Consider the following 227,030-nt stretch of genomic DNA (forward strand, 5'->3'; position numbering starts at 1 on the left):
GAATGTCTGTTTCACCGGACTTATATATATTGAATACTTTTTTCAAGACCAGACTGTAATCTGCCTGCAGAGGGTGTGACCTTTATGTCTCCATTTGTCTACCGTCATTGATAACTTCGTTGTCATTTCAAACATTTTCGTAGTCTTTGGTGGATTTCAAACCCATCACTTCGGTTCCCTAAGTTATGTTGGGTGGAACAAAGTTATGTTGGGTGGAACATATCAATCAAACATTTTGATAAAAACTGCTTGTTTGTCTTTTTGAACTCGTGTCGGTCGAATTGTAATTTTCATCGAATTTCCATGTCTGTTTTTTACTGACAAGTCCTACATCAAATATATCAGTACATAGCTTTGGATCAATACTATCATGTTATGGTAGACAATTAATAGGGAGAATACATCATAAAAAATGTCCAACCCTTACACTTTACAGCAACTTTAAAATGTACATGCCCAAAGCAGGAACCGTTTAAATAGTGCATATTACACTTATTTTATGTTTTTTAGCCCAAAAAAGGTCCTAAAATTTTTTCGCCTCGCTCCGCTCTGCAAAATTTAAAAACTTCGTCCCCCCCTTTCCAAAATCCTGGATCCGCCCTGGACTTGTAGATCTCATATTGCTAAACATTTTCCCTACCAAAGGATTCTCTATACCTTCTAAAGAGGGTCACTAAAGTTTCAGCAAAAAAGGGGAAAAGCTACATTCAACAGCAGTAACTCCTATAAGAGATAAATCAATTATTTCGGTCATGGTAAACTTTTTTTATAGATCTTAGTCAGTTTTACAGGTTATGTTGGTTATAGTTTTAAAATAAGTACCAACGCTCAGCAGTTTAAACGACCTTGGAAATGGGATGACGATGGACACTAGGTGATAGCAATAGCCAACAAAGCCTCATGGCCATGTAAACAAAAATAACATTACAGGGGGCAATAACTCCAAAATGGGATATTCATTTGTTTAATTAGATAATTACTTTTACATCAACATTCAACAGTTTTGCTAAACTTGTTGTAGTTGTTTTAAAAAATACTAGGCCAAAATCTGAAATTTTCCTAAAACAACAATTTTATTCCTAGGAGTACGGTATAATTTATCTGAAAAATTCTATAGAATGACCTTGACCTGCTTATCATGTTTATTCACTGTCCGTTTACTGCTACAGCTTGAGATACAAAACAAAAACGGCATTACACCCCTTTGATCTTTTAAGTTAACAATTGCCCTGTTTGTTGATGGATCAATCCCCAAATACAATGTTTGAAACAAGATTACCAATTAAATAAAGTTAAGTAACATATGGCACAGTATTTTTTAAGCTTTTAAGTTTATGTAAATTTTGGATAGACGCCAAGTGATGCAGGGTTGAATCCAGCCAGTGTTAAAAGGGGGTTCAAACCACTGGAACATCCACACTGGAAGCTCACATGGGCTTTGAAGTCAGTTAAGCTTATTATAAGGTCATACATGCATTTACATAATTAAAATGAACATGCTTACAAGTTGTGAATATCTAAATCCTTCAGTTACTGAGATAAGACTATCAATGAAGAAATGAAACTGGCAATAAAACATGGAAAGAAGGTCAAATTAATGTGTGTCTGCTTATTTGTGTGTAGGTAAATTACATGAAACATATCAAACAACTCAAAAGATATCAAAGTAAATCTTAAGGGGGTGTCCCAACTACTGTAAACCAACTAATTTTCACGAGAGATTCAATTTCGCGAGGAGAAAAATAACGTGAATTTAAATAGTCATGAATATGTATAACTTGGATCTTTTCTTATCTAACTACATCAAGTAAGTTTATAGATAATCGCGAAATTAAATCGCCGCAAAGTGGATAAGAAAGGACTAAGCTCGAAATAAAGTATTCTCGAAAATAAGTTGGTTTACAGTATATGTCCCCATTCAAATGCATTGATCGGCCAAAAAAAGGGGGGTCCAACCCCCAGAACCTCCTGGATCTTCTGGCGAATGTTATTGCTAGCTTTGTATTATTGAGTGATGTTTTTTTTTTATTGTGAAAATATGCTACAGAGTTGTTAATACTTTTAAACTTGTTTTAAAAAAAAAAATTATATGAATAAAACATGATTTTTTTCAAAATTGAAAAAAATCAAAATCGCAGTTAAGGCTAAAAGTGACAAAATCGCAATAATAAATAGAGGCAATAATTAATAATTCGTAAATCATTTGCATATCTATAAATACTTGAATTGAATGGGTCAATTAGAATTTTTCTCTTGGTTTACACTTCGATAAACCATGTTTCCGAAACTACTTTCGTAATCTATTCATGCACGATACACATTCTTGCAGGGATACTGGGATTTTCAGCAAGTTTGAGATTATAAAACAATTGCATAACAGATGTTTCTATTCTAATGCATATATAAAAAAAAATAGAAATAAATCAAATGCACTAAAGCTTCGTAAATGCATAGAAAATAAAATTTAAATAAATTTCTGGGAAATTTCAAGAATGTTTTGTAGAATTTACATCATGGCAAAACACTATGTCATACCATTGAAAACTTTCAGAGGGAAGATTAGTTCATTACTTGTACACTTCAAATTCGGATAGTATCTAATAAAAAATGAAGTTTTTGAGGTAGGTGATATTTTTTTTAAGATTCTGTTGCATTTATCAGACATAGAAGTTTTTAATAAAGTCGAGATGTCGGCATACTCCTTAGTTACAACATGCCATTGTGCTTCTGATGGTACATACAGTATTGAAACTGGTAGTTTTTTTTGGACCTTAGTGGTCTTTTAGTCCTGTAATTGTTCAAGCATGACTGGTTCAGTTATTGCTTAAGCAGTCTTTTACATGATGAATTCTTATTTCTTCTTTGTTCATTTGGTCCAGTTGTAAATGAAATTTTACTGGACCATGCCACATGTCTGACAGACCATGTGAATAACTGCTCATGTGTAAAAAATAGGTCCTGTTGTTCCTATTTAAAACAAAATTTATTGTTCAAGACCAATGATAGTATGCAATGCATAAAGTTTCACATGGATGTGGACATCAAGAGTATTCAAACAGCTTCTATAAATTTCATGCCACAATAAATCAAAACCAGTTTGAAAAAAAATCCAAATTTTATTATCACTTTTGTTTGCTAAAAATCTGTAAAAATATTTGTATATAAAATAAAACAATGTAACAAAAATGTGACACCCTGTCCAGCTACTCATTGTACATGTATGTGTTATTCAGTCTAGCACTATGAGTTGTAACAAGGCATTCAACAAACATATACACAACAAACAATAAAACTTGCCTTGATACCTACCCTAGCTTATGGCAAAAACCACACACAAACAAACAAAAAAGGTTTGTTTTAATGAATTTGTTATATTTGAACCCAGCCTACTTTTCGATATATTTTTTCTTGCTTCAATATAATCAATTAAATTATAAAAGAATTATGTTATTAGATATCAGTTTTTATTTAATTAGCTTTAAAAATATGAGTTTGAATCAAATAATGTTCACAAGAAGAAGTTATATATATTTCTATGGTTTATTTAAAGAGACTGGTAGTTTGATTCCAAATTTTGAAAAATATGAAAACTTAAATTATTCTCAAATTTTATATCATAACTAGTAGGGTTCAAGTTCTAATTTAAATATCATTTCACATATAAAACTTTAAGAAGGTTTTTACATGTGTTTATGTTTCTCTAAGTTAAAATATGATAATATATAAGTTCCTGAAAAATGTGGGGATTGTAGCATTTGGTTTTAATGCTGTAAATCAAACAATAATATAAAAGGACGGATATTGGTAAAAAGTATAAAATCTCATGTTTCATATAAAATATAAACTGTTGACACATGGATATGTCTTGCCTGGCAGCATCAGAATCAGAAAAAAACCATCTGATGGCCAGCATCATTAATTGAAAGTCACTGGACAATGCCAAACTGATATGTACTGATTTATATTATACTAACTTGAGCAGAAAACTAAAAAATTGCTGATGTAGTCACTGTAAAGCAATCACTATGTCTCTCTTTCCACAATTTTTATCACAGGCAAGAAAAAAATAGCAAAATATGTTATTATTTTAAAATGAAACCTCAAATCAGATTAAAAGTTGTCATTATTGGTATCATAGTATTTGTTTTACTTTCATGAAATTTTCAGGATAAAAAAAGCCAAGAATTTAATCTTTTCTTTGTTCAAAACCAAAATTTACATGACTTTTTTTTTAAAACTTTTATGTGTTTAATCTTTCTGGTTTCCAGAGGTAAATCCCAAATCTTCCCAACCTTACATTCTTGCAATATTGTGCTGAAATCTTAGCAGTATCTGTCACAAAAATAGTAATGAAAAAAAATGTCTCCAAATATAAAAAGTGACAGTTGCAACATACAAATTACAATCATACATCATGTATTTTTGCAGTAACAAAAATAAATAAATACCACTAAAAATTATTGAGCCCTATTAAAACAACATTTTCTTTGGAACAAACTTTCATAATAAATAAATAATTAACTAGATATCACAGCTATCTAAAGTGCAGTAAGTTTTTAGATTTTGGTCGAACATCATAATCAAGTCCTCTTATTTCTAAAGCTTTTAATTTTGCTTTGAATAATCTGTCTTTGAGTTCATGTCTCTTGACTAGTTCCTGAGTATAAAGGCTGTCATAGGTTTCAGGTTCACTATATTTAGTTAGTAGCTCTGAAACTCTCTGATCTCGTTGACGTAGATTTTCCTTGCCATACATATCAAAGGAAACCTTTTTCTTTGGTGTATCAGGATCTTTCTTTCCTTTGGATAGACATGAGGAATGTGGATTGTCTATTGACAAATCTGCGACTAAAAAGCAAATTTTATATATTTTTACTTAAATGTAGTATTAAAAAATGAAATCTTTTGTGTTCAACTGGTATGTCATATATATTCAAAGAATATGAATTGATTATCTCTATTTTACATAGTACGCTACAAGTAAACATGCTTGTAATTTTTGTAAGCTCAGAGACTAGAATGGAATACTGTTCAAAGAATATCTGATGTTCTTCTAAAAAAAAACTTTTATTTAAAGTTTCTTATTAGGAATAACAACAATTGGCAAGTATGTCATTTATTTAACTTATGCTAAGAAAAATAATAGCATTCTTTTTCAGATGCAATATTTTAATGTCATCAAAAATATATATACTGTAAATTCAGAAATTATTGTGTGCATTTATTATTGCGATTTTGTCATTTTAGACTTAAATGCGATTTTAATTTTTACGATTTTACGAAAAATCCTGGTAAATTCATATGAAATATTTCAAAATGCGAGTTTAAATTATTGCGTTTACAACTCAGTCGCATTTTTCGCAATAATAAAAACCTCGCATTTATTTCTGAATTTACAGTAATTAACAATATAGTAAGCAATGCTTTATAAGAGTCTAATCAATATACTTTATAACATACCTGAATTTTATTTTATATTGTTGAAGTGACTAGCTGTAGAGATCTAGACAAAACATTTAAGTTATTGACCAAATATAATAGCTATTCTAACAGCAATAAGCTAGTGTAACCTGCCTAATCAGACACACTGAGATACCAGAAAAAATGTTGGATTACGCAGGGTGTCAGAATAACTAACTTTTTTCTGCAAGGATAGGCATATGTTGAGACAATGGAAATGTGTCAGTTAAAGCAAGATGTTGGAATACTCAGGTGTCGGATAGGCAGGTTACATTTTTGTTAGCCTAGCTTAGCTATTCTAACAGCAATAAGGTACTTATAGTCTAAACTTCATGGGTGTACTCAAAGAGGTTAGAATTACATTAAGAATTAAGAACTTTGAAAATGACCACAACGTGAAACCATTTCAGGGAAATTGGCCAAACTCTTATAAAGAACCATCTTTTTAGGTATAATTTTTCTGTTGTAAGATGTGACATTTTGCTTCCCTAAATTCATCCTCAATATCTAGGAAAAATCTGCCACGGAGTAATATGAGTTCAACTTTTTTTTTGATATGTTAGGTGCACTTGTTCCATGTTTTTTTTTAATGAATTCACTTGTGAGATACTTTTAACCTATTCTGTATGATTTCTGACCTATATGTCTAACTAACAAGAATGTGTCCGAAGTACACGGATGCCCAACTCGCAAAATCATTTTTTTATGGCCACACTGGACCGTGAAATTGGATAAAAAATATAATTAGGCATTAAAATTAGAAAGATAATATCATAGGGAACATGTGTACTAAGTTTCAAGTTGATTGGACTTCAACTTCATCAAAAACTACCTTGACCAAAAACTTTAACCTGAAACATGCACTTTCATTTTCTATGTTCAGTGGACCGTGAAATTTGGGTCAAAAGTTTAGTTTGGCTTTAAAATTAGAAAGATCATATCATAAGGAACATGTGTACTAAGTTTCAAGTTGATTGGACTTCAACTTCATCAAAAACTACCTTGACCAATACTTTAACCTGAAGCGGGACAGAGGGACGGACGAATGGACAGACCAGAAAACATAATGCCCCTCTACTATCGTAGGTGTGGCATAAAAATAACTTTTTATGACCCCTAATTGCAAGCAGATTCCTTGTAGTAGTACTCTTTACAATCAAACCACATTTCAAATATCGTTGACCTATTATTTAAAGGAACTGAACTCTAAATCAGACCACTGTGAAATTGAAGGCATTGTGACATCTATAGCATACTTAACCATCACATTCCAAATATGGTTATCATCCTGTATTGTCAGAATGTAGCAGAACTCATTCTGACTACTTGCATATGAAACCAGGACAATTTTAGGTGTCAATGACTAGCTACCAAATTGTGGCCATAAACTACTTCTTGACAAGTATTTGTTATTCTTTGTGAAAGTGAAGGTAAAATATTGAGGTTATTTGCATATCAGTAATGTTGTGATAGAGGACATCTTGTGTATACTGTGTGTATATTGATAGACATTGATAAGATTCAATCAATTTTCTTTCTTTATTCTAACTTCCCTTTATGTACAAAGCCATGTATATAATGGTATCATAGTAAACATTCCCACAGCATGCATAGAATATTGCATAATCTACTATAAATGAATCAACATTTTCAACATGTCCTCTCAATATTAATGAAAGCTACTAATGTTATATTAAATTATGCATCTATAAAGTTTAGTCTGCAACCTGAACCCTTCATTTGGCAAGCAGTGCAAAAATGTATACTGTTTACTAGGTTTATTTAGTCCTTAGAAGAACTTTGTATTAATGCCTTGATTTTTACTTAAGGCCTCGAGTCTTGAATCGCTTAGTTTTGAAAAGGAATGTATAAATATTATGCAATTAACTGTTTCCTCATACATTTATTGTGTATCTACAAAAATTCACCGAATTAAAGGACATTTTACTTTTCAACAATTTCCTAGTTAACAGTACACATTTTTATCAATATCCTCATTACTAGCAAACTCTATATATTACTACATGTACATAACAAACAGGGTTAATATTAATTACACAATGGCACAAAAACAAATGTAGAAAGAACACATATGGTGAGATCAAATCTAGTATCAAGTCTTCTTTAAAATCTGACAATTTTATCATATCTCAGCAAGAATATAAGCAATTCTGTGTGTTTCAAAATAAAGATCAAACTTCAGGTGTAAATCAAAACTTTAAATTTTAAAGAGTAATTCACAAATTTATTTTCCAGCACTCTTTGCTAGATAAATAATTAAATTAACATATGATTTAGTGATAGATTTTAATGCTATGGAATTTAAATAAGATAAAAAAAAAAAGATAAAAAAAAGAGTTATCTCCCATTAAATGATCTCTTTAAAATAAAAAATGTCAGATTCTAAAAAAGACATGAAAAACAAACATTGCACATACCAAACACTTGGCCTTAATATATATTAACTTCACCACAAGGATTGTAATTTTTGTTTTAATTAGGATTTGAAACCCATCAACTTCAATCATAAAATGTATAAAACAAAGGCTTTTTTTCATTTGGTATGTAGCAAACAGACAATACATAATGCCACAAATAATGATGATGTTATTTATAAGGCACATTATCAAAGTAATGAATTAGAAACAGTATTATTTAAAATACATGAAAGCACTATGGGTATAAAGCAATACAAAGACACAATGATGATGATTACAAAATGGCTGAACTCAGATGATGGGTAGAATGTTATACAAAACTAGCAGAAATAATGCATAGAATAAGTATAAAAGGAGTAGAAATATTGCGTAGTAAAATTATACAAAATGAGCAGAAATAAAAAGCATATAATTTTCTGACATGACATTACAAATGCAATGTATTCAGCCTATGGTAGCAACTCTTATTCATTGCAAAATTAAAAATATTAATATTAGACAGAAACAATGTGAATAATGAAATTTTCTCCTCAAATTTTTAAAATGTTTGATGATAAATGTAAGAGGAACAATAACAAAATTGGCAAAAATTTCTAAAAAAAATATATGCTGCATTCAATAGTTTTCATTCATTTCATCTTTTGGTTTAAAATTTAATGTTCTTCTTCTCTCAAAACAGACTGGACTAGTAAATACTAAATATAAGGAAATTTGATTACAAAAAGTTTCAGTTTTTCAAGATTGTACGAAAATTACTTTTGATATTAAAAGTACAAAAAAAACCCAATTGCACAAGAGGCAACAAGTTACAAGTTAGATAAAAATCATACAAAAGCAAAGTTATGCTAGCAGAAGATATACAATGCAGTAAATTAAGCAATAAGGTAGCAGATATACAGATACAATTACTTAGGACTGTTCATACAGGAAACACATGGATGTTGCTAAAAAATCATGTATTAAACTTTAACAATTAAAGAACAGAATTCCAATGTCCCCCACCCATGCATGTATTTTTATCTGAACTCAAAAACAAGTTTTTCTATTTTTTTATTTTTTTAATTTTTTTTAAAAAACTTTTCCTAAATATCCTGCAATATGTTGTACAGAGAACATAAATCTAAAGAAAAAATGCAATTTGCTTTCATTTTTGGGTCTTGAATTCCTTGCTCATCTCCCTTAAAATGAACAGTCCTCAGTAAGAAATCAACATACAAAGCAACAATTAAAGCCACAGCACAAAAACTAATAGTCCTCTCTATTAAAGTCTAGTTTATCCAGTGGTGATCTGAATGGTGAATTACGTCTTATGAGATATGGGGGTACTTTGAGGAGTGGGACAATAGGGGAAAGTGGAGCAGGAGGGGCAGTTTTCCTACCTGCATCCCCTGCAGAATTAATATCTATACAACTGCCCTTTCTTTTATATTCTTTCATCAGTTGGTCTAACCTATAAAAGAAATGATAGAAAACTGTAATAAAACATTTTGGTCTTAATTTAAACAATTTTTAATAGTTGTTTAAGCGAAAAATACACAAATTAAAAGAAATTGCTTTTAATATATAAACTATGTATTCATGCATGTTTTAATCAGTAAAGTTATAATATTAATGTCTTGTATCAAACTAAATAATAGGAACAAGACACTGCCTAGAGCTTATTGCTTGTATACTTAAAGCATAGTTCTGTTTTAAGCCTGAATATCATGAGTATCAACATTATCTTATGATAACACATAATACATGTACTATCAAAGATCAAGCCTGCTTTTAAAATGCCATATCTGTAGAAACATTATGAAAATCAAAGTTAACCTGCATTTCAGTGTTGATAGTAATGTTGTAGTCCTACTAGAAATCTACTCATTCATGTTTTTTTTGCTTTTAAAGGACAGAAGAGGGGACTGACAAAAAAAGAATCCAATGTATGCTACACTTGACATTTTTACAGGGAGTTTATAAACAGCAGTGTTCCCTTTGCACATTAGAAATGGCCATTGAATAACTAATTTTCATGTAGAATAATAATTTGACACTACAAATGTGGAATCTAATTTAGATATTTTTATAAGACTATCTGTATAGTTACTTTTTTAATTTTTCTTCTAATTCTATTTCTTTTCTTGAAACTTCTTTTTCTCTAGCTGAAAATAAAAAAATATAAGAAATGTATTCACAGAATGAATTTGAATGTATGATTAAATAAGTACATGTAACAGCCTAAACAAATAATAAAGTTTATGATCAGCTGATAAACAGTATATTTGTATTTTACCACTGGTATGCAACCAAAGTATTTGAAAGTTGTCATGTTAGAATAACATTAATAAGCTTTAATATAATTTTAACCATGACTTGTAGGTCTCACCATCCTTTTAAATATAGTTTGTGTATTAATTCATATCAAAATTCTTTAAACCTGAACTTTAACCAAAAGCTTAACCAATGTATAGAAAAGAAAAAAAAAAAGAGAAACATTATGCAGAGCAATAATTTATCACTCAATATTTATCTTGCTGCCAAGTGCAACGAAGTTTCACGAAGCATTGTGTATTGATAAAACAGAAAACCTTTTTTTTTCAGTTTTAAATCCTGTGACGTGTGAAATTAAAATTTGTCAAGACTGAACTAGGCATATGAATCATGGAACAGCCTTTTTCCCTCAAAACCAATAATTTGTCTTACTCTCAAGTTCTTTCTCTTTGGCTTCTACTCTTTTTTCTCTAACTCCAATATCGTCAGAACTTTTGGATGATTCTGATTCCCTACTTGAGGAGAGATGTCTTTCTAATAGCTGTTGCTGTCTTTGTATTCTTTGATCTCGTAATATACCTTCAATTCCTGGTCTTCTATGAACCTAATGATTGAAAAAAAAAAGTTTACTTTTGGTTAATAAATGGCTTACAAGGAAGGGGTAATAAGCTAACTGTCATGAATGTATATACTGAATATAAAATATTTCCAGAGGACAGTGACTCAAATTTTTAAATATTTTTGTAATAAAAATGTTTTATACACAATGAATTGTTTGTTTGCTATACATCCAGTGGCAAATATTCAAAATATGTTCAGGACAAGCAATACAAAATATATTTGTATTTTAATATAAATAGTTTATAAAACATAAAACCATTATTGGAAAGTTTTTGATTTTTGGTTTTAAACGCCACTTAGAGCATTAAGACTAGTTTATGGCAGTAATCTTGCTTTTATTGGTAAAAGAAGCAAAAGTTGCAGACCAATTACCATGACCAACGACAGTAAAACTGAGAATTCTAGTCAATTAAGATTAGTTTTCAAAAACCAAGATTTGAAGGTCTGCATACTAGAATATAATTGTAATTTAGGGTATAAATTTCACGTAACGAGAATGAAACCTTAATAAAATATTATGAATTCAATCCTTTTCATTTTTATTGGGGTTATATCAACTTTCATAGATTTCATTGGCATAGGCATAGGTGAACCACAAGTTAAACTGTAAATTTTTTTTCTTCTAAATTTATGTTGGCAGTATTTCTCGAAACCACAAAATAAAGTTTTTCTCAATCCACATTTTTTTTTATCTACAATATAATAGCTATTCTATACCTCAACTCTAAGTAGTTTGGCTATAACTTCATTGAGATCACTTGAATATCTGATGGGAATTCTATTAAATTCTCCCATACAAATCTTTTTGTTGAGTTCTGATTGGTTACTGGCAGTAAATGGAGGATGTAAGGAACACAGCTCATATAACATACAACCCATCGACCATATATCTGACTTCTCGTTATATGACATGTTATTCACAAGTTCCTGTCAAAATTAAAAATGTTTGTTTATGACATAATTCATACTCAAATATTTTTTTTATTTACAACTATTATATAAGGTAATATTACAGCAAATACTATCATAACTATGGAGCATACATGTTAGATGTTAGTCTTGTAAAGTCGTCTGCATTGTTATATTGTAAATTAAGTAATTTTGCAAAGTTTTAATCATTACGATTATTGTGACATAATAGGTTTTGCATAATCTAAATCTATATCTTAAATGAAATCATGATAGCATTATTAACATGCAACTTTTCTAGAAATCACAATCTTAACCTCACATAGTTGTACATCATTTTGTACATTGTAATTGATATTATCAGATTATTACATGGCATTTTTCATATCGCATGTATTTTCAGCCCTAGGTTTTAATATCAGCCCAAGAGCCACATGGCTCGAGGTCTGATATTGACCAAGGGCTGGTCTGAGACCACAATTGTCGTCCCTTGATTTTTTACGAATGTAGTCCCTAGTGTGGACGGTGTGTTACTTGCCAATTTGTTTAACATGTTTAATACCCCTTGCAAATGTATTTCTCCATGTTTAATGCCTCAAATAGTAAGTCCAGAAACTTAACTTTGAATTCTTTTCACTGAAAACATACACTTTGAGGTTTATTTTCCGGAATTTGCCATGTGATGATGTTACAGAAAGACATGTGATAATAATCAAAGCATGTGATAAATTTTTCATATCAGCTCGCTTACATGTAACACCATTTCGAAAAAAATATGGAATTCACGTTAATTTAATGCTATCATCATACTGCAAGAAATATATGTTATTTTCTCTAAGTTTATGATAAAACTCAATATATCTTTTTACATTAAAAAGGCAATTGGTATAATTTTCCTAAGTTCTTAATTTGTTGAAATTTGAGTTATACTTTTAATGGGCTTACATTGGCATAAATATATATCAACTCTCTAGAATAGAACATATTTTCAATTTATATTATAATGTGGAAAAAAGACCTTTAACTTGAAAGACATCTCTATTAAATATAAACATGACCACTTAGATGGTCTTTTTTCAAATGAGCCCTGAAACTGAGTTTAGAGTAGACTTTTTAATAAGGAACAGACTATTACTTGTTCACATAGTTTACTTACAGGTGACATATAATATGGAGTTCCAACATATGTTTTAGCAAAACTTGTCTCATGATGTAGCACTCTGGCAAGTCCAAAATCTCCTAACTTCACATTTTTATCAATGTCTAGAAATATATTGGCTGGTTTCAAATCACGATGTAGCACTGCTTTTCCATTCTTGCGTCGATGACATTCTTGCAAGGCTAGAGTCATTTGAATGAGCATCTTCCATACAAATTGTTCCTCCATATATATTCTGAAAAAAATAGATATTTACTGACTTGTAAAAATTTGGAACAAAAGATCTAAAATAGTCCATCTGTTTTATTTATGAATTTTGAAATATGATTCATGTTCATATATACTGTATAACATGCCTATTATGTCAGCAGATATTGACTTACACCATTTAACTGTTGTACTTTTATTTTACTCTAAGCAACATCTGCATGTTGAAAATTAGTTTCTCTAATTCTTTGTCAATTTATCCTTTTCTGCACGCATTGTATAAAAAAATAGTCGTGTGGTTCGTTTGATCTCAGTTTTTCATTGGTTAAAATCCAATTATGGAGTCGAATTTTCTGGCTTTCCTCTGAATTTCTTATTGTGACGTCATGAATAAAGGCAACCATGCCTGATGATGTCACGTAGAAAGAACACATATTCTTGCAGATCATTCGAAAAGGAGAAATAAATTTGCCTGCATATTGTTTAAAAAATCATTAGAGAAACAGATTCCACCACAAAATGATACAATATTTATCCTCTCGAAACAGTTAATTTTCAAATACATTCACTGCTACTCCATATACATATAAAAAATATTTTGTTTGCATTCAAGTTTTATATAACTGATTATTCTGAAACACATACCCATCTTTTCTACATCTGGATATTAGTGTTGCCAGGTCTCCACCATCACAGAACTCCATGATTATATAAATGGTGGTGTTACTACGATCAATGATTCTATCATAGTATCTAACGATATGCTTGTGTTTTAGTTCTCGTAAAAGGTTAACCTCTGACACCAACATTTGTTTTTCTGATTCTGTCATGGATCCATAATCCATCTCTTTCCAAGCATAAATCTATAAACATAGAATAAAGTTTACATCTTTTTAAAAATAGAAAAAAACAATAATGTACACTACAGTAAACGGATATTTTCTATGAAATTCTGTTGTTAAAGAATGTATACAATCATAAGTTTAGTCTGTTGTGAGTTTATAACGTCAGTAACTTGATTTTCACGCTAATAATGAGACTGCATTTTCTGAAGAATGTCCATTTAAGACAAAGTGGACACAATGTATAGTCTTGACTGTATTGCTGTATGTTTGTTAATTTCACATTGGCCTTTAGGTATAGGGGAGGGTTGATATCTCAGGCCACATTTAAAAGAATGTTTGTTTCCCCTCCCCCGGGTCTACCCTTTGTAAACAGACCAGGAAGGCAGGTTCTTTTTTTTTTAACTGGATGCGATTGTCATACATTTAGCATGGTCACATGAGTGGTTTGACTTGTCCAGTCCAGGCCACTTATCAGTTGTTTGTGCTCAATTTGAGTGTATTTATTTAGATTAATGGAGGGAGGGGAAACAAACATATTTTTAATTTTGGCCTCACAAATCATATTTAACTCCATCACATTATCTGCCCTTTTAGAGTGGTTTTTTTCTAATTTTGGTTCATTTGTTTGTTTAAAGTTTATTATGGCTTTCATTTCTTTAAACTAGAACACATATCTGCTTGGGGTCAGCTGAAGCCCTCCACCAATTGCAGGGTTTTATTCCTGCATTGAAGACCAATTGGTAGTCGTGGGTTTCTTTTTGCTTGGTTTGTTGCCTCTTTTCAATACTTTCCTTTAGACATGGATTATTTACTTACCTTGCCATCTTTCTTTCGTCTAATTTTCTTGCAAGTTCCATAGGATCCTGATCCAATTGTTGACAAAGGTTCAAAGTCATCCAGTGTACTGTAAGGCATCTTTTGACTAGAGAAAACAAATAGAAAACGCTAGTTGAAGGATGATAATCTTATTTTTCAAAGGAGAATTAGCTATGAATTAGACAAAAAAATTAAAGATGATTCTTCTCGTTCATGTTGTTTGAAGAAACATGAATATTAATATAACCAAAATTTTTAATTATATTTCGTTAAAAGCAGTTTGTTTGGCCAAAATTTGCCAACATGAGCATAGCAACATTTCTGATATATTTTTTACTTGCAAGTGAATAATTCAACCTCATGTGAATCTACATTTAAATTCAATCATATGAACTTCATTTCAACCCCTCAGCTTGAGATGGGTTACATGTCTACTAGCCATTGTCAGTTATAATAGGGAAAAAAGAATGTCAACACTGAAAGTGAAAAAAAGGGTTTGGTTTGGTTTGGCTGTCCGTCCGAGTTGATCCACAAAAACTTATTCTTATACAGGTAAATTTATTTCTTATAAAATGAAATCAAACAGACCTAGAAAAATTCAATTGCTTGTGGAGGCTATCTTATCTCTATTGGTTAATTAGATGGTGTCTAACACACAAAATTGTGATATAATATCATAGTCCATGTATTCTTAATAGTTTATTTTAAAAGTTTTTTTGTAATTTGGATAAACGTTTTATAATGTTATAAATCAAATATGAGAATTTGAGTCAAATCTTTGAACATAAAATTATTCTAACTCTGTTTACAAGGCTTGTTCGATTATCTTTTATATCTGTGTAAATTTCAATTATTTGGTACTGTAATATATTTTTTAATTAATTGCTTGTTTCTTTGTACATTTTACCTTTTCCAGAATAATTAGTGTAAGGGTTTAGTACCCAGGCATCTAGTTTTACCTTGGATTAACACCCTGTACATGATTGAATATTTATTATTAGGGTTGACTGGTTTCTAAGTTGTTGCTTGTATAGATTATTATAATCATCATAATGAGAAAAGAAAAATGCATACTTTTTTAAACATTTTGTCATCAAGTAATCAATACAAGTATGTATTTTACTGTTGTCAGAGACAAATATACTATATACACATGTATATATGTCTCTGCTGTTGTCTAATGGTTATATTAGATATACGCTTTGCAGTTTTATATTTAGGACTGTATAATGATCATGATGTAAAGTATTATTTTTTTTAATCCAAAATAATTTGCATCAAACTTGTTATTAAATGCAAATTATAGAAAACTTACCTTCAAAAGCAAATCCAATGCAATGTCCAAAATTACATGTTTATGAAATCTGTAATAACTTTGAGACTGATTACAACATTTTATATGTTGTAATAAATCATTTTGTATATAGGTAATCCTACTTTACACAAAGTGACTAATGTATTTCCTTTATATTTCCCAAGCTAACCTTGTCACCTGTTGGGAATCACCACTACAAATTTTTAAATTTTCATCCTTAATTTTGTGTGTTTCACAAGCTGACATTTAAATTGTGTGTTTTCCTGCAGGGCAAAGCAGTTCAGTTATACTCCTTTATTTCCTAGATTTAGATAAGGTGTCACATTGTTTAACTCCAGTATATTAGATTACATAATTTTATCAACAAGGTAATCATAGCCCTGTAGGGATTAATTTTGAGCAATTGTAATATAATTAACATCAAAGGTCAATCCACAAACAATTGTGAGACACAAATATTTACTTAAAGGTTTTATTACACATTAAATGACAAAACTGTGAATGGAGAAGAAAATATATTCTAGCAGGGCCAACAATAAATAATTGTACTGTTTACAAAATCCAAACCTTAATTTCCTGTCCATCTGTTAGGGTGGGTAAAAAAATTTTGTAGTTTGTATGTTAATATATATATAACAATGAAAAAGTGGTATTCACATTGACATTACTTGCTAGAAAATAAAATTTTGATTCCTTTGATTTCTTTTGAGATTTATAGCACTGATGTGTAAACAAGATAAGTGACATTGATAGTACACATGATATGATGCACAGTATTAATGTGCTGAGACACCATGGTCACCGTTAGCTATATGTAAAAAACAAGAGGCTTTTAAGAGCCTAAATTGCTCACCTTAATTTTTTTGGTTAAATCTCTCATCAACGATTATTTTGGCTTTTCAATTTATTTAAATGTTCTTTGAATCGTCCTATTTTCTTCAAAAGCAAAAAAAAATAAAATCATTTTCTCCTATGTTCTATTTTAGCCATAGGCGCTATGTTTCTTGACATACAAGGAAATAAAATATAAAATTTATACTAGATACTCTGAAACTCATTTAGCCTAAGTTTGGCTGAAATTGATACAGCAGTTTCAAAGGAAAAGATTTTTTTTAAAGTAAGTCAACATGATGAACAAATTGTGAAAAAAGTCTTTAAAGGGCAATAACTCCTTAAGGGGTCAATTGACAATTTTGGTCATATTGACTTATTTGTAGATCTTACTTTGCTGAACATTATTGCTGTTTATATTTTATCTCTATCTATAATAATATTCAAGATAATAACCAAAAACAGCAAAATTTCCTTAAAATTGCCAATTCAGGGGCAGCAACCCAAACAACAGGTTGTCTGATTCATCTGAAAATTTCAGGGCAGATAGATCTTGACCTGGTGAACAATATTTTCCCCTGTCAGATTTGCTCTAAATGCTTTGGTTTTTGAGTTATAAGCCAAAAACTGCATTTGACCCCTATGTTCTATTTTTAGCAATGGCGACCATGTTTGTTGATAGATCAAAACTTCGGATACAATTTATAAACTAGATACCCTAAGGAACATTCAGTTAAAGTTTGGAAGTATTTGGCCCAGTAGTTTCAGAGGAGAAGATTTTTGTAAAAGATTACTAAGATTTACGAAAAATGGTTAAAAATTGACTATAAAGGCCAATAACTCCTAAAGGGGTCAACTGACCATTCCTGTCATGCTGACTTATTTGTAAATCTTACTTTGCTGAACATTATTGCTGTTTACAGTTTATCTCTATCTATAATAATATTAAAGATAATAACCAAAAACAGCAAAATTTCCTTAAAATTACCAATTCAGGGGCAGCAACCCAACAACGGGTTGTCTGATTCATCTGAAAATTTCAGGGCAGATAGATGTTGACCTGATAAACAATTTTACCCCCTGTCAGATTTGCTCGAAATGCTTTGGTTTTTGAGTAATAAGCCAAAAACTGCATTTGACCCCTATGTTCTATTTTTAGCAATGGCGACCATGTTTGTTGATAGATCAAAACTTCGGATACAATTTATAAACTAGATACACTAAGGAACATTCAGTTAAAGTTTGGAAGTATTTGGCCCAGTAGTTTCAGAGGAGAAGATTTTTGTAAAAGATTACTAAGATTTACGAAAAATGGTTAAAAATTGACTATAAAGGCCAATAACTCCTAAAGGGTTCAACTGACCATTCCTGTCATGCTGACTTATTTGTAAATCTTACTTTGCTGAACATTATTGCTGTTTACAGTTTATCTCTATCTATAATAATATTCAAGATAATAACCAAAAACAGCAAAATTTCCTTAAAATTACCAATTCAGGGGCAGCAACCCAACAACGGGTTGTCTGATTCATCTGAAAATTTCAGGGCAGATAGATGTTGACCTGATAAACAATATTACCCCCTGTCAGATTTGCTCTAAATGCTTTGGTTTTTGAGTTATAAGCCAAAAACTGCATTTGACCCCTATGTTCTATTTTTAGCAATGGCGACCATGTTTGTTGAAAGATCAAAACTTCGGATACAATTTATAAACTAGATACCCTAAGGAACATTCAGTTGAAGTTTGGAAGTATTTGGCCCAGTAGTTTCAGAGGAGAAGATTTTTGAAATAGTTTATGACGATGACAGACGACAGATGCCAAGTGATGGCATAAGCTCACTTGGCCCTTTGGGCCAGGTGAGCTAAAAATGTATGCTTTTTTCGGAGGCAGATTGTTAGCCGTGACCCCATATTTTTATTTCATTTTCCCCCCAAGTATATGATAAAGTTCATTTATGAAAAAAATATAGAGAAATCCTATATTAGGAAGAAGAAAAAAATGATTTAGACCCGGGAGGTCCCTTAAGCATGTTAAGTCATATATATAACAAGATTAGGCCTTAAGCTGAAAAACTGTATATGTGTATTGTTTGTGGTGTAAAGACTACTTTTCAGTAAAGCACTAAAATGAATGCATGTAAAATTCAAATAGTATACAACAAGTTAAGAAGTCTTATATACATGATGTACAGTACACAGAAAGTCACATTAGTGAGATTGCACATGTCATAGTCTACACTGTTTACATAGAGTAGTTATAAATTAATCATTATATTTTGTACAATTGCTTGTACATGTAATGCCAAAGAATTAATAACTCAATAGTCTTTTCATCTCCTTTCATAAACAAATAATGGTTGAACATAAAATTGACAATGGAAATGGGGAATGTGTCAAAGAGACAACAACCCGACAAAAAAAAAAAAAAAAACAACAGCAGAAGGTCACCAACAGGTCTTCAATGTAGCGAGAAATTCCCGCACCCGGAGGCGTCCTTCAGCTGGCCTCTAAACAAATATATACTAGTTCAGTGATAATGAACGCCATACTAATTTCCAAATTGTACACAAGAAACTAAAATTTAAATAATACAAGACTAACAAAGGCCAGAGGCTCCTGACTTGGGACAGGCGCAAAAATTCAGCGGGGTTAAACATGTTTGTGAAATCTCAACCCTCCCCCTATACCTCTAACCAATGTAGAAAAGTAAAAGCATTACAATAAGCACATTAAAATTCAGTTCAAGAGAAGTCCGAGTCTGATGTCAGAAGATGTAACCAAAGAAAATAAACTAAATGACAATAATACATAAATAACAACAGACTACTAGCAGTTAACTGACATGCCAGCTCCAGACTAAACTGATTGAAAGATTATGATTTCATCATATGAACATCAGGCACAATCCTTCCCGTTAGGGGTTTAGTATCATACCATCATAACATATATGAGAAGAACATAACCCGTGTCATGCCAACAACTGTTTTTAGAATAAATGTGTTTAGTTCCGACGCAAAGACCTTATCAGTGACTCAATATTAACGCCAAAATATGCAATTTTTAATGACTTGACAACAGTATTGTAATTATATCCCTTCTTAATAAGTCTATTCAAAGGTTTTGTAAGTTTATGAGGTGAATACTGACACCTTTGTGCTTTATAAAGAATATTTCCATAAAAAATTGGATGTGAAATACCTGAATGTATAAGAAGTCTGCATGTTGAGCTATATTTACGAATGATGTCTTTATACCGATGATAAAATTTAGTAAATGTTTTGACTAGTTTGTGATATCGAAAACCCTGATGTAATAATTTTTCAGTAATACATAACTTTCTCTCGTTAAAATCTAAAACATTGTTACATACACGAGCAAATTGTACAAGTTGAGATATATAAACACCGTAAGATGGTGACAAGGGAACGTCACCATCTAAAAATGGATAATTAACGATAGGAAATGAAAAATCATCCCTTTTATCATAAATTTTAGTATTCAGCTTTCCGTTAGTGATATAGATATCAAGATCAAGGAAAGGGCAGTGGTCATTGTTAGTGTTAGCTTTATTTAACGTAAGTTCACCAGGATAAATTTCATTAATATACATACTGAAGTCGTCATTATTGAGAGCCAAAATATCATCCAAATATCTAAAAGTATTATTAAATTTGTTTATCAGATGTTCTTTTGATGGGTCTTTGCTTATTTTTGTCATAAATTGTAACTCATAACAATACAAAAAGAGGTCTGCAATAAGTGGTGCACAGTTAGTCCCCATTGGAATTCCGATAATCTGACGATATACGGAATCCCCAAAGCGAACAAAAATGTTATCTAGTAAAAATTCAAGGGCATATATATATAGTATCAAAGCATGTCCAATTAACATAGTTTTTTTGTTTATTGCTACTAAAAAATGACCTAAAAGAGTTTGAACATATATATTCACATTCTGATTTTTTGAATGCCCATTTAATTAGGTGTGTGAATTTTTTCTTAATGAGAATGTGAGGCAATGTGGTATACAGGGTAGAAAAATCAAAACTTTGAACAGATTCAAAATCACCAATATAAGCATGCAATTTATCAAGTACTTCCAACGAGTTCTTGATACTCCAAAAGTAATTTATTCCACTATTTTCGAAGGCCTTATTTGAACAATTTATTATAAGGTTTTTAATTGTACCAAGTGTGCTGGTAAGAAGAATAGACAATTTAGTAGTTGAACAATGGCTTGAAGACGAAATAAATCTATATTTGTAAGGGGTTTTGTGTAGCTTCGGAAGCCAATACATAGTTGGGACTTTCATTGTATTTGGCTCTGCTTGTAAAGCGGTGGCTAAAAGTGTTGAAGATTTTTCTCTGTTGATGTTATTAGTAACAAATGCTTTTCTTTTATCACTGTATTAGCCATCAACTTTAATATTGATTAATTACACGGTGGACAAATCGTGATAAGGTGTATTGTATGTCATGCTTCTTTTCAAGCTTTCATATTGGAAACCCATCATACATGTGTTATACAAGAAAAATACCTATTTGTTTGCAATTTTGGGACTAGAGAAGAAATATTTTGGAGAAGTCAGCTCATTGGGTATGGCTTCATTGTGGAATTGAATGAGGAGGATGCCCTATGATTTTGATTGATAAACTTACTGCTTTACTGAATGTCTGGAATAACGGTTATTGTCTTCACCTGACAAATCAACATCAAATTTGAAATCCTGAGTCATTTTTACTTTTTTTATGTTTGATTTATACTCATAATCTTCAGTACCATTCATGTTTTTTTTCAGTGTGAAAATTTTGTATCTAATTGTTCATGGCACATCGTAAAAGGCTCAAAAGTTTGACTGTCAAAAACGTAAACATCCGTAATTCTCTGTTGATCAAAATAGAATTGGTGATCTTGGAACATGTCCAGACACGAATTTTCAGAAGTTAACCATACGCAAGTAAATTAAGATTTAGAGAAATCACCATCATTAACCTTTTAGGAGAGGGCACTGTGTAAACTTTTGTGGACCATTTCTTAGCTTTATTCGCACAGATACATTGCTGTCAGCTTCCGTGTTTGAAGTTCCCGCAATATGTAAACGTTGTTGTGATTGGAGAAGAAGAATTTCTGTTCTTGAATTTCATTAGTTAGATATAAAATGTAGGGTTAAAGGTTAAACCATCATGTGACTCTCAAAATGGTAGACGAACATTTAGAAAAACAAACTACTAGATGCAAACACCCATAATCACTTGATAGACCAGGAACCATGAACCAAATCTTGAAATAATGTAGAAGCAATGGCAGATCCTCCTCAGTTTCATTTTCCTGTTGGAAAAGAAACAGAACATTCAATCAAACTTCTTTACAAGTTTTTTTGCAACAATCTTTTCCTTGGCCAGTGGGAATTAGCACGATCATGTATAGCAAGATTAAATGATGAGAAAGCTTGGTTGAAAGTAGACATCAGGAACATATTAACTGATATAATAAATTATCCATTTAGTCGTAGGTAATTATGGAGTCGTAATTATGTCAAAATTATGAAACATGGAAAACCCTAGACCGATTTGAGATTTCTTTTATCGTCAGAACTTATAACTTGATAATGAAAATAAACTCACTTGTTTCGTGGACTAATACATGATCGTGAAGGGACTGGAAACTTATGTAGTAACCAGCAATGCATTGATTTTTCAACACCCCTTAGCTTCTCATATGTTTGCAACTTTCAATTTTCAAATATTATGAAATTTATGCATGTTCCTTTTTATTGACATGTTTCTCAGGATGAAGGAGCAGTTTATGCCCTAATACAGAGCTGAAGCACACCTTTGGGTGTGGAATTTTCTCGCTGAATTGAAGACCCATTGGTTGCCTTTGGCTGTTATCTGCTCTTTGGTCGGGTTGTTGTCTCTTTGACACATGCCCCATTTCCATTCACAATTTTATTTTCAATTCAATGTTTCCTTCAAATTTGTTTTCAAATATTGATGTTCGCTAGAAGAAAAAAATTATTTGCCTATAAAAAACTAAAGTTTGGATAGAATTAATTTTTGTTTCTCAAAGAAGGAATATGAAGAGCAGCAGATTAATTTGGTGTGGCCTTACCTTAGTTTATAATTGATCTTGCATTAAAAGTGTTTGCCCTGCAGCTGATCATTGAAGTTCTTTCAACAACTGTCAAGATACAGAACAATAATGATTTTGCTGTTCTGTTGATATATTGGTACTTCCAAACATTTCGCGATATTCTTGGCTCATAATCATCCATCCATCCAATATTTAAAGATCTCTGAAACTGTTCTATCAATTGCCATATCATACAATTGAAATTTTGAAATGGTAAAAAGTGTGCTGTTTTTTGTAAAATGTCTTTTTTCTTTCTTTCCAGCATTGCAAATCATGATATTGGATCTAGTCATCAATTGTCCTGGTTGTGTCTTCAGGAATATAAACTGTTACTGGAAGACAAAGAAAAGGTATTGATACTAAAAAAATTAATAAAATTATATATACAAATATTGATCAAAGATCTAAGTACTTGATATTCAAAATAAAAAAAAGAATAAACCAACCTACAGTGGTCCTACACATTGTTTAGCCTCTGTGCTTCCCACAATCATTGAAATGGTTTCTTTTTAGCTCACCTGGCCCGAAGGGCCAAGTGAGCTTTTCTCATCACTTGGCGTCCGGCGTCCGGCGTCCGTCGTCGTCCGTCGTCGTCGTCCTGCCTTAACTTTTACAAAAATCTTCTCCTCTGAAACTACTAGGCCAAATTTAACCAAACTTGGCCACAATCATCATTGGGGTATCTAGTTTAAAAATTGTGTCCGGTGACCCCGCCAACTAACCAAGATGGCCGCCATGGCTATAAATAGAACATAGGGGTAAAATGCAGTTTTTGGCTTATAACTCAAAAACCAAAGCATTTAGGGCAAATCTGACAGGGGGTAATATTGTTTATCAGGTCAACATCTATCTGCCCTGAAATTTTCAGATGAATCAGACAACCCGTTGTTGGGTTGCTGCCCCTGAATTGGTAATTTTAAGGAAATTTTGTTGTTTTTGGTTATTATCTTGAATATTATTTTAGATAGAGATAAACTGTAAAAAGCAATAATGTTCAGCAAAGTAAGATCTACAAAAAAGTCAACATAACCAAAATGATCAGTTGACCACTTTAGGAGTTATTGCCCTTTATAGTCAATTTTTAACCATTTTTCGTAAATCTTAGTAATCTTTTAGAAAAATCTTCTCCCCTGAAACTGCTGGGCCAAATTATTTGAAACTTGGCCACAATCATCATTGGGGTATCTAGTTTAAAAATTGTGTCCGGTGACCTGGCCATCAAACCAAGATGGCGGCCACGGCTAAAAATAGAACATAGGGGTAAAATGCAGTTTTTGGCTTATAGCTCAAAAACCAAATAATTTAGAGAAAATCTGACATGAAGTAAAATTGTTAATCAGGTCAAGATCTATCTGCCCTGAAATTTTCAGATGAATTGGACAACCTGTTTTTGGGTTGCGGCCCCTGAATTGGTAATTTTAAGGAAATTTTGCTGTTTTTGGTTATTATATTGAATATTATTATAGATATAGGTAAACTGTAAAAAGCAATAATGTTCAGCAAAGTAAGATCTACAAATAAGTCAACATGAACGAAATGGTCAATTGACCCCTGTAGGAGTTATTGACCTTTGTAGTCAATTTTCAATCTGCTTCCTTTGTTTAATATTCACATAGACCAAGGTGAGCGACACAGGCTCTTTAGAGCCTCTAGTTTTCTGAGCCAAAAACCATAAAATCTTAAATGCCTTAATTTCTTTACTTCACAACTTTTCACTTATTGTACAAATGCAGTTTTATCCATTCTAATTCACTGCTTAACAAAATAAATGTGTCATAATTGTGTAAAAGATCTTTTTCTGTCAAAAATATTGAAATCTTAATTAAAATGAAAAGAGGGAGAAACAGTGTATAATTATACAATAATGAGACGAATGAAACTTATTTTGAAGGATTTATACAAATACACAAACTGTTATACTTTTAAAAGATGTGTTATATATGTGATAATTTGTGTAAACCAATGACATAAAAACAATAGACTTTTATTTACTACCTATATGGTAAAAGTATCCTAACTGCACAGAATTACTTTATCTTTTCTTAATAAGATTAAATATTCATGTCTGAAAAATTGTTTAAAAAAACCAAACTGACATTTCCATTCTAAACAATTGAATAATTTCAGGAGGAAAAAGACAATGTTCTGCTAGAAAAATCATGTGAATTTCGGATCCTTCTATTGGAAGCCTGTATAGATGCAGCAGAACAAATTATAAAAGTAAGATTAAAATAAAGCCTGCACATATTTTTTTGAAATGAATGAAAAGCCATTTCTATGGCAAAAATAGCACTTGATTAACATTAAGCTTGAGTTCTGCTAAAATCTAGATTAATCCTTCCTACTTTTAATATTCCTGCCCCAAACTTCATCACCAAGATACCCCCATTTTCCAGTGGCAGTCCAAATTTCCCTGACCATCATTCCAGATGGCTTCTATCGTATCAACCTACCTATTGTATTTATTGTGAACTTGTTCTCGTCCTGAATATGCATGAAATATTTGCCACTGGACGTTAAGCAACCAACAATCATTCAATCAATCCAAACTTCATCATTGGTTGCTAGCTTATATCTTAGAGTTATGTTCACTTAGTGATAATATGTTGCTTGCAGATCTCTGGTACTATATATTACGGTAAATATTCACCTTCCTAGCTTGATGCTTCCATATGCCATGAGCATGATGTCATACAGTATTAGATTCTTTATATTGATAGCATTTTTTTATCCCTCTTATTTAAACCAGTTTATTTAGAAAGCACATCTTTGCCATGCTAATATCTATCATTGTCTGTTTCATTTTACTTTGATTTTTTTACAGGATTTGTATCTTTACCAGAGAGCTGTGTCGAAAACATATTATGATGATGAATCAACAGACCAGCCAGTATCACTGACCACAGATTTATTAAAATTTCTCAGAGACAAACTCTTGGAAAACCCATTATTAGGTCATTCTGTCATATGTTCAATATATGCATGTTCAAAGCATTCACAGTACAAGAAAAACAATGAAAACCTTCAGGGTTTATACATTAAAGCAGTTAATATACTTTTGGATAAGATTTCTAATTCTCAGCAGAAAAATCAACAGGAAAATATTGAAAAAGTAGAAAAAGTGTACAAAATTATCTCTTTATATAACCCTGAAGGTAAGCAATACCAGAACTATCTCCCCATTAGAGAGCTTTTTGCTAGAATCTATGAACTGTCTGTAACAGATGACCCTCTGATAGACAGACATAAAGTTTTATCTGTGATCATTGGTCGAGAGAATACCTATTTAGTAGAGGAGTTTTGCAAGGTTGAATATGACCTTGAACTAAAATTCTTTTTATCAACTGCAAGTTACCATGGAGATGAACTTTCTGAAGAACAAAAATGTCTGTTAACTGTAGTAAACCAGAGAGAAAAGAAACAGCAGATGAGATTGCTATTCCTTATGTGCATAAAGAAACAGCAACACTTTTTAAAAATAGTTGTGGTAAGCATATTTGTTGCAATTAAAATTAGAAAAAAGATAAGTTAAAGATGAAAATTCATAAATGTAATATGATATCAATATTTTAACATCTTTAATGAAACAATGGCTGCATTTTAATCAACATAATAATTTATTTTGGTTGTATGTATCTTACATTAATTATATAAAACCTACTTGCTTGGTCAGATATTGTGCATAGTGTTTTCAGATAGATATTCTACACATTTATTAAAAGAAGATGTTTTTCGTCAAATCAGTTATTAAATTGTTTAATTTTAAAGATGAACTGTTTTTAACAAAGTTCATTTTCAGACATTTTTAAAATACTTATGCACAATAGTCATGATAGTATATCAAACTTTGTGTTGTGAACACCTGAAGTAGATACCTTGGTATGCTAGGTTGTCAAATAATGCAAATGAATGCAACACTTACATAATACAAATGTAATCAAAATTGAAAACAACGCTTCACATGGTCTGCAGACCATATGTAGTGCTGTTGTCAAATATCGATTATTATTAAAATTATATTCAGGGGAATAGGAACTATTCCAGAGCGTATAATTCACACACAAATTACCATGCACACGAAAGGTTTGTGTCGTAAATGTTAAATTGTTGTATTTTTGTCACTGAAGAATTATTATTGTTATTATGTGTATCTGTGAAAGACTCAAAATGACATTTCACCCTATTTCACCAATTTACCACCACAATTTTGGGTTTTAAGGCAAAAAAAGTTATTGGTGACCTACATTTTTGATTTACTTAGTTTTGAAGCTATATTTCAGCTTTTTACAGTATATTGTAGTTTTGGACTAAACGTCGCAGACATTTTTTTTTTTAATATTTAGATAATAACATGTCAAAACCTATTTTCCCTATCATTTCATTGAAAAATGGTCCCTTCTACATACCTGTTTAAAAGCAAAATTTTGAGCTTAAATGGTCCTGGACCGCCTATTTTTTTCTGACCAATTTGATTTACCTTCTGCAAAGACTACAATAACAAAAAATACGGCGCTTCTGACAGAAACTTTGAATAGGCCCCAGCCACTGTAGGTAAAAATTTAAAAAAAATTTTGTTCAATGTAACCTACATGTACACAGTTTCGATACTGAAGAATACAGTAGGCTTTAACAGATCTACTTCTTTTTGGTCAATTCAGTTGATTTGTTTTTGTTTGAATACATTTCAGGATACTTCTATAGCTTTGATAAAGACAGGACAGTTTAAGTTATTGAGAATGTTATTAGAACCAGTAGAATTTCAGCCCCTGAAGCCACTTTTACTGCTTCATGGTTGGTCTTATTGCCATTCTTGTCAAACTGCTAAACAGCTGCTTGATGCTTTGTGGAGTGAAGAGGTAATAATAATTTATAAGTCAAAAAATCAAAATTCTTTGAAGAATAGGAGCCAATTGTTTATCACTATTTAAGAAATGGACAGCACTACCAAAAATTACAGTCTTTTTATTACATGTATACTGGCCTGGATTTAAAAATTAGGTGTAGATTTCTTATGGATAACCGAAAAACATATTGTAATATAAAAAGAGAGTAGGGTTTCTTAAATGTAGTTTTTTTTCTAGTGGAGGGGCATGCAGCTGTATGGGTGGCAGGTGTTTCTGAGCAAATAGAGATCATATAAAAAAGAAGATGTGGTATGATTGCCAATGAGACAACTATCCACAAAAGACCAAAATGACACAGACAACTATAGGTCACCGTACGGCCTTCATGTTTGAAAATGATGGTTTTTACATTAGCATTTCAACATTGATGGATTGATTGAAAATATACATTTTATGTGTATCTGTGTAATAATTTATGAATGTTTGATACAATCCCTTTCACATTTTTAAGATTGATTTTGCTGTTCAGAAGTTATGTCCTTTGATTGCGTTTCAAAAACACTTATGTAAGAAAAATCTATTTTTTTGGTCATTTTGATAGTTTTTTTGTATGAATTTAATTTCTGGGTTTTTTTTTCAGTCCTCCTGCTTTCATCCAGCATTACAGACAGGATGTAGTAAACTTGCTTATCAAATTGATTTAATACAATGGTGTCTGGATAAAACAAAGTATGTTTGAAATGTTATTTATGTCATTGAAAGATTCCAACCCTGTCACATTTATAACATCTTCTCTGATTGGGCCCTTTTCTGAGCTATATGTATGTTAAAATTCACTAATTGAACAAAAAACATTCTGTAATTTTTCAGTGATTATTGATTACGGTAAGGCCCCAATTATCATTAGCCAATTTGTTAATCTATTAACACCATATTCTAATATAGATCCTGTGTTTTCAGTGCCAAATGAATTACTTTTACAACGTTAGCATCCTATTCAACATTTTGATTCACATAAATCCCAAACATTTAACAATTATTTATGTATTCCAGATATCAATATAAAGACAAACTTATGAAAGCATAAAAATAACAAGTATTATTTTAATTTAAATTTCAAATAAACATAATTTTTATTTATATTCAGACCACTTGTGGCAGAAGTTTCTTTAACAAATCAGCATCAGAGAGCAGCAGACATGTTTACAGGTTTAGAAAACCATTCAGTCTTGTATGTTCTTCATCAGTCTACAAGAATTGCCTCTCTTTACCAGCAGGAAGTATTAGACATTCTCCAGAAAAGTCCATTGGAAAATGATAATAGTAAGATTTGAAATTTAAATTTTTTTCAATTTATATAAAAGTATTTTAATTATTTTGATTTGAAATTGATTAAGTACAGAAATTAACTACATTGTTTAAGAAATATTCATGTTTTTTCTTGAGTTATGTTTAGATGAAACAACTGTCAAATAAAGTTCAAAATTAGATGGGCCCATTTAGAAAATTTTATAATTGAATATAAGTCTAGAGATAATTAATAAATTGAAAACAACTTTTGGTGAAATTTTTGTTTTTTCTTTAGAAATGTAGAATATTAATTGAATATAAAATGAAATGTTAATAAAATTTTAGTAAAATGCTGTTTGTTCATATAAAAAAAAAAAATCAACATTTTGATGCCCCACCTTCGATAATACATGTACAGGCCAAATTGTCAAGACTTTGCATGATTTCGCCTTTTTACTAAATTTCTATCATTTATGGACTACATAATTTATGAAAAGGATATATTTTAAATTAGAAAAGCATTATTATATCAAATTTCATTTAACATTTAGTTCTGAACATCTAAGATAGTTTGAGATATAATTATCGATTTAAAGGCCAATTTGATCACAAAACCTACCTTGTTCTTTGGTTTACAGTATAAATACTCATGTGTTGTTTTGATATTCAAAGGTGGAGAAACAAGATCAAGGGTAAAAGCTGTGACCTTTGCAGAGGACACAGAGGAAAAAACTACTGATAAAGAGACGGACCAGTCATTAGATATAAACATTGAGCGTTGGAGAGATATTTCTATATTTAGCGGCTACTGTGCTGTGAAGAATGTGATGGACGCAGTTTATTTCTGTATTGATTATTCAGATGGTAAAATGACCAATCCAATTCAGAGAAAAGACTATCGCAGCCACAGTATACTTTCTAATTCTGATTCCAGTAGTGTTCAGTCTAAAACATCAAGTGAAATTATTAAATTAAATTTTCAGAATATTTATACAAAAAATGTAACTGAAAAATTAAAATCAGCTCGTGAATACCTCTCAAAACTTCAACCACTTACCTACAGAGTAGAAATTATAGAAGATATTTATTCTCTTTTGTTTGTAAATCATGAATGTATTCAGGAATCAGCTTTTTATGAAGAATTTGATAGTGACGAAGACTTTAAGGAAGATGATTATAGGAGAAATAATACAGAAGAGAATTCTCGCATGAGTACTTTTTCTGAAGATAGTTTGACATCACCAGAGCCTGCTTCCCCAAGGAATGAAAAAAAAGTATTTGATCTCACAAATGATGAGTTTAAAAGTTCATTATCAGGATCTTATGATGAACCATTTATGGAAAAACATCCTAAAAAAGTTGAAAAGATTAAAAAATTGACTTCTAATTATAATGGGTTTACAGATTCAGATAACCTGCAGAAATTGGGCAAAAACAAAACTGAAGTTTCAAAAAGGAGTAAAGGCATACACAATGATAGATTAACACAACCACCTTTAGAAAACCGTGCATGTGAAAATGACAGTACATTTAGCACAGATAGTTCACTTGGTTTAATCAGTGTTGGATTTTTGAACAATGAGTATTTGGTTCGTGATATTCTGGACATGCTTAAGGATGCATTATTAGATTTGGAAGGAGCCTTGTTTCATGTTAGAGGCTCATACTCTGAAAAAAGTAGTTCTTCAAAAAAGTCTTCTAAAAAACAAACTTGCAATAAAATCATAGTTTCTATAGAGGAACCATTAACAAACATCGTACAGTGTAGCGTTACTAAGGAATCCTTACAAAAAAGGATCAGCTCATTAAGACATTACATTCATGAAGCTCATTGGAAATATCAGTTAGTTTGCCATGAAAAAATACCAAGGGAACCAGGTGAAGTTCTGTTAGAACCAATTGTGGTTTCTATGGGAATACACGAAGAAGAAATATGTACAGATTTGATTGGACAAAAAGAAAGAAAAAGAAGATTATCAGAGAGGAGTCAAAAATGTAAGATTATATCTCAATGAATATAAAATCAATAATAAACATAAATCTTTCATTATTGAAGAAAAAATATGTACAAGTTTGATTGGACAAAAAGAAAGAAAAAGAAGATAATATCAGAGAGGAGTCAAAAATGTAAGATAACACCTCATAAATTAACAATTAATTATAAACATAAATTTTAAATTAGTTGAAGATTTTTTTTTATGTAACTTTAGTTGTAAATATTGCCAAATGAAAATCTGATTGTTTGTTATTTAATTTTTCAGTATATAAAACACCTAGTCCTTTACCCCCATTTGAAAGTGAATCCCAAGGTGGGGACAGTGGTAATGATGGTGGACGTGTCATAAAGAGAGCAAGGTCAAGGAGTAGAGGTCGTAGTCTGTCCAAAAGTAAATTCCCTGCTGGAATTATCTCTCTTATGTTGTCATCTCCTGAGACCTTACTGATAATGTGTGTACAGAGATGTAACTATAACCAGGCATCACAAGTTACAAAGGTAATTTTGATCAAGATAACATGAGCTTTTTCTTTAAAATCTAGGTGCTTATATATAATATGAGTTAGTTTTGCATTTTTCAGTCTAGATCCTTATAATATTGAATGTGTTAATATATTGGCTAAGTTAAGCATATTCTCACAAATAATCCTTGAAAATTGCAATAATTTTTAAAAACGTCTTTCATTACTCTGTTTGAAGGAAATGTGAGATAGTTTAAAAATGCTGTTTCAGATTTGTGCCAGTCTGCCTAAGAATCAGGCAGTGGTGAAAACATGACCAAAAAAAACCCACCCAATTTGACATTGATTTCAGTTCATAATATATAGTTATGCACAAAAATAACATTCATTTCTGTTTTCTGTTCTGGTAATAGAAGATACAATTTGGTTGAAATGCACTAGAAATTAATGAATAAGGGGAGATAACTCTGTAATTTGCAATCATTCTAACCAATTTTCTAACCAAGTTATTTGATATTACCAGACACACACAAACGAAAGACTAATAATTTTTAACTCAGGATGATGGTTAGTATTAAATAGAATGATTAGCTTGGTTGGTTTTTCTGATCATGTTTTAATTTTTACCTAAATTGCCTGATTTTTCCAAAGTCTGGCACTTAAATAAACAGAAAAATCACACAAAGTGACAACCTCCACTCAAAACAATTCCTGATTTCTTTTCTGAAATAATAGTGATATTTGTGAAGTTTATATGATTTGATAAAAAAAGATGAAAGGAAACAATAAAAAAAAATTGGCTTGACTTTTGAAGATGAATATTTAAATGTTTTTAGTTTTAAAGGCATTACCTTGAACATTCTGTTAAGAAGAAATAATTTATAATCTTTAAATTTGAAACCTCTCAAAGCTATATACTGTTGTGATGCCTATTCATATTAATGTTACAATTGTACATCATATACTTAAAGTGGTTTGAAGTCATTCCAGTGTTGCTTTAATATGAATTTTATTATAGATTTGTTATATATCTTATAGTTGATGAAACTTGAAGATAGGCCAGAAGCTGTTGAAGTCAGTTTTGCTCAACGTTATGCCTCTGCTGTTAAAAAATTACACAGTCTCAACTTAGGGTTACAACGGACAACACCAGCCAATCCAGGAAAACTTAGTTTGAAAGCACTTGGTTCTGTTGCCGCTTCTGGTGTGGCTACTGTATCGGTATCAAGTGTTGCAGATGAACTGTTATCTCTCCAAAAATTACCCAAAATACCTCATCCAAAATGTCAGGTTGTTCAAACATCTAAGTTAGATAGATGTTTTAAACAAGAGAACTGTCCATCTATGATATTATTTGACCTTTTATGCACTGGATGTAGGTCATGGGAAATGTGCAATAACATGATTGATGCTATAAGGTCAAGGAGAACAAACAATGGCTCAGAAAAATCTGATAATAGAAAAACGAGATCTCATTCAGAAAGAGGAGATAAAGTATCACATCGATTAAAAGATTTATGGGAAATTACAGAACAGTTTGAAACTTTACTTCAACTTGGTTTGGATCTTGATGGACATCAAAAACAGTTCTGTATAAATAATGTGCTTCATACTTTCTATAAGCATAGCATACAAGCTCTACTGAAAACAGCTACTATTCCAATATATTCTGAGAATGCCAACATGTATGCTAAACTTCTTACAGATTTGAAATTTTCCATAGATAAAGTTGAACACGTGTTTCAAATATATGGGAAACTTCCTTTAGAAGGGCTGATACACAAATCTCCGAAGACTAGTCCGTACTCAAGTCCAAATTCAAGAGGCAGTAGTCCAAGAGCATCTCCGAGTCCTAATTCAAGAGGTAGTACAAGAGTATCTCCCTCAAAAAGTGGAGATGCATTTCCTTCTGACAAACCAGTTATCCACAATGCCATGAAGAACTTGATCGGAGTACTACAGAATGATTTGCCACCAGGTGGACTTTATCGTTTGTTTGTGAGGTAATAATTTAGTAACATAAATTTATTAAGCTTTTTAGTAGTGAAATAGAAAACTCATTACAGTAGAGTTCATTTATCTGTTTACCTAATGTTACCAAACTTTACCTTGATGTCCCTCTATATCTATTTTAAAGATTATTAGGGTACAGTACTACTTATTTGTTCATTAAACATGGCAATTGTTGCTAAAAATAGAACATTACAAAATTCAGCTTTTGACTGATATCTCTAAAACTAAGCAGTTAGGGGTAAAAATGATCTGTAAGTCACAGTTATTTTTAACTTTTACAAAAAAAAAAAGTAGAAGTTAATATGCCCAGAATAAGATCTGAAAGTAAGTCAACTTGGCAGAAATTGTCAAACAAACCATTATAGAATTACTGCCTTTAAATGTTTCTTCTTTTTTGTCTTCTTTTAGGAAACTTTAGTTGAAGATAAAGAGAATCTTTCCACAATGATCAACAAAATATGACTTTTAAGTAAATCAATATAGATGAACTTGTAGAAATTATTGCCCATGAAAGTTGATTCAAATCATTTTGCTATGAAGAAAAAAAAAAAAATTGAAATGGCATATTTTATACTAGGTGTGCAATTCAGGCACACCTGGTTTTATCCCTTGTCAAAAGTAAAATAAGATGGCAATCTCAATCTTTAACTTTGACAAATTTGAATATAAAGGGATTTTATTTTCATATTTTTATGATTGATAGGACTACAGCTAAAGAAAATGTGACTAACAGAGATTACCTACAGAATTTATATGACCATTTGAAAGGTTTAGCCATTGTTGTAGCAGAGAGTGAAGCAACATCTAAGGGTAAGTTTTGCTTGTACATGTATACAGTATTTTTTCTCAGTATTTTTTTCATTTCCACTATTGTGAATCTTACAGTTTCTTTGTCAAACAGCCAACATTTATAGTGCATATTATTATATAATTAAGTAATGAACAGTTGTAATATATAACAGGCGTTTTTGGTTTGTGTCCTTGGGTTGCTGCCTTATTTGATAATACCCCTCATCTCAGTATAAACATATTCTAGTAATTCTACAGTATTTATCAGCTCAGGAATTATATATAAGCAATACAAATTGAAAAAAAATCCCTTTTATTAGTGATAATAAGGGGCTTTATATATACTTTGTTGTTTGTACTATTTTCTTGAATGCTATTAATATTGTTACAATGTACTGTCATATCATTTCAGAAAATTTTGTGTTACCAAAGAATTATTTTAAGATGCTAGATGAAGGGCCAATCTCTACTTTAGGAAGACTGATGTTTTCTAAGAAGATACCACCATATAAGTAATATTATCTATTAAAACACTTCAATGTAAACATTGAGTTATAGGCAAGTAGTGCCTATTACTATGTGTCTATATTCAAGCATTATAAGCAAAGAAGTAGGGAAGATTGTATTCCTCATAATACATGTATAAATAACTAAAATGGAAATTTTAGGAAAAATAAAACTGTTATGGTGAAGAGTTATTGATAAAAACTGACAATTATTATATTAACTCATTGGCCCCTGAAGACACACATATGCGTCATTTTTACTTTCGTTTTGCTCCCTGGTGACGCATATGTGCGTCTGAATCCGCCATTTTGTATTTCCCGAAAGACGCATATGAGCGTCATTTTGGTTGGGTCCCGTTTTTGTTAAACCTCTTCTGATTGGTTCCTAGTAGGAGCATGGCTTTAGTGTCACATGATTCTCCAATGAATATTTATGAGATTTACCACGTGGCACTGTTTTCATTCATAAAATACACATTGGAATTTTACTACAAAGTCATCGATCTGTGAAACGTAAACAATGGCCTTTTAAAAATGACAAAAGGGGACATTGCAAACAATGTTTGTCTAACAAAGTGAGAAAAAATGTTAAAATTAAACGTAATGGATGTGATGTCTCTATTTGTCTGAGCTGATTCAGAGAATTTCACAAGAAATAATGGATAAATATATGGAAAATTATTACAGTGCAAAACTACTGTAGAGTGCAATAAACAAGGAAATAAAAATAAAAGTGAGAATGTATTAATTTTTGTTTTTCTTTATTTATAAAATATAACATATTATTGAAACAAAAAACAAAACACAACAATCATATCTGTTTGATAAATATTTTTAATTGTTTTTTTTAAAATACACCTATGTTTAAAATCTATGGCAGCCATTTTCCTTCAGGGAGAGGAATGCTACTGTTGAAAATCGAATCAGGAATATAGTGCAGTTATCTAAAAATAGATTTAGGGGGCAATGAGTTAAACTATTTCACTGTTCATGAGGATTATTTTTTCTGTATACATTCATTTCCAAAAGCAGTAAAATAGGTTTAATGTTTACATAACTAATCGTGATACCAACACTTTTTTGTACCAATATGGTTACAGATCAGATTTTTTGATTAGTTTTGTTTCTACATTCATCTGAGCATTTTCAAAACATATCAGAATTTATGTGTTTATTATTCTGTTTCAGATTAGAAAGAGTGGCAAAGAAACTGAGTTTAAACCTTAATCATATAATAGTACACAGCTGTTGTCCAAAGATCCCCAGTAAACAGCTGCCAGCACTAACATCAGGGTTCAGACTCAATAGTATGTACCATAAGAACATATGGCTTCATTTGATATATACGTTATACATTTGTAGATCATTTCTATTGGACAGCATTGCAGAAACAAATTTAAAAAATGTACAAATGCTGGCCAAAAAATCAGACCAAATGCAAATGTTTGCTAGAACTTCTGTGTTGACATAAATTATTATTCATAAGGTCATAATTATAAATTAGCTGTTTACCAAACTATTGTTTGGTACAACATGATTGAGGCAACTTAAAATGTATTGATTCAATACAACACATTTTTTTTGTTTCTTTAAAGGAAAGAAGATAAAAATGATGAGTAAATATCAATATAAAGGCATGTTCTCTATTCATGAATACTTATGTACCTTAATTTTTGTAAACTTCAACTTATTTTCGAAGTACGTCATAATTTTATGTACAAAAAGAAATAGTTAGATAGTATATATTGAAATGCATCAACGATGACTTTTTTTCTAGAAGTAACTGTAAAAGGTTCACACTTGGTGATGAACCAACAAGTTCCGTTCCAGCGAAGGAATACTGTCAGTAATCCAGAACCAGTGGTTAGAGAAATCATGACAAAACTGGTATTCCTAATGAAAGGTTGGTATAATAATCTTAGTGCAGACCAGCTTTACAATATTTCATCAATAGGAAAGATTTTATGTGCTGCATAGTTCATTCCAGGGTGAAGAATAGTTTTGAAAAAATCTTCAAATGAATCTCCTTCCTCTTAAGAGAATGATTAAAAGTTGTGATTATTCTTTATCTTTAAGAAAGAAATATTTCCAAGAAATTTTTGGTTCATCCATCCATTACTAATAACCTTTTTCACAACACTTTCATAATTTTGTTATATTCTGATATGATTTTTTTTAGAACCTATTGGTTAGTTTAAACATATTTATTTATAGTGGATTGGGAAACAAGTTTTGCAACTTATATGAATCCCTTTCCACTTTGCGGGTGCGAGTGCTGCCTTGTAGCGGCATTAGCCTACTCTTTTTCGAAATCTACAAGGGTGTCTTTAACGTGCAAGAGATATAGCTCTCTCTTAACACGGTTTAGCCATTTATTGTCCCCGTCAGACGGACTATCATCGTTTCCTCAAGACCATACTCGCAAATGGTGTCAAGGGAGAGCCGAAAATTGAGTTCCTGAAATTTTCATCCCAAACGGGAATCGAACCTATTGGTTAATCTAGCAAGGTAAACTTCAGTGAGACCCCAACCTAACAACATAATGCCACCAAATGAAAAAGCTTATCTAGAATATTTCTGAATTTTTTCTTCTTCTGAGAAATAATAATAGATCAGATTTATTTTTTTAATTGTAATCCTAATTTTGAAATAATTTATTTTCCAGACATTGCTAAGCAGAACAATGCAAAAGGAATATTTGAAATATCAAGCGCAAAAATGATGATTAAGACAGCAGAGTTTGCTGACATCATTTGTTCTACACAGAAGTTGAATGGAGCAGATCTCGATAAACTTCAAACAAAGGAAGAAAAAGTGTCATTCTTTGGAAACTTGCAAAATCTCATGTTTATTCATATGTGTTTATACTTGATAGACGATGCTGTAACAAAAATGGTAAATATTATTTGAAAAAGGAAATTTCTGTAAAAAAAACCCACAGTTATGAAATTAATCTTTAGAAAAAGCAAAATGATGAATCTTAGTATCTTGTTTATAAACTGAAACTTATTGTAATTTGCTTCTGATTTTCATGTTTCTGTTGTAAATATTCAGTAAGAACTAATAAAGCTGGACTGAGTAGTAAAAGCTCAATTAAGCTAAGCATACTGTCATAGATATGTTTTTTTAATTTCCAATGGCTCAAATCTAAGAACAATTAAAGTTATACAATAAATGTATGTACTTATTCTTGTAATTTAACAGGAAGAAAATAATGACACAAGGGGAGATAAATCAGCTGTGTGTTTTACTGATTTAAATCTGATAGATCAGCTGTTACATCTCAATATGTTCAGTTACAATCTGGGTGAGATGGGTGTTGTCAGGTTTGTTTAAAGTTAATTAGTTAATGCATATTTGCACGGTAAAAAAATGGATACAGAATAAAAAACCATACATGCAATAAATATATATTTTCATATTTTCATTTGCAATGGTAAATGATCTACAAGCAATAATAAGGGTAGGTTCATTAATGTGATTGAGGTACAATAATAAAAACAAAAATTAAATAGCAAGTTACATTATTCCCATTTTCCTATTGATATGCACATTGTTTGAATTTATTGTATACTTAATATTTTTTCTATTCAGTTTATTTGACGTGAAGTATTTGATAAACAGAAATGGACTGTTACCCCCATCTAAATGGAATGGTTTGTTGGAAAACAGGATATCAGGTGAATATATTCTATTCAAAATTATAAAAGAATTCTGACAGCTTTATTTAGAAAATGGGATGTTTAAATTGGTGTGAATAAGTCAACTTAAGGTGTAACCTTATGAAAAACTTACAAAAAAAGTAAAATGCACAATGAAGGATCCAGAATTTTGCAAGAATCAGTGACCTTTTTACTATAATTACATTAGATGTATGTTTCATTATAATACATTGTAATATGTTATTCTGATTGGCTAACTGTTCATCATGTGATGTTCTTTAAGCAATTGCATTACACATTAAAACTTACCATTCATGATAACACGAGGTCCCACAATAAAATACACAGGTGAATTAAATTAAAAAATGATAAAAATCGTGTTTTCATGAGCCCAGCTGAAAAATGTAATTATTAGTATTGAATGCTTCATTTTGTAACTTCATAGGATTGTAAAAGTGTTGACCGTGTGCACATTTTTAGAATGAAGCGCAGAATGTACTTCTGTCAAGGCTTTTACACCCCAATGAAGTAACAAAAAGAATCATTCAATTCTTAAATATAAATAATTATCAAGTGTATTATATTGATACAAAATGACCAAAATAAGGTTTTAACTTTTACCATAAGGTTGAGACTGCAAGATTATATATATAGATAAAGGATATTTATAGATTAATGCTTGTTGCTAAACAATCACTTAATATAAGTCTAAACATGTTACCTAAACTCAAAAAAGATAAACTTTTATAAATTCAAAGTAACAGCATGCACATGTGTGTTGCCATCAACTTTGTTTGTACTGATATCCATTGTTTCCATGAAAGCAATAAAATAAAAATCACATTCTGATAGCCAAATTAAAAGATAAAAATCAATTACCGGTAACTCTTTTTAGCTCACCTGGCCCAAAGTGCCAAGTGAGCCTTCCCATCACTTTGCGTCCGTCGTCCATCGTCGTCCTGCGTCCTTCGTCGTTAACTTTTACAAAAATCTTCTCCTCTGAAACTACTGGGCCAAACTAAACCAAACTTGGCTACAATCATCATTGGGGTATCTAGTTTTAAAAATGTGTGGCATGAACCGCCAAACCAACCAAGATGGCCGCGATGGCTAAAAATAGAACATAGGGGTAAAATGCAGATTTTGGCTTATAACTCTGAAACAAAAGCATTTAGGGCAAATCTGACAGAAGTAAAAATATTTATCAGGTCAAGATCTATCTGCTCTTAAATTTTCAGATGAATCCGACAACCCGTTGTTGGGTTGCTGCCCCTGAATTAGTAATTTTAGGGAAATTTTGCTGTTTTTGGTTATTATCTTGAATACTATCATAGATAGAGATAAACTGTAAACAGCAATAATGTTCAGCAAAGTAAGATTTACAAATAAGTCAACATGACCAAAATGGTCAGTTGACCCCTTCAGGAGTTATTGCCCTTTAAAGTCAATTTTTAACCATTTTTCGTAAATCAAATATATCTTTTTCAAAAATCTTCTCCTCTGAAACTACTGGGCCAAATTAAACCAAACTTGGCTACAATCATTATTGGGGTATCTAGTTTGAAAAATGTGTGGCATGAACCGCCATACCAACCAAGATGGCCGCCATGGCTAAAAATAGAACATAGGGGTAAAATGCAGTTTTTGGCTTATAACTCTGAAACAAAAGCATTTAGGGCAAATCTGACATGGAGTAAAAATGTTTATCAGGTCAAGATCTATCTGCTCTAAAATTTTCAGATGAATCCGACAACCCGTTGTTGGGTTGCTGCCCCTGAATTAGTAATTTTAGGTAATTTTGCTGTTTTTGGTTATTATCTTGAATAATATCATAGATAGAGATAAACTGTAAACAGCAATAATGTTCAGCAAAGTAAGATTTACAAATAAGTCAACATGACCAAAATGGTCAGTTGACCCCTTCAGGAGTTATTGCCCTTTAAAGTCAATTTTTAACCATTTTTCGTAAATCAAATATATCTTTTACAAAAATCTTCTCCTCTGAAACTAATGGGCCAAAATAAACCAAACTTGGCCACAATCATCATTGGGGTATCTAGTTATAAAAATGTGTGGTGTGACCTGCCATACCAACCAAGATGGCCGCCATGGCTTAAAATAGAACATAGGGGTAAAATGCAGTTTTTGGCTTATAACTCAAAAACCAAAGCATTTAGGGCAAACCTGAAATGGGGTAAAATTGTTTACCAGGCCAAGATCTATCTGCCCTGAAATTTTAAGATGAATTGGACAACCCGTTGTTGGGTTGCTGCCCCTGAATTGGTAATTTAAGGGAAATTTTGCTGTTTTTGGTATTATCTTGAATATATATTATTATAGATAGAGATAAACTATAAACAGCAATAATGTACAGCAAAGTAAGACCTAAAAATAAGTCAACATGACCAAAATGGTCAATTGACCCCCCTAAGGAGTAATTGTCCTTTATAGTCAATTTTTGAGAGCCGTGGTGTAGTGGTTAGTGCATCGAACTGCTAACACAAAGGTTCCTGGTTCGATTCCCGTTGGGATGAAAATTTCAGGAACTCAATGTTCGGCTCTTTAGAGCCTCTAGTTTAGTTGTTAGTACAGAAATTTTTATAAATACTGTTAAACACATTCTATAATTACTGGGGCACTTGGTAAATAACTTCTCTAAAGCAAGCACAAAATGTTTAATCAGCTGAACTGTGTGCTATCTTCTACTTAGTTTACTCATTGTTAAGCTTTATATTTGTTTTCCAGAACTAGACATTGAAGATCCATGGAACAGATATATCCCTTCTCCAGACCCTAGAATACTGTTTGTAACAACTAACTGTACAAATCTGTCACCTGCAGTTCAGGTCAGTACATATCACTTTATTTATGATTTATACTAAGTCAGCTACAAAAAAAGCTTTGTTCATTCCTGTTGTGCTCTTGTACGTCAGCTGCTTCTCTGGTCAGTACTTTTAAAAAAAAAATTATGATAGCTTAATATTAACTGCTTTTATGCTAAGATTAAATGTTCAAAAAGTTAGTGCTGTTGACTTTAAGCAAGCAACAATCAATCAATAAATCAAGAAGTAATGAATTAATTTTTGTTAGATTCAAATCAGATTGAAAACACTGGTTTTGAATTTCACAAGTCGAACACACTTTTCTGGATTTTCAGAAACGCTCAAATATTTGAAATCAAGGATGTATAAGAACTGAAAACAGTTGAAAAACTATTTGAACAATGAGGACAAAAGCCAAAACCCTATCAATGAACAATTGTTAGCTTATATTACAAACAAATTCTTGTTGAAATGCCTTGGTAAAGGTAAAATGCATATCTCACATATGGTAATTTATTTAAATGTTATGAATTTGTTTGCTGTAGATACTGATACCAGAATTACTGAAGTCTCAGTTACAGTTAGCTATGAGAGGATATCTTGATGATGGTGTCTCTGTTAACAAAGATAATAGAAAGGTTAGATATTACAGTTTACTTCTTTTCATCCTGTTCTTGCATGCATCTTATAAACTTTTATGGCAAGATTTTGTGTGTTGATGGCTAATGCAAACAAAATTTGATTACAAAGACCCTTCTACTTGCCATTATAAATATGTGATTTTTGAAAATGTGTTATTTTCGTTTATTTTTTGACAATTTTGTTCACATATATTCAATGTATATATTATTTTAGGTTACTATTCCTCAGCTCTTATTGTGGTATAAACATGATTTTAGCCACCAACAAGTTCAGGAGTTTAGTGCAGAAAATGAGGGAATTATTCACATAATAGCAGGTCACATGACAGGACAGCAGCAGACGTCACTTCAGGAATTATTAGAGATAGATAGAGTGCATTCATACTCAGGAGAAAATATTGGTAAACATTATATTTTGAAATTTTGAAATTTAATCGCCCTAAACTCCCACCAGCTATAATCTGGACACAACATGATGACAGAACAGGAATAACATTTAATTTTCAAGCAAATATAAAGTTTGCAAATGAATTGATAATTAAAAGTACTTGTTGTTCATATGCAATAAAAAAAAAAAGCAGCCTAGTTCCTTGAACACAAAAAAACTATAAATATATAAGATAGTGTAAAGCCCAAAACGTATGTGACAATGCAGAATAATAAAGTGGGAAAACTTATTTAGGTGTTCAAATTTTGCTTCTGATAATATCAACCAGTTTTAAGTTGTCCTGAATGACCTAAATAACCTGTGTGTGATCTTACAATTCTTTTTTAATGAGATTATGCTGTAATAAGGTTGAAATCCTGCACATACTGTTAATGAAGTAATAATTAGAAACATTGAAAATATAATTATAAGTGATTTAAAATTATTTTCAGATGAAACAGGTAGAAAAGAATTACCATTCAAAGTTGAAGAACAGTCAGTAAGAGGAGAATTTCTAGTCGCTTTTGACAATACACATCTCTTACAAAATCAGATATTTACAAAAGGACATAAAAGAATGACTTCACTACCAAAGAATATTGATTTGTCTTTAAGTAAATCAGTGACAAGTAGCACAAAAAGTTTTGGTAAATATGCTCCAAAAAATTCTCTTACTCCAGCAACATTAGAGTATGTCAAGTCAGAATGCCCTCTAGTGGCGACCTTGGTTAGTTTAGTCTGTGATGATGAACTTGATGACATTGATCCACAGTTTGCAGAAGATCATTTTTCTGGAGAAGAAAATTTAAGAGGAAGGGCACCTTCTGAAATTAGTCTTGTTGATATCAGAAGTTATCGTTATCAAAAACTAACAGACAGTTATCCCTCTCTGAAACAACATCTACTGAACTATATTGTTCCAATTGCTGGTTCACAGGATGAGGAGATAATTAAGAGCCGAGACCCAGTGTTAAAACTTATCACTAGTTCAATATCTGATAAACTGAAAGCTTGTATGCTATGCCTGCATTGCAGCCTACCATTCCAAGATGTTGTTAAATCTGTTTTGAACTCATTAATAACAGGTTCAAAATGGCTGAAAATTCTTGAAATTTTGCAAAGTTTTCCATCCACAGTAATACAAAATGATCCAAAGTATGCAGCTTTAACAGAGATATCATTAGAATGTATAATATTCCATCGCCTTTCTCAATCACCATCTCCAAGCAAATTGGTAGCAGATGAGATTTGCAGTGCTTTAAAACGATTCAATGATTGCACAAAAGCTTGTCATATACTTTTATCGATATATAAAAAGCTTCCATTAGATGTAGTTCAGGATTTGTTTCATTCATTTGATAATGTTGATATTGATAACCAGTTAAAAGAAACAGTTGCCACAAAACAAAAGGAAATAAATCTTTATATAAGGGTGAGTTTTCTGTTAGTTGCTGTTGTTGAATAGTAAAGGAATTAAGATATACCCTGTATAGTAAATAGTTTGTGTAAAAAAATCCAAATTTGAGTGTAAAAAACACACTGACAAAGAGTTTTTCTGTTAAGTTTTAAAATGAATTGATTGAGTGATTGCCTTATATTTTATTATACATATATTGTAAGTGCAAATTTGTGGAGAGTAAAACGTTATTGTTTAATTCACATGTTAAAATTTGTATATGTGTATATATCTGTAAAAGGATAATATTTCTGGATTAGCTGAATATATTTTAGATTTTTTTTCTCTGGTAACTTCAGCTGAATTTATGTTGTTATCCCCTGGCCCTGAACTTCGGGGTTCACCTCGGTTGTCTAGTGTTATAATGCAATCTTGAGTGCAGGAATATATGAGTAAGATCCTCAGACAAATCAAAAGGTAGTCTTCTCTTTTGATGTTGTCAATCTAAGAAAACTATTGTTACTTTGTAATCAGAATTAGCAGTTCTTATATTTGTTTTATGATCTCACTTGTTTTTACTAGTTTTCCTGAAAATAAAAAGATAGCTATCTAATTTGACTGTACTAGATATGTCAATTCTTTTTACAGATAACAGAGTGTGCCAAAACTTTACAAGTAAAGTTATCAATGTCCACAGACTTCCATCATCCTGGAGACAAGGGAGACTACTATAGTTTCTTGGAAAAGTTTAATGATTGGAGAAATATAATGACAATTATTGCCCCTGATGAAGTCTTTACAGTATTGCTGAAAGCCAAAGATTATGAAACAGCCAAAAAGTGGTGCTATATGAAAAATTTCAGAAAGGACCAATGTATGGTAAGCTTGAACTGATTTTTATTTTTATAGTTTTAATGGGGCTTTCCTTCTATGCAAGAATACATTTATGACAAATGCCATTTCTAACATTATGATGAACATTGCCATCCTATCTTTGAATTTCAGTTGGATTTTAAGATATTATTACATGTATTAATAATGGTTTAAAAGTTAATATTTATGGTTTTATTTCCAAATTCTTAGTCCTTATTTCCTTGTCAGGTCCTTCGTCAAATATTTTTATGAAACTTTATCTGCTTTTTGGTAACATCTTATCATTTATTTGTATTATATCTCGTGCATATGTATCATCAATAACAATGAAAGCAGTAAATTAATGCAATGTATGATTTTGGTATTTCTTGTTCCTTTTATTTTAATACAATTGCTTGTTGAATATATATTAAAATAACCATTTCATATCAATATACGTTCTATCACATGATATTTGCATTACTTTTGATACCACCTGAGTATTATCTATGAAATAATTCATTTTGTTAAGGAATCTTAATTGCTATTAATCAAATGGTTTTGTTTTTCAGACTGTTGTAGAAAGACAGTTGTTATATTTACTGAATGGAAAAATGGTGGATACTACAAAAGCCTTTCTCGTAAGAATACATATATTATTGCCAATTTTTTGTCAAGCCTCTATAATTGAAATGTAACAAGTTAAGACTTATTTTAGTATATTAAATGTATAACTTTGCAGTCAAGAACTTGAGATTTACTGCCAACAATGATAAATTTATAATACTGTTTGTTGGATCAAGTATTCCTTGGGTTTTGTTTATAGCTAGAGCCATAGATTATATCTTCACTTGCTATATATTAGTTGTTTAATGATCTTGTACAATCACTAGAATTGAAAATTAAACGTTCATAGGAAATTTCCTCTGCCAAAATTAGACAAAAATTCCTTATGTACAGTATTATGGAAGATTTTCTTGACAAGTTACTTTATATATTTTCAAGATTTTGGAGGATCTGAGGGAAGAAGATGGAACCAGTTGTTTTGAGATTTGTAATAAACTGCTGGAATCACTGAACCATCAGAGAGAAATCTTGTTTATTGTCAGTTATATGCTGAAATATCTTACTATACCTCAAGAAAAACTAGATGAATATAAACTGATCAAAATAGGATCAAAGGTAATTTAATTGTAGTCTTTTTTTTTCAATTCATAACTATAGCAGAACTAGAGGTTGAAATGACTTTTATTTACCATTTCTGAATTTATTTTCTTATTTCAAAATTTATATCCTGCAATCTAAATTTCGATTTTCACTCCTTTCTATTTTTAAAATCCAGCCGTCCCTTAATTTTTTTTATCACTAAATCGACATTGTTAAATAGGAATTTTAAATATGTCGTTAAACTTAACTTTGCCGTAAACAGTTATTTTAACATCACTGGTCATCAAAGAATTTCAAGATTCCAGATTATATATAATAAACAAACAAAGCACAAGTACAATTGTATTCCAGTTTTCATAAAGTTAGCTGATTTGAAGATAAATATTGCATTGACTATTGTAGATATTCAGCATCAAATTTTTGTTTGTATTCTTGACTGAATGAACTTGTATTTTTTTCAGGCTCTCCTATGTTTGCCCACTTCTATCCACAATGGGTACAATCATCTGGTGAAATCTCCACATCTCCTACTAGAACAGCTTCTGATGAATATGAAGGTACCAAACAATTTGTATATTACTTTGTTAATTACCAATATGTTAGCATTTTGTAATACAATATCATAAAATTGAGAATGGAAATGGGGAATGTGTCAAAGAACCAACAATCTGACGAAAGAGCAGAAAACAGCTGAAGGCCACCAATGGGTCTTCTACACAGCAAGAAAATTCCACACACTCATGTCTTTTAAGGCAACATTTATACCTCCTTAAATATAAAATTTCAAATGGTACCTTTTTATACGACCGCAAATTTTGAAAAAAATTTCGTCGTACATTGCTATCACGTTGGCTTCGTCGTCGTCGTCGTCCGAATACTTTTAGTTTTCGCACTCTAACTTTAGTAAAAGTGAATAGAAATCTATGAAATTTTAACACAAGGTTTATGACCACAAAAAGAAGGTTGGGATTGATTTTGGGAGTTTTGGTCCCAACATTTTAGGAATTAGGGGCCAAAAAGGTTTTCGCACTATAACTTTAGTTTAAGTTAATAGAAATCTATGAAATGTTGACACAAGGTTTATGACCACAAAAGAAAGGTTGGGATTGATTTTGGGAGTTTTGGTTCCAACAGTGTAGGAATTAAGGGCAAAAAAAGGGCCCACATAAGCATTATTCTTGGTTTTCGCACAATAACTTTAGTTTAAGTAAATAGAAATCAATGAAATTTAAACACAATGTTTATGACCACAAAAGGAAGGTTGGTATTGATTTTGGAAGTTTAGGTCCCAACAGTTTAAAAATTAGGGGCCAAAAAGGGACCCAAATAAGCATTTTTCTTGGTTTTCGCACCATAACTTTAGTATTTATAAATAGAAATCTATGAAATTTAAACATAAGGTTTATGACCATAAAAGGAAGGTTGGTAATGATTTTGGGAGTTTTGGTCCCAACAGTTTAGGAATAAAGGGCCCAAAGGGCCCAAAATTAAACTTTGTTTGATTTCATCAAAAATTGAATAATTGGGGTTAATGTAAACAATATTTTATTATGATAAATACAAGTATAAATTATAAACACATATTCACAATAAGGATCCAGAAACAAGCAGCAATTGCTTATATTAATCTGTCTCCTTTGAATAATTGGGGTTCTTTGATATACCGAATCTAACTGTGTATGCAGATTCTTAATTTTTGGTCCCGTTTTAAAATTGGTCTACATTAAAGTTCAAAGGGTCCAAAATTAAACTAAGTTTGATTTTAACAAAAATTGAATTCTTGGGCCTCTTTAATATGCTGAATCTAAACATGTACTTAGATTTTTGATTATGGGCCCAGTTTTCAAGTTGGTCCAAATCAGGATCCAAAATTATGATATTAAGTATTGTGCAATAGCAAGAAATTTTCAATTGCACAGTTATAAATTCAGCAATAGCAAGAAATCTTCAATTGCACAGTATTGTGCAATAGTCAGAAATCTTCAATTGCACAGTATTGTGCAATAGCAAATATTTTCAATTGCACAGTATTGCACAATAGCAAGGAATATCTAATTGCATAATATTATGCAATAGCAAGAAATTCCAATTGAATTTTCAATTGGAGTTATCTTTCTTTGTCCAGAATAGTAGTTGAATCAACTTAAATCATTGTTTTATACAATATACAATGTATATTCACTTTTACTACCAACTGATAGATTAAAACAATCTTTACCATTCAGTCATTGTCAGTGATAACAAGCACTTTTTTACATTTTTATATTTTATGATGTATTTAAATGAGTAGTTATTGTTGCAAACTTCATTAGAAATTTGAATTGAGATCAGTTTTGAAATAAGGGAAAGGGGGATGTGAAAAAAAAATTGGGGGGGGGGTCAATTTTTTTCATTTCAGATTTCATAAATAAAAAGAAAATTTCTTCAAACATTTTTTTGAGATGATTAATATTCAACAGCAAAGTGAATTGCTCAAAGGCAAAAAAAAAATTTTAAGTTCATTAGACCACATTCATTCTGTGTCAGAAACCTATGCTGTGTCAACTATTTAATTACAATCCAAATTTAGAGCTGAATCCAGCTTGAATGTTGTGTCCATACTTGCCCCAACCGTTCAGGGTTCAACCTCTGCGGTCGTATAAAGCTGCACCCTGCGGAGCATCTGGTCTCAATAGTGTGCATGCTCTGATGGATCCCGATATTATTTTAGCAGAGATTTTCTTCCTTCTTTTGGAATTATGTAGCAATGAAGTTTTCAATGATGTGACTTAATGTGTTGTTATCTGGCAGTCATATACTGAACGGCTTTAGAAACGCAACACTCATTTTGTTGATTTTTTTTACCAAATCTTGTTTGATTTTCTACTACTTTGCATGCTTATCATGCTTCTTTCTCCGTACAAAAAATCAAAATCTGACTTACCTGTGGTTATTGCACATACCAAATTTTTGAAGTCGCACGAATTTCTCAAAGCGAAATTTTGGACCCATGAAAGATTGTTTCAGTTGTTTTGCTTTGTGAAACAGTTCTTTCAATCCTTTGCCTCACTTAAACCTGTTTAAAAATGTTGCATCTCCATTCTGCCAAGACTGAGAAACAAAAGACTGAATTACCCCTTAAGAATACTGCAAACGTTAAAACATAAACATGCTGCAACCATACTGTATGACTTCAGAAACTCGTCTTACTGTCTTTCCGACAACGATACAAGTAGACAAGATGTGTTGCTGACCATCAATGAACAGATTAACGTTTAGAGACAATGTCAACAAAATTTGATTTCGCAACGTCATTTGCCAGACATGTTTACGGCTGCAACGTCAACTGCTAATCAAATTGCCGAGTGCCATTGAGTACAGATTCATGCCATAAATGTTTCCCATCAACTGAATTGCCAAAGAATCGACTGGAGGAAAACCTTAAAAGCCACTAAGTTCCAACCGCATAATTGCCAAAACCAATTAATGGGTTGAACAAATGCAAAACCAGAAGGCGTAAAACAGAACCCAAAACCTGTCAGACAGAATTTGTTGACCTTTCTGACAATTATTTTGGCGTTTGTAACATGCAGTCATAGCTTTTGATGGGGACACATTCATTAAAAAATAACACAAAAATAATCTAGTGTTGCGTTTCTAAAGTCGACCAGTATATATTAATGAAAACAAAGGATTTAATTAGTTTAAAACAACCTTCAGGAAGCACATATTTGTCAATGCATTTATTTTACATTTAAAAGCAAAATTGAAAGGAAGACTGGCATAGAAATTTGGCATTTCTAAACAAAATGTCAGTTAGTTAAGTTTCAATCTTGAAATAGTGATATTTTGTTATTAAATATAAAAAAGAAGATGTGGTATGATTGCCAATGAGACAACTGTCCCCAAGAGACCAAAATGACACAGTCATTAACAACTAAATAGTTCATATTATTTTCTTACAAAACATTCTTTGAAAACAGAAAAAACTATTGTTAAAACTAAGAATTTCAGCTATATAAACAAAGGAAAAAACTTGTATCTTTATATTTTGATGCATATTTGAAAATATGATAAAGAGTTGAAAAATTATGTTCAATAACTATTGAATTATCATTGTAGATTGAACTGGCTGGGAAGGTTTACAGTGCAATCCAAAGTGAACTAGACAACTTTGAATCTTCTGCAATTAATCTCAAGAAAGATGTATTTAACAATCTAGTTACAACTTATGCCAAGAAAGCTTTAGATTTCACAGTTGTCATGGTCCCTATTTTAGGTATATCTATATTTATTGCTGTGACCATAGAAACAACTCTGCACTTATTGGTGCTGAATACTGAAAATTTGCAAATGTAGACTAAAATTCTTTTATAATAGGAAGTATTTTATACCACACAATATAACAAGAATACAATTTCCATTTAGTAATTTAAGTAATTCCAGTAGATGATGAAAAAAAGAATAGTGTGATGTTTTAAAAAATCTAGTAAATGTCAAACCTTATTGATGAAAACTTTTCTTAGTTTTAATGTATTGTCAAGTTCATTAATTTGATTATCAAAATTGTTCAGTTCACAATTTGATTATAAAAGGACATCAATTGGATTGAAACAAACAAAAACAAAACAAAAGACAACTATATATGTCTTTGAATTTGTTGCTAAAGCATGCACACTAATGTCACTGGGTTAAATTTTACAGTATATGATAAATGATCTATAATTTGGCTTTAACAAGTATGTAGAGGTATAAGGTAGACTTAATATAATATGAAACTAATTAGAATTTTAAAATATTTATATTGATTTTCAAAGAGTTTTGTCTTGTAAATAGAAGTGAGTATAAAAATGATCTTCTTTATTAAACATGTATCTCTTTTTATGATCTGGGTATTTGTTAGACCTGGGACAACTGTCACAGAGAAGACAAAGATATTACTTGTCTACAGTACTAGTGCATATATTCATAATTAGATTCTCATTTTTCTTCATTTTTCCATTAAAATTTATTAAATGAAATAACCTCACTGTGCATCCTTTGCAGTCTGTTTGGTTCAAACTGTTCAATGTAATCTTTCCTCTATTCAAAATAGGCAAGGCATGCACAAAACAAAATCTTTATAGTGAAATCATACCTAAAGAAGTTTTCATAGAATTAAAGTATGTCATGCATTTCTTCACTTGATATCTGATAATTGGTATTATGAGTTTTATCAGAGAGAAGCTAAAAGTCTTAGCTAATGGATACTTCAGGCTCCCTTCTGAAAAGAAGTTAAATTGTTATTGATTTTCTTGTAAAGCAACAGGCAATACATATCTTTGTCTTACAAATTTATTTGCTTTAATTGTTAAAATAATTTCTGTAAATATATTAAAAATCTTGCAGCAAGTTAAAAAAATATCAAGCTTTCTTATTAGTCTGCCATACATAATGCCAAAATATGCTGTATTTACCTGCTTTGTCATATAAAAAACTTTTGGTTTTACTGATTCCGAAAGTAGCACAACTGAAAAAAATATTCTTATCTTAGCTATTATCAAAGGTCTTTCATGTAAAAGTTATCTGATAATAAATCTATTTGTGATGTTGCTAGTAAGGCCATTTTATGCAATGTTTGCATTTTCTTTTCTTTTTTTTCTAAATTTTATTATCAAATAAAAGTTGTTTTTTTTTATTTAGTACTTTGCAAATTATTAACAACAGCTACAAGTAAAACTTCCTATCCACAATATTAATAAAAAGAAAAACATTTTTTACTATATAATACATTACAGTATAAATTGTAGGGATTTTTTTTTTAAATGAATTCAAATTTCATGATTTGATATATGACTTAAATTCAGATTTTAGTGATTCAACAATTATTCAAATTTCATGTGAGAAAACTGGTAATATAATCATATTTATTTATCATGTGAGAAAACTGGTAATATAATCATATTTTTTATCATGTGAGAAAACTGGTAATATAATCATATTTATTTATCATGTGAGAAAACTGGTAATATAATCATATTTATTTATCATGTGAGAAAACTGGTAATATAATCATATTTTTTATCATGTGAGAAAACTGGTAATATAATCATATTTATTTATCATGTGAGAAAACTGGTAATATAATCATATTTATTTATCATGTGAGAAAACTGGTAATATAATTATATTTATTTATCATGTGAGAAAACTGGTAATATAATCATATTTATTTATCATGTGAGAAAACTGGTAATATAATTATATTTATTTATCATGTGAGAAAACTGGTAATATAATTATATTTATTTATCATGTGAGAAAACTGGTAATATAATCATATTTATTTAAGAAATTGTAAAAATATAAAGACAGATTACCAGTTATTTTGATTTGTAAACATACACAAAAAATATTCATTCACATCAATCTTCCTTCCTCTTTAATTCATATCATATGTATAGAGACAAAATAAACAGCTGTGGGTTTAATATTGTTTTAAATTTCTAACATTTTTGTATTTAGAGAAAGACAGAAGTCAGTCTGTGATGTCAACAGCCTCCTCAGACAGATTAGATGGACCATCAGATTTGCCTCCCACTCCAACAAAGACATCGGTTTTCTCAGAGTCTGTCAGAAGCCAGAGGAGGGGCATTGATATATCAGGTTAGCAATTGATATAAAATTGTAATTAGTTTAAAAGAAACCATGAGAGGGTTATCACTTTCAGCAGTCACTACTCAGTCATTACAGCTGAACAGACGTCCTGGGTCAGCTCTCCTTTACCAGCTATTTCAATGAGGGTTTACTGATCTATGGGTCAATGACTTACTACTTTCGATGACAAAAACCAAACCAAAGCTGTACAGAGTCATAATGCACCAGGCATTATCTGTGTAACCCGCTTCAGCATACACTCCAAAACCCATTATGGATGGGGGAGTGTTATGTCATCTGACGTCCGAGGGCTGTATCCGAGGTGTTGAATAATGGATCTCCATTTAACTGTCCCATGACAGTGGTCCTTTTTATGCTTCCTGTCATCGTTAATACTACGTCCGAGACTCATCGACCAGTACTCCATAATCTTGGTTAGTGGGCTGCCAAGCTGGCCAATCTGGCCCTGAAAGCAGCCATTGTGAAGACATACCATCAAAATAGTCAACAAAAGAAAAACCAAAACAACTCACAAAACCAAGATGGCGATCTACCAAAATGGCTTCCACCACCAGTTCCTGACAGATGGCACAAAATTATTTAAACATTTCCATCATCACTTTCAGAAAGATCTTCTTTCAATCTGTAGATTCATGCATATATCATGGTACAAATGTAAAAAAATCTTGTTTTAAATCCATCCAATATTTCTTTTCTAGATGGTGACTTGTTTGAATGTATATATGATAATCACTTTATATTTCAGCTTCACCAAGAGCTTCCATCAGTGGACCATCAGGAATGTCACATAACAAAATATCACCCACAAAGAAGTCAAAGTTCAATGCTAGTAAATTTGTCATGCCCTTAGAACCACCAAGTCCTGATAAATGGCAACCAGATAACTCGACAGATAAATGTATGGTCTGTAAAGAAGAGAGATTCAGCATGGTAAGGAGCTCCACTAATACTTCAAGCCCTCATTTTCATTAGAAACTCCTATTCATCATGGCCTGAACTTTTGATACAATTAAAATATGTCACTAGTCCTGGATTTTGATGGGCGCTCTTATCTGAATGATTAACTGATATTTTTTTACCGGTAGTCACTTTATGCATTCAAGCGTTCATTTGGCTAAGGGACTTTACATTGTAAGTAACTTTTAAGATATGTGCATTTTGTATCAAGTAAGATGTTTAGCACTATAATGAATTTCACAAGTGTGTCAGATAGTGGTTAACCATGGCAAATAGTTCAACAGATATCAAGTTTTTCATTTTTGCCTACAAACATTTGTAGACATGGACTGGTATTATCCATTTGTCCTTTTATTTACAGTTTAATAGAAGACATCATTGTAGAAGATGTGGCCGTGTGGTGTGTGGCACATGTTCTACCAAGAAATCTACAGTTAAGAATATTAGTGTGAGAACTTGTGATGACTGTTACAAACAAATATTTGGAGACAGGTATGATAGCTTGTTTTTTTACACAATAACTTTTAAATATTTTTTTCCGTTTATTCATTTATTTTTGTGGGTATCAATTTTAGTGGTTTGAGGAAAACTTGTGTTTTCTTGTAAATTTGCTTGTTCAACATTTGAATTTGTGATGCATCTGTACCCACGTAACCCATGAAAATTCGTATCCAATGAATAACAATAAACCCACAGTAATAATAATCCATTAACATAGAAATCAGGAGATGTTTGAAGAGGCTCCCCTCACCTGGGATAGTGGTTGGACATTACATTGTTAAGAACAAATTAAAACACCTCATTTTCATAAAACAGATATCTACAGAATTCCTTTTACCTAGTCATTTGTATTTGTATACTATTGGATATGAAGTATGTATGTAAGAAATGAACTCCACTATACAAAGACTTCAAAATTGCCACAAGTGTAGAAAAGTTAAGAATTGAATAAACAGAAACTGTCATAGAAATCTAAACATCAACAAAAACTTTAAAAGACTACAATTAGGTAAAGAAGTAAACAGACAAGATTCCAGACATGAACATGTGTTAAATAACATGAATTCATTTATTCTTTTCATATGAAATTCACATATAGAAATAGGTAAATGTGGTATGATTGATATTGAGACAACTGTCACAGGATCACTGGACAAAGAATATATTACTTCTTAAAACTCATACCATATAGCAAGCTATAAAAGTCTAGGAATGAAAAAAATGTTAAACAATTAAAAAGAGAAAACCAGAAACCTGATCTATATTAGTTCAATTAACAAAAAGTAAACATGGCATACAGCAACCAATGACAACCACATATGAAGAATGTGGCAGAGTTTAACATGTTTGATAGTGCTTAACCAGCCCCTAACCTGGAACAGTAATAAAATAGCACAACATAGAAATAAATAAACAGTTGGAACAGGTTTGACTCATCAGATAGATACTTAAAAAAAACCAAATTAAGATATCACAATAGGCACATAGTACTGATCTAAAAGTACTAAAAGTTAATACTGAAAGCTTTTTTAAAGCTCAATTTCTACTGATAAATAAACCATGTTCTTTTAGACTAAAATGTCAAATAATACACTTCAGACGTCCTAAGCAGTCTGAGAAAAGCATGACCATGTACAATGCCAAAATATAAGTATGGACAGGATGCAAGACCATTTATATAAGTATAAATATCTGAATAATAATGTTAGAATTAAACTACTTAAAAAACCAATGTTAGTACATGTATCAATAAAGCAAATGCTATAATTCCACTGCTGGTGGACTGCTAATCCCCCAGGGTATCATTAGCTCAGTGGTCAGTACTAAGGTGCTGTCATAATATACTTTAAATACTAATACAGTCATTTTAGTTTTGTGCATTTGTTATATTTAGAATTCAGGAAGTTGTAGAAGAAGAAATGTACAAACAGAGGGGAGATAACTCAGCACAATCTAGTTTATCTAGAACCATGAGTCCAGGACTACATGTTATAGAAGAGCCCCTTAGTATGGCTGACACTATACAACACACAGAGATGCTGTGGAAACTAGAGACTGATGAGGATGAAGCTAATGAATTTACAAGAGAAGATTTCTATTTTGAACAGGTCAGTGTATTCTTGTTGTGTGACATTAACTGTAAAACAAGATTTTTGGCAGCTGCCTTATTTCATAAATAACCTTTTCTAGCAATTTCATGGTGACTTATTTTAGGTGATATTCTTGATTTCTTTTTATGGACTTATGAAACGGAAGACCATTTGTTTCATATTCCTTATATATTCTAATTGCGAAAATTAGTTGGTTTACAGTTTCATAATATAGTGAAATCCTTAATTGATTGATAAGAATCCAGGTCTAAATCTGTGTGTTTATTTATTAAACCAATAAAGGAAAAGAAATTTGAAATTAATATTTACATAGTGATAGAATCTATACACAATTGATTTTCATTGATACATTTAACATTTTTAAAATCACTAGTTTGCTTTAATTTACATAAACTATACTTGACTTTCAAACTTTGTTTTAACATTACAGGCCCCTAGTACCTCATTATGTTTATCTATACTTGGCCTGCACAGAGATACTAAACTAAGTGGAAAGTTGATGTTAGAAATGTGTGATGATTTATCTAAACATCTTAAGCAGTTAGCTCCTGGTATACCCAACCCAGAAGTGGATTATAGCTTGCTCCTAAGGTAAATTGACCATAAACCTTTTACAAGCTTTAAGCTAGGTTTATAACCTACCCAGGTGTAGACAACAGCTTGCTTCTAAAGTATGTAAAATATATAATAAGACATTTGTTCATCATTGTGAACTATGAATTTATGAATTTTCTGTTAAAAAGTCAGATAAAGAGGAATTCAGTTTAGGATTAGGGACGATATGATTAGTTTTTTGTGCACATTATTAAATGATACATTGACCTGAGAAACTGTCTTTTCTTCTAAAAATAGTCTATAAGTTAATCTATGAATTGAATTTTTATTTTTTTGTTGCTCATTTACATGAGAGTGCTGGATTTTCATAGTCTTTGTTTCTTTCTATTGTTTGTAAACAGTGAAATTCCATCACTTTGATATTTCTTCCCATCCAATGGTAGTGTATTTATGTGTGTCTTATTAACCAATCATATATTTTAGTATGATGAAGACACTGCTGTTCCATGCTAAGATAACGTTCAGTAAAAGCACTAAAGGTGCTGATGGTATTGTACTGTGTGATGTCTACCAAAGTCGAATAGATTTACTGTCCATACTGGTAACAGATAACTTCACAGATCTACCATCATTACAGGAACTCACTAAAACTGAGATTGTTAGGTAAATGTTATTTGAAACCCACTGCAATGTTGCTTATTATTGCAGATCTCAAACTTCTCGGATTAAACCTGTACACAAAGTTTTATTTTCATTTTGTTCTTTCCTGATTCTGATTTTCTATAAAATCATTTGATAAAAGTTGATATTTAAACAATTTTATTTTTCAAGTGAATTAATGAAAATGAAACTCTCTTGAAAATTAACCACTTTATACTTAATATGATAGGGAAGGTTTTAATGAAATTTCTTGGTGATACAAATTCTTTTTTTTTCGGTTTTGCTGCTTATTTGCTTAGGAAGCTGCATTAAGGAGAAAGAGAAAGACTGGTCTGCTCTGAGTCACAATAATATGTAGGAGTCATCTTGCATATTAAAAATCCGTCTCAGCTCCACAGTTTAGTATAAAGCAAGGATTATATAAGTATCACATTAACATGTTCTTGTCCTGAATGTGCATATCAATTTGACACTGGACTTTAAGCAGCCATGCATTATGTTTCTTAAAGAAATTTATATAAATATCAAAATTATTTTCTTAGACTTTCCTCATACAGTTCTGTTATATTTTAGGAGGTTAAGAGATAATTTGATTAAAGATGAACGACTAGAGTTAGCAGTTGAAGTGTCCACTAAGTGTGGTTTAGATCCAGCAGGTGTATGGGCAGAATGGGGAATGAATTGTCTACAGTCAGGAGATTTACAGGCAGCCAGGGAAAAATTCAGTAGATGTCTAAAGGTAGATAAATACACAGTTAACTGGACTTTCTATAGATTTATATACTATACAATAACTGTACTCACTGGTGATCATGGTTGTCCACTAAGTGAGTGATTTATTTTACATAAGATTAAATCTGACTGGCATGATGAGCAAGACTACTGTATAGGTAAGTGCAACAGGCAATACATTATCCACAATCAAGGGCATTAAAATAAAGCTTAGATACAAAAAGATCATAGATAGCATTCTGTGGTTATTTTGCATTGTTTTTTATAAGGTCCCTGCAATAGCAGCAATTTCTGTAAACTTTAGTTTGCCTTATCCAAATGTTATGAAACTTCTAGATAATTCTAATTGCCATAAAACACAGATAAAGTTATTATTTAGGTGGCATCACTTTTTCAGTTCTTTAGTTATGTTCCTTTATAAAGTTGCATGCAAGAAGAAGCATCATCTGTACCATGGACACATTCTCAATTTATTTTTGCCCTGCAGTTTTAAAAATATTATTTTGTCGGTTCATCTGAAGTTATAATACAGCTGTATAAATGCAAATATGAGACAGACATGTCTTTTTGTGGATCTGTGAAATATAGTTTTAGCTATAGCTTTATTTACACTTGTGTATTTTACAGCCTCCAACTGACAGAAATGCTATACAGCTTCAGCCCTCAAAAATTATAACTGATATCATAGACTGTCTTGAAGCCATGCCATCTACAGGACAAGGGGAGGTAATAATTTATTTACTGATTATCATTGAAAATGCTATAACCATTATTAGTTTTTTATCACAACTCTATGGTTACTGTTCTTTGATTTAGTTTCGTTGTATGGGTATCAATTTTCGTGGATTGAGGCAAATTTGCATTTTGGAGAGTATTTGATTTCCTGGTGTTATCAATCTCTACATACAAAACCCATAGAAAATTTGATATTCCTTGAACATGTAAATTCATGGTTCGAAATTTTCACATGATATCCACAAAGGAACTGTTTGAAGATTTTCTTTCTTTTTTTCAGTCAGTCAGTGTAGCAGATATACAAAAAAAAGTTTGAAAAAAAATATAATATTTTATGAGAAGAAAAAAAGAATTTCATACTATATTGAAGGCTGGTTTAGGATTTCAGATGTGGTTTGCCAATTGTTGTGTTGATTTATTTGTATCATATATCTAGATGATTCCTGATCTTTAAACATTTGTTTTGTAGCTTCAGTTATTGATGTCAAGCCCTGGTTCATTGAAGAATCTCTTGAGTGCTTCCATGGTATGTAAATATGTAAAGTTTACTGTTCTGTAAAGACCATATTCATCATCAATATAATGTTTAAGTAAAGGAAATGATCTTTTTTTAGAAGGATATGGGATATCAATGTATAAATAAGGAGATGTAGTGTGTTTGCAAAAGAGTCAACTGTCCATCAAAGTTCAAATGAAGTGAATGGAAATATAAAGAAAGAGAAGTGGTATAATTGATAATGAGACAACTCTCTACAAGAGTCCAAATGAAACCAAAATTAGCAACTATAGGGCACCATACATCCCTTTAACAATGAACAAAGCCCATTCCACATAGTCAGTTATAAAAGGCCCAGAAATAATAATTGTTGAAAAATTCAAATGAAAAAACTAACGGCCTAGAAAAGTTAGAGGCAAGCAGTAATAGGCAGCTGTTTTTTGCTGTTTTTTTAGATAATATTTTCCATATGACATCTGGATCTGAAAAGAGAAAAGTATTCCTAATTTTAAAAACCTATTGTCTTTAGATTTCTTTTGCACATTATTTGATTCATGACTGTTCTTCAATTTTAAAATTCAGATAAAATCTGGATACACAAATATACCATAACACAATGAATGGAAATTATGCAAATACAGGAAACAGGGGAAACATCAAACTAGTGCCATTTATTTGAATTTAAAAAGATTATAAGTAAACATGATATTTTTGTTTATTTCAGAATTTTACAGAGGAAACAGCCACAGATTCAATTCCATTCAAGGAATGTCTGTATTACCTGAAAACATATGCATCCTTCAATATTATCATAGATTTCTACAGGAGAAATGGATACTGGATGAAAGCTGTGCAGTATATACTGGATCATGTATGTGTATTTTGATTTTTTTGACAAGATAAAATAATGCCAGTATATTTAGCAGTATCATGACTATAGAATTACCTCTTCATCTGTAAATTAGTCTTATTTACTCAGTCACTTATCATATGTGTGTTTGTGTACCAATACAAAGTATGGTACTCTATACATCTATCTTAATTTAGATGGTGACGTTCCCTTGTCACCATCTTGTGGTTTTTATGTAATTCAACTTGTTCGATTCCCTCATGTAGGTAAAAACCTGTTTGATTTTAATGAAAGAAATCTCTATTACTGAAAAATTATTACACCAGGGTTTTCGATATCACAAACAAAATATGTGGTTTAATTGACTTTTGAAAAACTGATTTTCCCTTAGGCTGTTGGTATCTATGTCTGACTGTTTAATTGCCCTTAAATGCCAATTGTTTACCTTTTTCTATATTTTTGGTAAAACATTACATCTTGGTCAGCATTGTTACTCAAAATATAATTGATGTTTCAATTTTAAAGAGTACTTTAAAGGAGTCAAAGAAACCTGCAGGTTCGGTATTCTTGATTTTTTTTATATTGTTTTCTCAAACTGCAATGGCCAATATCAGTGAAGATTTTTATGTGTATTCTTTGGACCATTTTGTAGGCAAAAGGTGATTTAAAGTATGTTATATGTTCTGAAAAGATGTGTAATTTGAGTGAAGCCATCTCAATGCTTACTATGTGATCTGTTGGTTGTTGAAATATTGATGATATCAAGATGACATATGCTGTTGGTTAGTGCCTCTTTAATAGTCATCATATCTGAATATCTATTACAGAAATGTTCCAGTGAAGTGTTTGTCGAAGCCTTACTGGTACCTGCCATTAGCTGTGGAGAATGGGCTAAGTTGGTAGACCAAATTGTTATGACAGATCCTTCTCTTGAAAGATGGAATCTTTACCTGAAATCTACCTGTAAATATTTACTGAAACAGAAGTTACACTACATTCTGTATGAATTCCAGTTAGTTATGAAGGTACGTTCAACCAATAAATTTGTTCCAAAGAGATGCATATCTTTTTTATAATTTGTTCATTTCATTATGTCAACTCTTAAAAGAATTTGATAGTCGTGTGATGATTCAAAGCTATACATATGAAATAGATACTTGTTGAAAAAAGGGAACATCTAAACTTTTTTTTTAGGTTTTTAGTTGTTAAGTTGCTGTCACATTGATGTACACTCTACATTCTTTATTCATTCAGACAAATGTGTTTTTTTTTTGTCCTAACCTAAATTACATGTTATTGAAATAGTAAATTTGAAGATTATTTATATTTCAGCATAATTTGAAATTTGCAATAAACATGTTGCTAAAACTGTCATAAAAAAAAATCAATATATTTTCAGGATTTTGTAAGAGCAGCCATGACTTGTATCACATGTTTCTATCAGAGGTCAGCTGAAAGTTACATTGACCTTGCAGAAAGGATATCATTCCTGTATAAAGCTCATAATCATCTTCAGTCATACATGGATCCATCACAGTGGGGAAGTGTCAGTCGACCTCTACCTCAAGGTCCTAAGTCAGGGTCAAGGGAAAGGTCAAATGAATCTAACACTGACTCTGGTGTACTCATCCAGACTGAGGAACAAGTTGGCAAGTGAGTTAACGAAAATGTTAAACAAACAGTAAACATGTTACTAGAAATTACCTTAATACAAGTTGGAGGTCATATCAAGGTTATTATATATTCTTTTCCAATCAAAAGTCAGCTTTATCAAGTCATTGAATTTAAGTAAATGCAAAATTCATTGTTTCTTCCTTTTTTTTTAGGTAAAAGATTATAATTTTTGAAATCAGTTTTCATATTAAAAAAAGATATATTCAGTTAAAAACCATGAAGAAATGGCTTATAGTGCTGAAATAAGTGTTAAACATGAAAAATCATCTAAAATTGGTTATAACAGTATTATATGTGTACTTTTCACAATTACCGGTATATATTTCAGGCATCTAAAAACGATCAGTATCCAGATAGAAGTGACAAAGCTTTTACATCATTGTCTGAAGAACACAGACTCTAATGCTGCAGCTGTCGCCACTAAGTATATAGCTAACTCAAAATCATCAACCTTACCTACAATGTTTGGCACTAATAAAACAAGGACAGACCTTGTCAACATGGTAAGAGCACTAGTTATTGAAGATATTCAACTGATTAGAAAAAGCCTGTGTGTTGTGTAAAAGTGGTCTTTTTATGACCCTTATCTAGGTTTCTAAATTTTAACTGTAAATAGTAAATGGGTAGAAATGTACAAGGTATGGTCTATAGTACTGGGAAAGTTTTTTTTCTCACCCATAAATTGTTTTACTCTAGTCATTTTGGGGCCCTTGACAGCTTGCTGTTTGGTGTGAGCCAAGGCTCTGTGTTGAAGGACATACTTTATAACCTATATATAATTGTTATTTTTTTATTCATTGTGACTTGGATGGACAGTTGTCTCATTGTCATTCATACCATATATTCTTATTTATATTTATAGATCCTGTTGAGTGGCAATGAAATACCTCCTGCTTTTGAACTTGGGCTCAGAATTATAAAGGTACAAACATGTGGTAATTTAAGAACCTCTAAGAAATATTGTATGTATAGTTTATCAACACATGAAATAACATTTAATATTGTGTAAGTTAGGTTTATTTGGTATATTAAAACATGTAAAACAACAATGCATATTCAAGTATTATACATATACACAGAAATCAACCATGATGAATATACAAAAATTATTTAAAAAACACATAAAGCCATGAATATATATATTTTATATATAAGCACATAAAACAACCATGCTTTATTTGAACTTTGGTGAATAATTGTCTCATTGACAATATAAAATATAAACACAGTAAAACCAACATGCATAAACATGATAATACATGAAAACATGAAACAACCATGCATAAATAAATATTATATATAAACACACAGAATAACATTATATTCAAGGTATCAACATCAATACATATTAGAACATTGTTTACATGTATTTCATTATTGTCTGAAATACAAAATTGATTTGTACTCCTTACAATACAGGAGAAAAGCTCCTTTTGTCTTGTTTTTTGTTTTTCTTTTAAAGCTCATACAAATAAATTTTATAAATTTCCAGACAATATAAAAAGTAAAATCTCTGAACATCTATTACATGTAATAAAAGAAAACACCTATCAGTACAAGGAAAAAGATCATAATCAATCAATTTTCCATATTGAACTGTGTTTTATTTAGGAATGTAATCTTGGAGGACAAGTTATTTATACACATACTGCTAGAGAGATGGCTAAACATCAGAGATATGATCACATCAGACAGTTACTGGATTGTCTGGTGAAAGTAGGCATGGGAGAAGATGACATGATTGATGAAATGATTGGAGCTTGTATACTTGTGGTGGCTGATAATCCAAATGAGGTACATATAGAAATTATTTTTTTAAAGAGGGTTGGGGTAAGTATGTTATATGTTCCTACATCTTACATGAGAGTTTCAAACTTGAAATAGTTGTCTCGCCTGCAACAAAAGTCATAGAAAGTGAGACATTGGGATTGACTTCAACTATTGTTAAGTTTTATTCTTAAGTAAACTGATAGAAACTACTTCCTAATGATCATTGTCATTGAATATAAAATTGCATTACTATCAGTACATATCAGTTTGGTGACTTTTTTGAGGCCCTACTCCTTAGGACTGACTTTGAATTAATTTGCGATCTTCAGTTATAAGTTTCTGCTCAAGTTTGATTGATAGGAAACTACTTTTCATAGACTTTAAAATTTCTATTAAGTCTTATGAAAGAGGGACGAAAGATACAAAAGGGACAGTCAAACTCATAAATCAAAAAATAAACTGACAACGCCATGGCTAAAAATGAAAAAGACAAACAGACAAATAATAGTACACATCACATGACACAACATAGGAAATAAAGAATAAGCAACACAAACACCACGAAAAACTAGGGGTGATCTCAGGTGCTCCTGAAGGGTAAGCAGATTCTGCTCCACATGTGGCACCCGTATATAACTGTCTGCAAATCTCAGTTTGTCGACCATTTCAGGCCATATTACCCACTGTATCATGGTCCAGCCATTGAATTGATAAGCAAGGTTGATGTTCATCAGATTGTTCGAATTTTATGCTTAAAGGCAGGACATTTCTTTTAGTCAACAGTTTATTTTAACTTAATGACATATCTTCCCCCACTGTTGTAATTCCTCCTGTTTCCAGATATCTAGCTGATATTTGGAATATATGAGTTTAATGAGAAGTATTACCTGTACTGGGTATTTGTTTATTTTTAGGTTACCCACTTCTGTTTAGTTTTCTGCATCATTTACAGTTATGCTTGCAGATATTGTATTAATTGTGTGACAAATACGATTAATTCATAGACTTACTACAAGTTTTCTCCATACTCCAAATGAAATTGTTATTGAAAACAATTATTGGGAAGTAAAAAGATATTGCATTTATATTACTTTATTGTAATTGTCACTTTTCACAGATTTACTAGAGTATTCTTGTTTTTCAGGCAAAAGAGGCAGAAAATTTAATTAAACTTCTGAGGAAAGATTCACACAAGGTAATATATGTGTTTTATAGCTTTAATTTTTTAAAACTGAGAATATTACTATTCTTTATTTATTTAAAATTCAGCTGCAGTAACAACAAAATTGAAGCATGTTATAAGCTTTTGTCTTGATAGCTCAAAATTTTATCCTTATTAAGATATGCTGTCAAAAGCCATAGTGAATGACTCCTCGAGTTATATAAATGAAATTGATTTTCATATTTAGAACATTTCATTTATTTCTTTTCAAAGCATACTCCTCTCTTTCTTCAAATATATCAAATGAAATCTATCAAATTGAAGAAACACTTTTTAAACCAGTTAGCTTTAACCCTTTCATCCTCAATGATGTCTTGAGGCATTGCCTGGTATATCCACAATGGTTCTCAAGGCATTTCCTCACATAGGCTCAATGATGAGTTAAGGCATTGATTTTGTGTATTATTTTAAAATTAAATTAGCACAGATATATAACAGGATGTATGACAAAGTAAATTGACACAGTTGTGGAACATATTAGGAAATTTGAATCTATGCTTCGTTGTGGGCAATCATACCATTTAAATAAAAAAAAATACAAGCACCAGGGGAAAATGGCTTCTTCTATAGAGAAGTGTGGGTTTATCAGTGCAAGCTATACTTTATTGTAGTTTTAACATTGTTAGGCATTATACTCATGATTATTTTTGCCGGAGTGATGGTGAGGGCTAAAATAATGGTCAAATATGTCAATTTTAGAAATGCAATAAATATAGTCATAATAAATTAATGAGTAAGAACATGAGCATCATTTAAGAGTTTGAAAGTGTTTTAAATTAAAAAAATATATTAAATGCATGTCAATTTGATAAAGTTTATTATTCTGCAGTAGTCAATATATGCATGTGCAAACAAATTTTATTGGATTTAAAGCATGTGTTTATTCACAAAGAGAAAGAAGCATATCATATTAGAATTCTATGTTTGTTGTTTCAACAAGGGTCTTTCCAGGTGAAAAATAAAATATTTGTTTTTTATGACCCTATTTGAATAAGGTGATTTGAACTAATTGTGATTGGTTAAGTAATTTATATAAGACTGCATTATTAATACACTGTAATCCTAATTCAAATTGATTTTTACTAAAAAAAAAAATCAATGTCTAAATAATATAGACAGGAAACCCTATCAATAATGTAATTAATGACAGTCAATCTATTTGGTAATCACGTACAGGGTCTCTCTGCATTTATGTTTTTCTGCTTGCAGTATTATTTAATTAAATATAAATTGTTTATCATCTTATTTTTACAGATCAATGCCTATATTCTGTGTGGTAAACTGAGGTCAGCTTATCTAATGGCAGTTAAAGCAGAGAGAGTAGAGGATGTCCAAAGGATAGCAGGAGCTGCTCAGAGGATGGGACAAACAGCGGTCAAAAATATATGTAATAAATGGCTAGAACAGAAGAAAAAAACATGATCTTTTAACATGCAGTTTATTTGTGTTGATGGTTGTTAATCCCAATGCTAGAGAATATAACAAATATGTGACTGAATTCAAAATAAAATTAATTGAGTCATACCTGCCAACTTTTCAATATGCCCATGGGTGTTTTACGTGCAAGATGGCTCTTATAGTTCTACAAAACATTCAAGAGGGTCTTCAAATACATTATAATGTTGTTTTTGGGCTTCTTCATCTTTTACTAGCCTATAGCCATTGTAAATTTAACTGTTCCGTTTAAAATTGTGGACAAATTTGCTCTTTTAAAATTTCCATTTAGGAACCTTCATGGGGGAAATCCCCCACAAATAGTGACAGTTGGCAGGTATGTTGAGTATAGTTATATGATATTGATTATGATATTTTACATTGATAGTCTTGTATTATGATTATGGCATGATTTTTAATTAATTTATGCAATGAATTTCGACAGAATCTATTTATCTGCTTTTGTCCATTTAATTACAGTTGACAAGTTTTATGTAGATTGTTACAGATGCTTTTTGAAAAATTGATTACAGTTTAAATTAAAACTTCTCATGTGAAACAACATAATACGGGTTGATCTACTTTAGATTTATCTAATTTCAATCTTAGTAGTTCTCTTTCCAATTATAGTTCTCAAAATGCTTCTTTATTTTTATTTTATGAAGAAAATTTGTTTTCAGATGATGATTGTTTTGAAGGTTATTTTGTTTTATGACCACAGAAACAAGAACTTTTCTATAGTTGTTGTTTCCAATTTTTGAAGAAAATAAATGTTCTTAAGTGCTGTAAACATAAAAAGCTCAGAACTTCAGTTCATCCGAGGTAATTTACTTAACTTTACTTGTCGTATCTAAAGGACAATGAAAATTTGTTTATGGATTCACAGATAATTTGATATTAAATGTAAGACTTATACTGGAAAAATTAAGTTTAAGGTTTTATTGTTTGATAAATAATTCTTACTAAACTGATCCTTATAAATCTATAATAAAAAGATACAGGTATTTGTTAGATAGTATAGAAATATAAAGATATATTTGTTGATTTAATGTACAGTATACAATAATACACCAAAAACTAATGCTACGTTTGTTGATTGTATTAAACCCAAAACAAGGCTTTCAGAATCAAGATGATTCAGTATAAAAGTTAGTGCTTATATCTGTTATATTTTACAAAGTTTATGTATGATTTGGAGAATGTTATTATATCAAATCAGGTTTCAGATGCTTTTCAGTTAGTTTTTATTTTGTGAATAAAAATAGCAAATTTGATTTACAGGTATATTCATTGTTATTCATGATTCTTTGTCCTTTTGCTGTACCTTGTCATGATTTATGCATATATACAAAAATTGTACATGAAATATTATTTCTACAATATATTAAAAATCTTATTATAAAATACATTGCTGGCTTTCCATCTTGTGTGTTTTTAGTATTTTTTTAACACAGTAAAAAAAGATATTAGCATTCGCCAATGCAGGTAAACCAGTCAGGTTATAGAAATTTTAAAACAAATTTAAGTATCCTTATGCAGAAATTATTACAATGCTCCAGTTATGGAATAAGAAGGGTTGATTCAGCATCACAATGCCCTCACTTTTTGTGCCATATTTTAAGTATTAAGTGAATATGTGAACTTTCATGAATTTATATTTTGCATATAATATGAAATTGAAAAAAATCACCTCAATTCTTGTATGATTGAATGAGAAAGAAGTTTTATGCAGAAATTGGAAAAGAGATTAATTGACCAAAATATTTCGATCAAGAGGATGAAAATATGAACAGAATGTTATTGTGTGCATAGTCATCATATTGCCCTGTCTTTTGGTTGTTGTTTTTTGTGCCTATGCCTATGAGTCCTTTCTGCCATCTGTTCGTCCATCAGTTGGGTCTGTCCTGCTTTGGGTTAAAGTTTCTTGTCAAGGTAGTTTTGATAAAGTTACACAAGTCCAACTTTAAACTTAATACACATCTTCCCTGTGATATTCTATCTGCAGCTTCATTGTTAGTTGTGCCGTTTTTATGTTATTTTTTTGTTGAGATGATTTAAACCATGTACACTATTTAAGTATATGTTTTTGAATATATTACACAGAAGACATTTAATAATTCAGACACAGTGAAATACAACCTTTGGACTTGAGTAAAAACATCTTTTTGCTAATTTCTGGTACAAGATGATAAACTTGCAAGTGATTCCAGTGTAAAACAAATGGTCGCTTTAAAGATTTTCTTTCTGGAATAACAATTATAAAATCACAATGGTTATGTAAAAATATAACATATGGTCAAGATATCTTTACTATTTTGCTATAAGGAAAATCATGTGAAGATATCTTCAATTTTTATTTTATTGTTTAATGGTGCTGAAGCATTAATGTAATGTATTAATACATGTATTGTTATTTTTGATTAATTAAATAAATACTTTCAAAATTAGTACTGTTGTATTTGTTTTAAAACAAAGTGATTTATAAAAAAAAATCTTACCTCTGAATAGGATTTGGTCATATTTAAAGATAATGTTGACCAGCTAGTCTCTTGTGGTTTAAATGATCAGTATCATCTAATTGGAAAAAAAATATGCACTTGCAGAAACCGAAACAGTGGAACATTATGTTAATTGCTGTTCTGAATTTCAAAGTGACAAGTCCTTAACACAGAGCACCTCACTTCACTAACAAGTTAATGTAGTTTCCTAGCATTAGTTTCATTCTAATTCTTTGCCAGAACTCAAATTTTGCATATAATCTTAGCATTTTATGAAAATAAGGAGATGTGGTATGATTACCAAAGTTCAAATAAAGCGAATGTAAGCAATTATTTTAGTACATAACCCTGTCCCATTGTGGTCATAGTACCATTTAATATTAAGTGGAAGTTATTCAGCACCATTTATTGATAAATTGTTGATTTGCCCTTATGCTTCATTGAATGATGTCAGAATATTTACAACCTGTTAAAGATACTTCCTAGGTGGTTTTTTAAATCATTTTTAAAAACCTTACAAGATTGATTATATTAATACATCACTTTCTACTATAATACATCACTATAACTATCTACCTTGTTTTGTCAAGGTGTGTTTGACTATTATCTTAATTGAATAGGAAAAGCTATTTTTCAAGAAGAAGGTCTGTAGATCTTCATGGTACTATTGATATCTCCACCAATAAAATTTGGCTGATACGATGAAACTGATCTTGCTTTAAGAGGCATACAATAATCAATCATTCATCACTTTTTAAGAAAACAATATACAATTATGGCCCGTTGAAGAGGTGAATATTCAAAATTGTCAACACGAGAAGGTTATTTCAATGAGGGCGCAGTCCGAAGTGAAATAACTTTCAAGGGTTGACAATTTTGGATATTCATCGATTCTAAGGGGCCACAATTGATTTATTATACCGAACTAACAGTGGAAAGTTTTTATAACAAAGTCAAAGACAAGTTGACGTCAGATGAAAATACATTTGTGTTCTAGAATTTCTAGATTGTACAACAAAAGTAGAATCTTTTTGTAAAATATTGATGGCCCTGAAAAGGACCGTTACTCTATAAGAGCTATCATCAGCTGCTGTCACTCTATTCATGTCTAATGCCTTATTTCCTCGTCTCTTTTTCTTCTTCGTCTCTGAGTCTCGGTGACTGCTTCAACTGTAACGTGAACGCTGCCATTTTGTTTATTTACGTCTGTGACATCATAATCATGGGAGATAACTCAAGTACAAATCAACAATCTCAAGGGGTTATTCACCGCTGGTGGTAATTTTTAGGGTTATTCGTCTTTCCTTGCAATTGAATGAAAAACAACTGAATCATTCCATGTCACGTGACAACGTTTCACCCAATAGAATTGTTTAAAATATATGTAAGGTATAATAAGAGGAAATATATGCATTTTTATAACATTTATATCTGAGGGTTTAAAAAAGAACATAATTTATGACTTAACTGCATAAATACTCATCAAATAACCACTTTATAGATAATTTGTAAAATACCTTGTGTATATTTAAAAATTATTTTATGAAACTATTCCGATAGTTGTGTCATCTACCTTGGATGTAGTATATTGCAAGATATAGGTATGCTAATCCATTGGCAGATTATCTATTTGTATTAAGCTTGTATAAGAGGGTAAAGAATATTGTATCCAAAATGCCTTATTGTCTTACATGGAGAAGGGAAAAAAAACAATGATAATCGGCTTTCTTACTAGAGCGAACATTGAAGCTCGGTAACCATTGGTGTGAATAGACATTTGTCAAGTCGGATAGAATTATAAAATGTGTCCCAATGACAATTCTGACCGAATAAAAGAAATTAGCCCCAGTGAAAATTATAATAGTATAATAGAAATAAGCCCAAGTGTCATTTCTGATAGTATAAATAGAAATTGTCCGGCCACAGAGACAATTCCGAGTGTATTATAGAAATTGGCTCCAGTATCAATCCGGGTGACACTGACGTTTAAACACAAATCATACTTGCTAGGATGCGTTTGCTGTCTGGCCAACAGAATATCTATTCAAGAAAACAAAACGAAAATTAGCAGAACTTGCTGATTGTGTTATACCTCTTCAATAATGTAAAGAAAAAAAACATCGATGCTTAATAGAAATACGCATATATTGAATTTAGAAAATACAAGAACAGTTCTGTATAATTTGTTTGAATATGTGCGAGTATTATAGCATCGGGAAATGCACATCTCAGTTTACTTTTTACTTTTACATTTTGAAGTTGTTGCATCAGATTCAAGAAATACATCTGAGATATTTCAGTTTCAGCACGATCATACTGAGTAATAAGTTTAAGAAGTTATAAGTGAATTGTAGTCAAATTTTGTACAATTTGTAATTTGTACAAGCACTTTTTGTACAAATAACAATTTGTACCAAGTCAAAATACAAATTATAATTTGAACAATTTTATTTGATTATATCATAATCTGTACAAAATGATAGCTTGTACACAACATATAATACTGTCCGCATGAGAGGGCTGATCTGACCATGACGATGAAAGTTTTTAACCTTGATTGGATATACAGCCCTTGCACAGTCAGTCTTTATTGTCTTTATTTTGGAATCGATATTAATCAATATCTATTTGATATTCTAATGTTGGGGAAAAAGTAAAAACACAGAAATACTGATCTCCGAGGAGGGTTAACTGCCAATTTCCGGGGACCAGTCAGTTAGTAGCAAATATGAACATGGTACTTACAAGGTTAATTTCTAAGATAAGGTGGACATGTGTATCGGAGTACATAGTACGGTTTTCTTTAATAATAAACTATGTTCTGATGTCTCTATCAGTGGATATAAATACGATAAAGATAAAAACTCACGATGACAATCTGTCTCGAAAAAAGTATAATGTATTCAGTAAAATGCATAACCAGATAAGTTCTTCCAACATTCTTAAATAGTCTGCTTTACTCAAATCACAAAGAAAAGATGATGATGTAAACAAGGTGTTAGCTTTCAATAATCAACCATGTGACTTTAATGAAATTTTATGCAAAGAGTTATATTCCATTCATTGTGTAATTATCTATTTAATTAATGAAGAGGATGGAAATGGCTTGTATCATCAAACGTCAAATTCCAATTCCGCTACCGTTAGCGGAGGTTAGCGCCCAATTAATAATATAAAAAAAAAACACATAGACATTCAATTCATCTCATCTCCGATAGTAAACTACACTTTCAAATTGCTAGTAAAAAAATATGGCGATTGATCAAATTTTAGAAATAATTGATGCAAGCTATACTTTGTTGTAGTTTTAACATTGGGTAGGCATTATATTTATATGATTTGTTTTGCCTGAGCGATAGTGAGGGCTAAAATATCAAGAAGATAATGCCTATCCATGTTAAAAGTACAATAATGTAAAGCTTGCATCAATTATTTCGATTCTGATTAGGACAATTAAGGTTATTTCTATGTCCGATTTGTATAAGAGTGCAGAGTTTGTGTAGTCTCTTCCATGAGCCCTCTGACTTTTTGTTTTTAAACAAGCAAATGACTGGCAATGTGATTTTTCAGGGGGGATTGAACAGCCAGCAAAAACGGTTATCGTATCTTGGTAAAATATGTCAATTTTGAAATGCAACACATTACATTCATGATAAATTAATTAGTAACAACATGTGCATCATTTAAGAGTTTGAAAGTGTTTTAAGTTCATGAAATATATTATATGCATGCCAATTTGATGAAATTCGTTATTCGGCTGTAGTCAATATACGCATGTGTAATAAATTTTATTGTATTTAGAGTATGGGTTTATTCATAAAGCGAAAGAAGCACGTGATATTGACTATCGCTCGGGCAAAAATAACCACGAATATAATGCCTACCCATGTTAAAACTACAATAAAGTATAACTTGCATCAATTGTTTCTTGAATCATGACGATGATTCCGCGCCATAATTAAACATACAGATATTGGTGGCAACTTTGATAGTTGAATAAAATTTGTACAAGACAGGGAATACAAAAAACAAAGAAATTTGCAATAACTGTATAAGATATATATATATAGTTATACCCGCTAATCGAGTCCCTGTACATCAAACGGATAATTTGTTTTATCGTTAGATCAAGGATTTGTATAGTAAGACCTTCTTACTATACAAATCCTTTGTTAGAACTTTTTTTTTTTTATCGCCATACCCCATGTCAACTACTTAATAATAAAATCCAATCAAGCACAGGTTTGAAACATCCGGTTCATTACTATTGATGTAATTTTGAATCGCTTTTTTAAATGTCTTTATTATTAATCATTATCAAATTGATGCTTACAGTCAACTCCAGTTATATTTGATTAAGTAGGTAAAAAGAAAAGGACGTAAAAATAAAAACCGTATGACTGACAACACCATGACTAAAGGAAAAAAAAACCCAAATTGACAACAGTCCACAAAACATTACACAATTAACTGCAGATTGGAATACACGAACACAAACAACGACCGTGATGTATTGGTGCTGCGGACGCAAATGTCAAAATGTTCGGAAAATAAAATATTTGCTGCAACCGAAATACACATTTTGTTTTGGCTAAAACAAATATAATTCTTGTCCATGATTATGAATTTATTATAGCTGTTTTTCATTGAACTCAATTTCTAACCATGTCACTTCTAACAGAATATATTTGGTTGCATGTCAGAATTCGAATGAATGTCCATCGAAAATTTATGTTGCATAGGGCATACAAGAGCGGATTAATTGTGCTGTTGACATAGCATAGCCAGTAAGCTGAAATATAAAGAACAAATATGAAAAAGCTTTCCATTTTTGTAAGACTTATTTTAAAATATAATAACTACATTTATCTTGTTTTTTTGCTTTTGGATTGTTTTTGTTAAAAATGTCATATGCTGAAAATTGTTACTTTTGAGAAAAAGTTAACTTTGGGTATTTAGAAGGACTCAGAAATAACTATTGCTATATTGAAAACGCTTACAAGCACATGAGATGCAACATTTGCATAGAGTATTCAAGAGCAGATTAACTATGTTGTGGATAAAGCATGTAACATTATTTTTTTGTTTTTTTAGAATTTCAAATAAACTTCTAGTACTTAAATGACTATAAATATAAAAAAACAATCATGCTTTCTTTGATACGATGCATATTGTGGGTTTCCTGGATTGTTACATTTTGAAACATAAGTTATAACATTTTAGTGTTAACACCTCTTTAGTTGTTCTGTATATTAGTAAGAGATATTTGCTTTTTATTCTGTTAAGTATCTGTTAAGTTAGAATATTGTTAAAATGAGGTATTGCAAATTATTTCTTAAAAACTTTATTTTCATTTATGACATACCAATATGATACACTGCATTCGGTACACAGTCCGAGCAAAAACAAGATTAATCACATTAACATGATATGGTGTCCATGTTATAATAAATGCTAAAAGAATGGCGGTCAATGTTTTTGCAGCTTTATCGCCTTCTCTGTCAGGATGGGGCTTCCCTCCATTCATATAAGATGAGTCGTTTATGTAGACGAAACGCACGTCTGGCGTATAAAATTATAATCCTGGTACTTTTGATAACTATTTACACCACTGGGTCGATGCCACTGCTGGTGGACGTTTCGTCCCCGAGGGTATCACCAGCCCAGTAGTCAGCACTTCGGTGTTGACATGAATATCAATTATATGGTCATTTTTATATATTTTCTGTTTACAAAACTTTGAATTTTTCGAAAAACTAACGTTTTTCTTACCCCAGGAGTAGATAACCTTAGCCGTATTTGGCACAACTTTTTTGGAATTTTGGATCCTCAATGCTCTTCAACTTTGTATTTAGTTGGTTTTTTAACTATTTTGGTCAGAGCGTCACTGATGAGTCTTATGTAGACGAAACGCGCGTCTGGCGTATAAAATTATAATCCTGGTACTTTTGATAACTATTATAGAAGTTTCTTTGCTATTGATTGATGCATGTCTATCGAGTTTGCTGCAACAGTTCTTTGTAGCTTTTTTATCTGTAACATCAGGGCGACATGCATATTTCGACTTAAAAGCAGCATGTGCTATTGCTGCACTGTAAACCCTTTGATAGAGAGCAATCATGATGTAAACCGGTAACCAAAACGCCAAGATGTGAGTAGTTATGGTAAAATAAGCATTGGAATATAGAAATTGAATGTAACATTCAGTTTCGGGCACTTTTCGCTTGCTTTCTATGTAAGTCATCGCAAAAATCAAGGGTATCCACAGTAAACTCGAAATGACCCAAACCGAAATAATCATTCTTAAAACATTTTTTGATGTCCTATAAGCTCTGTAAGTAAATGGTTTCTTGACGGAAAAATATCGGTCTACACATATGATAACTAAATGTAATGCCGATGAATTAGTCATGACATAGTCCATTCATAGCCAGAGATCACATAGCAGAGAACTGAACGGCCAATATCCAAGTACAACATATACAGTATATAAAGGCATTGATATTAACCCAATAGCTTAATCTGCAACAGATAGACTTACTAAAAAGTAGTTGTTTAGTATTCTCAATTTCTTGTTAATTCCGAAAGATATCATCACCAGAAGATTTCCACCTAGAGTTAAGACCGCAAGAATACCTGCAAAAAAAGCAATCAAAATAGACTGCAATTTCGTAAATTGTTCAGACTCCGTCATTGTTCTATTACCTAGTGAGATGTTTGTTTCCATACAAATACTGGTGGAAACAGCCAGCCCAGCGGTCTCTGTGGATAAGTACTTCAACGATGACATTTCCACCGTCGACAAACTGAACAGCATCCAAATATGTCCAGATTCCACGGAAGACTTCTAGTATTTATGAAATTCATCTCTCCCATGGGCCATAGTTTGCTAAATAAATAATGTATGGCAGTTTAATTCATCTCTCTAATCGAATAAACTTTTGAATTAATTTTATTCATTTATGGAACATTTTGTTTGGATTGATGTCTATGAAAAGTTTTCCACCGAATAGGAATTATTCTAAATAATTGATAATGCCATACGAAATGTATGAAAATCTGAAATTAAAAAAAGCGCACATCTTAAGATAACAGCATGTGTATCTGTAATATCAGAAACAGTTTTAGAATTGAATTCTCTAGAAGCATTTACTATGCATAAAATAATGGACATACATATAGCTTAATTGACGATCTGTTGAGTTTATCCTCGAGTGATGTTTTATTAAGATCCATTAATACAACCAACTATTTGCAGTCTATCAAATAAGGAACACTTTAGGGAAATCTGGCATCGGCCCATAAAATTAATTCATTTAATCAGAGACAAAACGTTTGATGTTAACTGATTTGACGTACAATCTGGATTTCACTGCTTAAACGGGGGTTGCATGACCATGAAACACTAGTAAGTGTCATGAATCAAATAATGCTTTTACTCAGTAGCATGGAAATTGCATCAGTTGAACGTTTCACATCTAGAAAGTCCGATACTCTGACATACAAGTTTCATGCGACCACTTACCTCGGTTCAAACATCGATCATGATCAGATTAATGTATGACACGAAATCGTCATTAGGAATCTTGCATGGAATTATAGGAAAAAGAAGAGAAAAAGAGGAAAAGATGTATTAAGTGAATATTCATGAAAATAGATTGTTTTGTCTGAAATTCCCACTATTTCATAAAAGCTGTTATTTGTAGTTTTTTTTCTAACATACTTATATTTTTGATTGAAAAAAAAAACTTTGCAAATGTTTCCCCTAGTTTCTAAGTATAATTATCTCATGCGGGAATTTCTCGCTACATTGAAGACCTGTTGGTGACCTTCTGCTGTTGGGTTTTTTTATTTGGTCGGGTTGTTGTCTCTTTGACACATTCCCCATTTCCATTCTCAATTTTATTGACTATCAACACGAGTACGAACGAGTGTAGATAAAACATATACAGTTCAATAACATCATAAAACATAAGAAAAAGACAGGCATCTTTTCGAGCTATGTTTTCAACAAAATTCAAGTTTCTATTCTACTGCAGCACACGAGAAGCCATTGGTCACCACAGTTCGAGACGAAGCAAGTTTTAAGTTAGATAGAAAATCAACCATCTACATGAAATTTCTTAACGGATAAACGCATAGAGATATATGGTTCATCGAATTATTCAGCAATTTTAAGGATCCTGATTTACAAAAGAAATGTTCTGGGTAGGTTTTTGCGATCAGAAAAGCTTGCAATGGTGTTTTTATTAAACTGTGCACATTGCCGTGTGTTTGTTAATTCTATATTGGCAAGAGGTATAGGGGAGGATAGCTATCTCACATTTATCACCAACAAAGGCGGATTTAGGGATCAGTGTTCGACTTATTTGCCAAGCTTGATGACGATTGGTGGAACATTAATGACAGAAAATCATTCCGTTTTTTCAATGAAGGTTTTTTTTTATATTTCCGATGAATAATCTTAAATCTGTAACTGCCATTTGTATACTGAATGGATACTTTTATGAGTATAAAAATGTCTCTTTCATTTCAGAACTCATGGTGGTAACCGAAATTAAATCCACGCGATAACCTGCAAATTAATGTATAGATATGTTGAAGTAGTTATTGAAATTTCATTTTCAATTACATAATTCATAGAATAAATTTGAATAGAGCAGCAGGGAATATTAAAGAAATATGATTTTATATAATTTGCGTAGAAAAATATATCTATTTACATCGAAAATATTATTAAGGTTGAAATCATTTGAATTAGAACATACGGTTATCAGATACTTAGAAACAATTATAATATGCAGTTATAACATTGGATATGGAATACGACTCCAAATAAACTGCTTATCGAGTTTGGCCAAAAACATATGATAGTTATCAAAGGTACTAGGATTATAATCTAATACGCCAGATGCGGGTTTCGTCTACATAAGACTCATCAATGACGCTCAAATAAAAATAATTATGACATCATCATTGGCGAGAATCAGCCTCTCTAAGGTATCAACGAAAGTTATTGGAGCTATTACATATATGTTACAGATACTACCGATACCCCCGTTACGCAAGCACTTGTTAAATTCATGCAATTTGTCTTTACCAAGCCAGGAGTATAACAGTTGTCCATTCGTTTGTTGTTTTTTTATCATTTTAGTTTGCCATTTGATTAGAGACTTTAAGTTTTGAATTTTCCTTGGAGTTCAGTAATTTTGTGATTTTACTTTTTAGACTGCAAATCACCTTGTACCATTATGTTCTATGTGACTGACCAAGGATGACTGTTACCAAGTTTGGTTTTTAATTGGACAGGTGATTATTGAGGAGATTTTTTATAGCTGTTATCACTATTGGATTCATGACACTTACTAGTGTTTCATTGTCATGCAACCCCCGTTTAAGCAGTGAAATCCAGATTGCACGTCAAATCAGTAAACATCAAGTTTTTATCTCTGACTAAATGAATTAATTTTATGGGCCGATGCCAGATTTCCCTAAAGTGCTCCTTATTTGATAGACTGCAAATAGTTGGTTATATTAATGGATCTTAATAAAACATCACTTGAGGATAAACCTACATCAGACAGACGAAAGGCGATAGTTAAACAAAGAACGATAGAAATAAGAATAGCTCTCTAGCTCACTAGCCCTTTCGGAAACAAATTATGCTTCAATAATTCGTATATATACATTGCATTCTTTAAAAAGTCTATATTAAAAATATGTAAGTATTTATATGTAAAATAAGTCAAAGTTTACGACTTTTCTTATTAAGCAGCTTAACAAAAACTGCGCAATTATAAAAGATCAAGTAATGAACAAACAAAATTGAAATAAGCGTGTTATATATTGTCAAACATGTCAGGAATAATAAACAACCCCCGAAAAAAAATCGAATTCAACGGGGAAAATTATATTTATTCTGAATTCTGATATGGTAATAGAATTTGAAATGTACATACGATTGTAATTAAAAAGGGAATATCAAGTGTACACAATAAAACACTACAACAGTAATCAACTGCACATGGTGAGTTTTTCAACAAAAAATACCCATTTAATATGAAACAATAAAACTATTTTAACAATTTATATTCAATCATTTTAGGGAATTATAGATGAGACTTTTATTACACAATAACTGTTGAGTTCACAGACCTCAAAGATGAGATGATTGATTGTATTCAGTAATTATTTTTAGTACTATATTTTAATGGATATGACATTTTAATATTGTGCTGTCTTGTTATTAAAGTCATTAAGATACGGATCTAGATTGTAAGGAAGATAAGTAAAGAGTAATTGCTAAAGCTCAGATAAACATTGACAATTTAACATTTCGCTTTAATGATATAAAAATTCACGCTTAAATCCGGAGTTTTCATTTGGAGGTAAATAGTTATCAAAAATACCAGGATTATAATTTTATACGCCAGACGCGCGTTTCGTCTACATAAGACTCATCAGTGACGCTCAGATCAAAATAGTTAAAAAAGCCAAACAAATACAAAGTTGAAGAGCATTGAGGACCCAAAATTCCAAAAAGTTGTGCCAAATACGGCTAAGGTAATCTACTCCTGGGGTAAGAAAATCCTTAGTTTTTCGAAAAATTCAAAGTTTTGTATACAGAAAATTTATAAAAATGACCACAAAATTGATATTCATGTCAACACCGAAGTGCTGACTACTGGGCTGGTGATACCCTCGGGGACGAAACGTCCACCAGCAGTGGCATCGACCCAGTGGTGTAAATAGTTATCAAAAATACCAGGATTATAATTTTATACGCCAGACGCGCGTTTCGTCTACATAAGACTCATCAGTGACGCTCAGATCAAAATAGTTAAAAAAGCCAAACAAATACAAAGTTGAAGAGCATTGAGGACCCAAAATTACAAAAAGTTGTGCCAAATACGGCTAAGGTAATCTACTCCTGGGGTAAGAAAATCCTTAGTTTTTCGAAAAATTCAAAGTTTTGTATACAGAAAATTTATAAAAATGACCACAAAATTGATATTCATGTCAACACCGAAGTGCTGACTACTGGGCTGGTGATACCCTCGGGGACGAAACGTCCACCAGCAGTGGCATCGACCCAGTGGTGTAAATAGTTATCAAAAATACCAGGATTATAATTTTATACGCCAGACGCGCGTTTCGTCTACATAAGACTCATCAGTGACGCTCAGATCAAAATAGTTAAAAAAGCCAAACAAATACAAAGTTGAAGAGCATTGAGGACCCAAAATTCCAAAAAGTTGTGCCAAATACGGCTAAGGTAATCTACTCCTGGGGTAAGAAAATCCTTAGTTTTTCGAAAAATTCAAAGTTTTGTATACAGAAAATTTATAAAAATGACCACAAAATTGATATTCATGTCAACACCGAAGTGCTGACTACTGGGCTGGTGATACCCTCGGGGACGAAACGTCCACCAGCAGTGGCATCGACCCAGTGGTGTAAATAGTTATCAAAAATACCAGGATTATAATTTTATACGCCAGACGCGCGTTTCGTCTACATAAGACTCATCAGTGACGCTCAGATCAAAATAGTTAAAAAAGCCAAACAAATACAAAGTTGAAGAGCATTGAGGACCCAAAATTCCAAAAAGTTGTGCCAAATACGGCTAAGGTAATCTACTCCTGGGGTAAGAAAATCCTTAGTTTTTCGAAAAATTCAAAGTTTTGTATACAGAAAATTTATAAAAATGACCACAAAATTGATATTCATGTCAACACCGAAGTGCTGACTACTGGGCTGGTGATACCCTCGGGGACGAAACGTCCACCAGCAGTGGCATCGACCCAGTGGTGTAAATAGTTATCAAAAATACCAGGATTATAATTTCCTATCAATTATTTTAAAATCCCCCCCTCACACACACACACACACACTCATCCCCCCACTCACACACACTGAGTGAAACGGTAGTATAAAAAACCAAAGCGATCGAAATCACGTGCATTTGTCGAAATGGCGAAGTTTTCAATGTTATTGAGATTGATACAGCATCGGAATGTATGTGCGAGCTTCAAATTGAGAGATTTTGGTGACAACCTAATATCAAGATTACTAGTACTTCATTGATATGTTTTCTAAACGTTGTTCATAATAAAGAGATGGACGAGATGTTTTTAATGTCTAGTTGCAAATATTACATGCGCTTAAAGACGAGAGACTATTGGTGCGATGTGCATATGAACCCTGTTTTATACTAGACCGATACATTGACCTTAATTTGCTAGTTCAAAAGGTAACTGTCCACATGCGACATGTCATCCGACTCATGGTCTGAAGGTATTATTGTACCAATATATAAATGTAAAGGAGACCCTGCAAATCCTGATAACTACAGGGGCATTACGGTTCTTAGCTGTTTTGGTAAATTATTCACATGTGTGCTGAATAATAGGCTTAATTGTTATTTAGATAATTTTAATGTTCTCTGCGAAGAGCAAGCAGGCTTTAGAAAGCATTATGGTACTACTGATCACATTTTTAATATGAACTGTCTGATTGATCTTTACTTGCGATGTAACAAACCTTTATTTTGTGCTTTTGTTGACTACCGGAAAGCCTTTGACTCGGTGGATAGATGTGCATTATGGCACAAGTTACTACAACAATGTATTGATGGTAAAATGTTTAAAGTTATTCACAGTATGTATAAAAATGCCAAATCTTGTGTACGATTAGGTTGTAACACCTCAAGTTTCTTATTTAGCAATGTTGGCGTACGCCAAGGAGAAAATTTGTCTCCTGTACTATTTTCAGTGTTTTTAAATGATCTAGTTGAATTTTTGTCACATTCTTATGAAGGTTTGTCAAATATTTACAATGCTGCTCATATTTTTCTTGATAATGATGAAATTGCTGTATACTTTAGATTGTATCTATTACTTTATGCTGATGACACTGTAGTTCTAGCAGAGTCTGAATCTGAATTGCAAGCTGCCTTGAATGCCATGTATTTGTATTGCAAATGTTGGAAATTAGAAGTAAATGTTGCTAAGACTAAGATAGTAATTTTTAGAAAACGTACTTTTGAACTGAATAATAACCTTGCTTTCACTTATGATGGTCAAAATATAGATATTGTTGATGATTTTACATATCTTGGAATAATTTTTGCTTCAAATGGTTCATTTTGTAAAAATAAAGAAAGATTAGTTTGTCAAGCTAGAAAGGCTATGTTTAGTATAATGAAAAAAAGTAGAAAACTAAATTTACCTATTGATATACAGCTTGAGATGTTTGATGTAATGGTTTTACCTATATTAATGTATGGTTGTGAGATTTGGGGTTCTACTAATAACAGTATACTAGAATCATTTTGTCTGCAATTTTATAAATATATACTAAGTCTGAAGAAATGTACACCAAATTGTATCATGTATGGTGAACTAGGAAGATTTCCTATTGATATTTTTATCAAAAGTAGAATGGTTGCATTCTGGAAAAGAATTATTTGTAATAAGCAAGATAAAATTGCTGCTACTTTGTACAAGTTATTATATAACATGCATATCAAGAATTTTTTCCATTCTAAATGGATTGTTTGTATTGAAAAAACCCTTAATAATTGTGGTCTCTCAGAGTACTGGCTGTCACAGAGTGTACCAAAAAATGTAGTCATATCAAATCTAGTCAAACAATGTCTCTGTGATCAGTTCAAACAAACATGGGTTACTACTGTTTATGATTCAGCTAAATGTTTAAATTATAGAATTTTCAAAACCATTCATAATTTTGAAAGATATATTGTTGATCTACCATATGATCTTCGAAAGGCATATTGTAATTTTAGTTGTATGAACCATAAATTGCCAATAGAACAAGGTCGTTTTTGGGGTGTTGAACGTGATGATCGCATTTGTGATTTATGCAATTTATGTGAAATTGGTGATGAATTTCATTATCTATTTAAATGTACTTTTTTTTTCAAATGAAAGAAAAAGGCTTTTGCCCTGTAATGTGTATAAAAAGCCAAATGCTATAAAATATTGTGAACTTTTTTGTTCTGATGACTACAATTTAATTGTCAAACTTGCCAAATTTTGTAAAATTGTTCTGTCTGTTATAAATTAGATTTGCCTTCCACTGCAAATTCCTTAAATCATGTACTTTATGTATACCATTGAATATGTAACATGTCATTCTATGATCTCATTATCTTGTATATATGTTATTGTTTGTTATTATTGTTTATATTCACATACCCCTGATGGGGTCTTGAGAAATAAAAAGTTTCAAGTTTCAAGTTTCCTATCAGGATTTATCGGACCACATATGAAATATTACGTTGTAATTGGTTAAACGCCGTCACGTTGTGACGCCCTATGAGACCGTATGGGGTTAGTAAGTTTCATATGGGGTTCATGACGCGTTAATGGCGAGGTCATCTATTAATGTGGTTGTGTTTCATTGTTTATTTTTCAACAAAACGACGCAGAAAAAGTCCAGCGTCCGATAAATTCGTTAAACGGTTAGCTACTGACCCCTACGGATCCATAGAGGGGAATAAAATTCATACGGGATTCGGCCTCCGGCCTCATCAGCCAAGTAGCCAGTACTTCGTTACTGGCATGAACATACGGGTTTCTTTTGAGTTATTAAAATTTGCTGTTACAAAATATTAGAAATTATTATAAATTTAGGAATGTATCTCCCTCCTTCCTTTCACGGATTTGGCTATACTTTTTGGACCTTTTGAATTATAGCTCTTCATTTTTTATATAAGCTTTGGATTGTAAATATTTTGGCCACGAGCATCACTGAAGAGACATGTATTGTCGAAATGCGCATCTGGGGCAAGAACATTAATACCGTTAATTTTATTAAGTTTAGATCCCCGGTAATAACATGGCGAGAGGGTATGTAATTAGAAGGTGGGTGGGACTACTCATATGTCAGAGGGTATTTATGTATTGTAGGATACAACAGGAACAGACTGATTTTGAAAATAAATCGGAATTTTAGATTGTCCTTCTTTTGATGTAGACCTTGATCTTTCATACCTTGTTTATAGATACCTTGTGTTACAAAGTAATATTTTGTCATACGTCCACTGTATTTTTATTGTTCCGAACATGCTTGAAAGAGGTATGTTTGTTTTTTAGTGAATTACTCACTTATTATGAGTAACAGGATAACTATTTTTGTTTTGTTCACACATCGTTGTGAATGTAATGGAATTTTATGCGTCTATCATACAAGTGAGAGGTTTGGCTAGCTATAAGCCCAGATTTAATCAACCATTTTCTACATAAGGAAATGACTGTACTAAGTCAGGAATATGACAGTTGTATCCATTCGTTTGATGTGTTTGAGCTTTTGATTTTACCATTTGATTATGGACTTCCCGTTTTGAATTCTTCTCGGAGATCGGTATACAAGTTATTTTACTTTTTATAAAGCGATTATTTGCAATATTCGCAGTGCCAGACAAGATTCACCAGACTGCGACCTCATTTTATGGATCAAGATCAAGATTTTAAGTTGCTGGATTATGTCCGTTTCTTCTATACTACTAGTATCTAAGCAGGATCTCAACTATATATGGAATGATTGTTAGGTGTATATGTCAGTCTAGGATCAGACCTTGACCTCATTTCCATCTTAATTGCTCAATGTTCAATTTTTCTGTTTTGGTGTTTTTCAAGTACTATAAGCAATATGTCTGCTATGTTTTGTGTATGGAACAAATGTAAGGTGTACTGGCATGTATAATCTGATCTTGGCCTCGTTTTATTGGTTCATTAGTTAAAGTTGAGTTTTTGTGTTCTTGTCTGTTTTAAGGGTAGTATTAGTAATTGGTCAAATATGTTTGGTGTATGCAATAAATGTAAGGGTAACATGAATGCAACAGTAGTATACCCGCTGTTCAAAAGTAAAAAAACGATTGAGAGAACACAAATCCGGATTACAAACTAAAACCGAGGGAAACAGAAAGAGGAAAACAAAGAAATAGTTATCAAAGGTACCAGGATTATAATAACAGAAATACCATAAACTCCAAAATACATAGAAACGAACTATTTGATAACAATTGCCATATTCCTCACTTCGCACAGGACATTTTAAGAAAAAAACTGTGGGTTCAACTAGGTTTTGGGGCTAGCCAAACCTGCTGCTTTTTTATGCAATGTTAAATTATATCGCTAAAATTGCAATACGTGTCTCGGTACTTATGCATCGAACATTCATGTATTTCGTTATGATGGAGTTTTTTGTAAGTACGGCTGAATATTGTGCTATGTCTTATCGTTTGTGGTTTTAATTTAGCATTTTCGGTAAATTTCGCATATGTCTCATTACCAGTTAAGTCGAGTTAATTTCCATTTTCAATGATTAAAGTATTGTGTTAGTCCAAATAATTATGACGTCGTCACAGCATTAATTTAAAATCGTCTTTCAAGACCATCATAATCATGATAATTATTTGGACTTGTATTGTGAAAATAATGTTGAATTTATGGATCTCGTTCCATATCATCACAAATATACGTCACTGTTTATGGTGTTTTGTGCTGTCGTGAATGGGAAATGTCCCTTGATATTCTAAGGTTAACATGTTATAATGTACTATAAAATAATTTATTTATGCATTTCTCTGTGAAGAGTGTTCTTGCGTCTGATTGTGTTGTATTCTTGTCACGAAGTGTTGTCATTCAAGATATAAATATTTATATATATATTAGGCGGATGGTTTGGCTAGACATAAAATCAGGCTCAACCCATCATATTTTCTTCAAATTTCCAGTACCAAGTCAGAAATATGGTAATTATTCTCAAAAAGGCCGTTTCTGTGTGTGTTGGCGTTTGTTTTTATTGCATTTCTGTTGTTCCGTTGTTTTCCTCTTATAGTTGATTTTAGTTTGTAACCTGGATCTGTTTTCTCTCAATAGATTTATGACTTTTGGACAGCGGTATACTCCTGTTGTCTTACTTAAATCCCACTAGCTAAAGAATATTTTCTACAAAGTCACAGATGTGAGCAAAATATATATGTATGTAACCTTGTGGCTCATTTACATTTAAGTACAGTTTTTTTTAATCAAAACAAAAATATTTGTAAAACTACACCATAACGTCAAATGAATCTAAAATATCAGTTTCATTCTTTATGGCGCACAGTCAAGGTCATAATTATTGATTTTTATCATTTGCTTACTGAAATTTGGCATGTCATGTTAAGCTGCATCTCCTTTTTCCATATGAGAAAATGCATGTAGCAAGTCAAGAATATGACAGTTGTTATCCATTTGTTTGAATTGTTTGTGCTTTTGATTTTGCTATCTAATGTAAGGACTTTCCGTTTGTAATTTTCATCAGAGTTCGAAACTTTAGTTATTTTACTTTTCAGTATATAATGTAATATTGAGGAAAGAATTGTATCAAGCATATGTTGAAATGAATTAGACTATTGTTTGATAAATTCGATATTTATGACCTCGTTTCCACACAAGAATTTTGGTTTGCGCTGAACATTTCAAAATATACTCCAATGAATTTTGCATATGATGAAACTAATTTTAACATTGCGTCGTTTGTTTTCTCCTATTTTTTAGTGTAAATTCACATTGCGATAAGACGTGTCACGGTACTCGTCTATCCAAAGTTTATGTTTTTGGTTTTGATGTTATATTTGTTATTCTCGTTTGCTCGGTCCGTTTTTGTGTGTGTTACATTTTAGTGTTAAGTCGTTGTGCTCCTCTTATATTTAATGTGTTTCCATCGGTTTTAGTTTGTTACCCCGATTTAGTTTTTTGTCCATGGATTTATGAGTTTTGAACAGCGGTATACTACTGTTGCCTTTATTTAGCATATTCTTAACTGAATTTAGCATATATATGATAAAATCAATTTAATCGTGAACTTGTCTCCATAATTAAACATAAATAATAAGGTGACAACTAACTAATAATTGAATAAAAATTATGCAAATAGATAGGAAATACAAAAAGCAAATAATATTACAATTATAAAAAAATAATATATATATCGTTTAAACGAGTCCCTGAACTTCAAACGGCCAATCTATTTTATTATTAGATCTAATTAATTATTTATCGCCCATACTTTGGAAAACATTTTCACCCACTTTATAATGTTACTTTATCACGCTCAGGACTGAAACATCTTGTTCTGAATTAATCATTTTTTTCTGTGGAAGATCATACCTAATTTTACTACTGATTTAATTTTGATATCTTTATCATTAAAAACTATCATATTGATGTGTCTGACCTAACTCCTGTTCTTTTTTTATTATTATTAAAAAAGTTAGAAGAATTGGAATACTAGTTACAAATCTTATGTCATAGGCTGACGACTCCATGACCAAAGAAAACAAAGACAAAAGGATAACATCAATCTACAAAACACTTCACATTTAACTGAATAGTTGTTTACAAAAACACCACGCGATATTGGCGAATTGGTGTTAAGCAGGGTCAATATATTCAGAAAACTTAAAGTTTATGGAGGCAACAATACACGATTTTTTAAAAGGATTTATCTGATGGTGGTGTATCCCTACTCTTCTATTCTAAAACACAACACACCAAACACAGAATACAATCATGCAAAAGATAAAGTGCAAATTTCCCCTGTGTTCACCGTTTGTTTCACTCGCAGAGTCGAAAATCTAAAAGTGGCTCAAACGTAGTGGAATTAGAACATTAACGAGTACAATTTAATTCATATATTTTATAATTAAAACTATTTTATATGATACAAAAATGTTTGTATTGGAGGGGGAGGGGGCAAACTTTTGCTTCATGACAGATCTTGAAACCAAAATGTTTCCAATCACAAAATTTTGTACTGTGATTCTGTGAATATAATTTTAGATATCATTAGGAAATAAGCTCATCATAGATAACAGGATTAAAATTTTATATTTACGCCAGACGCGCGTTTCGTCCACAAAAGACTCATCAGTGACACTCGAATCAAAACATGTTAATAGGCCAAATAAAGTACAAAGTTAAAGAGCATTAAGGACCAAACATTCCTAAAAGTGTTGCCAAGTACAGCTAAGGTAATCTATTCCTGAGGTAGAAAAGCCTTAGTACTTCAATTTTGTTATCAGTTAACTTATAATTATGAACATTTCAATGACAACTCAAGTCAACACAAAGTGATAACTACTCGGATGGTGACACCCGCGGGGAAAAAAAATCTCACTCAGCAGTGGCATCGGGTAGTAGTATTGGTAAATAAATTTAACTCATCATAGATACCAGGATTGAAATTTTATACTTACGCCAGAAGAACGTTTTGTCTTTAAAAGACTCATTAGTATCATGTTCTCCCTATTCCTTTTGGATAAACACATCAATTTGTTGAGCTCTTTTTATGTTTTTCAATCAAATGTGCTATTTCCAAACTCCAAGTTAGAAAAAGGCATGTTAATACCAAGTTTGACAGAACCTGTAAACTGTGATCAAGGTGGGATTTTTTTTTACAAAAGGCAATACTATAAAATTATGCATGGGAAAGCTGGTCCTACTTCTTCGTTAAATATTTAAATCTACATTTTGGGTACTTCAAAAGGCGCAAGTTGCATTTTAATTCTGCGATAAAGTATAGTTCCAGTCCATGGTTATGAAGATATCATTGTTGATTTTCATTGAACTCCATTTCTAACCATGCCACTTTTGATAGAATATATTTGGTTGCATGTCAGAATTCTAATAAATGTCCATCGGAAATTCGTGTTGCATAGGGCATACAAGAGCGGATTAATTGTGCTGTTGATATAGCATAGCCAGTAACCTGAAATAGAAAAAAAACAAATACAACTTTTGAGGGAATATAAAAAAGAAGATGTGGTATAATTGCCAATGAGACAACTATCCACAAAAGACCAAAATGACACAAACATTAACAACTATAGGTCACCGTACGGCCTTCAACAATCAGCAAAGCCCATACCCCATAGTAAGCTATAAAAGGCCCCGATAAGACAATGTAAAACAATTCAAACGAGAAAACTAACGGTCTTTTTGAAAGACATTTTAAAGTAAAGCTGCATTGCACTATTTCTAAAAAAACACCCATAAAACTTATCATTTCGTTAATGCAAATTGTATTATTTTATTGTAGGCACTTCAATTTATGTTTCAATCTATTCTGTTTGCAAAACCACCAATACGTTACCTTGGAAAATAGAGCTTAACATTTTTTTCGTATTTTCGGTGTCTGTTTTGTTTTGTTCACAAATCAAGTTCACTTATGACTTTGTTAGTTGCATTTTTGCCACAGCATAACACAATTGCGATTTTTTTTTATCTATGTTTATGTTTTTATTTTGTTTTTATTATTTAGTGGGCACTTTTAAGTTAAAAATGTCATATGATTAGAATTGTTACTTTCCTGATAAATGTAACTGATCACGAGGATGACCCAGAAACAACTATTGCGGAATTGAACACGTTTACATGAACTGTAACAGGAATATATACACCTAGTTTTCAACAAGAGAAGAACATAACGCAAACACATACTAAGAACACGGGACCTAAAGAGAATTTAGGACAAGGACAACACTTGTTTGATAATCGCCCCTCACACATAAAAATATTAAAGAATTAAGAATGAGCCCTTATCAACATATTTGCAAAATCAAAACAATTATCCAATACTTGAAATGAATGATCAGTTCTCTTCATTTTGGGAATATGACAGTGGTTGTCCATTCGTTTGACTTATTTTATCATTTGATTTTGCCATTTGCTTAGGTACTTCCCGTTTTGAATTTTCCTCGGAGTTCAGTATTTTTGTGATTTTACTTTTTTCATAATCTATGAAATTTATAATGCTGAAACTTCTATTTGTCCAAAATAAGCTTACTGCCCATTTTCTACATTTGAAAATGCCTGTACCAAGTCAATTATATGACAGTTGTTGTCCATTTGTTTGATGTATTTTATCATTCGATTTTGCCATTTGATTAGGGACTTTCCTTTTGAATTTTCCTCGTGGTTCAGTATTTTTGTGATTTCACTTTTTAATATTATTATCTTTCTTAAATTTTTAAACTAAAGTGTATATTTGAGCTTAACTTTGTTATTTTAGAACTTCAGGCAGATTTTCATAAATTAAAAAGAGTCTTTGATGCAATACACACAGTGGCATAAATCTTTCCTGGAGTCGATTTCACAAAACAACTTACTACTAAGATTTTATCTTAATTATGCCGAATTGCTCATTACTTACGATCAATCTTAGTCGTAAGTTTTTTTGTGAAACCGACTCCAGGTTATTTACACACTGAAACATATAATAGCTTATTTTTTTGTTTATTGCTAAAACTTCTTTTCGCTGATTTATCATTTTCCAACTTTAAGGATATATTCTTTCAGGATAAGATATTTATCTATCTTTACTAATGGTATCTGTCAAGTTGGAACATAGTTAAAATAGGTGTATGGTCAACCTTTTTCTTTAAAACTTATATTTACATTAATACATACCAAAAAGATACACTACATTCGGTACACAGTTCGAGCAAAAACAAGATATAATCACATTAACATGATATGGTGTCCATGTTATAATAAATGCTAATAGAATTGCTGTTAGTGTTTTTGCAGCTTTATCGCCTTCTCTGTCAGAATGAGGCTTACCTCCATTCCTATAAGATACGCCACTGATAGTAGACACTGTGCTATCAATTGATGCATGTCTATCGAGTTTGCCACGACAGATGTTTGTAGCTTTGTTAGCTGGAGCATCGGTTCGACGTGCATATTTCGACTTAAAGGCTGCATGTTCTAATGCAGCATTGTAAACCCGTTGATAGAAACCAATCATAATAAAAACCGGTAGCCAAAACGCCAAGATGTGAGTAGTTATGGTAACATAAGCATTTGAATATAGAAAAGGAATGTAGCAATCAGTTTCTGGCACGGTACGCTCGCCTTCAATGTAAGGCATCGCAAAAATCAATGGTATCCAGAGTAAACTCGAAATGACCCAAACCGAAATAATCATTCTTAAAACTTTTTTAGATGTCCTATTAGCTCTGTAAGTCAATGGTCTCTTGACTGAAAAATATCGGTCTACACATATGATAACTAAATGTAACGCTGATGAATTACTCATGACATAGTCCATTGATAGCCAGAGGTCACATGGAAGAGAATTGAACGGCCAATATCCCAGAATAATATATACAGTATATAAAGGCATTGATATTAACCCAATAGCAGAGTCTGCAACAGAAAGACTTGCTAAAAAGTAGTTGTTTAGTATTCTCAATTTCTTGTTAATTCCGAAAGATATCATCACCAAAAGATTTCCACCTAGGGTTAAGAACGCAAGAATACCTGCAAAAATAGCAATTAAAATAGACTGCAACTTAGTAAATTGTTCATACTCCGTCAATGTTTTATTACCTAATGAGCTATTTGTTTCTTTACAGAGACTGGTCGAAATATTCAGCCCAATCTCTGTAGATGTGTACTTCAACGTTGACATTTCACCAGCGACAAACTGAACAGGTTCCAAATATGTCCGGACTCCACATATGACTGCTAGTATTTATGAAATCCATCTCTCCCATGGGCCTGTTAAATGTAGTTTGATAAAAATCATTTAAGGCAGTTTAAATGCCATCTCGCTAATCGAAGAAAGTCTATAATTAATTGTATTCATTTAAGAACGATTTTGTTTTAGATTGACGTCTACGAAAATTCTTTCATCGAATAGTTATGATTCTAAATAATTAATATTGCCATACAAAATAAATGCAAAATCTGAAATTAGAAAAACCGCACATGTTAAGAACACTTGGGAAGAGTATTACTAATGTACTATGTCCCATGGAGAGCTAAAGAAATATTTAAACTGTTTTTTGTCAAACTTTGGCGAGATTGAACTATGATGTTATACGTTATTAATTTTATTTCACAATTAAAACAGCATGTTAATCTGGAATATCAGAAACAGTTTAAAAATTGCATTATCTATACGTATCTACTATGCATTAAATAGGGGAAATACATATAGCTTGACAATCTATTGAGTTTATCCTCGAGAGATGTTTCATAAGATCCATCAAATAAGGAGCACTTGAGGCAAATCTGGCATCGGCCCATGAAATTAATTCATCTTATCAAAGATAAAACACTTAATGTTTCCTGATTTGATGAACAGGCTTATCTCGGTTTTGATCATCGATCATGATTTGAGATTAATGTATGACATGAAATCGTCATTTACGATACTTGAACGGAATTTTATGAACTCCGAGGAAAATCCATAACGGAAAGTCCCTAATTAAATAAACAAAATCAAAAGCTCAAACACACCAAACGAATGGAACGGTGTGTTTTACGTCCGATTTCATTGAGTGTGCAGGGAAAGGTAAAATCCTTGGTTAGCTTACCAGTTTGCAAAACCGTGATATCATTATTAATTTAGATAAACTGTCCTCCTTTAGGAGTAGACTAATCCGACAGACAACCAAAATATCTGTCTGTAGGACTAAACTACTTCTAGGGTAGTATACCTTACCTTATAATGAATTCACGGTTCAGCTAACAAGCGAGCTAACCAAGGATTCAATCTTTCCCTACACACGCAATGCAAACGGCTGTAATTGAACTAACTTTTTTGAGTTTGTTTATTCTACATTAGCTGGGATCATGGGAGGATTGAGATCTCACAAAACATCACAAGCAGAGGCGGATTTAGGGATAAGTGTTTGGTCATTGGAAAAGCATACGACTTCATCATGGATTTGTTGATGATGATTGGTAGACCATTAATAAAAGAAAATCATCCGGGTTTTTTTCATTTACGTTTGATTTAAATTTCCGATGAAAAGCTTTTTAAAATCTGTAACTGCAATTTTTACATATATGGAATGGAATGTATTAAAAAAATATCTTGAAACATGTGAAATATAATTATAAGTATAAAAATGTCTCTTTCATTTCAGAACGCATGGTGATAATCGAAATTAAATCCACGCTGTAACCTGCGAATTAATCTATAGATATGTTGAAGTAGTTATTGAAATTTCATTTTCAATTTCATAAGTCATAGAATATATTTGAATAGAGCAGCAGGGAATATTGAAGAAATATGATTTTATTTAATTTTCGTGGAAATATATGTATTAATGATTGAAAATATTAATAATGGTTTGAATCACTGGACTTGTAAGCTGCCATAGAGCATACTATAATCATATACTTTGAAATAGTCATAATATACAGTTTTAAAATTTTATAAGGGACTCGATACCAAATAAACTGCTTATCGAGTTTGATTTAAGAGCACAGCCATTTTGCCTCAAACATATTAGATAGGCAGGACCACTAACATTGGTATCATCAGTTGCAGGAATAAACCTTCCTAAGGTATCATTTGATGGACTCATTCATTTAAGTCGTTTTCAAAATCTTTGAATTGCTGATGGTTTTTTTCCTGTTACAGTAAGATTAAGAAAAAAAGAAAAACATAATTATATCAAACACTGTCATTTAAGGGCAATAACTCCTTTAAGAGGTCATCCAGTAATCTTGATGCGAACTAAACTTATTGTGAGTTATTGCTTATACTAGTATTTTACATATAATATGAGACAGTAACTCACATTGTACCATTATGTTCTATGTGACCAGCCTATGATGATCGTTACCAATTTGGGATTTAATTGAACATTTGATATCTGTTGAGCTTTTTTTGGAAAAAGAATACTAGTAGAAACGTTTATGGCACGCCGTTATTATATTTATTCAATTTCGAGATATCTTATTTAGTTAAATAAGATATCTTAATTATTAATAGAAATATCTTAATTATTAATAGAGATATCTTATAAACTAATAGAGATATCTTATATATTAAAAGAGATATCTTATATACAAATAGAGATATCTTATTAAAATGTTTATAAAGATATCTTATTAAATATATAAGATATCTTATTTAAAATATAAGATATCTCTATTAATTTATAAGATATCTTATTAAATATATAAGATATCTTTTATATAGTTAATAATAGAGATATCTTATTTACTTAATAAGATATCTTAAAAAATAAAAGAGATATCTTATAAAATAATAGAGATATCTTATTTACTTAATAAGATATCTCTAAAAATAATAGAGATATCTTATAAACTAATAGAGATATCTTATTTACTTAATAAGATATCTCTAAAAATACTAGAGATATCTTATAAACTAATAGAGATATCTTATTTACTTTCAAATTAAATAAGATATCTTATAAAAATTAAAGATATCTTAATACTTAATAAGATATCTTGTTAATTAATAGAGATATCTTATAAACTTATAGAGATATCTTATAAACTTATTAAGCTATCTTATAAACTAATAGAGATATCTTATAAAAATTAAAGATATCTTAATACTTAATCAGATATCTTGTTAAATAAATAACATATCTTTAAATTTGAATAAATATAAAAACGGCGTGCCATAAACGTTAGATAGAGAAAATTAACATCGTGATAGTATTCGTAAATATGTACATTGCATTCGTAAACGGTGCTCAACATACATATACATAAGTCAAAGTATACGATTTTTTGTGCTATTACAACGTTTCAAGAAGTGAAAACAAACATAACAGGAAACCTTATTATGTTCAAGCATCTCAGGAATTGTAAACACCTCCTGGATAAATCAAATTATCAGGGAAAACATATTCCATCAGAACAATATCATATCATTTCATTGTGCTATCAAGTCTCAGTCTCATTTCTGTGCTGACATGAATTATCATTAATGTGGTCATATTTATAAAAAAAACTTTTGAATTTTGGAAATACTTAGGCTTTTCTACCTCAGGAATAGATTAACTTAGCTGTTTTGGCAAAACTTTTAGGAACTTGGTCCTCAATGTTCTTCAACCTCGTACTTTATTTGGCCTTTATAAATTTTTGGATTCGAGCGTCACTAATGAGTCTTTTGTAGACGAAACGCGGGTCTGGCGTAATTACAAAATTTAATCCTGGTATCTATGATGAGTTTATTTTCACAATACTAGTATTGTAAAATAATAGAACTAGAACTGTACGTGTAATAAAAATTGTAAAAAAAAAAGATAGATCAACTTAATAGAATAAAACACTACAAAAGTAATGGACTGCACTGTCTATAATTGCCAATTTAAAATGAAACAATAGAAATAGTTCAACAGAATTATATTCAATTATTTTAGAGAAATATAGGTATAAGACGTAGAACTGTCTTTACACAATTGTCCATTTTAATGAAAACCTTACCTCGTAGAGTAAAGATTGCTGGTTTTATTAAAAGTTCAACGTATTTACCATTTATTTAAACATTAAAAACAATATTGTTTATGCAAACCAAGAGAAAAATTACACTTTACCGGGGGCAGATACACGATGGAATAGACTTAGTATTGAAAGGCCAAGAATTCACCAGGGAGACGTTTAGTATAATCAGAAAAAATATATTTGTCTCTGGTATAATGATTTCATTAAAATATTTCCATTCACAATTTTATTTCTTTATGTTAAGTAATTTTTTCTATAACATTGGTGGCTTTATACCAGACCAGAGCAAACATGTAACAGTTGAGGTCACAGACATCAAAGATGATATTCAGTATTTACTTTCAATACTACATATGAATGGATATGACATTTAGATATTGTGTTGTCTGGGTATAAAAAGTCATTACAATTGTATCTTGTAAAGAAGGTACACATAAACTAATAATATATAGCTTATAGACATTGATATTTGTATATTTCGCTAAAATGGTATAAAATAAACGCTAATAGATTTTGATGGGCGCTAAAACATTCCATTTATTTCGCTTTTAAAGATGTTCCATCAATTTGTTGACATGTCCCATCCAGTGAAATAGTTTTGGAACACAGTGACCGAAATCCTAAGTACTTGTCGAAATCGAAGTTCCCAATATGAGATAAATACGTGACATCATCGGAATGTTGGAACGACCTTCAATTGAGAAATTTTGGATGCCAAACCAATACCAAAAATACTTCCATTATTTTTTTCTTATTTTGTGGATGGTTGACAGTTATCAAAGGTACCAGGATTATAATTTAATACGTTGAGATTTTTTTCAACATCTAGTGGTTAATTAAACATACCAGCCTCCGGGTGCATGGCCTTTAGCTGTTTTCTGTTATTTGTTCAGGTACGGTACTTCACATCTGTAATTATCTCAATATATACATATAGATATTAAAGCTAAGAATTTTCTTATCCCAGGCATAGATTACCTTAGCCGTATTTGGCACAACTTTTTGTAATTTTGGATCCTCAATGCTCGTCAACTTTGTACTTGTTTGGCTTTATAAATATTTTGATATGAGCGTCACTGATGAGTCTTATGTAGACAAAACGCGAGTCTGGCATACTAAATTATAATCCTGGTACCTTTGATACATATTTACATCACTGGGTCGATGCCACTGCTGGTGGACGTTTCTTCACCATCCCATTCAGTTGTCAACACTATGGTGTTGACATGAATATCAATAATGTGGTCATTTTCTATAAATTTTCTGTTTACAAAACTTTATTCTAAACTGACAATATCCAAGATATCTTATATAAAAATAATTTAAATGATATCTCATATACTTTATAAGATATCTTATACACTTTAGAAGATATATTATAAATAAAATAAAAAATGGAAATGGGAAATGTGTCAAAGAGACAACAATTCGACCATAGAAAATACAACAGCAGAAGGTCACCAACAGGTCTTCAATGTAGCGAGAAATTCCCGAACCCGGAGGCGTCCTTCAGCTGACCCCTAAACAAATATATACTAGTTCAGATAATGAACGCCATACTAATTTCCAAATTGTACACAAGAAACTTAAATTAAAATAATACAAGACTAACAAAGGCCAGAGGCTCCTGACTTGGGACAGGCGCAAAAATGCAGCAGGGTTAAACATGTGTATGAGATCTCAACCCTCCCCTATACCTCTAGCCAAAGTAGAAAAGTAAACGCATAACAATACGCACATTGAGATATCTTATATAACATTAAAGATATCTCATATAACATTAAAGATATCTTATATAAAAATGAGATATCTTATAAAAATGAAATTATATAAGATATCTTATATATTAAAGGATATCATATAAGATATCTTATGTATTATAGGAGATATCTTGAAATTCGAATAAATAGTAAAACGGCCTGCCAACTCAATGCTCTTCAATTTTGTACTTGTTTGACTTTATAAATATTTTGAAATGAGCCTCACTGATGAGTCTTATGTAGACGAAACGTGCGTCTGGCGTACTAAATAATAATCCTGGTACCTTTGATAACTATTAACACCACTGGGTCGATGCCACTGCTGGTTGACATTCCGTCTCTGAGGGTATCACCAATCCAGTAGACAACACTTTGGTGTTGACATGCATATCAATTAAGTGGTCATTTTCTATAAATTTTCTGTTTACAAAACTTTGTTCTTAACTGACAATTAAGGTTGTCACAGGACCTTACTTTACAACAGAAGTTCAGAACAAATGACTTCAATTTTCCTATCATGATTTGTTCCTTCTTATGTAGCAACTATTTAGCAGCTCTTGCATATGAATAACTTATATACCTCCAAATTGATATAATATTCCAAGGCTTGTGCTTCCAATCAGAATTGTTTAAAAGAGATTTAGGGTGTATGTCAACTAGACACATAGCAACAAAATATCAAGAGGTCAATAATCTATCTTCAACAAAAGACAGGTTTCTTTACAATATTTCATGCTATAAATCATCCAGATTCTACAATTGTTTTGAATATAGGTCTGCTCTATGGTCGGGTGGTTGTCACTTTGACACATTCACCATTTCCTTTCTCAATTGTATTTATGATTTACAAAGAAGCTGTTGAAACAAGAATTCTAAATGGTAAAGTTGAGTTTTACACACTACTGTGGTTTTATTAAAGGTTAAAGAATATATGTGTCAAGGATACGTTCCATTTCTTATAGCAACGTCTTCCTCTATTCTTGAATAATGACATCACTGAATTTGATTTAACATTATTTTTTCACTATTTTTCAGCAATGCAACAGTGCCACAACACACTTGAATCAACCCTCTTGTTTTGGTTAAAGTACTCTTCAGTGTGGTTCTACTCTTGTTGTTTCTATTGATCACAGTCGTCTTAATATAAGCCATATGGCTTTTGGTTACTACCTACTTGCATATGAATACCTGAACATTAAAAGAAATATACTTTTTCCATCAAATCTTCAGTAGCTGTTAGAGCAGACAATATTTAGTAGAAAATGTATCATTACTTCTCAAATATGATGGGGGATCTCACCCGGTATGTATGTCTTATGCCATGATGGTTGTCCTTGTTGAATACTGTTAGTAAAATGTTGTTATTTACACTTTGACAGATGGTTGTCCCATTGGCATTTATACCACAGTCCTTTATTGTCATATATCAATTATTGTCATTCCATATATCCTCATTCTTATATATAAATATAGTGGTATTTCACATTCTTCGGAACACTTGATAGTTGATAGAGATGCTGACATGACTCTAGCTGAGTCTAGTCATACCATATAAGTTGTTGCTGTTGTTTAAGTGCAAGCAAGAGGGTTTAAACTAACATTCTTTAGAACTTCTTACACTTGCCCATAGTCTATAATAAACACCTGTAGTGATTGGTGAACATCCACCTATATTTTATATCAATCTTGCCACCAAAAATGTGGAAAAGATATCACAGAGGCAATTGAGTAAAAGAAAAAAAGACAATATCATTGCTTACATTGCCTCTGTCAATAGGAATATATGGACATACATACAGAATGACAAGGGTAACACTTAATGCCCACTTCACTGTGGGGGGGGGGGGGGGCAAGAAGCTGTAAAACAAATCTGATTGTATGAACATTGGAGAGAAAAAAAGACTGACAGAGGTAATGCTTAACTGAGTAATATTTAATGAATATTATGACATTTAATGTTAATTTAACTAGAAATCCATAACTTGTAAAAACAATATAAAATGCTGCCTTTATTCAATAAAACACATTTATAAAGAAACAAAGAGGATTTGCATTATAGTAGTTTGTTTGTTAAATTCTAATTATAACCCTATCACAGTTAGCAGGTCAAACTTTTGAGGAATAATGTTTATTTTTATTCTGGAAGAACCATAATACAGCAAACATCACTCCTACAGGTTTGTTTACTTTATCATCCATGACAAAGTCCATAGCTTCTGAAACAGGTATATCTACTACATCTATCATTTCTCCCTCCTCTTCTAGTCCTCCTCCTTTAGACACCCTCATGGCATCTGTCACTTCAGCAAAGTACATAGTTTGTAAAGATCCACTTGTTCCACAACCACCTCTGAAATAAAATAATGAAAAGCAAAATAAAAAATATACCAAACTCCTAAGGAAAATTTCAAAACAGAAAGTCCCTTATTTAAAAAATGGCAAAATCAAAAGTTAAACAACTTCATGGTTTTAAATAAAAAGAAAGGTAACCAATCATTGAAGGGACCTACAAATGGGGTGCATAGACAGGTAAAATTTAATGGTACCCCTTCCCACAACCTAAATGGAAGGGTTGCAACTTCCAATTGTAAAGTTGACACTGACATTTTAACTGTCCTTTTTAATACCACTTGGTCTTTTTGATAATTCCATATGTTCTATTTATTCAGTATCTCAATCTTTTAGTTGCTAATGTACATATGTCCTGCCAACTGACACTTGTATCATGTGTTAACATTGAACTTGTTTTTAAAATATATGAATGAACACTAACCTACAAGAACATATTCTTTCAAGTCTATCAAGGGGTACTTTGTACCCACACTCCTCCAATACCTCTGCCTGAGCTATTTGTTCTAAACTGGTATCTTTATCAATGATACCCGCACAAAGTTCATAGGTTAATCCTAAATTAGGTGGATTTTCATCATGTTTAATAACTCGTTGTCCCTCCACTTCTGACACTTTGGAACTGCACAGGTATACAGCTGAAAAAGATACAAAAGAAGATATATAAAAAACCTTCATAGCAAATATCTAGCATTGCATGAAACAGAGTTTTAAAATTTTGAAAATTTTGCACTTCACAGGTATACAACTAATGATAATTCTTAATTATAAATATAATCAAATTTTTTTAATCTATAGATAGTGAAGACTAATGAAAGTTAACCCACTGTAAAAATATTTCTATGAAATTTTTTAAAACTTCCTCAGAAAAATGCTCGAGCCACTTGACTTTCATAGCTCGTAATTGACGTTTTTTCACAATATTTGAATAAAGTAGTTAAAGATTATTCGCTTCTCAAAGTGTAAGACATAATAAACATCATATGCTAGCACCATTTTACCGAAATACGGATTTTATTAAGTTCTGAACATTTCAACATTTCTTCGTTTATTTTTATCAAAACCGGTTTTAAACAAATCACAAGTATGTGTTTAGATCCGACTAAATACCTTTTTTCCAATATGGTCAGGTAAATTTGCTACATAACAACTTTACAGATTAAATCAATGCATATCTTTATTTAAAAAAAGGCTTAAACTTCTGTAAAAATCTTCATTTGAGTCATTTGAAAAGTCTCCTTCAATAATGCCAAAATTAACATTTCATTAAATTTCAAGATAGTCAGCTTTAAAATCCCCAAAATATTTTAAAACAAACACTTCTATATATTGTACAATGGGAGACAACTCAGTAGCATTACAACACCTCTAAAAGTATTTGAAATTTGAAATTTAGGCACCATTTCTACAGAAATTATTTTAATATTTTAAGACTAACACAAAATCAAATTATTTCAATGTATAAAACTTATAACTTGTTAAATTTGAATATGCCCCCTAAACTGTTTTTTTTTTTAAATCAATTTCTAGTTAATTTCATGATGCTTACAATTTAAAAAAAACCACTGACAGATACATTGTATATTGATATGTAAAAAGAAAAATCTGCATATTATGTTTAACCAATGGTACATATAAGTTAGAAAAATAATTGTCTGAAATATTAGATTGAAGAAAAAAATTGATTAAAAGAGGAGACATTCATGTTTCAAGTTTGCAAGAAATTCCTGTTCAAATTTTCTCAAAACAAACTTTACAGATTAAATCAATGCATATCTTTATTTCTCAAAAGGCCTCAAGTCTCCTTCAATAATGCCAATATGAACCTTTCATTAAATTTCCTTAATATACTCAGCTATAAAAGCCCTAATTTTTATAAAACAAACACTAAATGCTATTGTACAATGGGAGATAACTCAGTAATCTCTAAGTCAATGCATTAAAAATTATGAATAACCTCCATAAAAAAAATAGTTCAAAATTAAATAAATGATAAATTTCAATACATATTAAACACCTTTGTTTGGAGTTGTATAGGTTCTGGAAAATTTTGTCCACTTGAAAGTATGGTTAAGAAGAAAAATCATATCATTATCTACTTTTTGTGTCTGAGATTCTTTATAATCAAATTTTATTTAAATGTGATTTTAAAAATGTACTCTAGAAAAATCTTACCAGGTCTGAACTGTTTAACAAACACCAAGACATGTCTTGTTACATTGTAGATGAGAATCACAACACTGGAAAAGAAATCATTTAACTGCTTTATAACATGAACAACTATCCTGTTAACTTGTCACGGCCAACTAGCATACCAAACATATCAAACGTTCAACGTGAAAAATTTCATTTCTTCATTGTAATGATATTTATTAAAACATATTTGACTTAGAAATTGTTTAAATTCTGATAATGGTGAAAAAATGCAGCAATATTTTTGAAAAAATAAGCAAAATTTGTCAAAAATATCAAGATCACAGGTTGATTTAGACAAAATAAGATGTCATCCAAAGCCTGTCCCTTGATACAACAAGTCAACATAATGTTGAAATATAAACAATTACAGAATAAAGTATATTCAAATGTCTGATACTAATTGTACTGTATTTATTTTTCAATTTAATGTAAATTGTGCAGAGTATATGTTTACAGGTTTTCTTGAAATAAAACGAAAAGCTATTGTAATCATCCCTACCTATCATGAACTTTCATTGCATCCCAAATCTTTTTTATTCCATTCTAAACAAATATAAACAAAATATTGTTACTTATCTTATATATTTTAGATATGACAAGATATATACATGCATTTAAGATGTATTCTGAAAGAATTTAAGTATAATTTATCCATTTGTTATCTGTCATAGACCCACACTGCATTTATGTTTAAAGATGCAATTCTTAACATGTTCTCAAAAGCCTGTATTGCTTACCTTGGACCACAAATATATAATAATGACCCACAATACTTTACAAATAAAGTGGAGTTCATGTCATTTCAAAGTGCCTTAAATAATATTTAACTGAACCATGTAGAGAACACAATTTTTTCTAAGGAGTAAAAAACCAAGTAGGATGCTAGGCAACATTGATTTGAGTTTAGGAATAGTTTTTCTTTCTTTAATCTGATAACAAATGAACACAACTGACCAATAAAGTCAGCAATTAAATGAATAATTTTGATTTGTTTTTCACACTTCTAAACATATACAAGTAGCAAATGAAGGAGTACAGTAACTTACTCTTCATGGTCCCATATCAAATCTACTGTCTTTTTCTTTAAATTCTACCAAATATAATATAATATTATTTGAGAACCTTTCTTCATCATATTAATTTATGTAAACTTACTAAAATTTTGGTAGATTCAAATGCAATACAATTTTGATAAAAAGTTCTGTTGCAAACATTATAACTACTTGTATCTCGCTATTACAAGACTCTTGTTGTTCCAATGATTTTTTCCAGGAGATTTTAGAATTAAGGCTTTCTTCAGAAAAAACAAGCATGTTTGGACAAAAAGTGAGGACACTCAAGCTGGTTTGATACAAATAAATGTTATCTAATTATGGTTTAATCACTTTAATGGAATAAATCTGTATTTAGAATATATACAGCATGTTCAGAAAATTAATCATCAATTTTTAATCTATGTTATATAAGAAGCATGACTTGTACTAACTAATATGACTAAAATTGATTTTGTTTTTAATGAATTAGTATGTATTCCTTTACAGTTATGCATACTTATAGTTGGACTACTTCCTATCCATATTTATATTTTGGCTTTGTACAAGGTCTTGCTATTCTTTGGAAGTTTATTTCTTGTTTACACTTAATCCCTTTGAGTTGTATCAAATAATAAATATCCAAGTGTTAAAAAACATGATTTATAATTTTCATCGTAATGAGAAGTGATGAGCTTTGAAAAAAAACCTAATCTATATTTCTCCAATCAATTAGATATCTTGGTATAGACATCACAAGTAACCTATACTGGGGAAAACTCATGAAAGAAAACACAGAACACTGAGATTATTAATGTGTCACTCCCAAGTAAAATTACAAGCATACAAATACTTATAGGACCTGTCCTTGAATATTCAAGTGGTGTCTGGGATCCTTATCAAATGTATCTCCAGGAAAATTATAAAATGTTCCAAAAAGATCGGCCTGCTTTATTTCATTAATTTATCGAGATTGTGAACCCTGACATGCCTGATCAATGATGACATTGTGAAACAGCTAAATTAATCATCCTGAAAAGATAGAAGATCACAGAGTAGGCTCATACTTCTGCACAAAGTACTAAACAATAAGACTAATAAACATGTACTAACAGAGCAATTGGACAAATCACCAAATCCATGCAAAAACATCTTTTCCTAAGACTGCAGACAAGATCAGACTCACTTAAAATTAGCTTCATCCTGAATACCATTTAGGACAAAATTGAATCAGCAGGACAGACTAAGTAAGATAATTTCAGATTATTGTTCAGGAGGAAAGTATTTGGACTTATCTCTATATATATGGGGGGATAGGGTGGGTTGGTGGGGGCAGGACATTTTTTGGGACGTCAGAATCGGGTGTTTTTATGTATGTTTTTTTGATTTTTAGGATGTCGGGATTTAATTCTTTTTTAAATTCAGGACCTCTGGATTTTATGTTTTTAAGTCCGGGATTTTGAGATCAGGACCCCTCGGACCCACCCCCTCATATGTGTGACTGACTTGAACATTGTAATAATGTCCATTTATAACATGTCACCATGCTGTGTTGAAGATGAAATCCATTTTTAACCAACTGTGAAAATTTTAAATCAGATAGAGATGCTCTCTTTGACTTTGTTTGCCAAAGAATCCCAAATTTTTCTATACTTGATAATCAGCATAAATTTATTTATTTATTAAACTGTGAAGACAATCAGGTCCTTAATGCTGTTGGTTTATTATCAAAGGGAAAACGAGTTAGTAATTGTATTGTTACTGTGTATGTAAAAAATGTTTGTATCTATGTATCTATGCAAATCAATATTCTTTTTTCTTATTCATGTATGCTCTGTATGCCCCTTGTGGGCCCTTAATTGGAAATAAAATATGTTCTGTTCTGTTCTATCATATCAAGATCAGATCAAATATGCATAAATATAAATGAATGGGAATTTCAAAAATAAGTATTGCAGGTAAGTGTAAGATTGTAAGAGGAAATCAGTTTTAAACAGTTAAAATGTCTATAGATAAATTAATTATAATGTTTGCAATTTTCTTTTCACAATTTAATGAATTTTTGACTGATGTCATTATTACCTGCTGATATGTCAGTCTTAGTGGTTTGATATAAGTTGATTTTTCGCAATCAGCAATAGTGACATCTGATATTTTATCCATATTATTTCAAAGTTTTGCTTATATAATAAGTGCTGAGAACAGTGGTCTACTTTCAGTTTCCCAGTGCATATGTACTTTATCATGATCAGTTCAATGTTTGTCGAGTACCGAGTTTACGTGAAAATTCCAAGCGTCTCAATTACCTAGTTTCGTTGTAACGATATCCTGTCAAAATAATGGGAAAATGGCGTTGAAATTACCTTTACAAGCACCAGAATTTTGTCAAAATACACTGTTAAAGGTATGTATTGCTGTTTAAAAAGTCATAATTTATTCATTCAATATTCTTGTTAATCTATATATCGTTTCAAAGTATATGTTTTTCCGAGATTTGCGCAGTTGGCACACAAACAAGATACCTTGTATAATTTTGTTATTTCTTTTTTATCTGTCAATATATGTGTACTGTGCTAGAGAAGAATTAACAGTAAAAGCCTTGAACGCTTAAGCCTCAAATATTGGTCTTAAAAGGCTAGCAAAGTACTTTGCTGTAGGCACTTAAACAAACCATTTTTTCATGCTGTGCACATATATTCAGATTGTACACATGGGTTCAACATATGCTATGAAATGTATGCAACAGAGCTGAAATAATATATTTATCAATGATTATATTTGGATTTTTATTGCAAAGGACAAATTTGTTTTGTACTGTTTGGAACATTTTTGATTCTTCAATCCAAATAAACACATCACCGCACATGCCATCTGGCCATACAAATTGTCAATCATGCAAAACATGTTAATAAAATTTTGGTTGAGCATGCATCTAACAGTCAGTTTAAGTAACTCCAACGAGCTAATGTTTAACTATATTGAATATTGCATAATTTTTTTCCCCACACACAACAATGCACAATGCATTGGGGAGGATAGGAATAACGAACAACCATCTGTCTAATCTTGTTAGCGCTCACACGTGTACAATTCTTGCTAAATATATTTGTAATATATATCATAGGTTTATATCAGTAATGTTTTGGTCAAGTTCAAAAACCAGTGCCAATCAATAGGCAACTTTCAAATTCAATGCATTTCCGTCATAAACTCTGGTTTTAGTGAATATCATTCGTGCATTATGGGGCATCATTATGACTTCCGTTCCAATGTTGAGTGAGTGGTTAAAATACTCTAAAACAATATTGCAAAAATTATTCGGCAAATTAAGTTCTTATAATTGACAATCAGCACTGCTGTCATTAGGCATGTTAGGGAATTGTGATAAAGTACTTACAAAACAAACATTATTTTTAGTTTATCATGCACAATGACGATCTCAGATCTCTAAGATGCTTGATGAACGTTAATAGTGGACGGACGCAGGTGATCCCCTCTGTCTGGTAAATGAAGTCATAAAGGCATGCATAATTGACAAGTATTTTCTGGTGAAGGATGAACTCGAAAGTGGTCTATTGTTTTTAAAAATGAGTTAAACATTAGTTTTAATATTGAAAATTGCATGGCAGTTGCTCTTTTAAAGCCTGTATTTCTCTCAGATATTTAAAATAAATTATTTTAAGTTATTGCCCTTAGGCATGTTAGATATGCACAATGCAGGGGACAATGGAGCTCTGTTCTAACATACTATCTTTGATTTTTTTTTAATTTGATTTGACAGTCAAATCTTGTTGGATTAAGACATGTAAGATATATACATGTATTGCATTTTTGTCCCACAGGGAATGTAAAAATTTATCTTTGTTCATGTATACAACATGATTGTAAAATGCAAATGTTTGTCTGACTTTGACCTTATTTTCATTAATCATTTATTTCTAATTCACAGATACTGTAAGTTATACATGTACATACATGTATGTAGGTCAACTGCATGAGGTCTTAAAAATATAAGGTTTTAATATCTATCTGATAGAGGTGATCTGTTCATGACCTCATTTTCATGGTTTGTTAGTCTACCTTATATTTTCATTAATTAATATGTCATGTATGTTTCTCAGATATTTGTAATATCAGGTGAACTATGAATCTTAAATATCTTATTGTAATTTATATAAGACAGTCATACTATAATCATAGAATAAGCCATTGAATATCATTTAGAGTAAGACATATTAAATTTTATTTCAGGAATGGAACCGGCAGTGCAGATCAGGAAATCTACTTTCAGCTCTACAGAAACACTGGAAAACATTTGCTTTAGTTGTCTTTGCCAATAATTATGAGTCCAGCAAGGAAGATAGACTGGCAGAGAAATTTCTCTTGCGGCCTATGGAACATTTCTTGTGTAATGGTGACCCTGAAACAATCCTCAAGTCTTTAAAGGAAAAGGATCAACCATCTCAACTCTGTGGCAAAGTATTTAAAAATGGTGAACCAACCTACTCATGCAGGTATATATTAATGATATAGACAGAGTCTGCTTATAAGATATTAAATAATGAAGTTATACGGTTTAAAAAGACACCCTTGTACAATTGTAAATTTCGAAAAAGTTTCATCATAATATTAGTTCTGACATTGATTACTACATTTTCCTGTCAGATAAGCAATCATTAGCCAACATCATCTTGACTAATTGAAATGGTAATTCAGGGGGCCCTTTAGATAATCATACAATATTGCAGTGACGTCACAGTTTTATAAACTTAAAAGCATTAGCAAAAACAAATTCTTGATGTCGATAAATAGATATGATGTTAATGAAATAACTGAAATTATTTCTGCACATTCTGTTTCATAATCTAAATTTAAGACACCATTTCAGTCATTGGTCTTTCTGATTAGGGCTTAAGTGGCAAATATAAGTGTTTACAGATCCTTGCATTCATGTCGTGTATGGTATATTTACAGGGACTGTGCCAATGATAATACATGTGTATTGTGTATTGACTGTTTCCAAAAAAGTGCTCACAAGAAACATAGATATAAGGTAAGAAATTTGTATAGACTCCATGATGACTAAACATATAACAAACTGAAGAAAAATGGGAACTCAGCCGAATCAAATGTTAAAAGTTTACAAAACAAGAAAGTTTAAAAATTCAAATCCAGAAAATAGATATTTTTATGAATATTGGTGTAAAATAGTTGATACTTACATATTTTGTATACAAAATGTAAGATTCAGGAAATTTGGTTGACCTTGTATAAGACTATAATGTTTCTGTCTTTAAACTTTTGATTGTTCAATTTTGGTGCTTTTAATACATAGGATTTATAAGTTATATTACGACTCACTTGGGATTTTTTTGCAAATTTGAAAAACAACTGTAATAAATCACTAAATCAATTGAATGATAGTCAAATGCAGAGTCACAATGTGACATTATATTTAATCAATTATCAAGTGACATAGCATCAGAGCTAGGATTGCTACTGTTTTGTTTTTGTTTTTGTTTGTTTGTTAGTTTTTTTTTTACTTTGAATACATATTAAAACTAACTGAAACTTTATCTAAATGTAGTAATACTTATATGGTGTTGAAAGTGTTTAATCATGTATATTTTTGAGAAATATATTGTAAAACAGTTTCATGTTCAATTACAGATTCGTGTGGTAAGAACTAAGAATCTTTTTCTTCAAATTTTACTTCAAGCTCATTTATATAAAAAAATGTTTGATTGTCTCAAATTGCTTTGTGCAGCAATTTAATTTGTAAGCTGTTATAGGTTTTGAATAAAATTGCATATCATGGTTTTTTTTTTACGTCAAATACGCTGACCCAACCTTTGTGTCATTTTGGTCTTTTTGTGTATAGTTGTCTCATTGGCAATCATAACACATCTTCTTTTTTATATTAAAAACTAACTGCATGTATCAGCAACGTCATAATATGTACATGATGAATGAACTGACATTGACAAGTTTTGACCTGAACTTATCAAGTCTTCTCCCGGTTTGCTGGTAAAACAAAGAAAAAAACCTGTTTCTATTATGTGAATTATTTTCTTGTTGTCTGTATATTTATATGGTAACAAATCAACTGCTGGACACAATATGAAGACTTTTTGAACTTTTTCGCTGTTCACACTCGACAATAAGCTTCATATTGTGACTTCACTTGTACAATGTACATGTAGCTAATATTTTACAATATCAATATGCAAACAACCTGATAATTGTTACTCAGTTAAACAATGCCCAATCTCTTTGTGAGGTATGAACATGATTTACAATTCCATCATAAGAATACATTTTAAAGCTTTATTCTAATAAATGCTTCTTCACACTAACTTTATGATTACTTTCTTACAGTAGCTCAATTTTTTGTTATTGTAAATTCTTATAAATAGATAAAATACTTTTTAGTTTCTTTCATTTTCTTATCAAATGAATAGTATAATTTATAAATTTAATATCCAATAAATAGCTTATAAGACAGTTAAAATTTCTATATGATATGCACAAAAACAAGTCTGATTTTCATGGTTGTAACTTTATATCAACTACTTGGATCAAAGGTAGAATATTTAGTTTACCTATTTGAACAATCATTTGTACAACCTCAACTTAAAGTTTGCTATTATTTCATTGTAAGCACAAGGTGTTAAAATCACTGACTGGTGTTATGTTAATCACTTTAAAACAGGGCAGTTGCTGGTGATTTGGAATAAAATACTGTTTTGATGTCATATAATACCTGTAGTGATCCATGCTCTGTGTGCTTTTGTCACAAGATAAAATTATGAGGTAGGTTACAAATTGTCAACACATACAATACATACATGTAACTTTGAAAATATTTGATGTTTATTTTGACAGATGAGTACATCCGGAGGAGGAGGATACTGTGATTGTGGTGATGTAGAGGCATGGAAGAGTGATCCTTACTGTGAAATACATGATGCTAAAACAAAACCAATGTCGGATCAGGTTGGTTCTTCTTCTTACTCATGTTACTTTTATATTGCCACGGATGTATCATCCTTCAAATTTTCTCTCTCTTTGACAAAGTAAAAAACTTACTAAGGTGGGCTGTTTCAGCAAAGGTGTCAACAATGTATTATTTTGTGTGATTATGTAATTATAAAGGGAACCATTTAATATGATGTCAATGGTATTGGGTATTTCATGTATAAGCACTGTTATTTGTAATTTACAAAAGGTTATTTGACCCTACTCCTTCAGTCATGGTAATGTCTTTGAAATTTTTAGTATGAATCTTTACATGCATGTAAAAGTAAAATTCCTGACGTTATTGACTCCACCAAAATGGAAGTAAAAAGTTTATAAGACTGTATTGAAATTTATTTTAAATTAAACATTTCTATCTCATTTATTTTACATAGAATCCTATTGAAGTTTTACCAGAAGATTTGACTGACAGAGCTAGTGCATTATTCATGGCAACTTTACATTATGTAGTGCAAATGTTAACTTGGGAGCAGTGTGATTGTCTGCCATCAGAAATACAACCTGAGGGAGAGTTAGATGATTCATATATCACAATGCTCTTTAATGATGAACTTCATACATATGAACAGGTGAGTGGGTTCAGATAATGTAAAATTACACTCTGCAAATGTCAGATTAAGCATGAACTTATAGTTGTTTTTTTCCTTGCCAGATTCAGAATAATTTTTTTTCTAATGAGTTTATTCTGTGTAATGTCAGTATGAAGATGTGTAGGAAATCCTAGACATTTATGTTTTATACATCCATCTATTTGGAACCATTTTCTTTTTTGTCACCTCTTTCTCCAAAACAATTTATTTTTCTTCACTTTCAATTTCTTTGTGACTTTTTTTCTTACATTCGTATTAACACAACTGTGTAGGAATTTTATCACTAACAAAATAACAGTTGTACATTGAGTGGATTGTTTTTATTGCAGGTGATTAACACTTTACAGAGAGCAGTAGAATGTACTCAGGAAGAGGCTGTTGAGCATGCTACCATTGTTGACAGAGAAGTAAGCAAAATTTTCATCTTCAGAAAAAAAACATTGGTTCAGTTTTTATTATGGTTTGTGAAAATGTATTAATCTGGAATGTTTTACAAATACTTTATGTAGAAAAACAAGTTTTGCTGAGTCTTTTTTCCTTACTGAGTATTTTTTTTTATAAAAAATGTAAGGAAAACAGAAGCTGTTATTCATTCATATATTTTATTGTAACTTATTCAACATCAAATAGTCATTATTTAGGTAAAAGTCATTCTATAAGATGATTTCAGTTAATAAATCAAAGAGGAATGGGTATGGTTTGTATCAACATGAGACAACAGTTTCATGAAAAACTGGACAAAATCCATACAGCAAATAATTCTAAGCAACATCTGCTTCACTGTCACCAATAAGTTTTTTACAGAAGGATTACAGCTGTTATCCTAATGCTAGGAGGTTAAAGGTTTAGTTTGCTGCTTACTTTGTTATTTAGATTGACATTTGAAAACAATATACTATAGATGGATATAAACTTGTATACATTATATTTAAATTTAATTGGACATAATGAAATAATCAAATTTACCTATATACAGGTTTAACTCTGCTTTCTATATTGTTTGCAGGTGTCAATTTTTATTACAATGCTTGTGCAAACTGCAGTACAAACAAAGCAAGCAAGCAAATCAAACCTTTAGGAAAACAGCTGTAAAATAGCATCCAATATCCACTTGTTAAGTGCATTTAATTATGCATTGTTCAATATATTGTTTTCGTCTAGTTATGACCATGATATATCTATGCTTTACATCAGAATTTTGTCTGTCTCTTTTAATATCATTTCTTGTTAATAGATTATTATTTAATGTAAATGTTTCATTGCAGGGAAGAAGTAGTGTAAGAGATGGTACATTTTCCTTTTGTGAAAAGGCTCGTCATATCATTGAGGTAAGAAAATAAAAAATACTTTTCCTTCCATATAACATATAACTTTAAAACAAACAATATAACAGCTATGTCACCAAAGTTTAGATTAGTACTTAAATATTTGTAAGTTGTACTAAAAGTAAAAGTCTGGGTCCAAAAACATTTAAATAAGTATAATTGGGATGTTGTCTCTTTGACATATTTTCCATTTCCATTCTCTAATTTATAAAAAAAAAACACCATTAAAACAGGTGTTAATATAATTGATTATATATTGCAGCACTCAACATCTAGACATGGAAGTAAGCCATTGAAGGTACAGATTATGCATACAATAGTGGTAGCCCATCAGAAGTTTGCTCTCAAGCTAGTGACATGGCTTCAGGACATCATAGGAAAATCAGGTTGGTTCATAGGTTTCACAGGGTTAGGTTAAGATTTGTACTTGATAAAATGTTTATTGAAGAAACTTTTCTTTTGAAATTTTAACTGAAGGATCTTCTGTTTTGTATTAATCATAATAAAATACAACAGAAACCAACACAAGAATCTAATCCAAACTTATCCGGGAAAATTAATGCCATAGTTTCTTGAATTTTGTTTAATTTTCCTGAAATTATATTTATTTCTTTGGTCAAGAGATTTATTGAACAAATACTAATTTATAAAGCAGGTATATTTATAGTTTCAAAGTATGATCCTTCACAGTGCATAATAATTCTCAGATTTTTGACAAAAACACATATCAGTATAAACTTTTGTAAATCTTACCACTCTTTAGAAAAAAAAATACAGTACCATGAGGAACCAGACAAGATTATCATTACAAGCCATTTTAGTTTTTAAACGTATCAATTTTATTTCAGATGGATTGAGAAGACTGTTTTGTACACTAAGCACTCAGCCTTATGAGAATGGAGAATCCTTGATAGAAAAACTGATACTGTCAGATACTCAAATGTGGAAAAGTGAGATTTGTCATACATTTATACCTTGACTAAAGTATTTTCACTCTACCAATTCTTCAGATTTAGAGTTATTCAGTTCATTTATTACCATTCTATGCTATATCCAGGATATGTACACTTAATTGTACAATACTAAATAAAATAATACAGTTAAAAGTGTCTCGCTTGTGACAAAGTCTTAGGTTGTTGCCTTTGAAAGTTTTACATAATTGACATTTTATATTATTGCTATTTAAATATCAACATTTGCATCATGTTATCAAAACATAAAGGCAAGACATATCACTGTGCCAACAATTCATTTTGAAACGTGATAAATTATGCTTACAGATGCCAGGATGTTGGTTCACCAGATGATGATGTCAGGGTAAGTATAGGAGAGAAATGAAAGGGATGTAAAATACCTCTGAAAAAATTTATGAGTGTACCTGAGGTTAAGATAAGATCAAATAGAATTTAGGGTTTATATGTTAAATAATCTATTACTCAAGGATTTTGTTTTGATTTATCTCTCATGTTTTCTGAACACATATAGTAATATATAGATACCATAAACAAAATATACTTCAGTACTAACGTTTGACCTAATTTTTAGCATCATTTTATGGATCACTGGTCCATAAACTCCTGGTGATTTGATTTGTAAAAATATTTTTGATTTCAAACACTATGTCATGAACCACGATATACAGGTCAAGTTCAATTTTGTCATTTAACTTATTGATATTTAAAGAGTTATGCTTTGGGTTATGATGTCTGTGCTCACTAGGTCACCTAGTTCTACTTTATGTATTTTCAGAATCTGAATTTAGGTTTTTGCAATGAGCAATTTATTATAAAATGTAGAAAAGAATTATTTCTTAGCTCATCTTCATAAAATCATTTGTTTCTTTCCTAAAGGTTATTATAATTGCTACTATTGAAATAAGTATATTTATTTAAATTGCTAGCAAATCCTCCAATCAAATTTTCATAATAGGCAAGTTAGTAGATTTGTTTGTTTAAAATTATAAAAGTAATATTAATCATGAATGTATGTTTTATTACAGTGTACTAATGGACCAGGAATGCAAAAAACAGTTCTCTATTATCTTCACTAAGGTAATGTCATGGTGTCATTTGACCAGTAAAAAGAAATGTCAAAAAAACATATCAAATATAATTTTCATACAACATTACAATAAATCAAATTAAAGTAATCGTAATCAGATCAGTGAAATAAATATTATAAGTAAAGAAATAAGTATATAATTATTCATAACTATAAATAACTCTCAAGATGAATAACACATGTTAATAATTTTCAAAGCATGAGGGCAAAATTTATTTAGGAACAAAAATAACAATATTTTTGCCTACTTCTAGCATTATCCCAGCCTGATTAAGGACTATGCTACTGATGATCATGATTTTGAAGTCTCTGTGGCCTCGTTGTCAGTACAAATATTTACAGTTTGCAGCCTGGTATGTTTGTCAATTATGACAAACAAGAAAGGCATCTGGCTACTTTAAACAATTTTCTATTGGAATTTGATATGATTTTTACAGTGGGTTTAAAAAGCCTATTTTGGAAATTTTCCAGTACTTCAAAATATCAAATTTTGCAACAAATAAGAACCATAGACAAACTATTTTGGAAATTTTGAGGAAAAATATATCATACCACTTAATTTGTAAGATTTTATACTGTGCTGTAAATTTTAACAGGAAATTGTTTGAGAAGACCAGATGTTATATCTTGTTTTTATATCTGTTTTGTAGCATTATGAAGCAATAACCAGAGAGTTTGTATCGGACGACCATAATCGCCCGGTTTCCATTACATCTTTGTCTGTTCAAATTTTCACCGTCCCATCAGTGGTAGGTTATTGATTTTGTCAGTGTATTGAGTTACTGTGGATTAATTATTCGTGAGATACCAATTTTCGTTGATTGCTTGACTATAGAGAAACCATGAATTTAAAGGTCCAACTAGGTTTAAATTTTCTAAAGGTTTATGTTCTTACTGTTGTTGCAAAACCATGAAATCAAATATCCACCAAAAAATGTATTTCCCTCATTCGACGAAAATTGGTACCACAAAAATAAATTAATCCACAGTATGCATGAGTTGGACGTTTTGTTTTGATGTCTGATGTTATTCAAATTATTTAAAAAAAAAAAAAGAAGCATAGCCCAATTTGCAATCACCCATCTTTATAATTCACAAAGTTTGAACAGAAAAGAAAGAAACAATGTGTATTGGTATAGAACTAATAAAGTTGACTAGGATGCACATTAATTTTTGATTTATGTTTTTTGCTTGCCAATGTAGTATGCATGATCCAAATATGTGGTGAATTGCTGGTAAGCAACATCCATTTGAAATCAGATTTATCCATATAACAATTGTTTGTGCAACAATTTCCAGTTTAGAAGTATACAATTTAGCAACCCGCGGCATCCTTTTCTTTACATAAATAATCTATCTTGAACCTGTTTGTGTGCCCCATGATTTGATTTGACTAATAAAAAAATAGCCTAGAGGGTTAATGCTTCATCAGAAGGTATCTATTCAGTAAAGGGAAAATATATTAAGTCTGTGGGTTTGTCTGTATATGGAACCTATTCAAAATTTTCATTTCTGCTTTTTAATCTGCAGTCTCTTAACCATTGATGTCTTTTCCATATCAAAAGCAAAACTGTAGTAGGGTATAAATTATCAAAAATCATATTTACCATTAAAGATAGTATTGTGTCAAATTTTTTTATTATTGTGGCCCATATTTGTAAGCTCCTTATAACAAAATTTTTAAATATTAAAACCACAAGTCTTGGATTGTTTTCTTGGTGGCATGTTTAGATTCATATGCAGATGCTAATATACGCTTTGGACTAAATTTAATGTTTGACTTAAATACTGTTTGTTTAGAAATTATTGCATGTATATATTTTTACAATTTTAACACAACAAATCAAAATCTGCTAACTAATGATTGTGTCAGATTTCAAAATATGAGTTTTTATTATTACAATACTCACCAAATAACATTATTTGCAATAATAAATAGTATTACCTCATAATTATTTCTAAAGGAGTAGGTTCAGTAAGAACCCTTTTATTGGAAAGAAGAATGCTTCTGTTACATAAATATAGGCTGTTTGTGACAATACAATGCACATTAATCGTGTACTAGCATCATTAAATCATGCTAAATTACCGAAATCTTCATAATTTTAGCATTTTAGTAAAATTTTAGATGGTTTTCGTTTAAAATGAAAGTGGCGGCATTCGTGTTCATTCATAATATTTAAATGTAAGTTTTATTTTATGATAAAACATAACATATATAAAGGTTGAGGATGAACACGGATGTGGCCACTTTCTTCACATAAATTAATCAAATCAATTTCAATAGACACTTAAGTGTTTAAAAAGTGTCCAAAATCGTTCGTTAGATGAACCTGAAATTTGAGGCCAAAATCTGCCCTTATCGTACGTAATCCTTTACAGTATGTTTGATTTTACACTCTTTAAGTACATTGGTGATCATCATTTAAACTTATAAAATTGAGAATGGAAACGGGGAATATGTCAAAAGAGACAACAACCCGACCAAAGAGCAGATTATAGCCCAAGACCACCAATAGATCATCAATGCAGTGAGAAAAGCCTGCACCTAGGGCATGTTTGCAGAAATGTCTTGATATGAGGGAATCAGGAAGTCATCACACAGTTCATAGTAAAAGATATAATTGAAAAGAGATATTGAAAATCAACTAAGTATTTATTCAGTATTTAATGCAAATTAGCCTAGTAAATGATTTGCATGAGCAAAAGATTAAAGATGAATAAAATATGAGCTTGGGTAGGCATGAGAAAATATGAAAATAAGATGTAATATGATTGAAAAAGAGGCAACCCTCTACTAAAAATCAAATGATGAAGAAGTCAACAACTATAGGTCACCATTCCATAGAAATTTGACTGAAAACAATATCAATATCTAGTATGTAACTTTATTTTTTGTTTTCCTTCCAGGCTAAAATGCTGGTTACTGACCATGACTTGTTAGATGTAATTATAACAACATTTCTTGGATTCTGTGAGGAAAAGAAAAACAGTAAGTTGTTATTGAGCATATCTCTTAACTTTTAAAATGCTTAATAGACTAGTAAATCAAAGAAAACAGAAATCAGTTCACCATGGGTAAAGATTGGTCCTATATTTACTCTAAATAGTTAAAAAAAAAAAAAAAAAAGAAAAAAAAAAAAAAAAAAAAAGATTAAATGATGAAGGATTATGCAGGGTCAATATTGGCCCAATTTCACTCTATTAAAATATAAAAAAAAATATAATTTTAAAAGATTTTTAACTTGGACCAAGAAAGTTTTATATATTTTTAAATGTTTATAAGTATCCATAACAAATTGCTTTAAAATTGAAATTACCTCACTCAGAATTATTACCATTATTTTTATAGATGATGGGAAGCTTTCCTTTGAGAGAAATGAAAGAAGTACATCCTTTAAAAGAGCTTGCTATGTATTGTATGATGTCAAGTAAGTTATGTATTATATGTCAGGGCAAATATATAATGTGTTTCAGTCTGGGAGACTTGAATAACAATAAAACAAATTTTGAAATGTATTTACATCATATCAAGGATGTAATATGAAAATAGATTTTATTTTTTTGTCTGGTAAAAGACACATTTTTTATGATTTACAGATTTCGTTAAATTATATTGTTCAATTTACTGTCTGAACTAAACGTGTCAGGGGAAATTCTAGTTGGTGCTTGTCTCAAAAATGGTTAAAAAAAACCACTTTGCAATTCTAACTGATAAAGTACAGTGTAACTTGTCTTATCTGACACCTGAGTATTCCAACATCCTGCTTTAACCGACAAATTTTCATGGTCCCAAAATATGCCTATCCTTGCAGAAAAAAACTGAATATTCCGACACCCTGCTAAATCCAACAATATTTTGTCGGATAACACAGGTTGCACTGTATGTAGGAAATTGAAGATTTATTCATATTTGGAAAGCTAAGTAATTTAACATTAAAACTGAAGGAAATTAGGAAGCATTAATCTGAAATGTTATCGCTCTTCGTCATTTCCAGATATGCTTTGATATGTAGACCATCACCAGATGAATGGAGTGACAAGCTGAGACATAGTTTCCTCAAAGGTTTTAAATCATTTCTTAAGATGCTGAAAATGATGCAGGTAAATCATTTTGAGATACCAGAAAAAATGATTCAACAGTAGCATGTTTAATAGTTAAGTGTTTATAAAAGGAGATATGATATAGAATTGTTGAGTCATTAATCTAACACCAGAAAGAGATATGAATAAAATGCTTTATTGTTAACCAGTAATTAAAAATAAATGATATAAATATGATTAGTATTTTAACAGCACTAGTGCAAATTAAGCTAGCTCCTGCAATGTAAGAAGATACTCTGTTCAATATTCACAAATATTCATGCAACAACATTTTTTTCTTTACACGTTTGATAATAAGCTCATTTATTGCTATATTAGTAATGCTATAGTCGTTCTCATATATTCAGATATAATTGTGAGGTATTATTATTGCGAATAATTTGATTGGTTGAAATTCACTCATTTTATGAACTGATTTTGTGTAGGGTATGGATGGTGTAATGAGACAATTAGGTGTACATCTGGAGTATGAACCAGAGTGGGAAGGAGCTTTTAACTTGCAACTAAAGCAGGATGATGTTATTACAGAGTTTCTGGAATGGTGCGGCACAGATGTAAGTATAATTCACTTTTTTGTTTCAATTTTATAAATACTCATCGACAAAAGCTTCAAAGTTTGTATTTTCAACAGTACCACATTGCATCAGTTGAAGCCAACTGAATAACACAGTTATTTATTAACTGAAAAAGCAGATGAATGGTTGATAAGATATGTGTTTGAAGGAAAACACTAACATCTAGATATACCTAAATGTTCAAGGTAAATTATGTTTCTAAGATACTGTGCATACATGTTATATTTTGTTTTAATTTAAAATTTCTATATTTTTTTTTAGAGAAAAGTTCTGATTGAAGCCTTTAAACTCACATTAGAGTTTCTTTTGAAATGCAAAGACAAACCAGCTACAGTGAAACGAGAAGACAAAACAGGTAGTTATATCAAATGTTCAGAAAAAAAACCCATAAGCAGTCTTAAACTAAATCTGTTGGTTTTGTACTGATTAACACTTCAGATTAGATCTTATGGCATTGTGCATCTACCCTATTTTTTTTGCCAAAATTGTCTTCTACAAAAGATGGCTGGATTTTAATGAAAATGTCACATGTGGTGAATTTGACCATGGAAGTATTATATTGACAGGAACTTCTATGACCCAACTTCAAACGTTTCATCTGCAATGCCGCGCCCAATTTAAGGGCATGTTAATAAGCTTAAAACATGGCACGTTATTTACATACCAGTGTGTGGTGACCTACAATAATGTCATTCTCAATTGCTTTCGGGATTACAGAAATAAAGGAAGAAATCAAAAGTTGTGATAAATTCTTAGGAAACAGCAATCGGCAAACCCCGGCAGATTCCGTTTCCTAACTGTGCTGATTGAGTGATTGATGGATTAATGCGAATCATCATTAATTCTATAGAAGAACACATTGAAGATGGATATTTGTACCAAATTTATTAAATAAATGCCCCATTTTTATTGATTTACTTTTTTTCAGTAGAAATTGCACTATATGACATATATATCACACGTTGTGATTATATAATTACTACTGTTTACTCCATTGAGTGGGACACATTTTGAGTTGCACACATTTCCTGCATGTTTAAGACGATTGTAAATGATTGTTCTGATAAAAATCAAAGGATGAAAGAGATTTAAAATAAATGTAGAAATTATAAAGCTTCTCTCTAAATCCAGGGAAAGATTATTGGTTGGTACATACGAATGTTCAGCTTATAGATATAGGAAGATGTGGTGTGAGTGCCAATGAGACAACTCTCCATCCAAATAACAATTTAAAAATTAAACCATTAACCCGGATGTGTTGAAATTTTTTCAATTCTGACTGTGACTCAAGGATTTGTAAAGTGAAATTATAAAAATTCTTTGTGCGACTGTTCAATAATATTTACCCGTATCATTTGGACGGTTTCATATGGTCGAATAGTGATAACATATGTTATGGGACTGAAATATGTTATATAAATATATATATAACATAGTTAGATCTCTGTTTTCTTCTGCTGTATTTTGTTGATTGGTACTTGCTAGATTAATGGCCCATTAATTTTTGTATTGTAAACTGGAAATTTCTACTTTCCAGGATTATCCAGTAACTTAGCCATATATATTACTCTAAACTTCACAGTTTTAATATTTATAAAATATATTTATTGTTAACCGGCCGTAACCGGAACACACCTTAATCATGATTTAAAGTTCATCCACAAACTAATAGAATAATGTCACCAATTATTTCAAATCGTTGTAGAATAAGTAATTCTGGGACAATTTTCATTTTTTATGCATCAGTCGATTTGTTTAAATAAGTTGTTCACAAATAAATGTCTACCGACGGAATTGAAATAAGTAAAGGTGTTTTCCGACAGGTAATATTGTTAAGCTGTCTCAATTAAAACCATGTGTTTGATAAGAAGTATCTCTGGTCAATTTATTACCTCGGCATCGCAGATAGTCACAAAAGAAATTAACGACAGTGAACTTATTAGACAGTTTCCATATCTTTTCTACAGGGCTACCCAGGTTATAAATAAAGGCTAATTAATTGTTGTAGTTCCTGTCAATATAATACTCCCATGATTTGAAAAATGTTAGGAAATGACAGTTCCTTGATTTTATGATAATAACCAGACATATATAACATGGCCCATTTAGGTTCCAATGACTATCAATGTGTCTATAAATTGTGTTTATTCTGTTTTCATTTATTACAGTGTGTGGACATAAAGTTCGATGCTTGAAGTATGATGTTTCTACTCAGCCTGTATCTATACATCTGCCTTTATCAAGGATCCTAGCAGGTAAATTAAGTAAAATTGCACCTTAGCTAGCTTGTAGTTTTTATTTACATTGTATAATTTCTGAAGATTAATTTCTTGTAATCCTATAAGGATTATAACTTTTATAGTTTTAGTCTGGCATCAGTACGCTTTTACAAAAATCTTCTCCTCTGAAATTTCTGCATCAAAGCTAATCAAACTTGGCCACAATCATCATAGGTATCTAGTTTTAAGAGTGTGTCATGCATGAGCAAGTTGTCTTGCTTCCTTCTGAGTGAGAAAAAAAACCTGCCTTCTCAACAATATGCCATCATGGGAATGTGGAGGGAGGGTTCATCAAGAGAGAATGACACATGGCACCTCATGTGCAGCTGTGCTGTGCAAGGTCTGCATTGTATTTATTGAAACACTTTAAGGTTTACATGTGTCTTATTTTATTTTATTTTAGGTCTATTTTTACATTTTGGAAAGCTTGGCATTGCATGGAATAGCCATGAAGTTAACATTGAGGTAAGAGTTTTCTGATAAACTGGCTTGTAAAGTTGTATAGGATAACATACTGTGGATTCATATGTTTTCTTGGGTACTAATTTACATAGATTCATGGAAACTTTTATTCTCGTGGATATTTAATTTCATGGTTTTGCCAAGGCTGCATACATTCCTATAGTAAGTCATTAGACATCCGAAATTCGTGCTTCCCAGGTAAACATGGAAATCCATGATAATTCGTTAATGGTATCCAACGAAATATAATGAATCCACAGTAAAATGATATAATCACATAATCAAGTGTGGTAGTAAATAATGAGGCATAAAGTGTCAGCTACTGCTATAAGGATTGTTCAATTTTAAAGACATGTTGCATAGATATCAACCATTACGATTTTGCGATCAAAACTACACTATTATGGTCAATAGTCTAAAAGTCAGGATTCCCGGTCACCACCGTTCAATTGTATAAAACACAGATTTTTATCATTGCTTTTCCGGCCTGGCCCGGTATTTAGAAAACGCCAATGTAAGGCTTAAGGTTTCTCAGGAGTTATCGACCTGTTGTTTGGTAACTAACATACTTTTGAAGAGGCAAACGCTCATTTTATGAATTGGCTTTGCCCCTTTCTCTACTTCTCTTTGAAAAAACAAGAATGTCCAAGTCGGGGCAATTAAGAACAACTAATGAGTGGAAGTCATACCACAGATAACATGTTTTGATAACATGTTTTGTTAAACATGTTATTGCACATCACTTTGCAACTTCGTCAGTATTTTTTTGTTGGTAAATGCACATTTTTGAATGATTACTGAAAAGTTTTCAAAATTACTGAAAATTTGATAGATTGTTACTGATTGTGTTAGGGCCTTAAATGCCAACCGGCATGAAGAGGATAGGTGAGGTGAAGGTGAGGTGTCAAAAGAGGGTTGGCATCTATGCATTTTGTGTTATTACCATGAATGGTTTGATCATTTAGAATTGTGCTTCTATGTAATATATTTCTGGCAGAGTTGGATGAAGTCCAAAACCAGCTTAGGATATTGCAATATTGGGCTGGAAAAGTGAGTGCCTACTTCATGTCATAAGCTGATCCCTGCACCAAATGTAGAAATTGTGCACCTGCTATTATGGAATTGTTTGAGGATTCTTTTGTCATTTTGCTAGACTTGGGATTTGATATTTTTCACAAATATTGCAATCAGGCCATTTGAGACTTTGACCTTTATTACTACGTTGTTGAACAAATTTAAATAGATTTTTTTTTCATATGTATTACAGCATTTAGATATGGCAGAAATTATAGAGCCTCCTTTACGAGTACAAGTGATGGTAGCACAAACACAAGCTGGAATGTGGAGAAGGAATGGTTACTCCCTACTAAATCAGGTGAGGCATGGCTATTTCAATTTATTGGTTATAGATCTGCCAATTGATTTTCAACAGTTTCATAAATAATTGAAAATTAAATTCTATTTTTTTATTCCGCTGACAAAAAACACTTCAGTGCATAATGCATTATTTCTGAAAATAGCATTTGTGAATAGTTGTGTTTAACTTAAATTTTAATCACACCTTGCATAGACTTTGTAGATTTTAAGTTTGACATATTGCATAAGACACTTTTACATTGTAATTTTAGAATTGTATGTTAAATTTAAACTCACATCATTTATTCTGGGACATAATATAATTATAACATTGGTTTCTTCTTTTATTCAGAACAAAATCTTTGTGTATATTACATATCATCTTCTGTATTTGTATTGTAAAGTTTTTTTTTACAAATAGCCAATACCATAGGGAAAAGTAGTAAACACAAATTATTTTATAAAACAAAACCTATGTTGAAAGACTATTACAATGAAAGTGTTTTGTTTTGGTCATCATTCATTAGATTTTATTTTGGAAACATTTTGAATCAGCTGTTTCATAAATACAAAGTTTGTCATTGCCTAAATGAAAAAAATACATGTCAAAACATAAAAGACAGCTTTATAGTAAAATGACAGATGACCAAATAATTGGAGGTTTTCTGTATCAGAGTTTGTATGAAAATTGTTCAGTCATTTGGATACAGGAACTATAAAAGGTGTTACCTCTCAAAATGGATGAAATTGACATCTCTGATACTTTCTTTACCATTGGACAGGTCTATATGATCTATGAAGATAAAGTACCTTATATAACTTAATCTTACATTTTCACTCCTCTGACTCTACTTATGATCAAACAGCACTGCACACCTAGTACAATTATTTTCCAGTTTATGCAGTATTTAATCATTAATTGAATGTTTTCTGTTGGGAAAAAGCAGATTTTCTTTTACAATTTCATCAACTTGTATTTAATTGCTTACAGATTTTTTTCTACCACAATGTTAAATGTAGGAGAGAGATGTTTGACAAAGATATAAATATGTTACAGGTATATATTTTACATTATTTATGCTTACAAAATAGTCATAAGTTTAAATGATAAAAACTAAATAATGAAAAAGTTAAGCTCATTTACAGCACATTGACTCTAGTGTGTAGATAAGATAAATCCTTGTTTGGCTTGCTTGCTAGCTGAACCATGAAATCATTATAAGCTAAGTAGCTAGTTTAGCAGGGAACCAATCAAAAATATGAACACTATATGAATATTGTGAAACCAGTTTTCAATCTATAATTTCAAGTTTGTTCAGAAATATATTTTCACGATGAAAGTATGTTCGTCATATTTTGATTATTAATTGAAGGAAGTATTGCATGGGCCACACCTCTAAATCTGGTTCCCTGCATTAAATGTCAAAATGTTATTGAACAACAGGATAAGGTACAGGAGATCACCATAACAGTATAAAGTAATAATAAACTATAGCTGATTTACATTCTATTTATGAAATTGATCCCTTCTGTCGATATATGTCGAATTATATTCACCAGAAAAATTATAGTGTAGTGGGGCATCCATGTACTATGGACACATTCTTGTTAATATAGACTTAACAGAGGGGAATTGGGGAAAAAGATGTTATTAATTAATGTAAAAAAATACTTTCAGTTCAATGTACATTTAGATCTTAAAGTAATGACATTATTTTGTTTACAGATTGGAGCCAGTATTATGGACAACAATGAATTTCTTATACACCTTTTAAATAAATATAATCTTTTGTCCTGGGTTAGGTAAGTACATGTACAACAAACTGTGATTCAAATGATTTCAACATGTTATATTTCATAGTTTGAGGGATATTAAAATTACTTTTTTTTTCATTTTAACATTATTATTGAGAAATATAAGTACTGTAGTTTATAAGATGAATCTGACAATTGGGGATTTGATAGTGGCAAAAAAATGTATTAATGAATCCACAGTATAGGGGTAAACTGTTGTTTCAGTACAGTTTAGGTAATTTCTTTTAAAATTTAAAAATAGAATATAAAGATTGGTGTATACAATGTACAAAGATCAATAAAAGTAAAACTTCAAGGAGGTAATCATAAATCTCTACTTTCAGAAAAGATTATGACACACCCTCAGGACAGGAAGACATGGTTAGACAGACTGTTACTTTAGCTGAAGAATTCCTCACTTTACTCATAACAATAATAAGTAAGTAAGAAGTACACTGTTAAAGGACTTTTTATGCCCTTGTCGTAGCAGAGTAAGCATTTATTGTAACACTTGTCCATTTGTCTGTTCCTCCAATCATGTTTGTCCCCAAAATTGGTGTCTATTCTTTAATTTTAGTTTGCCTCAACCAAATGTTATAAAACTTATGCACAATGCTTATTAAAACAAAACAAGATCAACTTGGGCGGTGTCACTTTTATTGTGCATAAGTTATGCCCCTTGATTAACATAGAAATGGCTGATTTTTTCATTTCCATTCTCTAACTTTAGTTTGTCTTAGCCAAATAAAAATAAATATCAAAGTTGCTGAACTTTTGGTTTCCTTTATACTTTTGGTTGCCTCATGGATATTTACAAGTGTGGGCATCTGTAGGTCATATACACATTCTCCATTTATTTATTTACATGGATAGCAATGTTCATGTCCTAAAAGAAAATGATAAGTTCCATGTGTTGTAAATGAGATGTTAACAGACAGCTAGATTTAATGTTGTTGCAGGAATACATAAAATGATAATAATTGATTTTTCAAACCAATGAAATGCATAAAACAATGGGTACCTACTTGACATATTTGAAACTTTGAAAAAATATAAACATTTTTTTATCTGTTTAGGTGAACGTTATGTGCTTGGAATAGGAACGATGGATGAACAGGATATAACCAAAAGGGAGATAATTCATCAACTTTGTGTAGCACCTATGTCTTACAGTGAACTTACAAAAGGATTACCTGTAAATGTGAGTTGTTATCATTTGAAGATTAATATTCAGTAAAGAAAATATATTCTGATGTATGTTTATCTTAAGTAATGACACCTGAATTATGCTATCTGCAATTGATGTTTGAAGAATAGAATTGTTATAGGTTCTGTGATAGTATGTTACTCTTCTTAATAATAGACCCAAAAAGTTAACAGTTCGAAATTTGGACAGAAATTTTACATTATGATTTAATAAACACACTTGTAAAAAAAAATCACATGATTCTGGTTATTTTTAGTACTTGAAGTCCCTTGTTATTATAAAGATTTTTGTTTTATCAGAGTAACCATGAAACAGGAATTGAAGAGGTCATCAATGATGTTGCTGTTTTCAAGTAAGTATTAATGAAACATAAATATAATTTTTAAATTGCATGCAGGTGTTGGTTTCACCAAGTCATGAACAATTCAGTATTGATAAGTTAAATACATTAAACCATACAATTTAGATTGAATTCTAGAGATAAAATGAAACATGGGATCAAAATAGTTAAGACAGATCAAATAAAACAGTTGAAATAAAGCATTAAAATAATTGATTTACCTACTGACATATAATGATGTTTTATCAGACATTGATGTGTCAAAACATTTACTGTCTATGACTTAGTTTTAACAAATCAATAAACTGAATTTAATGTTTGATTTTAAGTCTAGAACACAACAATTTTTTAAGTGAGGACTTATTGGGCAGTAGGTTAGCCGTATTTGGCACATCTTTTTGGAATTTTGGATCCTCAATGCTCTTCAACTTTGTACTTGTTTGGCTTTATAAATATTTTGATATGAGCAACACTGATGAGTCTTATGTAGACGAAACGCGCATCTGGCGTACTAAATTATAATCCTGGTACCTTTGATAACTATTATCAGTTCAATCCAAACTACACTATGTTATCTGAAATATTTCAACTATATGCTCTTAATTATGAAATGATTTTTTGCTTTTTTTGTGACATACATAAAGTATTGATATAGCATCACACAAATAGAATGGTATAACTGCACCTTTGAACCTGTTATCAGGGTGAGAAGGTGGTATGATTCATGCCTGGCAAATAACATAGAATCAGCAAATGATATTTAATACATTGTAGTTTTTAAGTAAAACACTTCTTCAATATCATCAGTAAAACCATGAGTTAAAAAATAATATCACATGAACACCTTCTTGCACATTATTGTAAATTAGTATGTTGTAAACTTGTGATTGGTTTAACGCCGCCATGTGGTCAGGCCTGGGGTAATGGTAATTTGTAATTGTAATGCATTGTAATATTACTTTTTTTGGATGTAATGCAAAGTAATTTGTAATGCACATTTTCTGCATTACAATTACATGTAATGTAATGATTACTTTAGTTAAAAATTGATGTAATGCCTCCATTACAGTACATTACTGTTCATTACAAATTGGTTAAATAGATAAAATTGAAGAATATTGTATAATAAAAATAAAATATTAACAAAAACAAAAGAAAGTATGGAATGAAATTTTGTCACAGCTAATTACTGTATTAAATAAATTACATCAATCTTTAAAACACACATTAAGGTAAGAAATATAAAATGGTAAAAAATATCAAGTCTTTGGTCTTGGTTTCTGATATTTGTTTAATATGATATGGGAATATTTTGGTGTTAGGTGGTCTTTGAAAAATCTTATAAAAAAAATTATCAAACAAAACTATATAGATCACTGAAAAAAATATGAAGATGAAAATTTCATAATTCTATACACACCTTACATGTATTTCAATGAAATATTGAATATATCAAACAACATTTTTAAACCAAACTGTGGTTTGGGTCCTGTCTGTGTTGTTATTTCACCTAATTAATATCACAATGTTTTTATTGCAATCAAATCTTCTCAACTTATGTTTGTCCTCACAGAACCCTTAGGCATTTCACAAGATAATCCTTTAATGACATATTTATTATATCCCTTTGAAATCCTTAATGATGTCTTAATGATTAAGTGATCAATGTTAGAAACAAAATTATATGATAATTTATTTATTTTTTACCACCACCTAAGAAACTTAAAACTGACTTTTTCAGTTTCATGCCTCCTACTTCTCAATCAAAGGGTATAGACACAGGTAAGGTGCAGTACATGATGTTGACATTTACTTGTCTGAGCCATGTGAAGAAATTTCAATCAACGCACTGGAATAATGGAATTCAAATTCAGTGTGCCTTTCTCCTTTGGTTAATACAGCTATCAAGTATTTAGCCATTTCCCACACATAAACTCCTGTAGAAACTTTAAGGCTTTTAAGTATTGCCGGAAAGGTGTACAGAACTGATCGCTGTTCTCTTAATGGCATCACATTTAAACCACTTATGATGATAAAGTGCAATGGACATATCAATTGACCAGTATTTGAAGTCTATGTACCTAACACTGTATACATATGTACATATACCTCTGTTTTTGAAATGCTTTTTTGTTTTTATATTGAAAAAGTAATGTGTAATGTAATGCATTACACAGGCAAAGTAATTGTAATGTAATGCATTACATGTGAGAAAAAATGTAATTGTAATTGTAATTGTAATGGAAGAATCACAAAGTAATTGTAATGTAATGCATTACATTGCAATGTAATGGCCCCAGGCCTGCATGTGGTTACCCCTTATGGATCCATATGGGGTCAGTAGATTTCATATTGGGTTCATGAGGGTTCAATAATGACCCCCTACAGATCCATAGAGGATTCGGTCGTCAGCCTCACCCCTATAGATTTCAATAACCCTCTATGGATCCATAGGGGTCAGAAGCAACCATATGACTTACAATAGAAAGTAAATCAGAAAGACTATAACTATTTTAATACTTTTAATTCACATTATAGGAAACCCAGTACAACAATGGGAGGAAAAGGAATATTTGAGTTAAAGCCAGAGTTTTACAAAGAATACACCAGATTTTTCCTCCATTATAGTAGAACTGAACAGTCTAAGGTACGAAATCAAATTTGTTAAACTAGTTCAAATATTTTGATTGATTGTGTGTGTTGGTTTTTTTTAATTCGTGCATATTGAACAGAATGATTCAAATGTAAAATCCTTTTATTCTCTAAAATGTTCAATTCCATGTATAATTCTGCTTGGAATTATTGAAAAAATGTTAGAACCACAACTTCTTTTTTCAAATTTTTACATGTAACCAAAAACACAATTGTGCAACAATTTTAACATACAATTATTGTTGGTGTTTTTTTTTACATTTGATGGAAAACCTCTAACCTCATTATTTATATGTGCTGAATTTTGAAATCAGTTTTTAAAGATTATAGAATTTCTATTTTAATAGAAGGCTTGTAACACCATAATCACAGATTGACATAAAAGTGTTCTGTTGAGATAAAAAAAAAAACCAACAACATATTCTTGCACATTTTAAAGATATTAATTAAAAAAAATGTCAAAATGATACATAGTACAAATTATGTAAAATACATTCACATATAAATTGTCCTGATATACATAGAGCTTTAATATTTCTTACAGTCTGAAGAAGCTCAGATGAAAAGGAAGAAAGATGCAAAAGAAGATCATGGTAAGCTTTTATGCTGATAGATACTATAGTGAGATACCTGAGTAGATGAATTAGGAATGTCAATTCTTTTTCAAAATATTTTGAAACAAAACAAAATATTTTACTCGCAATCTTTTTGATATTCTTACAATTGAAGTTCACATGAATATGGGTTTGAAAAGGTTAAATTATTCACTTGCAAGTGAATAATTCACGAACAATGTTTCTTTGCTTATTTTGACAAAATTGAACCAAACTGGCTGCTAAAAGTGAATTTATATTTCAATGTTTCACTTTTATTAATGATATAACAATTTTTTCGTAGCTAGTGCCCCTATGATAAATAATGCTACTGTGGACCTTTAATAAAAAAAAAATATCATTGCTCCCTCTTTGTGCAATCAGGTTGATCACTGTAGTGTATACTTATTGTTATATGTAAATGGATGTATTTCAATATAATTTGTTTATTACAGCATTGCCACCCCCAGTGCCACCAAAGGTTACACCAATGTTTGAGCCACTTGTTGGGTTGTTGCAGTGTGACATTATGGTACATATTATGCATCTCATTCTACAAAGAACGGTGGCAGTCAGGTCAAGGTCATGGTCAGAAGCTCAGGTTGATAGGGTAAGTATTTTATGTGAAGGTCAATATAGGCTTTTATGCAAATCCTACTCATTAATGTCATATTCTCCCCAGAATTTTTATATAGAACCATGAAAATTAACATAGCACTGGTATTACAAATTTATACCACTGTTGCTCCAGTACATTCTATTATAAAATCATCCAATATAGCACCATGATAGAAAATATAGCCCCCTTGCTACCATGGAGTTTTAAGGCCCTGGGGAGAACACTATGTCATCTCAGAAAAACTTCAGAAAAATGTATTGAAATCTTATATCATGTTGGAGGGTGTAAATGTAAAAATATTGTTATGTCATTGAAAATTATCATTTAAATTTTTGTATATAAACAATTTAGATATAAATTTATTTATTTATTGCTAATTTTAATTTAATGCTAATCACAATGTCTACACTCCAGCTTTGCTCATAATTTGTTTCTACATTCATTCTTTCAGTAGGGGCCTTGGTGGCTAAGTGGCTTAAGTAGTTCTTCTACTGTAATCACTAGCCAGTCAACACTGAGGCATTGAGTTTGAACCACGCTCGTGTGGGTGCACTAGACTCCAATCTATATTGACTAGGATTGTCTGTTTACCTATCAGAGGTCTGTGGTTTACTCTGGGCACTCTGGCTTCTTTCACCAAATAAAAACTGGTAACCACGAAATAGCCCAAAGCGGTGTTTAAACAGCAAAAATCAAATCAAATCATTCTTTCAGTAACATATATATCATTTTAGTCATACCCATGTAAGGGCTGTTCAATGAAAACATACATGGGACACTTGGAAGGTGCATTTACATCTCAACTAATGGTTTGTATTTAATCAAAATGTAAGAGAAATACTTTCAATATTTACAGGTTTTGCATTTAATAGGACTTGCCCTGCATGAACAGAGGAGAGCAACAACGGAAGGAAACCATAACTTTGACTTCCTTGCCAGAGCATTGAAAGGTAAATTAGAAATGATACATTTTACCTGTTTTCTTCTTTTCACTACTATAAGAACAGTATTTTAATTTTTTAAATTGATTTTTATAAATTTTCCTTTAACATGGAAAGCAAACTTAGATAAAGATATGTCCGTACAAGCTATGCATTACTATTTCATTATTACTTGTAATCCCAAATTTGAACTGAATCTCCTCTATAAGACATGTCTATACACAGATTGAATTCTTTTTCAATGAACAAAATTTCACACAATTACTACATAGTTGTATGTTTTAGCTGCAATTGTAAGTTTTCACAAGAATATTCTTTTAATAGCTTTATATATATTTAAAAACTTCATCTATTTACTAAATGAATGTTATCAAAAGCTATTTTGCTTGCTATCAATAATTAAACTTTAACAAAATCAGCTAATTTTATTTGCAAAATATTTCTGAAAAAAAGTCATAAAGCTCAAACCTTTTTTTTTTAAAAGCACAAGTATCCTTTAAATTGAAGTGCAAAGGTCCATTTGAAAAAGCTCTAATGTCCTTTAAAAGTGCAAATGTCCCCATTGTAATCAATGCAGTGAATTGAGATTTTGGTACTTGATTTTCAAAGTGTTTTGTTTACTTCTTACATTATTATGTTTATTATTTGACAGATGATAGAAATATTTTAACCTTGTTAGAATCCCTTGTTGCTGATCATCGTAATATTTCCCATGATTCAACAGACAATTTGTTGACGTGGGTTGTTAAGGTAAGTTTGATATTGAGAATTTATTGAAACGAAAAAGTTTGGAATATAAGTTACTTCACTGAACCCCTTTGACCAAACAATTTTCTTCTAATAATCTTGAAATGTAAAATTGAACAATACTAGAATACTATTTAGTTATACTTTTGAGGAGAAAATCTTTGACAGTTTTTATACGACCGCAAAATTTGAAATTTTTTTCGTCGTATATTGCTATCACGTTGGCGTCATCGTCGTCGTCGTCCGAATACTTTTAGTTTTCGCACTCTAACTTTAGTAAAAGTGAATAGGAATCTATGAAATTTTAACACAAGGTTTATGACCACAAAAGGAAGGTTGGGATTGATTTTGGGAGTTTGGGTCCCAATAATTTAGGAATAAGGGGCCAAAAAGGGCCCAAATAAAAAATTTCTTGGTTTTCGCACTATAACTTAAGTTTAAGAAAATAGAAATCTATGAAATTTTGACACAAGGTTTATGACCACAAAAGGCAGGTTGGGATTGATTTTGGGAGTTTTTGTTCTAACTGTTTAGGAATAAGGGGCCAAAAAAGGGCCAAAATAAGCATTATTCTTGGTTTTTGCACAATGACTTTAGTATAAGTGAATAGAAATCAATGAAATTTAATCACCAGGTTTATGAACATAAAAGGAAGGTTGGGATTGATTTTGGGAGTTGAGATCCCAACAGTTTAGGAGTTAGGGGCCAAAAAGGGGCCCAAATAAGCATTTTTCTTGGTTTTTGCACCATAACTTAAGTATAAGTAAAAAGAAATCTATGAAATTTAAACGCAATGTTTATGACCTTAAAAGGAAGGTTGGGATTGATATTGGGAGTTTTGGTCCCAACAGTTTGGGAATAAAGGGGCCCAAAGGGTCCAAAACTAAACTTTGTTTGATTTCATCAAAAATTGAATCCTTGGGGTTCTTTGATATGCCGAATCTAACTGTGTATGTAGATTCTTAATTTTTGGTCCCATTTTCAAATTGGTCTTCATTAAGGTCCAAAGGGTCAAAAATTAAACTAAGTTTGAACAAAAATTAAATTCTTGGACTTATTTGATATACTGAATCTAAACATGTACTTAGATTTTTGATTATGGGCAAAGTTTTCAAGTTTGTCCAAATCAGGATTCAAAATTATTATATTTTAAAGTATTGTGCAATAGCAAGAAATTTTCAATTGCACAGTATTCAGCAATAGCTAGAAATCTTCAATTGTACAGTATTGTGCAATAGCAAGACATTTTCAATTGCACAGTATTGCGCAATAGCAAGAAATATCTTATTGCACAATATTGTGCAATAGCAATCAATTTTCAATTTGAGTTATCTTTCTTTGTTCAGAATAGATATTTGTGCAATAGCAAGATATTTTCAATATTCTTTGTAAATTTGAGTTATCTTTCTTTGTCCAGAATAGTAGTTGAATCAACTTAAATCATTGTTTTATACAATATACAATGTATTTTCACCATAACTACCAACTTATAAATTAAAACAATCTTTTAAATACCATTCAGTGATAACAAGCACTTTTTTTACATTTTAATATTTTGTGATGTATTTAAATGAGCAGTTATTGTTGCCTAACTCCATTAGAAATTTGAATTCAGATCAGTTTTGGAATAAGGGAAAGTTTTTCTCATTTCAGATTTCATAAATAAAAAGAAAATTTCTTCAAATATTTTTTTGATAGGATTAGTATTCAACAGCATAGTGAATTCCTCAAAGGCATTTTTTTAGTTCATTAGACCACATTCATTCTGTGTCAGAAACCTATGCTGTGTCAACTGTTCACAATTCAAATTTAGAGCTGAATCCAGCTTGAATGTTGTGTCCATACTTTCCCCAACCTTTTAGGGTTCAACCTCTGCAGTCGTATAAAGCTGCGCCCTGCGGATCATCTGGTTAAAATTCTTTCCCTTACAATAACTGTATACTAACACAGGGTCCATGCATAAAATGTTTGGAAATTAATTACAGTAATACTTTGGAATTTGAAGAAATTTTCATTTTCTCACAAAATTTGAAATTTACTTGAGTAAATTAGAAGCCTTGATTGAGAATTTTTTTCAGAAAAACAAAAAAGTATATGCTTATTAAGCTTTGACTGTTTAAAATCTTTATGTAATGTTTTATTTTACAGCAATTCATGGAGATACGACAGATGACTAATTCTAATGTGACGTCTGCTAGTGCATTAGATGAATTGTCAGCCAGTACTAGACAAGAAATAGAGTTAGCCAAAAGACAAAAGGCAGAGATAGCTGCTAAAAGGAGAGAAAAAATAATGGCAAAGATTTCAAAGATGCAGAAAAACTTTATCCAAGATAATGCAGATCTGTTTGAAAGCACAGATGCTGAATTGGTAAAAACTCCATCTGATATGGATGTCAGGTAATTGTACTCTTTTAGTTTAAACTTCTTTTTCTCTATGATTGATATCATTGCCAATGAGACGACTCCTCACAAGAGGCTGTATTTTTGATTTTAGAAATAAACAACTATAGGTCACTGTACGGCCTTCAACAATGAGTTAAACCAGTACTGCATAGTCACTTATAAAAGGCCACAAATGACAAATGCCTGCATAAAAGTTTCACCCAGTATAGTAGATGAGAGTTGAAGTAAGTAAGTAAGTACATTTGATTTAGAGTCTGTAATAAATAAATATGAGCTGAAGAAATTTATTTAAACCAACTATGAAGTGGGAAAGGAGGTTTGGGGAACAATATTTAATTTTATTCAACATTTGTTCTCTTTTATAAGTATTTTATTTGGGATTTTTTCAATATTACAAGTATTGACTTTTTTATGTTTTAGTATATCTGACAGTAGGTTTCCTGTAGCCCTTGGTAGAAACCAGACATCAGTAGGATATGTGGGTTGTCAACATGCCACATGTATCCTGTGTCAAGAAGAGCAAGATGTTCGACATAATTCCAGGGCTATGGTTTTAGCTGCTTACATCCAGAGGTAAGCTGAAATTTACAAAATACAAATTTGTGCAGGTTTTGAATATAACACAAAAAGCAGAAATTTTCAAAATATGAAATACTTCAGGTTTAGAGTAATATTCAATTTAAAGAAATTAATTGGACAATTTGCAAGTTTTTGTTGTTCAGAAAAAACAAAGGCATTATTATGTTTTTATTTCATTTTTCACTTTGTTCATTATGCATTTATAATGATGACTTATATTTTATGTTTCAGGTCTACAGTTTTATCACAAAATCGTAGTAAAGTAGTGTTAAATGGGGATAAATATGACCCAACATTTATGTCAGCAGACTTAAACACTGATGTACATACTAGCTCATGTGGCCATGTAATGCATGCAGACTGCTGGCAAAGGTAAGAATGACATTAGGTGATATCATTGCTCATCACACCAGACTAAAAAAAAGCTTCCTTGATCTAGGATTACTGAGCTTTATAAACAACATCAAATAGGAGTTACAGCAGATTCCATTTAGTGTGTAGCCAAACGTAATTATTTTTGGTTAGCTTGCTTGTTAGCTGAACCGGGAAGACATTGTTAGGTTAGGTAAACTACCCTTCTTTAAGAATAAACTAGTCCAACAGAAACCCATTTGATCTGTCCGTTGGACTATACTACTTTGATAGGAGGGTAGTATACCTGACCTAGTAATGACTTCACGGTTCAGCTTACAAGCTAGCTAACCAAAGATATTACCTTTCCCTACACACTCAATGGAATCCGCCATAATATATCTGTAGTTTTCAGTTCACTTGTTACCTTGTGAAAAATGATAAGAATATGTAATGCTGTAAAATATGTTTAGACCCTTTTGCTATTCATTCAAGTTTTCCTGCTGGATTTTCACATTTCCCTGTTCGGCTGCCAGGAACAGCTCCCTAAAATTCTGAAATGTGATTCCTTCATATAATAAGGGTAAAGTTTTAGGATAGATTACTTTGATTGTTAATAATTTCCTTTTAATTCAGGTTTTTTGATGCATTACTGGCTAAGGAGAGACGAGGTAGACCGTTTAGATTTAGACCCAGTCTCAGTTATAATGTAGATAACAGTGAGTTCCTGTGTCCGCTGTGTGAATGTATAAGCAATACTGTGATACCTATTGTTCCTGTTCTTTCTAGTCTTTGTAAAGAAAGGTAGGTCTAGTTAATTGTTTAACGCATGTGAAAAGCTGTAGTTTTATAAACTTCATAATATTGAAAAGTGTCATTAACAAACACTTTGAATAAATCGTTCTAAAGATCTTAAAATTTTTGCTTAATGTAAAGTATGATAGGGAATCTTTATTTATGTAGGAATCTAAAAATGCCACATGTTATCAGTCTTGTGACAGATATGTATTATATATACCGCGGTACAGATTTAATGAATTTTTGCAATTAAGTTTTCATTGAATTTAATATTTGACACGACAGATGAAAGACACTTACAAGCATGGTCAGATTTCATTTTTATGCCCCATTTATGGGCATTATGTTTTCTGGTTTGTGTGTCAGTTCAATTGTACATTTGTTCATCTGTCTGTCTGTCTGTCCTGCTATGGTTAAAGTTTTTAGTTGAGGTAGTTTTTGATGAATTTGAAGTTCAATCAGCTTGAAACTTGGTACACATGTTCCCTATGATATGTGGTTCCAATTTTAATGCCAAATTAGAGTTTTTACTCCATTTTCACAATCCACTGAATATAGAAAATGATAGTGGGGACGGGGCATCCATGTACTATGGACACATTCTTGTTCTCATACAAACATGTTGATGAATCTCTACTTCATTATTATTTTTTCTTCTTAAGTCTTGACATTCTAGTCAATGAATAAGCTATACAATATTTGTATTTGTTTCAGTGATCAGAAAAGTATTTATATAACTTTTAATGATTGGATTGATGGTCTTCAGAAAACTGTTCAGCATAGTATAGAAAAAGCTAAAGAAAATGAAGATCAAGGTAAATATAAAATTGAGAAAAAAATGGGGAATTTGTCAAAGAGACAAGGTCAACATAACTGAATATCCCGCACCCGGAGCCAATTAGACTAGATTAATTGGTCTACACAAAACTTTCATGAACAGTGAAAAAATGGGATTAAGTAAAATAAAAACAATAAACATCCACATTTTGGTTTGGTTTTTTTTTAGACTTTATTTATCATAGAAAACTACCCATCCAACAATCATAACAAACAAATGATTGGATTTAAGTCCTCACAAATTTTAAAATGGATAATTGTATATTGTTTGAGAAAATGAAAAGAGTAGTGGGCATATTGATTGATTCAAGAATAAGAATTAGAATATGATTAGTGTTAAATCCAAACAAATTGCAGAATGGGGTTAGAAAGCATGAGAGAAAAATAACCTTGGCAAGACAATTACATAAACCTGTACATATATTTAACTGCTTACTAGAAATAAGTAATAGTTTAATAATGCACTTTAGAGTTATCTAGGAAAATATCTCAATGAATAGTTTCAGGTCGTACTTCTATAAAGAAAAAAGAGAAAAAAAGAGAGAAACAAATAGTGATCATGAAAAATAAAATGTTTTCAATTATGTTCAAACAAAAATGATATAGTATGATAGAGAGTTTCTTTTCTTTTTAATTTAGAAGATTCCTTGTTGTTCAAACCATGTCCATTACCAGTGGTAACAAGGATGCTTGCTGAGAGTGTAGCAAGAAATTTCCAGTTGTTGTGGGACTACGTCTCTGAGGATGGCAGGTAAACATATAACTTTAAACTACTTTTAACTACATTGTTTATATATAGTAAACTGGAAGTTGTAATATGAAATTGTAACAAGTTTCAGGTTTCCTTTTTATTTGGAAGGTATGGAGAAATGTTTCAGGTTCCCTATTGGAAAACAACTTACAAAAGTGGACAATTCTGAGTGTGCATGGAATAAGCTGGCTGGAATTGTTTTCTGGATGTATATAGGGAAAACGATGAAATTATGTTAGCAAACAGGAATGTGATAAACTATCATGCATCAACAGTATGAGAAATTTTATTTGAAGTGGCACATAATCACTGTTTAACGAACACTTGTATGATTTTACACATGATAGCCAAGTTGAAAATTTTCTTCACATTTTTCTCAGGAATTACAATACAAGTGAAATTTGGTTTCAGGATTTATACAAGTCAGCTATACTGAGTAATGCGTTTTCGAATTCATCACTCAACAACTTCCTGTCTATCAAACACTTGCATATTTTTACACTATTAAAATTATCCACTTGCTGCGGGGGTATCATCAGTGAGCTGTAGATCGCAGTTTCACTTGTTTTCCCTATATTAAATTTTTCACTGAATGACACTTCTGTATATTTTTCAGTGAACAGTTCTCTGACAGCATGAAGGATATGATTAAGAAGTTTGCCTCAGATTCTTATTCTGTGAGTAGTTGTGCTTTTCTTGTATCATGATTTGATATAATTATGTGTCTTCATTATAAGCTCTTGTACATTTTCATGAAATTGATAATCTTTAAGATATTTTTGGCAAATCATAATTGATGTTAATTTCCTATCAGTTTTTGGACCTGAGTAATTGCATGTAAATGCATGTATCCACTTTTTAGGAGCATTTTTTTTAATTAAGATTGTATTAAAAATGTTTTAAAACATTCAATATTGGATTTTAAGTTTGAAAATCTGAAAGTCAGCAACTATTACTTTTATACAGTTATTTATTATTCATTAGTTGGAAGAATGTTGATAACAATTAAAATATTTTGAAATATATTACAGTTTGGATTAGGAGTAGAACCAGATGAAACCAACCCTAGAGTTCCAATCATGGCTTGGAATACTTGTGCCTTTACAATACAGTCCATTGGTAAGTACTCATGCTTTGTTTTTTGTGGCTAGATTTTTTAAATACTTGACTTTGAATATTTTAAAAACACATTTTTGGGCATAATGGTCAAGCAGGAAATAGAGATACCGATTACATGTAGTCAAGTACTCCTTCAGTTTGCTACCCAGAGCCTTCAAACTTTTTAGAACTTTTGCTTATTTAAAAAATTAGAAGATGTCATATTTCTTTACTAGCATTCAAATATACACTCTTGAAAGCATATCAAATATTTGTGTCATTAATTTATTATTGGCATATGAATAAAAAGAAAACTTTTAATACTGGCAGTTGAAATAAAGGATTGAAACTAGAATCAATCTTTATGTTTAATTCAATGAATTTGATTTCAGAACAAATGTTGAGACATGACCAGAAACCATTGTTTGGATCATTGTCCTCCCGACAGTCTGATTGTATGGGTTCGTTAGTACGTTTTGCTGCTGTATGTGGTCAGGTGATGAATTCAGACTTGGTCAAACAACATTGTCTCAAAGTACTGTCATGTAAGTTTTAGATTATTTTGTCCATAATTTTATTCAGGTTAATGTATTATGCACAAGTAAATGCAAGATTGAAAGGTCATTTAATAATCACAACAAAACAATACAAATTTTAAGTCTTCTTATAATAAAAAAATATATGGATAGAAGATAAGAATCAAACTATATATATTATTGTATAGTATTTTATTTGCTAAATGTAAGCACATGATAAATTAAAAGTAGGATAGAAAACAGATATATTTTTTTTAAAATTGGAAGAAAAAAATGTAGAAATTTTTCAGAGACGCATGCTCAGAAAATAAAAAAAAATTATTATTGTCAACTATTGTAAAAATGAACTTATAAAGTAAAAGCTAATTCACCAGCATATTGTACCAAAGTTTATGTTTCACAGCATTCAAAATACCTATGAAATTCATCATATGATAAAATATAAGCATAACTAGATTGTACTCTTGAACATCTAAAAGATGTAATTTTGGAGATTTGGAATACTTTGATTTTGAATTCAAGGGGCAAAAACACTGGCTTTATCCATTATTTTTTTATTTACAAAGGTATATTTGTTTGTTTCTTTCTTCTTTCAGTTTTAATAATGGATTCTACACAAGCCAATGAAAACATGTGCATACTCGATGTGGACTTATTTCATTATCTGACTTTATTGACAATGACTCTTCCTTCACTCCATGTTGAAGGTCAAAGGTCACCTTTGTCGATCATTCCCACTGGAGGAATTAACAATCATCATGCTTTAGAGCTTGTGTTTACAGCTCATTTAGTGCAGATAATGCTTGTCTGTGATATTCCTTCTCAAAGTAAGTGGATTTTACTTTTAAGATTATTATAAACATAAAATATTTCTTTCACTTTATTGACTAGTTTGATTATAGTGGAAAATACTACACTTACCAAATAAACTGTTTCTGCTTCTATCAAAGAAATTTGCAGGATAACCATAATGGAAGAAAATCTTCTGAAATCTTATTTATGTCTTGCCTTACTAATATTAACCTGAACATCAAGGTCACCCATCACTTTGATAGTCACGGATTAGTCATGTTAACAATTTTTAGATATTTAAATTTTTTTGATAAAGGCTAGATCAGACTGTAAATTATTAAGTTGTGCATTAACAGGACCCAAAGTATTATATTTCTTTTATTTTACAGGTGCAATGGAAGTTGAAACAGATTCTGATGATCAGAAAATGCTTGAAATATACACCAATGTTAGGCAGTTGGCTGGGTATGCATAATACTGTTATCAAAATCAAACATGTCTTACAAAGTTTTTAATGGAAAGGAAATTTTGACTTATTTATTACCTTTCCATAGATGAATAATTTTTGTATATTATTCAATAAGGAATGTACAGCTTGAACCATTTCACAAGGACAATTCCTTAATTTTGGATTATGATGTGTACCTGTTTTTCATATATTATTGTTTATTGGGAGAAAAGTGATAGATTGATGTACAAAACTTTGATGAAATTTTTATTTCTCTTTTTGACAGAATCCACAGCCAGACTAGTCCTCAGCCTTGGCAGGTAACACAGATGGTTAAAGAGGCTTGTCTGCCATTCCTGAGATGTGCTGCTATTCTCTATCATCACATTACCAGTATACCTGTGCCAAATATACTTCAGGGTATGTATCATCTATAAATATTATTTCTTCAAACTCTTATTATACTATGAGTACATGTTACTTACTACCCTCTTCATTATGATAAGTTCAATGTTGTACCTGATAATTAACATAGTGTCTATCATTTTCATATTTCCTATTCACATTGGGGAGTTAGTTTACTCACTGGACATTTTTCTTTCAGCAGCTGTGTCATTTCAAAAGTAACAGGGTATTTAGATATGGGTGAAATTGATCCTTTGCTGAAATTACATGTTACTCAATAACATTGAATTTTGAACAAAGTATCCAGCATCACTGGCACTAACAGGATTGTATGCCTGCTTACTTACAGGATTGAGGTGTGACATACAAAATTTGTATCCCTTGTTATGAATTCAGAAAAATACTTTCAAAACACAATTTTGTTTTATTCCAGATTTTGAAGTTTTTCCACAAAAAACAATAATAACTAGAATTGCCATTGCAAGCAATAGCGGATGTCACCCTTCCCCTATTGCCACTAAGCCGCAGCCATTTGAAATCAATTTAACAATGAATGCAGATCAAAGCCTTGTGATATATCTTTCTGTAAATTTTCAGTACATTTTGAGCATTGTCAAAAGTTTCACATTTCTTCCGTTTCCATGGCAACGGCAGCCATTTTGAAAATTTCCAAGTCAAAAGTCTCATCTGTACATGCCAGTTAACAATAATATTAAGTTTCATTAAGAATGGAGCATTTAAAAAATATTTGACATTTCTGCAGTTTCCATGGCAACAGTGTCCATTTTGGAAATTCCAACTTCAAAAGTCTCATGCAGACTTGACAGTCAACAAATATATCAAGTTTCATTAATTTTGGAGCATTTTGAAATTTTTGACATTTTGGCTGGTTTCTATGGTAACAGATACCATTCCAAATTTCTAATGGCAGATACCACATTGGTACATGGGAGGGAACATACCATCAAAGTTTCAATGGATTTGACCTACCATTTTAAGAAAGTAAATGCCACTTTAAGGTTTTTGAGGCGTTTTTACCATTTTTGACCTGTTTCCATGGTAACAGCAGACATTTTGGAAATTCCAATGCCAAATTCCACATCTACTAATGTTGCTCATCCTTACTGTGGAGTTTTATTAAATTTGGAGCATTTTGATATTTTGGAAATTTTTGGTGTAGTTTCCATGGCAACATGATAGTTCCAATGATTGCCAAAATCATCCAAAACCAGTATATGCCCGTCACCTACATTGTATCAAAATATAATGATTCTTAGTTAGAGTTACTCCAAATAATTCACCAAAGCAAAAAACTGGAATTTTTCACAATTGTTCCGTTTCCATGGTAACGGCAGCCATTTTTTTTGGTCTTAAGACCTACTGCAACCCGAAATTTTGTGTTCCTCATTATAGTTAACTATCATTTAGATTGGTTCCATTGGCGCTGAGAAAACTGACGGACAAAATAGGTGGAAGAATAATAATAATACAGCAAAAGAAACAGAGGAAAAGCAATATGTCACCCGACATTGTCGATCGGGTAACCCGAAATTTTGTGTTCCTCATTATAGTTAACTATCATTTAGATTGGTTCCATTGGCGCTGAGAAAACTGACGGACAAAATAGGTGGAAGAATAATAATAATACAGCAAAAGAAACAGAGGAAAAGCAATATGTCACCCGACATTGTCGATCGGGTGACATAATTAATTTTTTAAAAGCCCCAAAATGTGCTTCCAAAAAGCGATCATAATGGGATATTCTATGCCAGGTGAGCATCTGGAGCTCTTATGAGCATCTAATTTCTTTTGTATATTCAACATAGTATATTTTTTTTCTATTTTCAGAAGCAGGCTGTGATCAGTTTGAGCCCATTTGTAGATATTTAGCTATTTCTTCACCTCTCTCCAGCTTGTTTGAAACACAAGGGGACATAATTCAGACTCTAGTCATGAGGTAATTTTAAAACCATGCATTTTGTGAAGTAAGAATTTGTCATGGCTGTTGAAGCATTATGCATGAAAAAACCTGTTATGACAGTAGGTTATTATAATTTTACATTGTAATATTGCAAAAGAAAATTACAAGTATAGTTAAGTTTAAGTCTCTTGATATATGGCTCAATTCTTCTTGATATATGGCTCAATTCTTCTTGATATATGGCTCAATTCTTCTTGATATATGGCTCAATTCTTCATATGGTTATGTCATACTGTGAGATGTGTTCTCAGTTCCTGTGATATTCTACTTCCTGTTTGCCAAAACAAGTAATGTCATGCAAATATAGAAAATTAATGTCATAGCTTCCTAATTTTAGGCACCAATTGCAAAATTTGATTGTTAATATATTTACTGCAAAATAGAGTTGACAACATTGAGCAGGAATGTAATGTGTAAGCAATACCTCAAAATACATCTTGTTTTGATTATGTTTCAGATGGTGCAGTAACAGTACTTTAAGGGACAGGTTCTCGGCCAGTAGTGATAAAATTATTACATATCCTTTACCTATCAATAGACTTGTTCCCTTACCTGATGATTACAGCGAGCTTATAAATAGAGATTCTACATTTACGTGAGTATTTTTACATTTTAGTTCATAATTTATATGGTTATATATATTTGAATTGTACGTTAAAAGTTTAACTTTACTTATTCATCATGTATAATAAATGAAAATTTCAGAAAAAAAGTTCTTTGAAATTGATAAGCAACTTCCAAATATAATAACTGCAAAATGTAACAGAAGATATAGATCTTTAATACTTTAGTTCTAAAAATTTAATTGTGAACAAAAAACTTATATTTGTGATCATTATAGAAAAAGTATTTGTCTACAGAACATTCAATATGTTTATATTTTGTTTAACATGATCCTTTGATAGATGTCCCAAATCAAATGGTGATGACACAAGAGCCCCTACTATGTGTTTGGTATGTGGACAGATGTTGTGTTCTCAGAGTTATTGTTGTCAGACAGAACTTGATGGTGTTAAAGTCGGTGCTGCCACTGAGCACTCTTACAAATGTGGGGCTGGAGTAGGAATATTTCTCAGGTATGTAACTACCTTAAAAACAAATTGAGATTTTCTGTGATTGCAGAAAATGTTTATTTTCCTGTAATTGTCATAAAGGAAATCATAAGTTGTTGAGATCAAAACTGATCATATTGTAAATATTTTGGCCTCAGGTTTTGAAATGTGCATCTGGTACCGAAAATATTGGTACGTTAATGTTATTGCAACCTTCTTGGATTAACAGCCACACAATATAGGTTTAGTAGTAGGAAACTCAAGAAGGGGAATTTCATGATTTTTTTGTGTGCTATGGACACATTCTTGTTCTTCCTATTTCACATAGCCTATATTTTGATAATCAAAATCTGTCTTTTTATTTGTAGGGTAAGAGAATGTCAGGTTTTGTTACTGACTGGTAAGACAAAGGGCTGCTTTGTTCCACCACCATATCTTGACAGCTATGGAGAAACAGACCAAGGTCTCAGGTAGGACACAAAACATTATATCTATAGAATATTATAAGGGGAAAATAACTAATTTTAAAAGTATTTGAGAATATTTAATCAAATGTTCAAACACATCAAACGAATAGATAACATGTTTTATAGCTAGCTAAACCCCTCACTTGTATGACAGTTGCATAAAAGGGCATTAAATTGACAACTGTGTGTGATCAAACAGACATAATAGGTAAAAATGTCAAAAATAGGGGTACAACAGCCAACATTGAAATGGTTGGAATAGAAAATGTTGTCATAAATATTAATAAAAACCAGGTGAAGGGTTTTACACTGTTTGGGTAAAAAAGACATTTTTCCTGAGGAAAGGAAGATTTTCACAAATAATGATATTTCTGTAAGAAATGTAAGACATTTCATATTGAAAGGAAATAACAGATGCAGTAAAATGAAAAAAATATTCAAGTAATAAATATTTTATGAATGACTTGTTTCAAAATTTTCAAATCAGTTTTTAAGGTCCATGATAGTCTTTGTTAAATTTGTTCATGAGTTTTCTAGATAAGGGAATATTTAAATCTTTAAAAATTAGATACAATGGTTTCTTCTATTTAAGACTATTGGCCTTTGGGTTTGGCATTTCATTGGTATGCTCGTCATCACATTTAATCCATATACATGATAACGACTTTATCAGAGTATAAATGCTACCAGTCCATGTTACAACCAATAAGTCTGGCACTACAAAGTCAGCTTTTTAATATTTACCATTTTTTTTTCAACCAATTCATGTGTTACTTATTAAAATATTTAAAGATTTTTTATTTATTTTTACAGACGTGGTAATCCTTTACATCTGTGTCCAGACAGCTACAAGAACCTTCAGAAATTGTGGTTTAATCACAGTTTACCAGAGACTATATCTCACAGCCTGGAGACAAATACAAACCTATTAACTTTTGATTGGCAACACCTTTGATGATATATAAATTAGTTGGAATGTTACTTCTTATTACACCTTATTTTATTTTTATAACATATACAACTGGGATTTTCTTGAAACGGAACAAAACCGTATTAAATGACATAATACAGTTTATAAATCACATGCATATCATCCTTGTACATGTTGGATTGTATGCATGCTTCCTGGTGACCTTTGTGATATCTGGACTTATTAAGCATATGATTTTATTATTAAGATTAATAATTAAGTCTTTCAATTGTAAATAGACAGATAATACTTTATAAATAGATAGAAATAGAAGCCTTGAATTAACCCTATGGAGTTTTAGCTGATGTATATATAATTATCTTCAATGTATTTATTCCATATTTTGTTTGGGAGTAATTTGTTTTTTGTGCATAAAGGTGATAATAACCTTAATTAGAAGCAGGTGTCTCCTGTGATATGTACGAATCGCAAATTTCTGCTTTTATTAACCATTACTATTTTCAAATATGATTTGGCTCAATTCACTGGTGAAAATGTGTTTCATGCACATTAGTAAAGAATCTCATAATTTCACATGCTTGATGTATGAACTGTGAAAACTTATGACATGATTTCAAATAACTAAGAGTTTTTTTCCCATTATGTTTAATTACAACACATAGCTTTTGTAAAAAGGAGAAACAAATACAATTGTACATACAAAGGCTGTCAATGAAAACCCAATCTCAGTTTGTTGTGCACGGACTGACAATGGCAACTGTTTTGCTGACTGGATGAATCATTACTTTACACACTTGTTCTTGTTATTCTCAGGTATTTGCATTGCATTATGGTAAATAAAGTACCAGGTTTTTAATTTGCTTGAATTTGAGGGATTGTTGGTGATATCTTTTAAATTTGTTTTCATTTTCAAGTCATATTTATTCATTTTGAAAATATATGAAGTGTTATTTGTTCACATTTCTAAGGATTTCTTTGCATTTCCCTAGACTGAATTCACTTGTCCTCAATCATTAAAGATGTATCTAGTTTTTAAAATGTGTCAAACGGCCCCACCTGCTGACTTACATGGCTAAAAGTCCAACACATGGGTTAAAATGAATTTCTTGTCTGTTCTTTTGAACATCTATAGACTGAAAAAATCTGAAAAGGACAAATATTCAGAATGATAAGGTCTACCTAATTACTACATCAAAACTGTCAGATGACTTCTTGTAAGAGTTATTGCCCTTCAACAATGAAGTTTAACATAAAATTATTTTATTTTTAAATAATATTTTAAAATGCAGACTTAAATAGCAAAAAATATCCACTAGATAGTATCTACAAATAAGTCAAAATGACAGGAATCATTTGGTGATTCCTTATTGAAGTTATTGCCCTTTAATGAAGATTTTTCACATTTTTTCCCTATTATCTTGAAAATTATGTTAGAAAGATTGATACTTACAATAGCAAATATTATCAACAAGACAAGGTTTACAAATGAGCAATGGCTGAAATCTTCAGTCAACTCATTATTTGAGATTTTGCCTTTGAATTTTTGATTGTCATTATAAAATTAGAAACAAAAAATGCAATTTGGCCCAAGAAATATAAAGTATAGTATAATTGTAATCATTTAAATTGTTGGACTTATTTCATATATCATAATGTTAGTATATGGAGTTTAATTTTCAGTTCAGAAATAAAGATGGATGAAATAGTCTACAGTTCTTTCAATAAACCTAATACATGCTTTAAGCAAACCAATTATAAATTTTCCTATCTCTGCTTTTCATAGGTAAATGTTCTACTGATATGATATGCCAAAACTATAATTGTCAAGCAGATATTTAATTTTATAATATAAATCCATTACTTGTTTGAAAAGGAAAGTTTATGTTACTATAGCCAGTGCTGTCTTTTATTGTTTTTGTTATTCATTATTATTTATATTGTTGTTTGAAATGAATTCTGTACAAACTTGTGTGTTATAATCTGTCTTGTCATCAATAAAAGAATGTGTAATATTTAAATTTTGTTTTCGTCATGCCTAAAAGTCCCTAAATGGAATGTTACCATGTCTGTCAGGCTGATTTCATCTGACCTCTCTTTATGAAAATCACAAGCAAGAAATAAGGTACATAAAAAGCCAACAGAAAATAAATTGAGTATGGCACTTACAGTAATGAATTAATTCCCTGGCAACATTGTTAACTTTCCCAACCAAAATGAATAGGGAGTTGTCTGATTCACAAATCCTGTCTACTTGAGTTCTTTGACAATATCTGATTGTTTACTAGATGATACTCAAAATTGTTCACAGAATGTATTGCAATATTAAAGTTTAAAATCAATAGATTAAACATCAAAAATCAAAAATTTGTTCTATGTTGCTGACCTTAGGTTCATTTTCTGAATAAGCTCAAGTTAAGGTTTGTGATCTTACTGTTAAATGTGAATTCTTAAGTAAATCATTTCCGATTTTACAAATATAGACACATATAAAACATATCATATCAACATATGATAAGGTACAGTGGCGGATCCAGCCATTTTTAAAAGGGGGTTCCCAACCCAGGATAAAGGGGGGTTCCAGCTATATGTCCCCATTCAAATGCATTGATCAGCCAAAAAAAAGGGAGGTTCCAACCCCTGGGAACCCCCCCCCCCCTGGATCTGCCAATGAGGTAGCATTATATAATAGCAATACAACTTTTATACAATCGTTATTCACTTGGTATATATACTCATCCCATAATAATTTTCTCTAATGTCCACAGTCAAATGTGTAGAATAATTCTTATAATCTATCAGTAGTAGATGCACAGGAATAAAAATGTGTTTTGATCGATCCATATAATGTTATAAATTATCACAACAATGGATTGTCATAACAATGGAATATCATCTCATTTGATCATTTAACTCATGAGTCATAACAATTTATGTAGTTTATAAACAAAATAAATTACTTTCTTAACACATGTTTCATTTGTCAGAGTGAATATACATATACACAACAATGTAAAAAATGAGAGGTTCATAAGAGCCTGAATTGCTCACATGTAATAGATACATCTTGAAATGCTTGTTATATTTTCTGTTTTACTCGTCATAGTTTTCCAAATAATAACAATATGTGCTCCTTTAAAAAAAACACAAAGACCAAACCCTGAACAGTTAAGACAAGTATGGAGACTACATTCAAGATTGATACTGCTCTGAATTAGGATTGTGATGAAATGTTAGACACAGCATACGTATCTGACACAGAACTAATGTGGTTAAAGAACTGAAAAATGTAAAATTGGACTTTTACCTATTTATATGGTCCAATATCTAAAATCAAAATGCAGTTAGCTACAGCATATCAAAGTACACCAAAAATTTATTGCAAACCAAATTAAAATTTTCAACAGATCCATCTCCTAATGGTCAACCTATTTAAACTTTTGGCAATTCTATTACCCCATTGAATAAATACAATAGCTCATGTTCTTTTGTGTAGTTTATTTACCTTTAAATTTCTTCTAAGAGAAATCTATCACTCGTTGATTTATTTACCTCTGGCCGCCATAACCCCCAAATTGAATCCCAATCGTCCTTTTTTTGGGGGGGGGAGGTAAGGAACTTTGTGGTACAATTCCATAGAGATACATAGACTTAAACCGGTACTCAAGTTATTGTCTGGAAACCAGAAAAATCCTCATTGTTTTACCCTTGTCCCTAAACAGTTAACCCACAAAATCAATCCCAGCCTTAGTTTTAGATATGAAACCTTGTGTTTAACCCACCACATTGTATATTTGCCTGTAATTCAGTTGTTGTCATTTATTTCTGATTCTCATATTTGTTTTTTCTTTTATAAATTTTTCATGGGGTATTCTGTGTTGTGCTATGCACCATTCATTGTCACATTTTAGTGGAGGGTTAGCCCCTTCGAACATGTTTAACACCCCAATATTCCATATGTGCCTGTCCAAAGTAGTTCAGTGGTTGTTGATGGTTCATGTATGTCTGAGTGTCATATTTGTTTTTCTTAAAATGTTTTGTTATAAATTAGGCTTTTCTCCATTGATTCATTCCATATTTTTCATGTCAAAGCCTTGATGGCCGACCATACAGTGTGGGTTTTTTTTCTCATTGTTGAAAGCCGTATGGTTGCCTCGCATTCTTACATCCACTTCATTTGAAATGTGGTGGATAGTTGTCTCATTGAAAATCATATCATCTCCTTATTTTCATATTTAAGGGCAAAAACAAGAAGGGGACATCCATTCATTTTGTTCAAATGCATCTTTTAGTTGATCTTGTACGCTGATAATTTTTGCTGCTTATAGTTTCTACTCATCAATCATAAAAGGCAAAGACTCAAAAACTAGAGTCAATAATGGAAATTGAATGGCAAGAATTGAGGCTTACAAGGAGTCATCTAATGGGTTTAGTGATATTTGCATTTTGTAGATTTTGTATAATATACTGGAATCCTGAAACTGACCTTTAAGGTGGTACCCAACACTTTTACTAAAATTAATTTGGCTCGTTTAATTTTTATAAAATTTTGTCGAAGTATTTACTTTTACACTATAAGAAAAATATCAAAATATCAAAAATTTTGAACCAACCGTTTTGTCAGAAAAATTACACAGGTTATATAGCAATTTGACCAACACCAATTTTGATCATTGAGATGCTTAATATTCTTTTACAACACAATGTTATTAAAACGTTTAGCTGATTTTACAGAGTTATCTCCCTGTAGTGTTAGGTACCACCTTAAATATTAATTTAAATTTATTTGTTCTAAGTGTTAATTTATCAACACTCAAAATCTGAAGATGTAATCAAATGTTGATAAATGTCAGCAAAATGTGTTAATTATTTTCAACAATACAAAGCCAAGACACAATTCTCAGCTACTAAAATTCTGAAGGTTTACAAGTGTTTATTAAAAACTGTGACTTCAAACATAACCAGACATCATTTCATAATAAAACCCTTTTAATTCAAAAATAAAACAGAATACATGTCTTTTTCATTTTAAACCTAAATACATTAGAAAAATTTAAACTAGAACAACCAAGTCAAATCCAAACTTCAATGGAAATACTTTTTGTCACTGAGCATAAAATGTGATATATTTTTTTTTACACTAGTTTCATCTCCATATTTCCATGCACCATCCAGCAATTGAAATACTTCAAGTAGCTAAAGTTTGTTTCAGATCTGTATATAGATCTATAAAGGAACATGCATCTTTAAACTCTTTTGTAGCCAGTAACTTCAGAGTTCCAATGAGATAATAGGATTACTGCTTTCAGAGATGATTTTTTTTATCCATGCCTGTTGTTCTCAAACATGTTCCTTCATGTTTCACTCCATAATAGCTCAAATGATTCTTATTTCCTTGCTTCGCATTAATTCACAGCATCAGAATCAACATTATTGTTGAGCATTCTTCATTTTTAGACATTTATGTATGCACGCCACCTGTCTCTTTTTCTCCATGTCAGCTAAAATACAGATGAACCAAATTTCTGTTTAACTTTCTGCATGCAGAGCAGAGATCTGTCCCTCTAAACATGTTTATTTATTGATTATTTCCTAACTGTATCCAATAATTGTAGAGGAGCTAGAATTCTACTTTGATTAGTTTCTGAAATGTATCCTTCAATTATCATCTCATCCAGAATCATATGAACTTTGTCCATATTTAATATAATCTGTATGTAGACGTCAAGGATTTTAAACAATATTACCACTGGTTGCCATATTCAGCTAATTTATCATTAGCATAAATTTCTTTTCTCATACGGGAACACCCATAATCTTCTTATAGTAATACTAGCAATTTGTTCAAAAATAGATGAGTTAAGATGGAATTTTTGTTGTGGGCTTAAATGGTCAAAGGAGACTTTTTTTATCTCTTAAATTCAGACAAGTGCAACCTTTACATTTTTGTTTAAATTGTCTTTAGCAATTTAGTTGTTGCAAGGTGTCCAGTAATATGTGACCCCACTGAAGTAACGTATGGTCTAGTTTTTCAATCAAATGCCTAAAAAGATCTATTATTTATAACCATTTAGCAACTGGAATAGTCCATTTGCCAATTACCGATTTGATTCTGTTATTACACACTTTTTAAACGAATTACCTCCCTTTGTCAATCATAGACTGGTTCTATACTGGACAAAATTGGCTATTGCCAATACAAAGCATGATAAATTGAAAGTGATGTATTGGCAGTTAAACTAACTTTTCATGAAAAATAATTTTGAATGTCAAAAGTATTAAGCTAATCAACAAGCTAATGTAATTAAAAGATTTGAAAACCTTAAAGATTACTCACATTACACACAGGTAAAATTTGCTCTTTCTGCTAGCTCTCCATTGTAAATAAAAATTAATGTCCCTCATAAGGGAGACAACTAAATAAGGGATCTCTAAATACAGGGTCAATAACGTGAATTGGCAAATGGACTATTGACATATATGATGAAACACCTCAAACATGTGTATCAACATTACAGAACTTCCATAAGAATTCAGAATTTTATTTCACGTTTTAACAGATGCATGTTTCCTTCTTTTTATTTCATTGAAAAAAAGATCAAATTGGAAATGAAGGCAAGTGAATAAGCCTGTGGTGGGAACCTATAATCTAATTTTACTTTGCCATAATTATTTGGTTTCACATTTCCAACAGGTCTGATAAGCTTTAGGTCATGTAATCTAATGTCTGTGCAAGACTAGAACAATCTCACACAATATTGTGTAAAACCCCATATCTTTGATTGAGCTAAATTCAAGTCAAAAAGGATTAAATCCTCAAAGACATTTTAATATTTTTACTACAACAATTTTAATATTGTTTACCAATGGTTCATGGACCTACTTTTTTTTCTGGGACACATGAAATTAAAATTTTTAATTACTAAAGTAAATGACCTCCCATTCTTTACACTGATGCTTTATTCAGGACTTTTGATGTCTGTGCATGATTTAAAGCAAATTTTAATTCCTGAGTATAGATTAACTGTCTTATACAGTAACCTTCTATAATACATGCCTTTCAAAGGATACATCTGCTTCTGACTGAAATTATAAAATAAGCATCAAGTTACCAGTAGTTATATACATGTATCTAATAATTGAATAAACAATAAATAAGAAAAGTATAACATTGGCATTCCTTCCACATCTTCTTTTTTTATTTCTTTTTATTATTCACAAATATGTACATATTTTTTGTGATAATGTTTTTTCACCCACATCAAAATGTCAAAATATATTAAGTTAAAGATCTAATTAAGAACAGAATTTTAAAATATATGAGGATCTCATTAAGAATGGAATTTTAAAATATATGAGGAACTATCCACAATAATTTAACATTTGTACAAGTCCCTCTCCCAAAATGTTTGACATTTTTTTCTGATTGTCATACACATATAAACTTTTTGCATATATGTAAATATTTATCTAAATATTTAAGAAATCTGGAAAATAATAAAACTACTATTCATGTCAAATAAATAGTTTTAGTTTTCGTAATCACTTATGTTAGGGATGACATCAAAAGTTCAATGAAGGATAAAAAACTTAATTCATATAGTTTTTTCACTGACCCCCTACAGCAATTTGACTTCCCCTAACTATTTGAAATAAGTTTTTTTATCCTTCATTGATTTTTTGATGTCGTCCCTTATAACCTTGTTTGTCTCACATTTATTTCTAAGATGATAAGTAAGTATAATGGCAGGAACACATACATCTTTCCTTTCAGTAAACTGTTTTCTATTTTATATCTTCCACTCTCAGTGAAGTTATAAACACTTTCATAATAGGTTTGTTTCTATTTTTATTAAATTATTTTCAGAAATATTTTTTTTGTTTCTGTGTACAACTTACCACTTTATTTAAATACTTCATCAATGTTTCCACCAAATTGTGTAGCAATTCAAGGACTGCTAGTTCATTCTATAAAGCAAGGCATAATTTTAAAATTGAATAATGAAATGAAATATTAACCAAAATTATTCATTATAATGAAACTAGGAACTAACTTAACTATTTATAAGTAAAAATAAACAATCACTGTTTTACATTCAGAACAAAAGCTATCTTCAGTATTAAGTAACCTAAGAATTTCACGGCTTTTTCACCTTCTTGAAAAAATAGTAAAAAAAGTTTAAAAATTGGTCAGTAACAACCCGATAATGAAATTTATAATCTAATAGATGGGTGCAATAGTATCTCATTGTTATATAACATATTTCTATTCTAAAGATTGTTACTACAATTCTAACAATTATATTACCTCATCTTCTGTAATTCCTGCAGCAAAAACTAAGTTACCATAGTGACGGTATACTAAAGTGTAATCTTTATAATCTAGTATTCCTTCCTGGAAATGGATATTTTTATTTTTAAGTATATAATTATCTTGCTGTTTTAAATTTCATTTTATTATTATTTACAGAATAAATTTAATTTGAATATGGCTCCTGGATTTCTTATGTCTCATAAAGCCCTTTTGATGTCATATCCTTTATTGACTTTTTTAAGATACACAATTTTTCATTGTCCTTGAAAAGATACATTCTGTAAATGTAGTATGATGCCAGTAAATAATCAAGATTTTTTTTCTATTATTGAGTATTAATTAAAACATTTGTGACTGATTTAATCTCCATAAAAATCAGGAATATAAACATTTTTTTTTTAAAGAAAACATGTTTTTTTAAAACAAGAACTCACATTCAAAGTTCCAACTAGTATATATATGTAATAGCATTAATTTTAAATCTTTATAAATGCATTGAACTACAAAGGTCACTGTACCTGTTTTGAATGTGCTAAGCAAACATTAGAAACCTCTTTTTGAACTGTTAATCTTTGGGATTCTGGAGGATTGTCATAAAATCTAACTATTCTTGGTTTTCCAATTTTGTTGAAAAGGAAAATGAACTTGATCATAATTGCACCTAAAAAAAAAACCAGGAATTAAAATTTACCAATATTTAAAAAAGCCAAGGCTCTGTGTTGAAGGCTGTACATTGACCTATAATGGTTTACTTTTTTAAATTGTTATTTGGATGGAGAGTTGTCTCATTGGCACTAACACCACATCTTCCTATATCTATTTATGCTCAACATAGACAGACATACCACTATAACTGATTCTTAACGTCTTTAAGTGCAGGCATAAGCCCTAAAAGAAGAGTTTTAAAGACATCAATGGGACAAACAATAACCATATTTAAAGGCAGGCAGACAGACATCAACGTCTCAAAAAGAAAATTCATGTATAAAAGTATATAACAAGAAATTGCTTCACTGAGCGCAGCCTGATACGACCTGATACAACCCTGAACAGTTGGTGTAAATTTTCAATTATTCAAGCTTGATACTGTCTGAATTTGATTGTGATCAAATTTTTGACATAATATAGGTTTCTGACACACAAAAAATGTGGTCAAAGATCTTACAAATACTGTGCAATTGAAGGTTTCTTCTTTCTTCATCAATCTTTTCAAAAATTAAAATTTAAAAATTTTGAAAGAAAATATGAACCCTCAATAATTCAGTAAACACTTTTTTTGAATCCCTCCTTGGAGCAATTACCCCCCAACTACATTCAAGCTTTTGTAGTATGGAAAATTGTAACAATTTCCAAGAGGTCCATTCAATTAAACACAAGTTCTTGTCTGGAAACTAAAAAAATATTCTTTTTGGTCCTTTTTTGGCCCCTTATTCCTGCATGTTAGGGGCAACTACCCCGAAATTATATCCCAGACTTTCCTTTGTGATATGGAACCTTGTGTTACTATGTCAAAGGGAGATCCATACACTCACGCACAACTATTGTCCGGAAACTACAAAAATGCTTGTTTTTGGCCCCTTTTTTGGTCCTTAATTGAAAACCTGTATGCACCATAACTCCCAAAATAAATCTCAACCTTCTACCTGTAGTATCAAATATTGTGGTAATTTTTCAGAGCAATCAAAATACTTATACACAAGTTATTATCCTGAAACTAGAAAAATGCTTGTTTTGGGCCCCTTTTGGGTCCCTAATTCCTAAACAGTTGGGACCATCATCCCCAAAATCCATCCCAACCTTCCTTTTGTGATGTGAACCTTCTCAAAAAACATTTATAGAGATCCATTTGCTTTAAAACTAAAGTTATTGTTCCGAAACCAAATATGTCTTCCGATAACAACGCAGACGAGGCAGATGACGCTGACAAAACAAACGGTGACATCATACCATCTTTTGCGGTCGTATCAAAATAACAAACTTAAAAGGAAAATGAAGACTGGCAAGATCAAACATTATCAATGCCATTATGGGTTCCATAAAAAAAAATCTGGTTGTTTTTTGTCCATTCACAGGCTCCCATTTTAGGCTAAGATTATATACATATTTGTTTAGGGGCCAGCTGAAGGACACCTACAGGTGTGGGAGTTTCTCGCTGCATTGGAGACCCATTTGTGGCCTTCGGCTGTTGTCTGTTCTATGGTTGGGTTGTTGTCTCTTTTGTCTCACATTTGCCATTTCTAATCTCAATTTTATTCTAGGTTAACTTAATACCGTTTTCTAAAGCATACACGAATTTGTTGTCATTTTCTATAATGTCATAACCAATGAAATTTTAACCAATGATGTATTTATCATTTTGGAGTAGAAATAATTAAATAACCCTCTCCTTTAGATTATGAAAAGTTAAATTTCCTACCCATTAAAATAATAATTCAAGTTTTTAGATTATTCATTAATAAAGTTGAGAATGGGGACAGGGATTTTGTGTACCTGTATGTGTCAGAGAGACAACAACTCAACCGAAGAGCAGAAAACAACAGAAGGCCACCAATGGGTCTTTTAATTTTAGTTTCTTGTGTACAATTTGGAAATTAGTATGGCATTCATTATCACTGAACTAGGTTATATTTGTTTAGGGGCCAGCTGAAGGACGCCTGTGGTTGTGAGAATTTCTCGATACATTGATGACCTGTTGGTTACCTTCTGTTGTTGTTTTTTTCTAGGCCTAAAATAAAATATTGTTTGTTTCCCCAATCCCGACCGACCCTACAAAATTGGTGCTACTCATAAAATTTCATTGTCAAAACTTAGTCAAATATTATTTTATTCATTTTGGATTTTCAGGCTTGCCGGATCATCTGATAATGTTTAAGCTTTTTGGAAAAATTAAAATTATATCCCTATACCTACCTACCCACACCTGGCTTGGCAGGGTCAGGATTTGGGAAACAAACAATATTTTAATTTAGGCCCTATGGTCGGGTTGTTGTCTCTTTGACACATTCCCCATTTCCATTCTCAATTTTATTTATCACAGCAAGAGAATCCTGCACCTACAGGCAGGCTTCAGCTGGCCCCTTAACAAATATGTGTACTGTCATTCACAAAATAACTTATTTTTAATCAAGAGACTTTAAAATTAACACTGATTTTTCCATAATTATATGTGACTGACCATATTTATCGAATGAAAATCAAACTTTTGTACATTTCAAGTGTTTTATTGAATTTATCTTTATCAGGAAGAGTCATAACAGAAATTGTGAATATCAAGGATGTACCTATAACCATGTAAAAAAAAATCTCAATGGCACTCACACAACATCTTCCTATATCTATAGAAAGATGTACATGTATATGTACAAATGTACGACCAAACAGGACTATTATAAAGAAAATATAAAAGCATGCAGTCATCTAGGGTCAACTTTGAATGCAATATTTTCAATTATCTTCCAATTATGGTTGCAATTGATATTTGATTAAACATCCTAAAACCACTTTAATATTTCACAAATTTATGACTATATAAACAATTTTGACCTTGACCTTAGACATAGCAACATAAAATTTGATAAATTTAATATCTTCCTCTCATGATATGTGCCCATATATATATGCAAGTAAGGTTGCAATTCCAAATGTAGTATTTGCTTTAGATCAAGAAACCACTTTTCAGCAGAAATCTCTGTCTATTTGTAGGAACAATGACCTTGATCTTTGACCTGATGACCTTAAATCATTAGGAATCTTCTTATATATTAACAGTATATCCAAGCATGGATGAAGTCAGAAATTAAGAATTAGTTAAAAACTGAACCCATATAATGACTGAAATTATGACTACAGGAGCTATAATTCATATTTGACAAATTATCACAATGCCAATGGTTATTTAATATATACGTCACATTTACTGTCTATTGTTTAATGACATTTTTTCCAAACATTCCAGCGTGACTCATTTAAGGAATAGAGCTTGAAAATGGTTACTTTATCTGATTATCATCCACTATATTTAAAAGCTGAAGGATTTGTACATAGTAAGAATTAAAGAAATTAAATCCTGGTCTATATACCAACAGCGGTTCTTAGTATAATCATCAGCAAAATAGCTGAAAGCTTCATTGGACAAGCTTTTGCGCTCTGAGATTCTTTTTCCAAGTTTCATTATGTTCATTTTTTGTCTAGTTTTTGTAATTTATGGTAAGTAACAATACAATGTCTATATTTTCATGAATCATTGATAATTATTGATTTTATAATTTATACTTTGGCCTCTGCTGTTTAAGGGTTGATAAAATAACAATAAATCCTTGTTTTCAAAATTATTTCACAACATTAAAATGTGTTTTCATTAAAAAGTACTGTTATGATCTGTTATGAATGAGAATTTGGTCTGCAGAGGATTTTTCGGGTGGGGTAAAGAAATTTTTTAATCATCCAGATTTCCTTTGATAGGAAAGAAAAATCCAGATGCATTCCGAAGGAAAATTTTGCGTCACTGACATCTGAAGCGACACCTATCATAATAAAAATGAAGAAAATGGCGATCCTCTGAAATAATGATTAACGATAGTGAAGGACCACAAAACGGAGGGTCTCTGGGACCTGTTTCCGGAGCAATAGGCATGATGACTAAACAGCAAGATGAATCTATTCAACGGCCACAGTATTCAATGCCTGGAATATTGCATTTCTTGCAGACAGAATGGTCCCGTTTCGAGATGGAGCGATCGCAATGGGAAGTTGAACGTGCAGAACTCCAAGTGAGGACTAAGCAAAAAAGAAAATAACGCAATTTAATAAATATTTAATCTTTAAACTATCATATAATGAATAAGTAATGGTTGTTATTAAACAGATCTTCTACAAACATCCGTGTTAAAATATTATATCCCAGGACGCCATTTTGCTGAAATCAATATGGCGGCCAAATTTGACATCTGATTCACTTATTTACTGTGACAGTACCACAGAGGTCTTTAATAGAACGCATTGGACCACCAATAGAATTTCTCAATATAATGCTTCTCTGAGGGAAATGTAAACCAAAGCATATTTAATGGTTTTCTCTTAACATTGTCATACATGTATTTGTAAACAACACAAAGCTCTCACAACACTCTTTCAGTTGTTTATAAAGAGCTTGTTCTATGACTATTTCCCCATTGCAATAATTGTGTGTGTTCCCGATCTAGTGGTTAAGACTGATGGCTACAATGCTGAACGTCCCGTGTCAATGTGGGGTGTCGGAAATTTCAGTACATCACAAGGGTTGACTTTCACGGCAATGAGTGCGTTCGCCCTGAGTTCATTTGCCCAGAGAGTCTGTTCGCCCTACTTTTTAAAAAAACGGTGAGGGCTTTCAAGTTTAATAAACGTATTCAGATATTTATCTGGGATTATGATATATACTTAAAATTTATTAAAAAGTTGGTGATTTGTTTTGGAGCAATATAATTGTTCAATAACATAATGATTCTCACTGATTGTTGTAACAAAGACACTTGTCTTTTATGAAGTAATTAAGTGAAAAAGAACAAATTTTTGTTTTGATAAACTAGTCCACTTTAAATTAATCAAAACATGATATACAAACTGAAAATCATTCTAAGAATTAGGATCTACAAGTTTATTTGTAATTTTTTCTTAACTTTGTTTTTTTTTTTTAGCAATAATCTTACCAAAACATGATTAAGATTTACTCCACATTAAAAAAGAATGTCAGATTTTCCATTTATACTAAAACAAAACAAAAAACATTTATAGCAAAATAATTACCAAATCTTGATTACAATAATATTAAACACAAAACCAATTAAAATGGTGCTATAGTGTAGGGTTTGCATGAATCTGGGGTGTGAAAGTGAAAGAGGGCACATGTTAATGGGCGCAAATGTGTTTATTGGTAAACAGATGTTTATTTAGAGAAGGTATAGTTCAATTGAATATCTACTAGTGTTGTTCCGATGATCGGAATAAGTCGGAAATCAGTTGGTTGGGCCTTGCGATGTCGATAATCGATTGGGATTTTGTTCAATCGATTGTCGTTTAAGTTTCCAGACCTTTAGCTTGTGAACTTCCGGTCTGTTTTACGGTTTGCATTTTATATGCGCAGTCAAACAATATTAACCAGTCGATGACAGTATTAATGTCAAACATCCAATAATTAAAGAATAAACCAATTTCCTTCTTTATAAACTTGACAAAAGCATTTGCAGATTGATGGAAGGTTATTTAACATTAATAACTTTGTATGAAATACTTTCTTTCATTACCGGTACTTGCTGCTTGAGAGCGGTACAAATCATTCTGATTTTAGACAAAATAATTTCGTTGCTTCATTAGAACGTGTTGCAAATTGCCTTTTAGAAATGTTTATCCATGTGTTGCATCAAAAACGTCATATTCCTTTCCAAATTGTTTACCAAACATCGTTTATTGTTGTAAATTTTCCGAAATTTGTCCGCCAGTTATAAAAATATAAGAATCACAAATCGGATACGGTTCAACTATGTAATAATTCCGCATTCTTACAATTATAAGTTCAGACGTACGAATGACACAATTGACAGAAATTAATGATCACAAAAGTGAAAAAAAGCGTTCTTCACGAATTAACAGACAATGGCTTAATACCCTTTGTGTACTGTATATCTTATAATGCAAATGCATTATTTTATTTTTTTGTGTTAATTTTAAATTTCTAAAAAGTAAAAACTTTATATATCTTTTCCTAATTAGAAGCATTCAAATGTTCATACAGCTATGTTATTGAAATTGTTTTGTGAGTTACACCATTAAAATTTAGAAATGTTAGTGTCACTGTTGGTAATAAATGTTGTAATTATGAGATAAAATATGTTCAATATGAATCTTGATTCTTATCAAGACAATTCATTGTTTTAACTGCTGAATAGATAATTATCAAAGGTACCAGGATTATAATTTAGTACACAAGAATATGAAAAGGAAACAGAAGATCAAATATGAATATATAAACTCTGCAATGATATGGAATGTACACATAAGACATGTACAATGAGACTAAATACATGATTTCTTTAAAAAAAAAAGGGCAAGGTATTATGATCCGATTATAACCGATAGTCGGTTGGTTGCTGTCAACCGATTGTAATAGATAATCAGTTGGTAATTTCAACCGATTATCCAACACTAATATCTACTTCAGATAGTGAAATTCTATTTCAAGTGTTTTGTTATCAACACAGTCTAGGGCCACCAATTTATCAGATTACACCCAACAAAATTACTTCTCTTGAAAGACATACTTTTTTTTTTTAGGCTAGGATTGCATTTTTACAAGGAGAAAGAAAAGGGCAAGAAAATTTAAAACAAGATCTTGTCAGAAGAATAAAAATGTTGGAATATGCCCTGAAACAGGAAAGGTAAGTTGATAATCTACATTGTTGTTAAAAACAGAGAGATGTGATAATGGTCAAAATAAAAACAAATAGAATTGTGTCATGATATTGGCTCAGCCTCAGAATATCATTTTACAATATAGGTGTATTGAGATAACGATCTAATAATATGAGTTTTAAACAGAATCAAATACATCAATCTTAAGTGGGAGAACAGCCAAAATGTTAATTTTTGGTAGTCAAGATTTAATTGATCAAGAACACATGCAAATGACATGTAAACATAAATCAGTCCATCTCAAAGTTTAGGGACATTGGGCTCCGGTAAATTGTCATCCTGACTTTTAAAGATGTCTTTCAAATACACTGTTTTCTCTGCGAACATTCTTATATCCTCCTGGTAAACAGGTAATTAAGAAACACATGGTACCATCTTGTTTCTTGAAATTATAGCATAACACCCATAACACAATCTGTAAAAAAAACCCATTTCAGATAGAATCACATTCTTGCAATATAGCATCACATAACCATGGTGCTGAAAGGCCATGGGGAAAACACTGAAATATTCATCAATCCATAGTATAACAATATGATTCAAACATGGTGACAAGATGAATCATTGTGTCGAGAAACTATCTTTTTTGTTATGAAAAGTAAGACTTAGCATTCGTACATTAAACTGGCATAGTCAATTACATGTATATTAGGGCTCAAGACTTTAATCCCCTTCCGTAGCGGAGAGGACATTAATTTTACCCTTGTTCATCCGTATGTACATACAAACATACTTCTGTAAGTCTTAAAATTAGTTTCTGTTCTCTAATATAAAAAAGAAGATGTGTTTGAGATAATTGCCACACTATTTAAACCAGGATTCTACATTAAAGAATTAGTTCATTTTATAACCAGTTGCATTAATATAAAAAAGAAGATGTGGTATGATTGCCAATGAGACAACTATCCACGTACGACCAAAGTGACACACATTAATAACTATAGGTCACCATACGGCCTTCAACAATGAGCAAAGCCTATACCGCATAGTCCGCTACAAAAGGCCCTGACAAGACAAGTGTGTAACTTTAGTTTGCCTTTACCAAATGTTATGAAACGTATACACAATGCTGAATACCAAAAAAACACGGGTCAAGTTTGAAATTTGGTTGTGTAATTTAAACATTTCTAGAGTTGCCCCTTTACAAAAATTGCTGAATTCCATTCGCTTTCTAAGTTAGCCTCAACTGAATGTCATGAAACTTATATTCAATGCTTGGCCTCAACTGAATATCATGAAACTTATATACAATGCTTATTGCTACAAAATACAGATCAAGTTTGAATTTTGGGGTGTCACTTTAACTGTTCTAGAGTTATTAGATATAGAAAGATGTGGTGTGAGTGCCAATGAGACAACTCTCCATCCAAATAACAATTTAAAAAGTAAACCATTATAGGTTAAAGAACGGCCTTCAACACGGAGCCTTGGCTCACACCGAAAAACAAGCTATAAAGGGCCCCAAAATTACTAGTGTAAAACCATTCAAACGGGAAAACCAACGGTCTAATCTATATAAACAAAAGGAGAAACGAGAAACAGGTTTATATATTACATAAACAAACGACAACTACTGTACATCAGATTCCTGACTTAGGAGAGGTGCAAACATTTGCAGCGGGATTTAACGTTTTAATGGATCTTATGCCCCTTTACAAATGGAAAAAATTCTGAATTTCATTTCCTTTCTCTTAAGTGTGCAGCTGTCTCAACCAAATTTTATGACACTTATACACAATACTTTTTATCCCATAACCCAGATCAAGTTCAAATGTTGGTGGTGTCCTTTTTACCGTTCTTCAGTTATGTCCCATTATAACTGTATATGATATGTAAGCTGGTGCATCATCAGTGCCCATTCCCCATTTATTTTGTGAAATTTTTTTTCAACATTTTTTATGAATTAACATCAGGCAAATACACACTTCAAAAGGAAAAATGCATGTATAACTGGATACTTATATTGATAATTCTGTCTGCATTTGAAATGGTGATTGCTGAATCAATTCATAACAAGCTGGTGACTAAATAAGAAAAATACTCATCTTTAGAATCATTCAGTCAAGTTCTGAATATTTTTTTCCAAAAATGAAAATGTTAAAAGCATTGAATTTATTATTTTTTTGGGATTCTCTAGGATAATTAATTTTATAATTTCAGGTCAAAATACCACAAGTTAAAATATGGAACAGAAATCAATCAGGATGACTTGAAGCCTCCTGCATTAGAAAAGAAAGATGGTAAATATTATCATGATAATACATTAATTCAGTTTAGCAAGTTACATGAATATAATAAAAATAGTAAGAATAAAATATTGCATTTAGAAATATATTATTATCTTTATAAATAGCAAGATTTACAAAAGTATAATCAGTGGTCTAATGAGTGTCTAAACAATAAATAGCCTCTCTTCTTTTTAGAAATGTTTCTTTCTCTGAGAATTTATAATGGTTCTTGTAACTATCTGAAAAAATATACTTATACAACGAAGAGCAATCTTTTATGCAAGAAAGGATAAGTTTGGTACAGGAAATATATAAAAAAAAAGCTAAGATATTCAGTCCTTGAAATTTTTTCTCAAAAAGAGTCTTATATGACATGTATGAAGTCACATTGCAAATAATTTCAAATTTAATGCAGTTTCAGCATATTATAGTCTCAAGTATTGAAGCCTAATATAAACTCATGTAATTTCTTTCTTTGTTTGTTTTTGTGTATTAGACGAACCTGAGCAAAACGAGATAACAACATCAAACAGTAATGTATCATGGCGACAAGGAAGACATTTACTCAGGCAGTAAGTTCATGTGTTATTATTTTTAAAAAAGTCGGGAAGATTATTTTTCGTAATTATGTGAAAATAAGATAATTTGAAATATTGATTTTGAAAAAGGGTGATGACTTTACCATTTGAATAATTGGAAAATTTGCCTTGACACTATTATACACAAATTAAATAATACTTATTTACATTTTTAGTTCCAGAGCAATGCCCTTAATTATTTCAAAGAGAATTAAATGTAGTATTTTTGGCTAAAAGTATTGAGTTGATCAAAGTTCACATATGCATTATTTTTGTAGTAGTCTGAAACAAACAATGTTTTTCAGTGTAAGCCAAGGCTCTGTGCTGAAGGCCGTACATTAACCTATAATGTTTTTATTTTATACGACCGCAAATTTTGAAAAATTTTTCGTCGTATATTGCTATCACTTTGGCGTCGTCGTCTGCGTTGTCGTCGTCGTCGTCCGAATACTTTTAGTTTTCGCACTCTAACTTTAGTAAAAGTGAATAGAAATCTATGAAATTTTAACACAAGGTTTATGACCATAAAAGGAAGGCTGGTATTGATTTTGGGAGTTTTGGTCCCAACATTTTAGGAATTAGGGGCCAAAAAGGGCCCAAATAAGCATTTTCTTGGTTTTCGCACTATAACTTTAGTTTAAGTGAATAAAAATCTATGAAATTTTGACACAAGGTTTATGACCACAAAAGAAAGGTTGGGATTGATTTTGGGAGTTTTGGTTTCAACAGTTTAGGAATTAGGGGCCAAAAAAGGGCCCAAATAAGCATTATTCTTGGTTTTCGCACAATAACTTTAGTTAAAGAAAATAGAAATCAATGAAATTTAAACACAATGTTTATGACCACAAAAGGAAGGTTGGTATTGATTTTGGGAGTTTCGGTCCCAATAGTTTAGGAATTAGGGGCCAAAAAGGGATCCAAAATTAAACTTTGTTTGATTTCATCAAAATTGAATAATTGGGGTTCTTTAATATGCAGAATCTAACTGTGTATGTAGATTCTTAATTTTTGGTCCCGTTTTCAAATTGGTCTACATTAAGGTCCAAAGGGTCCAAAATTAAACTTAGTTTGATTTTAACAAAAATTGAAACCCTGGGGTTCTTTGATATGCTGAATCTAAAAATGTACTTAGATTTTTGATTATTGGCCCAGTTTTCAAGTTGGCCCAAATCGAGGTCCAAAATTAAACATTGTTTGATTTCATCAAAAATTGAATAATTGGGGTTCTTTGATATGCCAAATCTAACTGTGTATGTAGATTCTTAATTTTTGGTCCAGTTTTAAAATTGGTCTAAATTAAAGTGCAAAGGGTCCAAAATTAAACTAAGTTTGATTTTAACAAAAATTAAATTCTTGGGCCTTTTTGATATGCTGAATCTAAACATGTACTTAGATTTTTGATTATGGGCCCAGTTTTCAAGTTGGTCCAAATCAGGATCTAAAATTATTATATTAAGTATTGTGCAATAGCAAGTATTATCAATTGCACAGTATTGTGCAAAGGCAAGAAATATCTAATTTCACAATATTGTGAAATAGCAAATTTTTTTTTAATTAAGAGTTATCTTTCTTTGTCCAGTATAGTAAGCAAGAAATATCTGCAAGATTTTTTTTTAATTGGAGTTATCTTTCTTTGTCCAGAATCAACTTAAATCTTTGTTATATACAATATACAATGTATATTCACTTTTTACTACCAACTGATAAATTTAAATAATCTTTACCATTCAGTGATAACAAGCAGTTTTTTTACATCTTAATATTTTATGATGTATTTAAATGAGTGACAAGTAATTGTTGCAAACTCCATAAGAATATTTTAATTGAAATTAGTTTTGGAATAAGGGAAAGGGGGATGTGATTAAAAAATTGGGTTCAATTTTTCTCATTTGAAATTTCATAAATAAAAAGAAAATTTCTTCAAACATTTTTTTGAGAGGATTAATATTCAACAGCATAGTGAATTGCTCTAAGAGAAAACAAAAATTTTAAGTTCATTTGAATACATTCATTCTGTGTCAGAAACCTATGCTGTGTCAACTATTTAATCACAATCCAAATTTAGAGCTGAATCCAGCTTGAATGTTGTGTCCATACTTGCCCCAACCATTCAGGGTTCAACCTCTGCGGTCGTATAAAGCTACGCCCTGCGGAGCATCTGGTTTTATATTGTTATTTGGATGGAGAGTTGTCTCATTGGCACTCACACCACATCTTCCTATATCAAAATAAAGAGTGAATAAACACAATTACAAAATTCACTGTGGTCCCTAACTGGCTTACTTTGAAATCTTCATCGGATAGATATAAAACATTGAAAAAATCAAGCAATGTCTGTTCACTATAGATCCAAAAAAATGTTGGACTTGAAATATGGTCAAGCTATAAAAACTTTTAATCTCTTAATAGTTATAACCTTCATCAATGACCAGCTTTTTGCCATGAATTTGAAACTAAATTCACCAAATCATATTTTTTTTAAATGACAGAAAATGTTGATATTAAGGATTTATAATGTGCATTCTTGGTGTTTGCAGATATTTACAAGAAATAGGATACACAGATACAATCATTGATGTGAGATCAGCTCGAGTAAGATCATTACTGGGACTACAGGCTCATAATATAGAGAATGAAGCAGAAGGAGCACAGCCAGCACTGGTGAATGGAGAATTATCACCAGCCAAAAGAATTAATGACCAAGGAAAAGCAAGGTTAGTGTTTGAAGATATAGAAACAAAATGTGTGAAACACTTTATAAGCATTCAAACATCTATTGCTTGAAGTTATAACTTTCCTGTTGCATGTATTCACCAGTCCTACAAATGGCAAATGTTCACCTTATTTATGCATTTCACCTGTCCAGGTGTTTGACTCTTTGTATTCTTACAGTAAAAATGTTCAAAGAAGACAATATAACTTTAATTTCAACCACTTGGTTGATTGCAAATGTTTGTTTAAGACACATTCTGTGTAGCATGGTCATCTGAGTCTTGAATTCATTTATTATGGATGCTGCTATTATTTCCTGAAAAAGGTTTAACTTCTAAACTCCAGGTTTATCTGATTGTTATACAAAATATTTCGGGAATACTGGAACAGTAAGAATAATGCTTACCTTTCTAGGCTACATTTGGTTATAATTTGCTAATCATATATTTGTGCACCTTAACCTTTCGAAACAGAATGATTTGTTTGATTCATTTGCTCCAAAAAATGAAGTTTCATGCAGAGTCCCTCCTCTCATATAAATTTGGACATGGGTTTATTCTTCTTCAGAATAAATTGATTGATGTTTAACAGCATAATTGATCTATTTTTATGGCTGTCAATTTTCATTGGCAGAGGAAGCCAGAGTGTACAGAGAGAATCATGACCTTCGTTATAAAAACTGATTATCCTACTTGTAGTCAATCTGTGTGTTGACAGGCTAGTGATACAGTAGTTCGGCTTAAGGATAAGAGATTTGACTTTGATTATGTTTTCTAATTGATATCCTTCTTACACCATGTTAAAACAATGATTGCACCTGATTATCTGCTGCTTGCAATCTGTAAAGTGATATTGATATCACATGCTTGTTTAATTTTATGAAACTGAACTACATATCAAAATGTCAATAATGATCATATGAGCATTTTTAAACGTTACTTTCTTATATAACCATATTCTGCACTTTACTCATATCTTTGAATGTACTATAAGCATTGCAATTAAAGAACTTTGTAGAATTTCAATAAAATATATTGAAATTGTAAATAATGAACCATATCTCTTCTAAGTACTGTAAACATGATAAATAAACATGTACATTGTATACAACATATCTGCATAAATTCTCTTTCCTTTCTTCCATATCTGCATGTTGGAATGATTTCTTCTTGTGCTTTCTTAGGCCTGCTGGTAAGAAAGTGCCTGCTTCATTAGTGGATGATATTTTTATGGAAAGTGAAAAGTCTGTTCTTGCTACCCTTGATTTCCTTGATAATGAAGGCATTGATGATGACGACGACGATGATGACGATGATGATGATGACAAGTAAGTTTTGATTGAGATTTTTTGCATAATGAGGATTTTTCAAGATAACAGTTTCACTACAAATACTGTCATGGATGGGTCAATACATTTTTATTTTGAAACTTCTAGATTTAATGCAACTGGTTATAAAATGAAATAATTCTTTAAGGTAGAATCCTGGTTTAAATAGTGTAGCAATTATCTCAAACTCTCAAGTAGAGATATATTTTATTTTAACTATTTTACTTGAACTGTTAAATTTTCTTATAATTTAGACATTCGTCCAAAACTATGTGTTATCTACTAGTATTTTTCAAAATTTTGAACTTTAATATGTCAATGCATCATAAGCCTATCTGGCTGGCTGTAATGTAATATTGTATTGATATGTATCTACTGTATATATACAGGTTGCACTAAAATAAATAAATCATTCATTCATATATTTTAAAAGAGTTGTCAAATATTTAACAGACGATTAGCTATGCAATATTCTAGTAGGAATGTCTAGCCATTCAGAATTAAACATAGTCCTTTTGATTTATAATATAATATAGTAAATGAAGAACACTGTCAGACTGAAATGGGACAAATAATCAAATATTTTTTAAAATAATAAAGGTATAAATTTTAAAATTTAGATTGTAGTGCCAATTGCTTGTGATGAATATGAAATGGAAATTTCCAACATTTAGTTATATTTCAATGCATAAATCAAATTTGTGTATCTGTTCTATAAGTCAAGTTTTAATATTATATTATTGCACAGTGATGAAGAAGATATTATGGCAGCAGACGAGAAAAGAGAAGTAAGAAGAATTGTCAAAAGGCCTGGTCCTGGTGTAAGTTTTATTTATTGTACAGTCAACTGACAAGTGCAATTTAGCTAGAAATCTGATAAAAAAAATCTTTTGTGACCTGCTGGTAATAAAAAAATTAATAGAGAATAGTCTATATTCCCACCTTCAACTCACAGACTATTGTGCATCTGTCCTGTCTTGTAAGTATAGACTTCTCACATACATGTAAACAATTATTTTATGAAATTCAGCAATATAGCAATATAGTGGACAATAAAAGAAACAAACTATTTTTAATTTGCATTTTTATTTTTTTTTAATTGTAATGAAATTAACATCACAGATTTATATTAGAAATATCTGGGATGTGATTGAAAATCAGTGGTGATCAATTATGTCTACAAGAGTTATGTCCCTTTTAAAAGTAAATTATATTGATTATTGCATAGTAAGCACTCTTTTGCCAATGATTTTTGTTATTAAGGTGGTTCTTAATTTTACAGGGAGATAACTCTGTAAAGTCAGCTAAATGTTTTAGTTACATTGTGTTGTAAAGGGTGCAATCAACAGTTTTTTTCTATGACGTCATATTTTGAGGAACCATGCATAAGAGACCCTTAGTGGTGGACTGATTAATAAAGATACTTGTATGAAACTAGATATCACTGGAATCAGAATGTTCTCTAGTTTATAATGAAATAAAAATAAAGTGTACTTTTAATAGTATAAAAAAGTTTTATCCAGAGAAACTGGGAAAAACATTGCCTAATTTAAGCTTAAAAAACCTGAAATCAGGTCATGTGCACACACCTGAAGACATGATACGTGCATATTTTTCATAATCAAAATTGTATGAATTTCATAGATTTTTACCTGGTCTTTCAAAAAATTCATGCTTCAGGCTACGTTCGCCTGCTCTAAAAAGAGCTACAGTGGCTGCAAATAAGTTTTCACTTTTCACTGCCAAAAAAACAGACTGTTTACATTGTTGTCTCCCCTCAAAACATGTATATTTAATCTAATTTTTTAAATTATTTTAATCATTCAACCTGCTTTAATTGAAGTTAATTAACATATTTTTACAACCAAATACAAAAAACATGATCATTTTTGTCGAGCCTTCGACTTTAGTCGAAAAAGCGAGACTAAGCGATCCTACATTCCGTCGTCGTCGGCAGCGTCAACAAATATTCACTCTGTGGTTAAAGTTTTTGAAATTTTAATAACTTTCTTAAACTATACTGGATTTCTACCAAACTTTGACAGAAGCTTGTTTATGATCATAAGATAGTATCCAGAAGTAAATTTTGTAAAAATAAAATTCCATTTTTTCCGTATTTTACTATAAATGGACTTAGTTTTTTCTGCGGGGAAACATTACATTCACTCTGTGGTTAAAGTTTTTAGAATTTTAATAACTTTCTTAAACTATCCTGGGTTTTTACCAAACTTGGACAGAAGCTTGTTTATGATCATAAGATAGTATCCAGAAGTAAATTTTGTAAATATTAATCCATATTTTCCATATTTAACTTTTAAATGGACTTAGTTTTTCTGCAGGGAACCATTACATTCACTCTGTGGTTAAAGTTTTTAAAATTTAAATAACTTTCTTAAACTATCCTGGGTTTGTACCAAACTTGGACATAACCTTATTTATGAATCATAAGATTGTATCCAGAAGTATAGTTTGTAAAAAGATTACTCCGCTTTTCTGTAATTTACTTTTAAATGGACTTAGATTTTCTTACAATCATAAAATAGTAACAAGAGGAATATTTTTATTGATTTTTTTCCTCATTGTTGTTGAGCCTGCGATTTACAGCAAAAATAGGCGAGACACTGGGTTCTGCGGAACCCTTACAAATTTTTCATCAATTATGTTGATAAAAAGGACTTCCCTCCATGTCTATTTTTAGTCGGGGAAAAACCCCTAGTTTTCTATACGAAACTGTTTTATAGCACCCAAATGGAATATTAAGCTTCTCAAAGATCAAAATTCCTGGTTGTCAAATTGCTATATAACCAGTGTAATTTTTCTGACAAAACAGTTGGTTCAAAATTTTGTGATTTTTTATATTTTTAACCGGATTTTTGTGACAAAAATGTCGATTATTAAATTGGGGATGCTCGGCGGGCGGGCGGCAGGGCGGGCAGGGCAGGCAGTCGGGCGGACGGCAATCAAATGTTGTCCGTGCATTAACTTAAGAACCGTTCAACCAAAGCTTTTTAAATTTTAATATGTTGTTACTGACAACTAAATGAAGGTCAAGTTCAATAATGGTCATTTTGACTTTTACCGTTCAGGAGTTATGGTTCTTGAAAGATTGAAAAATGGTGTTTCCAGTTGTGTCCGTGCATTTACCCATGAACAGTTCTACCGAAGCTTCCCAAATTTTAATATGTTGTTACTGGTGACAAAATGGAGGTCAAGTTTAATAATGACGATTTTGACTTTTACCGTTCAGGAGTTATGGTTCTTTAAAGATTGAAAAATGGCATTTCCAGTCGTGTCCGTGCATTTACGCATGAACTGTTCTACCAAAGCTTCCCAAATTTTAATATGTTGTTACTGGTGACAAAATGGAGGTCAAGTTCAATTCAATAATGACGATTTTGACTTTTACCGTTCAGGAGTTATGGTTCTTGAAAGATTGAAAAATGGTGTTTCCAGTCGTGTCCATGCATTTTCTCATGAACCATTCAACCAAAGCTTTTCAAATTTTAATATGTTGTTACTGATGACAAAATAGAGGTCAAGTTCAATAATGACGATTTTGACTTTTACCGTTCAGGAGTAATGGTTCTTGAAAGATCGTAAAATGGTGTTTCCATTCACGTTATTGCATTTACTCACAAACCATTCAATCTAAGCTTTTCAAATTTTAATATGTTGATACTGATGACAAAATAGAGGTCAAATTTGATATTGACAATTTTCACTTTCACCAATCATCAGTAATGGTTCTTGTAATATTGCCAGGACACAAATAAATGCTAATAAATCCGGTTTGCTGTCGTTGTGACAGCCTCTTGTTGTTAAAGTGTCAAAGTAAATACTTTGACATAATCTTATGAAAATTAAAAGAGCCAAATTAATTTTGTTGGGTACCACCTTAATATGGAATTTATATCAAAGGTGTTTACCTGTTATACCTTGGACTTAGGCTTGGGAGTTTTCCCCCTAGAAATAATTTCTATTTGAAAATAACATAGTAAGCAATCTGTTGTCAACCTTTATTATAGCCTTTTGTTATGAATTATTGGTCTGCAAGCTATTTCACTGATAATTTAATCAGAAGCTCTTCACATAGTTTAACATATTTATGCCCTCGCTGTAGCAAAGAAGGATTAAAGTTTTACCCTTGTCTGTTTGTACGTCAATACATATATCCACCTGTCCCAAAATTGGTTTCTGTTCTCAAATTTAAGTTTGCATCAACCAAATGTTATGAAACTTATACACAATGCTTATTACCGCAAAACACAGGTCAAGTTTGAATTTTGGTGGTATGACTATGAAGATAGAAATTCATTTTGGCAAAAAAAAATTGAGATTCATTTTTGAATGATCTTTGACTTGACTTAGGTTGATGGGCTTATTGACAAATTCATTTTCTCAAATCTATATTGAGATAAGAATTTGATTGTTTCTATGACATAGGTTGATGGGATTATTGAGATAATAATTTGATTGTTTCTTTTACATAGATTGATGGGATTATTGAGATAATATATTGATTGTTTCTTTTACATAGATTGATGGGATTATTGAGATAATATATTGATTGTTTCTATGACATAGGTTGATGGTATGATTGAGATAAGAATTTGATTGTTTCTATGACATAGGTTGATGGGATTATTGAGATAATATATTGATTGTTTCTATGACATACATCTAGGTTGATGGTATGATTGAGATAAGAATTTGATTGTTTCTATGACATAGGTTGATGTTATGATTGAGATAAGAGTTTGATTGTTTCTATGACATAGGTTGCTGGTATGATTGAGATAAGAATTTGATTGTTTCTTTCACATAGGTTGATGGTATTATTGCTGGTGATGAAGAAACAGAAGAAGCTCTTAGAGAATTTGATTTCCTTGTTGCTGAAAATGAAGACGGCGCTGGAGAGACACGTAGTCATGGTGATGGACCAGAATGGGGTAGGTTTCTTTACTGAATTCTAATTTGTTCTTTCTTTTTGTGATAGAATAGTTTGTTGTATTCAGATACTGTGGAAACTGAGAAAAACATTGTCTTAAAAGTTCTAGTGGTTAAAACTTTTCATTTGATATCTTTATACATTATCAATTTTAAATTTAAAGCTGACTACTTCTTTAATATACCCAATTTTGTGTTTTTAAACTTTTCATGTCCTTTATAATTGAAAAAAAAACCTGTAACATAATATTAAAGTGTTTGAAGTAGGATGTACTTATTACATGAATGGGACTCTGGCTGGTATGTTGGAATGGCAAGAATGAAATGAATTTGCATTGACTTTGTGATGTTCAAAATGAAAGAAAACTTCAACAATTTGCAAATGTTGAAATAATTATGAAATGTGCTTGAAAATATCTTTGTCCCACATTGAAATTTGAATGCCAATATTTTATTCATATCATCATTGAGGTAAAATTTATTATAAAAAGACAAACTTGGTTGCATTCTATTGTTAGTTTTTCTCAGCTTCTGAATTTGTTGATTTCTAATTTCCTGTTTGATTTTGTGATTAATCTTATCATTTTCCTTCATTATTCAGTAAACATCAAAAAGTATAATTCATTTTAAATAAATGATTGGCTCTTTTGGAAGAAAAAAATTATTTAAAGTAACACAGAAAATTTAGGAAAATGATAGTCTTTGTTTGAAGTGAAAAAAGACAACGGCATAAGAGGAAATTAATGGTAAGAACATTAAACAGGACATTGTGTAGAGGGAGATGCAATTTAATTAATTATCACCAATTTAAGTGGTTTATGCACTTTCTGCATATCCAACACAGTAAAGTGATATTTAATATGTGTATTAAACAGAGAAGAAAGATGATGAATGGAAGGTTGATCCTCAAAAACTATCTAAATTTAAAGAACAGTGTGAAAAAGAAAGAAAAGGCAAAAAATCAAGTAAGTTCAACAGTCAATTGGTAAGCTCCTGTCTCATTCATGGATCAGATTTTATGGTAAAATGTTTTTCTGTTTTTAGAAAACGTGTGAAAATGTTTGAAGCTTTTGCTTGTTATAAAATTCTGTTTCCCGCTTTAGAACTGATAGCACACTGTATCACTACAAATGACTGTTGTTGCATGAATGATCCCAAAAATCCTTGCATGGTTATAGTATGTTGTACTATATATATACTACATTTAGCTGTCAAAATAAAATTGAGGCAATATTTTTTTTTTTTGTAATTTACTTTTTTAAGAAATATTTTTGATTTTCGAGAAGACAGTAGGCTGTTTATTTATTTGCATAATTTGAATATGTATATGTTTAGTAGGCATGGAGTTTTTGAATCTGTCTGAATATTTTGATTTTTTTAATGAAAAAAAAAAGATGATCCTGTATCGAAACATATTTGATATGAGGTTAATATAAATCTGACATTGTTGTGTAAAACATAATTCCATTTAGATTGTTATTCCAAGTTTTATTTAAAAGTTGATTTTCAATAAACTTCATACACATCAGCTCTTATGAGCCTTTGGAATAAACTGTCCATTGTGTCTTTGTTAACATTAGAATTCATAGAATTCATATTATCTTTTTGGCAACATCTATAATGTAATACATTTCCCTAGTTTATTATAAAATTCCTTCATGACAACATCATTAAAACATTGAGCGCTATGTAAAATTATTATTTGGTTTTGCATGCAAATGCTGCTTTGATAAGAAAAGTTATACTGATGGCATGTATATATTCATACAAAAATATCAGTTTGAATATCTGTTGGTGGACAAAGGTAGATAACTTAAAATTCACTAGTTTTAAAATCCTCACATCAAAGGTCTATTTTGGTGACTTTTCAAGCTGTATGCAGCTTTAAACTTATTTCTTTACATTTCAGTAGTTTTAAACTGTTAGATCTTCTTGTTACTATGCATATAGGTAATTTATTTAGGTGATCAATTGTCAAAAAATACTGGTAAATATCTCAAAATTTATATTGCAGTTTATCTACAAGTCTAAGTTTAAGAGTCTTCTATTATTTCTGATATAATTTTATGAATATAAATTTATAAGGATATTTCTTGTCCTTTTTACAGTAAAACCCTTCATTATACTCAGTGCATACAGATTATATTTGTAAATGTATCAAGCAAAGTTTTTTTTAAACAAGGTCCACATTTTTATTTCCAGGCAATATATTTTTATGACATTTATAAAAACTTAACAAAACTAGGTTTGATAATACCCATAGGATGAATACGATTTTAACTGAATTCATATCAAAGGTCACAGCCACAATAAGTTCCCAGATTTTGGTTTCAAAATGATATGTATTGAATCAATGCCAAACCTTCACCAAACTTAGCGTTGGAATGTCCCTTAAAAAGGATAAGACCCTTACTGATTTTGGCCTTGCCTGTCACAAAAGTCATGGAAGGTGAGACATAGGTGTTCCAGCTTAAGTTAGTTTGATAGGAACTACTTGTGATAGATTAATGTTAGTTGCATCACTATCAGTACATATCAGTGTGACGACTTTTTCAACTCCTGGGTCCAGCAACTTTGAATTAAATAGTAGTTTTCAATGTTAAGACTTCTGTTCTTTGTCAGTTTGATATGAACTTATTTGTGATACATCAATGATGTTTTCTTAAAGATGACATAACTATCAGTACACATAAGCTTGGTGACTATTTTGAGGCCCTGCATCTGTAGGTCATGGTCAAATGACTTTCAATTAATTATCAATTTCAATCTTCAGTTTTCTGCTCGAGTAAGTTTGATAAGAACTTTTTATTATAGAACCTGATATTTTCTATATAGTCACTACATCTCAGTACTTATGATAAGGCCGAAATTCAGGGAAAGGCTATATTTCATGACCATATCTTCTGAGCCATAAATCCTATGACCTATCTTAACCAAACATGCTTATATTGATAAGCAGATGAGCAAATTGTTTTGCAACATAAATGCACCTTGCTAACAACTATCCATAGTTTTTTTGCTACATTGTTATTCCTGATTTGCATGAGGCATTCAGGTCCAGGTTTATATAGATTCTGAGAATTTTTGCCCTCCTTTCAACGAAGAATTTTGCTAATGCCTGTTATTTTTATGTTGCTCATCCTTGGTTTGACATAAAAAAAAACACTTATTTTGCATAGAGTTATTCCAAATGTATGTTCTTCTTTGAACTTCATTTTTCTTTAGGCTTTCTTGTCATTCTAAAAATGTTTTGATGCATTAAAATTTTAATACTCAATCTGTTTTCAAACTATCTTACTCAACCTGTGCAATTGATTTCAATTGCTCTCTGACAGTAAAATCTGCTTATCTACATCTAAACATGTTCGCTTGCATTATAATTATAGATGTCTAGTTCTTTCATAAAATTGTTTTTTTCTGATATGCACTGAAATTTAATGTGTTCTCCAAGCAGCAAGCTAAATTAATAAGAGATTTGCTTGAAAATAAGGGTTTGATTGTTTATTGTAAATTTGAAAATTTTGCATGCCTTTATTTTAGCAGTTGTTTGACAATTAACACAAATGTGAGATTAGTTAACAATTATTTTGCTTTCATCAAAGTTTTAAAATGTGAATACTGATTATTTATTTTTGCAAAGAGTATTCTGTCCGTCACAATAATACCTTCAACAATAATAATAAAAACCTTGCAAACAAATGTCTGTATTTACCGTATTAACTTTAGATAAAATCTTAAGTGGTATTAAGCTGAGTTACATTTTAAGTGATCGTAATATTAAATGGGCTCTTTGCCAGATTACAATCTATAAATAAAAAAGACATATACATGTATTAAAAACAATATAACTTTTCTATGCACATTTACATGAAATTGACCTTAAGAAGTTCCTCTTGAAAAAAAATTGATTTGGTTGAATCAAATAAATCTTTTTAAAGATGAAAACCAAACAATTTTATTAAATGATAATCTGGGTAATGTTGGTGAATCTTTAAGTGACGATTTTAAACAGGAAAAGATGGATGTATACAGTCCTTATGATACAATGAACTAGACAGGAAGTTCAGTCGAAATTGTTTTCCTATAAATAAGATGTAGATTACATACCAAACGACAAACATGGAGGAATTTAGTTTCTTGGATATGGAGTTCGATACATATTCGTGTATAACATTCAAAAGAAATTCAGGTTATATAATCATTTGAATTTTCTTAATTTATTAAATTTTGATTTTAAATTTTAAGAGAAATTGTTTCTTAGTTTTTAAGATTTTAATGATAAAATTAGGGAGGACCATAATAGTTAAAATGGAGGCAGAGGAAGTTATTTCTTGTTGGCAGAAGCTGACCTAATTAAAGTATTTTGTTGATGTGATACGTCTGTTATTGCATAAGTGGTATTCAATGTTAAGAGAAAATGTTCTTGAAGATAACTAAAGTTTTCTTGATGTTTTTGCATATTAAAATTATAATACAAAGTTATAAAAACAAAAAGTTAAAACTTTCAGTTCTGATATTTGCTTTGTTAATTAATGATGGACTTGTTCATCAGCTACTTTTAAAACACTATTTACTAACTTTCACTAAAAAATCTTATTTTTAATAAAACGCATTAAAAATGAAATAGAATTTACCAATGATGTTCTGAAGTTGAATAATCTTATTTAACAGGACCAAAAAGATCAGCATTACAAGCCATGCTTGCTAATCTAGGCACTGAAGACGATGTGCATGCTGGGGCAGCATCGTCAGGACAATCTCCTCCTTCATCTTCGGGAAATAGCATGCCCGATATAGATGAAATGGGTATGCACATTAGTCATACTGATCATACAATATAATTCTAATTTTGTCAGTTGAGTAAGCAGTGTATTTAGACAAAATTAGAATTACAAATGTATATGATTGAACTGCCGGGACTTTCCTAAGTTTAAGCTTGCATTTGGGTGTAATTATAATTCAGGAAAGCTAGCTTTTGCAAAAATCTGGTGAAGGCAATTTGATATTTTACTTATAATTATAGTAAAGCCTTTAAAGCCATAAATTGAAGTGTTATGCATAAATTCAGAGTGGTGATATAAATTTCAGAATTGTTTGTTTTTTGTAGTTTTTAGCTTTGCACGATTCACATCTTTTTTATTTCACAAATCTGCTTTATTCCACCTAGGAAAGTCCCTGATTTATTTATAGATAGAGTATATTGTTTTAACATTTATTGTTTATCAATCCACATTAATATATTGTAAATGTTCAATGTTGTATGCAACAAACCCTTGCAGTTAACCTTTGGTGTTATTATCATTGTAGAACAAGTCTTAACCATTACATGTATAGTAAAATGAACTTATGAAGTAGGTGTCATCAATGCATGTCACAAAGTAGTTATTTCTTTCTTTCCACATATTTACTCTTTAGATAAATTTTAAGAATATTACCTACCAGGAGTCCAAGAATTAAAATCTAATAGTCTAGTCTAAACTGCAAATGGTAGGAAATCTTACCTTAAGATGCCTGATTTTTCCAAGACTAGAATTCTTGCTGATGTTCAAATCTTCCCTTTTTTTCTGTCAATGTTCATATAGATTTTTAAAAAATAGATGGAAAAAGGGAAAAGAACATATTCTATCCCAGCAAGTTAGGTAGGAAAGGTATATTAAATCAATAGCAACTGTGATAATTGACAGGAGACCAGATAAAGTTGAAATATCAAAAGAAAGATCATTTTTGTAACAAATACGGAATTGTTTTATTACTCTTGTGTATATCATAACTATTACAGCTGCTTAAAGAAAAACACAAGTTCACAAAAAAACTCAAGGTTGTTAGGTTATTTATAACTATTCAAAGTCTGGTTGTGATGCATCTTATTAAGCTTAATTGAAGATATGATTTTGACTTCCTTTTATGTTATTTAATTACAAATTGACCCATTTATGACTATAATGTTATGTTGAGACATTTGTCAGATAGCCACACCTCCAGATGAAATGTTGAGATTTCCTGTTGTAGGTGGTAAGAGTCATTGAAATATGAAGACAACATATAATTTATGTAGTTTTTGTTCTCATAATTACAATTAAAGAATGTAGATTTAATCATATTATGTTTTATTTGTAGGCGTTCAGGGTGGTGGATCCATGCCATTTTCATCGTCCAATAATCAGCGACAGATAATGAATGCTGAGGAAGATGCTCTGGAAGCATTAGAACTGGGGGAGTTAGCTGGAATAACTCCTCAGGACGAATTTGACCCTGTTAATAATAATTATGATGTAAGATTTGTATAAAGCATGTGTTTTTACTCTGAAATGAATATCTATACAACTAATTGGCAGAAGACAACTTAATCTAGTTTGAAATGAATCTTGATAGATTCAATTGTGATCAGAAGAGAAAGAATAGTCTAAATTTGAAAAAGATTTCAAGACTTTTTATAATGACTTCTCCACAATAGTACAACAAATATAGGTAGCATTCAGTTTTCCAGTCCAGTGTATACATCCCTTAATTTGTCTATCCATATTGCCTTATATATTGGTTAAAGCTTGTTTACTATAAATTTGTGGTCACAACAAATTGAAACTTAGTATTTATTTTCCTTTTGATGTGAATTTTTGAAAAATATTTGCCAATTTAAGGGTTTTGCCCAGATTTTGAGGTAAATTGAGCAAGGAAATATAATAGAATGAGGGGTGATGGTGTCGTATAAACTATATTTTTGTTGTGCTTTAATTGAAAATGATAAAGAACTGATGCCAATGATAAGTTGAACTATGGAAAACACAAATATTTATTGTTAGTGTAGCCTTTAATTTGGGATGATTCATTAAACAAAAATGGTAGCTATAATACTAATAATCTTCTAAACAATTGTGTATTGAAAAAAAAAGAAATGATGTAGAGAGAGGAAAAGAGCCATAATGTTCACAATTGTGTTATTTAAGTTTTCCTATACTTACATAGAAAATGTACATGGTGATGTTTAAACATAAAAACTTACACCAAATGAGAAGTTTATGTCCTTGACATTATGTTTTAAGTTTATATCCTTGAATCTTAAATGAAAAGATTTAAACATTCTGTTTATGATTATTTTGTGTTGTAGAATTTGTCACCAAAAGAACCTTTCAGGAAAACTTGGAATGCCAAGTACACATTACGAAGGTAAGATAAACTAAAAAATATTTGCAAATCTGATAACATAGAGGTAACCTGCAGTAACAGTATATCGAAATAAAACAATGGGCATACAAAACTGACCGTGCAAGGGCTGTATAGCCAGTCAAGGTCGTTAAAAACTTCCATTTGTTGTGTTGTTGAAGTGTAAACTCTTAGAAAAAGGGATACCTTAATATTTTTCTTTTTGTAAAAAAACAAGTCTGATTTAGATCTTTAATGGTCAGTCTAAAGAAATGTGAATTAAAAGATTGTTTGTTTGTCCTTTACCTACCTACCAACAAAATAGCTGCCTACTCACACATTTTCTTTGTCTTGATTTGGATAAAAAAAAATATAATCAGATAGGCATGAAGACTTAAGAAAAACAACATCTGACATTTCAATTTCTCTTTGCTAAAAAAAAAGGAGATGCCTAGCTACCTATCCACTTGCTCTACCTTTGGGTAAGGTTTGGGAAAACCAAAATGTTTTAAGTGTGGCCTCACATGATATTTTGACTTCATTTTCAGCCATTTTGATGGTGTTCGAGCCCTGGCCTTCCATCCTGTTGAACCTGTTTTATTAACAGCTTCTGAAGACCATACGTTAAAATTATGGAATTTACAGAAAACAGTCCCTGCAAAAAAGTAAGTTTTAATCTAGTTGTTTATTTAGAAACATCAATACAATAATTATAATCTCGTTTAGTCTATTACTTTATTAAGTTTCTAAAACAGATACTAGGTAAGCTATCAATGAATAAATAAAAAGACATGTATCTGTAAATGTATGCAAGATAATAATAATACCATTTAGAAAAACATGTATAAGGCAATGTTGGACAAAAAGGTAAAAAAAAAAAAAATCTATATTTGTAAAAAATGCAGGTGTAATAATAATCTAACATGCATTCTTTTATCATGAAGTTGAAAAGCCTTAGAAACAATTGGTATTCCTGCGGCTAAATTTGCATATTCCATAAAAGACTTATTAGTTTTTGCTGCATTAAAATCCAAGTTTGAAAAAGACACCCTATTATTCTTTTGAAAATGAATAAGAAATTAAAAAAAAAATCTATTGAAAAAGTAGTTTTTGAGAGTAACCAATGATTATGAAATTTAAAAAAAAGAGACTTCAGTTACTAAAATGACATTGTATAAAATGTATTATTGTTTTTCAGAACTGCATCATTAGATGTTGAACCTGTATATACGTTTAGGGCACATATAGGGCCAGTATTATGTTTAGCCATTAATGCTACAGGGGAACAGTGTTACAGTGGTGGAATAGATTCTACAATCAAATGTTGGAATATACCTAATTCAAACATAGATCCATACGATTCATTTGGTAAGTCACATCATATTACAGTAATGAAGTTAAGTGGTTTATAATTTCTTTCAATATTGAAGTGAATAGTATAAAGTAAAAGACGAGCCTATATGTCTCACTTATGTTTTGTAACTGCTCCTGAACCTCTTGACAGAATTAGTTTATTTTCTCAGAAGATGTACTTTTTCACCTCTTATTTGATCTCTTTCTCCCAAAATTTAACAGGGTTTGTAAACTTTGTATTGACTGTCATATCCTTTAATGCAGTACACATTTACTTTAAGGGCAAATTTGATAAGCCAAATTAAATTTTGAATCGGTGCTTTTTCAATTAAGCTTTGCTTGAAACTTTTTGTCTTTTACATGTTATTATTAGCCTTGAAATGAACATAAATTCAGTAATAAAAATAATAATAAAATGTCAAAATAATGAAAAATTTAATACAGCAATAAGACTGAATAATGTCTTTCTTGTTTCTTCTAGATCCAAGTGTTCTACAAGAAACTTTAGTTGGCCATACAGATGCAGTATGGGGTTTATCAATACACTCATCTAAAACACAACTTCTGTCAAATTCTTCTGATGGAACAGTGAAGTTATGGAGTCCAGGAGCCAAATCTCCATTACTGAATTCATTTACAGCAGATACTGGTAATTAGTTACAATATATATTCAATTTCATAATAATCTGGTTTGATATACAAAATTTGTATAGGTTTATCTTATTTACATCATCTTTATTGGGGTGATCATTTAAAAAACCAAAATGAAATTAAGTTTTACTTGTTATAAACTAGCTGAGGAATAGCTTGCCTGTGAAACCAACATCACCTTTGATCACTACCTGTTAATTGAAACCAATACTTATAACCAGCCAATCATATCATGTGACAGGTGACAAAATAAGGACTGAAAAATCTTTACCAGATTTTTGCTGGGTAAAAAGTAGCTTATAAAGAGTCCATGTATCCCTTAACAAACAAGCAAAACTTCTTTTAACACACTATGATGGATCAGATGTAACATATGAATTCTAAATGAATATGTGCTAAATAATTATTTAATGACATTATTGTATTGACTCGTTATTTTCTTTTATTAACAGATGATGGTGTACCAACATCTGTCGATTTTGTGCGTTGTGATCCAAGCCAAATGGTAGCTTCTTACACATCTTCAAATACTTACATTTATGATTTAGAAACTGCAAAACAAATACTCTGTTTAGAAACTAAAATCAATATAGGTAAGTATTGTTACAGTCCATTTCCAATAATCTGATTGTGATTGATTATTTCAGATTCCCCATCTACAAAATATATTAGTCAGAACTGTGATTGAATTTAGCTGATATGATTCAGTGATTTATATCCTATCATTTTAGTGTAATTATCATGAAAAAAAATACCTCCAGGCTAAATGTTCACGTTAAAATCTAGCTGTTATGAATTCCAATTATATATTATACGAAAAATAAAACAAATGTACCCACACAGTCATGAAGAAAAAATCTTGAAAATGACAATCAATTATAGGAATTTATCCATATTTATATCTTGTTGCAAATAAAAATCTACAAAGCATGGGGATACAACATTTACTTTGATTTTTGAAGTATCAAAATAGTATTGTACATTATAAGAATGCTTGTCTGATGATACTGAAAATGATGAAATATAACACTTTATATCTTTTTCAGATGCTAATAATAGTAATCAAATAAATAGAATAATAACACATCCAACACGTCCAGTCACTATTACAGCACATGAAGACAGACACATTAGATTTTTTGACAATAATACAGGTAATGTTTATTGAAGAAGAAAATCATTGAAGAAGTTGTCTTATTTAGGATATGTAATGAAAGTGTAGCTTGACTTTCAAATAGAAGAAGCAGTCATATATATTTAAAACTTTGAACTAGTTAATCAGGTTTATGTAATAAGGTCATGAAGATCCTTAAGATTTTTTTTCTCACCATGATGGAGTAAAAAGGGAGAGTTAGGTATGCTGTTTCCAGTGGCAGCCTTTTATAAGCATTGGCACTTCATATTTGCATGAAGCTTATTTGGCCCAGTAGCTTAGTCATGGTTCATTGACTTTGAATTTTTTTTCTCACTTACATGCTAAAATATTTTAATTCAAGATTTGCATTTTTCTATCAAAATAATTAAAAGACATATCTATGTGTTTGCAGTTGATTAAAATTGATAGCTAAGAATGAATTGCTCAACTGATCAGAATAAGTATTGATTGTTCTGATAAGTAATAATGTACATTGAAAATAAGTTTACATAATAATTATAATATAATAGTAATATGCAGTCCAGAATTTGCTTTTCTATCCGCTTTGCATGTCATAATATGTTTATAAATAGTTTTTACACATAATTCCCTTCACAAAACAAATTGATAGTTTACTTATGATTATTACAGGTAAATTAATCCATTCAATGGTGGCCCATTTAGATGCTGTGACGAGTTTAGCAATTGATCCAAATGGACTTTATTTATTGTCTGGAAGTAAGTATTTGTTTATATCGCTGTTACTGATCATATATTTGTGCATTTTTAGAGTATTGTGAATGCTGGTTTTGTCTTTCCTTATTAGTTTGTTTAACAAGTTTGTCTTAACCAATCCAGTAAAATTAATGGTCAAGGACTCACTTCTTTCGATTTTTATGATTCGTAGATCCCTATTTCTAGAAATTATATTTGTTTATGAAAGCAATTGATTTTTTTTTTCCAAGTTAACCTTTATTGAAAATATCAACATAGTTATCTTTCATGAAAAGTTTCGAAAGATATTATATTTATTAGTCATAAAGTTCATCTGTAGTATTTCAGTTTAACAAAAATGAAATGAGTTTTATATTATGTTTCTGTTTTTTTACAGGTCATGATTGCTCTATTAGGTTATGGAATTTGGACAGTAACACTTGTGTACAAGAAATAACTGCACATAGGAAAAAATTTGACGAATCAATATTTGATGTTGCTTTTCACCCGTCAAAGCCTTACATAGCTAGTGCTGGAGCAGATGCATTAGCTAAAGTGTTTGTATGACCCGGAAAATAAGGCTTAGGATATAGCTAATTACCATTCAATGCAAAAAGTAAAGGCCCTGGCCTAAACTGTCTGTGCCCAGGGAACATAATCATGCTGTGTTCATTTGTAAGCTTGGAACACAAGGAAACATGTATGTCCGGAGAGAGAGTAAATATTCATGAGAATTTGTAAAAAAAAAGATTTTGTATTTAAGAAGTTTTTGTGTAGTGTACAAAAGACAATTAACAAATTAGATTTTTAAAACAATTTGCAGAAACTGTATTTATTTATGTTTAATACAGTAAATCTATGAGTGATACACAGTTAGTGCTATTCAAGTTTTTCTTTCATTCGTTATATTTCAGTTTATATTGTAGGCAATATAAAATATGCTAGCAGACACAAATTTTTGGAGGGGGTTCATATTTATTTATCCGTCCATACAAAAGTATAAATCAACAAAAAGATATGAGAGGGGTTAAATAGGTATTTGGTCCAAATATGTAAAGCAATAATTAGCAGGAAATTTATACAAATTTGATATAACAATTTGACCTTATGATATATTCCAGTGAAGACTTTTATTCACAAGTATACTGTATTTACAATTGAAAATAAGATAGTTATTTGCAGTTTACAAAATACCTAAAAAGTGAATTTAGTGTTCGTTGTTATGTTATTTACTGAAATCAGTAAATTATGTTTTAATGACCCATTAACAATTAATACAAAAAGGAATTAATTGTATTCATATTATGGACCAAAGAAACCCCAGTAAATGTTCAATTCATCCTTTTTACATATAAACAAAATAATCTTGTTTTTTTTCCTTTTTGCTTTCTATCCTTCTATGAAGGGGAAAAGAGTAGAGCAAAAGTAAAGATAAGTAATTATGTTCCCAGTCCCATGGCCTATATATGTGATAAAACAATGTCACGAATTCATACTAACATGTTTTATGTATATGCCAAAAGTGACAGTTATTTATTTATTTCGAATTATTAAAAAAGTGTATTGCAACTCATCACTTATTTTCATTTCAGTTTAACAATTATGTTTTAATAAGCATATCAGAGATTAAGTTATAATTCATTGTTTATTTTATGCATTTATTATTTTCAATTCATTTGTATGTAGACTCGCTATAGATACTCATTTCACATCAACACTATTCTTTCTCACCTTTATATATAACACTTATATATATATTGCAAGTATATATTAGATTTTCAGTTGGATTAATGCTTGTGAACCATCTAACTTGAAATTATATTATCTACCTCTTATAAGTGAATTGTAATCAGCAAATTTATTCAATGTAACTCAGTTTAAAGAAAGCTCACTTGTTTTAAAAGCATAGTATTCTAAATTTTGTCATCTATCAGTATGCTAGATATACCTCTCCGCCAAATGTACTTTATTCATTGTTTCTCTATGAAGATTGAAATTCTGTGGAGATGCCCAGTCATGCATTCAAATTAATCATACAAGGGATATGTTTCAGTTTATTTTGCCCTATACATACATGCATAGGTAATGGAAAAGTAAACCTTCTTATATTTATATTGACAACTCAGATATTCTAGGAGAAAAATTGTCCAAAGAATGAAAACCAACACTTCATAGAAAAAGAAGGTAACAAACTGACATGTCAATTTTCCAACATAAGAAAGGTATTACTATATAAAACTAATTTGCTCGATGGACCATTGTGCAATAAAACATCTGCTAAATCCAAATTATATCGGAATCAAAATATACATGTAGGTATAAAATATCATAATTATAAACCAAGGGTATATATTTTGAGATATTAAAATTGCGGTTAATCTTTTCATTCTTTCTCTCCATAGTTCAAAGATCTTACATTAAATGTTAATCTACAATCTGTCAAATATAACCAATTTTTACTATCTATGTACTGTATGATTACTCTTGTGATACGTTATTTTTAACCTCAGATTTACTCCCATAGAAGTTTGTGTAGTATGTTAGCATATACTTTAGTTACTTACACTGATGCAGATGAAGCTTAATTACTATTTTATTTATTTTTGGAAGCAAACCAGTAGAAAGGATGATGCAGGGTTTGGAAAAGGTTGTTCTTAATACAAAAATAATAATGATATGTTTATGTGAAAGAAAATACAAAATATATAAATATTAACATTGAAATATTATTGACAAAAATCATAATTAATATCGGTGAACATATATTGTTTCATTTGTTCTAAATACAAAATTATAATATGTTAACTTAAAAGAAAATATATTGACATTGAAATAATATAGAAAAAAAATCATAATTAATTTCTGACCGTGAACACATATTGTTTCATTACTTAGATATATATATATTAATCCATGTATTACATTTATATAGTCTTTTCTTCTCGATTTTTTTACTGAGAGAAGAAAGGGTTCTATCTAAAGATAAAGGAAAAATTGGGTAAAATTTAGTAAGAATGTTAAAATAGTTTATTGTGTTTTCTTAATAATTCTAAAAGAACAATTTTTCAGCCAAATTGCAGATTGAAAAGAAACAATTATATATTAGAAAGAAAAATAATTTATAATTTGCAAGAAAGAAAAATGCTAGTCCAATAGATTACGCACATTTAAATGTTGCATATGCATGCCTAAGGAAAGTTATCAGTTTGTTTCTGTCTAAGTTCTGTATTTTCTAGAAACTTGTTTGCTATCCTAGAACTACTTTTCACTGGCGTTAAGTTAAATGATCAACAATCTTTGAACTGGAGTTTTTGTTATTACTAATTTGTCAAAAATATTCCTTAATATATTTAAATTGACTGAAACTTGAATTCCACTTTGACGAGTTATCATCAATTTAGTAGTCAAGTCTTGCCAGTTTAACAGTAAAATGTTTTAACAAATTTCATTTTAAAGGATAGTTGGTGTATAGTTTACTGTAGACAATTATACTTGTTCTTTATGAAATTCTCAACAAATGAAACATAGGTGTCACAGTTGGTAATGTTTGTGTTAAGGTAAGATTTAAACAAACCCCTTACAATTATATAAAATTTAGTGTTCTCTATTTTGTCAGCATTAGTGCATTCTTCTGGTTCCATTGACTTTTAAAATATAAATATTCTTTAATGGCCAGTTAATTTTTAAGGAACACAATGATATTTGAGATGCAGTTGCATTGAAATATTGCAAAGGAAAATAAGGCTACTATAAGAAGTACTTTAAAAGTCACATAAACCCCAAGTACCATTTATGTAAACTATTGTCAATTTTGCTATTAGCAGTCTAGGCATCTGTTTATAACTCTTTATTTCAACAGCTGATAATTGAATTTGAGTAAAAGTAGGTTCATCATTTAAGAAATTAAATGACCGGCATAATATTTTACAAAATCTAATATTATACATGTCAAACAGGTTTATTGATTAATCCAGAAGTTGATTTTGATCAGGAAATGTCAAAATAGATACAATCATGTTATAATATGTTTACTGGAAGTGTGCTTTATATGTGTACCAAAGATCCTTTAAATATGGCTGTTCTTAATTATCCTGTCTTCCTTTATCCTAGGTTTAGTGTTAAGATTTAGTATGTAGAAATGTCATATTAGACAAAGACACTATGTTAGTTTGACAGTTCTAGTCAACTAATGTATCACAATCTGGGTAATACTATTTATAGTGCTATTAGTAGATAAGTAGTGAAGCAATAGTAAATGACGGAAAACGTAATGCCATGTTACTTTTTTGAGCTAATAAACAACTGGTATGTCATACTTTACTTTGCTTTGATTTTTTAGTCATCATGTATATGATGTGCCAAATATGTATTTGTATGGTTTAGGATCTATGCATCTTAGAAAGAAGGTTATATACAGAGTTTGTACTTCATCATGAAAAGCTTTTTTTAAATTAAAAACTTGTGGACTATTGTAATTGACATTATATTCAGAAAGAGAAAATTAATAAATGTCTTAAGTTTTGATTTATATCTTTCGAAATGTTATTTTTTTTAATACAATTGTTGCAAGTCATTTGTTGACTGATTTTTTTTTAGAATTACTTGTGTGTTTTGCTATGTCATTGACCAATGCTGTATTCTGTATGAAATATTGTTTTCACAAGAAAGGTTTGTGTTGACATCAGACCAGACAATATGTTTATCTCTATAAATACCTAAATCAATTATTACATCAAAAGATTAGTCTGTGATTTATTATTCTGGAGATTTTTATTGATGGATCTAAGGGAGTCATGACTTTTTATTTTGTTGTGCTCAACAATTGCCTTTCAGAGATAAAATGTTGAAAACATAAAACTTGGATATTCTTTAGAATAGATGTGACTTTAAACAGTGATTTACCTTTTCTTTTTATTTAAGCAACAAGCTTGTAAATGATTAGATGCATTGACTTTACTCTATATAATAACAGATAGTCGTTCCACAACTACAACATTACAATCATAAACATTTTGGTTCAGAAGATAAACCGCAGCTAATATATGTATGTTTTTGATCATAAAATATTAAAGTATTAAATATATGTTAGTGTTTGTGTCAATGAATATATTCTACTATTCAAAATTGACGTCATGCTTGTGCTTGATTATGAAAGATTATAATTTTGTATATATTGTTACTACAGTGTAGACTTGGATATTTCATGGGTTGTTATATTTTTGCCTTTTTGATACATAAATATTCATGCAGGGGTTAAATTTGCACATCAAAACTAGAAGTATATCCTTTATTCAAAGCTATTGAAATCATTTGCACAGGGATTTTTTTCATTCTTGTTGCTTGATCATGAAATAAGCAAATATAACCCTTGCATGAAAATTACCTTTTCTGTAGTATTTCTGCAAGCAGTAATTATGGGACCATTTTATTGTCTGTTTTCAACACTTCTTCTAAAAAAAATATGTTGTCTTCTTTTACCCTCTTCTGCAATTTTTATAGTGGTTGATAGTTATGAAAGGTACCAGGCTTATTATTTGATATGTCAAACGCACTTTTTTGCCTACTTAAAACTCATCAGTGATGGTCAGATAAAAAAGTTAAAAAGCCAATCAAGTATAAACTGAAGAGCATTGAGGACCCAAAATTTCAAAAAGTTGTGCCAAACATGGCTAATCTATGCCTAGAATAAGAAAATTCTCATTATTTCGAATAATTCATACTTTTGTAAACAGTTAATTTATAAAATGACCATATATATATTCATGTCAACGCTGAATTGCTGACTACTGGGCTGGTGATACGTTAACAAATGGGTTTCTTGGGATTTATGTTTAGCTAATTAGTAATATTCTACAAATATCAACCATACCTGATACTCTTCTGACTGTAGATCTCATAATTGAACACAACAAAATAATCCAATGAGGGCAATCTATGTAGAATTATAACCAATGTTTTATCAGATCTATCAGCATCCTAAAGTTTATTTCAATTACAACTGCTTGAATACTGACAAGATTTATAAAATACCTATATGAAGAAGAAAAACTATGATAGAAAACGAGGTTATGAAGAAACTAAGGTGGCAACTCCCTGGGACGATTTTGACTAGTATGCTTAGTCTTTTTGGGTCATATAACTCTTTAACATGTCCACATTTTTCTTCATCCCTGGCTTTCAAATGTTTGATCTTCAGTTTTCATGAAGAGGTTAAACTAAAAAGCATTTCAAATATATTTAAATATATTGATTTGGTGTCATGCTGGTATTTGCAGGAACTATAAACAACTACACAAACAACTTAAACTGTAAGTTGTACTTAAAAAGATTCAAGTTGTATATATTTATGAATTTAAATAGAAATTAATGGTTATAAAGTCTCTAATTTGCTGGAATGTACATGTATGTAAAAACCATATGATGCCCATCATCTTACATATTTGATCAACAATAGTTTGCTAGTAATATTTGTCTAAAAAAACATTTGTAGCCTGTAGGACCTAAGTGAAGTCAAAATCATCATCATTTACAAAATATCTAACATGACAATTACGTTTCAATGTTGTCTTTAACTCAATCACCTCTTTACTCTTGTGGTATAAGCAAATGACAGCAAGGCATTGAGAAGTAAGAGCAAAAACTGAAAGTGTCTTAATTCCGAATAACGGGTATGGGTAGGGTGACATTTCTACTAGGGATTTACCTTAGGAGATAGCAGATCAACATGTCTCGTTTACATGATTACCATAAGTAACTTTTCCTCCACAGAACCTGTATCATTTAAATGATAGTCACATTTTCCATGTTAACAATGAATGAATGACCTAGGGATCAGTTGGATCAAGATGGGTTTGAACTGATAGAAGATTTGATGGAGACCCTTTTCTATAAATTTTATCTATACGTTCTGTACAAGGCTACCTTTAAGTATTGAGAAAAGGCATTATCAAATTTCATCCATTAGCATGCTATTCGCAACAGTTTTAATGTGTGTTACTTGTAATATAGGGAGATGTGGTTTGATTGTCAATGAGAAGACCCTCCATCCAAGTCACAATTTATAAAAGTAAACTATGATAGGTCTTCAACACGAAGCTTTGACTCACACCAACCAGCAAGATATAAAGGGCCCCAATAAAATAACTAGTGTAAAATCATTCAAATGGGAAAACCAACAGTCTAATCTATATAAAAAACGAAAAGCATGTATGAATCACATCAGCAAACGACAACTACTGAACATTAGATTCCTGACTTAGGACAGGTGCAAACAATTCCAGCAAGATACCAATCCTCACTTATCTGAAACAATAGCGTTACATCACAACATAGAAAGACATACTACAAATGTAGATTCTTGATCCCCGAAGATAAAGTGGATCCTAGTTTAGAAGAGGTTGATCAATGATTCTAATATATACTGTAAATAAACTCATCCTAAATACCAGGATTAAGATTTAATATTTACGCCAGGCGCGCGTTTCGTTTACAAAAGACCCATCAGTGACGCTCGAATCAAAAACTGTTATAAAAGGCCAAATAAAGTCTGAAGTTAAAGAGCATTGAGGACCAAAAATTCCTAAAACTTTTGCCAAATACAGCTAAGGTAATCTATTCCTGAGGTAGAAAAGCCTTAGTTTTTTCAAAAATTCAAAGTAACTAAAGTATCATTATGCGCGTCTGGCGTATATATAGACAATAACTGTTTAGTGTCTTTAAATGTCAGCTGTATTTGTACGAGGCTAGGAAACAAGGTGTATGTGAGCTTTTAGCGAGCTATTACACCTGTTTTGAGGCGAGTACAAATACAGCTGATATTTAAAGACACTAAACAGTTATTGTCTTTATCCTGCAATTAATTCTGTATATTGTTTGTGTTTTGAAAGACACTAAAACTAACATATTTAGCATTTATTTTCGATATAATTACATTAGATGTATGTTTCATTATAATACTTTATTCTGACTGGCTAACTGCACATCACATGTTATTCCTCAAGCAATTGCATCAGTCAATAAAACTTTTCATTCATGATAACAAGTGGTCCCACAATAAAGTGCACAGGTGAATTGAATAAAAAAGTTATAACATTCGTGTTTTCATGATCATAGCTTAAAAAAATGTAATTATAAGTATTGAATGCTTCTTTTTGTAACTAAATAGGGGTGTAAAAGCATTGACAGTGCAAACATTTTTAGAATGAAGCGCTTCCGGGCTTCATCCAAAATGTACTTAGGTCAACTCCAATGAATTTACAAAAAGAAGCATTCAATTCTTAATTGTAAGCCCTTGAGGCCCGCGCTGTTATATCAAAATCACACATTACGCTAAAGACGGGTTTGCAAAAAAAAGAAAATCGAATAGTCAACAATATTACATCGCTCAAGTTGAATTATTATTACCCTTCCCTTTCATGAATTTGACCTCCTGAATTAGACTTTTTACCGGATTTGTAATCACATAAACAACACGACGGGTGCTGCATGTGGAGCAGGATCTGCTTACCGTTCCGGAGCACCTGAGATCGCCCCTAGTTTTTGGTGGGGTTTGTGTTGTTTATTCTTTAGTTTTCTATGTTGTGTCATGTGTACGATTGTTTTTCTGTTTGTCTTTTTCATTTTTAGCCATGGCGTTGTCAGTTTGTTTTAGATTTACGAGTTTGACTGTCCCTTTGGGATCTTTCGTCCCTCTTTTTTTTAACATGATAACTAATTTCAACAGTAAAAACAAATGACAAAACATTGTCAAATTTGAAATAGAAGTGTACGAGTTGTCCTACGCTTCAGACTTGACATTCACTAAACATGCATGCTGAAATTGACATTCAAGTTTTGAAATCGACAATTTTCATCGTCATGAAACTGGAATACACATTCTGAGGTCACACAGGTTCAAACAATACTCAGTCCGTCAGTGGGCGGATCTTTAACGCGATATCTGTATAGTATTATATACAGATACACTATAGCGATATCTGTAGGGCTGTATCTGTATAGTAGGACACCCAATTGCAGGATAAATAAAATTAAGTCCTGGTATCTATGATGAGTTTATTAAAGTAGTATCGTTTATGTTATCAATTACCAACACCCCTTTTATGTAAGCATACATGAAATTTATCTTTCATTTTTGTCGAGCCTTCGACTTTAGTCGAAAAAGCGAGACTAAGCGATCCTACATTCCGTCGTCGTCGGCGGCGTCCACAAATATTCACTCCGTGGTTAAAGTTTTTGAAATTTTAATAACTTTCTTAAACCATACTGGATTTGTACCAAACTTGGACAGAAGCTTGTTTATGATCATAAGATAGTATCCAGAAGTAAATTTTGTGAAAATAAAATTCCATTTTTTCCGTATTTTACTTATAAATGGACTTAGTTTTTCTGCGGGAAAACATTACATTCACTCTGTGGTTCAAGTTTTTAAAATTTTAATAACTTTCTTAAACTATTCTTGGTTTGTACCAAACTTGGACAGAAGCTTGTTTATGATCATAAGATTGTATTCAGAAGTAAATTTTGTAAAACGATAAATCCATTTTTTCCGTATTCTACTTTAAATAGACTTAGATTTTCTGCCTGCAATATTAACTCTGTGGGTATACTATTTTTAATTTGTACCAAAGTTGGACAGAAGCTTGTTTATGATCAAAAGCTATTATCTAGAATGAAATTTTGTTTATATTTTGTACCTGTGTATCTGTATTTTACTTATAAATGGACTTAGTTTTTCTTCCAGTTAACATTACATCCAGTCTGCAGTTAAAGTTTTTAAAATATTTATTAGATTCATAAACTATTTTGGTTTTTTACCAAACTTCGACAGATTCTTCTTACAATCAAAAGATAGTATCAAGCAGAATATTTTTATTGATTTTTTCCCTCGATTTTGTTGAGCCTGGAATTTACAGCAAAAGTAGGCGAGACACTGGGTTCCGCGCAATTTCAGTCACTTTCAAACGTCTTATTCATAGCTGGAAATATTACACCACAATACTGCTATAAAATTAAATGTATGGCTTTAGCATTGCCATGAAGTCCCTATTAGAACCTCATTCCGACAAATACACCTGGCAGTGCATAAAGCTAAAATAACAAAAATACCGAACTCTTAATAAAATTCAAAGACCCTTATCAAATTTCAAAATCAAAAGCTCAAACATATCAAATGAATGGAAAACAACTGTTAAATTCCTGCCTTAGTATAGTCATTTCTTTTTGTGGTGGATTAACCATTATCGACAGGGGGTAAATTGTTTTTGCCAAAAAGTGGTAGAAGTTAATAAAGGAAAGTTCATAAAACCGCAAACAAAGTTTAAACTGCACAAATTAATTTTTTATGGAGAAGTGTTCCATATTAAGAAATATTGCTCGACTCGTACATACTCGATTTTCGAGGAGGAAATCAGATTACTTTTCCATGTATGGAACCAAATTCAATGTGAATATAAGTGGTTATGAGTGAAAATTTTAATGCAGTGTCGGACAAGGAGCTAGTTTATTTATCAAATAACCTTCAAGACGGCTTTGAATCCGTCAACTATTATACCTGATGTTACTGTTGGTGAGTGTCGGTTCCGATTTCTGATGGTCTTTTATATAATCTGTTTTTATCTCTTGTTTCCTTCTTTCTTTGGAGCTTTCTGTTTTAAATGTTAAATGATTGTACAATATTTGCGACGAGGCAAGGTGTTTTTCCCGTATTGTGACTTCATAGATTTACTGCAGATTAATCCTTAAAAACTCCTCATTGGAGTCCTCGCATAAACTTTGGGTTGTTTTTGTCTCAGGTTCTAGAGTAGATGAGCTTATTTTTTCTGCCAAGAGTTAATGATCAAATGCATAATTCCCAGAAGCCTCATGTAAGGTTCTTAGCTATAAAATACTTTACTAGAAAGCAGCTCCAACACTTCTGGTAGACCTATTTTTTTTAATAAACCTGGGTCTGGCACACATGGAGGTATACGTTCCTCCTCTTATATGTTCAATTCCAGATTGTAATTAAGGGAGGAATAACTTAGATCTCGGATCATCTGAAATTTCAACATTCTTTTACATACCTCTTGTCAACTGTCATCACGTATCTACTTGTCCACGTTTTGTTATGTTAACAGAAACAGGAAGAGGGGGGAGACAGTCATATGTTGATCCATTCTAAAAATTGAGCTAGAACCTCATTTAAAAATTTAAACAAACAGGTCCTCAGAGCAATTAGCCTGTCTGGAATGTTAACCTGCCTAGTTTGACCTGTCGAATGGCTATTTTTATATATATTTATACCCTCTATTAGGAATACATTCGTTTTGTCTGGAACATGAAGCAAAACGTGTTCCTCTTCAGGGCAATTCTGTTAGCTTATCCAAAGAACATCTTACTCAATTCTAATTCAGAAGAAAAGTCAGGCGATTCCAACTTCAGATATTTTTACTTCCAATGAGAACATATTCTCACCTCAATTAATCAGAGGAGGAATCTTTCCATCATTGTCATTAAATTCTTCTATTTTCTTGTCCTTTCCTCAGTATGAGAACATCAATTCTAACAATTTCTGTGTCCATTTAATTCTCTTGCAGATACAGTTACTCTGGGACGACTTCATACTCGTCCATTTCTGGTTAATTTGCATCAGCATTAGGTTTATACCTTCCCAAAATTGGAACTTGACTGTTCAAATGCCTTTTTGTCGAGCCTTCGACTTTAGTCGAAAAAGCGAGACTAAGCGATCCTACATTCCGTCGGCGTCGGCGTCGTCGGCGGCGTCAACAAATATTCACTCTGTGGTTAAAGTTTTTGAAATTTTAATAACTTTCTTGAACTATCCTGGATTTCTACCAAACTTTGACAGAGGCTTGTTTATGATCATAAGATAGTATCCAGAATTAAATTTTGTAAATATAACATTCCATTTTTTTCCGTATTTTACTATAAATGGACTTAGTTTTTTCTGCGGGGAAACAAAACATTCACTCTGTGGTTAAAGTTTTTAGAATTTTAATAACTTTCTCCAACTATCCTGGGTTTGTACCAAACTTGGACAGAAGCTTGTTTATGATCATAAGATAGTATCCAGAAGTAAATTTTGTAAAAATAAAATTCCATTTTTTTTCCGTATTTTACTATAAATGGACTTAGTTTTTTCTACAGGGAAACAAAACATTCACTCTGTGGTTAAAGTTTTTAGAATTTTAATAACTTTCTCAAACTATCCTGGGTTTGTACCAAACTTGGACAGAAGCTTGTTTAGGATCATAAGATAATATCCAGAAGTAAAGTTTGTAAAAATAAAATTCCATTTTTTCCGTATTTCACTTATAAATGGACTTAGTTTTTCTGCGGGGAAACATAACATTCACTCTGTGGTTAAAGTTTTTTTAATTTTAATAACTTTTTTAAACTATCCTGGGTTTGTACCAAACTTGGACAGAAGCTTGTTTAGGATCATAAGATAGAATCCAGAAGTAAATTGTGTAAATAAATAAATCTATTTTTTCCATATATTTTACTTTTAAATGGACTTAGTTTTTCTGCGGGGAACCATTACATTCACTCTGTGGTTAAAGTTTTTAAAATTTTAATAACTTTCTTTTTTCTATCCTGGGTTTGTACCAAACTTGAACAGAAGCTTATTTATGATCATAAGATTGTATCCAGAAGTAAAGTTTGTAAAAAGATTACTCCGTTTTTTCTGTAATTTACTTTTAAATTGACTAAGATTTTCTTACAATCATAAAATAGTAACAAGAGGAATATTTTTATTGATTTTTTTCCTCATTGTTGTTGAGCCTGCGATTTACAGCAAAAATAGGCGAGACACTGGGTTCCGCGGAACCCTTACAAATTTTTCTTTGACCCGACCGAGGTTCGAAGCAATGACTTTCTGTACTCGAGGCGAACCTACTACCACGAGACCACCTAGGCAGTAACCTTCTCTTTTGGGAGTGGCTATGAGCGAAATAATTCAATAAAAGGGGCGAAAGATACCAGAGGGATATTCAAACTCATAGATAGAAATTAAGTTGACAACGTCATGGATTAAAATTGAAAAATACAAACAGACAAAAAATTGCACACCATAGAAAACTTAAGACTCAGCAACACGAGCCCCACCAAAAATCGAGGGTGATCTCAGACGCTCAGGATGGGTAATTTTATCAGAACCTGCTCCACATGTGGCACCCTGCGCGTTGCTCATGTTATAACAAACCTGTTAAATAGTGTAATTCGACAGGTCACATTCTTAAAAAGGGAATGGATTACAGTTGCAACACCAGGAACATATCAAATACCATCAGTTAATGATCTCGAGGCCTACTTTTCTTCTCAAATTCCTATTCAAAGTCTTTAAGTCTGGGTATCTTATTTGAGGTGACTTGTTTCAAACCCACCTGACTTGCATCCTACAACTTGTGTGTTCCCAACTCCGCACTCAAACGCTTTGTTTCTGCATTTTTCCCTCAGGTTTCTCGCAATTGTTTTTGAGAACATAGTAAGAAAGCCGATAGTGCAAGAGTATTGCCATATATAATGAAAGATAAGCTTGACTAAACCTAGCAAGGTTGCACGTTCTTTTTCATCTATCTTTTACTTAACCTCCGAGATCAGATATTTTGACATAATTCATTTTGTTTATTCTAGCGTCACTGATGAGTTTTGTTTAGACGAAACACGCACCTGGCGTACAACACTTTAATCTTGGTATCTATGATGAGTTTATTCATAGGCAGAGTACTCCATCAGAATCCGGGAAAATATGTTTTTCGTTTGACAACTCTCTAGGAAATAGGCCTCTACTCTTTTACCCGTCGTGATAGGTTGATAACCCTGGCGAAAATAACACCCACCCTTGTTAACCACGGGTTAAATAAAGTTTTGCCAAAATAAAGAAAAAAAAAGAAATGTAAAAAGAAATAATAAAAATATAAAAAAATTATAAACAACTGAGGACAAACAAATAAAACTGGACCATGAATTGATCTTTAATCTGCTTCTAAGCCAATAAATTGTTAGCCTTGATGTCAACATGAAGCGGTGAACAAGTAAAGTAAGTATAAACACAAAACATGTTTAATACAAAAAAGATAACACAATCAAACAAGGATTTATTTTATATTTTATATAATTAAAAAGACACAATGATAACTACTTTCCACACAAAAAATAAAAAAAAGTTTCCATTGAAAAATATTTGGAACAGACTTTATTATATTGATGGTCAATCAATCCATTGTATTTATTGTTTATTTAACTGTTTGATAGTGAGTATAATCAAAAGTTGAAGAAACAGGACTTACAAATAGCCAGAGGTCATATTTATTGATTTAATATGTCCTTTACAAAATTACAAAATAAAGAATCTTCGTCAGCTAACCAATTTGCTTATGTCATGGATTTTGATCATTTTTTGCGAAAATACCAGATTCAATCTTTCTGATCTGTAATTTCAAATGTAATTGAGTTTTAATTGTCAATTACAGACAATTTTGACTTTGTTCCTCATTACTTTTAATTGAAAAATTGCTCAATTACACATTACATTCAATTACTTGAGAAATTGTAATTAATTACAGCCAATTACAATTACATATTTCAATTACTCCATGTCTGATGATGATGATGATAGATGGCTTTTTTTATGTTCCTGCTTCAAAAATGTTAACTAATCTTTCAAAACAAAATTATTATAATTTTTAATGTTTAGTAACACCAGGTTTCACAAACTTTCTGATTTTTTACCTGCTAGTGAAACAATTACAAGAACAATACACAAAAGCTCTTTTCCCTTCTCAAACATCTATTTAACCTACAAAACGTGATCTGTGATCAGTTAGATGTGTCAGTTTGATATGATTTATACCAGGTGAACTAAAAAAAAGCTAAGATAGAATTCATATCAATCTTAAATTATTAACCTTTGTCGTGTCGAAGAAATATAATTTCCTGGAAGAGAGAGATAAGAATTCTTTCAAGTCTGAAAAGATAATTACAAAATATTAATTTCATGTAATCTTCTTTCCATAATTCAAGGTGTTTACTTTATAAAATAAACATCACGTTTCACTATATTTTTTTCATTTGTACGAAATGGGCTGCTCAATCGCAGCTGTTAAACACAAAACTCAACCAATATGTGCAGGACGTCAACACAGAAGTCTTAATTCCAGACCATCTATAACTTTCACAGACGCAATTAGCAGGCTAGATCTAAATGAACGACAAATATTTCAACTTCAGCAGTCATGGAAAGCAATCTCTCGGAAAATGGAATATACAGGAATTAACATGTTTATTAGGTCAGCATTTAACACTTGCTTCAGAATTTAAAATACCGGTATCTGGTTTGAAAGAAGTCATAGTATTGACATAGAAATTTCCACCAATTGATTGAGTGGTTAAATTAATTCTAATAGCCAATACAGGGTTACTTTCCAATACTAGCGTAGGGTACATTTCATATGTTATTTTCAATTCTGTTCCTACTTTTAATTTAAAAAATTGGATACAGTGCATTTATTCATATTCCTGACATGTAAAACGCAACGTTAAGTAAGAACGAAATCAGTATCTTTTTTCTTTCGACTTTATAAACGTTCAAATACCATTGTTAATTTTTTTTTTTATATTTTAGAATATTTGAAACACATGCTGACCTCAAGAAATTTTTCTTTATGGTTGAAAATTGCACTACTATTTCTGAGATGAGAGAATCAAAGGGTCTTGCCAAACACGTGTTAATGGTAATGAATACTCTAGATGATACCATTTACAATCTAAACGACATGCAGTATGTTATAGACTTACTTTACGACATCGGGAAACAACATCGAACGTTTTCGGATTTTAGACGGGAATTCTTTTTGGTAAGTAGTAGATAATTATTTTCTTATGGTTATATTTTTTCGCAGCAGTATGATACCATGCACTTTTTAAATCACATCATCACTTAATTTTGAATACATGATAATTTTTCGTTACGAATTATCTTTCTACCTTCATAAAATCGGAATTTTAAAAAGGAAAAAAAACTTACTAAATTACTGCAACTCATGCTTGTTTAGTTGTAACACACACAGATTCTGTTATCGTTTGTAATAAGAAAACACTTGGTTTAAAATGCGTTTCGTGAGAACTACAAGCATGCATTTACTATATATTATATTTTCTTTATTACACTCACAAAATTTGAAGCTTATGTTGTCTTTAGGCCTTTAAGAATAGATGTAGATATAAAAAAAAAGTTTTGTTTCATTCAATTATATTACTACGGTTATTACAATAAATATTTGAGATACATTTGAACAATCATAATCTGAAAGCATCTGTGAAAGTTGGCCGTCAATTTACTTTCAGAGAAAAGCCCTTCCTAGAAAAGAAAAGTGGCTCGAGGTGAGAACATTTAGCCACGTGTACAATATGAGCATGTTTTCTGTATCTAATATATATTCAAAATATTATATGTATTGTCAACTTTAGCTCCGTCTCATAAGTAAAGTAACAAGAGAATCGAGAATGTAAAAGTAATTGAAATAGTAACATATCTTGCTATCAAAGTTAAAGTCAAAATTTTATTTTCATTTATAATATTTTTGGGAATCAATATGTCATAAATGCACTGATAATTGTTTCCAGTATTAGAATTTAAAAGAACGTGTTTTTAAAAGCTTATGATTGCAAAGATCGAGCCAATATTAGTACTAGTTACTTTTGGAAAGAAAATAGTTAAGATTTTGAATTTTTTGAAATACTAAGGCTTTTCTACCTTAGCTGTATTTGGCAACTCTTTTAGGAATTTTGGTCATCAAAGCTTTTCAGCTTCGTACTTGTTTTGGCCTTTTTAACTTTTTTGGGATTCGAGCGTCACTGAGGAGTCTTTTGTAGACGAAACGCGCGTCTGGCGTAAGTTTTTTCACTGTCATATTTTCCCGCCGGTCGATAATTAATAGTGCGTACATGTATGCAAAGCAATATATACATGCTATACTATAGCCTATTCCCTTTTCAGTTATCCTACTCAAAGTAAATGAATTGCACATATCCCCAAATCCTGTTAAATATATAATAAAAGGTGATACCAAAGATTGTCTAAACATAAGTATATTCGAGATACCCAATAACAAAACTGTAAAAAATATTGTCATTTAACATGCAAAGATGATTAGCACCTTGATATGAATATTCGTTTGTTTAAAGTTCATTAAACAAATTTTTTAGAAAGGAGATATAGATGTTATAACAAAAATGATGTCTCTATTTTTGAATACGTTTTTGTATAGATATCCCTGCAAGAAATGATCAATTTAAAAACCTACAAAGTTTTTAAAACATGTTGCTAATTCTACAACCGATTTTTCAAAACTGATAAAACAAAATTAGAGTAGACATCTATAAATGACGATTTATATGTGAAAAGGCTACCTGTTTCCTCTGTATTATTGATGTCGTTTCATATTATCGAGGTATTGTCGTTATTTACACTCGCACTATCAATATTTCTGTTATGTGCACTCATTTTATACTATTTATATAGACAATAATAGTGCATTGACTTGACATATCAACGATATTAGGATGAGGCTTAGAATCCGAATCCTTATATCGTTGATCTGTCAAGTCAATGCACTATTATTGTCTTTAAACTGCAATCTAAAAAAAAAATTCTATTGTTGTTTATTGTGTTAATGTTATTTATTTGATATAAATATTGGGAAAATCCCCATTTAAAAAAGGCCTCATATCACACAGGCGGAGAAATATACAACACGATGAAATGAACATCATTACCTGTTGAAAACCGCAATCAATGATGAACGAATTCGTTTGTTTACAGACTAAAATATAAAAAATGAACATAAAAAATAATGATTTATAAGTTGCAAACAAAAAATAATAATAAGTGAAATATGTTTTCTCAAAAAATGTAAAAGAAACAAGTTTGAGTCGTTAAACGCATCGCTGTTTACATTGGAAACAAGAACAGGTTGAAGAGGACGTATGAATAATTAAATATAATTTCGACAATTTCAATTTAAATATTCATGAGGAAAAGTGATATCAGGTCAGTGACTGTATATGACATAGAAATATATAGTCAACGCATTTTGACTGCTCAAATAGAACGAGTGCAGTATAAATCTTTTTAATAGCTTACTCTGTAATACTGTATAATTTAATCAATATGTTAGTTGTTTGCAGATTAAAATAATATACAAGTAGTAATCATGCAGTTGCATTAATTCTCATTTCTTTGATTGTATTTCAGTCAGTGACGGAACCGTTCCTATTGGCAGTAAAAGAGACACTTGGTGATAGGTATACAAGAAATATGGCAACAGCTTACCGAAGGCTCATACAATTTGTTATTGCAAATATATTCCAAGGATTCGGTGATATGTCGACTGAAAAAAAGAAAATCCCAGACGGATAAGCAGGAATATCTATGAAAATATTTCTCAAGCGAAACAGAATTAACTACTTTAAGTGCTGTGAGAATTTTTTGGTGCTCAAAGAACGTCCACCAAGAGCGATGCACCTTGTCTTTATAGGGAATTTGTAACATTATAACACGTACAGAAATTGAAATAGTATATATTTGTGAGAAATCACATACAATGAATGCTTCGTTTCAATAGGAATAGTGTTCTTATGTTAAGACAATTTTTCAAGATATAAAACACTGCTTATTTTCGTGAATTGTACCAGATGTGAGATTGCCGTCAGAGATGTGCAACAAATATAATTGTAAACATTATTTTAAGTTAGACATGTGTTCATATATCTATATATAGTGGACATCATTATAATTGTTACCAGTAGAAATATCCGTCATTCGTGTCATAAAATTAGGGATATTCGGGGTTGTCCGAAAAACAACTCATTAATTTGTTTCATTGGCAATCATATCACATCCTTTCATTTGCCTTTAACTTTTTTTTTTAATTTGCATAAAATGGCAAATCCAAAAGCTCAAACACATCTTAAAATTATACTTTGTAATTAGATTAATATTTAGTCCTCATAATACTTAATATGTAATATACTGTATACGCTTCTCCACATTGTATTCTTTCCAGACTCTGTATTTTATTCTACATGGCTATGTTCATTACTTGAACATCAAAACTTAAACCTGTATCGCCCCGTCAGTATCATTATTTCAAAAGAGCTTTGAAAGGAACACCAAATGAAATTTGTATCCTATGGATATACTGTTAACCTTATACGTTTTCATGCTTTTTGTATGCTTCGGAATTAAATAAAATTTGTCGAAATGCATTTTCAGGTGAAACGTGTAGGTATTTTTTTTAAATATTGAAAAATCACGAATCACCGTTGCCAATGAAGTATTAAACCGTGCACATGGTGACCTTTTAAATTCGTCATTGTCATAACGAAAATTTAAAAAGTTTTAACAATGCGGAAAGAGACCAAGCACTTCATTTACATTTTCCATATCACTTATTCATAACATAGATCTACTATGGATAGTATGAGGAAAACAAGCCAAAAACATATGGAGAATCATGATATTGCTATGTAGATTGATCTACAGAATTGATATCATATGAAGGCTACATTTTACATTCCAGTCTGATTTTTTCAATTTTAAAAAGGAGACAAAATCTATGTACATTTCACAGGCGCTTGTCTCAGAATTTTTCTCTTCCCTATATTCATTATTATAACCTTTATATTAATGTATATAGGGGGAGACAAATGCCCGTGGTAAATTACTTGTAAAATACGAGTATATTCCATAATCCATTTGGAAGCAAATAATTGAAAATAGGACAAAAATCTGAAACAATTTTGGTGTATATGTATCATTTGTCATCAGTTTGTGGGAAACAAGGTCTCTACTAATTACTAAAATATAAAAAAAAACACATGTTGACTTTCTATTGTTTTCATCCTGCCACGGATGTATTTGGCCTTTGGCGAAATTTGTCTCGAGATTATCAATTATCAGTTGATAAAACAATGATTGTCTGTAATCTAGGTGATTTTTTATTGTACGTATCTGCTGAGACCATTGAAATTACAAATATTTGCATGCATACTTAGTGTGTCTAGTCTTTAAAAATGTGTGAGATAATTGATGTCCTTAAACGTCGTCAAACACTTTTGTCACTGTTATTGAAAATGGGAAATTGGATAGAATATAATCCAGCCTATTGATGATGCCATCTTCGGTTTATTTGTTGTCGGAATTAATGAGCTTTTTCACAAAATGAGATCTTTCATGACTTTAAAGAATGAATTAGGGTCTACGTTTCCAGTTTTGTAGTAAAAAAAAATCTATTTGAAGAGACGATGTAGTCGCTCCTTCAATTAATCTCAGGTTATATATAGTAAAGTAAAGATTCGAAAAATTAAAGGTTTTGGTATTACTGCAAAACTATTTACATTTTGTTAATTGATTTTGTAGTAGATTTTTTAAAAGTCGCATCTGATTGATACTACTGGTTGAATTTAAACAGGTATATGAACGCAAAAAAATAATATCTACTTTCAACTTTTAAAAGACAGAGAAAAAGATATAAACAATCCGAATATATCAAATTTGTCATGTTTACATTTTGCAAGCAAAAATCCATTTTTTCCCGTTTATTTTCAACTGGATCAATACACGTGAAGCACAGCGAGCTATAGAAGATGGTTTTGCTAAACATACAGTTTATTATTTAGTGATGATAAACTTATTTAGTACCAACTTTGATTAACCTTTTTTTATACTAACTATATTATATGTACGAATTATATACAATAGTGATGAAAGTTTGAAAAAAAAGACAAATTATTTATTTATACTTTTATGCACAATGATTTCCAGTAAATCGAGAGAACAATTCATTTATGTTCAAAAACAACAACGAAAGAAACTAGTTAATGTTAATAGAAAGAAGCAAAATATTTCAATAGGTGCTATTTTTTGTAAATGTTTCGGCTTTCAATTTTTTGTATCTGGGCGTCACTAGTAGGTCTTGTGTGGACAAATGCACTTCTAGCGTATTAAAATTTTGGACTTTTTGCCTTTTGTTGGCTGTTGTTCGTGTGTTTCTTTGTCAATTGTGTTCTCCAGTTTATTTATATTGTAGTCCTGTGGTGTTGTGTTGTCATTTTGATGTTATATTTCACATGACCATAAACGAAGAAGGTTTGGCATGCCACAAAACCAGGTTCAGCCCACCATTTTTTCCTTTAAAAATGTCCTTTACCAAGTCAGAAATATGGCCATTGTTATACATGTATAATAGTTCGTTTCTGTGTTACATTTTAACGTAGCGTCGTTTGTTTTCTCTAATTTTTTTTAGTGTAAATTCACATTGCGATAAGACGTGTCACGGTACTTGTCTATCCCAAATTCATGTTTTTGGTTATGATGTTATATTTGTTATTCTCGTGGGATTTTGTCTGATGCTTGGTCCGTTTCTCTGTGTGTTACATGTTAGTCTTGTGTCGTTGTTCTCCTCTTATATTTTTAATGCGTTTCCCTCGGTTTTAGTTTGTTACCCCGATTTTATTTTTTTGACCATGGATTTATGAGTTTTGAACAGCGGTATACTACTGTTGCCTTTATTTATTCATTTGTTGTAACTTTAACAGACATTTTTTTTATTGTTACAATCTAACAACCAAAATTGAAACTTATTAAGGGTTCTTTGGTGGCTGTACTAATATATTGCAGAAAATATGGATACTAGATGTGATAGTTGGAGGCAATTATGGTTTACTATCAAGATTGTGTCTCGGAAATTGATATCAGGCGTCACAATACATACTAGACAATATTTATTATAATCATCATATTGACAACGATGTGAGAACAAAACAAACATCCAGAACAGGTAAAAATGTCAAAAATAGGGGTACAGCAGTCAACATTGTGTTAAAATCTTAACCTCTATAAATACAATTAAATATGTAACAAAGAAGCACAAAAAAGAATATACTAGAAGACCACAACAACCAAGAAAACGTGTACAAATTGCGTCAAAAACAACCTTAAATAACCTGACACAAAAAGTGAGTGGGCTAATTAATATCTTCTTGTTTACATGTGTTTATTTGTTTGTTGCATGTATTTTATGATTCCATTTTGTATGACTTTGTCTTGGTAACCTTTATCAATAAGTTTATTATCAATGAGCTTACACGGATAGTATATTGATTTCCGCGCCTTTATACAATTTTACCGATAAAGTCTCGATGTCTTAAATATCTTAATCATAAAATATTTTAGTGAGAAATCCTCTTTCGTTCTTTGTCAAAGTTCAGTACATTTCAGGTACAACTACCTGTAAATTTTATTCCAAACTTCAACGTTTGTCTTTATATCAAATGAAACTTACCAAAACATTAATCGGACTTGTAGCACCAAAATGTAAATTGAATGACGTAATTAGTCAGAATTTCCTTAGTAAGAACATTGTAGTTCAACCAAAGGTTTAAACTAGTCCGCCGTTCTATCTATAGCTTCAGTGTAGCGACAAGTGAACACAACAGGGGCCCAGTCTACCACAGGTTTTGACAAAAAGTAAACTCACAAAAATACTGAGCTAAAAACTCAAAACGGAAAGTCCCTAATTTAATATACTACTGTTGCCTTCCTTTATCAGACACATCATACGAATGGATAACAACTGTCATATTCCTGTCTTCGTACAGGCATTTTCGTATGTAGAAAATGGTGGATTAAACCTGGGTTTAAACCAACCTAAAACTCTCACTTTGTATGACACTCGCATAAAATCTAATCATCATATTGACAACCATCTTCGCTAGCCAAGGGTTACGATCCACCCCCGCTCTCTTCACGTGAAGAGAGCGGGAGTGGATCGTAACCCTTGGCTAGCGAAGATGATTGACAACGATGTGAGAACAAAACAAACATACAGAACATGTAAAAATGTCAAAAATAGGGGTACAGCAGTCAACATTGTGTTAAAATCTTAACCACTATAAATACAATTAAATATGTAACAAAGAAGCACAAAAAAGAATATACTAGAAGACAAAGCCCATTTATTAGCAAACATGAAAGACAAGAATACAAAAATTTACCATAGCCCAATAACAGAATGACGGGAATAAGTACAGAGCCACGTCAAATGGATATCATCAAATAGTTATCAAAGGTACCAGGTTTATAATTTGATACGTCAGACGCGCGTTTCGCCTGCATAAGACTCATCATCGATGCTCAGATCGAAATTGTTAAAAAGCCAACCAAGTATAAAGTTGATTAGCATTAAAGACCAAAAATTCCAAAAAATGTGTGCCAAATACGGCAAAAAAACAAACCCCAGACCAAACAGAAAAGTAATAATATTAAAAGGATATTATAGAACGTTATTAAGATGATAAACAACCGTGGTACCCAGAATCTATACTTCAAGCCCATCGTGTATTATTTGTGAAGTTGATACGGAATATTTATCGACAATGTCTTGGTACCTTCTGGTGAACTTTTTTAAGAAAAAGGACGAGACGTTCTTTAACATACCCCTGATTCTTCAACTTTCTCCTCAGACACTGGTGACGTTTTACAAAGTTGGAAAATGTATATCCCATTTGATTAGTTGCTTAATAAATCATTCTTAAATTGCAAATGTATTGGTTTTAAGGAGAAGAAACCTATGTTGGGAGAGGGTGTTTTTGTTGAATTGATAATTTTGAACTTGAATTTTCGCACCACCTTCTATTTGGTGAAATATTTTATTATAAATTTTATCATCCAATGTTTTCACCTCATAGCCAATTGTTGAACTTATTGTAATTAAAACATGACATTTTAAATAATTGTCAACAATTTCTTTATTAGCCTCAATCGTTTCAGTTTTACTTGGAAATTTTAACAGCTTTATAAAAGTCCCTAATAAACTTCCATATAAATATGCTACAATTATTCAAATGTAACTTTAAATCACCCAGTGGTACAGTGATAATTCGATATTTTCGAGGGTAAACTAGCACATCCAAAATGACCATGATTGTAATAAAAATAATGTTATTGGAGATATTTGTGATTGCTAGTGCAAGTGAAAAACCTGTTACTTTTCTGTTAACACGTTTAGCTCTGATGGAAAAATCTTGATTTCGGAATCCAGCGAGGTAGGTACTGCAGTTGCTGTACTGGCTGTATCTTACCATAGAGAGGCTGCCTGTTCAATAGACAATGATAACTTCACGCTTTCAACAATAATTGATGATGAGTATATCATCAAAACGCATGCGACACTCGATAGAGAATTAGTCAGTTCTTACGTCGTTGGAGTATCTTGTGAAGATCAGCTGTTAGGACTATTTTCTTCAGTCAATCTCTATATCTATATAGCAGACGAGAATGACAATTCACCGGAATTTCATCAAGAATCTTTCATTTATAAGGTTCCAGAAGACATACCAATTGGCACATATATATTTACAGCTGAGGCAAATGACCGGGACATAGGAAAGAACGGAGAAATTATGTATGAAATTATACCAAGTTATTTGGGTTTTATTATTGATGCTTATACTGGAGAAGTAATGACTAGTCATTACTTTGACAGGGAATCAATTGAAGCTGTTTCGTTTGATGTAATTGCCAATGATCAAGGTTCACCACAGAGAAAGAGTAAGGCTTTTGTCACAATACAAATTATCGATGTAAATGACAACAAACCTTTTTTCCTTTATCCGATTGACGGCCATCAATTCCAAGTGTCGAAAAATTGTTTAACTGGAACTATGATTGGAAAAGTAATAGCATTCGATATTGATGAAGGAAGAAATGGTCAACTGACATTTTCTGTGGAGAATCCCGAACAACCTTTCCAAATAACAAAGGCTGGAGAAATACAGTGTACTGGTGACATAAATAAAGATACAGGGGAACTGTATTATCTTACCATTGTAGCTTCGGACAACGGCGAATATTCATTATTGTCTCAAAAACATGTCAAAATTGAAAATACTGGTTAATGTTTTACCCTAGCTTTGCTTGAGTGTCTAAAAATACTAACATAATTTACAGTTGTGAAATAAAACATAATAACATATTACAGAATAACTGTTTGTAGTGTGTGTCATTGTATTGTCTACGATTGAAATCGTATTTCTTGTTTCATCAAGTAAAAAGTTATATATATTAGAATATGCTCGCTGCGAGTACAAGTACATATTATATTTTCCGACCACGTACATATATTGTATCAGGAGACTTCATTTGTACAAGTACAAACAAAGCAAGAAATTATTTGTGTACCTGTTATTTGTACAATAGTTGGTTGATTGTAGGGTAAATGGAAATCTTTAATACTCAAGGCAAGGTGGTATACAATGTATTTGGACTGTTCAAATCTGTTTCTTCGGCTTTAAAAATCTAATGTGGATGTATTTTTTTTGTAATTTTATATACTTGTTTATATATTGAACGAGCAGCGACAATCAGATGTGGGTTTTTAGAAATTCTGTAGATCTTCTGCAAAATCTTCAATCTCAATCACAACACAAATCTTGAACAAATTTGATTGGTTTTGATGTATAATTTGTTATAAGGTTTCACTTTTTTCTTTGCATTGTTTGCAAATTAAGTCTCGGTGATAGACAATTATCAGCTCCTTAGTTCAAAACATTTGTGTTACAGCTACTTAAAGATATGCTGGTTCTGACTATCGTCGATATCATCTTGATTAGCTCACCTTGGACAAAGGTGTCGTATGAGCTTTTAAGCAATCAGTTTATGTCTGTTACCCAGGGTTTTCATTTTTGTTATATCAAAAGAGGGACGAAAGACACCAAAGGGACAGTCAAAATGATATGTTGTCAAATGTTATTCCATTATGAAGCTTCGAGAAAGCTTGAAAACGTGACATTTACAGAAGCCTTCGTGCTAGTACTAGTATATCCATATGATGACAATCTCATTATGTGCTCTTTTGAAATACTGATACTTGATAATAAATTCACAACTAGGTGATATAGGTTTTCTTTGATATTCAAAATGACAGTAATAAACACAAACTAAAATTCAGAGTATAAAAAGTAAAAACACAAAAAAACTGAACTCCGAGGAAAATTCAAAAAGGAAAATCAAAAATCAAAAGGCAAAATCAAAAGTCCAAACACATCAAACGAATGAACAGAACAGAACAGAACATATTTTTATTTCCAATTAAGGGCACACAAGGGGCATACAGAGCGTACATGAATAAGGAAAAAGAATATTGATTTGCATAGATATATAGATACAAACAATTTTTTACATACAGTTACAATACAATTACTAACTCATATTCACTTTAATAAATTTACCAACAGCATTAAGGACATGATTGTCTTCACAGTTTAATAAATAAATAAATTTATGCTGATTATCAAGTATAGAACAATTTGGAATTCTTTGGCAAACAAAGTCAAAGAGAGCATCTCTATCTGATTTTAAATTTTCACAGTTAGTTAAAAAATGGATTTCATCTTCAACACAGCCAGAGGAGCATTTTTTGCAAATCCTTTCATTTCGTGGAATATTTGAAAAACGACCAACTTCAATTTGAAGCTTATGAGCAGAAATACGTAATTTGCATATAGATCTTCTAAAATCAAAGTCCTTAATTAAAGAAAGATAATTTTCATAACCAAAATTCTGCTTAAATTAAACAGTTTTCTTTGGCTAGCATACCAATTGCTAATATATTTAGTGTGAATTAATTTGCTAGATATGTTTAAAAATTTATATCGCCCGAAATGTTTTACTTCTTGTTTAATTTCAAAAACTTCTAATACTTTTTTAGCAAATGAGAACCAAGAAGTTATGTTAGATTTGTGAAGCTCTTGGTTGCATTTATAAGCATCTTTCAATAGACTGAATTCAGTTGTAAGATTTTCAAATCTATACCAGTATTTTACAATTGACTTTACACTATCATAATGTAAGGGGAAACGCCCCAGTTCAAACGAATGGATAACAACTGTCATATTCCTGACTTGGAACAGGCATTTTCTAATGTAGAAAATGGTGGATTGAACCTGGTTTTATAGTTAGCTAAACCTCTCACTTGTATGACAGTCGCATCAAATTACATTACATTGTCAACGATGCATGAACAAAACAAACATACGCAAAGAGTAAAAATGTCAAAAATAGGGGTACAGCAGTCAATATTGTGTTATCATCTTAATATCACTATAAAAACAATAAATGTAACAAAGAAGCACAAAAAGGCATACATCAAATTTAACATACTCATTTTGCTTTTCTTATACGACTTAATTTATCTATATAAAGTCTACCCGTAAAGGATAGAAGGTTTTCAGTACTGGTGTAAAATTGCGCGTTTGAAATTCACATAAAATAGAAACAATTGAGTATAGGACATTTTTACGGGATATATAACAATGCCACCACTTCCAAGCGAAATAAGACAGTAAATCGGAGGAATAATTTTGGGAGTCCGTGTACAGTGGATTGTGAAAAGGTAAACTTTCTGCCGCTATCAGCAATATTAATATTTTTAAAGGTAACGGTTCAAATTTTCGCTTCTTTATCCCAGTCTCACATACTTTACAAAGCGTGTCTATTATATTCATTGTTAAGTTCTCGTCTGTTGTGCGCATTAGTAAGTATCACTACATTGGAAACACACAGCATAATTTAATCACAAGACGACTGTAGCTTTTATATTCAATCAACGATTTAATGTTCTGTAACAACAAGTAACAGCTTTTCCATCGGACCATCTTCATAGTATAAATAAAAACGATAAATTATCTTAAATGGTAATCACCAAATTGGTTTCCTCAAGATGTGTCACGTTGCTCATCAATTGTTTGCAAATTCGGGTGATTGGAGGGTTTGAATAAAAATATCAGTTTTATTTAGCCAAAAGATATAGCTTTTGTATAGCTTCATAGCTTTAAACTTATTATGTAGAAGGCATATAATATAAAAGAAGAGGAAAAAATGCTTACAAATGGGCATTTAGAATTTCAGGTTTTGAATATAACTCTTTTAGTTCATTTTTTATTACTAACAATACCATTTTTGTTAACAAAGAAGATTCCGTTTATCGCCAAGTTATCGGAATGTCTATGGAAATTAACTGTGCACCACTTACTGAGAATCTGTTTCTGTATTGTAAAGAGTTACAATTTATGACTAAAATCAGTAAAGACACCTCTAAACAATATCTGATACAAAAATTTAATAACGTTTTTAAAAATTCAGATGATATATTGGCTGTCAATAATGACGACTTCAGTATGTAAACTTAAGAGAACTATCTTGTTGAACTTACTTTAAAATTGAGCTAATACTAACAAAAAACTAAACAATCCCCTCTCCTGGATCTTCATATCTATACATTTAACGGGAAGCTTAATACCAAATTGTATAATAAAAGATATGATTTTCCATTTCCTATTGTTAATTATCCATTTACTATTGTTAATTATCCATTTACTATTGTTAATTATCCATTTACTATTGTTAATAATCCATTTACTATTGTTAATTATCCATTTTTAGATGGTGACGTTCCCTTGTCACTAATTCTGATGTTTATACATTTCAACTTGTTCGATTCACACTTTTTTGTAACAGCGTATTTTATTTTAACGAAAGAAGTCTCTGAATTACTGAAAAACAATAACACAAGGGTTTCAGATATAACAAACTAGTCAAAACATTGTGCTTGATTTTCATATTATCAGTTTGATTGAAGTTTGGAGCTGTATGTCAGTAACTGCTAGTGGTTATTGATAAAAATTTCAGAACCAGAATCTATGACAACCGAGATGAGTTTAATTTTGAAATTATCAATTACCCCTACCTTAGTACCAATATACCAAATTCACCTGCATCTGCATGGATATTTATTTCCCAACTTATTCGGTATTCAAGAGTTACAGCTCCTGCTCAGGCTTTGTAAAACGTCAACAGTGTCTGAACAGAAAGTTGATGAAACAGGCGTATGTCAAAGAACGTCTCGACATTTTTCTGAGAAAAACAAATCATTGAAAGATAAGACAAACTTTTTAATAAATATTCCGTATCACTTTCACAAATAATACATGATGGTCTTGAAGTATAGATGTTGGTTACTGACGTTGTTTGTCATCTTACCAACGTGTTACAGGAAACCCCATTGAAACTTGTTAAAAAAAATTTAAAATCAAACTGTTCAACTGGTCAGAATTTTGAACAAACTGCTCAGGCAAGTTGTATAAGTGCTTAGTGATAAAATAAAACATACTTACAATCCTACAAGACTTTAATTCTACTTTTACGTTGTTGTGAAAATTAAGTTTAACAGTTTGTATATAGAATGTTATTGTCATTGCCAAAATTCTAACCAAGTTGCAATTTTTTTTTAACCCAAGCTGTTTAACTGGTCAGAATTATGAACACACTGCTCAGTCAAGTTGGGAAAGTGCATGGTGATAAGATAAACCATACTTACAATCCTACAAGACTTTTTAATACCGTGACTTTAATGTTGTTGCGAAAATTCAGTTTAAAAGTTTGTATAGAAATTGTATTGTAAAATAACAATACCTTTTTAATAAGTTGTCATGGGAGATAACCTTAAACATTATTCTTTTGAATGTGGACTTTTAAAAGAAAAAATAACCATCTTCCATGGAAACTTCCTAAAAAAACGTATTTGTATTGTAATTTCACACATATTTTACTAAATATGAAATGTTTTAATTCAAATAGTACTTTTGAATATAGAAGACTTTTCTAAAGAAAAATGAATGAAAGCTTAGTTTGAACATTTTTATAGCAATTCAAAGTTACTGCCTATCATCTTTAGCATGACAATAGACTAATTCAAATTAAAGTCTTTTTTAAGTATATATTATCTTATCACCTTGCACTCACGACTTGGCTTTGGTTTTCTACAGCAGTTTGTTCAAATTTCTGACCAGTTGAACAGTTTGATTTTGTAAAACAATATACAATTTGGTCAGAATTTTAAATAAGTTGCAAGATGGAGAGCAATTATAACCGTCGAGTAACAGTAAGGAGCAAGCTGAAGCCCGCCTCTGGGTGCGGGATTTTCTAGCTGCATTTAAGACTCATTGGTGGCCTTCGACTGTTTTCGGCTCTTTGGTCGGGTTGCTGTCTCTATGGTACATTTCCCATTTCCATTCTTAAATTAGTATAAGTATATAAATAGAGACGCTATATGAACACGAAAAGGTGGCCATGTTTTGTGTAAATAAACAAATATATATTCTCGCAATTTGTATTCTACATATAAAAGCAGTGGTCTTTAATTGAAGATGTTGAGTGGTCAGGTTATCAGAATGTATGTTTATATATATGTTTTGATAAGCTACAAATAGCAATCATAAAAATCAACAATATAATCATTTATAACATTCTGAGAGAAAAGTGAAGAGTTCTTGTTAATGTAAGAAAGGAAGAGATAATATTAACCTCACAGTACAAGCACAAGATGCGTACGAATACATTCTTACAGCATGCCTCTCGCTGAATTGTAGTGAAATGTGATCTCCTACTGCTGTCAGTAATGGCATAAATGGAATACATCATTAACAATCAGAAATTAAAAACATGGACGCACAGAAATTCTTAGCAACCACCGTTTTTATTATTTTTAATAGCATCTTAATTACAAAGGTAAGAAACATTTTGTTCTGTTAAATTGTAAGCTGTCGGCATGAATTATTAGTAATCTGACCTTGATTCCATCGAGGAAATGTGTAAATATCGAGATGAAGGTGATCTGTGAACACGTATTGATAAGTTCTATCAATATCATTACATGATAATAGTGGAGATAAAAATCAGATTCATCATTGATGATGTTAAGCAATTTATAAGTAAATTATAATCTGTAATTTTCGCATTTTTGCAGAGGTTTATTATTTACATGTAATATTCACTTGCTAATGGGTTGAAAATTTAACTAGATTTGTAATAGTGATATCAGTGATTTTAAAAATCAATAACATTATTGTACACAAAACCATTTGTATTCTCATTGTTTTTCCAATATGTAATTGTTTATTCTGGAAGGGAATAAAATCTACTTAATAGCATGCAAGCATCTGTTAATGATTGTATAGCAGCATTGACAATAATATATTTACGTCAATGATTCAGTACAATAAAAATATAGGAAATATGTAATCGTGGTATAATAGTTCTCTTTTATTAACTTGCAGACAACAAAATATGTATCTGGCATAAAAACGCTCTTAAACTGTCGCAAAAGTAGTTTGTTGCATGTTTGTCTGTGAGTTGGTTTTTTGCATAAGGTTAAATTTTCAGAACCTACCAGCCAATTAGGTAGAAAACACACATTATATAAATAAACACACACCCAGAAACTAAACATGCTTTAGAGTTTGACGCTATTTTTACATCAAATGCATGCATGCTGAACAAGTTATCATGTAAACAACACATCAACTCGATGCTTTTATTTTGAACTAAATGATTGAGGATTAAGCCGGTTCTAACTTTCCCTCAGAAATCGTAATCTATTGATTTTCAAAAGATTTCTATAATATATTTAGTGTTTTCATCTAAGACCATCAAAAGCCTACCAGCAAGTGAACGGAAATTATAGAAAAACACAACTTTGGCCTACATTGACAAAAAATATAAACATATTAAATGTACAATTGTATTTGTTATAAAAAAAAAAAAGAAGATGTGGTACGATTGCCAATAAGAAAACTGTCCACAAGAGACCGAAATGCCACAGACATTAACAACTATAGGTCACCGTACGTCCTTCAACAATGAGCAAAGCCCATACCGCAAAGTCAGCTACAAAAGGCCCCGATATGACAAAGTAAAACAATTCAAACGAGAAATCTAACGGCCTTATTTTAATTGTGCAGTTATTTTGCACCCTAGCATTAGTGCTAGTGCTACGAGATGGCCTTATACGTTTCGAAAAAACAATTCTCATCAAAAGTGAAGGGATTTGGCTTTTCTAATACCGTAAAGAACAATTAACCTGATTAAGTATTGAAACAAATATATTTACCTAAAGAATCTATAGCTACGTGACAAATAACATGGATTGTTTTCACATTTTTACTTAATTCTTACTTTTGCTGATAATTAATCATTATTGAATATTTTCATAATGCAAGGTCAGTGCTCTATGCATTATAATACATTAATTATATCGCTTAGGAATTCGGAGTCACTTACTTATGAAAAACAAAACCATACAGACACAAGGGATACACTTACATATTGTGTCGTTTATTGGAAATTATTTTGTGTTGACAAATATAAATTATGTTCCTTCGGAATAATTGTGTTGTAAACTCAAAAATAAAATGCCGGATAATTTTTTCCGTTAATGGAGTTTGCACTGCAAAGATGGCATTATGTTTCCTATTCTTTGAAATGTTATGTTTATAAAAAGTTCTTTGTAGATGAGTTAATCACAAACAGATGCACCGGAATAACCTTCATCAGTAACCTTTTAATTAATAGAAATAAACATATTTACGCTTGAGATATAAGAAAAACAAATACACAGGGCCGATTCCATTTAGTGTGTAGCCAAATGTAATATCTTTGGTTATATCTTGCTTGTTAGCTGAACCGTGAAGCCATTATTAGGTCAGGTATACTGTCCTCCTTTCGAAGTAGCCTATTCCAACAGACAGATCGATTGGATATCTTTTGGATAAGTCTACTCTTAAAGTAGGATAGTTTACTCAATCTAACAATGGCTTCACGGTTCAGCTAACAAGGAAGGTAACCAAAGATATTACCTTTGGCTACACACTCAATAAAATCAGCTGTAAGAAAATAGTAAAACTCGTTTATAAGGTTGACTTCATCTGAGACAGTTGTGTACAAGGATAACCTTATAATTTTGAAAAGTTAAAAAAAAAAAGTACAACAAATTAAATGTATTATTTAACTTATTATGTAAAGTTGTAATCACAATTCTTAAAAATAAAACTGCAACGAAATTATCTATGCAAAACGTTTTTAAGATATTATTTCTGATTTTTTTTTAACTTTTGTTGGTGAATTTTACATATTGATGTTAGCCGAAAATTGGAACAAACCTATAAATTTTATGTATTATATTTTCATTTCACAGGGAGAAAAACTGATTGTATCGACATTAATTGTAAGTATGTAAATTACATTCACATGATAAGTGAACGGGTAGTAAAAAATACATAATTTGTTAACAACTGTTTATCATATCTCATTAAGTTGTCCGATATTTTAACAAACGCAATCAAATACCAAAAAAAAAACCCAACAAACTAACACAAAACACATTTAAATCTGCATCCAATGAAATCCAGTTAAATATAATGTATATGAAAAAGAATTTCCTTTATAATATAAGTTCCAAGTGGAAGAACTACTTAAAGTCTTTGCAATACTATTTCCATTGGAACAACTATTGCAGCATTTGTTCATTGCGAAATAAAGTTAGGGTAAAGAATATTTGTTCATTACGGAATAAAGGGTAAAGAATATTTGTTCATTACGGAATAAAGGGTAAAGAATATTTGTTCATTACGGAATAAAGGGTAAAGAATATTTGTTCATTACGGAATAAAGGGTAAAGAATATTTGTTCATTACGGAATAAAGGGTATAGAATATTTTTTCCAACAGAAATGGATATTATGACATAGTTTATAACAAAGTTTCCAGTGGAACTTCTGTTAGGTGGAACAAATATATGCTTTGATAGGTTTATAAAATAACTCCGCCTTTTTATATTGTTTTCAGATGCCAATCTTTATTACAATGCTTGAACAGAAAGCAAGCAAGCAAACCAAACCTTTAATTTGCTAGCAAAAGGATAACAGCTGTTAAACTTTTACACAGACAAAAAAATAGATTTTCATCAATAAAACAGCACAAATAGTTTTTATGCACACCGAGCTTCACAACGTGTTGATCATGTTTTATAATTATCGCGTGAACAAAATTAACTAAGCGAAGAGATAGCTATAACATTTCAACATATAAAATTCGTAAGGGTTCCGCGGAACCCAGCGTCTTCCCTACTTTTGCTGTAAATCGCATGCTCAACAAAAATAAGGAAAACAATCAATACAAATATTCCCCTTGATACTATCTTTTGATTGTAAGAAGCTTCTGTCCAAATTTGGTAAAAATCCATGATCGTTTATGAATCTAATTAATGTTTTAAAAACTTTAACAGCAGACTGTATGTAATGTTTTCTAGAAGAAAAACTTAAGTCCATTTATAAGTGTAAAATAGATACACAGGAACAAAATTTTAACAAAATTTCCTTCTAGATACTAGCTTTTGATCATACAGATACACAGGAACAAATTTTTAACAAAATTTCCTTCTAGATACTAGAATTTGATCATACAGATACACAGGAACAAAATTTTAACTAAATTTCCTTCTAGATACTAGCTTTTGATCATAAACAGGCTACTGTCCAAGTTTGGTACAAATTAAAAAAGTATAAGAAAGTTATTGAAATTCTAAAAACTTTAACCACTGAGTAAATGTGTTGTTTTCCGGCAGAAAAACTAAGTCTTTTTATAAATAAAATACGGAAAAAATAGAATTTTATTTTTTACAAAATTTACTTCTGGTTACTATCTTATGATCATAAACAAGCCACTGTCCAAGTTTGGTACAAACCCAGGATAGTTTAAGAAAGTTATCAAAATTTTAATTTATTTTTACCACAGACTGAATGTTATGTTTTCCGGCAGAAAAAAAACTAATTCCATTTATAGATAAAATACGGAAAAAATGGAATTTTAATTTTACAAAATTTACTTCTGGATACTATCTTATGATAATAAAAAAAGCTTCTGTCCAAGTTTGTTAGAAATCCAGTATAGTTTAAGAAAGTTATTGAAATTTCAAAAACGACGTACAAACTCAATGCAATTGGCTGTAAAGATCTTCAAACGTTCAATTGTCAGCTAGGTTATTAACAGAATTTTAAAATATTTCAATACAATATACGAATCAGAATTACATTCTTTAATACACTATATAGTACTTTGGTTCAGCAGTGTTTAGCATTTAATGAATATTTTTTTCTTAAACGTTTTTTTCTTCTTTTTTTATCATATAGCAAGATCCCTATCTTATCAACAAAACAAAGTCAGGAAATGCACCAAAGTACGAAGGGTACATTAAAGATTTATTGGACAAATTATCAAAAGATGTAGGATTCACGTTCGACTTCATATTCCCCGCTGATGGGGAGTATGGGATACAAACTCCGAATGGTACTTGGACTGGGACGATTGCTGATATAGTGTCAAAGGTAATAAAACCCGTGTAAACGAAATACGTTCGGTTATCAGTCAAAAAAACAAGTCACGTGGGCAGAAATGTCTGCGGTTATTATAACATCGGAATGCCCTCACGGTTTTCCGCTGAAAAAAATCATTATCAGTATCGTCGTCATACTCCCTAAGCGTAAAACTGTTGTTAACATAGTACTAACCAATACCATTATATTTTTCTAAGTGAGGGTGGGGGCTCGATGGCCGAGTGGTCTGAGTAGTCCAACTATTTAGTACTGTCTCACTATCCTGTATACACTGATGTTTTTCAGTTCAATCGAGCACGTGACGTGTTCAACTCGAATCTTAATATAATAGGATTGTCAGTTTTCTTACTGCGGGGCACTCCTCGACCAGTACACCGTCACCAACTAGCGCAATAGTGCTAATATTGGTGTAAAGTTTTGGATATAGATTGTTGCAAACAGTAGTTTTTTTCTGATTGTTGCAATAGCATAAGGAGTTTTGGGATATTATAATATAAAAGTTATGTACAATTGGATGTTCATCAAATTTTAGTATAATGTAAACAGGTTTAAATCCGCCTGTTTTATACTGTTTAATTACTCTTAATTTCAATTTGAGCAAACATTTATTACATCTGAACCAAAGTATATTAAGAAATTTTCTCTAATACCCGATAGCGTGCCACACTCTCTTCACTAACAGAAGCATTGATGATTGAAGCAACACTTTATATAAATATACAATGAACCAGAAGCATTGTAAATCTAAATTTATAAATACAGGCTACAAACTGTAAGACAAATTGAAATATAGTTGGTATTAATTTGTTTCATAAAAAAGACTGGCCATTGTAGATACAAGTATCTTTTCTTTAGGAAGGGATAAATCCTACCTTGTGAAGGATCACTCTGATTCAAATAAAAAATTATCTCTGAAACTGACCTTATCAAGATGCTTGATTTCTTGATTGATAACATATTTGTTACGTTTAGATGACGTGTTTTTCAACAGACTGTCGGCATTCGAATGGGAACCAATTGTGCCACTCTTCTTGCCGACTTGTTTCTTTATTGTTATAAGGCTGACTTTATACAGGAACTTCTTATGAAGAAAGATAAAAAGTTAGCCCATATCCTTTAACTTTACTCTTCGCTATAACATGATGTTCTCTCACTAAATAAATAAAAAAAATGGTGACTATGTTTAACGCATCTATCCAATCGAACTAGGGATAAAGGATATAACAGATACAGTTAAGTCGACTTTATATCTTAACTTACATCTAGAAATTGACCATGAGGGTCGGTTGAAAACTTATTTTAACGACAAAAGAGATGATTTAAGCTTTTCAATTGTGAAATTTCCATTTTTAAGTAGCAACATTCCAGCAGCACCTGCATGCGGGGTATATATCTCCCAATTGATACGATATTCCCGTGCTTGTATTCCATATCATGAATTTCTTGATAGAGGGTTGCTGCTCACAGTGAAGCTATTAAACCAAGAGATTCAAATGGTGAAGTTGAAATAATCCCTTCGTTAATTTTACGGACGCCATCACGAGTTGGTTGACAGTTATGGAATAACCGTTTCACAGATAATATCGGTTATGTTCTTTACGTCGTAACTACAATCCCCTTCCCTTTCATGAATGTGACCTACCGAATTATACTATTTACCGGATATGTACATTAGCAACACGACGGGTGCCACATTTTGTGTAGAAAGAAGTTTTATCATAATATTTCTTCATATATAAAATTAATAATTGTTTTATTTACCTTTTTCAGAGAGCACAAATGATAGCAGGGTCCTTAACTGTAACGTCTAAGCGTGCAGATGTTGTGGAATTTTCGTATCCATTCCAAATTACAAACTTGGTTATGGTTCTTAGAAGACCAGACCAAGCAAGGTTACCGGTTATGGACCGGATAAAACGCATTTGGTCACCATTTGAATCAAGTGTGTGGCTTCTGACGATTGCTGCTTTCTTTGTCACCAGTTCTGCGATCTACGTTATTTCTTATTTTAACCCTTATGATTGGCGTAGATTGGCACGTGATGGAGAAGCAACCATTAGAGAAAGGGAATCATTCACTTGCATGAATTCTTTCTGGTTTTCTCTAAGTGCATTAACTCTTCAAGGTAATTAGTTGGTTATATTTCGTTTACAATCTAGTAGATACAAAAGATACCCATTTGCACACTTAACACAAAAAGGACACTTAAATGACAATGAATTGAAAGAAATCTTAAATCTGAATAGAGACTGTAGAAACCTCAGATTTAGCCACAGGTATTTGGGGAATGGACCCCCCTTTTATTTGGAACTCACTAAAAAAAAACATTGGCGTTTTTTTTTATTCATTTACAATTTTCTACAATGTAGAAACATATATCAAGTCTCAACAATCCATTGCTAGTCGATTACAATATTTTTTTTACTTGGGGCTCGTATGGATAGTAAAAAAAATATTGTAATCGACTAGCAATGGATTGTTGAGACTTGATATATGTTTCTACATTGTAGAAAATTGTAAATGAATAAAAAAAAACGCCAATTTTTTTTTTAGTGAGGTCCAAATAAAAGGGGGGTCCATTCCCCAAATACCTGTGATTTAGGCAAACATTATTGCCCGGAAGACTGGATAAGTTCATAAATATTTCCCCGGATAATATTGATAATGTCTACAATTGTTATACCGACCGGGAACACATTTTATTCGAGAAACCGAGTCTCGTTTTGATGTAAAGTATTTTCCAAACGGGAAATAAAAATCTAGGACCAATTTTCGCTGTATGTCTTTCACTAAATAATATGAATAAGGTTAAAAAGATGGTTAAAAACTAATCGAATTAGATATTTATAAGTCTTGACAACAATTTGTTCAACAACTTACATATTCCTTTAGATTCAAAACGTTAAAGTTTTTTTCTGCCAAATAAAATACGTTGAAATTTTGTACCATCGTTAGTCATATAAAATTTGTTTGGAAGAAACGATAGTTTATGCTTTGGATAATATTCTAATTTAATTTTGATTTTGATTGACAAGTTTTATGCAAGCTAACTTTGTCAAGGACTATTAGGTGTAAATAGTTGGGTATGTTATATAGTTCGGTACTAGTGTATCACATGGTAACCTTCTTACCGTCTCCTTTTTCTAACTTTTTCGTTTTTGTTTTATCAAACGTTTGGCAAATTTGTTATTACACGAAATATGGAGAAGGTCATGGAGGTATAAAGTATCCAAGTAATTTTGTTGGTTGCAAATAAAGTTTACTGTTATCTCCATTCTACTGAAACTGACAGAAAACAACGTTAAAACACACATTTAAAATCTGTAATATGTCGTCTGCGCTTGCGCGTATTTTTCATGGCATCACTTAGGAGATAACTGTATTGTATTTGAAGCTCCGACGGCATCAATTGGTGATTTGATGGTCGCAAATTAAGTTTACTGGCGACGCGTTAGCGGAGACAGTAAACGGGTATTTGCTACCATGTTTGATGCCGTCGGAGCTTCAAATACAATTATTGTTATCTCCGTTCTAATGAAACTGACAGAGAACTGGCAACCACAAATCATACATTTAAAATCTGCCATACGTCGTTTGTTCTTGCGCGTACATTTTAAGTCATGGCACCAAATGTCATAAAAAAAATTGTGACGTTATCCAATCATATTGAACGTTACAAGCGACGTTGCATTAGAATTGTGAATTGATGCCATGAAAATTTGAGACGTTATCCAATCAAAATCACGGAACGTTACAAACGATGTTAGTTTGTTTTTGATGACGCTAACAGCACGATTGGTCAGATTGGAAACTTTCAAATAGTAATGGTAAATCACTTACTGTAGGTACATCAACACATCTAGTGTGTGTACGTTAGTTATCTCCTATGTTTGCTAAAGAAAAGTAGTAAAAATGTTTCAAGGCCTCTTTATTTTTATTTAATATTGATTTCCTATATATCAACTAATTCATCTTGTAGGCTATGTCAGAAGTCCACGGTCATTAGGAGCCAGGGTAGTGGTAACTGCTTGGTGGATGTTTGTCATCGTTTTCGTATCGTGTTACATAAGTAAATTAACTGGTCTTCTGCAAATACCTCCTAATGAAGAGGAGATTGAAGGATATATGAAGTTTCAAGGTCTTCGAGATGTTATTAATCGAGACATAAAGTTCATGGTCATAAGAGGTGGCGCTGTAGACGATCTGTTAAGGTATAACACGCAACAAGAACACATACAACGACTCGGCGCCGAACTTAAATCAGGTGGAAGCGGCGAATATGTCGACAATCTCAAGGAAGGAATAAAAAAGCTTGAAAATTATCCTTCCGGTAAAAAAGCTTATATCACCGAATCATTAATGGTGAAATATCAAACTCAGAGATATGGTTGTCAGTTTTATTTTGTAAACGAGAAAACAGTTAAAAGACAATACAGTTTAGCATTTCCAATCAACTCCACATATACTAACACTATAGGACGATATATTCTACAATACCATGAAGAAGGGTACTTAGATTACTTAGAGAAGAAATGGTTTACAGGTTCATGTAACCAGTATGTATTTGAAGGCACTGATGAAAAATATAAAATTCCAGAATTTCATCCTTTAGATACCGCCTCGTTTTCAGGTGTACTTATTGTAGTAGCTGGTGGAATCTTGATTGGTGTATTAGTCACTATAGTTGAATGCCTCATATTCAAATGGGCAGAATCGGTAAGTATGCACGGTCTGTTAAAACTGCTGTTTAGAGGAATTATGGATAAATTGCTTTAATATACTTAAGATTTACCACACAAAGCCTTCAAAACTCGTTCATTGGTTAGCAGTTTGTGTTTTCAACATGATTATTCAACAAAAGATTATAGCCATATTCAAATTATGTGAAAAAAGACGATAGTAGTTCTTTTTAACATGCTTTTTCAAGATAACGAAACGTATTGTCAGTTGGGAGATTATGTACATGTTTTAAATTACATGTATTCTCTGAAACGCAGATTGCATCGTTTACGTTTTTTGCACGTGCGTTTTTGACATTAAACTAATAATTGATATGGGGAATGTATGACTGTCAAACAGACAACAACCCAACCAAACAGAAAAAAACCAACCGAAGGCCACCAATGGGTCCACAAGCAGTGTTATAATATAAAAAAGAAGATGTGGTATGATTGGCAATGAGACAACTCTCCACAAGTGACCAAATGACACAGAAATAAACAACTATATACTTCAACAATGAGCAAAGCAAATCCACTCAAGCCTGCTAAATAGCGAGCCGTTTCCTTTGTTTAAACAAAACTATAACTAGTATGGTTATTTTGTCAGGACTCGTATAAAAAAAGTATATTATTTGTAATATAAACGAAAGCATACCAAAACTTTCCAATTTTCTTTTCAAAAGTAAAAACATAGATATAGGAAGATGAGGTATAAGATTCAATGAAACAACTTTCCATTCAAGTAACAATTTATAAAAGTAAACCATTATATGTCAAGGTATGGCCTTCAACATGCAGCCCTGGCTCACACCGAAAATCTCTGTTTCGATTTCTTTTATTCATGGGTAGCAGACGATTCCAAAATACGTTATTTTTTTGTTTTAACTTGTGTTCTTTGAAATTTTTGTTATTCGTATTATTTATCTTTATATTCTAGATATACCGATTTTAAGTACATTCTGGTTCTTTTGTAGGGTGACCCCGTGCACCATGAGCACGGACATAAACAAGGATCAAACCCTGATGGAATACAGACAACATCATCGTTACTAGATCAGCAAAACGATCGATCTGACACACAAGTATGATAAGTCCAAAAATAGATGACAAAGTTTGAATATGTGACAATTTTGATAAACTTACGAATTATTGTGATGAGAATGTCTTAGAATAAGTGTCACGTGATATTAAAAAAGCTTTACACCAATTGAACATAACTTACATGGTTGTGCCTTATTCATTCAAAAAATTACAACTTATCATTAGACGTTGTGTTGTTCAATTCAAATTTCGAACCACAGTGGTAAGCCATAATGCCAGGGCATTCATACAACTTGATCAGAGCCTTATTTTTATATGTGTGTATTTTTACAGAGTTTGCTACCTCTTTTTGTGTATCTTATTTATTTATCTATTTATTGAAATTTAGGTCCTTTGTTTTATTTGTGTAACCATGTTTTTTTTAGTTTGGATTCGTGTTTTTTTCTCTCTTTCACCTTGAAACGGATTTAATTTATTGAGTATTAGTATATATATATAAGACCTCTGCTATGGACATTCCATTATGTATTGTAAAGAGATATTTACCCAATATTTCCATGTATATGGCCATTGTTACGTAGTTTGTTAAATATATAGTGCAATATTTATTCGACATATGTTCCTAATCTAGATAATACTTGTAGAGTTTATACATTTGTAGATAGGTATTTAAATATTGTATGCTATTTTGCAGCACAGTTTCCTGATTTATCTTTGTGTTTACATACATCTGTGGAGATTAAGAATATAAGAATAAGACCGTATATTTTGTGTAGCAACAGAAATATTACTTTTTAAGTATATTTCTACTTGTCAATATTTTTATATTTAGTACTAAAGTGTGTTTGTGTGGAAGTTTGTTTAATAAAATCCCTGAAAATATATGGTTTGTGTTTATAATTCAAAATCATTATTAGACAAATGTGAATTATTTATTTTACCTGAAAAAGCAAAGGCAAGGGTAGAAAGGCCTGATAAATATTCCGTGATATTCTAGGAAACAGACCGAACCGGTTTTGTAAGTGTAACAGACAACAAAAACACAGCTGTTTTCCATAAACTGTGAATTTTGCACGAATTCTGGTAGCATACGTTAATTTTATACTTTTACTCGAAAAAAGACCAGATATTACGACCTTGAAGTAACTAGAATAAAGCTCAGAGTACTTAACGAACTGGAAACATTAGTGAGGACGTACTTAAACCACAAGTTTTGGAAATCGTCGTTATATTGGTATATGCCAACTCGATTTAAGACTTTGATCATAAAGAAACTAGTATTGCCTCTTGTTTGCCTTAAGATCCATTTTAACATACATTAGATCCAATATATCCCAGAAACAAAGGTTGCTGACAAAACTTATATTTGAATTTACCATAGAGTGAAAGAACAGTTTTTCTTTAAATAAGCTTCCACTGGAATAATCGCAAAATAAAGTTAAGTATACTTGTCTGTTGTCATAGTTTATAAAATCAGGAGCATAAGATTTATAAAGGAGCACAAAAAAGGAGTTAATAAGCACATGTTGGTTTTTGTTTTGTTAACTAAATGGGGAAAAGTGACCGTGGGATGTATGATTTGGTGCGATATTTTTATTCCCTAAGTTAATTCAGTGTTTGAATAAAGGTTATTCATAATTACTCCACGTGAATTACTCTCAAACATTCTTAGGACCGTTGGTTTTCCCGTTTGGATGGGTTTGCATAGTCATTTATTGTATTTAGCTTGCTGTTCCGTGTGCGACCAAGGCTCCTGTAAAAGACCGCACTGTGACCTATAATTGTAACTTGGATGGAGAGTTCTCTCATTGGCACTCATATCATATCTTCATATATCTATTCATAATACCGTAAGACTAAAAGAATAGAAAAACAAAAACAGATGTAACAAAAACCAGTACTTTTTTTATACTTGTATAACTTGTACCAGGATTGCTTTGACATCTAACGGACTTTTTGTTTAAGACTTGTTTTGGACCGTGGATCAAACGTCATCTGGAGCAATTTAGGATTACACTTGGCCAACGATACTGTAGGAGTGTAATCGATTGCTTCAGATAGGTACAGATGAAACATTTTAATGAATAAACAACACAACTATGATCTTTTTTTTTTTTAAATTTCTCACAATCAAGTCCAATGAATGTATACAAGTGTTTTACATAATGCACAAGATACGAATCATACATAGTAATAAGACGAAGCATCGCTTTAAATCGTCATTCGTTAAAGGTCAAATCGTAAATCATATTATACCAGAAGTTGTATTATATATGTGTAAATGTTAGAAAATTAGTATGGAAACAATGAACTAATAGCGATTAGTGTGCATGATTTTACATTTTGTGAAAAATACGTTACTCAAATGCACGGTATTGCGTCGCCGAAGACGTAACATTTAAGGGCATACGATACAGTTACAGGGAAGGTAATGACGTTGCTAACGTAATTTGTTATTTTCGCGACGTCAAACTGTGACATATCGGGAAAAGATGCATTTTTCGACTGATTTTTATCATTCAAACTGATTTAATTTGAAAACGAGTTCATGGACCCCTATTTTTCAAAACGGCATTTGGTTTCAATTTTCAGGGAGATTATGTGACCCAAATTTTATCAAACTGTAAATAGAGGATTTTTTTTAATTGTGATAAACATGCAGTAAAAAATTACGTGTTTTCCTCAATTCATGAACATTTTGATAAATTTGAGTTATTTCTAGAAAAAAATTGCATATTTTTTAAAGATATTCATAAAATACAGAAATTACCGATTATTTAACAAAAAACAATTTGTTTTTATCTTTTAAACCAAAAAAGTTATGTCTTTCTTTCGAAAAAGAAATTACGGCCACAAATCTGAATTTCGAGCAAATATACAAAATTTCGACCTCATTTTACTCAAAAAGTAGCACATGAAGGTATATTTTTTATTACATATTTGATTTAATCAGGTAAAAAATAGCCTATATGCAAATTTTCATGAACTTGTAAATACAGGATCAAAACTGTATCGTATGCCCTTAAGTATATGCACCCCAAAGTAAAAATAATACACCAACTAAGATAAACAGTATACAAAAGACTTATCTTTCAACACTGAACTATTGGAAAGTGTTAGAAAATTATTTGAAATACACAAAGTAACTACAATCCTTATTTCTATATATTATAAACTGTGCATTTCTTGGTGATTTTTGCAGATTGAGCAAATGAATTTCAGAAATAACCATTCTTATATTGTTAATTTGGTCCTTCGAATGTACAAATACATACGTATTTCACTAAGACTTTTGAAAAAGACAAACAAAGTCTTTAATAATAGATAAAAGTCCTGAGTTTTGACAATAGCTACATAACTATGATCTCTTTTTTTCAAATATACCTTCCTTTTTCTAGCTAAAGTTTCCGGTACATTGGCCTAAAATGTTAACATATAAAGGTATGCAGCTTTTTTTAAATAAGAAACCAATATCAAATTCATTGAAAAATAACAAGAAAGAGGTCA

At 31.0% G+C, this 227,030-nt stretch overlaps 10 protein-coding genes across 22 annotated transcripts; 5 read left to right on the forward strand and 5 right to left on the reverse strand.

Annotated features, from left to right (window-relative positions):
* Nucleotides 1-3,687: 3,687 nt before the first annotated feature.
* LOC134711684 (serine/threonine-protein kinase Nek2-like) lies at nucleotides 3,688-21,995 on the reverse strand. Of its 4 annotated transcripts, none has more exons than XM_063572449.1 (9): nucleotides 21,515-21,758; nucleotides 14,709-14,814; nucleotides 13,693-13,910; nucleotides 12,838-13,075; nucleotides 11,490-11,699; nucleotides 10,584-10,755; nucleotides 9,988-10,042; nucleotides 9,278-9,348; nucleotides 3,688-4,848 (listed from the first exon to the last, which is right to left on the reverse strand). In XM_063572449.1, the coding sequence occupies exons 1-9, from the start codon at nucleotides 21,640-21,642 to the stop codon at nucleotides 4,535-4,537; spliced, it is 1,512 nt and encodes a 503-aa protein (XP_063428519.1). In that variant the 5' UTR covers nucleotides 21,643-21,758; the 3' UTR covers nucleotides 3,688-4,534. The 4 variants fall into 4 exon arrangements, with proteins under 4 accessions (XP_063428519.1, XP_063428520.1, XP_063428522.1 ...); XM_063572450.1 differs by lacking the exon at nucleotides 21,515-21,758 and adding an exon at nucleotides 21,849-21,995 and having other exon boundaries at nucleotides 3,689-4,848; XM_063572452.1 differs by lacking the exon at nucleotides 21,515-21,758 and adding an exon at nucleotides 21,839-21,974 and having other exon boundaries at nucleotides 3,689-4,848.
* Nucleotides 21,996-22,042: 47 nt separating this feature from the next.
* On the forward strand, nucleotides 22,043-65,720 carry LOC134711683 (zinc finger FYVE domain-containing protein 26-like). Of its 2 annotated transcripts, XM_063572447.1 has the most exons (44): nucleotides 22,043-22,368; nucleotides 23,251-23,338; nucleotides 25,116-25,208; nucleotides 25,813-26,475; nucleotides 27,677-27,844; nucleotides 28,473-28,561; nucleotides 28,980-29,155; nucleotides 29,795-31,117; nucleotides 31,384-31,616; nucleotides 32,618-33,582; nucleotides 34,296-34,402; nucleotides 34,794-34,893; nucleotides 36,076-36,194; nucleotides 36,665-36,790; nucleotides 37,553-37,782; nucleotides 38,092-38,213; nucleotides 38,482-38,567; nucleotides 41,295-41,395; nucleotides 41,917-42,009; nucleotides 42,227-42,413; nucleotides 42,892-43,871; nucleotides 44,484-44,714; nucleotides 45,260-45,328; nucleotides 45,693-45,869; nucleotides 46,316-46,411; nucleotides 49,956-50,112; nucleotides 50,651-50,671; nucleotides 52,338-52,478; nucleotides 53,236-53,420; nucleotides 53,809-53,939; nucleotides 55,342-55,555; nucleotides 55,989-56,149; nucleotides 56,597-56,776; nucleotides 57,347-57,512; nucleotides 58,133-58,231; nucleotides 58,710-58,766; nucleotides 59,461-59,607; nucleotides 60,414-60,611; nucleotides 60,986-61,239; nucleotides 61,589-61,763; nucleotides 62,123-62,182; nucleotides 62,872-63,054; nucleotides 64,175-64,225; nucleotides 65,507-65,720. In XM_063572447.1, exons 1-44 carry the CDS (start codon nucleotides 22,157-22,159, stop codon nucleotides 65,672-65,674), a joined length of 9,582 nt encoding a protein of 3,193 aa, XP_063428517.1. In that variant the 5' UTR covers nucleotides 22,043-22,156; the 3' UTR covers nucleotides 65,675-65,720. The 2 variants fall into 2 exon arrangements, with proteins under 2 accessions (XP_063428517.1, XP_063428518.1); XM_063572448.1 differs by lacking the exon at nucleotides 50,651-50,671.
* Nucleotides 65,721-72,836: 7,116 nt separating this feature from the next.
* LOC134710844 (muscarinic acetylcholine receptor M2-like) lies at nucleotides 72,837-74,878 on the reverse strand. The gene is given in 4 exon segments (XM_063571247.1): nucleotides 72,837-72,976; nucleotides 73,550-73,597; nucleotides 73,600-73,746; nucleotides 74,458-74,878. Coding segments are annotated over 4 exon segments (756 nt in total).
* Nucleotides 74,879-87,817: 12,939 nt separating this feature from the next.
* LOC134710845 (muscarinic acetylcholine receptor M2-like) lies at nucleotides 87,818-90,672 on the reverse strand. Its single transcript, XM_063571248.1, has 2 exons — nucleotides 89,667-90,672; nucleotides 87,818-87,966 (listed from the first exon to the last, which is right to left on the reverse strand). The coding sequence occupies exons 1-2, from the start codon at nucleotides 90,670-90,672 to the stop codon at nucleotides 87,818-87,820; spliced, it is 1,155 nt and encodes a 384-aa protein (XP_063427318.1).
* A 7,558-nt stretch (nucleotides 90,673-98,230) lies between these two features.
* LOC134711687 (uridine diphosphate glucose pyrophosphatase NUDT14-like) lies at nucleotides 98,231-104,063 on the reverse strand. 3 transcript variants are annotated; one of them, XM_063572458.1, is made up of 6 exons: nucleotides 103,900-103,941; nucleotides 101,833-101,876; nucleotides 101,286-101,329; nucleotides 100,766-100,830; nucleotides 99,015-99,228; nucleotides 98,231-98,591 (listed from the first exon to the last, which is right to left on the reverse strand). In XM_063572458.1, the coding sequence occupies exons 3-6, from the start codon at nucleotides 101,300-101,302 to the stop codon at nucleotides 98,348-98,350; spliced, it is 540 nt and encodes a 179-aa protein (XP_063428528.1). In that variant the 5' UTR covers nucleotides 101,303-101,329; nucleotides 101,833-101,876; nucleotides 103,900-103,941; the 3' UTR covers nucleotides 98,231-98,347. The 3 variants fall into 3 exon arrangements, with proteins under 3 accessions (XP_063428528.1, XP_063428527.1, XP_063428526.1); XM_063572457.1 differs by lacking the exon at nucleotides 101,286-101,329 and having other exon boundaries at nucleotides 103,900-104,063; XM_063572456.1 differs by lacking the exon at nucleotides 101,833-101,876 and having other exon boundaries at nucleotides 103,900-104,061.
* A 21-nt stretch (nucleotides 104,064-104,084) lies between these two features.
* On the forward strand, nucleotides 104,085-145,949 carry LOC134711686 (E3 ubiquitin-protein ligase UBR2-like). 2 transcript variants are annotated; one of them, XM_063572455.1, is made up of 47 exons: nucleotides 104,085-104,221; nucleotides 106,069-106,331; nucleotides 106,792-106,870; nucleotides 108,703-108,813; nucleotides 109,230-109,424; nucleotides 109,775-109,852; nucleotides 110,711-110,773; nucleotides 111,033-111,156; nucleotides 111,619-111,720; nucleotides 112,051-112,087; nucleotides 112,770-112,821; nucleotides 113,086-113,184; nucleotides 115,742-115,823; nucleotides 116,184-116,262; nucleotides 116,830-116,935; nucleotides 117,361-117,489; nucleotides 117,772-117,865; nucleotides 119,679-119,765; nucleotides 120,193-120,254; nucleotides 121,519-121,626; nucleotides 122,599-122,664; nucleotides 123,334-123,410; nucleotides 123,746-123,840; nucleotides 124,478-124,602; nucleotides 124,908-124,960; nucleotides 127,487-127,595; nucleotides 128,145-128,193; nucleotides 128,649-128,803; nucleotides 129,669-129,762; nucleotides 130,406-130,503; nucleotides 132,649-132,899; nucleotides 133,326-133,478; nucleotides 133,716-133,856; nucleotides 134,472-134,639; nucleotides 135,348-135,448; nucleotides 136,110-136,221; nucleotides 136,838-136,898; nucleotides 137,253-137,340; nucleotides 137,712-137,864; nucleotides 138,452-138,682; nucleotides 139,037-139,112; nucleotides 139,382-139,515; nucleotides 141,349-141,457; nucleotides 141,939-142,076; nucleotides 142,387-142,557; nucleotides 142,902-143,003; nucleotides 143,814-145,949. In XM_063572455.1, exons 1-47 carry the CDS (start codon nucleotides 104,165-104,167, stop codon nucleotides 143,953-143,955), a joined length of 5,259 nt encoding a protein of 1,752 aa, XP_063428525.1. In that variant the 5' UTR covers nucleotides 104,085-104,164; the 3' UTR covers nucleotides 143,956-145,949. The 2 variants fall into 2 exon arrangements, with proteins under 2 accessions (XP_063428525.1, XP_063428523.1); XM_063572453.1 differs by lacking the exon at nucleotides 113,086-113,184 and adding an exon at nucleotides 113,482-113,580.
* A 3,061-nt stretch (nucleotides 145,950-149,010) lies between these two features.
* On the reverse strand, nucleotides 149,011-156,716 carry LOC134711689 (AP-4 complex subunit sigma-1-like). Of its 2 annotated transcripts, none has more exons than XM_063572463.1 (6): nucleotides 156,611-156,716; nucleotides 152,761-152,903; nucleotides 152,237-152,323; nucleotides 151,828-151,896; nucleotides 151,000-151,011; nucleotides 149,011-149,639 (listed from the first exon to the last, which is right to left on the reverse strand). In XM_063572463.1, the coding sequence occupies exons 2-6, from the start codon at nucleotides 152,893-152,895 to the stop codon at nucleotides 149,514-149,516; spliced, it is 429 nt and encodes a 142-aa protein (XP_063428533.1). In that variant the 5' UTR covers nucleotides 152,896-152,903; nucleotides 156,611-156,716; the 3' UTR covers nucleotides 149,011-149,513. The 2 variants fall into 2 exon arrangements, with proteins under 2 accessions (XP_063428533.1, XP_063428535.1); XM_063572465.1 differs by having other exon boundaries at nucleotides 156,515-156,683.
* Nucleotides 156,713-187,556, forward strand: LOC134711688 (striatin-3-like). 4 transcript variants are annotated; one of them, XM_063572459.1, is made up of 19 exons: nucleotides 156,713-157,011; nucleotides 159,551-159,654; nucleotides 161,849-161,928; nucleotides 162,413-162,488; nucleotides 165,032-165,208; nucleotides 166,390-166,533; nucleotides 167,282-167,354; nucleotides 171,359-171,482; nucleotides 172,356-172,445; nucleotides 176,152-176,286; nucleotides 177,598-177,752; nucleotides 178,586-178,644; nucleotides 179,169-179,285; nucleotides 179,819-179,988; nucleotides 180,455-180,622; nucleotides 181,077-181,217; nucleotides 181,671-181,778; nucleotides 182,411-182,497; nucleotides 182,871-187,556. In XM_063572459.1, the coding sequence occupies exons 1-19, from the start codon at nucleotides 156,808-156,810 to the stop codon at nucleotides 183,038-183,040; spliced, it is 2,382 nt and encodes a 793-aa protein (XP_063428529.1). In that variant the 5' UTR covers nucleotides 156,713-156,807; the 3' UTR covers nucleotides 183,041-187,556. The 4 variants fall into 4 exon arrangements, with proteins under 4 accessions (XP_063428529.1, XP_063428530.1, XP_063428531.1 ...); XM_063572460.1 differs by lacking the exon at nucleotides 176,152-176,286; XM_063572461.1 differs by lacking the exon at nucleotides 166,390-166,533.
* Nucleotides 187,557-197,126: 9,570 nt separating this feature from the next.
* Nucleotides 197,127-201,017, forward strand: LOC134709493 (neuroglobin-like). Of its 2 annotated transcripts, XM_063569651.1 has the most exons (4): nucleotides 197,127-197,763; nucleotides 198,099-198,330; nucleotides 198,821-198,856; nucleotides 200,730-201,017. In XM_063569651.1, exons 1-4 carry the CDS (start codon nucleotides 197,555-197,557, stop codon nucleotides 200,892-200,894), a joined length of 642 nt encoding a protein of 213 aa, XP_063425721.1. In that variant the 5' UTR covers nucleotides 197,127-197,554; the 3' UTR covers nucleotides 200,895-201,017. The 2 variants fall into 2 exon arrangements, with proteins under 2 accessions (XP_063425721.1, XP_063425722.1); XM_063569652.1 differs by lacking the exon at nucleotides 198,821-198,856.
* Nucleotides 201,018-212,757: 11,740 nt separating this feature from the next.
* Nucleotides 212,758-224,405, forward strand: LOC134711690 (glutamate receptor 1-like). Its single transcript, XM_063572466.1, has 6 exons — nucleotides 212,758-213,101; nucleotides 215,566-215,595; nucleotides 217,558-217,752; nucleotides 219,532-219,886; nucleotides 221,741-222,477; nucleotides 223,457-224,405. The coding sequence occupies exons 1-6, from the start codon at nucleotides 213,036-213,038 to the stop codon at nucleotides 223,568-223,570; spliced, it is 1,497 nt and encodes a 498-aa protein (XP_063428536.1). The 5' UTR covers nucleotides 212,758-213,035; the 3' UTR covers nucleotides 223,571-224,405.
* The last annotated feature ends 2,625 nt before the right edge of the window (nucleotides 224,406-227,030 follow it).

This window comes from Mytilus trossulus, chromosome 3, assembly GCF_036588685.1.
Source record: "Mytilus trossulus isolate FHL-02 chromosome 3, PNRI_Mtr1.1.1.hap1, whole genome shotgun sequence".
NCBI lineage: Eukaryota > Metazoa > Mollusca > Bivalvia > Mytilida > Mytilidae > Mytilus > Mytilus trossulus.

Bases quoted from the DNA above. Each gene is read 5' to 3' on its own strand.
- LOC134711684 (XM_063572449.1), bottom strand. From the start codon at position 21,642: ATGAATGGTACTGAAGATTATGAGTATAAATCAAACATAAAAAAAGTA. The intron at 14,815-21,514 runs GTAAGTTTATCA...TGTTTTCTCTAG, and splicing joins TCCAGACATTCAGTAAAGCA to TCAAAAGATGCCTTACAGTA. The intron at 11,700-12,837 runs GTAAGTAAACTA...TAATTTTGACAG, and splicing joins CTCCATATTATATGTCACCT to GAACTTGTGAATAACATGTC.
- LOC134711683 (XM_063572447.1), top strand. From the start codon at position 22,157: ATGGCAGATCCTCCTCAGTTTCATTTTCCTGTTGGAAAAGAAACAGAA. The intron at 28,562-28,979 runs GTATGTTTGAAA...ATTTATATTCAG, and splicing joins TGGTGTCTGGATAAAACAAA to ACCACTTGTGGCAGAAGTTT. The intron at 58,232-58,709 runs GTAATAATTTAT...TTTGTTTTGTAG, and splicing joins CATCTACAGGACAAGGGGAG to CTTCAGTTATTGATGTCAAG.
- LOC134710845 (XM_063571248.1), bottom strand. From the start codon at position 90,672: ATGTCAACGTTGAAGTACACATCTACAGAGATTGGGCTGAATATTTCG. The intron at 87,967-89,666 runs GTATGTATTAAT...TTTCTATTTCAG, and splicing joins GAATGTAGTGTATCTTTTTG to GTTACTGGCTATGCTATATC.
- LOC134711687 (XM_063572457.1), bottom strand. From the start codon at position 103,980: ATGGATAAAATATCAGATGTCACTATTGCTGATTGCGAAAAATCAACT. The intron at 100,831-101,832 runs GTAAGTTACTGT...TTTCTTTTCCAG, and splicing joins TTGATATGGGACCATGAAGA to TGTTGTGATTCTCATCTACA. The intron at 98,592-99,014 runs GTTAGTGTTCAT...ATTTTATTTCAG, and splicing joins GAAAGAATATGTTCTTGTAG to AGGTGGTTGTGGAACAAGTG.
- LOC134711686 (XM_063572455.1), top strand. From the start codon at position 104,165: ATGGCGTTGAAATTACCTTTACAAGCACCAGAATTTTGTCAAAATACA. The intron at 112,088-112,769 runs GTAAGTATAGGA...GTTTTATTACAG, and splicing joins CACCAGATGATGATGTCAGG to TGTACTAATGGACCAGGAAT. The intron at 121,627-122,598 runs GTGAGGCATGGC...AATTGCTTACAG, and splicing joins GTTACTCCCTACTAAATCAG to ATTTTTTTCTACCACAATGT.
- LOC134711689 (XM_063572463.1), bottom strand. From the start codon at position 152,895: ATGATCAAGTTCATTTTCCTTTTCAACAAAATTGGAAAACCAAGAATA. The intron at 152,324-152,760 runs GTACAGTGACCT...ATCCATTTCCAG, and splicing joins GCTTAGCACATTCAAAACAG to GAAGGAATACTAGATTATAA. The intron at 151,897-152,236 runs GTAATATAATTG...CTTGCTTTATAG, and splicing joins CAGGAATTACAGAAGATGAG to AATGAACTAGCAGTCCTTGA.
- LOC134711688 (XM_063572459.1), top strand. From the start codon at position 156,808: ATGATTAACGATAGTGAAGGACCACAAAACGGAGGGTCTCTGGGACCT. The intron at 176,287-177,597 runs GTATGCACATTA...TTTTATTTGTAG, and splicing joins GCCCGATATAGATGAAATGG to GCGTTCAGGGTGGTGGATCC. The intron at 178,645-179,168 runs GTAAGATAAACT...CTTCATTTTCAG, and splicing joins GCCAAGTACACATTACGAAG to CCATTTTGATGGTGTTCGAG.
- LOC134709493 (XM_063569651.1), top strand. From the start codon at position 197,555: ATGGGCTGCTCAATCGCAGCTGTTAAACACAAAACTCAACCAATATGT. The intron at 198,331-198,820 runs GTAAGTAGTAGA...ATTTACTTTCAG, and splicing joins TTAGACGGGAATTCTTTTTG to AGAAAAGCCCTTCCTAGAAA. The intron at 198,857-200,729 runs GTGAGAACATTT...ATTGTATTTCAG, and splicing joins GAAAAGAAAAGTGGCTCGAG to TCAGTGACGGAACCGTTCCT.
- LOC134711690 (XM_063572466.1), top strand. From the start codon at position 213,036: ATGGACGCACAGAAATTCTTAGCAACCACCGTTTTTATTATTTTTAAT. The intron at 217,753-219,531 runs GTAATAAAACCC...TACCTTTTTCAG, and splicing joins TTGCTGATATAGTGTCAAAG to AGAGCACAAATGATAGCAGG. The intron at 222,478-223,456 runs GTAAGTATGCAC...GTTCTTTTGTAG, and splicing joins TATTCAAATGGGCAGAATCG to GGTGACCCCGTGCACCATGA.